The 271,915-nt window shown below is 42.6% G+C and overlaps 9 protein-coding genes and 1 non-coding gene across 13 annotated transcripts; 3 read left to right on the top strand and 7 right to left on the bottom strand.

Moving 5' to 3' along the window:
• The first annotated feature begins 101,912 nt into the window (after nt 1-101,912).
• Nucleotides 101,913-156,953, top strand: hs6st1a (heparan sulfate 6-O-sulfotransferase 1a). The gene is made up of 4 exons (XM_062396516.1): nt 101,913-102,814; nt 148,863-149,085; nt 150,739-150,987; nt 153,122-156,953. Exons 1-4 carry the CDS (start codon nt 102,315-102,317, stop codon nt 153,440-153,442), a joined length of 1,293 nt encoding a protein of 430 aa, XP_062252500.1. The 5' UTR covers nt 101,913-102,314; the 3' UTR covers nt 153,443-156,953.
• Nucleotides 156,954-161,907: 4,954 nt separating this feature from the next.
• On the top strand, nt 161,908-187,782 carry uggt1 (UDP-glucose glycoprotein glucosyltransferase 1). The gene is made up of 40 exons (XM_062397104.1): nt 161,908-161,960; nt 163,323-163,461; nt 163,732-163,811; nt 164,066-164,196; nt 164,773-164,885; nt 164,983-165,157; nt 166,654-166,750; nt 166,863-166,941; nt 167,195-167,295; nt 170,227-170,326; nt 170,437-170,497; nt 172,295-172,386; nt 173,133-173,283; nt 173,650-173,769; nt 173,856-173,941; nt 174,321-174,456; nt 174,582-174,713; nt 175,348-175,512; nt 176,667-176,787; nt 177,334-177,432; nt 178,171-178,265; nt 178,594-178,800; nt 178,913-179,044; nt 179,134-179,264; nt 179,380-179,475; nt 179,728-179,830; nt 179,939-180,018; nt 180,617-180,806; nt 181,345-181,503; nt 181,718-181,803; nt 181,972-182,056; nt 183,089-183,177; nt 183,313-183,417; nt 183,538-183,622; nt 183,993-184,175; nt 184,671-184,831; nt 185,002-185,116; nt 185,548-185,664; nt 186,449-186,593; nt 186,714-187,782. The coding sequence occupies exons 1-40, from the start codon at nt 161,930-161,932 to the stop codon at nt 186,731-186,733; spliced, it is 4,593 nt and encodes a 1,530-aa protein (XP_062253088.1). The 5' UTR covers nt 161,908-161,929; the 3' UTR covers nt 186,734-187,782.
• Nucleotides 187,783-188,358: 576 nt separating this feature from the next.
• On the bottom strand, nt 188,359-195,722 carry LOC133961890 (transcription factor Sp3-like). Its single transcript, XM_062397261.1, has 8 exons — nt 195,142-195,722; nt 194,400-194,621; nt 193,713-194,294; nt 192,760-192,963; nt 192,442-192,646; nt 192,148-192,337; nt 191,569-191,765; nt 188,359-190,430 (listed from the first exon to the last, which is right to left on the bottom strand). Exons 1-8 carry the CDS (start codon nt 195,208-195,210, stop codon nt 190,177-190,179), a joined length of 1,923 nt encoding a protein of 640 aa, XP_062253245.1. The 5' UTR covers nt 195,211-195,722; the 3' UTR covers nt 188,359-190,176.
• Nucleotides 195,723-197,859: 2,137 nt separating this feature from the next.
• On the bottom strand, nt 197,860-203,145 carry LOC133961874 (obg-like ATPase 1). Its single transcript, XM_062397242.1, has 11 exons — nt 203,008-203,145; nt 202,606-202,703; nt 202,371-202,514; nt 201,747-201,874; nt 201,360-201,535; nt 201,187-201,267; nt 200,764-200,861; nt 200,509-200,652; nt 200,101-200,197; nt 199,307-199,429; nt 197,860-199,213 (listed from the first exon to the last, which is right to left on the bottom strand). The coding sequence occupies exons 2-11, from the start codon at nt 202,701-202,703 to the stop codon at nt 199,106-199,108; spliced, it is 1,197 nt and encodes a 398-aa protein (XP_062253226.1). The 5' UTR covers nt 203,008-203,145; the 3' UTR covers nt 197,860-199,105.
• A 1,591-nt stretch (nt 203,146-204,736) lies between these two features.
• LOC133962342 (transformer-2 protein homolog beta-like) lies at nt 204,737-208,838 on the bottom strand. The gene is made up of 8 exons (XM_062397910.1): nt 208,665-208,838; nt 207,227-207,360; nt 206,959-207,118; nt 206,369-206,557; nt 206,143-206,258; nt 205,864-206,022; nt 205,590-205,660; nt 204,737-205,409 (listed from the first exon to the last, which is right to left on the bottom strand). The coding sequence occupies exons 1-8, from the start codon at nt 208,695-208,697 to the stop codon at nt 205,399-205,401; spliced, it is 873 nt and encodes a 290-aa protein (XP_062253894.1). The 5' UTR covers nt 208,698-208,838; the 3' UTR covers nt 204,737-205,398.
• Nucleotides 208,839-209,129: 291 nt separating this feature from the next.
• senp2 (SUMO specific peptidase 2) lies at nt 209,130-215,922 on the bottom strand. Its single transcript, XM_062397650.1, has 17 exons — nt 215,591-215,922; nt 214,856-214,917; nt 214,654-214,766; nt 214,225-214,291; nt 214,019-214,100; nt 213,684-213,852; nt 212,739-212,845; nt 212,558-212,640; nt 212,111-212,159; nt 211,962-212,034; nt 211,708-211,860; nt 211,490-211,621; nt 210,852-211,076; nt 210,567-210,646; nt 210,407-210,482; nt 210,227-210,322; nt 209,130-210,137 (listed from the first exon to the last, which is right to left on the bottom strand). The coding sequence occupies exons 1-17, from the start codon at nt 215,767-215,769 to the stop codon at nt 210,075-210,077; spliced, it is 1,809 nt and encodes a 602-aa protein (XP_062253634.1). The 5' UTR covers nt 215,770-215,922; the 3' UTR covers nt 209,130-210,074.
• Nucleotides 215,923-216,969: 1,047 nt separating this feature from the next.
• Nucleotides 216,970-250,210, bottom strand: pcnt (pericentrin). 3 transcript variants are annotated; one of them, XM_062397011.1, is made up of 60 exons: nt 250,054-250,210; nt 248,925-248,954; nt 246,579-246,755; nt 246,094-246,237; nt 245,175-245,324; nt 244,165-245,087; nt 243,701-244,051; nt 242,809-243,166; nt 242,189-242,593; nt 241,863-242,081; nt 241,436-241,531; nt 241,163-241,306; nt 240,624-240,858; nt 240,324-240,403; nt 239,906-240,203; nt 239,506-239,606; nt 239,193-239,304; nt 238,814-238,940; nt 238,454-238,573; nt 238,287-238,362; nt 237,792-237,860; nt 237,574-237,685; nt 237,439-237,479; nt 237,176-237,354; nt 236,432-236,885; nt 235,987-236,184; nt 235,779-235,850; nt 235,267-235,371; nt 234,796-234,948; nt 233,954-234,100; nt 232,119-232,279; nt 231,657-231,829; nt 231,290-231,471; nt 231,037-231,199; nt 230,573-230,815; nt 229,907-230,139; nt 229,589-229,696; nt 228,865-228,885; nt 228,254-228,490; nt 227,997-228,170; nt 227,674-227,826; nt 227,018-227,197; nt 225,945-226,919; nt 224,739-224,909; nt 224,439-224,628; nt 223,929-224,263; nt 223,717-223,819; nt 223,010-223,182; nt 222,655-222,921; nt 222,319-222,476; nt 221,930-222,059; nt 220,966-221,757; nt 220,648-220,854; nt 220,306-220,524; nt 219,768-219,994; nt 219,597-219,676; nt 219,384-219,504; nt 219,142-219,269; nt 218,627-218,776; nt 216,970-217,450 (listed from the first exon to the last, which is right to left on the bottom strand). In XM_062397011.1, exons 1-60 carry the CDS (start codon nt 250,099-250,101, stop codon nt 217,419-217,421), a joined length of 12,210 nt encoding a protein of 4,069 aa, XP_062252995.1. In that variant the 5' UTR covers nt 250,102-250,210; the 3' UTR covers nt 216,970-217,418. The 3 variants fall into 3 exon arrangements, with proteins under 3 accessions (XP_062252995.1, XP_062252997.1, XP_062252996.1); XM_062397013.1 differs by lacking the exon at nt 218,627-218,776; XM_062397012.1 differs by lacking the exon at nt 228,865-228,885.
• A 1,119-nt stretch (nt 250,211-251,329) lies between these two features.
• On the top strand, nt 251,330-254,074 carry zgc:112416 (uncharacterized protein LOC550509 homolog). 2 transcript variants are annotated; one of them, XR_009922109.1, is made up of 9 exons: nt 251,330-251,377; nt 251,528-251,585; nt 251,894-251,967; nt 252,125-252,328; nt 252,463-252,577; nt 252,676-252,812; nt 253,073-253,263; nt 253,381-253,503; nt 253,877-254,074. XR_009922109.1 is itself a non-coding variant. In XM_062397857.1 (9 exons), exons 1-8 carry the CDS (start codon nt 251,345-251,347, stop codon nt 253,448-253,450), a joined length of 882 nt encoding a protein of 293 aa, XP_062253841.1. In that variant the 5' UTR covers nt 251,330-251,344; the 3' UTR covers nt 253,451-253,489; nt 253,877-254,074. The 2 variants fall into 2 exon arrangements, 1 of the variants encoding a protein (XP_062253841.1); XM_062397857.1 differs by having other exon boundaries at nt 253,381-253,489.
• Nucleotides 254,075-254,713: 639 nt separating this feature from the next.
• On the bottom strand, nt 254,714-254,786 carry trnak-uuu (transfer RNA lysine (anticodon UUU)). The gene has a single exon. It is a non-coding gene; the product is annotated as a tRNA-Lys (tRNA).
• Nucleotides 254,787-255,195: 409 nt separating this feature from the next.
• Nucleotides 255,196-264,614, bottom strand: atg9a (ATG9 autophagy related 9 homolog A (S. cerevisiae)). Its single transcript, XM_062397232.1, has 20 exons — nt 264,473-264,614; nt 264,143-264,199; nt 262,698-262,849; nt 262,563-262,606; nt 262,422-262,486; nt 262,128-262,277; nt 261,884-262,025; nt 261,617-261,757; nt 261,381-261,501; nt 261,096-261,271; nt 260,881-261,003; nt 260,559-260,746; nt 259,664-259,817; nt 258,942-259,121; nt 258,573-258,785; nt 257,928-258,160; nt 257,675-257,792; nt 257,300-257,570; nt 256,672-256,817; nt 255,196-256,574 (listed from the first exon to the last, which is right to left on the bottom strand). Exons 3-20 carry the CDS (start codon nt 262,798-262,800, stop codon nt 256,566-256,568), a joined length of 2,577 nt encoding a protein of 858 aa, XP_062253216.1. The 5' UTR covers nt 262,801-262,849; nt 264,143-264,199; nt 264,473-264,614; the 3' UTR covers nt 255,196-256,565.
• Nucleotides 264,615-271,915: the final 7,301 nt, after the last annotated feature.

Raw genomic sequence — 271,915 nt, 5'->3', positions numbered from 1 at the left:
ACACCCCCTGCTGGCGGGCTGCAGTATAGGTCATAAACCTTGCCTCATCTGTTAGATGACGGGCCAAACTAAAATGTCAAGTTCATTTTCTTCCAAGATGGTTTCTGTTCTTTTTGGTAGTTCTCTTTACAATGATGTTTGTCCAAATGCTCTATTTTGTTTTAAGTTTTTACTTATTTATTTGATCCAATACAAAACTGCGTGAAACATCATGATTGACAGCTGAGACCGACTACATCAGCTCTATCCCCCGATTGCAACTGGGAAGACGCTGATTTCAAATGATGCTCATATCCAGGATATTTCCTGGATGGTGGACGGAGGTGGAGATGCATCTATACATTCAGTCTATGATGCTGACACATAAAGCCTCAGTCCAGCATACCAATGGGATCCAATGACATGAAAATAAAATCCCTAATGAAGCATTAACATTGTAAGTGATGTATATTTTCTTTATTTTACTCTAGTAAAATCTAATATATCCTATTTTTACTTTATTATACTCATAACAATCCTTCTTGCTTTTTAAGGCTGTATGAACTAAAATAATCATGACAAATGGTAAAATAAGCATCCCATTGAAACCATCATAGAGACAGTTACACCAGAATGACCCAAATCTCCAATCTGGTAGAAAGGCAGATTAACAAAACTGCTCAGTTAATGTGAACTCTGTGTGACCACTGTTTACAAGGCCTGGCTCATTTGTAATTGGTCAACATTAACATGAAGGGACCAATTAAATAAGAGCCGCAAAGCGAACTTTTAAAATCTGGTTTAAAACAAAGAAAAAACAAACCTTTTCGGCGAGCCTGTGCCAAATTGGTTGGCAAAAACGATTATGTACTTGTTGTTTTGCTGCCAAGCTAATCTATCGATGCTCCACATCTACCCAGTGGAAAGTGGTGTGTGCAGAAACAAGGATGGAGCTGAGCAGGAGCAGAACCCAAAGAGAAACACACCCAGACACGTTCACTCTCCCCGACAGCGCTGCAGCCCCCCTGCTGTGGGATACGACGCCGAACTGCCTCCCATCGAACATCGCCGCTGTGACGCGGGAGTATGTTGCATGTGAGAAATGGGGCAGAACGAACAACCGGGTAGAAGCAGTCTCACACAACCGGCATTAATATTAGAACAGACCACATCACCAAAGGACCGGGATCAGTGTTGCTCGCACTCACTCTCGCAGATGACTTTTACAAAGAGAGTGGAGCAGTCCTTATGAATATTATACACCTCTCTGTGTTAAAAGCTTTCTATCTGCGTGACATCCCTGGCTAACTGCTCCACAGCTGTCAGACCGGTGTTGGGGAGTGAACGAGAGGGTGTGGGGTTAAAGGGTGTAGCTGTGAATGAGTCTGAGTGTGTGTGTGTGTATGTGTGTGCGTGTATGTGTGATATACTGGAGGGGGAAGGGTTTAGTTTCTGTGTATCTTGTCATCATCGGACAGACAGCTGTGAAGGGCCAGTGTGACCAGAGAGGACTCCTGAGTCTTCTGGTGTATGTCCTCCAGTAATGATATATTTGTGAGGACCATTTTGAGGCAACAACCCACGGAGTGAGGACGTAATGGAAATGCGTGAATAATATGACTCGTCCTCACTTTCTGACCCACTTTTAACTGGCTGTTACAGGGTTAAGACTTGATTTTAGGGTTATGGTTAGTATTAAGTTTAGGTAAGGCTAAGGGGCTAAGGAATGCATTATGCCAATGAATGTCCTCACTAAGATAGATGTACAAAAGTGTGTGTGTGTAACAGAGACAGGAAGTGTCCTAGCATGAATATCTCAAATCCTCTTCATTCAAAAAACATGTGTGATTATTAAGTCATTGCTGTGTCCCATATAGACAATGTTTTCAGATGTGTGCGAAAAGCATGTCAGCTCTGTGATATGCAGAGCAGGTGCAAGATGCTGCTATACATCAACCCTGTCTCCAAGAAAGTCTGTGCATATAAAGATGGACGGCAAGAGAGCTCTCCTATGGTGAAAGCCCCTTGAGCTCCCCTGGTGGCTGGATGCAGTAAGGCTAACTATCCCTGCCTTCTCCATGTTAGCAGATGGGACATGTACGAAAAATCACACAGCATTTTGTCATTTTAGTAAGCCCTTACACTAGTGTTTGTTCAAGTGTTCATTTTCCAGTATGTTTGGGTTTACTCAATTATTTGACGCTACACAAAATGCGTGGGTGACTCCTCCACACAAAGATAACCACATACTCAAGATCCAAATGACGTCATCGGAACAATATGGCAGCAGTGTGGATTCATTTTTGCATAGTATGACCAAAACACTTTATGTATTGACATTAGCTTAGCGTTATGTCAGACAAAGACGGAAATAGCTACCCTGTTGAATGTGGAACTTATCCTTTAAGGTAAGGAAAGGAAACATGTTACAAGTTTAATTCTTTAACCTCAGGAAGGTTGTGCCCATTATTTACTTTACCTGCCACTAGTGACTATTTTTTGAACACAACATCATTTGTTGGAGACAGGATTGGATAACAAGTCTTTGAAATGTTATTGTCCTCTAAGCATCTGCTGATCCGACACCACTATAGCCAAGACAGAATTGTTTGTGCGTGTCTTTCAAAACAAAGGTTTAAAAAATAAAAGAGTTGCCTCCCCTCAACCTACTGTGGTTAAGGTCTGGTTTGGTTTAGGCACCAAAAAAAAACAACATTACTGTTAGCAGCAGAAGCGAAAACGAAAAATCTCTTACAGCTGTTAGAAAGCTTTGTCACTTTCACATTTTTGTGATTTGGGAATTTTCAGAAACAGTTGATGTAATCTTTCTCGCAACACACTCACACAACCATGCACACACACACACACACACACATACACACACACAGGTCTGGCTTTAACCACAACCACACCTTTTACCCTTAAAATCAGCTTTTTGCTAATGAGGTCTGGAGTCCTCGGAGGTGACTTTACTCTCCCTCTCTCCCTCTCACTCCTCACCTCTCCTTGGCACCTCTCCTCTGAGGCCTCTGAAGGCAGCTGGTCGCCCTAGCAGGTCGGTGCTCTATTAAAACCAGACCTCATCTCATCTGCCATCTCTCTCACTGTAAATACACTCTGTATGTTCACACTGTGCTCTGCTCCCCTCGAGTGCTTCGACCTGCCGTCCTGTGGAACAGCGAGGCATATATTAGGTTCTTCAAGGCTGAGTATCCTTGAACCATTATAAAGGGCCTTTTTAGTGCCTCCTATATCCAGCGCCAGCTCGCTGAATGAAAATGTGGATATAAAGGAGCTTGGGCTATTTAATAGCATGGGTTAAATAAATTCTCACAACAATATATTGGCTTAATTGTATAAACACCAGCAGTGCGATTCTTCCATTACTTTTTTATTTTCAAAAGATAAAAAATTAACTTTCAGGAAAATGTTCCCCACATTCAATAGACTATTCACATATTCTTATACTTCATAAGCCTTTCCAGTGTTATTCCAATATTATAGTTTGTTTCTCTCAGTATAACTCCCCAATCTTACACCCGCTTTAAATCTATTTTATGTTACACCCCCCATGAATCTGTTTACTAGAATGTGTGACCCAACAAAAGGATGTGTCATTTTCATTGTGGGACTGTGGAGAGAATATACAAGAAAGTCACACATTGTACATTAAAAAATATTTTATTGTGTATCGGTCAGATTATATATCGTCTAATAAAGTGCAAACATAGCAAAGATTTAAGGATGTGTCATTACCCGAGCGTAGAAAGAGTCTGGTTTCATGTACTGTGTGGTTTTCATTGCAGCCTGTGTTCATGATGTGTTGTAAACACACGTAGGTGCAACATGTGCATCTGTGAGGAAATGAGATGGCAATTAACGTGTTGACCTTGGACGCACAATAATCAAATAAGCACTCAGCCGTAATAAAAATAAAGAGCCTTCATCAAGGCTGCACACTCCTTTAAGGTGGATGAGAAAAGAAAATTCCATATGGATCAAGGTTGTTATTGAAATAGTCATGCTGATACACAATGGTGATGGGATGCGTCAGTGAATATTTCCCCCGGCTCCAATGAACATTTCATTTCTTTCACAGCTTCAAACAATTCAAACGTAAATGTAATAATTATAAAAAAATACCAGAGTCAGTGTATAAAATGTCCAGTGTGGCTCTGGATAACTTGACGGACAAAGCTCAACGGTGATTTTTGAACAAACCTTCATTGAACCATTAAAATGAATTGTAACGGCTCTGCTTATACATCCAACAATTCACTTTTGAGATTGTGAGTGATCCTTAACTGAGAAATGTGGTCTTGAATTTCTAAATCAGTCTCAGTGTAAATTGTTATGTTTCCAATACTAGGGCTAGAAACAATGGCTGCACACTTACGTTAGATTATCATTTTGATCATAGTGAAATACCTTCCACACGCCACAAGACACTTTACAGCATTCATTATTTAGTTTCATTCCCTGTAACGTGGAATATAATTATTAACAAACTTTTCCCAAACATCTGTTAAATGTTACTCCCTAATAAGAGGCTCCCAGTGGCTGGAGTCGCTGTTGTTTTAAAAGCAGGTGTTCACAGGAAGAGGGAGAGGTGCCGGCTGTTTATTGGGGAATGTCGGTTTAACCTAGTGAGAAAAATAAAAACTCTATTTAAATAATGGAAAAGAAGCGGAACCTTGAGAGTTCTGGCTCAAAGTGTGATTTACATTTTAAAAGGACTCATTTAATAGAAATGTTGCCCCGGGAGAACAGATGCCTATTGTGTCCTTGAACAACAGTAAAACAGGTAGAACGCATCTACCTACCTGAGTTTTAATAAAGTCATTCACACAAGACCATATTAAAATGAAAAACATGTTTGTTTTTTTTCTGCCACAGGAGGATAATCAATATAAATTTCCCTTTAAATTGTGGCATTGGACATTCGCCCTGTCTTCAATCTTCTCCATCAGCAGGAGAAATTACAGAATCGTATTGAATCGAAGGGGAGAGTGCTTCGGAGAGGTTCACAGACTAATCTTGTTTTACTGGGGGACATAAATCCCTGAGATCTGCGGCCGTTCCTGGACTCATTCCCCCGCAGTTTTAAAGGTTAAGAGCCTCCTATAAATAAGCAGAAAACCGCATTAAGTTTCTGATCAAGATGAAGATACACGAGACCCTTGAGCGCTGTAAGAATGTGTCATGTTGCATAAATTCCCTGACTTAATTGACAGCGATTACTCCCTAATTAGACCGCGGAGGCAGGAGAAGGCACGATGAGGGTGAACCATTTCTGTCAGCTCGAGCCCAGCGGTGTCACGGCGGCGCTCCGAGGTGTAACCTACTTGTGTCACGGAGGGAACCCTTTGATTTGGCGCGACTGTGTGCGAACAAAGCAAAGCAGGTAATCGTTACACAGCTTTGCTTCATACGTTTTTAACGTGATTACAGCGTCTTTTAAATGTTTCTGAGCGCGTGAGTCTTTGTTTGTTTTTGTGGGGAAAACAAATCAGAGAGTAATCGGTGCAGCAATATGTGGAGCTTTCGGCAGATTCAATTCAATGTCCTGGGGTTAAATTCATGGGTGTGGTAGGTGAGGGGGGGGGGGTGGTGGTGCTTTCGTTTCTACTCATTGTAATGGAAGAAAAGTCAGTTTCAATCTGAACGTCATAAAAGTCATGAACTAATTGATCTCGTCTTTACTCAACACGGTGGTTCTTGGATTACGTCAACAAACCGGCTTAGGCAGCTAAATCCACAGAAGGAGAACGAGAAAATGTTATCCCTGGTAAACCTTCTCCTTCCATTGTCAATGACTGAAAGAATGTCATAACTTTTTTCAAATTAGTTTGTGAAGAAGGTTGAGATGCATGTTAAAAATGAGGTTCTCCTGTATATCTCTGTTTTTTATCGCAAGATTATCTGAACTGAGGCTGGTAAGATTTGCATATAGATACCGTTTGACCCCCTGTTTACTTTGTTCACTGGCACAGATGAAAAAGAAAAGACTGCATCAATCATTTTGGAAAAGGACGAGGAGATGTGGGACAAGATGAAAAGGCATTGTTATGCAAGAATTTTGGCGAGTGACACTATCAGGTTGTGTGTCTGCCCATCTGTTGATCCTTGTTAGAACAGAAATGGAAGATTGTGACTACTTCCTGCAGAAACACACAATTGAAAGGTGCTAATTCTAGTTTTATTCTAGTTTTATTTACAGTGCACAGGAAGGAGAAGAACATAATGTCCCTTCACAATAACACAAAATATGATCACATTCAAACAACGAAAGGCCTAATTACATGAATAGACGCTCTTTGGCAATTAACGAGATTATAGGATCAATTTAATTGCAGGGTTTAACACGATTCTCATGCATTACTGCTTGAGAGATAATTTATGCTGCTGCACACTCACATATTTTAAAGCTATTGTTTTCTAGTTTTCACCCTTAAAAAGCACTTTTGTAGACCAGGGGAATTTGGTCCTGGGGGCATTCCCCCTCAGAAAGCTCAGTTTATGGACGTCTATGTTTCTAAAACTTCAAAAGCAGAGAGAGTTTGGGGGCAGAGTTGATAAGTTGAATATGAGAGCGTGGTCTGTCTGATTCCACCGTGAAGTGCACAGTGCATATACAGTATGTGTGTGTTGGTTGCTGCGTGAATTAATAACAAATCACCTGCTGTTTATGAAACACCTGCCAAAGTAACACCCCCCCACACACACGCACACACACACACACACACACAAACACACACATTGAAATAAAAAATATTGCATATACTGTGGTGTCCTGTCATTTTAGTTTGTTAATTTCAGTCATCAGTGTGTTTTCTATTTCCTGTTTTATTTTGTAGCCTGGCTGTCACTGTCTTGTTTCAGCTTCTCGGTGTCTCACATCCTGTCTTTGATGTGTTCTCCAATCCTCATGTGTTTCTCCTGTGTGTAATTGCCCCTGCCTTCCTTGTGTGTATTTAAGCCTCTGTTTCCCTTTGTCTGGGGTCGGGTTGTACTAGTTGTTTTCTCCACACGTCGTGAGAGATGGTTTGTCTGTTCCTGCTGTCTCTACCAGCTTTGCCTGCTTCCTCGTTCCTTGTTCTACGTGCGCCTTGTCGCCAGTGTTACTTTTGTTAGTGTTCTTGTTTTGTTTTTGTATATTAAATCCCCTTTTTTGTTATAACCTCTGCATCCTGGGTCCATCTCCTCAAAACCGTAACATATACATTATCTTTAGTATCAAATTGAATCAACCATAATTAAAATATAGTAAAACCCACATGTCAGGTCTGCTTGTTTCACCTGTGTGATCATCTGCTTTAGTTGGACTCTATGCCCACATCCCAGCAAATCTGAATTAGTTAGTGAGGAATATATTACATAATATTATAAGGATATAATTAGCAAAACTACAAAAATAAGACCCGGCTCATGAAGAAGCTTCCTTGAATCTTTATTTATATCTTAATGAATCAGATAATGTCTGATGATTTGGCGCTAAATGGTATTACATTCAAAGGTTACGTGTTGGTGCATTAACAACATTTTCCTCTGGGCTGTAGCTCAACCTACACACAGTCTTAAAACAGCACATCAGCTCTGCCGCCTCGCCTGCATTGATCGCTCTGTAACATGCAACTAACACGGAAGCCTTTAAACCGATGGGAAGTCCACACCAAGAAGAGAGAGAGGAGAGAACCCCTTTCAACGCACTGCGGGCCATTTGCTTTGCTCCCAAGGAATCTACACACACAAACACACGCACACACACAGATATACTCAAAGGGCTGATGATTATTATTACCGCTCTCCTTGTGGCGTTTTGGGATGACCTTCCTTGTCCGTCCCCCAGTGTGCCACTGCTGCTGGGGTGGCTGGTGTGAACTAGCCAGAGGGCACACACAGGCCCACTGAGGCCCTGTGATGGATGGACCACGCTTATTTATGGAGGAAAAACTGCTTTCTGTGTGGTGTGTTTTGGTTTGTCCAGTATGCATGAGCTTGTGTGTGTGTGTGTGTGTGTGTGTGTGTGTGTGTGAGGGAGAGAGAGACTGAGAAACAAGTCAAACGAGTGTGTGAAGTGAAAAAGAAGGCGGGTGCTTTAACCTTGACCTCCCTTCCAGGCTGGATGAAAAGTGTGTGTGCGTGTGTGTGTGTGTGTGTGTGTTTGTGTGTGTGTGTGTGTGTGTGTGTGTTTGTGTTCAGGACGATAGCTGACAGGGTTTATACAGGCCAGAGGATATTCTAACCTTGGCAGAGAATAGGTTGGACCTCAGCCAGTCTCTTCTTCACCTTAATCCCCGAGCCCCCCCGAGCATATATCCTTCACCAGACGCTGTAAAGATGATGGCATATTTTACTTTATGATATGATCATATTTCATTTTTTCTAAATCTCCACCATTACGCCCCCAAAAGAGCTCCGTGAACATCGCCCCGGTGGAGTGCCCCGAGCTGGTCGAGGAGCAGCACTGCCACCCTGCGCCTGCTGGTGGCACTATTGAGCTTCCGTACCCGGCGCCGCTATCTCCAGCACATCAACTGTCAGATAAAAGCAGGAACAACCGGAGAACCACTGTGCAGCCCCTGCATGCCAGGTTCCCTGGATCCCCACCAGCCTCCACCCACCCTCCCCTGGAGCTCTGATGGATGTGCTTGCCTGCAAAACTACTTATGAAACGCTTAACAATAATAATGTGGTTATTTCTCATTCACTATTCCGCTGAGCGTCTCTCTCCAGCGGAAGTGGAAGGTAAATGACACAAACACACACTTGTCACAAACTGTCATATAACTGATACGGATGGCGGAAGCATGCAAAACAATGGCTGCATATATGTTTTCTAATGGCAGCTGTGGGGGCCACTGGGGCAACGTGAACATGGCCACTTTTGAGTGATTAAGACGCTGAAAGTCAAACTGACAAATGGATGAAAAGAGGGAAGCAGCCGAAGGGTCAAAATTTGAATCTAATGTGTCGTTTTTCTTTTTTCCTCTTTTTTGCTTCATGTCAGTGGTTCATACATTATTTTTTTTTTCATTTTCTATCTTGGCTTTCTTCGCATGTATCAGGATGTACAGTATCTATCTATCAACTCTGGAAATCTGTCTGTCGGACTTTTGCTCATATATTTCCGGAACCATTTTATCGCTTTTCACACTCTGAATGTGTTGGAAGTCCGGTGTCAAATTTCATTGGATTTGGTTATGCGATACCTTCAAGATATTGAATAAGCAGGCGACCAGCGTTTGGGATTTTAAGTTTTAACGACAATGACAAGCGGTTCTGATTCTCCAATTCCGGGTTCAAGACGAACTTCTCTGAACTTTGAGTACCCAGGTGAACAGCTCTTTGTGCAGCAGCGGGGGGGGGGGGGCAGCCTCAGGGTTCTGTGGACTGTCCTGCAGCTCAATCACTGCAGGTCCGGACCACTGTGCTAGTCTTATTAGAAATGGATGGATAATGCTGTAGATTGAGATGAAGTAAAGTTGGCTTTACCTCATGTGTTTGCATCGCATCCAGCTCGGTGTTGTGATCTCAACCCCACCAAACAAGCTTGTCTTATTATCCAAAATCATGCTGCATTAGTGAGCATCAGAAGAATGTTTTGTCTGGTGTAATTATATAGATCCACCCTGGCAGTGGGCGCGTATGCATTATTAATACTACAGTGTTGACGCAACTAGCAAAGTTTTGCTGCAGAGAGGAAATCAAACGTGACAAATATCTTGTTTGTCACTGGAGCGAGCTCCTGACAATGACTAATAAAAGATGGAGGCAGAGGCAGAGAGGGAGGCTTTTTTTCCAAACAGGCAATTTTCTTCTTGCCTTAACCCTTACCCTGACCCTACCTCTAACCTCCACCCTGTCCAATACCACGGGCAAAGAGCACATATTTCATGTGTTCAATCATTGTCGCTGACGTTATGGCCATTGGCTGTGCTGTCAGGCATGACTATATACCGCCTAACCCTCAGGTCCCCAAAACACAACGACGGCAGCGCCTCAGCCTCCCACAGTGATGGCTGCCTGGGAAATAGAAGAACAGCCGCCCTGTGATCATTCCAGGAGCCATCCTGCCTAACAGCTCTGGGCTTTATGGCTCCACTGCTTCTGATGATTCACACTCTGTCGTATAGTGCAAGCACAGCTACACGGACAGACAGATTCATGGGTGCACACACACACACACACACACACACACACACACACACACACACACACACACACACGGTTTCACACACACCAGCAGAGCTCCTACACAAGCACATTGAAAGAACAGCACATTCCTACACTCAGGGAAACACACTCTCATGCACAATACACAAGCACACCCACCCACAAACACACACACTCACACACACACACACACCCACACTTAATGTGCACAGGTACATTGAAGCAAAGCCCATTTCTGCAAAGGCACACACAGTAGTTTGCCCTCTATACTTGTGAGGACACTGCGTTCTCTCACCCAGAACTTAAAGGGTAACTCCAGTTTGTTACAACTTGGGTCCATTTCTTGCACAGGCCATCAGTCCTATTGGTATAAAGCACTCACCTGGGTACCGATGAATTCTGGGAAAGATAAGGCAAAGAAAAAATAAAAAAAATATGGAAGACAAACAAATAGTAAACATCCATCACAGTTTACAGCATGTCTGATCAGCTGAGTGCTTGTTTGTCTTGCTCCACCTGACTTTGTTGTAGCACTGCTGCAATGTTCCCAGATCTCTGCTGTGTAAAGTCATCAGGATCAATGGAAATGATGGATCTCTGCCACGAAAATAAGACCTTAACTGGAATAATCTTATGTTAGTTTAACCTTGAACCTAACTGAAACGGCAGCTGTGTCTCCGTTTCGGGGGGGGGGCATCCCTTTGTGGGCTGCATTTTAAGTCTTATTGCGTCACAGTGGTGCGACTTGATGGTCCCAATGGGAAGGCTCCTCCAAATGCGTCCCTCCTAGCCAAACATCTCCCAGGATTCATTGTGCTTCAGTGATGAACTGCTTCTCTAAGACGTTACGGCGGCAGCAACGGCGGCGAAAATGTCGTAAAATGTATTTCTTAATATTCACACTGAGCCAAAATGCTGACGATACAGATGTAAAAAAAAGTTATAGTAATCAACCAAGGAACTTTCTCGTTCGTAGCTATTTTGCTATGCAGCATCCATAAGGGGCGGGACAAGCTGGTGATGCTTTCAGAGACCAACCAGTCTCTTTTCAGTGGCCCATGCAACCGATGGACCGGTTCCTCCGAAGGACGCAGCCCCTGAACTGAGAGACAGCTTGTGTGTTAAGACAGAATTCAGGGAATTTTAGAGCGAGCACAATTGTGCAGTAGGTCAAAGTGAAGATGAAATTAGACCTCAGCTCAGCCGGGCTGGTATTAATTGACATAAAGATGTGTGAGATGAACATGTTTAAACAGAAACGTCAGCATCAGCAGGGAAAAGGGTGAGAGAACGGAGGAAATAAGAGAAAGAACAAGAGTCTCTGGTGAGTTGAACACAGACACAAACGATGTAGAGTCAATATCTTGGCTGTCTAAACACACAGTCCAGTTTCTACGTGGACTGTATCTAAACATGGATGACATCACAAGTGAAACCAGAGCTACCACTTGTAGCTGTCACCAGTATAGATCATAAACCCTGCCTCCTTCATGTTAGTGGATGGGACATGGACTAAACTACAAAGTCAAAGTGTTTACATCTTTGCATGAACATCAAATAGATGGTCATGCAAAGATGTAAAGCATGTAATGTTTTTTGTGATTTTACAAAGTTGTGATCACCTGATGTGTGTCCATGCATTAGTTGTTGTGGTAATTTGTGTTTTAATGAATTGTTTGATGCTATACAAAAGGGGTGAATCTACACATGGACCTGTACATAATTGTACACACTAGTATAATGAGAGATAACACACACATACCTGCAAACACACACCACTGTATGAATGTGCTCACACACACACACACACAGACAGACACACACAGGCCCTTCGCAGACAGAGCTGGATGATTCCTCCGTCCGATAAAAATGTCGCACCGCCAGTCTGACACCATATTTGAGTTGCCTCGGTAACCTCACAGCGATTTTAAGACCCCATTAAAATCCGTCAGGACGGAATAAAGAAAACAGATCTAACAAAATCCCTCTTAACCTTTACCGGTCCTCTCCCTCATCCTCCCGCTCTCCCCCCGTCCCCTCATCCTCTGCCTCCCCAGACTGCTATTCAAATCCACCTGTACCTCTTCACCTTCATCATTCCGCACATTTTTCTCTCTACTTCCTCTGTTCCGACCGATCATTATAACTTCTCCACTCATTTCTTTGCCTCCCTAATCCCTTGGCTTCTCCCCTTTTTCTCCCGTCACTCTCTAATACAGTCCTCGTCTACCTCGCGGCGATCTCTCTCTGCTCCCTCTCCCGTCCCCTTCATCTCTATCCCACCATATACTCGGAGATGGAGTGGATGGACCCTCCCCATCTGTCAACCCCAGCCATGACATTTTATCCCCTCTCATCCTCTTTTCCATCCCTCTGTATCACCGTCCCTCTCTCTCTCTATCTGTGCAGCCCACCCCCCCCCCCCCTCGGCGGTTTCCCTTTGAATGCAGATGTGAGCCACTGCATAAACAGCACGCTGTGTATTTTTCACTGAAGCGCCTCCGATTGAAGTCCAGCCATGACCAGTGCATCGCTTATCCCCTGCATCCCTTATCTCGTCCTCCCGGGTGTAAATGGACAGTATCCCTCAGTTCCTGTGTCTTCGCGCCGGACGTGAATGAATGATGCATTGTGATCTGCAACATCAAAGTTATGTTGTTTTATTCATACATCTACATTATCTGGCTGCCCTTGGCGTGTGTCAGAGGAGAGTGCAGTTTAGTGTCTGGGAGCGGGCTGACACCGTCCTGCCCCGGCCACTGTCACACTGATGTATGGCGGCAAATTACGGCGATAAAAGCCTGACGCTGCTACTGTAACCAGCCACTCCGATGCACTTAATGCAGAACGAGAGGGAGAGAGGGTGGAGGAGGCGGTCGAGCGTGCACGTGGAGCCGTGCACGCTCACTTGTGTTTGTTATTTTTGAGTCGTGCCCGTCCCCTCGGGAGGCCGCAGCGAGGTAAATTGGATGCACTCTATCTACAAATATCGAGGTGTAGGTACAGTCATGTCGGTGCGTCGGGTGACATAACGGGGCGGCTGCTCGAGTGAACTTTCTCTATCACTCCGCGCGCTACTACCGACAATGTCAGCGAGCAGCGTTTTGTCAGATGTTGCCGCTTTGAGCGATGTGCAATTCTCAGCGCAGTGACAGGGAAGACTGAGACGACTTTGAAGAAATGGAGGCGAGGGGGGGGGGGGGGAGGAGGAGACGGAAGGGGAAGACGGAGTTATGAGGAGGGAAGGGGAGAGACGACGGGAAGGGAGGAGGACGGGGGAAGTGGGGGGAGGCACACAGGGAGAGTCACGTATAGGAAAGATGGAGGACGGGAGCGATGAGGGAGGAGGGGTGAACGGATAAACAGGAGAAAGAGAGACAAGGATGAAGAGAGGTGATGCGAGAGAAAGAAGGAGAGATTGTCAATGTCTTCAAGGGGCTGAGTTGAAATCAGCTCAACACAATCATCACTATTGAAGCTTTTAATGGTTTTTGCGATCATTGCAGAGATTGCGTGTTGGAGGAGATACACAAGTCCTCCAACATATTTGTGATGATTGCTTTACAAAAAAACGTTACAGCTACACTATACGTTACGCACGATGACTAATTACGAGAACAATAAAATTAATTTAAAGATCCCTCTACAATGTACGGAAAATATTGTGTTTGTGGAAAAACAATAAATAAATACAGTCTGACCACATCTCTCATGAATTCAAATTAAACCAGTTACCTCTCTTTCCCTATAACCTGAAAAAATATGTTATCTAGGCGGCATAATTGTTCTGTAAGAATACACAATGGTCCGAATAGTGTGTGTGCGTATTTGTGTGTGTGGGAGTGTGTGTGTGTAGTAGTGTGTAGACATGGAGCGTTTTCATGTTCGCAGAGTGTACATGCATGCATCTGTGCTTGATAGCTGAATGCTTGGTATAGCCTGTGTATATGTGTTTGATTGTGCAGGCGCGTGTGTGTGTGTGTGTTTACAGCTTCGAGCGTTCAATTGATTTTCCCTGGCATTCCGGTGGGACCTCATTTGAGTTTCCAAATCGTTTAATTTCGCTGAAATTACGGCCAGATCCCCGAGACAAACGCCCGGCAGAAAATAACCCTCAGACCAAACCAAGGTCTTTCACCGTGAACACACCTTGAAAACCTGAAAACACACAACGGATGTGTCCTCATACTTATGACCAAACACCTAATGACTTTGTCCCTGCTGAACTTCAGACTGAACATAAAGGTGTAGGAGGTAATTTGCTCGCTGTATGGATTGGTGTTTCAACACGTGGTGTGTGTGGTGGTGGTGGTGGTGGTGGTGGTGGTGGGGGGGGGGGGCAGCAGTGAAGTCATTGCTTCTTAATGGTCATTAATAGGTTTTTTTCCGTAATCGTTGGACCTACGTCGGGTGTGTGTGTGGCCGACAGGTGCAGAATACCAATGAGGGGAGTTCTCAGTCCACCACACCACCCCACCCGCCAGCTCGCTCATCAGCCTCCATCTCTGCGCTATTTCACTTTAATGAGCTCAATTGGAATGAAAGTTAAGAAACAATATTGCTAAAGCAATTAGGTACAAATGGTTAACGTATCATTTAGACAATAATGAGACACGGTAACTGTGCAGGTTTGTGTTTGGAGTGTGAGTTTGTGTTTGTGTGTGAGTCCTTTCCAGGGAACATTGGATCCTCTTACACGGGGAAATTTAGGAATATCAACACACTGATTTTCAGATACACCTGAAATTGAATAATGCGTTGAAATGAAAAACTAAAAACATCACTGGTAATGGGAAACGCTACAGTTCTCTAGATAAGGTCCTGAAATGCAATAGAATAACATCAAGAATCATGTTGAAGGAGAAAATGGATTAAATTTCTTATGAATAAAATTCTAAAAAGGTTATGAAATAAATGTGCAGTGAGAAATTAATCAGTTATACACAAGAAAATGGGAAAAGGTAACGAGAATTAAGATTGGATGAGTAACACGTATATATGAAGGCTATTTTTATTTCATTTATGGTGTGAATTTTTTAATTAATTATATTTTGTGCCTGTTTTTCCAAAATGCGGGGAAGTGTGTTTTTTATACAAATTTCTGCATTTTCATTTTCTTAATTGGAATTATCTGCTCTTGATAAAAGGCATATCTATCATCTATCATCTGTTTTCTTCACTGAAAACCCTGATACTATTTTATATATTGATTTAATTCTAGCAAAAACAATATTGATCACACCTTGTTGCTGAATTGATGTGGTGGTCAATGCAGAGATAAATAAAGCCATTCTCTGATTAAACTCCTAGTGGTTGAACGCTGTGGAAAAGAAAGGAAAGTAAATATTTTGATAGAATCTGAGATATCTTAATGTTTATGTTTATACTAATCAGACTCATGACTAAATCAAGGATAATTTACATATTTTAAAGTGCAGCTATACAAAAACAAATGTGTGGTTTTGTACAGTTGTGATTCACACAGTCAGATAAACACACACACACTTAAAAAGCAATATGTCACGCACACAGTCGCCGTCAAAGCACAGTGTAGTTGTGGTTCGGATGAGAGACAGCTCATGTGGAGAGATGTGGTGCCGCCTGGGAGCAATGTGGTACCCCCCCCCCCCCCCCCCCCCCGACATGGGGACGTTATTAAAGACACGACAGGTGACGGAGGTCCAGGACAGGGAGGCTCCATCCACTCTCTCACCAGCATACAATTCTCCACCTCCCTGTCCACCTATTCCTCCTTCCCTTTGCACCCATTGATCGCCTTCATCCCATAATAACCTCTCGCCCCCATCACTTCCATCCCCTGGCTGCCATTGTCTCTCTTTCCCCTCTGCCGCTCTCCGCTGAATTTCCTTTTTCTGTCCTCTATCTTTCAACATCTCCCCCAGCCACCACTGTCCATTCTTCATCTCTCCGCCGTGCTTTGCTCCTCCACCACCTTCGCCTCCTCTTCTATCTCGGCTTGCTCCTCCTCATCATCCTCATCCCCTCAGCTCTGCCTTTAAACCCCTTAACCTCCCCCGCAATCTCTTCTCCCTGGCCTTTTCTACTATTCTCCACTGGTTTCCATCCCTCTCCCGGCCTCTCCTTCTGTTCTCGGGTGTTGCTGTAAAGGTCAGGTTAGCTCCATGAATAAGCTGTAGATTTATGATGCTGCCATCTCCCAGGAATCACTGTGACCACGGCCAAACAAAAACAACAGCGCAATAGATCGCCGGAGCCCCATTCAGCAACCGCAGGGGTTATTAATGAGGCTACGGGCCGGTGCACTAGAGGTTGAGGGAGTGGTTAATGCTGGTGCACACACACACACACCATTATGAACAAAAGCAGTGTTTCCCAAACCAGGTTATGTATTTGCTTTGGTGGTCATGAAAGCTCAAAATACACACACACGCACACACACACACACAGCTGAGGGTTTTGTGGATAGGAGCTGGAGCCAATCCAGAAAAAGACATTGGGTGATTCGGGGGAGGGGGGGGGGGGTACATCCTGGACAGGTCGACAGTCCATCACGGGGTTGAAATCTAAAGACAAACCAACCTTATACGCTCACACTCAACACTAAGGACAATTTAAAGTCGCCAGTGAACCTGTGCACGTGAGAAACCCACACAGCCAACATGCGAACTACACACCACGCGTACACTTGGTCGAAATATATAAAAGAAAAATCTTATGATCAAAACAGTCAGCAACGTTTCAGCAAGCAGAATCATGACAGCAGATCCCTATGCAGTCAACCACAGTAACCAAATACATGTACATTCTGTGTTTAGACTTTAGCTGCAGACTCGCTGAAAGTCTTCCTGAATCAAACGTTTTATGACGTGTAATCACAATTGCCACATTAATGAAAAACATTACTGTGAAACAACTTTTAGTTAAGAGTCAGATCCAGTCACAGGCGCGCTCCTTTCAAACACGTCCACGAACTGAAACACGACTAAAGCATTCACGTTAAACAATGTTAAACGACATTTAGCTTAAAGCAACACTATGTAAGCGGAACCACTCTTTCAATTAAAGCGAGTGAACCAACAAACTAATTCTGAAGCTGCTTTTAAAACAAAAGTTTAACGACTGCACAAACACAATCAAGCTGATAAACGTCAATAATGAATATCAAGGGAGCCGGTGAGGAGTTCAACAACTTCCTGAGTTAAAACAACAAAGGCAAACATTAAAAAACAAAAACAGACTTTACATAAGTGAGCTTCATCATTCCTGTGCAGTTCAGTCAGCGTCTGCAAATACCAGCATCTTTTCCCCCAAAGCCAGACACTGTGACGGGCTGATTTTCTGGGGATATGGTCCAATGTTCTTCTATATGCACAAAGGGATAAAGTTTTTTTTTATTTTAGTTCAGAGCACAAAAGCTTTTTCCATAATAACATGACAGATTAAAGTCTCCGGTTCTTTTAAACTCTGGGAGGGAATTGTATGAGTTCCCTTTGAACAGGAGAAAAATACGTGATTTAGTTTGACATTTTCTCCCCTGGATTTCACTTTACCTCACCAAAGCACACCCACCTGTGCTTTTTGGGAGTTCTCTGTTATTAATGTGTATTTTTCAAGGAACAGTTGAGAACCAGCTCAATCCTGTTTCCACCGACGGTCTGTAATAAAACGAGAGGGATTTTTTTCTTTTCCGACCAATTCCTCGGTAGCTCTTAGAGATTTCACCGGCTTCTTATGTAGTGAGGTGACGCTCAGACACTCAGGGACTCAGACAGATAAAATTACCCGTCTGCACCTCCGGCTAGCCTCATTACTCCCGTCTTCCTCACAATTTCCTTGCCCCGCCGCTGCACCCGCCACCCCCCCCCCCCCCCCCACGCCTCCCTCGGCGGATATTTTCACTCCCGCAAGTGTTGGGTCGCAGCGGGGTCAACCTCCAGTCAACAGTGTGGATTAAAATTTCACGAGAGCCCTGATGCATATTTCATTGTTCTATGCCCTCTATCCATCATGGTGTATGTGCTCCAGGCTGCCGGCCCTTTTCTCGCCTCTCCACCAATGATCCATATTTGTCCATCGTCACAGACGGTTAAAAAAACTCATAATGTGGCTGTGAGTGACAAGCGAGAGGCTGGGAAGACGCCCCTCACTTTCACAGTCATGAATAAAAAAGTACCGGCCTAATTAAAATAGAATGATGGTACTTATAATTTTCCACATGCGGCTTTATTGAAGGTGCATAAAAACCTAGAATTAAAAAATCAATAGCAAACGTTTCAGTCCTTTAGATTCTGATCAGCCTTCATGGTTGTAGGTTGCGTAAATATCATGGGCACTGATGCAATAAGTGAGTTGTTCTGTCAATATAGTCGAAATAAACGCAAATACTACATCAGCACAGACGTAGTAATTATAATACAAAGGAGCATTTACTGAAATTGCTTATGTGAGTGCTCCCCACTGTTAAAACATGGTAATAATCAGGTTAATTGTTTTGTAGTTCACAGGACCTGAATTACAGTCATTGATCTATTGGAGTAGTACAAATAAATGTTTGTTAAACAGACAGTCATTAAAACAGGTATATACACTACAGGTACAGGAGCGTTTAAAGAGATTTTAGGGGACATGGGCAAACTGTAGCAGTGGGGCCCATCATCAAATCAAAGTGACTCCCACCCCTCCAGAAAGAAGGTAACACAACATCAATCTAATCATCAAATAATTATTTCAGAATCAAATGTATAATCTAAGTGGAGACTGCATGTACATAACAATAATTAATAATAAATCTCGAATAAATCTCTAATCATCCCAACTTCTAAAATGATCCAATTCTGACAGAAAGTTAATGGAATGGGTTTGCCTACCATGACAAACTCAAGACAAAACTTGTACTGTGTATAAAGTGTTTTCATATTTACCCAAAGATGTTAGCGTGGACATTTTCTGTCCCACAATGCCACAATCAACATGGACGAGCTGGTTACAGATTAGAAATGATAGAAATGAAACCATAATGAGGCAATTTCATTCATACAGCACATTTCAGTACGAATAACCCATTATTGGACTGCATACAGTGGACAGTGATAAAGAAAAACTCAAGTGAATTGAACACAAAAAAAAAAGGTCCGAAAAAAACCACACATCCACCACACAGATTTAATCCACTGACGTGCAGCAATAAATACAGAGAAGTATAATAAGTTTACTTCTTAGATGTGTCAGTGTGCGTGAGGACTCAGGCGGCTGCGTTTGGGAGGAGCTGGAGTCTCCTTCTTCTTCTGATGTGCTAAATGAACACATATCAAAACAAACCGAGGAAAGCGAAGACACAGCTGCAGAAAAATTTCGGAAAACAAAACTAAAACCTTTAAATCATCGTAAAACAACTTTTTGCTTCGTTTTTGTTTTAATTGGCACCAGATTTTAAAAGTCAGTCTTCCTCCCTTAAATCAATTGACAGTGATGTGTTTTACTTCCTGTTTGCTAAGAAAAGTTTGGCAGAGCGTTCAAAGTATTGTTAGGTTGTATGGGACTGAATGAGGAGATAGAGCTGAAGTTAACAGAGTCACATTGTCATCAGTGACTTATTTTACTATGTTACTTATTACTCAGTAACTTCACTTTCTCATTAAACAAGATGCAGTTATTATATGTGTTTGGCTCAGTGAGAGGAGAAATTTTCAGCTGATTATACGATATCCGATCTATTCATTAAAGACTCCAGTCCATATTGGAGATATTTTTAACATTAACTACCGAATTCCAGGTCCTGGGTGAGAAGATGAAGAGCCAAATTCAAAATGGACTGTCAGTTGGATCTACCCTTCAAACAGAGATGCTCAGCAGTAGGTCATGTGACTCACTTCATGTGCTTTACAGATTGCAGTGTGTTCAGATCCATTTTCAGCAGGCTGTAGATTTATGAGAGCTTATGGCTCGATGGAGGTGACGAGGGACAGACAGCTCTCAGACATTCAGACATGTCTGCAGCAGCAGAGGGACGGGGGAGGCTTTTCAGACGGCAGAGATAACAAGTGGAAAGTTGGGGAAGCGACGACAGAAAAGTACTGTTGAGTTTTATGGATCTAGACAATCTAGATGAATGGCAGTGATGGAAACATGACACCTGGGTGAACACGCTAATTTGGCAAGACAGCGAGGTGAGAGAGCGCCTCAGCTGACAGTGTGTTCATCGGTGACTTAACAGTGTGGAAGGATGCTGCTGCTGCGCCAGCTCAAGCTCCCACTGCTCCCACTGCGGGACTGCGCTGGGGAGCTGGGGCTCTCGCAGCCAGGATCACCGGGGGTGAGGGGGGCGGGGCACTCAAAACAGGTCAATCTGAGGAGGGCTGTTTTAGACAGGGTAAAAGGTTCTGTTTTAAATGATCCTTGTGGTATTTTGACCAAAATATGTTACAGACATTTCATTAAGACCCCCAGGAACCATATCAACTGTGGTCAAATGGGCATAATATGTCCCCTTTAAATGAATAATTTAGGTGCGGCATTGTGGTACAGTGGTAAGCGCTGTCGCCTCACAGAAAGAGGGTCACCAGGTAGATTTCCAGTTTGGGGGGGCCCTTCTGTCCTGATTTGCATGTTCTCCTAGTGTTTTTGGACTGAAATGCGCAGATTAGGATTAGATTAAATTCTCCATAGGAGTGAATGTGGGTGTAAATGTACCCTATGTCTCCCCGTATGCCAGCAGACTCTGCTATGCCAGCAGAGATTGGCCCCTCCCTCAAAGGAGAAACACAGTATAGATAATGGATGGGCGAATAACAGCAATGGTTGGTATTACATATCAAATTATGAATTCAAGTCTTGGCATTTGGCTTTCAGGGTGCTGCTGAGAACGAGCACATTTTTAATTTCACTGTCTGTCGCTATAAGAAATAAAACTGCGAGGGGTTTGACTACTCTCCATTTCAAAAACTAGAATGAAACGAGAGAGAAGGGAGCTGAGAGACCAAAAACATAGGTTTGAAAAAAGAAATCTCATCAAGGAAAAAGTAGAAGTGAGAGTCTGACTCCACGTCTTCCCACAGTTTCCCATGGTGAGAAGAGAATAATGTCACGCTGGTAGAGTACAAGATGACTTTGTTTTCCCATTCCTGAAGGGAGCTCTTCTCTTTAGCTTTCATTTCCACAGGATTAGATTTCCCACGGATTTAATTGCGATCCATCGAGCGTCGGTTTCCCTCTCGTCTGACTCCCGGCCTCTGTGGGGGAATTCCGCCTCAGTGGTCTTGTCTTTCTAAACCGCAGCGATCATCTCGTCTACCTGAGCTGCGCCGCCTCTCAGCCTCTGTACTGCTGAACTCTGGCTGACCTGCCTGTAGACATGGTTTAACCGGGCCGTAACCCCACAGCTTCTTGTATCATCGACCCCACCACCTCGGAGACAGCCATACACACACACAAACACACACACACACACACACACACACATACACACAGAGAGTGGGTCCAGACTTCGAAGGACTGAAAAGTGACTCACAGTAAATTCCTGGAGACGAACCATAACCCAACCCTGTAACCTTGACTATAACTATTATTTGCCTATCCTTAACCTGATGGTATACAAACAATTATCGCCAGCTACCATTTGTTAGTAACACTAATCCAAACCATAACCTAATGATAACCTTAGTCCAACCTCAAAACAAGTCAGTCACTTTAAATTTTCATGATTTACATTAAGTGACCTTCTTATAGTCCCCATAAGTCACCACAATGTGATGATGGAAACAGATTTAGGTCCCCACAACATAAATAATACCTAGACATCACCCACACCCCCCCACACACACACGCACACGCTCACAAAATGCACACACGCTCACGGTTCATTCATCCAAAGCCCACGTTTGACTGGCAGAGTGAACTGCCGTGCACTATATGAAGATCTCATCCATCTTTAATGGGTTATGGAAGAAGCAGTATGAGAAAAGAGGAAGGATATAGAACTATATAGGCAAGCTTTCGAAATATAGTGCACATACTAACCTACAAACATGGAAGATTATGTATGCAAGTGACAGCGTGAAAGCGGTTTGAAGGCTTCAGTCAACAACACACACTCGGGGGGGCTCAAGGCAAACCAAGCATATGGCTCTTTAGAATCTTCACCGCTTATGAATGGAAATGAGTCTGCAGATGTTTGTTTGTTTGTGTCCAGATCTTGGAGGGGAACAGTTTTTTTTTTTCCTGATGAGAGCTTGTTACGGTGTTGGCAGGGCGATAGGGATAGGAATCTCGTACGTTCACAGGTTTGATTCTCGCCTCCTCGGCAAACACGTCCATGTACGTGTCGAAAAGGTTCAGAGGCTTCAAACGTCCGCCAGTAACATCTCGGCGAGGTCATCCGTCGGCCACCCGTCACACTCTCGAGCGTTCAAAAGGTTGAACTCCAGGAATTATAATCATTCAATCTGTCACTTTACTTGGAGAGCAGGCACAATTTAACAGCCAGTCCCTTTTTTCCTCCATAAGAAAACTTGTGTGCCTCAACTAACATGTCATTAAAAACAGCGAGAAATGAAAAACATATTTTTTATAGTTGTCAACTCCCTTCAACTCAAGGTGTCACTGCTTAAAAAAGAAAGTCACCTGGGAACTCAGGCTTTTTGCACCTAATAAAAAAACTGTTTAAAAATTAATACGAGGAAGAAAATATGTAACTAGAATGTCGCTCAGTAGAGAGCACAGTTTAGGATAACATTTTTGGATCTGCACCAAATTGCACACACTCATATCAAGCAGTCCCCTAAACATGACTGTTTATTTTTTCAACAATATCCATTTATTATTCTCTGAGAAATCAACGAAAAGTTTGCAAAACGCCTCATTACAGAATGATAAGGAGAGCGAATCAAAAATCTGGATCTGCACCAACATTTAATGGGTTCTTCTTTGAGGCATGACACAGCCCTTCACAAAATTTCATGGAAATCTTTTCAGTAGTTTTTGTGGAATTAAAAAAACAAACGCAGACAAAATTATAACCTCCTTAGTGGAGGAAAACATTACGGTAAGATCAGAGAGTGAATATAAAGATGGATGACATGACAGCTCCCCCAAAACAGAAGGCAAAATATCTTGATTACTGGTGATTGGCTGGAGTAAAGGTCATAAATTGTGTCTCCTCCATGTTAATAGATGGGACATGCACCGACCTAAAGAGTCAAATAAAACATTCTCCTTCAAGATTTTTCCGGTAACTTTGGTTTTAATGATAGTTATTAGATGCCATAAAAACAAGATATTTTGGCTTTATTCTTGGTTAAGGGAGGAAGTGGAAATGCGTCGTCCATCTTCATGTACAGTCCATGCACACAACAGAAAATCTGGATTAGACACAGATTAGTTTAGCGGCAAATATGTTTCTTCTTTGTCGTGAAGCAGGTGCGAGAAGAGGACAAATATTTACTGCACTGCAGCTGGACTCAAATGATCTGCTGTACAGCAAAAGATTTTCAGATGTTTGCTCACAGTGTCTCCAAATGTGTGTGTTTGTCATGTGTTAAAAATGTATTCTCAGACTTGTGTCAAGTATTGCATACAGTAGCCATGCATGTGTGGCCGTCACACTGTGTATGACTGTGTGTATATTTGTTGTTGCAAGTGGTACGAGGAGCATTACATGGCTGAGCGCTCCGCTGACTCCCAGCAGGGCTTTTAGACAACTTAGTGTCCATCGTTTTCTCTCGTAAGAAACACACACGCACAAACACACTCTCACGCACTGTAACACTTTTCCTAGGTCATTGTAAGGTCAATGTTGTGTGTGTGTGTGTGTGTGTGTGTAAATGTGTTGGTATATGTGTTGGTATATGTGTGTCTGTATGAGTTACAGTGTACAGTTTGCTGCACCATGAAGTCCTTGCACAGGGCGGTCAATCGGGATCTAGTCAGACGGGGCTGAAGCTGCTGCAGTGCACGGCTTCGCTTCATCAAATGAACTAATTCCCAAAATAGAGCAGGACAAGGATTCCTGCTGTGATCAGTGGATTATTTAAAACATGATGTGGTTCATTTCATCAAAATGGTTGTTGAAGCTTCAAGGGCAGAGCTGAAGTGAGACCTGCTCTGCCTGACGCAAAATAAACAACTCTGCATAAAATTAGAACACCTGAGGTTTTAAATAATAATGTGTTTGGCTGCAACCGAGCGTTTCACAAATTTGAAATGAACAACGATTCTGATACGATTTCACTTTTCAACAGAGTGCCCAACCAAATAAATCTGCACAATAATTATTAGAAATAAAATATCTGACAAAACAAATTCTGAACTTACTTGTCAATCTATCACATCAGCGACTGTTCAGTTCTTGTTCTGTGGTTTTCATCGTTTCGTCCATAGCATTTTTTAGACTTCTTGACTCTGCGTCACAGAGGAAGTGAACGACCTTCAGGGAATCATCCCCCGACTCTCCTGTTCACCTCGTCTCCACAGATCAGTGCAACGTCCCTCAGCTCATTGTCTCGGTTTTGTAGACCACAGGGTCAAAGATCAGAAACTGGAGACAATCGGCACTTCAGGAATCCTGAATAGAAAAGTCTATAACACCAAAGATGGCCGCTGTATGACACATAACCCAACATTCAACTGATAGAGCGGCAGGAAGGAGCAGGTGCAGACGGACTTCACATTAGTATTGGAGTGCAGCCCGTCCGAACCTGGACTGTGTGTCACCCGGCACCAAACATCAAGACAAAGTTGTGATGATGCATTGCACAGCTGGAGAGCCAGATATTCCTCTCAGGAGCTGCTGCAGATTATAAAAAGCAGAAGTAGAGTCAGTCATCAGAGAATAACTGGACTTATATTGACACGAATCAGTGATACAGGTTTATTCTTGTCCATGGAAAAAACATTTTGACAAAGTGAATGAAACCATGTGATGAAGATCGCACGATCTGTGTTTTGAGATGTTTTGTCGCCAGCAGAGGTCACGAATGAAGCCTGATGCCGAGAAGCAGTGATGAATTCCTTGTAATGAACTGTTGTCACTCCCTGCTCAGATGTTCTATGCTATAGACCCACAATTTGTTCAATAACCACTCTACACTGAAATGTATACCACCCTTTGGAAGGTGGTCAATAATTAACCTGTTTTTTGGCGGAGAACGATATCAGAGCACCCCTGGTGGACTGCCTGGGGTTTTTCTTCCTGCCTGGTAAACAACTTGGCTGGAGCACAGGGCTGAATTTCAAAAAGCCAACTTTGTAAACTTTACCATCTCCTGTGCCTCTTCTATTCCTTTCACCTACCGGAGGCCACGAATCAAACCGACAGGGTCAGAGAAGCCAGTTCCACTACAGAAACAGCAACACTTTCTCTGGGCACCTGTGATTGATTTTGTATTAATCCTGCTCTTTGCACCTCTTGCTTTTTGTACACAGCTCGACACAGAAAACCCCACCAGCCAACCCTCCCTAATATTATTTGCATGAGCATCTGTGTTTTGGGGATTTGTTTGTGACATGCATTCATTTATGCGCTGGTTTCAGAGGCACATCAGGCATAAACTTTCACGTCTTTGTTTGCACGCCATTGTTAATTGATCGAAGATGAAACAGTTACCCCCGTCAGCAAAAGCAGCCGCTCCGCTGTGTCAAATCCATGATTAAATACGTTCCCCGCCTTAAGAAGCCATCAACCGGCGCCTGATAAAATAGAATATGGAAGCAACCCCACTGTCACACGATGTAGGCAGCCCCCCCACGGAAAAAACAGCAACTACACTCGGAAACAAACTTCAGCCCTGGGAGACTCCTCCGTGTTTTGAGAGACGGCACAGAATTCAGTGCAGGTCCTGAGAATGGTCCTTATTAAAATGCTCCAGACAGATAAGAATGAATAGAGAATGCTTGCCCTTTAGATGCTGATTAAAATGCATACGGGATTGCTTCTCCGAATCCGGAGCGCTACCCGGCGTACAGTGAAACTTCTCCGACTGTAGCCGTTAATATTTAAAGAGGGGAGCGATGTGAAATCCAGCGCCGAGGGTGGCTGAGGAAAAATTGGAGACGGTGAAGTAGGGGAAGGAAGAAGGGGTTCAGGGGAGGAGGGCGTAGGCGGAAGCAAAATGGGAGAAAACGCTTGATCACGAGGGAAACGAGAGAGAGAAAGCGAGAGAGAGAGAGAGAGAGAGAGAGAGAGAGAGAGAGAAAGAGGAGAGGAGAGATGCGTCCAGCCGCTGCTGTTCGTTTTGATTTGAACCCCTGAACCCTGAATGACTTCCCGTGGGTAGAAAAAGCCTGTCAGCGCTGTGTGTGCATCAGTGTGTGTGTGAGCGAGAAATAGAGAGCGAGAAGGAGAAGGAAAAAGAGAGTGTGTCCACGCTTACATCAGCAGTTCAAACACCTCATTTCACCGCCTCAGCACCCCTCAGTATTGCACCCTGTTCTCTTTACGCACCATCTCTTCTCCTCTGTTTCGCCTCCACCAGGCCGCTGCACCACTGTGTCACCAGGACGGCTCTTTACTCTTCCTGGGTGATGCTCGCGGGGCTCGTTCCTCTGCGACTGCCTGCAGCTCTCTCACTGGCCTTCCATCAGTCAGCCTGCTTTCACCGGCTTCCCCTGACCGGCTGTCAGTCAGTTTGCTTGTCGGTCACTCAGTCAGCCTGGATCTCTGACTGGTTTTACCTGTCGGCCTATTTGTCAGCCTGTCTCAGAGATAACTGGGAGTTTCTATACAAGTCAGATTTCTGTTGGTTTTAAAATGATTTTTTGCCCTTTTTCCTGGATTTTAAACACAAAACTGCAGATACTCATTTGTTACTTTTGATTTTATTCTTTCACTGACATACTGTCATATGGATTTACTCAGGAATTGAATGCAACTACAAAGACGTCTAAAGCTGAGATATGAGTCTTGAAGGTTCAGTGTGTAAGATGAAGGATAAGGGACCTATTGACAGAAATGTAATATAAAGTGATGTTTTCATGAGTGTGTTTCATCTAAATCATACAAATTATTGTTTTCTTTACCCTAGAATGGCCTTTTTATAGAAGTATACTTTATATTTATATCGGGGGGGGGGGGGGGGGGTCCTCACTATGGAGGTATGTTTCTTGTAGTAACACCCTTTGAGTTTTTATGAAAACTGAAGGTTACCAAAGGTTGTCTTTCATGTTTGGAAGGGGAGGATGAGTTGAGGGGTGTTCTGCTGCAACATGCAACCTCACCACTAGATGTCACTAAATTCTACACACTGCAACTTTAAGCCATTTCCAGAAATCCACTGTTTATTCTTTTTTCAAAGTTTACCTTTCAGATATGTGCACATCAGACACGTTCACGACTACAGGAAAATGTCCCAATTATTCAGTCATAGGTTGGCGCCCGAGAAGAGCGAGTGAAGGAGGCAGGACGTGATGTATAATTTCCACCGTGGGATCACAAGGACTTGTTTGCAGCGCATTGACACCGGTGTCAGTCCTTATCATGAAAAACACTTGAATCTTCTTGTCTCTCCAAGTCCACATCTCCGTTATCATCTTCTCTTCCCTCCTCATCTTGAGAGATTTTCCTGCTGTATGTATTTCCCAGCAACTGACTCAGACATTTTGCATTCGCACATACAGCCCGTCTGTAAAGCTGCATGTCTGAGTCCAGCTGTTCGATATTTATTCTAAACACGATTTGGATTCCTCTTGTTGTGGCCAATCATCATGCTCTTATTCTCCCTGGGCCTCAAAGACAACAGCTACATTACAGAGGATTTAAATATGTGGTCATATAAATCAATTCTAAATAGCACAACAGTTAAAGAAACACAATGCGAGACATAAAGAATCTTTTAAGAGTATGTTGTTATTCCTTTGTGTGCTTTTTCACGTGTTCACAATCAAATCAACACAGACACATGAAGACACAAATGCTACACATCACCGTTTTATTTTTTCTGGGAAAAGAAAAGCTCATTCTTTCTTTTCTTTGTTTTAAATCAACCCTGCAATGAACCACCATCCAATATGTTCTAGCAGCACTAAGTTCTCTTTGTGTTAATCAGTTAACCAATCACTTAAACTGCACAGTTTGAGACCCATAAATTACACAATACAGCATGAATCATAGAACACATAGCCGTGATACATCTTTATTCTGCTCCTAAATGGCCCTCTGTGTGTTTATGTGCATCCGCATCTGGTCGCTGATGTGCAACCAAGAGTGTTTGTGAGTCTGTGTGCGTGGTTGCATGCTTGCATAATGATTGCTTCAGCTGTGTCTCTCTCTCTGTCTGTGTGTCAGTGTGTGTGTGCGTGTGTGTGTGTCTGCCTCCGTGCCTCATATGTCTATGTTTTAACCTCATAATTAAAAAATCCAGCTTCATAGTTGCTCATCCTCCGTGACAAATGAGGTCCGTGTTGGCCATGACCTAACCGAGGTCCGTTGTCTGTTTTAATGCTCCGGGGAGAGACGCTGAGAAGTGGGTCGAGAGGAAGAGGGTGATCGGGGGGGTGGGAGTGCGTGTGCTTGTGCTGACCTGTGCGGGTTATCCAGGCCAGGATTCATGTTATTGTAAAGCCCACAGAGAAACGCCTTGGCTTTGATTCAGAGGACACTCAGTGGCAATAAGGAGCCTCAGATGCTGATGGCAACATTGAGTCCCTGTTTTATCTCTGCTATGTGCTACAGGTGCACTGCAGACGCTAGCATAAAAAAACTGCTTCTAACAATAACTCAACTTTCTAAATGGCCGCTCTCAGCTCCTGTAGGATTTTATGAAACCCATACAATGTTAATTTTGCTTATCGTCTGTGGCAATAGAATAAAACATAATAGATTATGTAAAGGAATGTTTAATTCTTCACTTAATCTCTTACATTTAGGAGTATTTGTCATTTAATTAAATATACGCTGGTGAATTGATATATACCGAGCTATACTTAGCCGAATTGCAAGCAGACTGCAGTTGAGCCTATTAGAATTGTCTGCATAGCTAACGGACTGCAAAAGATGGACGATATGACAGCTCCCAAATAGGAAGCCAATGTGCCTTCATTGCCCCCCCCCCTGGTGGCTGGCTGCGGTACATGTCATAAATCCTGCCTTAAAGTACATGTCAAATAAAAGCTAGCATAGTAAATCAGCCAGTTTACAACCCGATGATGCGTTTTATAGACCAATTATTCATTTTCATTATGTAATAATCTATATAATATAATATAATAGTTAGATCTAAACACATTAGCAAGCCAAATTCCTTGCTCTGTGCAGTATTGCAGATTTATATCATTGTTTTTTATGTATTTTTCACCCATTTGCCTTTCCGTGCTGTGATTTGTATTTGAAGAGTTATATATAGGCCAGGGCAAACACAACATGTTCTATGGAGCTGTACATTCACATCATCTTGTTTATTGGTTCTCATAAAATTGAAAATGACCCCTAGGTTTTCGCTTTAGCCGTAATGTGCAAGTGCCACATTCACTCACTATTAATAAACATTCAATAATTACGTCAAAGTATTTTAAATAGGCCAACGTTGTTCACTTTGAGTAATCTAATATCTTACACATTATATTTAAAGGCACCAACTCTGTGACCTGAAGTTACATTTAAAAGTAAAACTCCCAGCTCGGTCGCACTTGACGAAGCTTTGCTGAGGTTCTGCAAGTCGCTGCCCCGGCACTAATGAAAAATCTGAAGATAGAACTGATAATGAAAAGGAAATGTAAGATTGACAACTGTTGAGACGCGGGGATGTGGAGATTGCAGGAAGCATTTTTCTCCCCTGTGGAGAAACATGTCAGGGCCTGTAATGACTCTTCCTGTCTCATATGAAATGAAAGCATGCCATTATCACGACTCCATCGTTCTCATATTACAAGTGAAATTACAGGGTGCACCAAAAGGAGAAGGGAGAGCGAGGTGCTAAGCTGAGGACATGAAAATCATCGTCATAAGAAGACCTTCCAATTTCCAGAAATATTGTCTCCGTTTTCTATACGTATTCCATAGGTTCTCCCAGGTGGAAAAGGGATTTGGTAAATTATATTTCCTTTCACATTAAGCCACAATCATTTCACGTAGAGCGTGTCCCATGTGCCGAGGAAAAATCCATTATTAGCAGCGAAACTTTTGCACTGGCTCCCCGGGAAAGATCAAGAAAGAAGATGAAACATTGCCACATGTAATTACCAGAAAATTCCGATTCTGCCTAAATAAAAATAGATATGATAGAAGTAATGGATATGGATAATTTTTCTGACAGGACCAACTATAAGGGGTGGAACCGCTGGTTGGGTTGGACATTGTTCTCTTACCCCTCTGCAGTCCGTACATCATGGACATCAATATGAATTATATTAAAAGAGCATCAGGCTCGCCGGCTTTGATCTCAGCCTCGCTTTATTTAGCTTATGATGATGGACCTACGAGAAACTCATCAGAGTGACTAGAATGAGCGGCTATAATTGTCTTTACAAGGTCATAGAGTGATCTTTTTCTATTTGACGGCATTGTTCATTTCGTTCAGCTAATATTATTGGACAAACTAATATCACTGGACAAAGGAGGAAGGATGGGTTCGCCCTCAGGGGGGCCACGCTCCTTTCATGGTCTTAAATCCAAGAAAAAGCTAAAAGGACCATTTTGGAAAGATGGAGGGAAGAGAGGTTGGGATTGTGACGCATGTAAAGCAGTGTGCAATAAAATTATACACGTGGAAACAAATTTATATCTATGATAAGCAATTAACAAAAAGTTAAAGAGGACTTGTCCAAAACGGGAAAAGGTAAAGACCATCTGCTTCAGGAACCTGCTGACCTGAGGCCAATCCCTTGTCCTCCTCCCTTTTTTACCTCCACGTATTTTTGCTAGCTCAGTGAAAGAGGTGCAGACCTTCCCGCCGACCCTAAAAAAATAGGGAGCGGAAAGAGATTAGCCCAGTGTGTTTTGGGACATTGGGGACGGAGCCAGATTTCCAGCTACTGAGCTCACAGTCAAGCAATTATCCCAACTACTGTGCAGTATGTGGTAAGCTATCAATCACTGCAGTTATTCACAGTCCTGTGTGTGGACGGACGTTTCCCCGCCTCTATCGACCAGTTGTGAATCAATCAAAGATTTCTGTGATGCAACCGGGAGACAAGTTCAAACTCTGAATCACTTATCAAGGTGTCATCTACCTTGATACACGGCAGCGCTCAAGGTGGTGATGCATCACTTGTTCCGGCTTCAGCTGCTCAGTGTACATAACTTTCTTCCCCTGGCCGAGCGCTGACATTCCCCCCACGAGCATGCACAGAAAGAAAATCAACATAAAGTGCATTCTCGCTTCTAATGGGGTTTGTGCCGACATGGATCTACAGGCAGAGCTGGTTTCGCTGGTGGTGTTTTCACAGCAGACCGAAATGGAAGATGAAAAGGGATCAGGCTGAGGGCTCCGGGAGGGGAGATGCTGTTTAATAGGGTCCTCCGTTCTTCTTCCCTGCTGCGATGAGCGCTGGGCTTAAATTCTGCTGCTCCTGTCTGCTCTGGCATTCCTCTGTTGCCATGGCAAAGCCATACTTATTCTCATTCCGGTGGCATTCTGCTGAGTGTGTGACAAACACACAACGACGGCCACACATGCACAGGCAGAGGCACACGTGTTTCTTAAATGTGTGCATGCAGAAACCACAGAGCTTCAAATAACTTATGCAGAGCAACACACAGGTAAGCTACATATGCATATTAGCAGATGCACGTAACAGACATCTTGTGTTTACCATGTGCGTGGTGAGGCTCAAGTGTTTGAGCTTCCACCGACTTGCATGCAGATTCACGCTCCTGCCATCTGTCAGCTAACAGTTCTCCGTGATGGCTGCTTGAACCCTCGTAGGCCAGAGTCAGATCATGTTGAATCATATATCTCACGCTGGGTGTGCCAAACTGTATAAGTCAGATTAAGGAGGGACACAGCCCCAGGCATCTGCCCTTGGCTTCGAGAGCCCTGTCTGACAACAGCAGGGGTGGGAGGAGGGGAAGGAGGGATGGTGGCTGCGTAAGTGAGGAAGAGGAGGTGAAGAAGCCTCAAAACTGTATCAGGGTAGATTCATTAATATGTGCTAACAGTATTCATCGTGACTGAAACCTTAGTATGCTTATAGACCCAGATCAGCCCTTTACATAAAACAGCACAAACAAACTGAGATGTCGTCATTTACAGATCAAGTTTAGAGGTTTTGAACTTGTTTTAATAGGTTTATTACAACAGGGCGCTGAGTATGTTATTCGACATGATCGGCTGTGTACTGCAGTGACACGATAGCTGGAAACCCTCGGATGTGTCTGCCGGTCAGGTTGTTGGTTTCAGTTACAGAAACTTTCTCCCACAGCTGATATTACAAAGGTGCAGGGGCCAAGGGTCTCTGAAGTTATTTTACCATCTAAACATCCGAAAAGCTGTTTTAATGAAGTACACTGGCAGTAAAATCCACACCAAAAAGATAAAAATAAACTCCTGCATATTATTATTTCATATGTAAATAAACAGTCTTCACTGATTTTAGAAAATACAAACTTATCCTTAAACTTGAAAATTGTACCCACAGAAATACATTTAAATCTGTGAATCCTGTCCCTGTGGATATTTTTCACGAGGCCTGATCTTGCTGCTGAGCAGACTGGGAACCAGCCACCAGTGTATAAGGATTTCTCAACTAGTATCTAAAGCCATAGCATTTGTGGTTGGGATCCCAGTATGATGTCGTTTTTTTGAATATATGTTTTGGGGAATTTTCAACAAGCCACACAAGTACAGCAGTCTTTGCAGATTGAACATATTCTGTATATACTATATAAAATGTAACATATTGTGCTGTATAAACCTTCACACATTCATAGAAAGAGCATTGTTAACACGTTGTCTAAACACGTAACATGTGTTCAAACACAGGCGAAGGAGCTCTACACTTTGATTTCAATGCAGGTGTTGTTCACAAGGCTGACAGGTGATACATCAGCGTTAATTTGATTTTTGTTTATCGACCGATTGAGTTCACAGGGAAAGTAGGCCCGGGCAAATTAGCATTGATAGATGACTTGCCGCTGTTAACGAGCGCCGCGGTGACAATCAAGTGATTAACATTTATCTGTTTTTGAAAAATCTGGCTGACAATGCTGAACTCCAGAGCTGGAAATATGCTTTTTGTAAGTGTGATTGCTTAGAAAGAGGAGGAGGAGTGGAATGAGACAGAAGTGAGATGGAGTTGCTGAGAAGATAAAGGAGGATAAGATGAGAGAAAGAGGAGACGAGGGCAGAGGAAGATGGAGGAGTTTGAGACACTGACGGGTGCTGGTGAAGGAAACACTTAAATATTTTATCCAAGTAAAATAACAAATAAATAAAAAAAATGTACTCAAGTGAAAGTACCACATTAACTTTTGTACGTGCTTTTAAAGTAAAAGTACTTTAAGCAGAGTAGAGCCTAATGCCAAATGCAACAGTCTATCACATATATGGCTGAGTCACGGCGAGGAGGCGGGGTCTAAGATTACCTGCCTGCTCCTTCGTTCAGTGTTTTTATGGGTTAGGGTTACTCAAGTAAAGTATACGCGGATAGTCTCAATTCGGGAAAACCCAGAATCTACCAGAGTCCTAGAGTGACGGCTGATCCATTCCATTTGCAGAGAAAAGCCAGATGTTGGTGGGTGTTGGTGAGATCTGGACCAGTGGAGAAAGGGGCTTAATGAGTAAACGTGCTTAGGTACAACCCACCACTACACAGAATGAAAATGAAGATGGATGTTAAGTCGGAGAATAGAAAGGTTGAAGAGGTCAAAAGGTCATGAGTAACCGAAAAGCATGAATCACTTAAAAAGATCTGTTTTATTGACCCAGACCACTCTTGTTCAACCTCAATAAAAAATAAAAAACTGACCATATACCACAAATGTTTCTATGGCTGTTCTGTTTTTTTTTTTTATACATTCTCAATATAACAAAACAACAAAAACAAACACAGCGGACATTAAAGAAAAACAGTCTCTGGAAACACGTTGAACTTTTCCTGCGGCCTCAGAAACACACACTCGATGGAAGCATATGTTTTCGTTCTGAGTCTATAAATCCATAGCGTCGTGTGGGCTGCAGCTTTCCACGAGCACAGGCCGTTTGTGACCAGCGGCCACAGCTAAGGGATGCTTGAGCGCGGTGGGGGGGGGGGGGGGGGTGTTATAAATAGCTAATGTACACACGCTCTGTTTGCCCGCTGAAATGGATATTCTTTAAACAAACAAATAGGCCTGACCCACTCCACTGATGGATAGATATACGCCACAGGGTGTAGGTAGCAGGGAATAGACTGCCCCGTAAATGACGGCTTCCACAGCAGCTTAGCAAAGCTTTACAAATATATAAGCCGACACAATGGCAGCATTATATAAATGATTCCTGTTGACCTTCGGACACCGACACTTTGTGTGTGTGAGTGTGTGTGTGTGTGTGTGATGCATACACACACATGCTTTCTCATTATGGATTGGTCAATACATTGATTAGCTGGGGGGGGGCAGAATTTGTTCTGGTAGCTGTCAGGAACACACCTGGCGAGCCGATAGCGGGCTGTGACAGGTCGGCTGGCACATGCCTACAATGATAATCTGCACCATTAGAGGCAGAGGCCATCGAGCGGAGACTCATTTGCTTGACTGTGTTGACAGGGAGGGCACTGGATGTGCAGATGCGAGTGCCAGTGTGTGTGTGTGTGTGTGTGTGTGTCTGTGTGTGTGGGGGTGTGTGTGTATGTGTGTAATCATGCATGTGCGGGCAATAGGGATTCAGTCATCTCTGCCAAGGTCAGCGAAGGCAGCTGTATTCATTAGCCGGAGCAACTGATTGTGCATTCAGACAGAATCTAGATTGTGTGGCTACAATGAAGACACTACAATGGACAAAACGCTGCAGATGTAACAACATTCTCCAGGCTCATCTGCGAAGAAAGAAACCCGAAGGTGTGTGTTTTTACTGTATGGCTTAATTGTCCTTTCTGAGTCGCACACACAGAGGAAGCCGAGCGGTGATTGTCACAGTTGTGTGCCGATATGGCACTCGGAGACTTCGCGGGGCAGGCGTCCAGCTCTCTTGTCAGAAACTAAATTGGCCAATCTAGGAAATTGTGATGTGAAAACGACTTTTGTGGAACAGACTGTGCCACAACGCCATAGTGGGTGATGGAAAGAGAAAGAAAGCATTATTACTCTCTATGAGGCCCATTGTTGGCAGAAGAGGGGCGAGAGAAAGATGCTATCGGGTTATCAAGCGGCGGGGTGCACAAACACACATGCACGCACGCACACTGGGAGCAACGATACACACACACACACACAAATACCACAGAGTTGTACTGAGCTGACTGGAGGGATTCTTGGGTCCAGTAGATTAGAGATGAGATTAAAATCAGGGCAGTGCGATAAAGAATGGTTTGTTCTTTTCATCAGTCTTGTTCGGACAAGGATGGAGGGAAGGAGAGAAGGATGGATGGATGACAGAGGGGATGTAACAAGAAGCGGACAGGAAGGGAGGAGTGGGGCAGACAGATGGAGAGGTGGACGGAAGGAGGTAAAGAGAGGGTGGATGGAGGGAGAGGGCTGAGTGCTCGATCTTGATGAGGAGGTTGGATAAAGAGAAGGCAACTTTAGGTCAGACGAGGAAAAAGTATTAAACAAAATCTTCCAATTTCAAAATAATCCCATCAAGAGTCATTTTTTAATTAAATCTCTTTTCATAATTCACCCTTGTTTCTTAGCACCATGAACGATTTTTCCCACCACATATCTTTTTCCCATGGCAAGACTGTTTCCCACACTTATGTAGGAATTTAAAACTTCTCTTTCAACCCGACTCAATGGCTTGTTTCACTCTTATCAGCCTCCCGCGTCTCCCTGCGGTTTCTCTGCTGTGAAAGGCCGCCGCTGTTCTGCTCTGGCGAGAGCGCCGAGCGAGCCGAAAGGGCGGAGGGCTAGCTTGGCAGTCCTCCGTGCCGGCCTCCTCCCGCTGCCCTGGGGGTAAACACCATGCCGATCGACCAGCAGCGGCCCCCTGAGCGTTTTACCACCCGGGCCTTACGAACAATGCCTGCAAACACCCAAGCCGAGAATGGGCCCCTTTTTTCGAGGCAGCGTTGGCCCCTTCATCAAAGAAGAACTATATCAATAAATCTTTTTTCAAGTGGAAGAATGAACAGCTTCTTTCTGGTTTTGGTATGTGTGATGACTGATGTTGAAAGCTGAAAAGAGGGTGGAATGCCCTCGAGCGATAAGGCTGGGGGGAGTGTGTGTGTGTGTGTGTGTGTGTGTGTGTGGTGGTCAGGGACGCTGAAGCTGATTAGTTGATTACTTGATAAGTGCTTCTTCTGAGCAGTAATCAATCTCAAAACTTGCCAGACCTCTCAGGGCCTTCAAACCCACATCAAGAGCGCGGAACAACAAAAACTGTGAAATTCATTTATTAGCAAAATTTGTTGATTGTCTAAGAGGCTTAAATCTGGGATTACTCAAGCAGAATTCTCATCCTACCCCAGACACACATCTTAAATACAGGAGAAAGAACCGAGGAGTAATTTTACAAAAAAAAGTCTTTGACATTTCCACAAAGGTTGATAACGAATGAAAATAAGTCTTCTGAGCTGCTGAAAGGAGGAAAAAAAGGGCAACACCGAACTGCACAAGATGAAGTCAAAGAGATACCAAAAATAAGCAGGTGTCTTATCCTGCTTTTCACCTTTTATGTGTCCCTGCTGGTAACTAAATTGTCCCGGAAAATGAAAACCACAAAAGAAACAAGATGAAGAGGGACGCAGGAAAAAGTGTGAGATGAATGAGAGGATAAGATAAAAAAAAGGGGAAATGAAATAAAAAAACAAGAGGTGATGATGGGAGAAGGTTAGGAGAGGGAAGGTGAGAGAGATAAAAGAGAAGAAGACGCTGAAGAAAGGTTATGAGAGGGAGGGAGAGACACTGGGGAGGAGAGGATGTCCCCCGTTGTTTCTGACCAGTAAAGGTTTCATTACACTCGGTGCGATAACGGCAGCTGGAGATCGTCCATGAAATCTAGACCACTCCGTTATCCCCCCCCCCCCCCCCCGCCCCGCCCCACTTCCCGTATTAAGGCTGTTTTCCACTGTATCGCTTTACCCTAACAGTAACCCACCTCTTCAAATTACACCCAGAGTGCAGCGGCACAACAGCACACAATGGAAATTACAACTGATAAGGACACAACACACAGCGACACACACACACACACACACACACACAGATATAGAACAACTTGTGTGTAGAGTGAAACCGGGGAAACGTCAAGGAAACGAAATCCCTCGGTAGGAGCAGTTATTTCAGGCACCATGTTTGTTTCTGCAGAGACAACAGCTGTGTTCACTCACTACGTCATGAATTACTAATAATAGTTATCATGTTGTTATATTAGATTTTACACTTGTCTGCACTGTAGTTTAATGGAAATTTGCACATCAAGAAAATGTGCAGATTACTGAGGCAACCATTTTGCAGCAAATAACAATTAATTCTATTAATTATCATGCAACAATTACATTATTTCAAAATTGTTATTTGATATCTTGATCTATTTGACAAATATGTTGACAGTGAACCTAAGATGTCGATGGTTAACCTGTTGATCCATCCATGATCTATACCGTTTTACTTTTGAGGGTCATGGGGGGGGGACAAACAACCATTTACTTAAACATTCACAGTTATGGTCAATAAACCCACTGTGCATGTCTTTGGGAGGAGGTGAGAGCACATGAGGGAAACCCACACAGACACAGGGAGAACATGCAAACTCCACAACGGGGCAGAGCTAGCCACTGATCCAACGTGCTCCACCTGTCTACATTATATTTCATTCTTAATTCAGGCACAAACAGTATTTTCTCGAAGTTTTGGGAAAGTTTGTGTCTTAAATACAAAAAAGTTCACAGTGGTTTGAGCATGTGTATTAACCCTGGTCACTGCTGTATTAGTCATGATCATTGTTCACCCTCCACCACCTCCGACCACCTGCCTGAGACTCCAGTGCAGTTAATCACTGCAGCACTTGTTTCATTCAAAGGAACAAGTAGATATAATTCAACTCACTACTTATTCCCTCCATCTCGACTGCCTACATCTTACTTTATTCACCATATTCATGTGACATGGTCATTATTTTATGTTTGTCTCTTAACTTCTGGTTGCCTTTGCTGGATATGGCTAAATAACACACAGCCTGCTGTACGTGTAACATATTACATTACACACAAATCCATTTATGAGGAGGTCACATGTGTCACAGAAATAAATCAGGCAACAGGAAGAGGGCTCTAAACGCAGAGAGACGCTGGCAGGAAGGTGCAGTGAAGTGGCTTAATTAACCCTGAATGACTAAAGCTTACACAGGACTAGGTCGTGACGTAAACAAGAGGCAAACAAGAGGTAAACAAGAAGTGAACATGAGGTAAACAAGAGGTGAACAAGAGGTAAACATGAGGTTAACATGAGGCAAACAAGAGGTGGACATGAGATACACATGAAGCAAACAATAATTAACCAAGAGGTGCACAAGAGGTAAACATGAGGTTAACATGAGGTAAACATAAAGCAAACAAGAGGTCAACAAGTGGTAAGCAGTATGTAAACATGAAACAAACAAGAGGTAAGCAGAAGGTAAACAAGAGGTGAACATGAGGCAAACAAGACCTAAACATGAGGTAAACATGAGGCAAACAAGAGGTGGACATGAGGTAAGAATGAAGCAAACAATAAGTAACCAAGAGGTACACATGACGTAAACAATAGGTTAACAATGATAAACAAAAGGTAAACAAGAGGTAAACGATGATAAACTGTAGAGGTACATAAGAGATACACATGAGGTAAGCATGAAGCAAACAAGAGGTAAACAATAGGATAACAATTATCAACAAGAGGTAAACAGGAGCCCACCATGGACATGGAGATCTTGACAATCTGGCGAGTAGCTCATGAAAGCTCGTTGAGGAAAGTGGGAGCAGATGTGTGAGTGGGTGTGGAATCGCGGCTGACAGGGAACATCAACACACTTTACACAACACAACACATTCCTGCTTCAGGTGAAGACAGAAGGTTAAACGCGAGACAAAATCGTGGAGTCGGCACAAATCCTTTTTGGTTGAAGAGTGAAAGTCAACAAGACACTTTAATAAGTTCGGTCCAATGTTGAGGAGTCAATTTAGGATTCAAACACTTCATATGATCGGTATTATTAATTGTTATGTTGCATCATCTCTATTTCTCCACTGTATACTACTTTTCAACTTAAGAGCCTAAACGAAAACGACAGAGGATTAAATTTACTGCAGTGTATTAAAATAAACAGGTTGTGAGTCCAGACCCAGGCGGTGTGAGGTTACAGGCGGCTGGAGCTCGGCCAGAGCTTGGATAGACATGAAATGCTCCTGCTCACATCAACAGTACAAAGCACGAGCCACTATATTTTATAACATAAAAAAATATGTTTATTCTCTGATTAGAAAACAGATTCAAAGCTGGGTATGTTTCCTGTGTTTTTAAAAGTGGAGAACTCAAACACAAGTCCATCCTTTCATGTTCCCTGTGCCAACACATTGTCATTTTAGGACCATGACAAAAGAAACCATGACACTGTTTTGTGCTCGACTCCCCGAGGTGCGGCTGCCGTTAGGTTTGGTGCCATCACAGCTTCTCACATGATTTTCACTGACAATCTGCGATGAAGCACAGAGATTAACTGATTGATATTACTGGTTGAGAAATGTGCGAAATATGTTACTGACATATAACTATGAAACCATAATTATAGATTTTACTTTTATGTTACTGTTTAGACTAGAGAGATTCAATGGTTCGTTTGGCAGAGCTTTACATATCTTCAAAGTACAGACAAGACTGTGTGTGGCTCTGTATTATCTGCCTATCTTTCCAGGTACGGTGAGATCTATTTTGTATTAGTACAACTTCTAGACCCCTCCTCTCCAAAGCCCACCCCTGAACCGCAGATCATTTCACCATGACGTTTTCAGTAACTTTGCAAACTCTGTTTAATTTCCGAACTTAGCCAACACGACTGCCCTGGTAGAAGAATGCTAACCAGTAGCCTTATTATCAGCGACAAACTAGCGTCCCACCGATCACGTCACAGTTGCTTGTGTGTGCTTGATTAGTGATGACCCTCCTCTTGGCTCTGATTGGTGGTTTAGGAATGCGAGTGTTGGATTCTTCCAAATTGCATTACAAGCTGTGGGTGGAGCCACGAGGAGCGAGATATTATCTGACTTGTGTATTTCTGTCAGATCATAGCGAGAGTTTTTAAATGTTCCCTCCTGATGCTTTAAACTGCTCTTTTTATAGATATCATGCATTAAGATAGTCACAGTCAGCTTCTGATTCGGCTCTTAACTCAGTTTGAGACATTTTATGTATTTTTAGGGCAGTAAATCATAGTTAAAGTTGGTAAAGCCTAGAGTGGCTAGCAAGAGCAGGCTACACTTGCAACCGATACGTTAACATCCCATCTGACAATCAGCAGAATCTCACAGTTAGTGACAGACAGGTCAGTTAATTACAGACAGGTCAGTTAATTACAGACATGTCAGTTAGTTACAGACAGATCAGTTAATTACAGACAGGTCAGTTAGTTCCAGACAGATCAGTTAATTACAGACAGGTCAGTTAGTTACAGACAGGTCAGTTAATTACAGATATGTCAGTTAATTACAGACAGATCAGTTAATTACAGACAGGTCAGTTAGTTACAGACAGGTCAGTTAGTTACAGACAGGTCAGTTAATTACAGACAGGTCAGTTAGTTACAGACAGATCAGTTAATTACAGACAGGTCAGTTAGTAACAGACATGTCAGTTAATTACAGACAGGTCAGTTAGTTACAGACAGGTAAGTTAATTACAGACAGATCAGTTAACTACAGACAGGTCAGTTAGTTACAGACAGGTAAGTTAGTTACAGACAGGTCAGCCAGCAAATCAATTAGCTTGGTCGTTTTTTGACTTTATTCATTGATCGCTAACAGTCCTTGAGGAGGATTTCAACAAGTAAAGTAAAAAATGTTTTTCAGAAACAACTAACGAACCCTAATGATTTCAAATGGGACCTTCCACTTCTAATATAAGTAAATACAAGATAAACTTACAACGAGCCAGCTTCCCCCGCAACTCAGCTGCGAGTTGGCTGGTTCCACAGCTGTGGTTTTTCAGCTTCAGATCCCAAACTCTCTAACCAGCATCACCTCTGGGCCCATTCACTGCAATGATGATCTCTGCTTAAGACTTCAATAGACATTCATCTCCTCCTCATTCACCGCACACACGCATGCACCTGACAAATAGCTCCTCGTGCAGCGGCTGAGCAGCTCGCCTGGCGAGCGCTTTCATGCTCACTATATGTACAGTGTGGGTGTTTGTGCATATGTGTGTGTGTGTGTGTGTGTTTGTGCGCTTGCCAGGATGAAATGGCTTTGACTACATTTTCCACACAGCGGATAAGGATCAGAGGTGCCCTGATAGTAAGAATTAGGAGCAGGGAACCCATTGATCTCTAATGGACCGCTACATGCAGTCTGAGAGCCCATCAGTGTATCCAAGGAAACACGAGCCATAGCGGGCGCACGCACACACACACACACACACACACACACACACACACACAAACCAGCACAGAGCAAATAACTAAGACACACTCGCTTGTGTTATAAATGCAAGAAATGCTCCTGCTGGTATTTGGTTACACCACCAAAACGCCCCCAGAATCAATGATGAAGGCTTAATTACGGAAGGTGAGAGAGGAGACTGTGTGTGTGTGTCTTTACGTTTGTGAATGTGTGTGTATGTGTGTGTGTAGGCATGCACAAATATTTTTTTTGCTGCAGAAAGAGAGAAACAGAGAGAGAGCTAGTGTTTCAAGGCTGAAAGTTTCAGTGAAACGGAAAGGTCAGTGGACTAGATTGCCTGGTCGTCCCCATCCTTTGCTATAAGACCGAGGACAGAAAATCTAATTACCCTTTTCTCACACACACACACACACACACACACCCTCGGAGTCATGCACAAGCCCACAGTAAAGAGACGGTGAAAGATGGCCTCCCAAACGTCTTGATATTGTGTCTCTTGTCTTTCATCACAGATGAAATGAATATATCCCTCCTGCCTCTCTCCTCCTCGCCGCTCCTCGCTTCCTCTTGTTTTCTGGCCTACTGGGCACATCTATTACCTTCTGATGAATGACACCGAGAATCGTATCTGCGCTTACGTTCCTCACTGTACAGTGTCAGCAATTCATCCTGCGTCTGCAGCCTCGGGGCTGTATGATCCCTGCGTTCAATAGGACTCGGTTAATCTCTGCAGGACCAATTAAAAAAGCTTTATTGGAGACGCTTTTCACAGGAACGTTACATTGAGTGGTCGCCGGTTCCGGGTGATTCAAACGGCCAGAGCGAAGAACAAAGTCACTTTTTTTCATGAGGTTAATACTGTGAAATGTGTGAGAAGAGAAAAGTGACTTAGGTCTCAAAGATGATTTAAAGAACTTTAACTTAAACACAAATTGATTCAAGAGAATAGAAAATGTTGGGAAATTCACTTCCTTGCTAAGAATTTGATGAAAATCTTGATATCACATAAAGACTTGAAATAGGAAGAATAGTGTAGCACATGATATTGGTATCAAATAAGCAGGATGTAAAAGGCACAAGGGGTTAGCTCAGAGCGTACGGTGCTAGTAGGTAGGTAGACTGTGTAAAGATGGACGACAAGACAGCTCTCCAAAAATGAAGCCAAATCACTTTGCTCGCCCACTAGTGGCTGAATGCAGTACAGGTCATTAACAGTTCCTCCTCCATGTCCACTGATGGGATACGGACCAAACTAAAAAGTAAAAAGCACATGTTTAAATAAGGTTTCCCACAGAAGGTTTCTGTAATGTGAGATAGATCTTATCACACTGTTTAAGTGTTTTCTTTTCAGTCAAAAAGCATTTTCCAAAATTAGCCCATTCCTCGTATATCAACAGAGCTTTGAACATCAGTCATGAAGTCAACAGGAAACTAGATTCTAAAATGCCAGTGACAACTGTAGCACTGAACAATTTATCAGATAGTCAATCAACATCAACATCTATTTCATAATTGATTTCGTCTTTTAATTCATCAATTAAGCAAAATTAGTTAAACTTCTGCTTCTACGTTACAAAATCAGATCATGATTCTTTATAATTTTCTTGTGTGATGTGCTCATTAAACTGACGTGAGACCAAACTCAAACGAGAAGAATTTGCCGGCTGACAAATCAAGTGGCTGGTTTCTCCTTTGGAACATCCATGTGCATTACGTCATTGCACGATAATGGCTGTTGAAACCACTGGTGGGGACTAAATGCTTCTGAATGATACAAGTGGATTCCCAGCTGAGCCTCTAAGTGCTACTTTTCAACCCTAGCTCCACTTTCTCCCCACTTTTCCTCCACTCCCGTCTAAAATTACGTTGACATGAAATGGCGATAACCCGATACCAAAAAAGAAAAGGCTAATTATGAGTGTTTAAGCTCCTTTTGTAATTAGCCAACTCTGAGTTTCTTACATTTGATGCTGAGAAGTTTCTTTCTCGCTCCCCCGGTGCAAGTGGAGGAAGCTGAACCAAGATGAACCGATGATGAGCCCTCGCTTTCAGGCTCCGCTCTCTCACTCTGAGGCCGATTGAACCGTAGACTTCTGAGGGTTAAATGATTCTAATGGAGGAGCTTAAGGATAATTACAGTTTATGACCACGTGGGTCATATTTGTATAGTTTACGCCTGCGTTCAACTACTTAAATTCAAAGCTTCGACATAAAAAATAGGGCAAAAATCCTTAAAAGAAAGTAAAAGCCTTTCTAGTATCTGTATATTTTTTATCATATAAGACAATCCCACTTCATAATTACAGTAAAATGCCTGCGTTCTGAGCTAATGCATTTGAGTAGTGTTGTGTCCTTTATGGAGCACAGAGTGAAGAAAGCTTGGAGTGGGGAACGGGTGTATAGTCTTCCAGTAAGTGCCTCAAATGTCTTGACCACAGTTTATTTCCTTATTCTTACAGCCAATAGAATCAAAATTAACAAAGGGTCGATTGACTATACTGAAACCACAGATAATTATCACAGTGCTCTGTTCTGAAAACAATCCCGATGTTTGAGGGGTTTACAAAATAATCTTAATGCTTCAGATTGAGTGGGAGCCCCCCCCCCCCCTGCAAAATGTATACGCCAATTCCACCTTCTATGCCGTGACTTCATCAAGTGCATAATGAGATTATAAGATCAGTTGGTGGAGACTAAAAACAGAGCTAAACGAAGACTGAATATCAGATTTACAAACAAGAATCCTATTTAATACTAATGTCACTTAGTATCTCCTCAATGTGTAAATAAATAAAAGCCAATAAGCTCGCTATATGAACTTAAAAGATGTTTACTGCATAATGTCAATGTTCCTGCCCAAACAAGCCCCAAAACATAATTTTTCTCACATTTAGCTAGACCTTATCCAGAGAAAGATATGGTTTTAAAAAGCTGTGAACATAAACCACTGCTTTAAAGCGTTTAAGGGTTGAGGGCTTTCTAATGTGTGCTTACTTTAAGTTGAACAATGTTTACTAACTGGGTTTGATGCTTCTGACTACTTGTGTTTTGCTCCATCTTTCCCAGACCTCAGTCATCACTACAGTAAGTGCAACGTCATCATGACTTACAGAATTTATGGCTGACGTTAAGTTGCAATGAATCGTAATTATCCTCATGAGTGTTCAAGGGGGCAGCACACGGTCATGATATATAAACAACTCGGGTAAGTCTATTGTTTAGGTGCCCAGACGCTTATCTCCAACTATAATAACTCGTGCAGCGTCTCTTCACACACGCTTTATAGGTAACCTGGTTAATTTGGTCCCTGTGATATTACACTTTCCTTATTACACTGGGATTCACACGACGAAGCTGCTCTGATTAATCTCGGCCGTATCCTTCTCTCATCATGTCACTCAACCTTCGAGATGACTTACAGCCATCCTCAGCAGCTCTCTTTGACATCGCTGGACTTTGATCGTCATCACTTCCCCTCCGTCTGCTCCTTGATCTACACCTCTCTCACTCGCTCTCTCGCTCTTTCGTTTTCAGTCTTTCCCCATCCACTTCTCCCCCTCACAACCGCCGGCTCTATTGAACGCGGCAGTTGTCTCCTTTTAATTTCGAGAGCTCGCTAGTGTCATTAATAATGTATGGATATTCTAATTAGAATCAGCCCCAGTCACTTTACAGGGCGAAGACAATTGATCATCCGCTAATTAAGTTTTATATATAATTGACGGGACCTATAATCAGAGGCAAATATGAACAGCCTCATCAAGCCTTTCGCATTGAAAGCGTTTAAATAAAAACACGGTCACACAACATACAGCCATGATCATTCACTCAGCTGTACACGTAAGCCACCACATGTAGACGTTCAATGGTAAATAGATCCGGGGCAAATTTGCACCCTTCACCACGAGTCGTGTGAAGCTTTTAAGACAAGCTCGGCGTGGTCCTTAACAGCTGGTCTCTGAGCGCTGAAGGATTAGTCCCTGATGCTCCGAGAACATCAGCGCCTCATTCCAAGATCCGTTCTTCAACACCCACACACACTCACACACACACACACACACAGACACACACACACACAGTATCTGGGTAACTTGTGAAATTTAAGCCCACACATGGAGGCAAACATCAACAAACACACAAACAAACGCACATGCATACAATGAAAAAAAAACAACACAAGATATCACCTCACACTGTATATCACACAATGTATGTACGACTATACAAAGACTCAGGTGTGTGGTATGCTGAGTGGAAGCAGTTTAGAGGTGCAAACAGCTAAAGGGGAATAGGCTTCGCTGGGATTGGGGGCAGAACCCACTGCATACCAAGCAGGCAGGTACAGATGGCAACCTCAGGGCTAAACACACCCCAAGGGCCTGTCTGCATGGGTGTGTCTGTGCGTATGTGTGTGGGTATGTGTGTGCGTATGTGTGTGGGTATGTGTGTGTTAAGTGTGGAGGAGCAGCACGTGGTGCAAAGAGGAGGAAAAGGTTAAGTGCTTTTTTTTTCAGCCACTCCCTGCACCCTGTGTCCTCCTGTCTTTATCTTCACTCACATCTATATTCTCACCTGCCTCTCTATGAAGGGAGTTCATGTGGAATTACAAACAGACTCACAAAAAGAGACTTCACCAGATCGGAATCTTCACAAAACACCGTGGGCAGCAGATACGTTGAAAAAGATTGGTGATACATGTTACAGAGCTGGGCCCAAGAAAGCAACAATACTCGGATTTAAAATGTGCTAATAACAGCTGCAGCGAAATGGAACAATTGTTTCTATTATAGATTACTCTTACTAATTCTTTTCTCTCTAATTCAATTAAACATCCGAAACACTCACTGCAAAACATTGTGAAATATGCCAATCACAGTTTAGAATGCAACGTATCCACAGTCCAAAATCCCAAACATCAGCAGATACCCACCAGTGTTAGTATTTGTTCAGATTTTATCACATTTTACACCCAAACATAAAGAAAATATGACGAAACACACGCTGCACTCTTTAATCAGTTTGATTGTTTGTTTAGTTTGGTTTCATGTCCCATCTGCTAACATGGAGGAGGAGGCGGGGGGTGTATGACCTATACTGCAGTCGACCAGCAGGTAGCGATCAGGATGCTTTGGCTTCACTTCTGGGGAGTTTTCATGTCATCCATCTTTGTTTAGAGTCTGTGACTGAGATGACGCAAACCGTTGCCTTTGATCAAGTCGTGGCTCTGGTCCCTGATCTTGCGGCCAAAACATCTGTTTGATATCTGCAGTTACAATGACGCGATGGATAACCACTCCCAAAGACTCCAGCGACCTGCCATTGTGTTGCTGCGGAATCCAACAGTGCCCAGATGTTTTGCCATTTAACTCGTCTCCTTTTTTTCCCTTCAGATTCACAGCAGAAGTCCGCAGGTATCAGCTTTTAACCTCCATAAGAGGAGGATTCACTTCCACAGAGCCGTTTCTTAGTGTCTGTTGCTTTGTAGGTACGTGTCCTCTCAAGGTTGCATCTGCAGGGCGTGAGCTGAGTGTAGTTGCTACAGAGAGGTTGCTGAATGGAAACAGTCAGTGCGACTCACGATAGCAGTTGGATTCAGCTCATGGCCTGCGGTCGCTGTGTTCCGTCTGAGACTTGTCTGCATGAATCCGTCACATGTTTTTAACCCTCATCTGGATTTGTCCCAAAAACTCAAAATGATGAGGAGAATAGGTCCAAGTGGGTCTTTCCCTCTCGTGACTGATTTTGCAGCAGGGTTCATTTAAGTGTTTGTGTTCCAAACAAGAGAATGGACCAGGCAGCTTGATTAGAGCGCCCCGATGTCGCAGTAGAGCGGCAGCGTTGTTCGGTACTTGCAAACCCCCGCTGATGTATTATGTTCATTTTGTACAACAAGGCAGTTAAATGTCACTGATTTTTCCTGTAAGTGAGCTGCAGCCTTGGGCGCTGAAGACATCAAAGGGCTCTGAACAAGCCAGTGATCTGTTGCATGGTTATTTGAAGACCACACAGACATCTCACTCAGCTAGTTCCAATCTTTTTGACGCAGAACTCCACCGAAGCATAAGCTTAAGGTCAGTCGTGGTCCAAGTGCTAGTTTCACTAATGCATCTTACTTTTTCATTTTCTGTACATTCAACACTGGAGAAGGGAAAATATACAGGTTTCAAGTTCAAGCTTCTTTCATGGGCAATAATTCACTTATCAATAGTTTAAATTCATAAGAAACGATATGTTGGGTTGTCAGATTCTGGAAAACTCCAGTTTAGAGGGTTTGAAATCCTTTAAAATCTAAAGTTGCTTCTGCCTCATCATTTCAATCAGATTTTTTAAATGAATCTTTATACTGAAGAGTATCAATCACATTCCTTTAAAGCAGCCCTAATAGATATTTTAAAAGGATTTTGAAGTATCACATTTATCATGTGAATCTGCAGTTGTTTTTGGCGAGCTTATAGTTCATCGGCTGTACTCTGCTGCTTCTACTCTCACTGCTCTCACTGCTTCATTTTCATTCTTAGAGGGAAACAAGCTCTAAAAACCCACTGTACTCAACCCTGCTCATAACAGACGGACACAGTCATTGACTGGCTGTTGAACATCGTTTTTTTTTATTCAACATGGTTAATGTTAAATTTGAATTCAACAAATAACAAGAAACATTACTTCAAATGGAAGCTTATTTACCTTAACAGAGTGTGCCATTGATTTTGAAATGCAGTGCTATAACAGTGTCAAACTCATGATGATCAGAAATATTGTGGGTGTTTCCTTTTTTATCTCTTACTTTCAGAACCTGGCTCCTTGCATTATTCACACTAACAAACAACTTCCTATACTCTAGAACCACAAAATATATCACTTTTCATTACTGCAGTAAGGTAACAAATAGTCTGCAGGTGGAAAAGGCATTATCTGGAGATGTACTCAACAGAAAGTTAAAGAACGTGTATTGGACGAAGACCCCGAGCTTCCTTATAATAGAGCTAAAGGCCAGGAAATGCCACCGGTAACCATATGATCAGAAAACGAGGTGGGTAAGGCAAAGTACAATAACTGTCCATGGACTGAGGCCATGAGGATTTATTAGCAACCGATTGTACTTCAAAATATTCATACTAACCCTGTGAAAATACTCACATGATTGGTTCTGAAACAGTGGGGCTGGATGAAGGTCTATTATTGGCCACATTTTCTGGATTAAAACTCTCTTTTTTTTAAAAGGAGAGGTTTAATTACTGCAGCCTTAAAAGCCCGCGGAACAGAGACTGTTAAGAGAGATAAATTAATCAGTTCTTAATATGGACAAGTTAATTAAAAACATCCTTTAACTGCCTAGTTGGAATAGTGTCTAAAAGATGATGTGTTTAGATGAAGAAACTCCATTACTTTGTAATTGCAGGGCCGGGAAACAGAAGAGGAGGAAAACATTGTGACTGGTTATAATTGGTTTACTCACTTGCCGAGCCGCCATCAGGTTGGCAGTCGTCGGCGGTTGTTTGGGTTTCTCTGATTATAATAATTAATCAGAGATAATTAAAGAGCTTCTTAAAACAGAGCTGTGGGGTTTGTTTTTCACGACATGACAAGTGCAATATTTTTCTTATTATTGCTGAATAACAAATGAATGAATGAGTTTCCCGTCAGTGGTTATATTTCACAGAAGAGATTTGACATGTCAATGTGAGAAAAGTGGAAAAGAAAAGATACAAAAATAACAAACTGAAAAATGAACTGTTGAGTAAAACGGTGCTGTTCTTAATGTTGTCAGTAACAGCTGTGCTCCCCCCCCCCCCCCCCCCATAACAGTGTCTGCTGTGTTGAAGCGTGGCTCTATTATTCATTACATGTTCATATATTTAAAACAGATTTCACTCTCTTGTAATCATTATGAACAGCCTCGGTTTACCTGTTGCATAAACTCCTTCACTTTTCTTCTTCCTGTTTCACCTCCCAGCTCCTCGCTCTGCACCAGCTCAGCCCAAAGTGACAGATAGAAACCTGATCAATTCCTGAATCCGGCATGTTGACAAAAACAATGTCGAAGAACGCAGAGAAAGAAAATTTACATTTCCTGTTGTAGCTCGAGTGAAGAGATAACAACATTCCCTCTCTGGAGGTTCTCCAGGATTCTGTTTGTCCTATTGATCTGTGACGGCATTTAACCGAAGCGCTCTTGTTTGATTTCTTGTTTTGTATTCGTACTGAGGTGATGGTGTCGGTGTGTGAATAATTAAAATTAATCAACACGTATATTAATGATGCATAAGTGTTATAACCTCATATTGATTGGTTCTTGTACATAAACAGCTTTACACCAATTCACACCACAAACTTTTTACCTGTTCATCAAACCACAGAATCCCCTGCTGTTTTGTTGCCCACCAGTTGGAGGCGCTGTTGCTGAGGTGATAACAGATTACCCCTCAGACGTCCCTGTGTCCTCTGCCCTGGGGATGAGTGCTGATGAGGCCTTTTCTCATGGACCCACATACTCAAATTTGTCCCGTGTTATCACTCCATCTTAATTTCTTTGTTCTCCTCCTGGATCACAAACAAACAGTCATCACAGTTTCTGCGTCTGTCAGGTCGAGTCCCCCATGTGAAAAGTGTGTTGATTTGGAAAAGTTGCTGGTGTTGCATGTTCGACCGTGACCGTGCACATGTGTGTGTGTGTGTGTGTGTGTGTGTGTGTGTGTGTGTGTGTGTGTGCGTGGAGACTCTCACCCAGCGTTGTCCTTTGTGTGAGCAGGGCCGCCTTAGGGGCCGGGACGACGCAGGCTGCTGACTTGCATGGGAAAGAGGGTGGCGTGCTGTGTTTGCGGACTCAGACGAGCGTGGGACAAACCGGGTTGGACAGGAGACATCATAGACAGAAAAAACAACAAGATTAGGAAATGCCCCCCTCCCCCTCCCTCCCATTCTTCACCCACTCTGCCATCGCCCTTCACAGGCCCAACTCACCTCTCTCCTTCAACCCTCTCGTTCTCCTCCCCTCTTTCACTCTCTTTCTTTCTTCTCCACCTTTGTTCTCTTGTTCAGCACCGTCTGCCCTTTTTCTACCTCGCAGGGCAATTATCCAGGTTAACTCACGATCCGCTCCGCTCACACACACACACACCTTCATTTCTTCATCTTCACATCCTCACGTCCGCTGTTTACCACGTATTTATTTGGAATGTTTCTCAAACAGATGGTTTACCGGTTATGCAACACATTTACTCATGTAAGCGTGAATATGTCAGAATTGCTCTGCACATGTTGGGCCTGAATTCAACATTCCCCTCTCAAAGGAATCGCTGCGATCCTCTAACCCAAATTTTTTATCAGGTGCGAGCAGAGTCTGCCGCTGTTGTCAGTCTAGCTAGCCACAGGCATTTCATTTTGTTTCAATGAGGATTTTTATATTTGAGGGATAATACAGAACAAATATGTGATATCACTGCACACCAAAATGTTCATGAATACGGAGAGGAGTTCGCGGGGTGAATGCAAATCACCGCAATTGTCATTTTCAAAGATCGACAGCCTCACTGAAGGTCTCAGGGAGAGTGCTGTTGCTCAAATTACAGAAAGAGTCTGCTTCCTTTTAAAAAAGCTCTTTACCTCACATGTTGGTCTCCATTTTGAGTCTTACAGGTGAACATGTCGCCCCCACTCAGCTGAAAACTTCTCAAAAAAACATTAAAAAGGAGCAAAAACCAGCCAAAAGATTCAGGTGCAAAATGTTCCAGCGAGTTCTCCGACTCATGGAGTTTGCAGAGTTCTCAGCAAAATAGATCAAATTGTAGATTGTTCAGAACTCCTTCTTTTGTTCCTGGAAAACTTTAAAGACATCTTGTTTATTTAGTGTTAAAAACGGAGTTTCACAGTATTTGTCCTTGAAACTATGACACAAAATCCGTTTCAAAGCCGTAGCTTTCAAGCAATCATCGGAAAAAAACACATTAAGTTACCAATTCATTGCAACTGTTCAAAATCCAACTGCTGATTCGACTCATCTGTCCCACACTTAGTGGAGCTAAATAACAAAATTATTTTCAAAAAGTTTTTTATTTATTTAACCCTAACCCACTGAGCTCATCAGAAACGATTATTAAAGATCATATTGGGTAAACAAATTGTCTGGAGTTTGTCTCAGATCTCAGCAGGTTTATTAACAATTTCACCTTTTCATCTAGATTTGAAAACAGTGGCCTTATAAATTGGAGTTCTAAACCATCACGGATTTTCTTTTTCAACTTTCATTCAAATAAATGAAATAAAAACTTGAATGGAACTCTGAAGAGCGTATTGCTCCGCCAAGGCCCAGCATTCCCCATATGAAACCAGATTTACATTCACTAGATCAGGATTTTGGGTCTGCAGCAAATCACCCGCACTTATAGATATCAAACCTCTAAATGTGAATGAATTATTTTATTAGGATTTAATCAAAATCTATATCTGCTCCCTGCGCTCCAAAATGTACAGGTTTCTTCCCTGACTCATACAATTCCTCTCACCAGGTTTTGTCGTGATATAAAAAGGCCTCATGGGAGTTGTAATATGCTAATCAAGGGAATCTTGATTCATAAAAACCCGGTGGTCACTTCATAATTACCTTGAGTGTGTCCTTCCTCCCGTCCTGCCCTCTCCTCCTCGCTGGGTAATGACCTTTCACTCTGACAGACAGACAGATGACTCCATTCCACCCCCTCTGTGCAGGTGTCAAGAGGCTGATGAAAGAGGAGGAGGGGGGGAGGGGGGGGTAGAGTACGTACCACATGTCAAGGCTGAGTCCCGCAGGTTCGACTCCAGCCAGGGCCTTTTGCTGCACGTTGTCTCTCCCCCTGAGCGTTCCTGTCTCTCTGTACTGTCTCTATTAGAAAATAATAAAAGGACAGATGCCAGGGATCCGATGAAGACATGTGGGTCTTAGCAGGATGTGACAGGACCATGTTGGAGAGGAACAGGGCAGATACAAGAGATGGATCAGGGAAAAGGGAACAGGATGGATTGTCACCCGTCTGGTCTTATTGGAACCTTTCACACAAGTAAATCGTCTAAAAGTTGCCGTCCCTTGAGTTGTGCTATAAAACTGCAATCATTTGTTGTGGAGTGGTTTCAATGGTGTTTTGCTATTATTGTTGTTGCTCCAATTTTGTCGTTGTGCCGGATTCACTTTTCTCCTCTCGCCTGCCGCTCCACAGGTGTTACTGGAAATATGACACATCTTCCCTTCTGCACGCCTACAGTCTATTTTTAATCCTGATCTGATCAATATGTATATAAAACTACATTCACTGGATGAATAATATGGATATAAATCAAGCAACAGTGTGTCAAGTGAAATCGCCGCATGGAATTTATCGCCCTATTTGCAATTCCCCTCAGCTTCATAGAGTAGTGTCGCATCTCTCAGTTGATTGTTTTGGTTTTACAGCCTGAAACTTTATTGTTTTGATTTACAGCCGTATCGTCATTCCCATCAGCCTCATTTCCTGCAGCGGCACACTGCGTTCTGTTTGAGCACAAGAACCCTCATAAAAACCACTGTATTCTGCATTTAGCTGCTGAAGAGGACAAATGTCTCCTCTAGGAAACGGTGGAGACCGAAACTGAGCAAAAAGAAGAGTCATCAGATGGTAACACAACTCCAAAATGAATAGTAATGTTCTGTTGATGCTGTGGGATTTCTGTGTTATGTGGCTTATGTCCGTGCTTTTAGCCTGTTTAACCAACTCCAATTTGTCAAACTTTACTTAAAGGTTTAGTGTGTAGAATTTAGTGATATCTAGTGGCAAAGTTTCATGTTGCAGCTGAACACCCCTCACCTCACCCTACACTTCCAACCATGAAAGAGAACCTGTGATAACCATCAGTTGTTATAAAAACTCAAAATGTTTTTAGTTTGTCCAGTCTGGGCTACTGTAAAAAACATGGCGGTGTCCGTAGAGAGGACCTGCTCCTGATGTAAGTATAACATATTTAAATGTAAAGGGCCCATTCTAGGGGAAAGAAAACCACAATTCGTACAATTGATATGAAACACACTGGTGAAAACATCACTAGGATTATTATATATTCTTGGCCGATAGATCCCTTTCACCTAAATCTTACAGACTGGACCTTTAATACTGCCTCAACATGGTGGAATAGTGGTTTGTGCTGTCACGCTCTTCCCAGTTAGGCTTCCTCTCACAGTTCAAAGACATGCAAACAGATTTAAGGCTCATTTGAAACCCTGTTAAGACCTGGTATTAAAACCCATCCTGCCACCAATTGGTCCTGGATGCATCCGATCAGTCCCACTACAATCAGAGGTGGTCAGGGACAATGGCGGCTGGGATTGGGATAAGCTGTAAAGATAATGGATGGATGGTAATAACTTTCTTAAAAGCTGCTTTATCCTTCACATAATGTTCTGCCATTACTAAAAACAAATGTTCCCTGGGACCATTTTTTTGGACTAGAGCATTATACCTCCATGTCATTTCCATAATATCTCAAACGAAAGGTTGCAGGTGTATTGTGTGACTGTCGGTTTGTTTAACAGCAGCTGAAAGGCGCCCACTGTGCTCCAACGCAGAATCGTTCAACATCTCATTTTGTGGTTTTTCATTTCCCAAGATCCCGCGCAGACCCTGATGGAGGCTGGAGAAACTTCATCAGCAGATTAAGAAAAAAACAGCACTTCTGCTCCTCTGGCTGACAATGAAGGACGATGATGACGGCAGCTATATCTCCGTGTGACTGGAGCCCAGCGTGAGCCCGTATTTACATTTCAGTAAATAGAGTATTCACTCATCTGTTTGAATGACCTTGTAACGTCAGTAATCCCTGCTTCACAATGAATAAATACATAAACAATGAAATTTCACCGGCGTGCAGTTGCTCATATCCAGGGAAAGTGATGCAAAAAAGACGGAAGGGGGGCGGGGGGTGGGGGGGAAATGGAGACTTGTGAGACTTGGATTTCACAGCAGCCCACTGACTGATGGGTAATTGCTCTCTCATATATAAGTGCTCAGGCCGTGATGTTTGTTACGTCAGGATAGTGACTGTGGTAATGGCCCAATCTATACTGTACTTGTGCAGCAAACGGCAGGGCAATCAATGTGTCTGACCAATTACTGGGGGGGGGGTGGCTCTTATTGCATGTAGCATGTGGCACGTAACAGGTTCTTGACTCCGAGTTAACAGGTGAACCTGAAAGCAGTCTGTGCTCACTTCAGCAATAGCTCCAGCTCTGCAGAGAACAGACGGGTTTCAGCAAATCTCAAAGAGCAAAGACACAAAATAAAAAAGACCCTCGGAGATAAAACTGCTTCCAGTGTGCTCTGTCGGCCACCTGATGTTTTATTCAGAGATGAGTTCACTTCACTTCACTCTGCTGGTGATTTATATAGGCCCTGCTTGAACAAATGAGGGTTTTCTTCCACTCAAGGCAAAGACAAAGACAGAAGGAGGAGAAAGCTATTTGCAATTTGGAGCATCAATAAAAATGCAAAATAGTGGGAAACCATTTCTCAGCAGCGACAATGGCGGCGTCGTCATTGCGGCGCCCCGAGACGCAGAGACAGATGGACCCGCCCGACTCCACGACCCAGAATTCTTTATCTTTAAACTGAAACACTCAGACTGAAGGGAGGAGCGGGGACTTCATCTCTCTCTGCACACGCTTCTTTTTGAGAAGATTATATGTTTTTGAACTGGGGCAGCGAGGGGGCGAGTCTGGAGACCCTCGTTGAGATCTGAGGGTCTCTCAGTCAATCAATAGGCCACAGGGTCACTGGAAAAGATGGTGTGTGAAGCTCAGAGCTGAGGCTTGTATTGAACAGGGATCGTTTTCACTACGGACGAGTCATCGATGTTCTAAAACTGGATACTTGGATTAATCACTTTGATTGAAGTCGTTCTCCTGGCAGATAAGTCTAGTTTCTAAGTCCACAGCTCAGGTGTGTTTCCACTTGGCTCGTTGACTTTGGGTTGGGATGACGTCACACAAATAATAAGCATTTTTCTAATCTCTTGGGAAGTATTAGAAATAATAAAACAATTCATAATACAAATAGCAACATTTTGCCTCGTTTGCAGTTCAAGGTATTTTTGTATTTCGTCAACAGCGTTACAAAAATCGTATAATGTCTCATCTTAGAGGAAGACGGTTTTTGGGCCACAAGAGATTTTTCATCACAAAACCACAAGTGACCAGTATGAAAATTTAGATTAAATATTTAAGAGGGTGAGTTTGAAAAGTTAAAACTCAACATCAGATGTGTTGAGAAAGATCTCCTCTTTAACCTGCAAACATGGAGGAGATGGGGTTTATGGCTTATACTGCAGCCAGCCTTAAGGGGACGATCTAGATTGGTTCACTTTTGGGTGACATGTTGTCCGTGTGTACAGTCTGTTGGTGCAAACGTTAGCTTGTTCATCTTACCGTCAACAGTATAGTGACCTTACTGACTGTTACTGTCAAAGCCTCAGAGCACATTTGTGTGTCACCTCTTATATGGTCAATTCAAACAAAAACCTGAATTGTGTCGATTCTATCACAGTTTTAACAATAGAAGCTTTGTCCTACTTTGCCTTAGACATATTTGAAGTTAAATTGAAGACCGACATGTTCTCTCAAGCTTTTGACTATACTTAATTTTTTACTTTTTAAACCTCTTATATCGTATATTTTATTACATTTTCATTTATTTACATATTGATTCTTTTATTTCTCATGATTTTCATTTATTGTACAACACATTGATTTTGGTTTTAAATTGACCAAACGTACGAGAGGCATGGTGTTAGCCACACATCAAAAGGATCTTGGTTCGAATCCCGGTCTGGAAGGGGGCTGGAGTCTGACCTGTCTGGAATGTAACCCCGCCTCTTATCCAACGTCAGCTGGGACCGACTCCAGCTTCCCCCTGTGACCCTCAAAGGATGAGAGGTACAGATAATGGATGGATGACTAAACTCAAGTTTACACTCCAGCAATTGTAGTCAAACATAGTCGAGGTAGTGTTGTGATAAACATACATATCACTCGACTCTCATCCTGAAAGCATTTCAAGTTGGGTCAGTTAAGAGTCATCGTTTTTCATTTTACACTGAAGATACTGGCTATGTGCTGAAAGCGAAGAGCAGTTATGTTTCTTTCTTTCCATGGCGGCTTCACCAGCTGGTGAGGCTGCTGCCTTTTCGCCCTTGAACATGCAGCTTTGCGCTCAGACTTTTAGATGTGGAATTGTGAAGTTTATATATTCAAGCCACATTTATAAGACAAAATCTGCTACTAACAGCTGTGTCATTTCAGCTGGGAAGGAAAAAAACAAATCACTGACTAGAAATGAAAAATCTGCTTTTGTCTGAAATCAAGGAGCCATTGTTTTGAGTTTTGAGTAAATCTGCCTCCATTGTCGTCGTAAACCGCACATGTGATCTGCAGGAATGATCTCAGTCTTTGAGAGATGCAAAACCTAATGATATCAATCAAACAACCCATTCATCTGACTGTCTGTGAGCTCTTTCAGCCGCTTTGCCTCAGACCCCTTTCATCTGACTTTCTCTCGAGAACAATACAAGTCCAGGAGCAAGCGTTCACATAAGCAGCAACCTGTGGCACACAACAGAGAAAACCAGCCAATTACCTCGCAGCACAGTCGCTGCATCAGCTCGTGGCGGCGGCGGGGGCGAAGCGAGCAGCTGGCTGAGAACAGCAGGACCTTGAGGAAGACGCATTAAGAAGCACGTGAAGTCAATGAGAGTTTTTCTTTTTTCCCTGACTTGGTGTTTCCATGCTCGCTGATTCTCTCCCTGAGTGGAGTAAGTGCACAGGTAAGCTTCCTGCTTATTGGTCCAGACTAAGATGGAAGAAATCCTTGATTGGCTCTGACGTGCGGCCCAATGATTTTTATTTTGTGCAAACAGAGAAGCAGACATAGGTTGTTTTTGTGCACACACACACACACACACACACACACACACAGGCACACACAAACACTCAGTCGCACCTCTTACTGAGATCAAAAGGTAAACTCCATCCTCTGGGCGCCAAAGTTCTTCCTTTTTCATCCTGTTGTTCTGAAATGGCTGTATGAAAAGTTCTGAATATTTATCTGAATGCTAAACTACTAAGCAGCTTATCACACATTAACACAAACAAAGTCACAACTCCTGCATCACCTCGGCAAACTAAACGCTGTTGTATCCTGTGAAGCCTCCGTCGTTAAAAAACAGAGACATACTGGAGAAACTCTTGACCCCCAAGGGAGTTTGGGGGATTATACGTAATCTCTTTCATTTCCAACATCTTCCTGTCTCTTTCTTATATTTCTTGTAATCTCCTTCCTCCACTCGTCACTTTCTATCCCCCCCCCCCCGTCTGACTGAGGGCTTTTGTTTATTTATGCATATGTGGTGTGTGTGTGTGTGTGTGTGTGTGCAAACGATTTCCACTGTGCCAAGACTAGAAATGCGGCTGGAAACTCTACCTTTCTCTTGTCACAAGCACGTGTGTGTGTATAAGAAAGCACTGGTGCATGTCCTCACTGGCTGGCAGTAATGCAGCGGAGGTTTAGGCGGACTGAAAGATCACTCTGTTTATAGGGATTTGATTGCAACCCAAAAATCAGGCCCCCTTCTCCGTGTGTCAGCTGCCAGCGAGCAGCCTGGCATCGACGTTTTTCACTCCCTGAAACTCTCTCTCTCCTCCTTTTCTTCGCCGCTGCCTCGCCCGCCTCCCTACCTAATTCTTTTTTTTCCCCGTTCCCCACCCTTTCTCCCACAAATGTATTTATTTGTAGCCCCCTCCTTTTTCACTGCCTCGTCCTCTTTCTCTATGTGCTCTGATTTCCCCAGAAACCCGGCAGCAGCAGCAGCAGCAGAAGAAGAAGACGAGCCTTCTTACTTCAAAAAACAAAAAACAGGCACACACACAGTCACACTCCGTCGAATACACAAGCATGCACAAGCAGGTACATTATGTATTCACACATATATTTCCAGATGCGGCCTCATAAACATGGAATTATTCCATGTGGATTATCTGGGAATGGCGGGTCTCTGCATGTAACAATTTAAATATTTGTTAACTCCGAGCTCCCAGTCCTCCGCTATGTGCTAACAGAAGTTTATGAAACCAATTTAATTATGTGTGCCAGTTCCCACAGGACCAGCAAAACACACTGCTCATCGCAAATTTGTACAGAAGATTGGACCGTTAGCCCCGTCTGACACAAAGCAGTGCTTCCTCTCCGAGAGTGTGTGTCTGCAACATGTGCACGTGTTTCTCACTTTGTGTGTCTGCCAACGTGCTGTTTCTTGGCACAGATGTGCGTCACTTCTGGTATCTTTGCATGAGTGTGTGCAGGACCGGCCATAGCACATTTGGCGCTCTAGGCAAGCTTCACTCCTGGCGCCCCCCCCCCCCCGATTATTTTTATTATATTATTTTTTCAAAACGATTTTCCACGAAAATGTATACAATTATTTCTTCCTTCGTCAAAATTGTTTGGACACACATTGTCATGTTCTGACAACACCAAGGAGATACGTAACCCTACCGTTTTCGGCTCATTTTACCCTAATGTTTGATTTATTTTTTTGATGTCAAAATATTGGTTGGCGATATATGTTACGGGTCCCAAGATTGATACCACAGCAACAAAGTATATCTGTAGAATACACCAGGAATGCAGCAGCAATAACGACAGAGCCTTCAGTTCCTCATCCAGTCTGCATCTTATTCAATTTAAACACAATTTCAAGCACAAGCATTTCTCTGAGCATTTTAAAGTGCATAAAACATACATTCAATTATTATGGTGTCTCTTTACTTCAAACATCTTAACATACATTATCACTCATAAAGAAATATAAACATTTACAAAAAAGACCTATTGAACATTAGCTTATAACTGGTCTTTATAATGCACAATAACAATACATGACTTAATTACAGAGTCTGTGTGTGTCGGAGCTGAACTACACACTGTAAGGTAAACAATATACTATCGCGACCCGCCTGCAAGACGACGTGCAGGTAAAATAAACATCTATACAGGCGAATGTAGCCCCGCCCACCTAGTGGTGCGAGTGCTCATTGCCCAGCGGAGTTTCTCAGTTTTTACCAGTCAACACGTCTAAATGACACTCGTGGTGATCAAGCGAAGCTTTAGGAGCTAACGTAGGTGACTCTCACCCACTACTAACCTGTAGAATGCAGGATCGATGCAGCAGCAGTAAAGACACGGAGCATTCAGTTCCCCATCCAGGCTGCACCTGGCATGTGAGTGGACGTTACCCCCAAAGAGACAGGACGGGGTGAAACTGCTCCCGTGCCAAACGTTCCTCTTGAGTGCTGCTGTCATTTACTGATTTCTCTAATGAAACGTAAACCCGAATGACTATCACGTATATTATTAGGAATAATCTAGTAATTAAACACAATGTTTTGGGGCATAACACATATAGAAGGGGGCGCAAAAAACTTTATTTTTTTTGCTGGGCGCAGTTTTTGGCGCCCCCCTCTGAGTGGCGCCCTAGGCAACCGCCTATGTCGCCTGTAGGAAAGACCGGCCCTGAGTGTGTGTTTGGTGTTGGTATTACTCATGTAGTGGGGACCTAGGTCTGTTTGCACGGTCACATAATGGGGACATGTTTTCCTTATGGGGACAAAAGTCCCTGCAATGGGAGCCAAGAAATTGTAAGTTGGAGTTTTAAGGGTTAGGTTTAGGTTAGGTTAAGTGTTGGATTAGGCTAGTTTATGTTAGAGTAGATAGTAAATGGACTGTATTTATATAGAGCTTGCTGGTCAATGTGCTTTACCACACAAGTCACACAGTCACAGACTGTCAGTACAGCCACCAGGGACAACGAGGAGCTCAGTATTTTGCCCAAGGACACTTCAGAATGCAGAATGGAGGAGGCGGGGATCGACTCACCGACCCTCTGTGTGTATCATGCATGTTTCAAATTTCCTCAGACAGATGCAAATAGGAATCTTGTATGTTTACCCAGCATGCTTTGCTGTTGTGTATCCACTGTCTCCTCTCAAAAACATTTTCTATCACCATCAATACCTGGGACTTTTAGATACTCAGCTCAATAATATTTTAAATCTATGTACCGGGAAGAAAACTCATGAGAATAAATGATAAAGAATACACTTCTTAATGATGCATAAAAATTGCAGTAAAAACACCACAAAATGCCCAAATCTTGCATGAAGCCTGTTGTCATACACACACCGGCCTGTTGCAGTGAATAGTAAGAATGGAGGATTTTCTGCACAGAGAGGTGTTCATAGTGTTACACTGAGTTGTACTCACGGAACGCGACAGAAGAAGTTTTGTAAAGAATACAAAAAGAGCTTTGTCCTTTTCTCATTGTCACGCCCCTCACTGTGTGACATGAGTATGATTGTCCTATTCATGGCTTTGCAAAGTTACAACAATCGTTGCCCTCACTGTCCTCAATGTGGACACTGGAAGACGTGACAGGGAGGTTTGGACCCTTTGTGATGATGGGACGAGGCTTTGTAACTTTCTCTCCTCTTGTGTTTGTTGTATTTTCTAAAAGCATGTGTAAACATGCACATGGACACATTTAGTCTAGACTCTAGAATCTCTTGGGGATAAAATGTTGAGTACAGCTGGTGATACTTGATCAAGAGCAAAAGCTTCAAGGATTCAAAGAAGAAGCTTAAAATGTTATCAACATACACATCAGAAACACATGATAATTTGAATAAAAACAAGTAGCAATGCCCTGACATGATTATTAAAGATAAGATAATCCCGAAGGAAATTCTAACGCCAGATTATATTACAGAACAATATATAGCAGCATAGAATACAATGAAAAAAAAATTAAGATGACAAATTAAGTGAAGATAAAAAGTAAAAGTATAAGTTTCTTGTAAATAAAATAGGAGTAATAGTATACTGAGTAATGCAGAACCTGTGCCTATTAGTAGATATATCGACAGCAATGAGAATAAGAAGCATAAGCAAAGTTACTTTAGACAGAGAAACTAATATGTAACTAAAATGGCAATAAGTAGAAATGAAATGATGAAGGAGGATATAATAATGGTTACTGCACATGATATTGTAATTGAATTATGATGATGAAGGAAAACAAATTAAATATTACACAAATGCATGTGAGTGGTAATGAGTGGTAATACTGCACATGACAAAACGAAAAAAGCTGCATTATATTGCACTTTACACGATATGTAATTCGAAGTGCTCGCTTATAAAATTATATAAATCATAATATAGAAAATAAAAATAATATGATATGAAATAAAAATAAAAGATATAATGAATGATTGTTGTTCCTGTGTGTACTTTTTAACGTGTCTGTCTGTTCCCATAACATGTGATTTGCTGGCTGAGGTCTGACGCAGGACTTTATGAAACATACACCTCCATCAAGTTCAACAGCATTTCAAAAACTCTCACACAGACACACACACACAGACACACACTCAGGCATCAACAGCAGCCGTCATCCACACCTACTGAGCCAGAAATAGGCGCACATCCCTTCTCCGCCGTCTCAGCACCACATTGATATACGAGTTAGCTGTGATGTGTGAGGTTAAGTACAAAGACAGTGGATGCTGTCGGCGGCGGGTGGTGGGCGGTGGGGTTGCCGATGTGGGCAGGTAGGTAGAGAGGTGGAGGTCAGAGAGAGTGGGCGTCTGAATGATTCATACAAGCGACTCCCGGAACGGCTGCGGCTGTTCTCCACACCGGCAGTGGGATATGATTCGTTTCTATTGATGTGGAGAGTTTCTTTCTGTTCCCATGTTGGAGAGTTCAAAGTTATCGATTGGGCCGGAGAGCTGGCTCGGTGTGGGTGCTGCAGATACCTGGCCCACCAGCTCGTTGTATTTATATGCAGCGGGGCAGGAGCTTCAGTCTGTCCGCGCAGTGGGACACCACAAAGGAAAACTCAGCTCCCTCGGATCTCCGTCTCCATTCCTACTCATCTGCATTGCCCCCCCACCCCCACCCCCCCACCTCTGCTGGACTTTCTCGCTCACTCTCTCCCCGCCACCTCATCCCAAGGCCGTGTACGCAGCGAGATAAAGAACGGCGCGGTCAGGTACAGAGGGTAGACTGGCAGGATCACTGTTTATGGACGTTTGAGCCCAGTCTCTGAGAAAGGTAATTTCACGCTTGGCGGCGCTGACTCCAGTCCCAACGTTGTCCCGGTGATTAATTAGGCTTTTTAAAACGAACAAACCAGGAGCCAGGTGAAGATGTTAATTATCCCGCCGCTAAGCAGATAGAATATAGTCTCTGCGGCGCTGCTGTGTACATACATACCCATACAGAGAGCACAAAGGTGGACCTGCACATGAAAACACACTCCTTCAGCGGTACAGGTGGAAGAGGAAATGTGATGGTGAGCAAATCAAAGAGGATTTTGTTATGACGCCGTGTCCTAAATTGCGCCCTCCCCAAAAATGTACCTCAGCTTCAAGGCCGCAAGCGCTGTGATTGGTCTGACAGACTCGCCGCCATTTTTTAATTGAGCTGAGGGAACGAACATGAACAACGTCTTTCTGTTCTTCACCGCACTTCTTTAAGAAACAGTGATCTCTCTTCAATATCTGTCAGCTCCAAACACGATCCATTCGCCAATGCTCTTAAGTAAGAGACGCCAGAGCAGTTGTAAATAAGTGGAACACAAACTGGAAGAGACGCACAGAGAATATACCACAACCAGCGTTACGGGGGGGCGTCATTCCAACACGACTCACACACAACTACGCACATCTCAACAAACTAGAAGGGGCACATTCCTCCACCAAGGCTGATTGACCACTGTATCACCATACTGTGTAAACATGGGTTGAGATCAAATACATCTGTTCATCTTAGAACGCTACACATGCCCAGTGGTTTTGAATTAAGATATATCTGCATGATTTCTTGTCCCACTAATTTATGGAAATCAGTTCAGTAGTTTTTGAGTGATCCTGGAGTAAAATATTTTAGGGAAATGTTCGGTTTATGATTTCAAAGCATCTCAAACTTTAAATCGTATACAGAGTTATTTTATAAATAATATTACAGTTTCCTGTGTTTCTGACTCACTTGTAGTTATTCATTCAAACTGTTTCTATAAATGTGAAATGAATTTGACATGACAAAAGTTATTGGATATGCTTTGATCAACTAAGATTTGAGAAAGCAAACAGGAAGTTTGATTGAATGTAATAAAACTGATATTTTACTGGATTATTGGACAAAGGCACTCGTTCCAAAAGAAGCGATGACTTTAACAACTTCAGATGATCCACAAACTGGAAATCTATCATCCAAAGACACAAACAAGTCATATTCTAACATGTGAGTCGCCCACTCACTGTCACCGTCATTTTATCACAATAAGCAAGAGATATAGGAATAGATAAAGTGCATCAGTTCAGTGGGAAGTAATTTATAATGCAGCCAAAACTTTCTTTTCCTGGGGCACGAGGCAAGTCACACAACTTTGAATATCAAATGTTCCAGTTTGTTAAAAAGACAAAAGCCTCATTTGGACATTAAGCTTTTAGAATGAAAGTACAATATTTATGACTATCTTCGTGTTTCTAGACCCTCGCATGGGAGAGAAATTTAAATCAATACAGCAGAACTTGAAAGTCGAACACGGCCCTAATGAGCACGTTCTGTGATCTCCTCTCGATCAATCCGCTGTGCATCGCTAACAAACAGGAATCTGGGTCTGTTCGCAGCGACGCACAAAGCTCAGCGCAACATTTCCTCCGGATGATAAAATACACCAAATCCTTTTCTTCCTTCGCTGCACGTAATTAACCAACAACCCGTTAACGCCGCTGATGCAGCCGCTGCAGACTGACCTTTGCAGACGGGTCCGGCTGCCGGCTGGCGCGTCGTTTGAAGCTCGACTCTCTCCCGGTCTCTCTCAGTGTGAGCTAGCAGCGAGCAGACATCACACAACCTATTAAAGACTCAATTAGACGCTGTGCGTATTGGATTCCTGTGGCTATCTGTCCTATTGAAACACCATTACAGGCAGATGGAGAGGAGGAAAACGAGAGATAAAGAGCAGAAGACAAACACGGAGAGAGCGAGACGGACAGATAAAGACACGGAGGGAGAGGCTCGGCGAATTCGGCGCCCCTGGCCTCAAAGAGTGATTAGCGCTCGGGCAAAATAATGTGATCTCTCACACACATAAGTTATGGCCTCGCTTATTCTCCTCATGTCGCCGTGCAGACGCTGACATTACAGATAGCTGGCTGCTAATCCAATAACGTCTCATAAGAACGATGAACACTTTCAACTCAATAAAAGCCTCACTGATGTATTTTGCAGCCTTACAACAAACGGGTGTTATGAGGAGCCGCTCGTGCACGTGCAGCACAGCCCGTGGACGTAAGAACACAGCGATAAAAAAACAGGAAGAAACGTCTAACATTTTTAGAGATCTTCTTTTACAAAGTTGAGGTGTCTGACTTTGTCGCACCTTTTTCTTCCATTGCTTTTCTCCCACTCACTTTGTTTCTATTTCTGCCCCCTAATTACCAGCTGTCTATCACTTCCTCTGAGATCTGTTGTTGAACTTACATTCCCTCAGGACCCTCTCTCACTCTATTGTTTTACAGGATGCTGAGGTGTGTTTAAGACTAAATAAAACTAAATGTTTTTTTTTCAGAATTTGATTTAAATCATCAGACACAAGATTAGCAGCTACAGTGATACACACGTCATGTTGGTCCACGTTATATATTTTGTATGGGGTAATGAGCACCAAGGTTATCCTTCAGGATATTTAGGTCCCTGTCACTCTTTTCTAACTGTGGTGCCACTTATTTGTGATGTGGCCTCTTTGAATCTCAATTATATGTGATTTCTGACAGCAGGGTTTTCTTAATGAATGGCCTATATGTTTACATCTGGGGTTCTGTCAGGATTACCTTCCTCCATGTCACAGAAGTCTTTCAGGCAGCCGTAGGTGTTTCATGAGGATTCCCCTCAGTTCTGCTGCATCACCAGACTAAATGATGAGATGGTGGTGGTGGTGTAACTGTGTGGTGTTCATCTTAAACCAGATATGGAGTTGGGCAGTTTTTGTTAGTGTTGTATAGATTGATTAGTGACTTTTACAAGCACCTATCATTCTAGAATCTAAGTGGAAATCCAGCGACTGGGTGTTTGAGGCGTTCATTTGGACAAGCTTCTAAATCACTGCTCGGAGCTGGACTGGAAGAAGAAATCCATAAGGGGAACTATTCCTGGACTACTCTGATAATATCCATAGACAGATCATAGATTAATGCTTCTATAGCAAGTGAATAACCACAATTTTCATTAAAGGATGTTTATTTCACTCTTTACTTTATTTATATTGGATCATCAATGCAATTATACTGTAGCTCTCAGTGAGTTTCTGAAGTGTTTGCGGGTTCTCAAGTGGGATTTTTAATATAACATAAGTAAATGTCGGAAAACTCACTCATGCAGGTTCACGGTGTGGATATTACAATCTGACTCGTTTCACCAGTACCCTGCTGATACACAGCACGGCTTCCTAACATTAAATGGGTAAGGATGAGTTTATTTATTGAGTGGGGGGGGGGGGGGGGGATTAGTGTTTGTCAGCAGGAATCTCTTTACTACTCAGGTTTGGTGAGAGCTTCCTCCAAAGTTGTCCAAACAAATCAAACTTTTTGCCAGCAATCGTCAATTCCTGGATCTCTGAGGCTCTGGCGAACACTATAGGAACAGGTCTTCTGTTGAGCTTACTGTGTTTCAAGACACTTCAAAAGCTTAAACTCCATCCATCCCATCCATTCATCCATCCATCCATCCCTCCAGCTATCCATCCCTCCATCCATCCTTCCGTCCATCGAGCAGCTATACAACTTAAACTTTGTCACAGAGAATATCCAATTTCTATTCTATAAAAAGAGAATAGAGATTTTTTTTCACTTTAATATTAAAACTTCAGTTTCAAAGAGGCTTGATTACATCCACAGAGTTTCACTGCAGTGGAAGAGTTCAGGGGGGCCACGTGCGAGCACTGCAGTTTATGGCTCTTCGGGTCTATCAACCATGACGCCCCCCCCCCCCCCCCTTAACCCCTGCTTTACCAAATTAGGACTTCCTTGTTCCTATAGCAACCTGTCCTCATCTCTATATCAGGGTGTATATATATATATACATAGTCAGTCTCCAGGGTATTAGTTCTCCAGCTCAGCAAAGATATGAGCAATTATGTGCCTGTTAGGAGTCGGCCGGAGATAAGAAAGATGTGTCTTGTGTCTGATTACTTTTGCTCGGTGTTCCTGGGAGAAGCCTGGGAGTCCTCGGGGGGACCGTGCAGAGCCCCCTCTGCTAATCTAACAGAGGGCCCTGGTGGAAATAATGCACTTTTGCTTCGATTGGATTATTCATGCATGAAATATTGAGTAAACGGTAATGTGGGAGAGCTCTTATGTGAGGTAATAGTGAGAGTATGGGGCACACGGAGTTCTCTTTGAACAGGCGTTTACAGGCACGGATAGTTCACATGCACCATTGTGCAGTAAACGTTTGAGCAGATAAGAGTTATTTTGTGCAAATCAATGCCCAATAGCTTTTCAGACATGAATTATGGAAATTGTCCAGAGTTTCTTTATAAAGGACTTGGGCATGGCGCCTGGGTGGAGCATGTAGCAGGGAGGACATGACATACAAATTCCACTGTGGATATCAGGTTTTTGTTTACACCACATCAACATCGGCCCTGATTGTCAAAAGCTCTTGAATCCCATTGTCTTTCCAGTTTGAGATCTGCATTACGTCTTGTGTTTACATGGGGCCTCTTTTCATCCTGAGATGTTTGCATTCGTCCAGTTTGTCTGACAGGCATCGAAAAAACGTCCACTCGCTCGCTGTGAGTTTTGCCGTTATAATGTCAGATGGTCTCACTCGGACATTTCCCTGACGTGAGGCTCGCAGGAAAAGTTCTGGAAAATGTGCAGAGCAACTGACTCAGACCTTTGCGTTCTCAGACCCTGTGAAAGACTTCAGGACAATGTATACGGACTTCAGTGCACGTCTGAAAGCAGCTTATTAGCGAGAGGTAGAAGGGCGTAAACCTCACTGTGCACGCATACACACACACACACACACAAACATTTTCACACGTGCACATACAGCAGCTCAGCCTGTGTTACTGTATGTGTTGATGAGACAGGAGCATGAGGGCTGTATGTGCACCGCTAATGGAATTCCATCGCACCAGATGGCCGTTTTTTTCCTTTTTTTTCTTTTGCGAAATCAGTTTTTTTTACCTTCATCCCATTTCCTCATTCCTCCACCTCCTCCTGTACTTTGTACCTCTTGTTCTCTTTCACTCTTCCACCTCATTCTTCACGTCTCTTTTTATAATTCATCCTCCAACTCGATTTTCCTCGTCCGTACCTCATCTGTAGGCTTCACCTCTAACATTTCACTCACCCTGCGGTTGTTCTTCCTCCGTGCCATCTCTCTTCAACTTCCTCCCTCTTCCTTCTCATGTGACTCATTATCGTCGATCAATGAGTGAAGTTCTTACACAGCAACTCTTCATCCAGACGAGTATTCTGCAATGCTGATCTGCTCACTCACACAAACACACACACACACTTTCACACACACAGAGAGAGAGCGAGAGAGAAACGCCTGCTGACGCATGCATGTCCCTGCTCAGGCGTTATCGCTGTGGCTGTTTGATCACTCCGATAGCGTGTGTGTGTGTGTGTGTGTGTGTGTGTCTATGTGTGTGTGCGTGTGTATGTGTGTTTGTGTGATATTAGACTGGCATGTTTCCTATGCTCAGGGCTTTCCTCCAGAGGCCTGGCGATCAGGAAAGCTTGTTTGATTGAAGCGAGGCTGCAGGCTCAGGGCCCGGCTGAGTGATGCCTGGGGTGATTATAATGCACTGCAGCACATGTCAAACACGCCAGCGACACAGTGGGCTGCATCCCCAAACCGAGGACGCTCCACACCCACCGACTGAACCCCCCCCTTCTCCAACCCCGACCCCTTTTACCTGCTGCCCTCGAGTACACACCCACGTCAGAACTCATCATCCGAGAGCCAGTCGGGAAAATTGACTCTTGGGGTGTTTTGTGTTCCCCATTAGGGTCGCAGCGTCGAGGGGACAGCGGAGGATGTTTGTGTTTTGGATCGCAGCCATGCCGCGGAGTGTTCGGGGAAGCTGGGGATTGGAGTATCATTCCATTACCGAGCACACGGGGCTGGTGATAAACTCAGGTTTGCCGCTCTTGTTGTATCTCATATTGTGTTGCCGGAGAATTATGACTTCACAAAGTGTTTTGTTGCCATTAAACTGGAAATGTCAGAAAAAGGAGACTCCTGTGAGTTTTGCTTTTTTCTCCCCCATTCAGCTCAGGAGGTTTCCAAAATAAATGTGATGCTGCCGGTTTTGAATGTAAGCTACTCTCCCCTATTCATACTGAGAAAAGAGTTCTTTCTAATGGATTCTGCAAAATATCCAAAGGTTTAAGCAAAAAATGAAATTTAACTTTCATGCATTTTCTAAAAAGCTTCACTCGACACACTTCAGCTGAATGTTAGTCACATGTCACTTATCGCTGCTGTTCTTGACTCTTTTGTCCTTTCCCCTCAGTCCTTCATTTTCTACTTTAATTGAAAAACGGCTGACTCATAGAACAAACAGATAGACAAACCGCTGCAGTTCACTGAACAGGAGCAACTGGGAAAACACAAACTGTTTTGAGGTCAGCTGTAAAAGCTTGGCACGATCCCCCCCCAGCCCTTAAATCAGATTTACTGCTCAAAATTTCAAATCTTAATCCGGACCTCCTCCTCCTCACCTCATCTCATTCTCTTTTGATGTCTTCATACCATTCGCTTCCCTTGGAGGTTTGCGCTCATTTCATACGCTCCACACAACCGTTAGACACTCCCTGCATATTATTGCCAGAATTTACACTCTGTGGAGCAGCTTGATCTTCCACAAAAATATGTCTAGGTAAAACTAATTTGCGCTGCCAGACACAACTGGGGGAAGATTAAAGACAGGTCTGGTTTTTTGATCCCTTTACTTTTTCATTCCAGGAAATGTGACGTTGTTGTGCAACACAGAAGTCACAGGGTGGAGGGACAGTTGGATGAGGTCATGCATCTTCTAACCCACTCATTGTTACTCAAACCAGGAGCGGACTTAAAAGGATAATCCAGGCTCGGATTTTGATCCATCCCAGGCCGCGCTGTTCACGCAAACCGGCCAGACCCCTGGTTTTATAAGCTAACCCTATTTGTTGCTGTAACTACTACCATACAAGTTTGAAATGAGGCCACTGTGTTCATCTGGGAGGAAGGAATACAATGAAAAACATCAGAATACCCTCCTCACACTGTTTATACCGCTGAAAGGCAATGCTAACACCATTTCATAATTATGACATGAAAATAAAGCAAAAGTCAACGTATTAAAACATTATATGAAGTCATTTTCTCACTTATTATTGTTATCATGACACCATTACTTCCATATGACCGTAGATTATCTTTCCATCTTTTTAAGCTTCAGGATGTGTTTACAGTCCTATTCTTTACACCGGAAATGCGTTTTTGAATATTGCATGGCATCATTTTTTTATGTTGACCTTGACAAACCGGCTCCAAAAGCGAATCATCTAGAGATTTCCTCCAGAGTAATAATCTGCCCACCTTTGTTGGAACTCCGTTACCATGCAGATAATAAACATGCAACTTGAAATACCTGCGAAACCTATTTGTGTGTGTGTGAACATAATTTTTTAGGAGGTCGGATGGCAGTCCCCTAAGATCCGGAGATACAGCAAAAGCAATATACATCAATGTCGGATCTCAACACATACATCAACATATGAACATGAGCACACCTTCACACACACACACACACATACGTGCACACAGAGTAGTGAAGAAAGCCAATCAGTGGAGTCTGTCATGGCTGACAGCCGAGTACAGAGCCAGTGGCAGCTCTCCCTGCGGCCAGATGAAAATATATGAGATGTACACTCAAAGTTCACTCTGAAATCCCCCTCTGTCACTGTCACTCCACATGATTCATCCCATCTCTCTCTTTCCACACACACACAGACACACACAGACACACACACACATACCTGTTCCTAAGGTAGAATAAGGTAGCCACAGAGGAATCCATTGTGTTTCCTGCACATTTTTCTTACTGTACCTGGAGACGCTCCTGCGTGCCTGAGCCCTTTTTAATATTCCCTTTCTTTTGTCCTGCTCTCTGTGTGCCTCCTCCACCGACGCCTCTCTCCATCACCCTTACTTTATCTAATATAATAGGATAATCGTGTCAGTGACCTTAACTCAGCAAAAGCCCACTGCCGATTATGAAGACGAAACAAAGTGGTTTACATAATGCTGTTGACCCGTCCACTTGTGTGTGTGTTGTGAATGTGTCCGTGCGTGTTTGTGCGCGGACCACATACAGCCGCCGCGTTGGCTTCTCAATGGCATATCATGAGTGACCTTGTGTCAAGGAGTTATCAGCATTTTTCTGGTTAAGCCAACCTACCTGAATACAAAAGAGGCCTGTTAGACTTGGGAGTAGAGGCACAGGATCCCTCACCCCTCTCTCTCCCCCTCTCCCCCCATCTCACTCCATGGGTCTCTCCCCTTTTGTGTGTGCGAGAATTAGCAAGGTTGTTTTTCAGTGCTGCATAGTTGCGGGCTATTATAGAAGGAATACCACCCAGGGGATGGAGGCATTATGAGTGTTGGAACAGCTACGAGCCAAGAAACAGATGAGTTCTCCCCTAGCTGCGTGTATCCATGCCTCATGCTGTTCCTGTGGGCATTCAGCCTCCATAAACACAGATACTGTATAAGGCTATTGTGAGATTTCCCCCATTCCTCCGGCCTCCACCTCCAACACTAACGGGGTTCAGAGAATTCTCTGTTTGGATCATACGTGTATGTTTTTTTAACTAGAGAATGTCTACGTTTACCCCGGGTTACAGCTGAATACATTGTCGGGTGCAGGCTGACAATGGGTATTCCCACCCAGCTTTCCCATATACCCAGTGGAAACCATGCAGATTGTCTTCATTGACATTTCGACAATGGTTCTAGATAATGCATAAAACTCGTTTTGTTTTTGCATGAATGCAGGATCTCTGGATTATAGCAGAAATATCCTACGTTAGCTGAAGCAAGTGGTAATGTCTCAAACCGTCATTGCCTAAGTTGTTTTTTTGTCCAACTTCATGCAGACATCCAAGTTTTTTTTTTCTTTGAGGCAGACTGAACGTCAAAAAAACATTTAGAGACCACAGACAGTTAAGAAAAAAAGATGGATGATGCCATTTCCTCAAATTGTATTAAGATCTCAGATAAGGGTGATGCTGGTGATGTCATATGGAGCCACGGTCTGCGCAGTAGTAATTGTAGAGTGTAACCGTGGTATTGAGTTCTCGCCGATACATCACCCCACAAATCACGAGTCAGTCTCAGCTATCAATCATGATGTTTCCCCCCATTTTTGTAGCATCGATACCAATTGGAAGAACCTAAAATGATAAAATCCATCTTTAGAAAAAAGATTATTTGGGATGTACTTTGACTTTAATTTGACCAAATGCCCATCCACTAACATGGATGATGAGGGCTTAATACCACTGCTGCAGACAGTCACCAGAGGTGATCAATATGTTTTTACGTTGAGGAATGAATGAAAACACTTTGACAGACACAATCATTTTGGTTTGGTCAACTTTATATTTACATTTCAACTTAAGAAAGGTCAGAAAGCTCTGTTTCTGTTTAATAGTTTTTATTATTTTTATCACAATATTAAAATCACATCACTAGGCTGCTGTTGAATAAAAACTTTACAGACAGAGTCAGTTTGGCTTCATCACATCAAAGAGTAAAATGTTTATATATGTTGGATTATTTCATATGTGAACAGACTTTATGTGATTCAACATGAATCATGTCTCATATATGATTTTAATAAAGTTTGTTGAATGTGAACAATGATCAGCTGTTATTGATAAATGTGTTTGTATGTGGATCTTCATCAGTTTGTTCGACTTCATGGATCCACACAAAATCTAAATGATAGAAAACATGTTCCATGAAAGTAAAAAACAAACCCAAGATAAAGGTCAGAAAATAATCAAAAAAAATTATATAAGTGGAAAAGTTGACATGAGAAATAAAAATGAGTGAGAAGCAAAAGGAGAAATAAATAAAGCTTTAGAATAACGAGTTTAACGTTTAAATTCAGCAGATTCCTCTTGAAGAAATTACCATGATGAATCAAATCTTTATCTCTAACTGCTCTGATCCAGCTTCACAGTGACATTCACAGGTAACAGCTTCATGTGATCTCCAGTGTTAAAGTCTGGAAACATCTTCTGAGTGAAAGTGTGAGTGAAGGTGTGAATGTGTTTGTTAGTATCAGGATCAGAGAAGGACAGTTTTCTTCTGTTCCTGTCCAGTTTCACTATGATCCTCTGAGTCTTCTGCACATTGAGAACAGATGATGCTTCTGGTGACACTGCTGTGTATTTACCTTTATAGAACTATATTCCCCATGATCCAGACTCTTTTTCTCCCTTCCTCTGGACAGGCTCTGCTCTTACACCAAGGAACCAGCGTGTACTGTCACCAACCAGGACGTCCCAGCTGTGAGTCCCTGAGTTAAAACCCTCAGATCCCAGGACTGAGTTGTAATGATCAAACCTCTCTGGATTGTCAGGGAGCTTCTGTCTTTCTCCTTGTTCCAAACTGGTCAGATATTCACTCAGGACAATTTTTGGATGAGCAGAGTTTGGGTCCAGAACCACAGGACTGTAGGACACCACGTCCTTCATCTTGTTCCAGATGTTGAAGCTCAGGTTGGCCAGATGTTTGGCCTCGTCTATCAGAGCTCCTGAGGCCTACTGTGGATCATCCTGCAGGGGGCGCTGCTTGATTTGTTCCACTGCAGCCTTGTAGTTGAGCAGGAACGAGACGTCTTTAGCTCTCATCTCGTCCTCTGTGGTTCTGAATGTGTCTGAAAGAGCTGTTATGTCTCGGCTCAGAGCACCAATCTTCTCCTTCATCATCCGACTCTTCTGCTCCTCTTCCTGTGCAACCATCCTGGCCTCCTCTTCCTCCCCCAGAAACTGATGAAGCTTTTTAAACTGCTCCTTGATCTGCATCTCTGTGAGTTCGGTCTGGACCTTAATGTGTTCTGCTGTTTGTTCAAACTCTTCTCTAACACGTTCAAAACACTGTAACTTCTTCTTCAATGGCTCCAGAGTTTCCTGAAGCTGCTTTTTGTGTTGTGGTGCAGCTTCATCGATGGGTCTGAATCTGTGCCCGGTGTGTATTTCTGAATCTCTGCAGATGACACACAATGGCTGCTGATGGTCCAGACAGAAGAGTCTGAGTTTCTTTGAGTGCAGACTGCAGAGAGCAGGTGGAGAGCTCTGATCTCTCTCCTGCAAGAAGGTCTCACACAGGTTCTTTAACACCAGGTTACAAGGTGGTTCCATCTTTGAAGACCTTCTCTTACAAAGTGGACACTCTTGCCCTTCTTTTTCTTTCCACCAGCTCTTCACATAGTCTTTACAGAAGCTGTGGCTACATGACAGAATGACAGGATCTCTGAAGACATCTTTGCAGACGGAACAGCAGAGATTCTCTTCTGATCTGGAAGCCATTGAGTCTCCAGGTGAAGCTGTAAACAGACAGTCAGTCAGTTACAACTCCACGAACTTCACTGAGGTTTACTTCCCCCCCACTCAAGACGTTTGGTTTAGTTTGGTTTGGAAGGTGAATGTTATTGTCTGTTTTTTTCCGCCTGCGTCTCTGCCTGATGTTTCCTGGTTTCTCAGGTGTGTCAGGACCTGGCCTGGAAACCTGGAAACACATGTTCAAGCAGCTCTGCTGCCAGTAAAAACTCTGCACCCCCCTTATAACTTCCAATCTGCAGAACCAACTGTTTATAGATGTTATTCAGCCTGTGTCCAGGGGGACGTGCATGTCCAGTACATGTGAGTGGTCACATGATCTCTGCAGGCGTGTAAGACGTGTTGGACGGCGATTCAAACTGATGCAGAGACAAAACACCTGTGAGCACAGAGAGTGTTTCAGTTTGGAAACGCCTTAGTGGTATTAATGTAACTCTAAAGCAAGAAGAGAGTGTTGGAATGAAAGAGGAAACATTCTCCCCTTCCAAGTCAAACTCAATTAGTCGTAGCGTTTTGATTTTAAATGATCTGAAGCATCATGGATTTAAGATAAGATAAGATAAGATAAAATGATCCTTAATAAGTCCAAGAATGGGACATTTGTAGAATTACAGCAATAAGAGTCAAAAAAACACATCAGAGGACATTAAGAAACATATAATTCTTAAGTGTGAGGAATTTAAAACTATCAAAATATATGAATGTAATTAAACTAATGAATACAGTGTAAAGACAGTAAAGATATGCGCAGTGTGAGAATATGTACAGTGAATGTATTTCAAATGAACCGTTGATATTGCACAGGCAGATGAATCAGCACAGTTAAGGGTTAAAGTGTTGGAGTGCAGTCCGAATTGTTGCACTTTTTCTCATCACCTCATAAATATCACCATCCAATATTTCATCTAGCCAAATGTCAAAATGTAATAATGTTATGTGTAGTTGTAATCACTGTAGTTGTGTTATGTCCATTGTAATTATGACTACAAAACCTCTGCAAGGCCTTGAAAAGCAAATATGGGTGTTTCACGTGAGCCGGGGTCCGTCTGTTCATTCCTTCCCTTATGATTTGAACTCACAGTCACAGGAAACAGCCGTCAGTGAGCACGGCATCAGACCTGTGAGACGTGGGCACTGATTTAAAGGTCAGGACGCAGGCTGAGGGTGTTTTGGAATGTAATTTATCAGAAGTGGAAGCCCCGCAATGGAACCTCGGAGACAGACACCTCCAAACCTGAACAAAGAAAGCTCGAGCTGAGGCAGACGCTGTCTTCTAACGTGGGTGAGAGGACCCTTTTAACTCCGCTGTGCTTGTTTTGCGATTTTTATTCAAGGTTTGATTCCCATGAAAAAAGGCAGTGACAAATTAAATTGTCAAGTCGGGCCAACCCTGTAAATGACCTGCAGTTTACCCCCCCCCACAGCTTTAAATGCCATGAAGGAGTAACCGCGCGACGCACAAACGCCTCCTCGTCTTACCATATTTTGTCATGTTTCATTTCTTTGCTGTAAGCACAAATACAAATGACAGCTGTAAATAACTGCCTCTCTCTCTTTCTCTCTCTCTCTCTCTCGCTCTCTTTCTCTCCAACCTCTGTACGCATTGAACTGGAGAGGGTATAATTTATCATGAACATGACAAATTACTTTGGCGGTGTTGAGGAGTGGATTGGTCGGCCGTGTCACTGTGCGTGTGTGTGTGTGTGTGTGTGTGTGTGTGTGTGTGTGTGTGTGTGGTGGGGGGGTAAAGGTATTACTCATGTTGTGGGGACCTAAATCTATTTAACAGTCACATTATTGGGAGTTTTCCTCCTTGTGGGGAGAGAAAGACGCTTTAAGTGAAGGTTAAGGTTATCATACCAACTGTAATACTCACTAATGCATCTCTGGTCAAACGTCACGTTGGTTAAAAGCTAAGACGTCACAGGAAATCATGAAACCTCAAATTAAATTGATGATAAAGTAAATGATAAAGAATCTTAAGTTGGAACAACTGTTCTTCCATAACTTTCTGTCTTTATGGGAGACATGGTCTTACATTTGACAAGAGCTTCTCCTCCTTCTCCTGCTGCTTCTCCTGCTGCTTCTCCTCTCTCTTCTGTGTGTGTGTGTGTGTGTGTGTGCGTGTGTGTGTGTGTGTGTGACTAAAGTAGCACCAGCCTTATAAGATGATATGCAGCGTCCAGGCTCCACGAGGTGGAAGGTGGGAGCAGACTGGAATTACCACTTTGTTCTCAGTGTGACTGCGGCCACGTGCAGCGGTCACAGATCACAATCAGGTCTTAAACTGCACAAAGGTGTGTGAACGTGTTTGTGTGCTTGTGTGTGTGTGTATCTGTTCTTGTGTGTATAGCTGTGGCAGCTTGTTTTGGATTTCACAGAGATGCTTATCCCCTCCTCTCCTTGCCTATCATGCGTTGATGTTTTCCCGTCTATTGTGTGGCTGTATGTGCGTGGTTGGTTTTGTTGATGTCTTTTTCAATACGGGTGTGTGGAGCTACATAACAACCAGGAGTCTGGCTCTTTTCAGTGCCAAGCAGTTCAGACCGGACAGGTACGTGGCAGATGAGGCCAGAGGTAACAATCAGGGCTCTGATGATACAAATCAGCTGGCCGCTTTCACTCAGGCAGTCAAAGATCATGGTCATGGAATATTGGATCAGAAATGTTCCAATAAAGCAAATGTCCAGCCAATAAATGCACCATACAAAGAGGAAATATTGTTTATGCCGGAGACAGAGGAGGGGGGGGGAGGGGCACATGGCCCTTACAGTAAAATAGAAAATAATATACTTACAGCGAGAAGTATGAGTAAAGCACAAAGCACACGCAATTCTTTATTTTATTATAAGGACTGAGATAACTTGAGCTGAAGGCTGTTGCTTGTTGCTTGAGTTTGACCAGACACTGATGCTTATTGGGTAATCTGTTTTCTCTCAGGAGGGATGTGAGACGGAGACAGTGGACCACAGCAGCAGGAGCACATGAGATTAAGATGTTACAAAGATGGGGGTTGTGTTAAAGTACTGCAGTAGTCATCCGCTTGCATTTTATTTCCTCAGCTTTCTTCGAGGAAGGCAGAGTCCTCGCTTTGAATAATGTCCGTCTCTTTGAGCTCAAGGTCAGTGGTGAGTCAGAGCTGGAACCAGGTAACTACTGCTGGAACATTTCCTATTGGTTATGAACTTGAGTTGACAGGTGTATGATAATTTATATGTCCCCTATAGCTAAATAAACAAGAATGTTTAGTGAATTATGTTATACCCTGTATTGTGTTGATATGATACGATATTCCACTGGTCGACATTGTTTTTGTTGTACGTCACAATCCTGCGACAATTATGTAATTATCGGTGCAGAGAAAATACGCAGAGGAGAGACTGAAAGTGTTTTTCCTTTTGCAGATGACCTCACTATATAGACTTCCATACAGAAGAGTCTTTATAGTGAATTAGGGGTTATTGAGTGAGTGGACTCAGGGCTTTTCGCTTCACGTTATGTTCACCAGATCATCTTAATGTCTTAATACCAAGAAATATATAAATATAACATATCTTCGAGTATATCTGGATAAACATATGGCTCCATTGGTCTTTCTTTACTTTCTTCAACATGGCAAGATATGGCCTTAGTGTGGGTGGAGGTGTGTGCTCTCTGATAAACCTTCTATTTTTGTCATGTAGTTGTCTTTAATATATCACAGTCATTGTAAACACACACTGCAGAATGAGCTGGATACGAATGGAGAGGGAGAGCAGACTCAACTGGAACCTGAGTGGTCCCATACAATCGCCAACAACTCCCTCCTACAAATAGATTGCTCTTTCCCTCTCTCACACACACACACACAAACACACACACACTCACATTCATACGTGTGCACCAAAGGTGTAAGAAACAATGTGTGGAGCCAAACTCCATCAGTACCAGTCGCAGGAGGACAGGGAGAACAGAGGACGGATCGATACTCCAATACTCCCCTGTCTGCTCCACTGGCCCCTGACGTTATCCCACATCATCGCAGCGGACACAAAGAAGACAAATGACTCCCATGTCGGGAACATGGGACTGGTGGAGGTGTGGGGGGGTCGGAGGGAGCGAGCGTGATGAAGGGTAGCTGTGGGCTGATGGGACACAAGATGTACAGTTCGAACCTAACGTCAGCGCTGACAGTGTCTTTCCAGACTTGGCGGTGAGTGCTCGCTGCAAAAAAATTTAAGTGACAGGGGGAGAGAACCTGGGTGGGCTGGAGTAACGCTGGAGAAGAGTGCCTGAGAGACACCACTACAAGCACACAACCCAGAAATGAGGAGACAAATAGACAAACAGAGAATAGCGCACGTGTTCATCGCCTGTGCACCAACGTTGCCTCAGGGTGTGTGCATATGTATACCTGCACACGGATATAGTCACACACACAGAGTCAGATCTCTTCCCCCTGGTAGGTAGAAGCTGCAGGTAAGTGAGGCAGATTTGGGGCCTGCATGTGATATGTGACAGTTCACCGAGTGACAGACTGGTTGCGGGGAAAAGGTGCAGGAACGAGGGAAGATGGATGAAGGGAGAAACTCTCCCTTTGTAGCACAAAGAGCCCTCTGTTGTTTTTGATCCGCGCCGACTTCAAAGTGCAAAAGTCTGTTTTTATTCCTGGCAGAACTCCCGGTGTGTTGCCTTATCACACATCTCATTTGTGGGGGCTCCAGACAAACAGACAGCGGCGCAGGGTTGAGGGCCCTGCTAGATGGAGGTTTGACAAATTAGATTTCGCAATGATTGATGCGGAATCAACAGCTGAAACAAAGTGGAGACAAAGGGGGGGGGGGGGGGGGCTAACGGAGAGCGGGACGGGATGAGGAGGAGGAGGAGGAGGGGAAGTAAGGACAGATGGGAGGACAGAGCTCCGGCCGAGAGAGGGAAAAGGAAAAAGAGGAATGACAGAAGAAAAGGGATCAGAGGAAAATGGTCATGTTAATGGTAATCGTAATGTTTGTTCACATTTTTCAGTGTGTGTGTGTGTGTGTGTGAGTGCGTGTGTGTGTTTGTGTGTGTGTGTGTGTGTGTGTGTGTGTGTGTGTGTGTGTGTGTGTGTGTGTGTGTGTGTGTGTGTGTGTGTGTGTGTGTGTGTGTGTGTGTGTGTGTGTGTCTGTATAATTAGAAGTTATTGAAATGCAGGGTCCCTGTAGCCCGACTATTACGGCTTGATCAATATTAATCAAAAACACAAGTGAAGGAGCGATGCATAAAACATGCAAAGTAATTGAGAGGTGGAGAGAGAAAGGCAAAGTTGGAGTGAAAGGGAGACAGATATAAGGAAGGACAGAGAAATAGATGGAAGGATCAGACGAGAGGAATAGAAGATAGATGTTAATCAGTGGTGATTCCTGTGATTCCAGTGCTGATCTCTGAGGGTTTGCTACAATGGTTTAAATAAAAGTTTTAACAAACTGAAAAAATTGTTTTCCATCACCCACTGAAATCTACGACAAAGTATTAGTGGCCACTTGAAACAAATCTGAGATTTTCCAAAAAGTCCCCGTGAAACTATTTGTTGTAATATTATGAGAAAATAAAGTGAAAATCTTAAGAAGAAAAAAAGTTTTGATTTAACAAGAATAAAGCTGTAATATTATGAAAGGAAAGTTACAGTATTACTAGAAAAACAATTAAAATCTACACATGAATCCTTCAATGTTCATGCTGACTGTAAACTCCAGAGAGAGCAGCTCCATCTCATGATGAACAGATGAATTTACATCACACCTCTGATATGGCTATGAGCTGGCTTCTCCCTTAACTCTCTTACCTACTGCTAACTGCCATCACACTACATGTATGGATTTGGGGAAAGTGAGGACATTTTGGCCAGTCCTCACTTTCTGTTTGAGGGTTAAGACTTGGGTTCTATGGAGGACCATACATGACATAAGTAAAAATAAATAAATAAATAAATGTATAAATAAATACAGAAATAAATAAATAAATGAATAAATAAAAATGGAAATAAATAAATAAATACAGAAATAAATAAATAAATATGTTAATACCAAAAGAAATGTCAAAAGAAATGTCTTAAATATATTTTAACATTTATTTTTTCCCTGATACATTTCCTTTGCATTTGCAGTGTCCTTATGCTAATGAGAAAGGCGGGCCTAACCGCAGTCTCATGCAGGATTGGTCACAGGAGTGTAATGATCCAGCCCTACTACTTCTGCCTTTCAATGCTGGTGTCCAGTAGCTGTTTGCAGCGTTGAGCCAGTTCACACTTAAAATGAACTAGTTCAAGTTCAGAGGGTTAGTTAAGGTTATTTTTTATTGGGATGATTTAGGTGTCAGTAGTCCTGACTGTGAGCGTCACGTCTCGTGTTGTACTGAGCACAAGGAGCGAGCCGAGAGGAGGAGGAGGAAACAGAAACTCCAGCTCGGTACAAACCACCTGCAGCTTCTGCTGTGATCATGAAGCCGCTGATCTCTGAGCAGATGTGACCAGAGAAACTCTGTGTTTCCACTGTTTCCACTGTTCCACAGAGTCACTAACTGGCTGTTGCACGGTGAAGAGCTCAAGTCTCAGTCACTGCCCGTGTCTCTGAGCGAGTGTGTGGCACAGCGCAGGGGCTGTGTGTGTGTTAAGCTCAGTTGACCAATCCTGCTCGAGACTGAGGTTAGGCCCGCCTTTCTCATTCGCATAAGGACACTGAAATCGAAAAATAAAAGTTGGAATAAATGTGGAAATAAATAAATAAATATGGAAATAAATGCAGAATTAAATAAATCAATGTCTTAAACTTATTTCCACATTTATTTATTTATTTCCACTTTTATTGCAACTTTTATTTATTTCCACATTTATTTATTTCCACATTTCAGTGTCCTTATGCTAATGAGAAAGGCGGGCCTAACCTCAGTCTCGAGCAGGATTGGTCAACTGAGCTACACACACACACACACACACACAGCCCCTGCGCTCCGTCACACACTCGCTCAGAGACACAGGCAGTAACTGAGACTTGAGCTCTTCACCATGAAGCAGCCAGTTAGTGACTCTGTGGAACAGTGGAAACAGTGGAAACACAGAGCTTCTCTGGTCACATCTGCTCAGAGATCAGCGGCTTCATGATCACAGCAGAGGCGGCAGGTGGTTTGTACCGAGCTGGAGTTTCTGTTTCCTCCTCCTCCTCTCGGCTCGCTCCTTGTGCTCATTACAACACGAGACGTGACGCTCACAGTCAGGACTTCTGACAGCTAAATCATCCAAATAAAAAATAACCTTAACTAACCCTCTGAACTTGAACTAGTTCATTTTAAGTGTGAACTGGCTCAACGCTGCAAACAGCTACTGGACACCAGCATTGAAAGGCAGAAGTAGTAGGGCTGGATCATTACACTCCTGTGACCAATCCTGCATGAGACTGCGGTTAGGCCCGCCTTTCTCATTAGCATAAGGACACTGCAAATGCAAAGGAAATGTATCAGGGAAAAAATAAATGTTAAAATATATTTAAGACATTTCTTTTGACATTTCTTTTGGTATTAACATATTTATTTATTTATTTCTGTATTTATTTATTTATTTCCATTTTTATTTATTCATTTATTTATTTATTTCTGTATTTATTTATACATTTATTTATTTATTTATTTTTACTTATGTCATGTATGGTCCTCCATAGGGTTCAGGGTGAGGGTTAAGGTTATGGTTTAGCATTTAGCTTGGATTGTGGGGCTAGGGAATGCACTATGCCATTGAGTGTCCTCACTAAGATAGAAGTACAACAGATGTCTGTGTGTGTGTTTGTGTGTGTTGTGTGTCTCATAAAACACAGTGTTGTTGCACTTAGTGTTTTCAGACGATTATATTCAGACATCAACACTGACTGGAATAGAGTGATAATTGCTCCCAACAAAATGATGGGAGGTCTGTCTCCCGCACACACACTCACACACACACTCATTATTGAGACTCATGTTCACTGGCACCCCTGCCTCTCGTGCACCTCTGCAGCCCTCCCCTCGTTCCCTCCTTCTGTCGTCCTCACACCTTTCTAATCCCAAGGAAATGACTAACCTGTCACAATCTATCCAGTCTGTATAAGATAATTAATCAGACGAGCAGCAAATGTCACTACATCTACATATGCACACACACATACACACACACACACACACACACACACACATGAAGGCACATGCACGCACATATCGAGCAGGTGTTCTTGTGCTTTGCAGAAATAACTCAATAGCTCTGGTCTTGAAGCCATCCTTTAAATACAACTGAGTCACTATCAGACCGGGGACCACGCCGAGTGTGTAAATGCACTCTATTGTAAAGTCGTGAATTACTTTCCCATAATGCACTCTGTCAGCCTGACCTTGGCAAAGAGACGCTGTCCGCAGACCTATAAAACAGGCAGTGGTGCTGGACGTGTCACAAATGCAACACAACACAACTCACACACACACACACTCACACAAACACAAACACAGCAAAACAAGTGTTAGAACATTTGGAGCAGGGAGCAGGTAGAGCAGGAGGAGAGGAAGGAGGGAGCAGACGAAAGAGAGGAAACTAAAAGGGCCACTTGCTCTTTGGTTCCTCTTAGATTTTGGTATGAATGGTATTTATAAGTTGTAACCATAGTTACTCATAGACAGATGGGAACATGTTAGCCCCCCCTCTCACAATAGTTTTCCAAAAGTTTCTCTTCTACACCTTTTCGATGGAGGTGATTAATGTTTGGAGTTGGTTCAGCAGCGTTTTTTAGAAGTGGCGAAAAGAAACTCCAAAGAGGTGAAACTGACACAGGGTGATGTCTCTACACTGTACTGTGGTAAAATAGCTGAGTAATACAGTAACACACTGTGTCAGTCTTTACTCAGGTAATAAGACTTGCTAAACAAACTGGGGTAATTTATGCTTTAGTATTAATGTACATTGTTTCAGGAAAACACATATTTGTCGTTTGTTAACTTTTTTGTAAAAGAGTCTTTCAGGAGGTGAAGATTGGAAAAAGTACTGATGCTCACACATAAAGCTGTGATAACTATATAAGTCAGTGTTAATTAAATGTAAATACACTAATTACACCTATTAGATTTAGAAAATGTGGTCTTGGTGTCTTGGTTACACTTTTGACACCACTTATCCTGGTATCCGGTAATTCAATTTCTGTTTTGATTTTGTCCTGGAAGATAATTTGTCCTTTTTTAATTTGTCTCTGACTTTCCTCCTAAGTTTCCACTATGTTTCCTTTATCGTGTTGCATTCTGCATTCTCTCTGTGGTTTACATGAGTTTGATGCGTCCTTTGAGCCTACGCTGCACGACGCACAACTTTAAACTTGTACAAACACAAATAGAAAACCTGACGCAATGAAGCCATCATCACAAATGTCACCAGGTGAAGTGTCGGGCTTTAAAGTGTGTCTCCACCTGCGTCTGACGATGAGAGAGTCACCATGGGCTTGGACCAGGAATCAGCCCTGTGACGCATTTTTCACCTGTTCAGAATGCAGTGTTATTGGCTTGTTAACCACCCACTGCCAACCTCCTCTTCCCGTCCCTCTCAGCTCACCCCTCTATCTTTAGACATGCCTAGCAAACTGTTTCACGCTCTGTCACTTCAACGACGCCTGAGAAACTCTCTCTCTCTCCACAGCTCTCCTGTAGACACATGTGCCTCGCTCTACCCATTACTCCTTTCTAATAGGAACCAGTTTTTCCACCAAACAACAATCTCCCCCAAAAAAATCTCCATTTCAGCAAATCTGTGATTTCCTAATCATCATCTCTGGGCACCTGCACCTCTGAAAAGCCCGACCACTTCTTCTGTGTGTTCAGCACATTTGCAGGTCGAACTCAGGTGGAATTGGGTTTTGATGAGAACTAATTTGGTGCTGTTTGTGGCAGCGCCGGCAGGTACCTGGACCAATTAGGCGGGAATGAAGGAGACGGATGGAGAGAGAAGGGAAGTGATGAGAGGAGAGGAAAGAGAAAAGGATGAGAATATTTTAAAGTCCGGTGAAAGTCATTTCCTCATTTTGGAGTCATCGAAGCTGTGTGAATGTGTGTGTTTGTGTGTGTGTGTGTGTGTGAGTGTGTCTGCGTGTGTGATTTGCTTTGCATTATGATGAGTGTTCGGGGGTGGCGGAGTGTTGACATGCAGAGCACAATGCCTCCGTAAGCAACAGGATAATGAATGCATTCGGGCTCCCACGTTCAAACACAACCAGCGAGGCTGTTTACTCTCTTAACAGACAATGTTCCTCTCTGATTTTGTAATTTCCCTCCGACCAGGTGAACGCACGGGCGAGAGCGAGAGCACAGAGTCTGTTTGTTTGTGTGTGTGTGCGTGTGCGTGTGCTTAGATGCAATTGTGTGCCATGTGTGTGTGCCGTGTGCGTTGTGTGTCTGTGTGGCAACAGACTGTAACAGTGTCGAGTTCTACCGAGCTGCCAGGCTCAGAAACTCATTTAGGCTGCAGCTTCAGTTCAGAGGAGGCCCGAGGCAGCCGTTCCTCCAGGCTGATGCGGAGGATGGCTCACATTTTTACCCCGTTATCAGAGCTGCTCTCTGGGCTGAGCCTGGCGGGAGGCCTGGCTGCCTCGCCGTTCCTCCAGGCTAGACAGATAGCAACCAATCACTGGCACCAAAGAGACTATACCCCTACAGCTCTGGTATTAGCATATCCAGGTGTGTGTGTGTGCGTGCTAATCAAAATTCAGTTGGGATGCTCAGTGTGCAACGCGTGTGGGCTTAGTCTGAGCTTAACTCTCGGTCAAACTGTTGTGTTTGATCGCGTTTTGTTTACTATTGTCGCCCTTATCATCTCAGAACCACACGCACACACGCACAGACAAAGCTTAATCACAGCAGCCCATACGGCCCTACCTTCACTGGTCCCTCTCATCTATCTGGTGGCACATGATTTATGTATAAAATTATTTTTCTGCTACAAAGACACACTCACACACACACACACACACCAGGATGCACACACACTAACACACGCAGTCCGTCATCGTATTTATGACAGCAGGAGCCCTGTGCCAAGGGGATATTGGACTTTCTCTTCAGTTATCAATGTTTCGCTTTTGATTGATGACCTTTATTGTAATTATTTATTGAAAGGCAGGAACAGGATAATTAGAAAAGGTCTGGAGGGGAGGAAAGTGCTGATCCGGTGGGAATTCTGAGGAGGAAACCGGAACGCTGAAGGTGATGAAGTTCACGGATCTCCTCAGAATTCCGTGTCAGCGAACATCGAAGGGGGAGGGGGGTGGAGGGGGGGGGGGGGGGGGGGGTTCTGCGAGAGGAATCAATGATCAGAGCTAATGGCATACTAATGATGTAACTACTCCTACATACAGCACAGACGCAGGGAGAGAAGAGAAAGAGAGAGAGACTGAGGGTTGAGAGAAAGAAAGAAAGAAATAAAGAAAGAAAGAAAGAAAGAAAGAAAGAAAGAAAGAAAGAAAGAAAGAAAGAAAACAAGAAAACAAGAAAAGGATTCTATAGACCCACTTGAGGTAAACACTAGGGACACACACAGGTCATGATAACTAATCCAAACCAGTCTCAGACACGGTTAAAGGGGAAATTACGCTGGAGACTTAAAAAAAAGAAGAACCACAGTTTGGGGATTTGCTGTTTGTGCTCTGTCTCCACTTGGCAGCAGGAGAGTGAGTGATCACTGAGTAAATGTGGTTATCAAAGTCAAACGCGAGTTATTTAGCTGCGGCGCCGCTGTGGACTCTCTGGAGTGAAATTGTTGTTTTATCTTCCGTGTTGCACATTTCGGAGCTCGTCGTTATTTCACTGTAATCACAGACTTGATGTACACGCAGCGATCAGCCACAGCGTTAAAACAGGCAACTGGTTTTAATGGCGGGGCTGATCGGGGCGTGCATCACTTTCATGGGAGTTTGAAGCCGCAGCAGATAACTCACAACTGCTGATTTATGATTGTTAATGGTGGAAACATAAAATCAAAGTAATGTAAGTGTCACAGCTGCTCTCAGAACTGTCACTGATCGAGGTCATGACTCTCGTGCAACTGCCGCGAAGCTCTGCAGCTGAACTGGTAACTGACAAGCTGGTAGCTCCTCCACATATCAGCTGATGGGAAACAAGACTGAACTCTGCCGCTCTGCTTAGTGGCTCTTTGAGACTTGCCTTCAGCACAGTGTTGCTTCACATCATGTGGGAGAAGCTAATTATGTGATCTAATCAAAGTGTGATAACAACAAATGTCATTTGCAGAGTGGAAAAATCTGACTTTCTCAGTTGAGCTTCAAATGGGAACGGCTGCTGCACTCAATATCAAATCTTAACAGATTTTAAAATGATGGAAGACCAACAACAGATGTAACTGATTTTTTATATTTTAATAGTAATAGTGCCTACAGGAGACAATCCAGTCGAGGTACAGGACCATACCCTTTACCATTTAAATAGATCAGTTCCCGAGTTTTGGGAACTTATGGGATCAAACTTAACTTCAAAAAACCTCAAAATAAGATTTTTTTAAGATTTGAAATCGGGGAGGCTCCATATCAGTCGATGACATTAAGACTGTGTCTGTCAACCCTTCACACTACAGGATCTGGATTTGATCAGATAGATTACAGTGTGACGCCACTTCAATATGAGGCAAAGTAAGTTACATGCTTTCTCTGACCATGCTAATGCAGTGGTACTATTTGGTATACTATCCTTTTCTGATCACTTCTAAATTCAAATTTGGTCATAAACCATTTGGATGATCAAGGTTTTTAAAATTCATCCCAGAGGGAACATGAATGTGTGTATCCCTGTGCCACAAACCATCCGACAGATCATGAGAAGTTTCACTCTAAACCTTTATCTCTGACCTGTTGGTGGCGCTATAGGGAAAAGACAGGGACATCCAAAGTCACAACATCTGGGAGCGACTAATGTCTCTCACGGAAATCTAGAGAATATTTGTTGAGATACTGTACATGATTTCATTCTGAACCAAAATGGTGGATTGTAGTCCCTCTAGAGCCAGGCTGCTAATATGACTAAAAATACACAGACACACAAACTATGATTATCTACTGGGAAACACGTTACAGCCTTTCTCTTTCCCAGCTCTATCCTGTGTCATCATTACCACCAACAACTGGCAATTAGGAAGCAATGCTAATTCAACTTAATTAGCTAGACACCAAATTGCATAGGTGACCTGTGAGATTAAAAAACAACTCCCTCATTTAATAAACCCCTTTCAGTGTAATATCATAATGTAATGATTCAGTTTTAACCCATTTAAAAGAACAGCACTCATTCATTAGCCTATGTGTTTGCCTCCCAGCCACAACACTGTAACACGCTGAAGGTATAACACAAGCAGTGTAAATCATTGGTGCAATTTTATGGTGCGACACAATGTAATGATCCATAATTCAATCAGTGCAGATAGACCCCAGTTTAAAGATGTATTCTTTTACTACAGCTACATGAAAAATTTTCGTTTATTTCTCTGCACTGCTGCCATCGTGGAACTCGTCCCTTTATAAAGTCATTTTCTCGACATGTGTGTGAGGCCTTTTAGAAAACCTGGTCAAGCATGCACATGACCAATAAATCGGAATTCTGCAGCAGGAACGTCGGTTAACCAAAATTCACAAAACCAGATTATTACTTTTCTCGACATTAAAGACATGCGCTTACCACAGAGAGCTCCCAGTATCCGAGTCGTTCACTTGTTTTATCGGCCTTTGATTTCCTTTGACAGGTTAATGGGTTCGGCGAAACATGGTTAACCAATGTAAACTTCCCCCCCCCCCCCTCCCCCCGGAGAAGCCCGCTACTTAGACCGGGTGCGTGCGCTTAGAGTCATATTTTTTGTCGGGCCTTTAGGAGCGTGTCAGAGAAACAACTCAGTGGGATGAAGGAGGAAACGAGCTCTGGAAGACGTGCACTGTTGCGTCCAAAATAAATCTGTGTGAATGCCAGAGGAGCCCGAACAAATCAGAGTTGAATTTACTGAGCGGCGCAGTAGAACTACTAAATGAGTCAAACTCTGCTAGCTGAGCAGTGCAGGCTTTACAAAACTGAAACCCATTCGCATGAGGAACTCTCCCACTGCCGAGTCGGTCCTCTCATCCGCTCACTGCATCATCAGTCTGAACGCTCAGGGAGAAGAATCTCTTAAAGCCGCAGCCTCAGCCACCATACACAAGGAACATCCTTAAAAACGTGTATTCATCAGGGCTTAGTGGTTTGTTTGTCAGTGTTTGACTGATATATTATTGCTACCAGGCTTCATTTGACTGTTTATAAAGATGGACGACGCTTCTCCGCTTCCTCCCACTATCTTGATATGAATCTGAAATATCTCGGCATCTTAAACGCATTTGGAGTCTGCAGATTAGCAAATGGGGGATGGCGACGCAATAGCGAGGTCCTGTCAAGAAGCATTCGACCAATCACGTGTCAGTCTCACCAGTCAATCATGACGTTTTTATAGCATTAAATTACAAAATCCTTTTAAACTTACAGGAGAAATCAGCGCCTGAAGAAATATCAGCATTAGAACTCCACCTAAAGTGATAAAAACCTTGATTTGATGTGTACTTTGACCTTTTAGTGTCCCATTCATATGACTCTCTTGGTGATTAAGATGTTCTGGCCTCACTCTTAGGAACCCGTCATGTCGTCCATCTTTATAAACAGTCTATGCTTCATATAGGCATCCATCAATCTAACTGACTGAAATTAACTGAGTGAAGAACTTCCAGTGGAACCCTGAACGTTGTCCTGTTGTCTTTAATAAATTATTTTTAAAAAAAACATGAAATGTGACAAGGAGACAGTATAATAAAACAAATCTAAGTTCAAGCACAACTGGACTGATGGAACCAGGACGTCGCTGGTGCAGTTATTGCAACGGAAACTGCACATGTGTGAGAAAGATAAAGGAGGAAGTCTGATTCAAGACCAGGGACCAAAAAAAAAAAGGGGGAAATCTTTCTGCTGCCAGGTGTAGCATTGTGCCCACAGTCAGGGAACAGGCACTTCCAAAGACAGCTGAACTGGTTGAGTGCATCGGGTCTGGTGTGTTGCAGCAGTCCCAGTCATTTCTGTGGTTTCCTTTTCGTGTCGGAAACTGTGACTGATGTGAAACGGACGTCATGCAACTTCAAATCACCAACACAACCCCCACAGTGCAGGTCTGATTTGAACTGGGTTACTTTCTTTATCCATGATGTACAGAAACCTGCTACATCAAACCACATTTCAAAACGATGAAAATATGGATGTATCACAAAGAGTTGTGTTGAACAAACAGTGTTTTCCATCGCATAGCAGAGTAAACAAATGCCTAATGCAGTTTACCCCATGGCAATAGAGAGGTTCATTTACTTTATCTGCAGGGGGACCAGTGTTTCTGTGATTTCCTCATTTCTTTTATAATGAAAAGTGTAATGCTGTGTGCAGTAGGACATGGAATAATATGATGATTGCGTCGACTTTGGACACCAAACCTGTTGGAAAGATTTTAAATTAGCACAAGGCTCGGACACCCTCCCCTTGCCAGAATATCATAAATAAACCGACACAAGCGTGGACACAGTTAAATGATTCTTTTCCTGTGAAACAGATCTCTCACTCCACAGGTGAAGACTGCAGCATAGGAGACGAGGTGGCGACAGATACTGCAGGAACAAAAACCATCACACCAGAATTTTACGATTACTTACCTCCAGAATGCCTTATCTTTTCCTCCCTCCAGCTTTTATCTGTCTGGTTTTTGAGGAAGGGCGCGTGCGGCTTCCTCAGTAATGTGACATTTAGACAAATTCACTCGGCACACTGGAGGGACGCTGGCTCCGCTGTGCACGACGCTGAAAGTTTCTGCAAATACTTCTCAGAGAGAGAGTGTGTGTGTGTGTTTCTCATATGCGTATGTGTGTGTGCTTAAAACCAGGTTGACAATCTGTCTGGCTGTGCGCGGTGCGGGTTCTGCTATAGGTGCACACACACACACACACGCACACACACACATGCACACTAGCACAGATGCGGCTTTAGTGTTTGGCAGACAAGCCGCAGCCTTTTTAATGTTTGTGTTCCCGGTGATCCTCCGTAGTCACACGGCAGCGCGGGAGGCCTCTGATATTGTTGAAACACAACATCTCCCTCTGAAAAACCTACAGGACCCAGCTGTGTTACTGGACCTGCAGCCATTATCTCCCTCTTTGATGCTCTTGCCTCCATCTTGCTTCCACTTCCATGTGTCTTCCTCTCCGCGTCTCGCCCATCACTTCCCGCTGTCACCACGGAACTCCATCACCAGATCTGACTGGCTGTGAACGCTGAGACAGACGGTCATGGGGAAACGGTTCCGTGAGTCACAGCTGAGAACATGGAAACATGACAGCCAGGTTTTTTTTCCCATGCGGTTCAAGAAATCCCTTCTTTTTTTTCAAAGATGTAAGAATAGACACAAGCTGTTTTCAGACATGCATGGACATTTTCCCTGAAATGTTTACGGGGGGGGGGGGGGGGGGGGGGGCTGTATGAAAAAAGAGGCGACAAGATGCAGACATGGAAAGACAACGAGATCTGAGAGCTTTTGGTGGAATCTGCCTCCTGCATGCTCCACCCGGGCGCCACCCCTCACCTGAATTTTCTGGACACTTCCCTGTAAAAGGCAAACTCCGGAAAGAACCAGTTTCCCTCACATTCTCCAGAGCAGCACCACAGAAAGTCACACACATATACACAAGTCAGGAAAGCCAACCACAATGTAGTGTTTAGATTGTGTGGAGGTGGGAAGACGCTGAGCAAATGGAAATAATTCTGATGTGTGGACACAAGAAAGAGGCAATGCAATGAAATTGGGATCGAGAGACAACTGAAGAGGGCAACTTCACCCCAGAGAGAGGAGGGGGGAAAAAACTCAAAAAGGGACAATTTAGTGGAATTGAGTGTGTGTGTCTGTGTGTGTGAGAGGCAGCCGGGCATGCAAAATCAAGGTGCTCGCACCTCAATCAGTGTGAGTTCAGATGGAGGGTGACGGAGTGCAGCAGAGGGGATGATAATGAGAAGCGTTTAAAAGGGAGGATGGAAATTAGACGAATCATTGGAGGTCTCTCAGGTAATTTTCAGTTTGGGGGTTTCAGTTCAATTCTATTACAGTTTTTCCTCAATCTCTCAATTTTTTTTACATCTTTCCAAGCTGCACAATAGAGGGAAGAAAATGATGATGGTCAGTTTAATTTCTCAACCTCCAAATTGATTTAGTGGAACCTGGCGGCGGCTGCGAGCTGACCCCTGAATTCAGCTTATCGTGCTTCTGCTGTGCGCCGTCAAACAGACGGGATTTCCGATCAGCGCAGAGTTATGACCTGACTACGCTAAGATGATAAGATGATTAAATATCTAATTCACTTTAGATCATTAACTTTAATCTGCTTATACTTAGGGAGGCAGAAGAGGCGGAGGGGGAGGAGAGGGAGGGAGCGGGAGAGAGGGGAGGAGCTCGGTGCTCTGGCTTCCATCTTTCAATATTCATCATCGGGATCAGATTTATCTTCAGCGTCCATCTGAGTGAAGGCAGAGAAACAAACAGAGTAGAACAAATCACCCTGGACGAGGAGGACTCACTCTGCACAGTGCGGATGCCTGTTATTATCCCATCATCCATCTGCTGCTTTATTTCCTGTGCGGCTGACGTCAACCAAAACCACTTCCTCGAGTATGTCAAAGCTTTTACCATTGATGAGACTGTGTGTCCTACTTTCTAACATTTGTTACCATGCAAAAGAATAAAACCTGTTGATAGGTGATTGCATTGGTGATAAAATTGTATTAATTAATTAATTAAATCATAAATGACCTTGTAGTTAGTGTTTCAATCCAAAGGGGCACAGTAGAACTGACCTGGGACCATACAGCTCACCTGAGGCTTCGGCTTGTGGCTCTTTCCTGTGGGAAACCCGCTCCCTCTCTTCTGGGTTGCCCTGTCTCCAATGAATGTCCAAAAAAATAAAGGCAATAAAGCCCAAACCCTAATCCTAACCGGTAAGTGTGTGTAAATAGGTCCCTCACCTGTCAGCACACATATGGAGGCCTATAAGACCTCTGTAGCGGCTGCAGGTTCAGTTCTGTCCCGGGCCTTTGCTGCCTGTCGTCTCACATTCTCTTTCCTATTTTACTCGCAACATCCGCTGTCCTTTTAAAACATTAAGATGAAAAATGCCCCCCAAAATATAAGACCTGGATCCACACCAACATGTAATGGGTTCTTTCTTGGCCCGTGTCCCGTCCTTCCTAAAAGTTTCTTGGATATCTGTTTGAAAAGTTTTTTGTAATCATGCGGGCAAACAAACCAACCAACCAACAGGGTGAAAACATAATCACCTTGGTGCAACTGATGATCCAATTTCTAAATCCGATTGTATGCTGCAAAAAATGTAAATTAGAGAAAAGCTCAAATGTTCTGTTAGAAACCAAGTTTCATGTTTTCATGTTTTCTCTTCCGGCTCCAACAATTCATCGCTTGAGCTGTCGTGACATAGTCAGAGTTGTTGGAATCTTCGGATAATGTGGCCTGGTCATCAGGGAATACTCAACTCAAAACATAAGCTCCTCAAAATACTACAAATGTCCACATTTTTCACGTACAAAGTGAAGTTTGAATCTTCATATTCAATCTAAATTATCTTTGGGTTCAGGGCAGGATTCCTCTGATTATTATTGGCTACAAAACCCTAATCACTATACCAGGAGTAGCCAACTTGGGGATATTTGTGGCTTCCTGTGAGATGAACATTCTTTATATTTAAAATTCTGTAGCATTTTTGGCAATATTGTAAAATATTGCAGCTTAAATTATTCTATTCAGTCACTTATTACTTTATTCTAACTTATTATTAATTAATTGTACATTGAGATTTTTACGTTGTAGGTATTTTCAGGATTTGAGATATTTTAATTTACTGGAAAATGCCCTTTTCACTCAGGTTGCATTATAGTTCTTCACTTTATTTAATTAATATGGTGCCACACTTTTAAATGTGTCCTTTTATTAAATCCACGGCTTTGTACAAGGCCACAGCTGTTGAGCAGAATGTTACACTTAGCCGTTATGTAATTTCCACTGATTATGTGTTTGTCAGACCTTGATGAAAACTTACAGTCAATAAGCGTCTGCTTGCTTGTTTGCCGTTATGCCTGAGGAGTAAATGTAATAATATTATCCCACCTGAAGACAGAGTGCTTTAGCCCTTTATTTTTTTCCACGGCTGTCTGCGCCGCTCAATATCTAAACACACCTGGAATCCTGTTTTCATGGAAAATAAACAGTCTTCAACTTTCTCTGGGTTTAACGTTGCATGGACACATCGGACAGACCTCAAATTAAGGGACTGCATGTTGGCAGTGATCCCCCTGGTATCAACTGGACCCACAACTGATACGGCAGAGAGGCAGACATTTGTTTTCATGTCCTGAGAAGATGCCTTGGCAGGTCCATAGCAGGACTGAAACAGAGCTTTGGTTACAATCTGCAATCTGCTCATGGCACCGAGACAACGCTGAGGCCAGACTCTGTTTCTATCTTTGGAACAATATTGTATTTGCCAATCAGTCATGCCAATAACGTGTAATTGACATAAGTTGGAGGTTGTGTAAGAAGGCGGACGGGGGGGTGGGAGATGAGGCTCCGATGGAAGCGGCGACACAGATGAGAGGAGGGAACGTGGGACTCGGAGGTGAAAACCACCAACAGCCCAGTAATTATTGTCCATTTATTTCAAGGGAGATAAGTGGTGTGACAGAGGATCGTGTGGATTTCTCTGTGTGAGAACCCGATGCCATGTGGCTTTCAATGAAAAGAAGGAGCGACACGGCGAGGTGGCGCGAGGGAGGAACAGAAAGTGGTAAGAAGGGAGAATAGAGCGAAATAAAGAGAGGGGGAAGAGGGTGAGACAGTGTGAGGTTACGTGGCTTCCATTAGCCGTCCGTTGTGTTCCAAGAACTGGAGCAGCAGCTAGATCAGATTGCACGACACTCAAACAAAGACATCGGTTATCTGAGTCCTCCGCCATTGTACCCGCTAAATTTCCCCAGGCAAATGTTGACAAAGAAAATTGATATTGAGCGCAATATTATTCTCCACTGATCACAAGGTATTTCCTCCACCAAAGTTCCGGATCTGTGATGTGTGGCATTCATCTGAATTCACAGGAAACTGAGCCTCTGTCTGGTGAAAGAAGGTTTAAAATAGTTTCTCCCATGTGCACAAAATTTAACTTTTATAAAAATACAAAATTACTTGTGTGACGGAAGTTTTACCGACATATTTCCAATTACAGATTTGTTGCTTTGATGATCGTGTTTTACTTGATGCAACAGAATAAGTAAATTCCCGCTTGTTTGCGACCCATCAGCTATTGAGCCCACGTAATCTCCACCAATCAATACACGTCCAGTTGCCAGTAAACAGTAGACAGTGGTCATGTTTAGCATTTTAAATAAACCCCTAATCATTAACAACCGCCTTCGAAACATGAGGTAATCCAATTCTCTGCAGGCGCGCCCCTGTGGACTCTAATCCCTCCTGTCTGTGAGAGAGAATTAAGCGTTAAACCCAACACACGCATACAAAACATACGATCTCTGGCCCAAAAAAAGTTCAAGGGTCAACTCGTCACTATAGGAAATAACAACCCTGTAGGGAGGGGAAAAGTACGACACACAGACAAACAAACACACACACACACTCAGAAATGTAAACACTCCCACTGGAATGTTTGAGCAGTGTGACAGTGATGACATGTGGCAGGTTAATGCTGGACCATGTTTCATTCAATCTACAATCAGACGCAATGCACACCTCCATTCAGTCTCCAGTCAGAGGCTTTCATGCTGTGACATTGTTTGTGCTTATTAGCAAATTATGTAATGTAGAATTTTACCTTTTTGAAATGTCCTCAAACAATATTCAAATGTTAACTTATAACATTCCCAGAAGCTTTAGCTCATAGTAAGTGCTAATTAGCTACATAGAGAGTACATTAAGATGGATGCTGCCATCTTTCTTCATTTTGAGTATGCACAGTATCAAGGGCCAGCTGATAAACACACTCAACCAATCACGTCAATAATGTAATTTCACCCTGTTTTTGTAGCATCAAATAACAAATTAAAACCAAACTCACTGCAAAAAATAACACTTTTATTTTTCAGTGTGATAACATCCGAAAATGACAAATTAATGATTAACGGTTTATGACCTATACTGCAGCAAGCCACCAGGGGGTGATCAAGATGATTTGGCTTCACTTTTGGGAGCATGTTGGCAATGTAGTTACCATTTAGCCCCACACAGCTGCTAGCAAACTAGTGAACAGTGTTTGCCTTGTTACATGTTCACCAAGTTGGAAAGATGTTCTTAAAGAGCATAACAATTTAAAAGATCAGATGCAGTTTGATGTTCTGTTGTAAAGCATAACAAAAAGTCAAGGTTATTTCATTACCATATAATCAAGATCACAATGTTTTCCTAACCTTAAGCCTACATGTTGGACTGTGGATGTGAACCCCGGTCTCCTGTGTCAAAGTCCACTTACAAAAACAGCCCTGTCTGTGCTGACTGTGGATTTAACCCGGGCAGCAATTACATTTCCATTTGAACATAATTAACCAAACAAATGAATAATATATGAGCATAATGTCTCGGAGACAGGGTTCACAGAAGCACACTGACATCTTACAGCGTTCGCACTTCTCTGGATTCATACCGACACAATGACATGTAATGCACTTCACACATTCACAGCTATTAACAGACGTACACACACACTGACGGGCCGTGACCTAACATCGTGTATAAACCCGCACAAACATGCACACTCTCAAACTTCCCTATGTGAACTCTTCCTCGCTCTCTCTCTCTCAAACACACACACACACGCTCAAACACTCACACACTCTGGAATGTAGGAAATACACGGTGCCCAGTTTTGTTTTCTTTCTACAGTGTGCACTTCCCCCATAGGCACATCCAAAGAAAATGTTTGTGTCTGAAACACTCCGAAGGTTCAGAGCATATTTCATTTCGGGGCTCCGTGGTGAAAACAGACTACAAATTCGTTGGGTTTAATTTGTGCTTGTGTGTTTTTATAAAAGAACAAATAAATATGCTGCAGCATTCAGAACATATGCAAGTTGGAAAAAGTTTATTTTGTGTGTGTGTTCGTGCATGCGTGTGTGTTAATGCCCTATTTGCTATAATTTCAGTTTTTCTCTCTGTGGTATTCAGTCCTGACCGCTGGCTGAATGAAAACAAAGCAAAACAGACAGAGCATGTCTGAGCACGATATGTGTGCAAGTGTGCGTGTGTTTGTTTGTGTTTGTCTGTCTGATGGACATTTAGGGGCTTGAGCGCAGATTCCCTCAAAAGTCCCACAAATTAACCCTGTTTAGCTCGTGTCAACACAAGAGGCGACTCTAATCCCTGGACCACTTATTATTTTATTAAAGCACAGGGAACATATGTTAATTGGGGGCATTTCAGGGGTCTCTTACATTTGTAAATATTTGCATGTGTGTGTAGGCATGTATTTGTTGTCTCTCTCTCTCTCCCTGTAAAGACATTGTATGTGACTACTGTGTATTTATCACAAGACAAACTTCATTAACAAAATGTGTCAGTGATACTTTCCCAGCACAAGAGAGACAAAGCGACACTATGCGTGCATACGAGACACGGAGGCAGGATGTAATACACTCCTCAAAGCCTGTGGAAACAGTGTGGAAGTATCCATCTAAACCGGATCATTATGCAGAGGCAACAATAAACTGGTTTTGATGATAAACAGACTGTCATATCTCTAAACCCAAGCCAGAGGGCAACACACTCTGTGACATCCATCTTCTTTAAGTAACACCGCTCATAATGACACTGTGCATGGCGGGAGCAACACACACACACACACACAAATATACAAGTTAACACTCCCAAACACACAGTATTAATATTCTCAGTCGCTTTCTCTCTGTCTTACAAACACAGCAAGACACACACACACACACACACACACACACACATGCACGCTCAAAGGAAATCTCCCAGTATTTAATACAACTTGGTAGTGCCAGAGGCAAGGCAGAAGTCATAATCATGAGTATGTTTAACAGCAGTGTGACAGGCGGCTGCTGCTTCAGTGTAAGTAAAGAACATGTAAATAAGCAGGGTGAATTATTCCAGACCGAGCCCGGCTCACACATGCTGGCTGCCCGCACCCCTTCAGCTGCAGTCATGCTGGTATAATCTTAGGATTCAGGAAGTGAGGGAGCGGGAGCATAACAAAACAAAAAATCCATCAAGGTGCCAACAGTCCAAACCCAGACTGGGCCAAGCCGGATCTTTTTAATGTTTCGCCATACTGTAGTTTATTCACGTGGGATGATTTGCAAAGTCAGGATTTGGTGATGCACATGTGGTGTCCACCCGGCTGTGGTGAGCTCAGAGGACATGTGTGTGTGGGAGGACAGAGGAGCTTATAGTGTCAGATGTGACCAGATGTAGAAGAAAGGAAAACAAGGGGCGTAACAACATGTCCATTAAGTGATTGATTGAAAACCCTTTTAAATTCACGATTCGTATTTTTTTCATTATTCGGCAAATATAATAAAAAAACGTTCAATTGGATCGGACTTCTATCACGTGATATTTGTTGCTTCATAAGATCTTTCATGTGGCAAATGGCATCTGTCCCATTTCCAGATATTTTATGGTCCGAATCATCAGTTTATTTGACATCATGATCTTGGCTTTCAGCTACCAAGGGGCCCTGGGGCAAATCGTTTGAACTGGGCTCCTAGTAAACACTAAGATTGGTCATGTGTCTATTAAACTCAATTCCAGAAAACAAACTTGTAACAGCTGTGTAAAATGAGGCAACGTGAAACAATCAAATTAAATAATACAATAACAACAGACAGACGGAAACTTAAGGAAGGCTGTGAAGCATATTCCCAAACAAGTTTTCAGTTGAAGCTGCATAAACCAGTTGATGCACAGAAACAGCCTGAAGGGTTTGAGGGCCCTGGAGCTCCGGGGCCCTGAGGGAGTTCCCTGCTTCGCTCAGGTGATAATCTAGACTTGGCTGTAGAATGTCCACTATAAGCAAAATCCCCCAAATAAAACATTTTCTGTTTAACTGTCTGGTCTCCAAGAACTGAGTAGAGAATCAGGGGTTCCAGAAAGTCTTGAATAAGTGTCTCACCATTTCTCGTTTTGTTTGACCAATGGTAACAAAATCTATAATCCATTTGCAATAGGAACGGGAACAGAGAACAGCGGCGACTCCTCGCCTCTGAGAAGCTGTGATAAAGGAGCATAAGAAACGTAAAGCCCACACAACACATACTGGAAAACACCACCAGTGAGAAGAGGAATCCCAACACGCTGAAGCCAACTCACTAATGTTTTAAAAAAGACTCTTTGATCTCCGCCTGATCTTCGGTAGACAAACACAAAGAGGAACACAACTGAGATAAAAGCGTCTATTTAAAGCAGCGTGTTGTTTGTTTGCATCCCTTTGCTCTTTTTTCAGGAAGTTGAGTCGATTTGCTAAATAAATTACTCACGTGTTAAGCAGAGGATTAAATTGGTTGACACTTTCTGATGTCTCAACCTTTATTCTGGTTTCTTACTAATCGCTTCATTAGTGTTTAATGAATAACTTACCGATGCCTTATGGATCAATTATCATTTGTGTCATAGATTAGAACTATTAACACTACAATAATTACAATAATACATTTACTTTATACAAAACTGGGTAGATATTTTACTTTTTAATTGTATTTTTATTATTCACTTAATAATTACTTTGCAGTTTCAAAACGTCACATTCTGCAAAATCTGGGATAATTACACAGTAATGCATCGATAATCATAATCCAGTGATATAAAATATACATTAAACTAAAATGTGTCATTCATCAAAGTTTCTTATATTACTTTTGGTACTTTAATTATATCATTATGTTAATTCATGACTGGACAGAATAATTGAGACTGTGGTATTTGCAATTATCAATGCCATTACTTTTGTTTCACTCATTTTTATTATGTAAATTAAAAAAAGAGAAATTTACTGTTAATAATTTTTTCTTGAAACCACATCTAACTACTCATGATTAAGTGAACAGTGCAGAAAGTATTGATATTTTTGGAAGACTGATTTTAGCCAAACTGATATCTGCCCGACATGAACTAAAAGTTATGACAGGTGGTTTCAGGTGGAGGAGTAGAGATCCTCATCCACCTGGGGAAATCATGCACGCCGAGATCGTGGAAAAGCACACAGGCAATTCCAGCCTGACTAAACACACATCACATCATCAGCCCAAAACCACTCAAAGGGAAAATATACAAGCCTCATTCCTTATCAACCTCATTCACCATCAGCCAATGCTGGATTCCCACCCCGAGGCCTGCTGATTGCACTGATCTCCCTGACTGAGCTTCGTTTGAAAAGATAAGAATCCGAACTGGTCATTTTGCTCTGACACAAGATCACAATAAACATCTGCAAAAGCAAATGCATGAGATATTTTTTGCAGCTGAACATTTTGGATGCTGGTGGAAGGGGGAAAAGAAAAGGTAGACTCAGCTGTTTTTTAGTGGAGCCACTGGGATGTGATCCACACCCAGCAGTGGAAACACCCCTTCCAATCGTAGATGTGATTAGTCAAAACATGCTCCACCATGATGGCCCGTGGGAATCACACACACGACTGACGAGGAGTTTGAGTTGCATCGGACAGAGCCGAGCAGGACTCAGTGCTGGCCACCAGCGGTAGCAACGCGAGAAGCAGCGTGAACCACCAGCAGCGGTTGATCTGATGGTTGTCAGACACTCCTGTTTTCTCACAAGTGACTCAGTGTGGAGTCTTGCACAACTCAAACCGTCGATGACTACAATGTTATTGCTTGTGGTTGGAATGTGTGAGTAGTGCTCATAAATAAGATGAGGGAATCCTTTTATTGATTTCACAATCGTTAAAAACAGGTTCCACATGAATTGAATTTCCCATTGAATTCAGGAGAACAATTGTGTTTACAGGATTTATGTCCATGTTTTGTACAATAGACTGTTAATATAGAGAAATGACAAAAGTGGAGCCAAAGCGTCTCCATTGCCCCTTGCTGGCTGGCTGCAGTTTAGATCATAAACCTCCTCCATGTTAATGAATGTGAACGCACTACGGATTGCACGCCGACTGAATTGTCCAGTTATTTTGTGTTTTAACCTGTTTAAATTTAATTTGATGCTATAAAAAGACAATTCATAACACCATAAAACAATATAAATACCCTTTTTAAGAGTTAAAGATTGCAATATATTGCAGTTCTTAGTCATCAAGGTTGAAGTATCTTCAGAGGTTCTACATGGACTCACAGGTATCAACAGCCATTCTCACCTTGACTCAGGAGACCCACGTTGGCCAGGGCGGTCAACCAAAGCGTTTTCCAATATTTAGGTAAAACTGCAGGAGCCCCTTATGAGTTCAATCATTTCAGTTTTTGTTGTTTGAAATCACTGAACACATTTATGAATAATGAAATCACCACAAAGTAAATGCTATCCTTCTGGGCCACAGATGGTTTGGGGCAGCATGGTGATCCATCCTCGCCTGAAGCAGTGTATTGTTTATACGCTTTAATACGTTTTGTAAAGACTCAAAATGTATCTACAAATTAAGTAGCTACAGCTCTTAGATAAATGTAGCTGGAAAGTATTGAACTACACCTGGATAGTAGGAGGAGGAGGAGACATGTCACTCAACCATAGAATGACTCTGGCTCCAGAAGAAAATATATCATACATTTTCTCCATTGAAGCTTCAGAAAGAGGGCTTTTAGCGTGGAACCAGGTGGACCAGCTATGAGATGAGAATACTTTTCATTTAGTGTGTAGTATCGTTATCTGGTGCAGTAGTAGCATTAGTGTTGTCAGTGATATGGTACAGTGTTTCATTCCCGACTGCAATTATAGGAAATCATGGTTTTCTCTGTTGTAACTCTGAATGATCATAGACGGGCATAACAGACATGATTTATGATACCTGTCTACTCACCTACCTACCTATCTATCTACCTACCTACTTTCTAACCTACCTATTTACCAACCAATTAACCTAGCTACCCACCTATAAACTTAACAACCCATCTATCTATCTATCTATCTATCTATCTATTTATCTATCTATCTATCTATCGACACTTTCTATTGGCTGTGTGCGGATGACGCGGTCGTTACGTGTGAACCAGTAAATTAAAGCGACTCTCCCTTTCACCGTGTTTTCATAGAGAGAGAGAGAGAGAGAGAGGGGTTGGTAGAAAGGTAGATCTCTTCTTCTCATTCTTCTTCTTCACGCTTCATCCGGGGATCGCAGCTCCATGGAGACGCAGTGAGTCTGTGCGGCGGAGCCCAGGAACCAAAGTAAAGTAACCGGGGGAGGGTCGGCCACGGGAGGGGGGGTGTCAGCGAGCGAGCGGTCACAATGCGTCTTTCACGGTGCTGAGCGGTCGCGCTGCTGAACGATGAGCCAACTTCGCCGGTCGCCTCTCAGCCGACCGAGCCACTCTTGAGCCCGCGACAGAACCCACCGAGTCCTTCCTGGCGGCGGGAGGAGAGCGAGCATGAAGAAGCCGAGCGCCACGCTCCATGCCGTCGGCTTGACTGGGAAATGGTAGCGTGCTGTGGGGACCGCACTGGGAAGGAACATGGTCGAGAGGAGCAGCAAATTCTTGTTGATCGTCGTCGGATCCGTGTGTTTCATGCTGATCCTCTATCAGTACGTGGCCCCCGGGGTGATCAATTTCGGTTCCCCGCACGGGTATTTCACGGAGGAGGACGAGGGGGACATCTTCCCCACTCCGGACCCCCACTACGTTAAGAAATACTACTTCCCCGTCAGGGACCTGGAGAGGACGATGGACTTCGAAATCAAAGGCGAGGACGTGATCGTGTTTTTGCACATCCAGAAGACCGGGGGGACTACGTTCGGCCGGCACCTGGTCCAGAATGTCCGCCTGGAGGTCCCCTGCGACTGCCGGCCGGGCCAGAAGAAGTGTACCTGCTACCGGCCGAACCGCAAGGAGACCTGGCTCTTCTCCCGGTTCTCCACCGGCTGGAGCTGCGGCTTGCACGCCGACTGGACCGAGCTCACCAACTGTGTGCCGGGGGTCCTCAACAAGAAGGAGAACAAGCTGATGAAGCTGAGGTAAGACTGGGGCGAAGAGTTCTCCCTTTGATTGGCTTCTCATTGTGAGGGAGATGAAGTGTGTGGAAGTAACCTGTAGTCACAAAGTGGGAATCTGTAATGATTACATCACTTTAACTTTAAAACTTCAGTTCCTTCTTATCAAATCTTCTTTTAGATAAGCAATCCAGGGATGCCACAGTGTAGAAAACACACCTGAAGGTACAGCAGTCAGTAAACTCTAAAAACACAAGCAGCATTTCTGCAAATTGAGTCTAATCACATTTAACAACACAAAAAAAAATCAAGTTAAACAAGTGTAAAATTGCTAAAGTTATCATGATTCTCTGACCTACACTGTGCGTGTCTGTGTCTGGTTAACAAAACAGCCTTTAATGCAGGCCCCTTCCTCTGGAGAGGTCATTATAATACATCAGATGGTAAATTATTAAACAGTTTCTTTGCACAAAATCTCAAAACTTTTACCCAAGTGTGCAATGGATTTCTTTGGTCAAATTTAAACCAAAGGAATGTGGCAGGGACACAGGAGAGGACGCAGCTTAACAGGAGGCAATAGAAGGCTGCTGTAACCTCATGCCTGAAGACTGCAAACACATTCAAGTCCCACTATGTGGTTCATTGGTAATGTCACATTTGGTTTTCCCAAATCACAGGGTTCTGTCTTCATCGGGTTATTATTGTGTCGTGGGGTTGGGAAAACAGAGTGGGAAGGTTTGTGTGCGGCTTTCTGAAAATAGCGGGTCTGATAATACGCGTTGAGAGACAAATGTCGATTGACAGTCCAGCCCGGTGCTGTCACAAATGCCACAGGAGCTCAACAGTGGCTCTGACAACTGTTGATGGGAGCCAGGGTCGGGTTTGCCCGCCCATTGAGTCCCACTCCGAGGATTTTGCTAGAATTTATTTGCAGGCGGTGCATCCAGGAAACGAACACTTCAGTAACAACCCCCCTCGCGTTGACTGCAAAGTATCCAGACAGAGTGTGCGTCCTTATTAAGTTATAACACATTTTCCTCTCCGCAGCCCCCCCCCCCATTGTTGTTGCCAACACATTGCATCTCTCACGCAGACATATTGACGGCTGTATCACCTTCCATCTCACTGCACCCTTGTGGTGTAGGAGTACGCCTGCTGAATGGGGTGTAGTGTCTTTGTCTTGCCTGAGCTTGTTCAATATTTAATTCTGGCGGTTGGATGATCAATAGGACAAAAAAGAGGGTTAGAAAAAATGTGGGGGTTTTTTTTAGAGAGAGAAAAGAAAGAAAGAAGGGTTTTCCAGCCCTGTGCCTATCTGTCTGGAAGCCAGGGGCGATGGAGGTGCTGGGCCGGCTGCTCTGCTTCCCATGGCCGCTCAAACTGGGGGATCAGAGCTGCAGGCTGGGCAGGGCAGGGCCGGTGGAAGGGGGGTAGAATAGGGGGGGGGGGGGGACCCTGCGGGGGTTTGGCTCCGCTCTAATCCGGGTGATTATTACCGCTGGGACACACACACATACACACTAGCGCTGGTATTTGCTGCTGGCGTCAGTCCTGATTCCCGTGGTCTCCCCCCGGTCATAGGTGATAACGCGTCCGGCTATTCTGCATGGCGCTGAGATATCACAGTGGATGCAGGATAAACGGCCTTTCATCACTTTGTGAGCACTTTTTCAAAGGCCAGATGTGTGTGTGTGTGCGTGTCTGTGTGCATGTGCACCTGAAGAGGCCAGGGGAACAGAAAGAGACAGCGAGGCAGAGTGGATGAGAGCGATCCTCTGTGCGAGTGTGAGCGCAGCAGAGAGAGGATCTTGCCTCGGGTATAATCGACTATCCTATCACTCCTGACAGAAGGAACAAGGGACTATAAGCTTAATAGCACCCTGAAGAAAAACAATGCTGCTCCGTATTACACGCGGCTCCACTTCCACTGGGACGAGAAGTGAATCGCTGCGGCAATGAACTCTGAAGAGAAACTGAAGACACACTCTGCGTCTCTCCTCCTATTTTTGTTTCTTTATCTGACTCATCGCCCGCTCCTCTCTGTGTCTCCTTCTGTCTGAGTACGTTAGAAGACCTCGGCTCCCTCTTCGTTCGGCTCTCTGGTGTCGGTGCTGCGGCGCTCGTTTAGGGACATTTGTCTCGAGGGCAGTAGCAGTGTGGTGAAGAGGCCAGGGAAAGTGTGAAAAGGATCATCTGTGTTTACTGAGCAGTGGTGAGGGATTCCTTTAGCCCGGTGTTGTGTGCGTAGCCTTCAAATCGGCCGGGCGTATTACCAGTGTGGTGGAGATAAACAGTCTGTTGCTCCAGTCGATTCCAGTGGCTCACACTCCACATACCTGACCACATAAGAGGAGGAAATGGTTTGGAGCTGTGTCTTGAACTTCTCAGGAAAAGGGTGGGGTGGGGGGGGGGACCAAGCTGACAATCTAGAAATCTCTGACCACGGCAGCAGCAGCAGCCGCACCTCTTGTTCTGAGATCTGTGGTTTCTCTCTCTGCAGCTGTGTTCTCGTCCAACTGTCAAGTGCATTTTACACAAACGTCTGAAACGCTGCAAAAATAAAACATGAATTAGGAACATTTCCATCAGCTGGATTCCAGCTCATAAATTCCACCTATTCTGAATAACAAAAAACACACAGCCACAGGGTAAAAATGGACGAAAATTCAAGACTTTTAATATCTATATTTAAGAATTGACGAAAACCCAGAGATGTGTTTAGGTTTCAGGCTGTAAATGATTGTTTTCATTATCAATCACCTGTTTCTAGAGCCCAGGTTGACGTGTTCACATTGATTGTTTTGTCCAAACATCAACACAACTCAACACAAAAAATTTATTCCATTTCCTGACATAGAAGCACAGGAAATCCGCAAATATGTATTCCTGCCAACCTGGAACTTGTGTGTAAATTGTAAAGCACAGTATAATGGCAGTGTAAGCCTGACAATTTCCCTTTGCATGAATGAAAGCGACAGTTGTTCTGGTATTTCTGAGCTCTCTGAATCTGTACAGCTCCTATTGAAGGGTTTTGTGTTGATACTGTAACGTTCACAGGGCCTGTTGTCGGCTGTATTATGTCTTGAATCTGTACGACAGCACGATTTCAGCAAAACGTTTTTTTCCTCACAACAGCATTAAAGCAGTTTTTTCACACACGTTCAGTTTATCATAAATTGTGGGTGAAAGAAAAAATGATTCTTCAGTTTGGTCCGGTGACAAATGTCTCAGCTTTGGAGGAAGGAGCATTAAGAAGGAGCGAGCGGCAGTGAGATGAATGGTCGGTTACAGAAGAGAGACAGGTCCGTCTTTGATTTGTGATGAGGTGAGATGGAGATGAACTGTGGCATTGTGGGAGAAAAGAGCCCGTACTCTGCAGAGCGCCGCTCCGAGTTGATTTGTCATTTGCCACCTTTTACATCAATTTTTATGTTTTTCACTCATCCCACAGGATACCCCCCACCCTCCACCCACACACACACATTAATGAGTGTGTAAAACAAACACTCAGACCCTAATGCAAGGCCTTAGAAATGAGGCCTCTAATTGGTTAAGGAGGTTCCTATCACTTTGCTCAAATTAGAGCCACACTCTCAGATGGGGGATACCATCTGTCCTATGTGAGAGTGAGTGTGTGTGTGTGTGTATGTGTGTGTGTTCACATCTCGAGAGTGTGTGTGTTTGTTTTTAATCCTAGTGTGTCATGGAGCGTCTTGGTAGGCGAAGTGATGGGGCTAATTTTACTGCCTCTATCTCGGTCCTCTCTCAAACCGCTCCCTGCTTTTCTCTCTCTATCTCTCTCTCGCTCTCTCCTGCCTCCTCCTCATCCCCTCTAAAACACTTTCCCTCCTTCTCCTTACATCCTTCCCTCCCTCCAACCCTCCGCGATGGTGTCACTCTCTAATCAAACAGCAGGCTTGCTTTCTGCTTGGTGGCTTTATGGCCGGGGGCTCGCACTTTCTCTCTCTCTCTCTCCTTCACTTTACCCCCCTCTCTCGATTTTCTCCTCTCTCCATCTCTACCCCCTCTGTCTTTCTTTCTCTCCTCTTGCCATCTTTCTCTCCCTTCCCCTCCGAGCGTGACTACTGCATTAGAGGAAATGTCTTTTCATGGAAGATTTGCTGCAATTTCCAAAATGGCCGCTTTGCCTAAGGGACAACTGCATTGGTTCTAATGAATGATTACATGTATGAGTATGAGGAGGGGGGCTTGGGGTTGCAGGACGATGGGGGGCAAGGAGAGGGGGACAGTGGAGTAGATGGAGGCGATGAGGAGTAATATGGGGAAGATGATGGGATGAGTGTGGGACAAGAGGCAAGCTGTCAGGGAATGATTGAAAAGATAAAAGATGGAGGGGTGAAAACGTTTCGTTTCATTGCTGGGGAGGGGGCTAGTCAATTAGCACGGTTGTCAGGCAATGGGCATTACTCTGCTTTCAATGGGTCTGTTTTAAATTCACAGCACAATTCACTGCTCTCTGAGATGGTGTGTGCGTGTGTGTGTGTGTGGCATGAGATTGGATGCGTGTGCATGTGGTACAGCATGGTGCCATCAGCCAAACAGCACAACTCAGAATCCAGATGAACTCCAGGAAGCTGCAGAGGCAGCCCTTGCTGATTGGCATATTGCACAAATGTGTGTGTGTGAGATTCTGTGAGTGAGTTGTGTGAATGTGACCGTGTCTATACAAGTGCGTGAGTGCGTGCGAGCTCATGTGTAGCCAGGCAGGTCGGTGTTAATCCAATCAGATTAGCCAGGTTTAAGCGCTGGCGGCCAGGCGCTCCAAAGCTGGTTACGTCCGCTCATCCTGCAACTGCGGCTGCACCGCGTTCCAGCATTCCCAACAAACATTCCCACATCCCTCCCGCCACTCACTCCTCGCCTATTTACCAGGCTCAAACAGAATAAGTCTGCCTCTCTGACTGGAAACTTGGCTCTAGCTGGGATTACTAGCGATGGTTTAACACCAGCAACACGTGTATGTTGGGTATGTGAGGAGTGCGTGCACAGGAAGAGGCTTCAAGTGCATTATGTGACACTAAGTCAGAAAACATGATGCTTTCTTGAATGTTCGTAATTACCAAACTTGGTAATCATCTCAACACTTTTTAAAGATCATCTTATGGCCCTTTTGGTGGTTTCCCGACCCACAGGTTGGAAATCCTCTTCGGTTACAGCTCTGCTCAGTTTTCTTATAATGACACTCACCTCATCAACAACACCAGTAAGGTGTTACTATATAATGTTTTCTGTTAAAGGCTTAGATGTTTTGTTGTCTGCGAGGCAAAAGAAATTATCATTATTATTCCTACAATTGCTGTATCACTAATTATAGCCTTAATTCAACACCAGATCAGCTCGCCAACTGCTGATGATGTGGTTGAGTAAGTGGCTCTTTGTGTTTTATGCTCTGCCCTTCACAATGCAGTGAAATGCTAGTCAACAACCTCACCCATAACAGGGTGAGATATGGCCCCTATGTGTTTTCCTCCTCAGTAGCTTGAGGCGGGCGTTGACAGGGCTCTCATACCTACACCACCGCTTCCTCTCCACTACAAGAGTTCAGCTGAGGTTCAGCCTCAGGTCACCATAACTTACAAGCCCAACCTCGCAGTGCAGAGCTGAGCCACTGGAGCTCCAGAGGGGTACGTGGTTACAGACGGGGCAGTGGTTTGACTGGCTGCCATTCCCAGCGTCTGCAGCCATTTTGCTCGCAGATTGACTGAATGGCCCAGATTAAAGTCAAAGTGTTGTTTAAAGTCTGTGGTGTTCTCGTATTCATTGTAGGATCACAGAATCAGCATCAAACTGAAACTGTCCAGAATACCAACCAGTGCGGTCAAGTTGAGTTAAGGCCGATGTCGCTATTGATTTGGCCCAAGCTGTCTCACCTCAGTGCATCTTGAAGACAGAACAAGGAGAGGGATCCGCCCAACCGCTGACGACTGTCTCCGCTGGTTCTCCGCGAAGGGTTATCTCGGCTCTGCTTGCAAGCCTTCATTATTGATTAGCCATAATGGATTGGCAAGGGTTTTCCATTGATTGATAAAACTTTGAACGACACTGACACAGAGCGGAGCCTTTCCGGCTGTACGCTCAACAAAGACGGCAGACGGGGAAGGAGAGGGAGTAGTAAAGGAAAGCCATGCTGATGCATTTCCTAATCATTACACAGCCTCTGTGACTCCGCGTATCACCCTGTCTCTTCCATGCTAAGCTGTCAAATGTCACCCCCCCCCCCCTCCACCTCCTCCCACCATCACCACCACCAGACTGATTCCGCGGCCCTGTGGACAAATAGCCGTGCAGGGAATGATTAGCAGACATTTCTATGGCTGGTAATGAGGGGTGCTACGCCGCAGCCGCTCCACCAACGGGATTACCGCCCATTGATTAGCCTAGCCTAGCATTAGCCTTGCTAGCCAAAAGCGACATGACTGATTAGTGGACATTTCTGTGTCCGTTAATGAGTGGTGCTGCGGAATGCTAGAATGAGAATGGGATTACAGGCCATTAATCAGACAAGAGGCGAACTGCAGTCATTAGCCGGCCCAGCGGCAATGTCAGCGCGTCTGTAGCTGATCTCAGATCCTGGTTTCTGAATCAGGGATTGGCCTCGTCTGTCGTCTGATCGTCCTGCCACATTATCGACCCTGAGTGTCTGTCTCTCTTCTACCACCCACACCCCGGGTTTGCCTTATTGTTTGATGTCCCTCCTCCCTCAATCCTTTCCCTCCTTCCTCCTGAGTTGGAGAAGGACAGACGAGAGAAAGACATCCCCGGGGACCGCTCTGTGCGTTCATTAACCGCACCGTCCTCTCATGTCCCCTGGATGTGACAAGTCCAGACAGGATGTGACCCGGCAGCTTCTCACCATCCCTCTGTCTGACGTCCTCGCGTTTGCTCTATAAACAAACAAATGAATGCATCTATTTTCTGCATGCATGTGTTTATGAATAAATGCATCTATTCATGAAGCTGGTGTGTTGCTGTGGGAGAGTGCTTGTGTGTATGTGTATGTGTATGTGTTTGTGTGTGTGTGCGAGAGATGGCCAAAGGAGGCATGTGAACGGAGAGAAGAGGCTGACAAGCGTGTTAATTGAATTGTGGGAAAAATGCAAATCCTGTACTGCCTCTTTGAATTAGGGGGAGGAGTTTTTACTGATTTGGACTGTCTCCTCTTTAGGCGCGCACACAGACACAGTAGGTTAACTTTTACTAATTCTCAAAACAGGGAATGAATGATAGCGTTGTGTCTGCATCCCTCCACGCCTCGTCGTGTTGTTTTCCCATCAGGTCTCTCCATTTTTCTGACCGTGATGCCATCCCAAGACCTCGGTGTCTTTTGTCTGTGTGTTTGTGTGTGTCTGTGTGTGTCTGTGTGTGTAACGGTCCCACCAGAACAGCTAAAGTGCTGATACCATTCATGGAAAGACGGAGTGAAAGGAGAAAAGAAAAATACAGAGATTCCTCGTTCTGCTACACTTAAGGCTTGTCTGCTTCACTCCAGGCCAGAGCTGGGGATCGCCACAGTTGCTCCTTTTTGAAGCTGCACACATTTGTATGTGTGTGTGTGTGCTTGCCCGTGTGTGTATGCTTGTTCGTGTGTGTGTGTCTCCTCTGCCTTCATTTGTGCATTCAAGCGAGGATTGCATGTGTCCGGGTGTATGCCGTGTGAACGTGTGGTTTGTGGAATTGTTCACTAGTCAGTCCGGTGATTTGATGTGTGTTCTGTCTGTTCTCATACTCGAAGCTGAATCATATGAGCAAAATCTTAAAGCACAAACTTCTAAACCCCATATTGGTATTGCGTTTATTTTTCTATTTTCTTAACTGAAATCAGGGCATTACTCTGTGATCTACATTACATAAGGGTCTGTTTGTTTCAAGCATTACTCTTCACAAAAAGCATGAGGGTATGTGAATGCTGTTTCTTTCTTAAGAGCTTTAAGCCACATCTCACTTTGACTTGTGACAATTACCAGCTTTAGATGAGGCTAAAGAAAGTAAGATGGATTTTACCTAATAAATAATTAAGACAATTCAATTAATTAATACAAAAGCTGTTATGACTTTTAAAATTAGCTTTCTCTAGCATATCTTTCTTTTATTTCTGTGAAAGAATGTTGCCAGGGTTTACTTTTGATATTTTAACACATTTATGACAACTTGAAACCTTTTGTCATTTGTCAAAGTTTGTTTCAACGTCCCTCTTACTTTTCATTTTCCATATGTACAATTCTCACCATCACTCTCCTCTGTTGTATTCACTGCTGTCTGAAAACAGTTTTAATCCTCTCTTACATTTCAAACGTGTCTGAACTAGTTGTGTTTTTCTCAGCTCGCCAATAGACTGGCTGCCTTTGTCGCACCATGACGGTGTTAACACTGCAATGACGTAGGGCCTATGTGAAATTATGTTTGTCAAGGCTTATGAAAACAGAAATATTGAGCATTTATATTACGTCATTTATCCAAAAACTACATAACATATGGAACGATCTCTTCAATAAATTGTCGAGGAATGCTCAATGCATCGGTTGAGTAATCTTTTTTTATATTATTACAAATGTCAGTGTTATTCTTGACGTTGAGGAAGTGAATGAGTTTTTACCGCAGCAACAGATCCTCAAAGCCCTGCTTTCACTTCAGCTCGCTGTGTAACTCACAGGGATGCTTCTTCTTTTCGGGAAAACATCTTCAGTTGAGCAATGCGCACCAGTACAGACTTGAATGTGCAGTAAGGATGGTCACCAGTCGGCAAACAACCAAAGCACCCCCTCCTCATATAGAAACAGAAACAACGTCACCTCATCTGGAAATGTCAACACTAATCGTTGAGGAGTCAAGTGAGAACTGTGAGAAAGTAGGACAGGCCTGTAACTGCTGTAAAAAGCAATTGAGACAGTGAGGTGGTGTCATCCTGCTGAATAAAGGTCAGTGTTAAAGCTAATCCAGTTATACTATTCTTAGTGTCTCTTCACCTCTTTGTCTCTCGCTGCGCTCTCTCTTCACCTCCACCTCCTCCGCTCCAAGTGTGACACCGTTGATCTGGGCCACGAGTATTTAGGTTTCACCCCTTCCTTCCCCCCCCCCCCCACCTGCAACAGCTGTTTCCCCCCTTCATACCCCGTCGCTTCCCTGGATTCTGGCTCTGGCTCTGTCAAAGTTCACCTCTTCATCCTCCCTGCCAGCGCGCTGTCGTTTTGGGTTCCCAACGCGTGTCAGCTTCCTCCAGAGAGAGGAAGTGATGCGTCAGGAAGTGCTTTTATCCGCCAGTGATCTGATCTGATGTGATATCGAGATAAACACAGGAGCAGTGCAGTGCTCTCTCTTGCTCACCCTGGGGAGCTGTATGATGGAGAAGCCCTATATAATTATATATCTACATGCATATATTTCTGTCGGTGCTAACTTTCCTCTTGTGAACAGATTAAATTACAAAGGGGAAACTAGAGTGTGGGCCTTTTTATAGCCAGTCAGCTTCTCAACTAATTTGAAAACCTGCTGTGAAACCTAATAAGAACACGTTAAGAAATAGTCTTGTAAGAACGAAATTGCCAGTTTGATCACTCAAGATATGTAAAATGTCCACTGACAACCTCATGTAGTCTGTCAGTGTCTTTGAGGAAGAATCAAAACCTCCACCTGCTCTAATTTCCTTTTTACTTTATGTTAGGCTGGCACATAAAGGCTGGGAATCTATTGGATCACTTCCAGGAGCTGTGGCGCATGCAAAGTACACTGTTGTGACATTCAGAGGATTAGTACACGGAAAAAAAGATACAGAATATATCAATATTTCAGAATTTGCCTAGGGTTGTCCTAACAAACACACAGACTGGATTTTAAGAGTTTAATAGGAAGGGAAAATCCAGTCCCACTGAGGCTAGACTATTTTGAGGAGGATCTTGACTTTAGAAAGCCTCTGTGTGTTAAAGTAGGTACAAATGGAGAGAAAAGGCTTCAAATCATTTTAGATAGTGTGTCGATTTTGTTTGTCATTTCCGGATTGTTGGAGGAAGTGGAGACATGTTGTCCATCTTGATAAAAGCTCCTGAGCTACAGCCGCTGTTATGTGATGTAATACAAGACAAACTTAAGGTTCAAAATCACTTTCCAACTGCTGACACGAGAATGTGTCTTTAGTGGATTACTCAGTGGGCACCAGGCTGTCTGATGGCGGTCTGAGATGTTTGAATCACTTACAGTTCCTCTTTGGTTTCTGCTTGGCTGTCAAAAATTTGACTTGCCGGAGCTTCTACCGCTCTAATTACATATAATGGACAAATCAAGCCAAAACAATAACTATCAAACAGCTTTTCGACTGGCTGCCTGTCACTACGCTGTCATTTAAATGTCATATTCCCTACAGCAAATGGGAATAGACACTGGTGTCATACCTTATTGAAAGCCAAGAAATTGTTGGTGGTAGCTCAAAAGGTTTTGAACAAATGTTCCCCTCACTACTGAGGAGCCTTTAAGTGCCGAGAACCGAGAAGCTTTTAGAAGGAACAGTTTCATTGCGAGGTAAGTTGTACCCAGAGAAGCTTCCCTTAGTTAACTAGGTATGATATTTATTCTAATTTAGGCTTTACTTAACCAGGGAAGACAGGCCAACACACCCTTATGTACACTGACATCCTTGTGAAGGCAAAATCCTTATTTGTTACATACAACTTGTACCCAGGGAGAGGGATTGTATTAGCATGGGGGCAACAGTTAGTAATTTAGGGTTTCTGGTCTCCATGTACCGCTACATATGAATGGAGATACATTTATTAACTCTTGTCCCTCGCCTACAGATACTGCACATTCACCTACAGAATCTGTTTGTAGAGAGTAGTAATAAGGTAGTTAATTAAACAAAGAAAAATGTCAAGGATATAAGAGTAAAAGGATTATCATTTGCAGAAGGCACTTGTAAAACCCCCCAAAAGGTGTAATGGTATAATTAAAGTGTGGTAGCACTGGTAGGTGTATTGTTTCAAAAGATTTATCCCCCACGCTTGAGCGAGTGGAGGCATCTTAGGCTCATGAAAACCAAGAGACCTGCAGGCAGTGCAGTGTATGCCAGAGGGTCTGCTCCAGAGACATGGCTCTCCATCAGGTCTTGTGTTATTTCCCATTTGCGTGATTCTGGCCCTTTTGCATGTTGAGCTCCACAATGCAAACACTCAGAGGCACTCATGCTAAAAAATGCAGAGCATGCTCTCTCTCTCTCACACACACTCCCTTTCTGCCACACACATTCTGCTTCCGTCCCTCACCGACTTTATGGATCCTCACTGTTTGACGGTTTCCCTTGTTGAATAAACCCCCCCTCCTCCTCTTCACCAGTTTTTATTTTCCTCCCTTCCTTTCTCCCATCTCTCTCTGACGTTTTTTTTTTTTGTCCGACATCTCTTCATGCTTGACCAGCCTTGCTGTGACTCTTGACTTCAAAGAGCTACTTCATTCATCAGTCACTCATCAGAGAGTGGGGGCCATTCAGCGCCCGGGCTAAAAGAGAGGGAGGGAACGAAGAGTGAGTGTATAAAAAAGAAGAGGGGGAATGAGTGTATGAAAAGAGGGCACGGGAGAGAAAGAGGATCCGCTCTTGACCGCGGGGAACCTCGGGGAGTCACAAAAGGCAAAAGGGGGTCGCACTCCCACACACATCCACACACCCATACAAAGTCACACTCAACACTTAAACACACACACTCACGCACACACTTTTTTGTTTTTGTCCCGTAGGGTGTGTGCACTTGCAGCATATATGTTCCCTTCCTCTCTTTTCTGTCTTTCTATCTCGTCTTTCGCTCTTTCTTTTCACTTGAGCCGGCAGTACAAAGGTTTGTCGGGGCCTGTGCCTTCCCATAATCCTTCGCTGCACCTGTGAGTGTGTGTGTGTGTCTTGTCCACGCTGGGGCCACTCTGCGGTATTTTAAAATCTCGCCCTCTGTAGTTTCATCGCCTTCGTGCCCACTGACATTCTCCCTCTTTTTTTCCCTTGCCTCAGTATTTTGAGGTGGCTGGCAAGCTAGTTTTCAGGTCAGTGGGAATTGCTATTGCTTCCCCTCTCAGCTGGAGTCTGGCTCACACTCAACTGCACACAAACACACACCCACACAGAAATATGCATGCTTTCTTTTTGTTGTTGATCGCTCTCTTTGTGCGAGTGGTTTCTGCAGACGTGTGGTTGTGTGGTCCTCTACATGCATGGTTGACTGACTGGAAAAGATGTGCGGCTCATAGGTGTGGCAGGTTTCTCTTCATTCGTCTTTTGTCTCTTCATTATTTCACAGTTTATTTGTTTTGCTCCCCCGAAGTAATAAGTCATAGCTGAAAGTCTGCCACGCTCCGTATGCCGCTCGCCTCGGCCTGTGTTTGTGCTCGATGATGTTCCGTGTGAGTGGAGAGGAGGTTTCCTTTGTGACTCACCTTGTTTGTGTGTGGGTGTGAATGTGACCTCATATCCCCATTAGCCTGTCCTGAACAGAGAAAATGTAAAAAAATGTGTTTATGTAAGAACACTTGTCATCAGGTATGTCTGAGTCGGGAACTGAGGTTTGGTATTGTCCAGATCGTCGATGCTCCTCGTTTTTTCACAGGGGCGGAGGATATTAGGAAGTTGCTCTTTCATTTTGGTCCAACTCAGGATTTTCAGAAACATTTCTTTGATTAAGAATTTGAACATTTGCCCTGACAACTCTCCAGTCTCTGTCTTTGTTAATCGTTTCCTCTATTAAATGTTGGAAATGATTTAAAAAAAACCCATCTTGATCTAAAATTTTAGGCAATTTTACATTATTAGATTTCTTAAGGGCACTTTAGAGAGTGAATTCCTCCTCCAACTCTGATTGGCCACTTGAATACCATGTTGCATGTTGAGATCAGATACATGTACACAGACATATTCTGCAAAAAGCATTCAAACAAATTGGCAGGATTGCAAATATAATCTCCTCGGTGCAAGTAACAACCACAAGATCAGTTTATAATCACATATGACACAGATGCAGCAGTTTTGAGTTTGTAAATAGAGGCTTGGTATTTTGGCAGGAAAAGTAGGATGATAAACACTTAATTTATATTTAAATAGTTGATGTTGAGTCTTCTATTAAACTGCTTAAGCTACACGTTGAGTTTTCTTGTAAACAAAGTTTCTGTTTGAACTCTTGTGTTGAGTTGGAATAAATTCTGAATTACTTCCTTAAAGTAATATTTAAGCTAAATAAACAATTTCTTTAAATCCCTGCATTATTTGCATACATGTTAGTAGTCTTCTTCTGCTCTGCCTTTCCTGGCCACATCCTGTTTCCTCAGTTAAATGATGTGAAAGCCATCGGCAGGAAGGAACAAACATAACAGGGACCCACTTGGCTTCAGAACGCCATGAAGTGGTGAGAAACTCTACAGGGTTCCTTTTAATCAACTTCGCTGTTTGAGCTCAACTCTCAGTCAGTTTGAATAAGGAGGAGTAGATATAATTGAATGTCAGATGGCAAATAATAAAATGGATTTGACCTGACATTAACCTTTTTTATACGACCTCAAGTCAGTTAAGAGGAGTGACCGTCAGACTTTCATTAGATACACCAGTGCAAACTTATATAGCACAGAAGCCTTTTGACAATTTCTACTCCTGTTGAGCACGTACTGTTTAGTTTGTTCCTTAAAGTATCAGACGTGTTAATTAAACTGGCAATGTTCGAGTTGTGGGTAATGGTCATGTTTTTATTGGGCTGCTTTCAATTATAAAGTGTTTCTCATATGCTCTCATCCTTATACGTTAAAAAATTCATGGTATCGAGCAACACAGAACTCTGTGAAAACCGTTCAACTAATTAAACACCTGAATGCATCATATTTTCTTTTGTCGCTGCTTTTTTTAAAGAGCAAGGGATTTAAATTTAAAATGGAGAAATTGCGGCCAACTGGGAATCCATCACAAATTTGGCAAAGAGACTGACATGTTAAAAAAAAGTGTTTGGATTAGCGAGTCAAATGACACACACGCACATGATCTTTATTGGGCAAAGCTTCACCATCGCGGACACCCGAAAGCTGCCATGGGCCGGTGCACACCAACAGAGCAATTGTTAAGGCGTACACAAGTCACAGGTCTCGATGAAGCAGAGGTGTGGAATAGTTAATGCAACACTTTGTATGTTTTAGATTTTGTTATACTTGTTACCAGAATGAGAGTGTGTATTTTCGTATATGTTTAAAGGTTCACTGTGCACAATTTAGTGACATCTAGTAGTGAAGTTGCATGTTGCAGCAGATCACTCCTCACATCACCCTCCCTTTCCAAACATGAGAGAACATGTGGAAGCCTTCCATTGTCCTAAAAACTCTAACTAAAAAGGTGTTTAGTTTGTCCAGTTTGGGCTACTGTAGAAAAACAGGGCAGCCTCAGCTAAATATAAGTTATTAAAATATAAAGAGTCCATCTCGGGGAAAGAAAACATCCTTTAGTAGAATACATGTTGTTATTCACGTGTTCATCAGTATAAATCTGAGTGTGAATTACATGAACACACCGATCCAAGGTGGTGAGTCAGTCAAGTTCTTGTAAGTTGAGTAGTGCAACATGCCTGCCCTGACATGCCTGCACAACACACATACGTGCATGCACAGACACATTAACGTTAAAAATGGCAAAAGTGGAGATGGAGGTAGAAACGACAGAGAGATCTAAATAAAAGTGCCACAGAGCAGTCGATGGGAAGGGAAGGAGAGATAATTGCATTCAAGTTGGCAAACAAAAAAGCGTCCGGGGAGAAAAGGGAGATGGAGTGAGCAGCTGGAGGGACACGGGGCAGAGAGAAAGCAAAGATTGAGTAGGAAAAGACAACTAGAGGAAAATGAGGGCAAGAAGGTGAGGGAAAGTATCTCTTCGTCCCCCCCTTCTCCTCCCCCGATGGAATGTTAATCAGCGTAAAGAGGTCAGCCCTCAGAGAGTGTGTATTATGTGTGTCTGTGATGGGGTGAAAAGGTTGGATGTGGTGTTCTGGCCTTTTGGAGCCGTGTCTGAAGTGGTTGAAATGAACAACTGCACGCAGGGGTCCATTACAATGCCCTTTACAACTTCTTTCTTTACAACGCACTCCCAGTCACGAAATTCCGAGAAACAGTTCTTTGATTAATCAGTTTTGACAGCATTATCATGATAATGAAGCCGCATAAAGAGACTATTTAGTGAGGTATAAGTATATAGTTTTGAAGATAACAAAAATAGTTTTCCATCTATAAAATTCCACGTCTTTTGTTTCCAAGTTGTTGTCTATTTATTTCAGAATGTACATCTGTGACAGTGGTTTGTGTTTGGACGGGACACATGGAGGGTTGCAGGTTACATAACAACCACAGAATGAATGCATCGCAGATGGTAATGCTCAAAAATGTAATGTACTTCTAAAATGTATTTATTTTAGATTTATATCAAAGATGTCTGTCAGGTTATTTCAGGATAGCTGTAGCCCTACGGCAAGAGAAAAGGATTCGAACGACATTGAAATAAAATCATAGATTTTCTTAATTGAACACATTAGCATGAGTTGCATCACACGTTGACAAATTTCTTCCGGCATCTGAACAAAAATGTCACTGCTTAAACTAATACACAAAATGCAGCCATGAGCGGAGGGGCTTTGGGATTCAGCAGTTTTTAATGAACCGAAGGATTTTCTCGAGCTTGTATCTTTGTTTATTGGCCAGAAGATTCTTCACAGCGCCAAATTACGACGTGTAGGAAGCTGGCTGAAGCTCTCCCCCCCCCCCATCCCCTTTTTAATATAAAAAAAAGATTACAGCCTCAGGTGATTTGGAAATAGCAGCAGTCAGTATTGCATTGCCTTCCCTTTTATAAGATTTATTGTGCAGGGCCAGAACAGAGGAAGGTTTGAGACCTGAAGGTTGCATTTATGAGAAATCATAAAATCTAAACAAGTCAAAGTCGTCCAAAAGTTGTCTGTCCAGTTCTGTGTTTAACACGATGGTCCACTGCTGCAGGACGGCAGCGACACACTCAACCCACTTAATAGTTTATCAAAACTGCAATAGTCAATCATTTGAACTTTTAGCAATCAGCCAAAAGGTTTTGTGACAATCCTGCGAATAACTTTCACTCAATTCTGCAGTTTGCCTAATTTCTGTGGCGTATTTAAATGTCTGGCAGCTCTTTGTGTTGGTTTTCTCACCTGCAAGTTCACTGTTGTGGTTGGATAGCAACTGCTTGCAAGCTACTTCACCATATCATTAAAATATAGTCATGTGCTTATTTTTAAGTGCAGAGGTTGTTTCTGGTCACAAAGAGAACAATTACTCCCATGTTTGAATACATTGTGAGAGCCAAGCAATTTTCCATGAATACAAGATTTCTAGTGTCATGATTCAAGATACTGTTTGGCATGACCATCGTGACATGAAGCCACACCGAGCTCTATCATAGAGGGTCAGCTGTAGCTATATAAACCCTCACAGATTACATGTAGTGCCAGCACACGACAGGTTAGACCTTCTCTACCCAAACAAAGTAATTGTTTTCCTGCTGTGATCGCTAGTAAAGGGAAGAGCTCAAGAAGAACAATAACCTCTTTGTCCTGCATTTTATATTGTATGCTGAGTTTCCCTGGTTCCGTCCTCTCCCACCAACTTATTTTTACACATTTCACACTGATAGCCCTATTTCCTGGGTCACTAGTCCAATGTGAAGAATGCCTCTGTGTGTTGCTCTCCTCAGCTGAGGTCATTTGTACAGCTAAATCAGTTGGAACAGCGTTTTCAACTAGAAGTGCTTTCCCGTTTATTTCAGTTTATTGGACCGAATAAGAAATTGGGACGCGTAAATTTCACTTGGGACCAAAACAGTTGGACTGGGACCCTGCTGGGAGGGGGGTTGTCAGTATGTCTCATTCCACCTCCTTAAGTTAGAGTTGTTTGGACTAAGAAGGGGGGGGATCAGACCACCATACATTTCGACCACACAACCACTCAATAGTATGGATTAAACGGAAGGAAATGTTTTCAGAAAAGTCACAGTAGTTTAATTTCTGTTTAAATTGTAGTAAATCTGAAATTGAACGAGGAGGGAAAAGTTAATTATTCAGTCTCATTTTATAAATAGCGCGATCATCCTTTGTTGTGCATTAGGATGACAACAGGCCCGATCACTAAAGGGAGTGTGGTAATCAGTGCAATGATCCACATCCGCAGCAGATGCTGATGCTTCATGATTGTTTAGCTGTTAAGGAAATCCTCTTCGGCTCCAAACGTCTGACTAATGAAGAAGCGAGGATCACGGGGTCGAAGCGGTTCCACTCAGTCATCATAAAAGTTTAAAGAATTCAACAGAAAGTACCAGTAAGCATAAAATAATGAATTAATCCATCCATTGCAATGGACGGTAAAGTTTGAAATAATCGTGATATTAAAAACATAACCTCCTTTGCGGAAATAATTATAATACCACATTTTTTTAGAGGTGATCAGACCGCAATCGTTTATTTTCAAGCTATGAATTTAAATCATTTTCTAGTTTCATGCCTCTCAGTTGTACATTTTTTCTTTTTCGTTCAAGGTTTGGATTAAGGTTTTGAAGTGTCGTCTGGGAAAGCGAGTAATTTGATGGCATCACTTTGAATATTCACAATTTCCTTCCATTTTTCAGGCCGAATGATGAGTTAATTTTTTTTTTGTCTGTGCAAAAATAGCATACAATTAAGTGACTGTCTACAGCTGGCAGTTAGAAACACCCATCACAGTTTGTAGACCAACTGTCCGAAATTCTGATCAACAAAAATAAGATGAACGTCGTAAACCAGAAAACATGAGAGAAACCTGTTTTTAATGAGAAGCTTCAAACTGTCTCACTGTCTTCTTCCTGAGCTTGAGTGCATGCGTGTGTGTGCGCATGGGTGTGTATGTTGGCTTTTTAGTTATGCGTTAATACATATGTATGACCATACACACGTTCGCTGTAAACCGCGCAACATCTCCTTTTGATTAATGTAACTTTGAGGTGAAAGTAAAGTGACTCTGAAGCATTTTCACCTACTGCTACAAACACACACACACACACACACACACACAAACCCACACTTGCTTTCTGACAGTGTTGACTGCTGTAGATATATCTAGAATGGGATGTGGTCCCTGTGGAATAAGCGATGGCATCTCTTCTCCGCTGGCATCTTTCTGTCCGTCCCTCCCTCAGCGTTTCTCTATGTCTCTCACCCCGTCTCTCCGTTTCTTAGCCGTGCTCTCTCACTGTCATCTCTACATCTCAACCGTCCCTCTACGCATCTCTCTCTCTCTCTCTCTCTCGTCGTCTTCTTCTCCCTTCCATCAGATAGAAGCCGACAGCTGCCATCAGGCTTATTTCAGGCAGTGACACAAACACACACACAAACACGCAGGCCCGCTCTCCCTCCTTCTTCACACTTTCTCTGTGTCTCGTAATTTCTCAATCCTCCTATCCACCTGCTTGTGTGTGTGTGTGTGTGTGCGTATGCATGTGTCTATATCTTGTACTGGTTGGCTGAAGCTCGATTCGCACGAACAGAAGATCTGGAGGTAGACAAAAGCAAATCTGGGTATCGCTCATCTGCTGCCTCTTCCCTTCTCCCCCGCCTCTACCTGTCCATCTGGTCGCCTACCTCAGGGATGGGGTTTCTCAGTGTGTGTGAGCGTCGGTCTCCTTGAGCACACGTCTCTCATTCATTTATAATGAGGTGTCAAGACTTCCTGTCCGCCCTGCTTTAACAAATTCCCTGGATTTCGGCACACCGGCTCTGTCGTACACCAACATGTCTGCATGTCCGCTAGTCCCACTCTCCTGCTCTCTTCTCAGTTTATTCATCTGTCTACCTGTCTGTTTGCCAACGGGCCTGTCACTCTATCGACTAAATAAATAGGTCATCCACCTCTCAGTCTGTCCTTCTGACTGGCCTTCCTCATTTTCTGCCAGTCTGTCCTTCTTTTCTGCTCATTTCCCCTCCCGCCGGTCAAATGAATTCTTACGTGTCCTATTAAATGAGCCAATGGGCGACATTTTTAACTATTGATCTCAGCCGCTCTGATTGCTTTGGGATTTTATATGGTTGCCCAAAAGTTTACACACTGTCACTTTTTTGTTAGGAGAGGCCGCGGTGCCCTCGTGTCAGTGCAACTCATTATTTACCATCCCATGTCTTTTTCATGGCCACCCCATCATTCTGCTCTACGTGGGCTCGACATGCAAGCGCAATCTCTTGTCCCTGACACGCACACACACACACACACACATATACACAGACACACACACAGAGGCCTTCACAGGTGCTTTTCTAGGCCTGGCTCCGCTGCAAACAAGAGATAAGGGACTAGAGGAAGAGGATGGCAGAGGAAAAAAAACAGAAGAAGGAAGGATGGCGAGAATACAGAATGATGTGAAATTAGAGAAGAGGAGTGGGGCATCTAAGGCGAGAGGGATCACAAGAGACAGCTCAGGGAAAACAACATCCTCTAGGTGATCGCGCACACACACACAAACACACACACACTGTTCCCACTTATAAAGAAATCACACAAATACAACATAGTCCCACAGGCGGCATGAATGGGAGGAAGGAAAAAGCCAATCCCATCTGGAATAGCTGAAATGTCCCAACAGAGAGACACACACGTTTACACACACACACACATACACACACACACATGTGCAAACAGGCAAGCATGTTGTGAAAGAGAACGAGCGCAGACACAAAGACCTTCAGACCTTCAAAGTCAAGTTAACATTTAACTAGTTTAGTAAATCAGCAGCTGTGTGTGTGTTTGTCTCGCAGTGCACTCTGGTAAAGTCAGGAAATGTGTTTCTCCATATTCCACCAACCAACCACCTGTTTAATCCATTCTTACATTTTTAACCTCCTTTTAAATTCTTCTTATCCAACTCTCTCTTTCTCTCCCTCCCTCCCTCCATCTCTACCCCAGCCCTTCCCCTCCTCCCTCTTTTCCCCTGAGTGGTCTTCAATTTTACAATCTGTTGAAAATCTGTGTTTCCAGTCCAGCGCCCTGCTTCCTCCTGCAAGTGTGTGTATATTCAGCTGAGTGAATACAGTGTGTGTGTGTGTGTGTGTGTGTGTGTGTGTGTGTGCATGTCCATGGTCTCCCGTGCATTGGGCCCCACTGCGGTGCGTTCCTGTTCAGTCCACTGATGTCGACATGAAAGCGCAGAGCCCGATTCTTCTTCTCCTTTATCATCGTCCTTAAGTTTAGTCTCTAACGCTCCAGAAGGCCAACACAACACCAACAAGAGCCAAAACAATCTAGTTTCCATCACCACTGCGCCAGCCAGAGTCGGATGCTCCGCCCCCCCGGCTGGCATCCAGAACACAGACGCTCAGATATATTATTGTCTGCGCGTGGAGTTGGTAAAATAACTATTGGTGATGGGCGCAGTGGAGACTTTGGGGTTGATTGACTCTCCACGGATATTTTGCCAGAATCTCTTCCCCCCCCCCCACCCCTCTCTCTTTCTTAATTTTTTGTTCTCGCCTTGTTCCCTACCTACTGTACACCCTCAGGGAAACAGAAGAAAGGATGACCCAGATTGGGTGGAGAACGAATGTGAGACGAGGGGGGCTTTAAGGTAAAAAGCGGCAAATAAAGTGGTAGTGAAAGATAAGGGGAAGAGGAGGAGGAGGAGGAGGAGGAGGAGGAGGAGGAGGTAGGATGGCAGTCGGGGAAATTTACTGGCGACACCTGCTTCATGTCAACGCTCCGTCGAAACAGACACATTCTTTCCTCTCCCTCGTGTCTTGCTCTCTCCTCAATGTCTTTTCTTCCTTCCGGGGGGGGGGGGGGGGGGGGGGGGGGGCACTTGTGAAACGAAAGGACGATGGAATAGGCGGGGCCAGACAAGAACATGTCAGAGGCAGAGGCCCACGTTGGGCCTTTTGTGTGTGCGTGTGTGCACACCAGTGTGTTTGTGAGAATGCTATTGCCTGTCTGAGAGTGTGTGTGTGTTTGAAGAGGGATTCTCAAACAGCATTATTAACTCATCTGGGTTTTGCATGAGTCGCCTCCCATTCGCAGACGATTAACACACAAACGCACACTTTTAGCACACGCAAACACACACATGCACACACTCACACAAAGAGAGAGAGTGTGCGGTACAGTGTGTCTTGACAGCTCCCCAGGCTCCTATCCTGGAAAGGCGAGACAGGAGAGCAGTGGAGCATGCTGGGATAGTAGAGGACCCGGACGTTCATCTCTGAGCCCCCAGCTCAGTTAATACTTAATGTTCCTACACACACACACACACACACACACACACACACACACACACACACACACACACACACACACACACACACACACACACACACACACACACACACACACACACACACACACACACACACACACACACACACACACACACACACACACACACACACACACAAGCACACGCACAAGCAGACAGTTGTATGAACACTTGCATACTCACAAACACGCGCACACCGATGCACAAAGCCAGACATGACACACACACGCGCACACACACACGGTGTATATAAAACATTCAGGATTCCATTAAATAATGATGAACATTGATGGAATGAAACTTGCTAATTTAACTGGGACCCTTTCCTTTGTTAGAGAAAGATGATAGACCATGAATGGAGACTTGGACATGCACACAAAGACACACACACATACACACACACACACACAAACTCACACACCTTCACAGAACTGATCGCAGCAGGAGAACAGAAGTGACAGCTTTGGGCACCACTGGGAGAGTTTCTGAGTGTTTTTATTTTTTCGCAGCATCTGTTCCAAACCGGAATGGAGGCACGTCGGTGTACCGTGCATGTGTGTGGGCGTGCGCACGTACTTAGTTCATATCCTAGTAGGTATACTTGAATTTTACAGTGGTTTGATTGTAAGTACATGTGGTGTGTAAGTAGGGCAGCTGTCCTGTTTCCTTCAGTGCAGCAGCCCTGGCAGTGAGTGGGAAGAGCAGCAGTATTGCTATAAAGATGAATAATGCTGGCTGCCATTTGTAGCATTGAGATAGAAGTTTTGTAATCAGTTAATTAAATCATCTAATTAAATCAGTGTTTGGAGGCGAGCGTGTTTTTCGCACTTTGCTTTTCTGAATGGTGGAAAACAGTGGGAGGGAGATGCAGAGAGAAAGCACAGGGATCCGGGCGAGAGACGGAGGCAGAATATGAGGTCCTGTTGAAAGCTGAGCGCCTCAAGTGAGACGGACACGGGACACGGGACGAAGCCGTGTCTGGGGCAGTCACGCATGAGTCCCTGCACGTGTGTCTGGTTGAATGGGGTTCACAAGGTGTACGTGTGGTCACGAGTATTTGTGAGTAATGTGCGTACTTTCAGGGCACATTATTAACTCATCTGGATTTCGTTCTCTGCTCTCTGTGTGTTTAACTTAAACACTTTCCAACACAAGCAACCTCACATTCCCCAAGTGGCAAAATGTGTGTGTGTGTGTGTTTGTGGCACACATTTTCCACTGATGTCAGCGTTTGGAGGCAGACTCACCTTATAGTGAAAGTTGTTACAATGAGGTGCTTTCCCTGTATAACGAGCAGTGTTTACATTGTGTTATCCAGCACTGATTGCGTTCTCGGCTTTCCTCAGCAGCGGAGGCAAAATAAAAATGTCCCCTCCCGCATTAATGAACTCCAATTTAGACAATTACATTGGCTGCAGGACGAGAAATACAGTCGACTCCACATTTATAGCAGTTTTCAAAACACAGTGAGCAGCATTACGAATAAGTGAGTCATTGAGACTAGTGGCATCATGACATGAAACTGCTAGACATGAATTAAAAGATGGCTGCAGGTGAATAATATGTGAGAACAGAGGCAGAATTGGACCAAACCCAAATAATGTGAGGGCTTCCCTGTGAAACACCGTCTTAACAAGTGAATCTAAAGGAGGAACTAATATTTCTCCCTGCCTGAGCTCCTCGGGCGGTGTGTTCAACAGCCTCAGACCCCAGGCACCGCATCCCGGGCCCTGGGCTTATTACTTGCTGCAGTGGCTTCAAACTACAGCGCATTAAAGCTCAGATAGCAGTGTTTGAATCAGCATTACTTGGTGATTCTCTTTGTCATGACTCAGGGCTGTTTTGCAGAGCGGTCAGGCTTGGACGTTGCTGAAAGGAAGAGGTCGATTTTAATGATACCTCTAACTTGCAAATTTTCAACACAGTCATTTGAGTGTGTGTGTGTGTGTTTTTAAACCTGACTGTTGTGCTCAGCTTGTATATGTGTGTGTACACCTGACTGTTTAGGCCAAGTTTGTGTGCACTCTAAAAGCGGAGGATCCCCCGCTGCTCGGCAGATTGGCACTCCAGATCTCTGTTTGTGTCACCCTTTAATCCGTGCCCCCCTGCATCACGCCATAATCCCTCCCCTGCCGACCTGCGCTGACAGGTGGACGTTTCGAGGGGGTGTCCTTGAACTCCGTTGCGCGGTGGGCTGGCGTGGGACTGGATCAGACCGGATAAGACCCCGACTCCCTCTGTGCTTGCGTGTGTCTGGAAGGCGGAAAGAGCTGCGGGTATCAGAGAGGCTTTTTGGGGGATTTTTATTTTTCTGACAGTAAGTGCAGCGAATCCCACCGCACCTTATTTGATGTCCCAACATCTTCAAGCAGGAAGGTATGAAGTGATTCAGGTATATTTAGCTGGAGGAAATTCGAGCACTGCTGGAGGAAAAAATACTATAAGCTCAATTTTATCCTTATAATCCAGGTTCAAATGTTCAAATTCAGATGAAAGTGACACTCTGTAGTGTTGTTTTACTTGTGTGCTTTAACATACAGCTTAAAGTATTGCATTGCTTCATTGTCCAAAGTGTGGAAAATTATGTGTCACATTTGTTTTTGCATTCACCCTAGATAAGAAAACTTGGATTTGATGCTATGTGAGCTGCTGGCGTGTTTTTGCTGGAATCTTTCCAGACAGAGACGTGTGGTCCTGCGAATGTCAGCTGATTGACAGTGGGCAGAGAGACACAACACAGCAGTCATCCTGAAACACATGGCGCAAGCACAGCAGTATAACTATACCACAGTAAAGTCAAATCAAGACTTTTGTGTTTTCGCGGACCATCCTGCTTATACAAGTCTGTGGAGGCAGTTTTTCATACTGTATGAATGTAAATGGCAGCTAATGGTTTCCCCTTGGGGGTGTAAGGAAATGAGCCTGGATATTTTCATTTGCACTGAATGTGTTAAGATACCAGCGGGAAGAATATAAAGGAGCAGTGGAACATGAAGGATTGGCTCGAACTTAAAGATCACCAGCATTATCTTTCTACTGAGCGCCCTGCAGGTCAGAAAAGATATATCCATTTGTCAGAGGTCTTATGCATGTAGCCATTAGACATATATATATATATATATATATATATATATATATATATATTCATATTAGGTAGTAATATTGTTCCAACTGATGCTAAAGAGCAGAGAGGGAAAACAATAGCAAGAATAGAGTAATAATCTGCAAATGTAATGACATATTTCAGGTAAGTCTTCAGTAAGTTTTGCAGTATTTCACAACTTTTTATCCTGAACTCTGACAAATCTTCCTCCGGTGTGTTTGTCTTGTTTACCTGCTCACAGCAATGACCTGTGAGGCATTTTGACTGCTTCATATACATGTGGGAGTGTAGCTTCAGGGTGGGACGAAGCCAAAATAATACACAGTACAGAATAACACCATGATACACATATCTGTCAAAAAAAACAAACCAACAATACCAGTGCTTATATAGTCGGCTAAACTGTTTACTAGCCTCTACTGTGACTGTTTACAAGTTGTGTCTGAGACACAGGGATTTCCACAACACACAGTACTGCATAAAGAACATTTTTTATTTTACATTGGTTTTAAATCTCTCTCCCGTTTTGTTTATGCTCTGCACATTATGTTCCTCCTCTCACAGAGCTATGCAGCAGTATTAAGAACCTGCCATCACTGCTAGTCTTACACATACAAGTAATTATTGGATCATAACAACTTTGAACAGTTAATCACTCAAAGTCATAGTAATACAGCACATTGAAAACAAAAAACACAGAATGTAGATAACCCTACCATATATTTTTTCAGGGAAGACAATATATTTCCTTTATAAATCCACCCAGATATCACTGAGACAAAAAGGACTTCTTCAAAAGGACTTAGTTCAGTCAGTTGTCCAGACCCAAAGAATTTAATTATGCCATCCCAAAGGACAAAGACCAAGCAACAAATTCTCACAATGGAGAAGTTGGAACTCATTGGTGTTTTGGCAGCAGTGCTTTAAAGGTATTAATCTATTAAAGTAAAACTGCACCAACTGTTCACAGCTCTCTTGAGAGCACTGCCACATACTATATATGGATAAACTTTGTATAAAGCATCTTGTGGGGCTGAAGACAAAAAAAGATTTGAGCATGTGAAGGTAAAATAAAGTGTGATTACCAGATATCAGTAGTCAGCTTTGCCTTTCTACTTTAGGCTAATGGCTCGAGGCTCAATGAGTCGCATCTATTCCAAGCGTTGGGTTTAATTGTGGGTAATGCTTAAGTATTGATAAAAAAGATCATGTATGGACGCATCAGTTTTGTCTCACAATACGATAGAGGCATAATTCTGTGTAGTTCTTATTTACCTTTCTATCAAATGAGTAATCAATGAATCAACTAATAGTGTCAGCTTTAACCTGCATATCGAAAAATAATTATCCATATTCATCAGGCTATATAATAATAATAATCACAATTGTCTATTATTATAATAAATTGAAGAAATTACCTTCAGCTTAATGCCCCCAGCAAATCAGGAATCCACCCGGAGGAGACGCAATGCAGCCTGCCACCCTCAGATAGATATCTTACAACACAAAGTCTTAGCTCAAGGCCTTGGGTCGTAGCTGACAGCCTCAGAGACAGACCCACCGCTGCCCCTGGAGATCTGCGAATACCCTCATAATCACATAATGGATGCTGGCGGCTCAAAAGCTCCGGGCTGCATGATAGGTTCGATCTTTGTGAATGTCTCCTGCAGTAGTGGTTATCACTGTGGTCACCCAGTAGAGACAAAAGAGCCTGGATTCTCAGACTACATGTCTGCTGGTGCGGGTGAGCTAGGCGAGGTGTCCTAGTAGCTATTTCTTAATTTCCCCTCGCCAGATTGATGGTTTCTACTTTAATAACCATCTATCAACACTTACTGAGGCGAGATAAGGATTCGATTTATTTAATTTACGCAACTCAAATAGATTTTCTTTGGCTCGTCGTGTCCTTGGATGTAGGAGTGGAAATGAGTGTTTGAACTTGGGTCCTTGAATCTGACACAAACCAGGATGGCCTTATCTGTTGCACCCTGCGTCCGTCAGCCATAATATTTATTATGTTGTCTTTGGATTATATTGTTGGGTTTCTCAATGTCCTCTTTGTACACACACTCTTTGGCCTTCACACTGTGCAAACAAAAGCCTGAACCCTGCTGTAAAGCTGAATTTGGGACCCTGTCACCACAGTCGATGCAGGAAACCCTGTAAAATCCATTATGATCATCATCATCACCGAATCCCCCTGGCGCCTAGAAGATGCTGTACATCACGGTCCCCCCATTTATTTTTCCAGCTGGCCCTTTCCCCCCCCCTACAGGCCAGTTCCAGTCCAGTGGTTATGGATCTGTTGAGCTGTAGTCAATAGCATCCTGTAGTTTTGTATCTGTGGTCGCTTCTTTTTCAACCCTGCGGTCAGACTGTTCACCGTATAGACCTCCAGCTATCACGTTGGGAGGGTTAGAAATTGAATCAATTCCATCACTGATAGTCCCTTTTCTCTGCAAATGTGTGGAAAAGGAAAAGTCGCCGACTGTGTGCCATAGCCACATATGTGAGTAATAATTGGAGATGGATTTCAAAGCCTGCAGCACAGATTGTTTTAGAGTTGATGAGAAATCCATGACTTTGTTTTTTAAGCCGGAGTTGGAAACATTTTGAGCCTTCTCAAAGACTACCATATAATCTGTTATAGTTCTATTTGGGACCCATTCTGCCTCTGGGAATGCTAGGTATGAAGCATACTAAAGCTTAATTTGAATAAAATCAAAACCAAGTTCAAAACACTTTTAAAATTAATAAAATAAAATTATACAAAGGGTTGTAGTTTTCGATTTTCTATTTGACCTTAGAATTTGTTTCCATGATTGCCAGTAAATCTCTTGTTAGTTGTAGTTGCAAATAACAATGGTGAACAATATTAAAAGTCCACAGTAGTTTATCCAGACAGTGTCCTCAGGAATCTCACCTCAAGGTCCATTCAGTAGCTGTTCTTAAGCTTTCACTCGTATGAGCTTTTCTGGATTGGATTGGATTGGATTGGATTGTTGTATTGCTTTGAGTTAATAAACCATTTTGTTCCATTTCTCTGTTATTTGCCCTTCAGGTTGAATGAATTTTCTGTATTGGATCATAAAATAAAAGTCCATTGGATTCTGATTTTAACCCCATGATTCATATGAGCAGATGGGTTTTGTCAAGTTGACATTGAATCATAATTTTATTTTTAAGTAACTTAAACTTAAGTAAGTTCAGACTTGACCTTGTAAACAGCTGCTGACTAAACAGAACAAACAACAGAAACTAAGAACACCATGCATCAAGGAGGTGATGTTTCCAGATGAAGAATAAACTTTGAACCTCAATCTATAATACTAGCTGCAGGGGTTGTTATACCAGGCTTCAAAACAGTCTCACCATGGAATGTGGTCTGATATCTCAAGATTGTTTACATTGAATGTCCGTGTCTGACTCCTGTCTGTATCTGTCCAACTTCTTTATCCAGTCACGTTATTTTCTTTATCCTGCTGCCAAGCGCCGATTGAACGTGGGGCAGAATGGAATGGAACAGATTAGAAATCTACAGTAGATTTCTAATTCTTCTCTTCTAATGGCCTACAGTAGAGTCGGAGTAATGTGAAAAGGATTAACGCTGGGACGGATGCACGCGAGGAGAGAGAGAGTCTGAGATTACAATGAGCGCTTTGTTTCTCCAACTATCGAGCCGAGGTTTCTGCAAGGATCCATTATTCTTGCTTTGATGCTGCTGCCTCAATGAAAAGTGGTTGGCGGCGATGCATTGTTTCAACAGCAAGAGGAGGGGGATATCACTGCAGTGCTATTCAGCATAATTTAGCCAAACCTCTCTTCCTCTCTTCCCACACTCTTAGCTCGCTCCCTACCTGCTTAGTTTTGACTCTGCGCAATTACCTGCGGTGCTAAATCAGAGTTTGACAGCAGTGGCTAAATATGGAGCTCCATGCCCACCTTCACCTTATCAAACTTTCAGGAGTTTGCCATGCAGAAACCAGTCCGCATGGAACAGAGGACCCTGACAAGCGCCCTGGTTAACCCAGGACGATGGTTGTCCAGGGCACCGTTTGTCAGTTATATGGCCTGGTTGTCAAGGAACAGATTGTCAGAGACCAGGGAAGTCGGGGACAATTAGAAGATGGGTGATTTATCGCGTGTGATAAAAGACAGAGCTGCTCCTGTGTTCTGTGGGTGGGTCGGCGTGTCTGAGCACTGCCATTCTCAGCCCCATGCGTGCTTTTGTGTGCGTGCAGTCGGACGCGTTGATATGTCAGAGGGTGACAGATTCTCCTGGCTTCGCACTTGCAACATCATTTCCCATCGCTTCTCTCGGCACAGATGTTTGCCCGTGCATGCCTGATCACACTCCCAGCTACGCACGTACACGCACATAATGGGCGCCTGCATCCCAGCTCCAGCTGTTGCAGCAATGAGTGGGACATGGTGGATGCCGCTATTAGAGGGTCGCAAATCCCTGCAGAGGTAGAGAAAAGAGATGGAGGGAGCAATGGGTGAGGAATGAACAATGACCCAGGGTTCTGCAGGGAGGGAGGGAAGGATTGCACTCTGGCTCTGGTAAGTCTCACAACAGACATTCTGGACATTTCTGGATTCAGCTTCAGAGATTTTCAATGGAGGGGGAGACGTACACGCAACAGGGGCCTGGGGATGAGGTGTGTGGGGGGGGGGGGGGGTCTTGGAGCGGGTGATTAATGCTGGCGGAATGCTCCAGGAATGTCGGACAAGACGCCAAGGACTTTTGGAGGCGGGCCACTCAACGAGGGCAGATGTGGCCCCAGGGGAAATCACAGGATCATCATTCCAACACTGCTTACCTTTTTCCTTCCAACGTCCTACACAGATCCACACACACATTCCACTGGAACATTCTCCGCTGTACGACCATCCAGGGGAGGAAAGTTTAAAAAGGGGAACTTAACCCCCAGTGAGGGAGCAGGCTTTTACGTCCAAACTTCCACCTTTACAGATGGTTTTATTTACTTTTTTACATGGACTGACGTTTGCCAGTGTAAAGCTCCTGCCAGCGGCTGGTAGGATAAGCGCTACAAAATAAAGTACAGAACTGGAAAAAATCTGTTGAAGCAGCGTCTCTTTGATGCACCTTCTCAGCGTTGACTCATGGCTGACCTCTTCAGAAGGCTATGTTTTACACCACCCATCCCTCCTGTTTCTTGCTCATCCCTCTGTCCCACCACCGTTCCCCTGGGGCCAGGTTGTGAACTCGCGGGGTCGCTGCCCAAAGCCTTGTGTAGGTACACCGGCCCGACTGTAAGGCAAAGACGAGCAGCGTAGGCTAGATGAACAGAGTTGTCCTGGGGGCTTTTGGACGATTAGCTCTCTCTACGTGTCTTGAGGTTGATCTTTTTTCAGCTTTTAATAATGTTTCCCGTTACACTGGGATGAGCCAATGTGGGTGGATTAACAGATAATAGGCAGCTGGAAGACATGGGGGGGGGGGGGGGAGGCACCGTGAGCCTTCAGCACCGTGACCCAGAGTGGGAGGTATGCAGGCAGGCTCTGATAAGGGCCAGACTGCTAACTGTTTCCTCCAGTTCCCACTGAATGCTAATCCGCAGGAGCAGTATTTGCTGGTTGCTCTTATTTCCTCTGTTGAGCATCTGCCTCTTCCCTCTCAACCCTTCTCCTCTTTTTCTGTTGTCCTCCCGCCTTGCTCCCTCCTTTCTTAGTCATAGACTGAGTAGAGATAGCTGTTACAAGACTTTGTGATTTTCTTTTTTGACTGGAGCCATATGGAGACACTTCATTTGCATACTGTGTTGTTCCTCTGGCACATGGTCCCCTTTGAGTTTTGTCCAAAATATACTCAAGTCGCCCCACACACACTCTGACCTATGACCCTTGGGCAGACAATCAGCCATCCCATCTCCCAGTCACCCCTCTCTTCCTTTCCCTCCCACTCCCCCTACCTTAGTACTTGATCCAAGCATTTGTTTTTTAATTCTCTGGGATTCACCCTGATTCTCCCCTTTATCAGTGTGTTTTCGAGTTGTCTGCATGCGTTAGTTCGTCTTTGTGTGTTTCTTCTGACCAGGCACATGAATTTAATTACATATCAGCCTCCACCCACACAGACATTGATGTCCTCCAAGGAGACTAAATCTTGTATTGGTAGGCCTGTCGAGGTCAGCAACATGAAGGTTTTTCCTGAAGGGGGACCATAAGTTTAGACCATTAAAAACACAACTGTTCTTCACAATCCACTCAGACATTTGCAAGAAGAAAAGTGAAATACGCTCGCAGAAGAAGCGAGCACTGTATAAGTAATCGTTTCCTATTTTTTTTTTTTGTGACCGTACTGTGTACCCAACAAAATAACATTGGCAAAAAAGACTTATAGTAAGTAGATTTAGACTGCAATTTTCTCACCCTCCCATATCCATTAGACAACGTAATAGTAATTGGCTGTTCGGTTGTACGTCGGTTGTACGTCTGTAGGCAAAAGTCAAAAAGGCTTACTGGCCAAGCAACAATACGGGCCAGTACCCAACAGGGGAGTGATGAGTAAACAACAAATTATTAATCATATTAAACCTCAGTGTTCTCATGTTCTATCATTATATCTATCAGTATTTATCAAGTAATCAACATGTTTTTTCCGGAAACACGGAATAACCACACGGTTCAGCAGGGCATGAAATCAGAAAACACCTAACAGATTTTAAGCAGGCTTTTCTTATGTGATTTAATTTATTCGGAAGTAAAATCGCTGAAAATATTGCCGGAAATTCCCTGAACAAAGAAATTGAAAACTGTTCTGTCTTTTAACAACTGACCGCTCAGTTTCTAATGTCAACATTCTCCATCATTTTTTCTCATAGTCAAGTTCGGCTGACATCGGAGCTTCTGTGTTTATAAGAGTTGATCCTTTTGCACGTTGTCTCATTATCATTGTATGATCGTTGCATTACACATTGAACAAGATGAATTTGCTTTGTGATGTAGCGTCGTTGCTTGTTTTCCTAGAAAATAATAAGCCTAATATAATTTTTTTCATAAAAATGTAATAATATCCTGTGATGTTGGTGGAGGAGCAATTATTTCAGGACAGGCAGGGGGCCTCCACTTTAAAACGTTGTTGCCACATTCCCTGATCTCAGTAGTTGACTTGAATAAAATGCAATATTATATTCATATTATATTAATATATAATTTGGAATGATTCCCTAACAAAGCTACTAAATGTTCCCACAACTTGCATTCTAGTACTTAAGACTCATCTACTGCACATGACCATTAAAGGGAATATTTATTGACTTTAGTTTTAACATTTCTTGCGTGTCTTGCAGGAGCACTCTGGCTTTGACCCTTGTCCTTTTGTATACTTTCGTTTTAGTGGATCGAATAAACATGTCAGCTGTGATGTATAATTTTTTTCCCATCAGCCTTTTTTTTCACTTGTTAGTTTCCATATAATTCCTTTTCCATTTTGAGAGAATCCCGAAAGCTCAGTTTGTGGTGGAGGAACGACTGCTTCATGCCAGTTTAGTTCCATAAGACAAATGAGCAGATTTTCTGCCAAATCCAACCAGGTGGCATAAATTGTGAAAGGCACTGTTGATGCCAAGCTCCAAAATTAATTTAGCACTGATATATTGATCTTAAAATGGTCCAAATTCGACCATTTACACACAATTCCGCTTTCAAATTCTGACTAAATCTTTCTGGGCGGGAACTCCAACCTTAAGGTTTACTGACAACCTGAAAGGGTATTGAAGCTGACCCCTTCACAGACACGCCCTGCATGCATACTGATCTTTGCTGTGTTAAATGTTGATGCTTGGTAAGTTCGTGTCCCGCTTGGTCGGCGAGGAGCGTTGCCAGGCTGACAGCTGCTCCAACTCCACATTCCCCCGAATGTGATAGGGAACTGGAAACTCTGCACATCAGTGCGCACACACACACATACACGCACACACAAAAACACACAGTAAAAAACACTTGTACATACAGAGACACACATGTACCAGCTTATCGTCGCACACACCCACACACATATAGGGAGGAGGCTAAAGAGCTGGAGAGGCTAGATGTCACAGGCCTTATAATAGAGGGATGCCCTCTTAAGCTGCTTCACACCATCGCCCAGAAAATCAAACTGTCGTATCAATGAGCAGCTCGTCCGAAAAAGAAAATATCTCCCCTCTCCTCCTCACCTCCTCCTCCAGCCTCTTCTCTTGTCTCCCGCCCTCCTCTCTACCATTCCTTTCTTGAAAAGCAACGTAGAATTGTTGTGACGGGCTGAGCAGGCTTTTCAGCTATTTTCGGTGTCATTGGTAGTGGCTGAAGAAGAAGAAGAAGAAGTAGAGAGAGATGAGAGAAAAGGGGGGAGCGAGGGTGGAGGAGAACATGGGCGCTGGCGTAGTTGGGCTGTTTTGTGGCGGGCTAAATGGAGATCTAATTCAATTTTGGCTATGACCACGGGCCAGGTTGCTTTTAGTAAACGGCTGGTTGCTTCAAATGCAAACACGACCTGTTTTTCAATTCCTTTGAGCTAAAGAGAGCAACATCAAGAGGGCAGAGGCTTTGCATCCACTCGCTGTCAAACGCCCGCCCTTCTTCTTCTTCGTCTGCTTTTTCTAGCCGTTATTAAAAGGCTGTTTGATAAACGCGTCTCTTCCTTCGCCCTCACCGTTGTTTTTTTTGTGCAGAATTAACAGCCTTTTGAATTTCTGAATACACACAGTCAATATGCACCCAACAGATGGTGCAGGGCTTCACCGCTTTTCTTCTTCCTCTTTTATTTATTTATTTTTTTCACCTCTCGTTTTTTTGCCCTCTCCACTAGCCAGTAACAATTTTTCTATTCGGTGTATGTTAGCTGCACGTTTCTCCACGTTTGTTTGCCCTGCTCCCTTTTCTCTCTCTCTGTCACAGACGTAGCCTGAAATCACGTCTGCCACGCTGGCCTTAATCTCGGGGGTTAGCAGCTGCCAGTTGATTGTGTGTCTTCTTGTGTGCGTGTATTTGTGTGTGTGTGTGTTCTTGTGTGAAAAATCAAATGAGCAATTAGATTCACCTCGCTGCTCTGGTCACCTGAATGGGTTTGTTCAAAGTCATTGGTCAGTTGATGGTTAAAGAAATAGTTTGACATTCTAGGAGTTACCCTTTATGGAAATAAAGGGAAATAGGGTTAGGGTGTGAAGCGCATACATATCTTTTTGTTAATGCTGCTTAAAAAACAAGTGTTTTAGCAGATTTATTGGTTTAGATTTATGTTGGATTATTATTGTTTTTTTAAGATGCTAGTGCAATACCAGGTGGGGGGGTTTGAAACGTGTCTGTTGAAATGGGATTTGCTTGGCCTATGGTAATGCTGGTTGCAGCTTACCTTATATTTCAAGTGTCTATGTTAAGCTAAGCTAATCAGCTGGCGGCTGTTGCTTCATATTTACTGGAATAGACATTAGACATGTGTTAGTTTCTCATCTGACTCTGGGTAAGGAAGTTAATAAGCTCATTTACCTCAGTGTCGAGACAAAAAAGGGAGACTGCCTAAATGGAGTGAAAGTGAGGAAGGAGTAAAGAATAGAAGCAAGGAAGGAAGCAAAGAAGGAAGGAAGGAAGCGAGGAAGGAGAGCTGCCACAGCCTCGCAGCTCATTTGAGGCAAGGCCTGTGAGCTTGAGTTATGCTGCGCAGACAATGGGCTTCTTTCAGCCGAACTCCCCAACACTCGCACAGACACACACTCACACACACAACACAGGGGCATTCTGTCTCAAAGAGTTGTTGCAGCAGTTGCACAATATTATCTCTTATTATTTCATCATGACCCCCACTCTCTGCTCCACCCTGGTATCTGGTTTTAATGTTCTCGGCTATATGTTGTTTTGTCTTTTGACTGACTGACTTGAAGCTTTGCCATACCATCAGTATCTGGACTTTCACCGTATGATTGCATTTGATAACAAAGGTTAATTTTAGCTGTGAAATCCCTCTGACATTGTTTCTCCCAGTTGCGGCTCCATAATGAGAGAGAAGGGGGGGGGGGGACTGGGGAATGTCATCCTTATTCTTTAAAACCCTGGAATTTTCTTTCCCACTTTCCTCTCTGTCTTTTCTCATGCAATTCCATCCCTCCAGGCAGTGCTCATTAGCCCCTTGGTCCCTCTCTAAACAGGTGGAGCATGTTTGGCACAGCCCTCCGACATGCAGTCAGGCTTAATTGGGCTTGGAGGACACACACACACACATCACTCATATACACCCCTCCCCTCACACTTTTCCCTCCATTCAAAAGACCCAATTGTCCCCTTCCTATTCCCCAGGGTGAGGTTGAGGTTCCGGGGCAGAACAGTGTAAATCCAGCCCCAGGCCTGTCTCCAGGCCTGAGTGACTGACTGGCCTCCTGGCGGCCTCCACCTCCTCCACCTCCTCCTCCTCCTCCTCCTCCTCCTCCTCCTCTTCCTCCACTGTCTCCCCTCTTCTTCTTTCTCAAAAAGATAACAACAACCACAACCCATACATGCTCCATTGATATGCAGACTTATCCTCCAAATGCCACCGGGCCGCTCTCGATACTGGCTCCTCCGTCTCCTTGTTCGCCTTTTCCCCCAGCTCTCCACCTTTACCTCTGCACCACCTCTCTATCTTTCTCTGTTTTTTCTCTCCCTCTCTCTCTGGCTCCAACTATACGCTTTGCCCTTCTTTGTGTCTTGTGTTGCTCGAGAATTTTTTAGCCCACTGAGAGGATTTTTTCCCCGCTCTTTCTCTCTCTCTCGCTCTCCTCCTTTCTTGCTTTTACTTTTCAAGGATGCCCAGAGCCTGAGAGTTATCCTCATGTGACTCGGCTGTTTTGTGTTTGTTTGTGCTGTTTACGTGCATCCGCTGAGCGCTCTTCAGGTGAAGCATCGCCATACTAGTCTACGTCTGTGTAATTACAGCCACATCAGCCTCTATTGTTTTTCTTTCCTGGGCAAACACTTGACACCACCTTGACAGTCTTTCTTAAATAAAAAGAAATTACGCTTCTTGCATCTTTTTTTCATCTCACACACACACACACACACACACACACGTCTAATGCGCACCACCGCTACTGGATCAGCGATGTCTCATTATCCTCTTTATTCACACAACAAATACCCACTTTTCACACACGCAAATATAGCACTGGAGTTGGGAGGGAATGAAGCTAGTGTGTGTGTGTGTCTGTCAGTGTGGGGTTGCACAGGGCAGGTGGGGGATTCGAATGTTAACTGCCTTATCACTCCAATTTCACACTCTCGCCTCCAGTCGCACACTCACGCACACACACAATGCAGGCACACAAAAACACCCTGTTGCCTCCAATCTCGTATGTGACGACTGATTAACGGGCAAGCAGGGGTCTCACACACACACACACTCGCGCACACACTAATCCCAGCCAGAGGGGAGGTGTTGTGTGTCCTAATGAGTGAGTGTGTGTGTGTGTGTGTGTGTGTGTGTGTGCGTGCCTGCTTCGGTAATGGGGCCACCTGTCTTCTCATTAGCCTCGTTACCCAGCCTTTTAATTGCCCCCAAACTCTGGATCATGTCTGTTCCTTCTCCTCCCGCACTCCTTCTCTCCTCCCTCACTCCTTCTCTCCTGGTGATTTCTCCTCAACATGTTAAGTGAGCTACTGGGACATATCAATAACCTGACCTCACCGCATACAGTACAGATTATGTCATAACATGCAGGTGCGTGTGTGTTGAGATTGGGTGGAGTAGTGCGAGTGCTACATGCCCATGTGTCAGCGTATTAGCAAAGTGATTGCTTTGACCTCGGTGTCAGGAGGCGTATGAACATGACGACAGTTGGAAGGGAATTGGCCCTTACACACACACAAACACACACACTCACATACATGTGGTTATCATGTTTAATTGAGTTACCTTGAACAACCCTCAGCTCCATCACCACCTGTCTGTCTCACATCCTCTCTCCTCTACGGCTCCATGATTATGAAAGAGACACTCACACTGTGTTTTTCTTACCTCTGTGGTACCACACACATAATCACGGTTATTTGTCTCAGCTACAGGAAACTGATGCGGATTATTTTATTCAATAGTTTTCAGCTTACCATACATTTCCCCCTTATTTGTTTCAGTGCAGTATTTCTCAGAGTTGCTGAGAGACTGTTTTTTATCACACAGAAGTCTTTATGAACAAAGTTCAGCCAATAATCACATCTTTATTACTTTGGGATGCAGCTACAACCCAGAGGCAAACGTAGTCATGAGCTGGCTTTAAACCAAAATAGGTTTTGAGGTTTTGGGGAGAGAGGAATTTTCTCTTTCTAAAACTGAGCCAATCCATTCGGTTTTTACAGAACTTTGATTTAACTTTAAAATAAAGTGGGTGATTTGGATAAAGATCTTTATTATGTCATGATATAGTAAATGTATAGATCAGTGAATATGGCTGTTTTTATTTCAAATCCAGCTATTTATTTACCTGGCAAATTGGAATGGGTTCTGATGTCTCCTTCAATGCTGGATTCAGTGTTGGAGCCAAGTCCTTCATTAACAACTTCTCTTAAGCCCATTTTCCACTGGTCAAAAAGCAAACTAGCAAGTTTTTGTCTGTGGGAGTCCAATGGGAATGGACACAATCGGCATTCACTCCTAATTCGAATGACTCTGCTGTGGACACAGGATTTAATCAGCTCCGGCTCCGATTGGCAGCGATCAACAACCTGCTGAACGTTCTAGTTTGGCAAGACAGGGACACGAGGCAACGCCCCTGTTTTTGGTGAGCATTGGTTAGTAGACAGTCCTTTTTAAACCTGTAAAAGCACTGACAGAGAAAAGCATGGCCATCTTAACTAGAACATTGCAACTTTCGTATATATCAGATATCACTTACAATTGTGAATCGTGCAGTGTTTAATCCTCACTGTGAGGAGTGGCCAACAGTCATCTTTCATACATCACAGCTTGACTATTTATCTACTGTCCATCATGTTAAAGAGGTAGAGTGCTCTGCCTCACTGTGGCAGTGGGTTCTGTGGTTTAGGTTTTAGACTGACATACTTATTTAAGAAGCTGTAATTTCTCACCAAACACACTACATATAAGACATTCGTTAAGGATTCACACTCTTGATTTGGAAAAGGATTCAGATAAATGCTGGTGAACATCAAGGTTCTTAATCAGATTGATGCAAAGATTTGAAACGGCACTTGGATGATAACTTTGGCTTTTGGGCATATTGTGTTGTCATAACGGGTTGTTATAATGGGGCGGCTGTGGCTGAGGGGTAGATTGGTTGTCCTCCAACCTGAAGGTCGGCAGTTCGATCCCCAGTCTGACACATCTGCATGCCGAAGTGTCCTTGAGCAAGATGCTGAGCCCCGAATGGCCCCCCCTAGAACAACAAAGTGCTGCAAATAGATGCACTGTATGAATGTGTATGTGAATGGGTGAATGTACAACTGTACTGTAAAGCGCTTTGAGTGGTCAGCAGGACTAAAAAAGCACTATATAAATACAAAACCAAAACCATTTACCATAACTCCTAGGCCTATCAGGGTACATTGCTTTAAATTGTGAAACATGAAAAATGGTCTGTGATTACTTTCGAAACCTTTCTTATCCTCCACCCGTCTCCCTCTCACCCAATCCATCTTTTTCTCTCCCTCCCTCCGTCCCAGCGTCTCTGTCCGACAGCTTTCTGGGCTGTTGCCAGTCAAGTTACATGAGAGAACAGGCGGCAGCGCATTCCTGCAGAGCATAGCTTTGCACTCAGGGGATTCCCTCCCCTGTCTCTCTTTCTCTCACTCTCCCTCCCTCTCTTTGTTTTTGTCCATTCCTGTATTTTAACGTCCGAAATGGAGCCGTGAGCTACACTTGCACCCGAGGCATTCCTCCTCATTTGCTGCTTGTCTTTGTCCCGGACGATCATGTACAGAATGTTTGTTTTTGTGCTGAAACGCGGTGATTCGTGATTTACACCCATGGTATACGCCACATTGTCTCATGCTCCTGTAGTTAAGGTCGCACAGCAACTGTCTCTTGTGTTGTTGTTGTAAAGAACACCTTGCATGCAGAGAGAGACTCGCATGAATAGTTTGTCAGTGGCTGCCGGGGCTCTGAAACATTCTCAGTGCTGGACCCAAATTTATTGTCTTGCTGCGCTGGGGACTGAAGAAATCGTACTGTACACAAACCCCCCTGAGAAGGCTGCCTCTTTGTTCTTAATCTAATAAAACACTTTGTTTGATGCGGCTTGAATCCAGACCTGATGCTTTTGGATTCACTTTCTTGTTCAAGCTTTTCAAATGGAAGGATTCTTGTGTAGTAAAGAGCCGTTGTTTAACAAAGTAAGACATTTACAGATGTTGTTATTTGCCCATTGATAAAGACCCCGGGTTGAAAAGATTTCATTCTGCTTTGGAAGCAATAATCAATCAGTTTGCTTTCTGGTGTTTTAATTAACACACAAGTCCGAACAAATATCTGTAGATTAATTGACTTATGATAATTACATTTTCATGCTGTCTAGTTTAAGTAATAACCCCAACCCAATGCAGCTTGAGTCTGTTTGAGTAGGCCACGATTCATTATAGATCAGCAATGATCATATAATCATAAACCAGTAATGGCCAACATTTAATGGTTTCAACCTATTGAGATTTTTGGTCAGACCAATTATTAACCAGTATAAAACATACATCTTGTATGTTTGCACACAAGAGTTAAACTCTGACGATTTGGGGTGATCGAACTGTGGAGCAGAAGTAAAAATTAGTTTTAATAATTGAGTAATATGATAATATATGTTCCTATAATTAATTTAATTTGCCTGATGGAATTACTCTGAATCCAAGAAGACGTCTTGCGAAAATGATGAATGACTAGAATCGCTTGTTTTGTTCAAAAGTTAATTTAGATCAATAACTTTATTTAATTGACAATGTTTTGCAATAATATTGAAAATGAAGAACAAGGAGCTGAAGCAAATTAATGTTTCATATGTTTTTCTAATAAATGACTCAAACTTTTCATCAATAATCAGCTGTCAGTCAACTAATCAGTTAACGAGTTGTTTCAACATTTCTGTATTAAATTAGATAATTTTCTTCTGTTGAATAAAGTGATTTAATTACAATGACACACATGAATAATGTGATGTGGTTAAATATAATAAACTATGACAAATAGTTTTAAACCAACTCTTAATGTTTCTTGCATTAGAGCGGAAACAATTGGTCAATTAGATCTTTAAAGATATTAATGGTACACTATTGATTTTCTCGAAAACAAAAAGGCTTACGGTTTTCCGGCCCTTTCTTGAACTGAAAACAAACTTTCTTTTCTTATTCAACTTTGTAATTCAAATATCATCTGGTTGGAGTTTTTACATTTTATTAACATAATTGACTGCCGTATAAGTAAATAAATCTACAACTACAGCTCATGAAGACTAAGATTTCTGAGATTCTTGTCCCAGTCACTTTGGTTTCGGCCACATCCGCACACAGCAGATCACGTTGCATCCAGCAGTCTGCGAGTCTCAGTCCGGATGCTATAATATATAGAAAAATGTGGACGGCTTGAATGGAAAATACAGAGGAACCATTACTTCTTGGCACAATTTGATTTTTCTCGTGGCTGCGTGAGAACAAAGAATTTCCACCAGTGTCTGCATATTCAAACCCAATCTCCAGATGCCGGCTTCACTCCAGCGTGTCCCCTCTCTCTCCCCAGCACTGTCACCGCTGCCTTCTCTTACTCTCCCCTCCTCTGTTTTTTTTTTCCTACTCTGTCTCTTGTTCGTCTTCTGTGTTTAAAGTACAAACTACCAAGGCAGGCTGTCTGAGTCTTCAGGCTGTTATTGATCGGCTAACAAAAAGAGAGAGCGAGGAAGCGAGAGAGAGAGAGAGAGAGAGACAGTGAGTGGTATCAGGAGCAGGAGCGAGCCAAGGCCGGCAGAAAAGACGCCTGGAGAGCTTGTTTGAGCCGGGGGGGTCTATTTCTGTCTGTCTCAGTGCGTCATTATTGACCAGAAGACATGCAAGACACATGGGATGAGATGACGGAGGGTGAGCAGAGGCAAGGGAAACAGCAGGAGGAGGAAGGAGGAGGGTGAAGGGTGAAGGGTGAAGTTCAGCCTCGGGAGGTCAAGAGGCCGTTAATTTGGTGCTGCAGACGGAGGGATTTATATGAAGACAAGATGTTTTCAGTCTGATCCGGTCGTCTGGAGCCCGGAGCCCGTCAGCGCCCGGCCATGTCTGATTGTGAGATGCATGAAGAAGATACATCGCCGACCTGACAACTAATTGTTTAAGGGGGGTGTGTGTCTGTGTGTGTCTGTGTGTGTGTATCTATGCAGTCAAGTGTCTGCACAATGTTATAGCAAGAAGGAAACAGGAAGGACTCAGTGGAAGTCTGCAGAGAGTCAATTCCTGACGTGTTGTTCCTCACTCTCCCCTCCTGTAAACACACGGACACACACGGACACGGACACACACACACACACACACACACACACAATAACCTGGCTGATATCATCTGCATTTACAGCCAGCACATTCCTCTGGACCATTCCTATAAAAGCAAAGGGGAGTGGAGACACAAACCAGTGGTTCCCCTGCGACACACACACACTCACACACACACACACACACACACACACACACACACATTCAGGATCAGGTTGGGTCTTGGTCAGAATTAATTTTCCTTATCGACTCATGTTAGTTCTTTCACATTATAAAAAAATCTAAGTTTTAGTAGGAACTCTGTTTATGACCCCTGTGTTCTCACAGCTGATCTTCCTCTGGAGGTTCTTCCAGGGAACTTAGTGAACTGGACGCTGATCCGATACCGGGAATGTAGTGATAAATAATGCAATTTAATGTACTGAGTCAGGATTGCGCTGTGTGGGATTTCCCCTCTGGGTTACAAACTTGTGACAGCACCAGTGTTATCAATGAAACTGGATATTTTACAAATAGGTTTTTTTCCATCAACTACCAATATCGGAATAATAAGAATACAATGCACTTTTATTTAAAAAACAATTATTTATATTATTAATGTTATCAAGGTTATAATCAATCCACATAGGCCTGTTTTAGCCTGTCTCTCCAGTGGAGCAGAGTCTTAAGTGGACACTAAGGTCACATGATTCATGTACCTAATGACTTGTGAAATATGGAAACAAGTAAAATATCGCAGGTGATTGATTGTTGGCAGATCGTAGCGTTCAGCAGAGATTTATTTTTTCCAACCCATTTCAGAAAGTCGGAAAACACTTCTTTACTTCTTCTGTGGTGTGATTTTTCTCAGTTGTTTGAATTCAGGTCCATTTTTAGAGGTGCAAGATCCATGTTGTTAAGAGGATCTGGTTCCAACAAACATCCCTGGACTATTAATAAATCATGGTAGCTCTGTGCAGTGGGATAATGCTGGCGTCACCGTGTTTGTGCGTCTGGGTGCTCATACGTGCACTTGCGCGTGCCTGTGCATTTGTAAATCATTCTCTTTATATGTAAACAAAGCCTCTTAACTTTTTCACGCTCTCTGGAGAACAAATAAAGACTTTGTGGCGGTTGCAAACCACCTCTAGTATTTCCTATGCTCCTAAAAGTCCACGAAAACCGGCACGAAGCCCTCACCAGAAATGTTAACCAGCATGTAACCCTTGTTAATTATTTTCCCTTTTCCTGAAACCATTTATTTACCCAAAGGTATCTGGTGCTGAAAAATACTTTGAACCTCACCATTCCTCGATTGTGCTGCACCTCCCAGGACATGACTGGAGACTCCTGCTCTGAGATTATAACAAAACAGAAGTCTCAGAAGGGAGAACACACTGTAATCAACTGCAGAGGATGGGGGGGGGGGGGGGGGATAAGAGATGGTCTGAAAGGCGACGGCCGACAGAAAGGGAAAGATTTAAAGAGAAGGGGAAGCGGGGTTAAACGGAGAAGGTGCAGGTTCTAGAAGTGGTGATTTGTGACCCACAGGAAACAGGCAAAGGGCTTATTTTCCCCGGGCTCTCGGAGACCATAACAGGCCCAGGCACTGTGTGTTTCCTCTTGATAACGCTCGGCAAGCACACATGTACCCGCATTGACTCACTAATGTGCTAGATCTGCAGTGTGGCTGTTGTCGGGGTTTCTTACAGAGTCCAAAATTGAATCGTCCCATTTAGAGGCCTTAAAATGTATAAAATCTTTTAAAATATTTAATCTCATAACATGTCTAAATACTTTTAGTTAAGTCTTAATTAGGTTAATATTCTTTTACACTACTCTTGTCACTTTATATACAGAAATATTTTGCATGTGTGACGCACTTGACGTGTGTCTTGCATTTCGCACATTTAGTTCTTAAAAATGTTGTGCTAGTTTGAACATTGTTAGACCAAAAATGGCAAAATATTCAGTGTTCTGATTATTCTGCTCTTTGCCCAAAAAAAGTCTTAGGACATTCCCATTCTGACTTACTTACAGCACATGTAAACACGCAGCCGTGCACATGGAGATGGTGAGAAAAGGAGGATTAAAAGTCCTAAAGCACTCGAAAATGTGTTTGTGTTTTCTTTTACCCAGCTCATCCATCCTGCACTGTCTGCTCGGCTAAATGTTCAGATTTACTGATCAGAGAGAGAGAGAGAGAGAGAGAGAGAACGTGAGAGAGGGAAAAACCAAACTGTGATTTGTTTCCAGTCCGGATCCCACGGCGGTCCAGACAAAAGCTCCATCACACCTCTCCCTGGCAAGCGCCCACTTCTTTTTATCAGCCTCACTCCACTCTCCACCGGGCTGATAGGATAAATCAATACGATGACAAAGCGCTCGCCGATTAGTCCACATGTTTGATACCTGATGAATGAAGGCGAGGGTGTTTTTCCTAAGTGTGGTTTTGTTTTTGGGCTGGGGGGGGGGCTAACTTTGAAACCTGTATTGCACGTGAGCGTGGTCTGCACAAGGGCCCCCCCCCCCAGGAGCTGCTGTTCTCAGAGGAGGTTCTGCTGAAGTCTGCACTGTGAGAGATTGCAGCGACCGCGTATTAGCTTTGAAGTCGGTTTGACAAGTGCTTCAACTATAAGCAGCATCACCTGGGAAAAAAAGAATCTGCTGTCACCTCCGACGCAGCGAGTGTGTGCGTTAGAAGTGTGTACAGAGAGTGGACTTGCAGGTGATTGAGTGTGTGTGTGTGTGTGTGTGTTTTGAAACATCATTACCTAGGGATTTGAGTACACGGCCAGACATCATTAGGCTTTAAGGCGAGAAAGTCTCTACGGCACCAGTTTTATTTTTTGCAGTCGGCCTGACCCAGCAGACACGACAGGCAGCCACTCCGTTTAAGATCATTTATTTGCGTCTGTATGTAGCTCCGTGTTTGGATTACGATGCGTGTTGCATCCTGTGTGTGTTTGCGCCCATGTTATTTATTTATTTTGCCTGGTAATATGCCTGAGCCTTCATTATAGCGGGAGCCATAACTTTGATAAATCACTTGGGCTCAGGGCCCTCACTGCTTTCACAGTATTAGAAAACTAATTGAAATTCTCTTCCGCCCCCTCCTCTCTCTCTTTTTCCCGCTCCTGCTCTCTTTCTTTTTCTCTCTCTCAGTTTTTCACGCTCTCCCTCGTTCTCTCCTTCCGTCTCTGTGGCGAGGGCCAAACAGCACCGTGTTTTTCAGCGGAATAGAAGCCAAGAGGGGGAAAATGTCATCACTGATTTAATAGGCATAGTCAAAGAAACACACACAGCGCGCCCACAAACACACAAACACACACACTGTACTCTGGGGAGTGTTAGGAATCCTGATAATGTCATCATAGGAATCTCCATAATGTACCCCTCTCTCTCCTGCAGGCTCCACTTGGACTGTGCCTCACCGCTGCCTCTGCTTTTGATTAGATCGGGGAGGATGAGATTTTAGGTTTAGGTTGATGGGATTTAGAGTTTAGATACTTGTTTCTATGGCCGTGATCCCCCCGCTGTCCTCGGATTGAGGGTCTGTTTGGTTCGTTGCCTGGGATCTCCCAGCTGCCTCTGGATTTAGGGTTTAGTCGTCTCATTGTCCATGATCCCCCTGCTGCTACTAGATTTGTTTCATTTATAGGGATCTCTCTCTCTCTCGCTCCGTCTCTCTGTCTGTGCTGCAGATACATTCAGGGTGTGGTTGCTTAGTTGTGCAGGATCTCCCTGATGAATTTTTTTTTTTTTATAGCTGTTGTATTCGCTGCAGGATCGTCTCGCAGCTGCTGGATTTAGGGTTTGGTTGTTCTATTATGCACCAGCGCTCAGCTGTTGCTAGATTTAGAGTTTTTTGGTTGTGTTTTTGTGCAGGATCCCCCTGGTGCCACTGGATTTCGGGGGGCTTAGCAATTTCTTTTTTTAATATCTAGACACTGCTACTGTTCGTGCGACACTTGGGGCTTTGTGTCCACCCAGCAACCCCCTTCTCTCTCCTGGGGTGAGCTTTGTACTGGGAAGCCAAAGGTTTAGAGATGGCAGCAGAGACTCTGTGTGTGTGTGTGTGTGTGTGTGTGTGTCTATGTCTGTCTGTGTGTGTGATGCAACTTGTGTGAAGTGGGCGATTTCGTGGAGTCCTGTCAGCACACAAGATTTCTCTCTGCAAACATTCCTCTGACGTGATGCAAGCCCGGTAGAGGAGGGCAGCGTTTGTGCCTGTGTGTGTTTTCTCGACCGGCAGCGTGTGTCTGTTGACCAGACAAATCCATACCATCGCTTCCAGACACACTGCAGGCACATAGCCACACACACAGGTTGAGTGTGTGTGTGTGTGTGTGGGGGGTGTGGTTAATGAGGATGTGTTGATTGATTGGACTGCAGTAATTAGCTGGAGTGTGAAGGCCTGGAAAGGTCTCTGCTCTGGTGGGAGTGTCCCCTCTGGAGAGACATTGAACTGTGCTATGCACCATTACATTGCACGCACACACACACGCATCACAAACAGTCCCATCCAAAATCTCAGATGCGTTATGAGTCATCTCTTGAAGGCAGACCTAATGCTTTGTGCGGGTGTGAGGGAAGAGGAAGGATGTTTGTCGGCGTGTGTGTGTGTCTGAGACACAAGGATGTTTGCAGCATGGGGATGTGTGTGTTGGGGAGTGAGATGTGCTTGTGCGTGCACTTTCTCTTCCTGCTGAGCACTGACCTGAGCTGACAAATCAACTCTCTGTAGTTTCACTTCTTATCTGCAGCCCAGTTCCCCTATGTGAATCACAGGCCCTCTTCAAGTTAATGCAAATAATACTGGGTTAAGCGTGACAACCACAGTCTGTCCCCTTCCCTCCACTGAGTTACCAGGATGTGGAATGAACTTGCAGGAAAGTGTTGTGACTAGTGCCATCACATGGCCGACTGGGGAATTACATCTGATATATTGCCAATGTTGTTTTAAGAATTATCTGTTTTGCTTCTCTCCTTTTGAATTGTTTCACTTGATCTGAACAGTCATGAAGTTACGCCCAGGAGAGAAAGTCAATAAAATTCAGTTAGAGGGTGAAACACTAATACATGAAGTTGTTTTCACAGGTTGTGCTGCGGCTGGGTTTTATTTCAGTCTCCTTAATGCGGCGGTTTTTACTCTTATTGATCGACTGAGCTTAAATCAAAGACAATTTTCTGTGCCAGTAATGGAATCATTTGTTAATGTATTTTCTTTTCTTCTTAACCCCTGACAGGAAGTTCTACTACATCACTCTGCTGAGGGATCCTGTGTCTCGATACCTCAGCGAGTGGAGGCACGTGCAGCGGGGCGCCACGTGGAAAACCTCCCTCCACATGTGTGATGGACGGACCCCGACGCCCGAGGAGCTGCCCTCCTGCTACGAGGGCTCCGACTGGTCGGGCTGCACCCTGCAGCAGTTCATGGACTGTCCGTACAACCTGGCAAACAACAGACAGGTAGGAAGAAGACAGAAAGAAAGGATGGATGGGACATCTCAGTCCATTGTCACTTTGACTATTACGGCTACGGTCCCGTGAGCTGAAGCCAGTGAAATCCCGATCCATTACCACGACTCCACCTGACCCAACTCACTGATTTTATGTTAAAAATAATGTACAATCCTTTCAATTTCAGATTTCTCCAGAAAAAAAACATATTTACGTTACCATCTGCATTCAGTAAATTTTTACTCGTACCTGAGCGTTTATGCTGAATCTTTAAGTTACCCTACTTTTTGTTGGGTTACCCACAGGTACCGGACGTGGGGCAGAACTCTGCCATCAACCATTCACTTTTGCTGCAATCTCCAATAGCTGCAGCTGATTTGAGTCTCGATGCCTCCATATATTACTCCTACCTAGTCAACCTGCATTATTGAACCTGACATGACATCTCTCCAGTCTGCTGGACTCCTAATGCGACTATTGTCCTGATATTGTCAGCAGGTCCAATTAATCCAATGAATCCAGTCTACTGGAAAACGCCAATTGAGGGATTTAATTTCTGCAGAAAACTAGATAAAATAGTTTGGTGAATTTCCACATGAGAAACCAAACACACAATAGATCCGTGGGTTTATGTCTCCCTCCCTCCCTCCCTCATTCATTTTCACTGGCTTCCAGTCAAGTCCTGCATCATTTCTAAAATCCACTTTGCCTATAAATCCCATCATGTCCCCTGACTCCCCAGCACCTGTCTGACCTCCTCCAGGTCCTACTCTTCCCAGAAACTTTACGGTCCACAGACACGGGTCTGCTCACAGCTCGGTTTGGCAGCCTCCACCCTCTGGAATTCTCTCGTGGCCGAGAACTGTAATCTATAATGCTCCATCTCTGGACACTCACAATAAACATCTCACAGCCCACCTGTTCACAAATCATTTTCGCCAATAGATTCTTTATCTCCTTGCATACCTTGAGAGGCACTGTACAAACCCATGTTTTTATAAGTTTTTTTTAATTGTTATTGACTTCAACTTACAAAGATTAACAGATATTGATTTCTTAACAAAAAGAGAAAAAGTTTCTATTTGAGTATTACTTCCAGACTCATTGAGAATCTAAAAGATGTGAAAATATGAAGTGTGTATGACTTGCACAAGTACACACACGTCTCACACACACACATACACACACACACACACACAGATATATATAATCCCTTGCACAGTCAGGATTTCTCATTCTGGCAATAAACACCTCAGATTCACACCTCCTTTCTCATGCTATCTCAGTCTCCCACCTAAACGTGTTCGGCAGCTTATCTCATCTGCGCTCGGGGCTGTTATTACTCAGGGTCCCATGACTTATAAATGTGACACACGTGCACACACTAAAACACACTGAAACACAAAACACACCTACTCAAAAATTCCTGGTGGACCGGGAGGCTGAGGTGCACACTGTGCTCTTGTGAGTCCTAAGTCTTGGGTCCCTGTTCCTCCTCATGTGCTGTAACACAACAGCTCACTCAGTTGTGAAGTGATTTCTTATCTTTGCAAAGATAATGACAGACAACAAAGTTCACCTGGGGATGAAAGAAAGAATTGAGCAAATATCATATATTGTCTTAGATAGTTCTTCAATAATTTATGTTCTGCTGACCCATAGGTGCGCATGCTGGCAGACCTGAGCCTGGTCGGCTGCTACAACATGTCCACAGTTCCAGAGAAGAAGAGGGCCCAGCTTCTCCTGGAGTCGGCCAAGAAGAACCTGAGAGACATGGCCTTCTTCGGTCTGACGGAGTACCAGAGGAAAACCCAGTTCCTGTTTGAACGCACCTTCAGGTTGCGCTTCATCAGGCCCTTCATGCAATACAACAGCACCCGGGCAGCAGGGGTGGACCTGGATAATACTACGGTTAGTTCAGCTCAGCATGGATCATGTGAATTTGGGGGGACAGATGCTGATACAGATATTGGTAATATCTTCTATAAATAGACCATCAACTTTTGAATAACTATAAATAAAAAACACACATAAGAGCTAAAAAAGCTAAACTCTGTATATTTAGTGTATATATGTGTCTCTAAAGAATTGAAGAGTCAACATTTCCGTATTGTAGATTACTCCTGTAATGATAAATACATTTCTTAAAAAATTAAAACCAAGTGAAAGATAACCTGAGAGCAGAAAACCTATGAAATTAGACAAACCGAGACTTGACGAGCGTGTTAGTTTCATTTCCCTGTGAAAAGATTTGGGATGTCTGTCGCCATTATAAAAAAAAAAAAAAAAAACAGCAGCTTCAAACATTTTCTTGACACTTTGGTCCATTGTGGGAGTTCTTAGGCTTGTTTCCCAGCAAAGAAAATCCAGTAAACAGCATACTGGTGGTTTATACATCGAAACCCAGAAGGGGGAGAGAAAATAAAATGTCCCCCGGCTGACAGAGGCTGTGGGAAGGTGGACCAACGGTTATTATTTCAAAAAAGAGGAAATGGCATGTGGTGGTTTGTAGTCTGACAGGTCGGTCTGTGTGTATGTCTCTCTCTCTCTCTCTCTCTCTCTCTCTCTCTCTCGCTCTCGCTCTCTCGCTCTCGCTCTCTCTCTGTGGCATTTGAATAAAAACTAGTTTCTTAAATTAACTTTCAATATTAACACCTGTGTGAAACTGACACACTATTAAATTAATTTTTTAAAAGTCAAATAAATGACATCGGCAGGTGATGATGAGAATGTTTCCAGTCTCCTTGGCTTTGTGCTGTAGTGCCCCGTGCTGCAGATCAAACATCTCTAATTTCCTAACGTCAATGCGCCGCTTCACTTCCCTCTGTTGTCGCACACATTGCTCACAAATGATACTCCGCACACCGCCTCAGATTTCAAAGGGATTCTGTTGATTAAACTTGTTTCCTGCTCCGTGTTGCAGTCACACGCAGCAGATGAGACGCGCCAATAAATCAAGCTGCACTGCCCGAGCTAACATCAAACACGTTTCAGTTGTCTTGCTCCACATATTGCCAACAGTTCCCTCTCTCTGTAGAAACCCATTTAAAGCATTTGTATAAATGTCGTGTAATAGGGAAACGTTTCCAGAGGGACCAAGAACCTTTTGAGGAACTCGTGGACTTTACAATACTTTCCTGCTCTGGGAATATTCAGCTTTACAGTGTCAGAGGTTGATCAACTCCAACTTGTTCCAAAAAACAATGAAGCTGTTGTCTAGACATAATGTGGATATGAGTCGTCATCCTGTAACTTATTTCCAGGAATGTGAATTGTTTTATAAGTCACTCATGTAAGCATCATAATTTAGATAACGTTTTATTCAGAATAGGGTCAATAACGGGGATGGGGAGGTTGTAAGAATAACCAGCCTGTACAACCCCCCCACCACCCCCAATAATCATACTGTTACACTAAATGAATTTTTTTTTAAAACGTGATAAAATTGTTGCTTTTCTCGATTCAAAAAATGTAACAACTTCTTTAATCTCAATCTTTTTGAAGCTACTTCGGCTCCTGAATAGTGAATATTTCTTAGGTATAACAAGCATTTATTCATGGTATAATAAATTTGAAATTATCCAGAGATGACCATATCATCTGACCTCAACCCCCCCAATTTTGTCAATATTCCGACAAGGATAGGCAACTACATAAAAGTTTTTTTTAACCGTATTGTTTTGTTGTCAGTGCCCCAAATAGTTTTGAATAAGATCTTGATAAAATGGGAGAGAGCAGCAGCGGCGATGGGAAAACAAAGCGGCTAAACTCAATCATCCATCATCAGTCTAATTTGCTTAATCTTCAGAGTGATTCAGATGCTGTGGGAACGCAACGCACAAACAAGACATATGCTTGCATGGATTGTGGGATGATTTGGTCGATAAAGAATAGAGTTTCACACTCTCTTTCTCACCTTTTATATCTGTTGATTTTGTTTCCTTCTCGGTTTCTCTATCTCTTCAGTCTCCTCTCCTCCATTCTTCTTTTCTCTCAATCTCATAACGACAAAACCCAAGTGTTTGATCTGCTCCCCCCCCGTTAGGTCCAGCGCATTGAGGAGTTGAACGAGCTGGACATGGAGCTGTACGACTACGCCAGGGACCTGTTCCAGCAGCGCTACCAGTACACCCGGCAGCAGGAGCGGCGGCAGCAGCGCATCAAGCTCCACATGCAGCAGAGCCACCAGGGCCTGGGTCTGGGCGTCAGCCTGTGGCCCTCCCGCAGCCGGCAGAGCTCGGTGTCAACCCTGGAGGACGGCGAGAGGGAGGAGCGGGAGGAGGGCGAGGAGGGAGGGAGAACGGAGGAGGCCGGCAGCAGGCTCCCCACTGAGGACTACATGAACCAGATCATCAACCGCTGGTAGCGGCAGAATGAGAACAGCCACACAGACGTGCATATGTAATGTGAAATGCATACACATAAACACACACATCTACACTGACATACACAGAAGGTGGCGCCGGCATCAAAGACCCAAACGAATGGAAAAGACTTTACCGAGAGTTGGGCTACGGGGATGAGAGTGGTTGCTATGGAGACCAGGGCTTGGTCTATTGCATCAGCTCATGTTACTGAGGTTTGCCCAGTTGTTATCAGCACCTGCTTACCCCCCCCCCCCCCCCCCCTTCTGAGTGTCTCTATCGCTCTCATCATCATTAGTGACTGAGCAGACGAGAGATATTTTTAAGAGTTGCTGACAACCGAGTATCTCGTTCATCTCTCCAGCTTCCTCCTCCTCCTCCCGCCGTGTCCCCTCTCGTTCTCTGTGGCCTGATAATGGAGCATGAGAAAAATACAAATTTTAAGTCTGTGAATTTCCCGCTTATCCTCGCTAAGGACCGGTCTACTTCCTGGATGCTCCAGTTTCAAAGGAACCCGTGGAAAAGCTATGAAAGCTCGAGTAGCTGAGCTGAACATAGCAAACCGTGGGAGTACATGAGAGACTGTGCCGCGAAGACAAGAAGTTGTACTGAGTTGTGTAATAAAGCTTTTTCTGCTTCAAAAAATCTGCCATTTCACCCATGAACACTCATGAAATAGGTACTCTCAATCTCGGAGGATTTCCTTTGTATTTAACCTTTTTGTGTTTTGTTTGTTTGTTGTTTTTTTTGGCTTTTTTAAAAGCAGAATTGTAATAACACTGAGACCAATATTGCTGCCTAAAGAAAAGTGATTCCTTTTATTTCTTTATTTTTGTTTTTGTAAGTCAAAGATAATGGATCGGATTTGACGTACAAACGGACCACAGCCATTAAATGAAGTCTTGTATCTCGGGGGGGCAAAAAAGACAAAAAGTGGCCTGTTTCTCTGTTAAAGCTTCCCAAAGCTGCTGTCGCTTAACAAGTTCATTATTTCTCCTTTTCTTTTTTGTGTGCGTCTCAGTGCTGCACAGAACGAAAGCCAATTACAGACCCCGATCTCACATATAAGTGTGAAGAAATCAAAGGGTGGGAGGGGGGGGGGGGCCTGCTGCAGGATGTTGCCAGGACCCGTGCTGTGTGAGCGTCGAGCGCTTTGGAAGCCTTAACTCAGACCAGCGCTCGAGATGGGAGTTGTGGAACCACTGGTCACCATGGCAATGTGAGCCCTTAATGCAGTGGGTGGCATTTCCAGTTTCTCTCTTCTTCTTCTACTTCTTCTTTTTTCCCGATGACCAAGAGGCTGCATTGTGAAAGCGGCCGTCTCAACACAAGCCTCCATCCCACCTGCTGGAAGGGCGCGCACGGCGCTGGTGACCCCTGGTTCATTAGCGTGACCGTTCATTTCAGCTGGATTTAGCCTGAAGAATGCACGGGGCGAGGTAGCAGGGCCTCTATGTACTGGGATCCTAGTAGACATAATCATTGTCAGATATTGTATCTGCATTATACTACAGTAATTTCTCTGACTACTTGTGCGTGCGTGCGTGTGTGTGTGTGTGCGTGCGTGTAAATAGTATGTACAGTATGCCTTTGATTGGCGTATGTGTATGCCTTTGTAAATAGTGTGCCTGACAGTGAGAGGATGTCCAATGAGTTTTGTGAATGACTGATTTCATGACCAATTATCTCGCCTTTTTTTCCGGGTGGCGGAGGCAACCGACAGCGCGTGACAGCGATGCAAGCCAGTAATACTCCCCTCTGCCCTCTCCTCCACTGCTTTCTTTCCCCCTCTCTTTTATTGTCTCCTCCTCATCACTTCATCACCCATGTTTTGTTTTGTTTTTTACTTTGAATACCTGAAATCTAAAATCAACATGTCACACAAGAACACGAAGGGTTGGGTCACGACAACTCTGTAACCAAGTTGTTTTATCGGCGTTCACATGTCGACATTGGATTCAGTTCCTTACACAAAGACGGGAAGTCAAATATTCCGAGTTTTCAGTTCACAGATTATACGATAAATTATATTTTCATATTGGCTTAAATTAAAGTTGGATGTTTGTCTTCAAACCAGCGTCTGCACTCGGCCAAAGATGGTTTGTTCGTAAACAGGAACAAATCACTTTGTAAACGCCACGTCACGTCTGCGAGGGAACTGTGAGGTCTCCAAAAGGACCAACACAGTGTCAACACCTCTCCAGATTTAATCAGTGTGGTTAGCTGAATGTTTTCATTGAAGAGGATCTCTGTAGTCCTTCTGTTTCAGCAGCCTCAGCCAACAAAAGTTGGATACAACTTAATTTACAAATATTAAAATCCGAGCCTTGTTCGATTTGACGCTGATTTCTGATTCGATAAAATGATTTCGTCCTCCCCCCCCCATCCTATTTACAAACATAGAATCTGAGCAATAAGAGAAACGACAAAGGAGAAGGTGAGAGACAGAGGTTTCAAAAGTGTGAAACACTTAAAGATGTGTTGTAGAGCAATTAAATCAAACTGAATGTAGTCCAGATTCTGTGTCATCCATGGAGCAATGTGAGGGTGCATGCAGGCAAACCGCTTCCTTGGTGTCACCATACTTAACATGTTGCATCCTGTTGTTAACAATAGTGTTGTTTGTTTGTTTTATGAAAGAGGAGGAAAAACTAACAGTTTAACCCTTTCCCGCTGCCCTCGTTACATTTCAGCTCATGATGATTCATGAAGAGAAGAATAAAAGTGGGGATGATGAAATGTTTTGGGACACATCCAGACCCAATACACTGCTTTTTGTGTAACCTTTAAAGTAATACAATAGGGATGGAGAGAATGCATATGGAAGGAGAGGTTCCCCCCAAACCCCCCTGTTTTCTTTTTGTTTCACATTAACTTCCTCCTGTCATTGTGGTCTTGAAACTGGAGACTCGAAAAACACTGCAGCTCCGGGCATTCTGCCCACATCTTCTTTTCTCCCTGCCGGACTCTTATTAGACCACGTCTGAGCTCCAAACCAATAACCTGGCTCCTCATTAGAGTCTAACTGCAGAAAGCAAAACGGATTCTTCATCCAGAGAGTGCTCTATTTTTGTCAGCGTTCCAGTTTCAAGCGACCATGAGATTTTTAAAGCAATCCTCAGAAATACTCACCTGAAGAGAGTGTGAAAGGAAGAAAGAAAGAAAAAAAAAAACCTCCCTCTTGCTGAAATTATTCCAGAGATTGATGCTGTAAAGCTATACTCAAATATTTTTAATGTCTCATCACTATGTATATCTGATGTCTTAACAGCGTTTCGTCGTGACAATGAAGCAACCCAGGTGTCACTGTCATCATCTTTCTTTTTTATTTCTCATTTTCTTTACGTGTTAAAAGAGAGTGTGATAGAGACTTTGTTTTTATTTTATTTTTGGATTGGTGTGCAGTCTGTCTCCGGCTCTTTCTGTATGCATAATGTCTGGGTTTGTTTTCTTATGATTGCAAAAATGGATCATCAAGCCACCAATTAAAATATTTCATTTTTACAGCTCTGACTGTGTCGTGGTTGTCACTGGTTATCGTTTATCATTACTCTTATTATCAAGCTCACACTGCATGGAACAGCATGTCCCCATTGACTGTTTTTAGATGCATAGTACATCTAAGGTTCTGAACTTGTAATGTAGCCAGTTCGTTTAAGACTCACTCAGTTAGCGATATTATTTCTGACAACCCGTGTGGGAGCTTTGCCCTCCAAGTTTCTGCACTTCCATCCGCAGGCCAATCTATAACCGTAGGACATTTCCACTCCTCGCCCACACTAACCACAGGACTGTGACCCCCATAAAGCAGCCTGTTCCCCCTCCTAATGATAGCCTCAGCCCTGTCATCGGTGATCTACAGCCTAATTCAATCTGCAAACACTGGGTCTGTCGAATGCACGTACATGCACAAAAATAAGCTTCTTCCTCTGCTGTGGGAGGTGGGCGTTTGACGAAAGGAGGGGGATGGGGGGGGGTCTAAAAACCATCCCCTGTCCTTGGCTGGGCACGCAAAGGAGATGGAGGGGAGCGCAGGCCTTCGCCCCGTCTCATCAACCGTCCGTTGAGCTTCAGCTTCGACATCCTCAAAGCGGAGCAGAGGAATCATTTCTCGGGGATGGCGATGAGCGGAGGCAATTGGCTGGAGGGAGATCAGAGCGCAACAAGAGCACGAGTACAAACGAGAGGAGGAATCAGAGAGGGTGTTTATGTAAGACGGGAGGAGAGAGAGGATGTTTTTTTTGTGTTGTCTGACAAATTAACATAGAAGGAATGAGAGGGAATAAGGGGGGGGAGGGAGAGGGAGGCTGTGCAGGGTCTGTGGCAGCTGTGGTGCATTGGACTGAACGTTCAGGGTGATTTAATCCTGCCCATAGTTCTGGGTCACTGTCATTTCAAGTGCAGCTGGACTCAACACACAGTAATGGCCGTGCTACTGCAGAGGGCCCGACAGCTTTTGTTTTGCTGAACATATGCATGCGAGCGTTTGAGAGAAAGTGCTCGCTGCTGCTGCTGCAGTGGGAATCCGGCTCTGAGTGATTGTACAGGCTCTGGCCACAATCCATTAATACGAGGTCAAACTGGCTGCAGCTCCTCACTGCTGGTCCCATGCTTCTTTCCTGCAGACAAAGAAGCTCTGGCATTATTATCGCTTATTTTCAGCATGGAATTCTGCAGATAAGTTCATACTGAGTGCCTCCCTTACACGCATCCGAGCCAGGCTATTGTAGTTCTGGAGGAATGCCCTGTTGGCTCTGGCACCGGTCACGACGGAGTTTCTGTCTTTTGTCTGCGGTTGAGTCTTTTCCAGCAGTGGCATGGTTTAGACCTTCATCGACAAATATACAATGTGGACGAATCTCTATACACAAACAATTTGCAGGGCTTCAATACCCGGTTTTGTCAAAAAAAGTAAATTCGGAGGGCAATGAGAGAGTGCAATCCAGCGTGGGAGTGCACTTTTTTTTCTTTCAGCAATAGAAATAGAAATATGATTAGATCAGACATCTGCGCCGTTATCTGACCTTCCATTCGGGGGTTTGGCTAATCTCTCAGGTCAAGACCAAATCATCGCTCACGATATTAAAGGATTGAGCAGAAGAATCCAACCTCCCAGGCAGACAGGACTCTCGCTTCTGTGGAGCTCTCACAGAATAAAACCAGTGGGAATCACACAGCAATCCCATTATAGTCTCAATGCTGTTTATTGTGTGTGTGTGCATGGGTGTGTGCATGTGGAGCCGTGGCTCAGGAGCTCATAAAGAGCTGATCTGCTGCAAACTTATTAACCTCTCCATAAAAATATGATAAATGTTGATGTGGGAGAAATGAAGCAGGATACAAACTCTGGGTCAAAGCCAAACACAGGATCTGAGGTTGTTAAAGGGATAATATTCTCCCTTTATACACATGAAGTAATATTGTAAGGTCTCGACCTTACAATGAAAGGTGCCTGGAGATAATGGATGCTGTGGTTTGGCACTACACAAATAAAACTGACTTGAAATGGATGGAATTTAGTGGATATGAAATGGCTAATGCACACACAAGGTAATTATACAAATGTTGCAGCACAAGAAGTGCCTGTTTCCAATTTAACAGTTCTCATTTTGTTTGCTTTGGACCCTCGAGCTTTTAAAAATGTCCAAACCAATGATGTGGAAGGTGCCTCGGACCACGATCCGGACCAAGTCTGAAGAAAAGAGATGGTCTCAGTCCGGGTAAAGCTGGAACATTCTTGCTTTATTTGGGGAAAAACTAAATTTGCGATAGTTCAATAAGCTGCAACGTCAGTGAACAATGCCCCTGAGGGACAACATTACACGCCTTTAGCAGAAAACACACCAACATTTTGTTTTTATGTGAGGTATTGCTGTGTTTTCTTTAAGTGTTGTTGTGTTTTGTGCAATTGCGTCTACGTTTTGAACCTCAGGGCCACAGTGTTTAGCTTTTACAAACAGCTTCCCCTCCCCTCCATCTGTACTTAAGACAGGAGCCCAGACCGGCCCCATTGTTTGGTGGCTGTAATGTGGTGAATTAGCTTCATGTGGGAGACCCCAGCTGACCCCCATTATACAGTCAGGGACACATATAATTAGAGGGAACTCACGTGAAACGACAAAATGTATTAATATTAATGGGGGTTTAATTGAGGTCGTTTTGGTCCCCCGTCGAGGCTTTCAACCTCTAAAATGGCTGACGTGTAAGGAGAGGGAGCCTGCAGCCCGCGCCCGCCATTTCTTATGTGACCCCAGAGAAGATGACAGCCGTCTCCCATAATTCATCTGTAGATGTCACTTCCCTGACAGATCAACAGGCCCAGTGGGCAGCCTCTGTGAAGCTATGTTTAGTTATACTTGTCGGGACTGGTAAGGACGGCATTTCCTCATGGGGATGAAACTGATTTTTGTGTGGCAATGTGTGTGTGTGTGTGTGGACGTGAGTGGGTGTGTGTGTGCCTACGTCTGCATGAGCTAGGTGTTCAGACGTGCACATCAAAGTGAAGGTCAAATCCAACAGGATAATTAATGTCGCTGCTTTTTATACAATGTTAAATCAAATCCTGGAACTGCTCCCTCTAGGAGGATCAGCTGTCCAATTTAATTTAGACCGCAGAGCGAGTAAATGAAAAACGCAAGACCCATGTCTCCACACCCTGGGACAGTGACTCCGTACCTTTCATTTTCTTTTTGTGAAGAACACACAACAGGTAGACGAGGAGCCAGGGCACATTTTAACAACCTGCCCCAGAAGGAGCGTGACTATCACACAGACTCAAGGTAAAGATTTAGAAACCGGACCCCGGAGTGTCAGGTGACTCATAAAAATGAGAGGGATATCAGTTCTTCTACTTTTTTCATTACAACATAACAAATACTGTTAGGCAAAGGGACGATTCGGCTTATTCTAAATACAGGATTTATTTCCCTTGGCTCTCACGCAGAGCAAACAGCAAACCTCATTTCCATGAGCTGCTTTTCAAATGAATGCATACAGTTCTCTCACATCGAGCCCCAAATATATATAGTCACCTTCACTTATTTAGTTACTGATACATGCACAGTTATAAACATCAATTCCTTACTCTTCTTCCTTTTAAATAGAAAATCTCTCATGTCTCCAAAAGTCAGATTTAGTTTTTATATTTTATTATTTCATTGATTCTTTCAATATGATTGAATACAAATCATATTACAAAATATGCACCTTATAAAAGAACATGATCGAAACGTACAACCACCCACTTACATATATACACAAACAGTTGCAAACTTATAAATGTAGTTTTAAGATGGAGCAGGCGTCTCCACTTCCTCCCACTGTCAAGAAATGTAGCCAAAAGATCCGGGATAAGCATTTTGCACTCGCCTGTTTCAACCATTTTTATGTTGCATCAAATAACTAACAATTGAAACCAACCTAACTCTTTAACAAACATTAGTGTTATGAGGACTACCTAAAACGACAGAAATGGTCTTCAAGAAAAAATATATTTGACGTGTACTTTGACTTTATTTTGCCCCATGTCCCATCTGCTAATATGGAGGAGGCTGGGTACATGATCTATACTGCAGCCAGCCACCAGATGGCGATCAAGACACTTTGGCTTCACTATGATAACACACATACCTGCAGAAAGACATTTTAATTACATTGTATATTAGACAGGTGTCCTACCAACAAACATAGCATTTTTCTGCCTTTACTGTCCAGATATTCACAGTAGTGTGAGTTTTAACAAGTCTCCGGTGGTGTTGTCATGACTACGTAATGTGATTTGACAGAACAATTTGGAGACATTTTTTTTTTTTCACAGTTGTAAGCACTACTTCATTCTTCACGTGTTTATACAACTATATGCAGACCTAATTATGTGTCAATGTGTCTTCTCTATAAAAGTGATTTCTATCCGTTTTACTGAGTTAATTACAGCTACGACAATTCTTTGTTATATATATTTTTGCTCGCCTAAATAGTATTGTTTTAAGAACAGCAAGGAAAATATTGGCATGAGGATTGTTGCCTTTATTTAAATGCTCCGTGCCAGTATTAGTACTATTACCTGCAAATAAATAAATCAATTGGGAATCTTTAATTGAGGAAAACCGAAAGGAAAAACGGAAAATGTAATTTATATATTTTTTTAGATAGGAAAGCAATTTCCTTTTTTTATTTCATTTTAAATCATTCATTATTTATTATGTAACCAAGTGGGGGAAGAAAAAACTAAAAATATTATTTTCAAACAGATAAAGATAGATTAAACATGGGTTTTCCTGTAAAACTAATTGCTTTAATCCTCTCAGTTTCCCCCTGTGTGAGGTTTAGATTGTTCCTCAGTGTGATGAGCTGCCTTTTGTTTAAATTACCTTTCATCGTTTGTTTAACTGTAATTTTGACGCTCGGAGAGTTTCAAGTCATTGCGAACAGGCGACATCTGCGGTCACCTCAGTCGGCGGTTGTCAGGACCCACCCACTCCCAGCGGAACATGGATGCAGGAAGCAGCGGAGCCGGTGTCGGTGAGAATACATCTTTCATTTCTCAGGTGGCGAAGCTGTAACTGTCCCCGTGTAACCTCCGCTTCGGTAGCTTGTGCAGAGACTCGTCCGGAGCCGGCGGGGATTGACCAGAAGCGGGTGAACTCAGGCGGGTCCCTGCTCGTGAAAGAGGTGTTAGCGAGCTAATCATTAGCTTAGCGGGTTTTTAAACCAGCGTCAATTTTTGATTCTTGACAGCTCCGAGTGAACAAACTGCCGAGGAGCTGCGTGTGCGTTAATATTACAGATATCATAGATGTGTTCAGACTGATAAGACACCGCCATGCTGTGCAGTTAGCCTTTAGCTTCACGCTGTCAAAGCCAGAGCTGTGTCAGTGAAAGTGTCCGGATGTTCAGACCTAGGAGACACGCTGAAGTTTCCCATTGGCCAGGAAGCATCCAACTGTTTGTTTACACCTGTGTAAAACTTCATGTCCTGCTGGGATGTAATAACACAATCACTGGTGATAAAGGTCGTTTCCACCTTCACCAGTCTGAGTCTATGTGCCTAACATCAAATCTATCATCTTATATCAAAATACAGACTTTACCCAGATTTAGGATTATTAATCAGGTGGTTTTAGTGCAGAAGTGGAGGGACAAACTTCATCAGCTACACTAACAACGAACAGCAATCCTGCAATAACTTCCATGAATGATATTTGTGTGGATACATGAGCAGTGGCAGGTTAATACATTAAGTCTGCGCATAATACCAACATTATAAAAAAAGTAATGTTTACAGGGAAATACTCACGTCAACATAAGGCACCGTACAAAAGTTTGAGGCACTTCATCAAGGATGAGCAAATCAATGTATAGATATCAGCTGGAACAGTTGAAAATGGAAATTCATCAAGTGTTGGTTAGTGTTGATATTGACGCAGGTCACTCGTGTATGGGAAACAAAAATATATAAACATGCACGTTGAGATGTACATCAAGAGGAGAACCTTTAGCTCCTTGTTTCAGGCTTAACAGATGTGTTTGAGTTGACTTCACTTGCTGAAAACAAACACTTAAATCACAAAATGTTAATTTTAATAACCTTTCTTGTCTCAAGTTATTGTTAAAGCCAACCATAAAATGAAGAATGATAACATGATCAAATCATATTGATTTGATTCTGTTTAAAGTTGAAAGGTTATCTCTCAGTATTGAGGCGCGACATTGTCACATACAGACTGACTTGCTTCCCTCAATGTGTTGAGGTTACACTTGTTTTCTACATGTTCATGTCTCACCTCGGTAGCTTTAGGTGCCATTTACAAACAGGTCTGAGCTGTTTCTTTGTGTCCTTTGCTTCTCCCTCCCATCTTATGTGTCCTACTACTGTTTTATCAGACACAGGCCTGAGGATGTGGCTTCTGTGGTTCCTGCTGCCATCACTGCTGTCTGCAGTGTCGGGGGGTACAGACTCCAAAGCTGTCACCACCACCCTCACAACCAAATGGGCTGATACTCCTCTGCTCCTGGAGGCCAGGTACAGCACTGCACCGCTCTGCAGTTCTGTAGCAGCCACATCACATTATGCATTACGTGTGACATTACACTTCTCAAGCAGATAATGGATTAATCAATGTCCTGACAGATGACAAGACTGTCCTCTTAAACCAGTTTCAGCCTCCATCTCCCTCAGCTGTTCATTTTTAATCCAAATGTAGCATTTAACGCTATGTTCAGTACATACACAGTGTTTCGTATTTAGATTCACATCTTATGAAACTGTCACCTTCATCCTCTTCTTCCTCAGCGAGTTCCTGGCAGAGGAGAGCCAGGACAAGTTCTGGGACTTTGTTGAGGCCAATCAAAACATAGAAGGAGAGCATGATGGTAAAGTAATACTTCTTCACCCTCTCTAGACCAGCTTCCACTTTTAGTCTCTGTGCTGTGAGCAGCGGAATTTGTGATGTGTATGCAAACCTCTTGGCGGCAAATGCAGTGTCAGTGTTTTGTCCAAATATTTGTGCAGGCAATAACATGATAAGGAAAAGATCTGCAAACTATGTCTTTCTCCTGTTTACTCGTGTCTCTGCCTGTGGTAAAAAGTGGTCAAAATAACAGCATGAACATGTGTCTTCACACAGACACAGATCAGGCCTACTATGACCTGATCTTGAAGAAAGCCAGTGCCTTGCTGAGCCCCGTCCAGATGAAAATGCTGAAGTTTGCCCTCTCCCTGAGAGCCTACTCTGCAACAGTACACTCCTTCCAACAGGTACAAAGACGATGACATAAGGAAGACATGCTCATATTCAGGCTCATCATTTTTATTTGGGTTTTTTGCTTTTATGTTAATATGTTTACATGCTTTCAATTTCAGTAATTGCATCTCTCTTCTCATTGATGCAGCTCCTCTTTTTGGCTCCTCTCTAAAATGCTCCAGTCTTTTTAAGGCCCTCTTCCACATAAAACCCACTCTGCTCTGATTGGTCAGCTGGCCCACTCGGTTGTAATTGGTCACCTGCTTCCAGCTTATGCAGGAGGAATTGGCCTCTGCTCTCACCTCACCTGCCTTTGTTACAGGGCGTACCAGAGTAGGGTTACATTATGCAAATGTGGGACATTGTGATGTTACATTACAAGTGACAAGGTGCCTTAGAAGCTTCAGGAGCAAAGTTTTCTGTCTGAGAGAAGTGCTTCCTTTACCACTGACTTTGGGATTTTTAATTTTGCAGAACTTTTACAAAGGATAATATATCTCCTTTAATTTAGTTGTTCAAGGCTATTACATGCATGAGAAGCTGTGTCATAATCCTGTAAATGTGTTTCCATGTGTTCTTCACATTGTTAGATTGCATCCAACGAGCCTCCTCCGCCTGGCTGCTCAGCTTTTTTCAACATCCATGGAGAGAAGACGTGTGAAGTTGAAAGCTTGGAACAACTTCTGAAAACAGCATCCGAGCGGTAATTAGAGACTCTTACAATGCAGATCTGATGGTCAAATATGAGTCAAATATATTCTATGACATTATGAGCGACTTCAATCTCCTCACTCTTTCAGACCAAAGCCATACCTGTTCAAGGGCGACCACAAATACCCAGGGTCAAACCCAGATGGCCCCGTCGTCCTCCTCTATGCTGAGTTGGGAGAACCAAATTTCCAGAGGCTTCACCAAATCATATCATCCAAAGTCAGAGAGGGGCTGGTGACTTACGTGTTCCGCCATTACCGGGCTGTAAGTGTCACATTCATAATAACACGATCAGTTTGATGAATGAAAGAGGAATACAAAACACATAGTGACACTCCTGCATAAGGACAAAATCATTAACCCATATACAGTAAACTTTGTTACATGTATATTTTATACATCACAATATCTTTCTCTGCTGACTGTGTAAGTAGCAGGCTTTCAACAGTTAATAATAAGATTAAACCAGACAGACTGAGATCACTGTTGGTATGATTACTGGATTAATTAAATAGTTGATTGCCAGAAATAGATTTTGCAAAGTTTCAGAATATTTTGATGGTTTTATTCGCCTTCTATGACAGAAAACTGAATATTTAGAGTTTTTCTGCATTTGTTCAAACAAAACAAGAAATTTTGAAACTTAACTATTTGTATGTATCAGCCAATAATTGATCAATCATGAGAGTAATAAGCAAATTAATAAACATTGGAAATGATTCAGCAAATGAGTTCAGTATGGTCTGACCATTGGAAAACTACATTTCTAACAATGTATATTTTTCTCATCTGTACATTGCATTCAAAATGCAATAATTATATACATTGATATAAAGTTATTGATCCAAAAATGTAGGCTGTAAATTGTGACATTAGCCTAAATATGGCCAAAGCTGTACTCTAAAAACATTAGAAATCCAACGTTTACCATTTTAGGAAACATTTTATCATTATAAGAATAGGGTCCTTTGGTGAAATCCAAGTCATGTAAAATACACAGATGTGGTCGTCTCCCTTGACAAAGGCTGTCATACCGTTTTGGCCTCGAGACCCTCAACCCTTCTTTACTACAGTAGAGATGCACGCTTGTTCACAAAATAATAGATATTGGGAAGCCCCCAAGTACGTATTGACTGTATTTACCTCTGTGTGAACACGAGCAGAGATAATGATTTAAAAAACTCTGCGGCTTCTCCAATTTATACATTTTTCTTCTGTGCAATATGCTGCATTATTCCCACCATCTGTCTTTGAAGCACAAAGTCCTGGACACAGGAGAGGCTGTTACATTAATCACTGTTTTGTTCTACTTCTAAGAACGAGGTCCAATCGGGGGACACTTAGGGGACAACAGCTGGCTGTCTGTGTTTGAAAGCTTGCTTAGTCAGAACCCATATGAGTTTGTAGCTCTTTCTTTTCTAAGTGAGATTCATTTTTACAGCAGAGATGAAGATGAATAGAAAGATGTAAAAATATTACAAGCCACATGGGCAAAAACCTTTTTTAATATGGATTAGAAACATTGTTCAATTTCCCATCAGTGCAGCTGAAGAGAAATGAAGTAAACGGCCTGATTGCTATCAAACTGACTAAACTCCTGTCAGTGCCCTTTGAATACATTTACACATGCATTTAAGCTCTCGCTGAATACATCCTCAAGTGGCGTGCCAAGGGGCATCCAAGGATACAACACACTAATGTTCGGCACAAGGGTTCAGTTTTCTTCTCATCTTTTTACAATGTTTTCCATTCGCCTCTAGAATCCCAGTGGAAAGAAAGTGTATCTGTCTGGGTACGGAGTGGAGCTGGCAATCAAAAACCAGGAGTACAAGGCAAAGGACGACACACAAGTCCAAGGTTAGCCATGCATACACAAACACATGCTGTTGATAGACACACAGATGCCCATGATTGTGTAGTCCCTGAGGAGTCCTGATGTGAATAATGAGTTAATTGATTGTGTTTGCAGGAACGGGGCAGAACGCTACAATGATGGGGGAGAAGGATCCAGTGGACGAGGTCCAGGGATTCCTATTTGGCAAACTCAAGTGAGTGTTTGTGTGTCAGGCCTTGATAAAAATTCAAAGCTTGGATTTGCTCCAGGAGCTGCGCCAGGCTCAACTGGCCAAGATTTTCTTTTCTTCCCTCAAAGCACTGACTATATAACCTTCTATCTCTGATAAACTAACCCGAAAATAAATCAATCTGTCTGTGAAGACGTGTGCTCTCTCTTAATTAGCAATTTGCTACTTAGGCATTTAGCAGACACACTTTTAAATCCCGCTGTCTTTTTCTCAACAGGACGCTCTATCCAGAGCTCAAAGAACAGCTGAAGGAGTTGAGGAAACATTTAGTCGAAAGCACAAATGAAATGTCCCCTCTGAAAGTCTGGCAAATGCAAGGTAAACATCTGCCCAGAATTTTCAGTTTTTCTGTTTCTAACTGTAACATGATTGAATTTGTTTACACTAACAAGCTACACAGGAAGTGTGTGTTGATGCATATTTATATTACACGGAGTGAAATTACTTAATCGACTGTTGACTGCAGAGCAAAGCAAATATTTTTAATTAGCAGAGCCAAGACCATGACAAGTTAACAAAAATAAACTGCAAAGCCCAGGGATCCTGCACCAAATCTAAACACTTCCTCAACTACTCACTGTTAACACCTGCAGGAATTATTTCTGTCACTTAAATTCTGAGGAATTGATTTTATGATCCTGTAAATATGCCCTCAGGACTCAGACCGACCACTCTGTCCATTAGTTTCATCGCTTCACCTAACAAAAGATAATTACCTGACGACATGAATCCGATATTCTCGTTCCCATCCAAAAATAATCATTTGTTTCTTGACACAAAGATTTTTTTCTGTCCTTGAGCAAACTAATGAAAAGGAGCAGAAACATTATCTCCCTCAGCTGCATTTCAGATTTAATTGTAGCCTTGTTCTTTCCCGCCTACCTTGTTTGGTTCTGTTCAAATGAACTCAGGTTAGAAAATTTGTTGCAAAAGCTTTTCTTCAAACTCTTGTGTGGATGAAACAACCAAACTTAAACCACTTGGAATTATGGCTCTTGTGCCATTTTAAAGCAGACCCATATTTGATTATAGAAGACATTTTGTTTAGAGCATTTATCTGCTGGTCGTGAACAGAGAGCATTCTTACAAGCAATCTTCAGAAGAACGTATATTTATTCAAGATCACAAAAATATATTAAACTCCTCTTTTCCTACATCTATTTTGTGGTTCATAATACCTTCATCTGTTTGTCACTATTCACTCACAGATTCAGTCTGAGAGGAAAAAATAAACACAATGTTCAGTTAAATACTGCTGATATCCTGCCAGTCAACACAATTTGATTTTCCAATGTGGGTAGAAGCAGCATAATGCTCCCACTTCATGACACTTTGTAAAACAGCATGATTATAGCTATTGGTTTGTTTGTCAAAACTCAGTGTGAACTGGCACCAGAGCAGAAGAAAAATCGAAAAATCATATATTTGTGTGGGGTCCCGATCGATTCAACCAAACTAAATGTGTGAAAACGACGTGAGACAGAACATCAGATCTTTATCTGTATTTCTGTTTTTGCTGAAACAGATTAAAACATTTTCTTGTAATCAGTCCCCAAAGTCACACTACATACACACTACTTTCCAGTGGGAGAATCTACTTCCCCCTTGATGTTGATTTAGTGGTTTGATTAGTTTCTTTATTTTCCTTATCCAGTGATGATGGAAAATAAAAGGAAATGCATTCAGAGAGATGTTACACCTGCAGGCTAAAATATTCAGTGTTTTAACAGTGAGATCATTCCATCAGTGAAATGTTTTATGTCTAGTTCTGCACTCAATGACTGGGATCGATCAGTGTCGTCTTAACACACGAGTCATAATGTGAGAGCGGTCTCTGCTGCAACATAAAAGCACTATTGATTAGAGTTGCATCATCTGATGAATCACTGACTCATTTGTATTCACTTTTTGAAATCTGTCCGTTTTGCTTGCGTCACACAAACCTCGAGCTACTCTGTGTTACCGCCCCTGGTTTATATTCGACCTGATATTGCCTGGCTCTTTCGCCTCTGGGATCATTTTCGATTTCCAAATGGCGATATCAAGGGGCCATAGACCACAATGCCTCTGGACACAATGGGCGAGACCTGCAACCTTCTTAGTTCCACCATTTGTTCTTCTCTGTCCACTTCGTTAAGTACTCTGGCAAAATAGTGGATTCAGCAGGTGTCTCCAAATGAGCTACAGCCGTCTTTCAGCTGCCCTCTGTCAGATCTGTTAAATCTGATAAATGGTCCTGATTGGCCAGAGTTGTTTCACGATGTGTGGAAATCACACTGAACATGAGACGTCCAAACCTGCCTGTTTCGAGCGAATCCACATGAGCTCACTGATTTGTCGGCAGTTCGGGCTCAGATTATGTGTTTTTGTAAAACACACAAACACAGAGACTTATTTATTTTCACTAGATACGGCCAGGATGCGAGCATGAGGCGGCTTTGATTGTGTTAAATAAAGGATGTGAGGGGATGAGAGATTGGGGCTAAGCTCGACTGTCTGACTGTCATGTGGGCGTCTGTCTTTATCTTCTACCCCACTGGGGCTCATTATCTCAGTCTGTTTATAAAGACAGGGAGACCTCCAGGGGCTAATAATCACACAGGCTACAACACCATTACAAAGATGCTCGCTGCATTGAAATTATCTCCACTGAAATAATCCGCACTTTTCTCGCCCTTTCCTTGCAAAGAAAAGCTCCCACACAAGATCTGCTATACAACGTTATCACATATAAAGTCACATATTAAAACATTCCAGTCTATACTCTTAATCCTGCCTTAAACGCTTCAATGCTTGAAGATGGATTTAATGAATTCGTTAGATGTGAAGACAAGCATGTTAACGTGAAATTATTTCCTAATTAATACATCAATTGGCTTAACTGATTACTTTTTTTAACCCCGCTAGCAGCGCAGCTCTTGGGATCACGATGTCTCTGAGTCGGTCGATGGAGACTATCCAGCATGAAATTTCTCATCAGGTGGCTTGCCGTGAAATTCTGTGCGTCGAATCCTAATGACTGTGGTGATCTCTTGACTTTTTCCTGTCGAGTGCCACCAGCAGATCCACTTCTGTGCTTTTGGTGAAATGTCTTAACTAACAGACAAATTGCTGTGCTTGGCCCCCCCCTTGACGTTTCAGCGCTCATCAGGTCAAAGGTTAAATTTGACCCAAAATTTATTTTAACACACTTTCCTAATCCTTCTCCTTCTTTGTCTCCCTCACGTCCTCCCACTATTTCTTTGACAGATCTTAGTTTCCAGACAGCAGCTCGTATTCTTGCGGCTCCTGCTGTTGAGGCCCTCAGTGTTATGAGAGACCTCAGTCAGAACTTCCCAACCAAAGCCAGGTAAAGAAGAGAAAACGCACAAGAAGTAGACAGTGTCTGAAGTTTTGTTTTTACACAGAGGTTAATTTGTCTGCAGTTTTTAAATTCAGTCTGTCCTCTTCCCCTCACAGGTCCATCACTAAAACAGTGGTCAACTCCGAGATCCGTAAAGAGATTAGCGAGAATCAGAAGGTACGTGTTTGTTCTTCCATTCATCGCTCACACCTATTACGCTTATAAGTAGGATGTATATCAGTCAAAATAGATATATACATTCCAAAATCTTTATTATGATAACTATAAATACAAAGAAAACACTTATACAGCCAAATCAATGAATCTATAATATCTTTTTATGTAAAATTAAAAAACATAAATGCATATTTTGTTATCTGAAATCATAAGAGGTGAAAGACTCGTATTGGCCAACCCATAAATTGTTCGGGTCTAATACATACTCGCTTTATTGTAGCTTTTTCTGTATATCTAACCTCTACTTTTGCGATCGTTTTTAATATAATATCGCTGTTTATTGTAACTATTTTTAGCCACAGTTTTCTTATATAACTGTCATGTTTTTATCGTGAGAATATTCTTCTTTTATTCAATAATGATGGCAGAGAGATGAAAATAAGGAAGGAAGGGAGAGAGAGGACGTTAGTGTCTTAATTCCATCAAATCACCATGACACCATGTTATTGCCTCGTTGCTTTTGTTTTGTTGACAAAAATGAAATATTGCGCTTGAGTGCAAATGTTGAAGATCATTTACAAAAACAAGAGTGTTTTAATGTTTATTTAAATATGCGCATTGGTCTAAAAATGCTCAAATGTTCCTTTCATCCCAGCTGCTCGTCTTCTTCCTCCTCTCTCATCCCGCTGTCGTTTCCCTCTGCAGCGTGCCACTGTTCTTACCTTCCTGCTGACTGTGTTGTTGAGTTGTCAGGGATAATTTAGGTTTAGCTGTTTACCTATCCGATCCAATAAGGTAGAAAAATAAAGAAAAACAGATCGAGATTATTGCGCACAGCCACAACCACATTCCCTCGGCCCCTCAACCTGCGTCTTCGGGGAAATATCTCAAAATGAGAACTGCCCTTCCTGTTTTTGTTTTGCTCCTCTCACCTTTTTATTACGTGATGAATCGTAAACAACGTCGGACTTGAAAAGCATTCAGTTCCTGACAATGTCTATGGGTTTGCCCCGCTAATGGAATAGGTAATCACCCCTTTTTCCTGACAAATGTTTTTTCCCTCCCCCTCTCTCTCTCTCTCCTGCCTCCCCCTTTCTCCTCAAGCTGTGCTCACATTATCTTGGTGCGCAGACAGGAGTTTGGGTGGGTGGTGGGGGTGAGCAGCAAATGTCCTAATTACTGAATCGGTGATTCATTCAGCAGGCGCACTGAGTCCTGCAGCGAGGAAGGATTATTGATTGAAGTAGTTTGGACACTTGCACGCAGACATTTCCCTCTGTTTCCCACACACACACACAAACACACACTCACATCCTCATGCTGTTTAAGTGGGATGAACAATATTTGTGTTAATCATGTCTTGTTGTAATTGCAGCGTCTGGAGTATGATTAATCTGATGTCTTTGTCTTTCTGTAATGAGATTTGACTGCGCCAGAACGACTTTCAGCTTCTCTTTTGCCTCTGCTGACACACAAACACACGCAGCCTCTCACAGCCGTGAACACACACACACACTCAATCACACACTCTTTCTCTAATAATCAGATGTGTTTAGTGTGTGGTTTGATTGCTCTAAACAGACTTGCTTTAGACAGAGCTGCCACTGCTCGTTTGGAGATGTCGATTTAAATCGATACAGCTTTTTGCTGAATATTGCCTCAAGTTTTACAACGGAATTGACGACACAATGGTCAGTTTTGACGTGACGTGCTACACAATGTGACCGCTTGCTCCGCTGAAGTTAAATGGAAAGTTAAAGGGTTTGATGTAAACAGGATATGTTGATGTCTCCAAAGTTTTTCAAAGGGACTCTGGGCCTGCAGCCTGGGGATTCAGCTCTGTTCATCAATGGGCTTCACATCGATCTGGACACACAGGACATCTTCAGGTACACACACACACCGACACACAATAAACTCTCATTTGTAAGTTACTAAGCTCTGAAAGATCTCATTTGTTCTATTTTCACCACTGATAAACATTTGTGTCACTCTAATCATTTGTAACCTCTATAATCAAACGTTTATATTCAGTCTAGAGCTGCAATGATTAGATAGAAAAGCCATTTGCAACTCCTTTAGTAAACAATTAAATGCCAAAGTCAGTTTCAAGCTCAAATATAGAATAATTGATAGTCCAATGAATTTACAAGCTAATAATATATTAAACTGAATATCTTTGGATTTTAGTGTTGGTGAGACAAAATGAGACCTTGGGTTCATCTGTGATCAATTTTTTTCACAATGTTGATTATTATTTTATAGACAATATGAGTTAATAATCTGCAGATAAATCTCTAATGACAACTATCCCATTGATTGATCAATATTTAAATAAGTTGCTGATTAATTTTACATTAACTTACTCAAATTTAACATGGTTAGTTGTTTGAGCTCTGCAATAATTTTTACTACAGGCACTATAATCTAATTTGAAACCAGATTTGTATATATTTCAATTTACATCACAGTTTCTGTAATGTTAAAAATCCTAAATTAGTTTTTTATGAAAAATGGAAATCAGTTCAGTGGCACACAATCTGCTTTAACAGTTGTGTTGGTAGTTTCCTGCTCTTACTCACCCCGACTGTAGACCATCAAACACTGACTGACCTCTGTCTGCTCTCACCTGCAGTGTGTTTGAGATGCTGCGCAGTGAAGCGAGGGTGATGGAGGGTCTGCGCTCGCTGCACATCGAGACGCTCTACATCCACGACATACTGAAGCTCAACGTTCAGCCGTCCGACTCGGACTACGCCGTGGACATCCGTGCCCCGGCCATCAGTGTAAGAAATCAAGTGTTCAGGCATCGAAGCCTCCTCTTACAGATCATGACCCCCTTTCCTGCTGAAAGAAAACTGACCTTTTAGATATTACTTTGATTTATAAATTAGTCAATCAACAAATGGACTATTAACTATTACATGTTTGGACAAACAGTTTTTCAAGATGTGAACTTGAGGCCAGGAAACTTTGGAAGGAACAAAAACTGTATTGATTAATTGAAGACAAATTTAAGAATCATAAGCAGACAGTGACGTTTTTAGTTTTTCAGCAGCCCACTGCTGTCAAAGGTAATCTCTTGTTGTCACTGATCGGCTCTTGAGCCCAGGCTGCCATTCCCTCCTCAATTCCCTCTTCTCTCTTTTCAGTGGATTAACAACCTGGAGACCGACCACAGGTACAGCTCATGGCCCTACAATGTCCAGGAGCTGCTCAGACCCACATTTCCCGGAGTCATCAGACAGATCCGCAAGAACTTTCACAATCTGGTACGTCCATGCCTGATAAATCCTTTGTGAATTAAAACGGGTCTAAATCTTTGGGAGATGTACCAGCGTGTGTGTTTGTGTTGCAGGTGATTATTCTGGAACCCACCCACGAGAGTTCTGCTGAGCTGCTGAGTGTTGCAGAGATGTTTTATGCGAACAACATTCCACTTAGGTTTGTATTTGCATCGTCCAGGAACTTATTGAAATACATTCTTTATGCTTGGATTGGAAGTTGTATGTATTTTCTTGTGTATATTTTAATAAAACAGCAACATCATTTATTTTTTATTGCACCACAGTTACTGCAAAAACATCAAAATATGTAATAGGAGCTGCTGGAAGCGAGTGTGTAGTTAAAAGTTAACATCTATTTAAATTTCAGAGTTTGTCAGGCAGGTTCAGAGACCTTTGATACTTCTCTGCATGAAGCGTCTTAGGGTGGTCGGGTTGTTTGAATACTGATGCAGCAGACGTCTCACTCTGAATTTAAGCTGTTCAATATGTATGAGAGGTTGTTTTGGACGCTTATATGCTCTCTGCTTGTGTTTTAGGATCGGATTAGTGTTCGTGGTGTCAGATGAAGATGACATCGACGGGATGCAGGATGCGGGCGTGGCGCTGGTGCGTGCGTACAACTACATCAAAGATGAAGTGGATAGTCAGAGCGCGTTCGAAGCTGTCATTTCGGTGAGTCGACCTTTAACCATCTTTGATTAGAGCATTACAACCATCCGGTTGTTTTCATTTATTGTCGTCTTTTAACAAATCAATCATACCCTTTTCTTCTTCTTCCTCCTCCTTCTCCCTGTCAGATGTTTAACCACGTGCCCGTCGGTGGACAGCTGAGTGTTGGGGACGTGGTGAAGGTGCTGGAGAAGAAGTTCCCCTACGTGGAGGTCAGCAGCGTCCTGGGAGCCGACTCCAGCTACGACAGCAACAGGAAGGTGAGTCGGGTTTAATGTGGCGTCACTGTGCACTGAAGGCTACAATCATTTTGTGGGCATCATCAGTCAAAGCTGACATTGGTGCATTTTCATTATTAAAAGTAAAAGGCGTCTAACTCTCAACGAGAAAGGGAATAAATGTATTTTCTGAAATGGATCTTTTCAAAATGAAAGTCATGAATAATGAGATTAAAATGTAGACTGACATTCAACAGTGAACAAGCATGTTTGAGATTTAAAAACGGTTTTAAACAGAGTTGGACAGAGATTTTTATTCCATGTTTGTTTATTTTCTTGAGCCCAACTGATTTATCCGATGGGCCATGAAAATTAGCTGATATGAGCCTCTTACAGACATATTGACATCTGCATGTGTGTTTTTTTTCTCTATCAAAAATGTATATATTTACTTGTATTTATGTGTTCTTTTTATTTATAGTTATTAAAGTTAATTCTTAAACTTTAAAGTACAGAGCCTCTTATAATCGACTTAAGGTTTTTATAACTTAATGTTGGGAATCATTGCCAAATTTCTTTCAAATTACAAAAATTCGAAGTACATATCCCCATGTGTATTTTTGAGATTGTAAAAAACTCATAATTAAAGCTCATACCTCTGATTGTCTCTTATCAGGACGGCCGGGCGTACTACAAGCAGACCGGAGTGGGCCCGTTGCCTGTGGTCATGTACAACGGTGTACCTTACCAGCGTGAACAGCTGGACCCCGACGAACTGGAGACAGTCACCATGCAAAAGATCCTGGAGACAACCTCGTTCTACCAGAGAGCCGTCTACTTGGTCAGTCAGCACACACACACACACACACACACACACACACACACACACACACACACACACACACACACACACACACACACACTTTGATAAACGGTCACTGTGAGACAGTCAGATTTTATTATCAGTATTGTTTTATTGTGGTTTAATAAAAAAAAGATAGTCATTAAAGATGTTTTTATTTGATGTTCGTTTTATTTCTCTTCGAAGCAAAATCAATTTTCATTGCAGATGAGTCAAAATCAAAAAATAACTAATTGCATAAACGCCTCTGCAGACCTGTGTTTGATGAGCGTTTGATTCACTTTGCATAAATGCTGTAATACATTGAGTTCTTACTGGAGATTCCCGATTTGCTCATATGAACGTACAGTCTATGAAAAACTGTTTCCTTCATCATCCTTCAAGTAACTGTAGAAAAATTCTAACTGTGCTTATTTTTAACAACAACAAAAAAAGGCTTAATCTCATCAGATAAGTCCCACACTCACCAGTGGTTTCTTTGCTTCTACCGACAATGAAACCAGTCAGGGTATTTATTTGTGTTGTTTTATAATTACCTCGCTCAATTAAAAATTCTGATTTAAATAAACAAACGAATTGAAAGAACAATAGCAGAAGAACTCAAGTAATTTTTTTTCTTTTTTAAACAGAGCTGTTGGAAACAAATGGTGCATTTTTTTATGAGTGCACTGTCAAGGATTGTTGTGATGAAATGGATCGTCTGTCAGGCAGGATCTTTGTGAGCGGCTCCATCTGTCATTCCCTTCGTTTTAATGTTGTTCCAGCTCTCAAATGAGCCAACTCCTTGAATTGGTTCTTTCAAAGGTGTTCGAAGGCATTCAAGAACCGCGGACCGTTTTTTTTATTTGGTTTTAATACTAGTGTTGGTGCTGGACACAGTGTTAGTCATCATTCTTGTTTTCTACCTTTTAATGTTTAATCCAAACTTGGCGGTGGAAAACTTTCCAGTCGATACGCGAGCATCAGTAACCGGCGGTGGAAAAGCTATTAAATCTTGAAAGGGATTTCTTGGCTGTGACTGTGGGGATGAAAAGGCCGGCACACAATGACCTCCTGCAGGAACATCAGTAACATAACAATGTGCGCTGTAAATTTGTCTTTCAACCTCATGAGTCTGTTTGTTTGGATCGCAGGGTGAACTGGCCACAGATCACGACGTGGTGGACTACATCATGAACCAGGCCAACGTTGTCCCTCGCATCAACCCCAGAGTGCTGTCCACCAGCAGGACACACTTGGACCTTTCTGATACCAGTAAGTCCACAGTGGGGATGTAGAGGAATAAGGAAACAGTATCTGAAAACAAGCTAGAAAGGCATCTGTAGAGCACACACCTCCACCCAGGGCCAACAGACCCCCTTATGGAACCACATTTTAATCAGCTAGATCCAGATTTTGTTCTTGGATCGGCACCAAATTGCCCCCACTCACCCGGCTCTGCTCCAGATTTTAATGGGATCTTTCTTGGCTGATATCCCATCCTTCCACTAAGTTTCATGGAAATCTGTTTAGTAATTTTTGTGTAATCCTGCTGACAATCAAACAAAAGGAGGGGGATTGAAAGCCTGTTGTGTTACAAGTGCTATTTCAACATTGAAGCCTGACTCCTTGAAGACTTCAATCTGAAGTTTTGGACAATCTCAGAAGTGAATGAAAAAGTCCACAGAGCTGTTATAAGATTTCTGTATTAACCAAATTTTTTAGGTAATGAATTCTTTATTTTCATCTGAGTCTTCTCTCTGCAGTTTTTATCATTCACATTTGCTCTATCTCCATTTTCTCTTCTTCTTTTTGCTGCAGATAACTTCTTCGTAGACGATTATGCCCGTTTCTCGACTCTGGACGTTAAACAGAAGAGCACCGCTGTGGCCAACAGTCTGAATTACATGACTAAGAAAGGTAGGAGTGGGCAGTCAAGTCTTTTCTCATGTGATATCCTGTCACATACAACCAACAGCTGAATGAAAGGGGATGTTTGTGGAGTTTTCTAGTGGAGATAACTTTGTCGTGTTTGAGCCCAAACTTTCCTCATGTGTTCTCCTTCTGTCCTCTCCTTCTCCTCTTCTTATTCATGTGTTTTATAAATGTCCCTGCATCAGGGATGACCTCCACCAACAGGCATGGTAATCACCCTTTTCCTCCGTGTTATTTCCTCTCCTCCTCACTTGCTCTTTTTTTCCTGTTTTCTGTGAAAAAAATTGCTGGCTGTTTTTAAGATGTGTTTGTGAATCCACCACCCTCATTGCTCCATCTGTGTTGAGGACATAAATGACTAATTCACGCATGCAGTGATTGTGTATTAAGGTCTGAAGTATAACTACTAAAAAAAGCACTCTTTAGTGAGTTCTAATGCTGTTTTTTACATCTTTCCGAAGGAGAGCATGACCGTTTATTAGGCGTCACTTCTCGTAGCTGCATGAAGAACAAAATGCTAAAAGTGTGATTGGATGTTTAAAATGTTCTTAAAAGGTTCCGAAAGAGAAGCCAGATTTGGAGTGGAATAAGATTACTTCTACTTTTTACATATGATTTTGTTTCCAAGCTTATTTTCCCTTAAGATGATGTGTTTCTCTCGCACAGCCTCACCTCAGTAACATCTCCTGACAACCACCTCTCTTCCTCTTCTTTGGTTTTCAGATGATGGCTACATCCGTCCTGTGACCTTCTGGGTGGTGGGAGACTTCGACAAACCCTCGGGTCGACAGCTCCTTTACGATGCCATCAGACACATGGTACAAAATAACAACCATCGTTTTGGACCTCAAAACATTTACTCCTATGATTATTGATTCAGAAAAACCTTTTTTAAAAGCTAAAACCAAAAATAAATGACATACCATACATTTTATTTTAACTGTGATATATTGCTAAAATCAATCCAGAAAATATTGGCATATAAACATTTCTTCATCATCTTAAAACTGAATGATACAAGTTATCATGACAATATAACATCTAAAAGAAAAAAGCTAACATGATTAAAGTTCACTAATTTTTCCCTTATGAATTCTGTAAGATTATCTCTTGAGTTATTTTACCTTCTCACCTGCTGCAAAACAGAAAACCAGCAACAACGTCCGACTGGGGATGATCAACAACCCATCGGTGGCTCTGTCTGCCGAGACCAGTCACGTGGCCCGAGCCATCTGGGCAGCCATGCAGACGCAATCTGCCAACAACGCCAAGAACTTCATCACCAAGATGGCCAAAGAGGAGACGGCCACCGCCCTGCAGACGGGCGTAGACATCGGAGAATTCGCTGTGGGGGTGAGATTCACTGGATCATGACTCACAATAATTGTGTTTCCTTCTGTTGTTTATAATCCTTGTGACTTTCCATTTGATCAACTCCCTACATGTTAACTGTTTGTTTCTTCAGGGTATGGATCTGTCGTTGTTCAAGAGTGCGTACGACAGTGAGAAGTTCGACTTCCTGCTGTCCCACGCTGCTTACTGTCGAGATGTGCTCAAACTGAAGAAGGGGCAGAGAGCAGTCATCAGCAACGGAAGAGTGAGGAAACTTTAAGCCTGCACGAAACAGAAGGAAATCCTCCACAAATAAATATAATTTCTATTAAATACCGTGTTTCATGTTTACAGATCATTGGTCCACTGGAGGAAGACGAGGTGTTCAACCAGGACGACTTCCTGCTTTTGGAGAGCATCATCCTGAAGACGTCTGGAGAGCGAATCAAAAGCAAAGTCGAGCAGTTTGGAGTTGAGGAGGACAGGTATTTTAATTCAGTTTCACAAGTTTAGATTCTCTCAGGCTCCTGCAGGAACCTCACAATATAATATCTTCAGATTATGTTGAGTTTTGTGAGTTAACACAGGTTTTCTTCTCAGGGCCAGCGACCTCGTGATGAAGGTCGACGCTCTGCTCTCCTCTCAGCCCAAAGGAGAAGCCCGGGTCGAGTATGACTTTGCTGACGACCGCTACAGGTAAAGTTTTAAAACTTGCAGGTTCTTAAATGTCCTCAGAGAGTCTGTGTAGTGAAAATTCTGTTTTCCTCCAGGGTGATGTCGCTGTATTTTTTATTCCTTTGAATATTTAGAGAAATACGAAATCCATTTTCACATTAAAATTGATTTGAAATACTAAATGAAGTGTTAAAGCGAATGTATCCTCTGCAGACAGAGAGAAAAAGTGGAAAAAATAAATAGTGTTTACTTCACATTATCATTTATTTGCAGTGCTGTGAAGATTCGCCCTAAAGAGGGAGAAGTGTACTTCGATGTTGTTGCCGTTGTGGATCCAGCAACGAGGGACGCACAGAAGCTCGCTCCTCTCCTGCTGGTACGATGAATGTGTGAATTATCCATTTTCTCCTGATCAATCCAGCTGATTCATTTGTCCTTCCTCTGACCTTGTGTTCATATTTTGCTCCCCTCTCGACACCTCCAGGTTCTGAAGCAGCTGGTAAACGTCAACTTGCGGGTTTTCATGAACTGTCAATCCAAACTGTCGGAAATGCCGCTGAAGAGGTGAGGACGCAAACGTCACCGGACATCCCTGTTACACCAGGACACCCACCGCAAAAGTCCAGGGCATTGGTTTTTTCAAGTCATTTAAAAGTGGCCATTAAGTGTATTTCTTTTTATTTCTCTATTCTACGAGGGCTAATAATAAACTTATCTTTAAGCGTTATTGTAAACTAAGTTTCAATTAAAGAATGCAATTGAGGTTTTTTTTGTTATTAAAAACTTTAACATTTAACTTTATTTCTTTATGATTGTAAATCTATCTGAACTTTAGATTTTAAATATATCAAAGACTCTACTAGCACTTAAGTTGAAATTATTCAATTATAGAAGCATTTATTTAAAAACAAATCAAGTTTATTTCTGATCGTCTTTTCTTGATGGTTGGAGTTTGTCCGTTGGTCGTGGACGTGGATTTATAGAAATACAATCAGCAGATGTGACGGCTTATCAATAGCACTTTTATAAGAGTGATAATAAATATAAGTTGTTATATACTGAATCTATCTAATCTGAAAAAGACAAAGACTCCTGCACCTGCACTGAAGGTAGAAGTAGTTTCTCTTTGTGTATTAAGTGTTTTGCTTGTGTTGTTTTCCAGTATCTACCGTTACGTGCTGGAGCCGGAGGTGACGTTTCAGAGCGACAGCAGTTACTCCCCCGGTCCCATGGCCAGGTTCCTGGACATGCCCCAGTCTCCGCTCTTCACCCTGAACATCAACACCCCCGACAGCTGGATGGTTGAGTCGGTGCACACGCGATACGACCTGGACAACATCTACCTGGAGGAGGTAGATACAGGTTCAAATGACCTGGACCTGTTTTTATATCTTTCCAAGTCATTTCACTGGATTTATTTTTAATCTATTTGTTTAAAAGACCAGGAAACTATTTAAGGAGAAGACGGGGAGGGTTTAGTCATTTTCCTTCTTGACAGAAGCTTTTTTTCCTCTTTCCTTTGCATTAACAAGTTACTTTCATATTATTTCATCTTTAAAGGTTAGTGAAGTTCCTAGTTATATAAACCTGATATTAAACTCTATCTGTAATAATTTAAAAAAGTGTTTTCTATTATCTCTGCTTCGTCTTCTGTTGAGGTTCAATCGTACTTCTGAGATTTCTTCCTTTTTTATTATGTTGCTAAGATTGATCTTGTTTTTTCTTTTCCACTTTATGAAATCATAAAGCTTTAGTATCAAATGCAAAGTGATAAAAGAAAACTGCATCTGCTGAAGAATTTTTTTTCTCTTGTCTTGACAACTTCATGTCTACTCAGGAACCCTTTGTCCATGTGTGTCTGTAAACCCATTGACGTTACTTGTCCCACAGGTGGAGAACATCGTGGCAGCAGAGTACGAGCTGGAGCATCTCCTGTTGGAAGGCCATTGTTTCGACGTCAGCTCCGGTCAGCCGCCGCGGGGGCTGCAGTTCACCCTGGGAACCGCCTCTGAACCCGTCATCATGGACACGATTGTCATGGCAAACCTGGTGAGTTCCAAGTTGTGGTTGTTTTTGCACCTCAGAGCAGAAAAGATGTTGAAGTTGCTGAAACAGAAAAACATTGGCAACGTATTCTATTATTAAGCTGTAATGTTTCTCAGTGATTTCTATGATTATAAATAGTTTATTCTTCATTATTTGTTAGTATTTCTTTTTTATCCTTTCTTCACAAACCCTGAACGCCCCGCGCTCTGCTCTGTAGGGCTACTTTCAGCTCAAGGCCAACCCGGGCGCCTGGATCCTGAAGATGAGGAAAGGACGCTCGGACGACATCTACAAGATTTACAGGTGAGAGCTGAGAATCGTCTGCATTGTGTCAGAAAGAGTCTGCGACTGGTCCCATCAGTTATTAAATTCAGCTCATGGCCTCACTCTTGGATTTACACATCAGTTGTAAACCTTCTGTTATAACGTAATTATTTTTTTTTCTTATCCTTTCCATCTTCGCGGTTGCAGCCACGACGGCACCGACTCCCCGGCCGACTCAGACGACATCATAGTCGTGCTGAACAACTTCAAGAGCAGGATCATTAAAGTCAAGGTCGGTTCACCTCTGGTGAAATGACGCCTGTCTGGCAGCACAGCGAGTGACAGGAGGCCTAGAGACGCCCTTCATCACATTCAGCTGATTTCATTTTTATCCCCAAATAATAAAAAAAACAAATCCAGGACAGTGAAGAGATTTAAAGTCTCTACAATCTCTAAGCTCATACATTTTAATGTTTAGAAGAGACTCCAGTGTGTTGAGCCCTTTACATAACAGCAGAACATATATATTAGGTGCATAAATTACACGGGTAAAATTACACATCACGTATCACCGCTTTGCTTTTTTATTTTAGCATTTTTTATGTCGTATATAACGAGGAACAAATCTGACTCATTTGGAAATTTAGTGAACGGGGAAATATATTATTCAAAATAAGCTAAATAATAAATAAAGAGCAAATATATGCAGGAGTCTAAATATAGACGTAAAGTCCCAGTTCTGTGGTTTCAGGAAACCATTTTACTTATTTTTCTGTCACTCAATTTTCTGTTAATATGTGTAGAATATTTATTATGATTTTATCCTTTAACGTTGCTGTTTACCACTTTGGATTTTTGACTCTATCACTGAGAATTGCTAAAACTTTCAAATACAACTCAGTGAACTTTAAAATGTGGTTCTTATCAATCATTAGTATGATACAGAATCATGTGGGTGGATCTGTAGAAACTGTTTACGACGACAAAGATCACACGAAGTAAGCACCTTTCCAACAACAAACCATATACATGTTGTTAAAGCAACTTCATAGTCACTTCATACTAAAACAGAAACGACTAGAATGTCTCAGTCCACCAAGACCCAACAGCCTCCTTCTGAAATCACTGTTAAATTCACTAGATCCACATTTGGATCTGCACAAAATCTCATATCACTCATTTCTATTTCTATTTAGTCTACAATGAAAACTCAAAACAACTGTGACAAAGAAATCTTTAACTTATAAATAAACCGGATGACTTCCCCTAAAGGTTTTTCTATTGGTTGTTTCACTCATTATTTGGAAATTTACTTGTCGATCAGGTCCAGAAGAAACCAGACAAGTTCAATGAGGAGCTGCTCAGTGACGGGACCGAGGAGAACGACGCTGGCTTCTGGAAATCTCTGACCAGGTACAAGTCACCTTCATTCCACACAATCAAAAATGTATATTTCTCTTAATTCAAAGATGTCTGATAATTTTATCTTTTATTTTGAAATGTGTACCTGTCATATAACCTGTTTTTATCTTGTCTTTTGTGTCTCAGAGGTTTTACAGGTGGAGGAAAGATGGAGGAGCTGAAGGTAGAGAAAGACGACGTGATCAACATCTTCTCCGTGGCCTCGGGGCATCTGTACGAGAGGTTCCTCAGGTCAGTGTCCGACACAGAGAAGACGACTGTCACATCAACACGGAGCCCATCGATTGGTTCTGTTTGGTTTTCCAAGCTCTGTTGTCAATAGTCCTTTTTTTATTCCTTTTCACTTTTCAGGATCATGATGTTGTCGGTCCTGAAAAACACCAAAACTCCCGTCAAGTTCTGGTTCCTCAAGAACTACCTGTCCCCGACGTTCAAGGTGTTTCCTTTTTTCCACGGTTGTTATTTTAGAAAATCGTCTGGCACCTCATCATTGATTTGTAGATCTTTTTGTGATGGAGGCAGCTCTTTCACTTCAAACGCTGAGAGTTTTTATGCTCGGCTAGAAGAAAATACCCACAAACCAAATCCTGGGGCTCTTACTTTTCATTGTTGTATCTGTAATTAAGCATAAACCTGCAAACAAGACAATCTGCTTCCTGTTTACATGCACACGCCCAGTGTGTGAGAACGATCACAATTGAGCTCAATACAAAAAAAAAGTCATGATGTGAAAACGCTGGAAGCTCTAATTGGCTAAAAATGTAAACACACTGACAGCCGTGTCTTTGATTGTGACCGTCTCGCAGGAGTTCATCCCCGACATGGCAAAGGAGTATGGTTTCCAGTACGAGCTGGTGCAGTACAAGTGGCCGCGCTGGTTACACCAACAGACGGAGAAGCAGCGGATCATCTGGGGTTACAAGATCCTGTTCCTGGACGTGTTGTTTCCTCTCGCTGTCGACAAGATCCTGTTTGTGGACGCTGACCAGGCTCGTACCAACACTGCTGCTGAAATATACTAACAGTTTACACATTGACAATAAGCTGCTGATTCAAATGGGAAACATTTAGAAACCTTTTTCTTTAATGTTCCCCAAGGTTTTTTTATAGAATTTTTTTTTTTATTATTCACTTGTTTTAATGATCTTATTCTGATATGAACAATCTGACAGTAGGAATTGTTCTACATTATAAATAATTAATGAGTAGAAAAGAAAGAAGCAACTTTTTTAATCTAACAAGTTTTGTTTCAATTTTTTTTTATTGAATATGAAGATAAGCTTTTTTTTCTTCATGTTCTCTGATTGTTTTAAATACCTCAGCTTTTTCTACTTAAACCAGTAATTTAAAGACATGATCTTTGGATCTAGGAACATTTGATTTATAATAATCAATATTCTGTCTCTTTATAGACCAACATTTGATAAATGAACAAGTATTATCTTGTGTATCCTCCTGTGTTAACGGCTCGTCCTCTCGTGCAGATCGTCCGTGCGGACCTGAAGGATCTGCGTGACTTCGACCTGGAGGGAGCTCCGTACGGCTACACCCCGTTCTGCGAGAGCCGGAGAGAGATGGACGGCTACCGCTTCTGGAAGTCGGGCTACTGGGCGAGTCACCTCGCCGGCCGCAGATATCACATCAGGTAGGAATACACAGCGGGAGCCCTGACACATCTTAACACTCATCTCAGCCTCTGTGATAACAGGACTTTAAGTCTGTCGCCCTCACACACACACTGTGAATATCTTTTTCAATCCCCTTTTCATACTTTCATGCATCTTTGATTTCTCCCCCGTTTGTCATCCCGCTCAGCGCCCTGTACGTGGTCGACCTGAAGAAATTCAGGAAAATAGCGGCAGGAGATCGGCTCCGAGGGCAGTACCAGGGGCTCAGCCAAGACCCCAACAGCCTCTCCAACCTGGACCAGGTCTGTCTTCTCAATACCTGTCTGTATTTTCTTCACAGTGAGAAGTGCAGCAAGGATCTGGGTCTTACACTGAGGTCAAAAGTTCTTTTATGCAGAGCTGTTCTGTTTCCAGCTGAAGAAAATGCCTCAAATTCTGTTGAATATTCAAGGTCGTGCATCGGCAAATACGCAAATGTTTGCCTCCTAACACTAGAGCCCTGATGTCTTTCAACACAAACCCTGATTGTAACAACACAACAGATAAAAACATAAAGGCAGCAGATTGAGACGCCGCTGAGTGGGAAGTGTTTGTAAAGCAGACGCCTCTTCTCATGCTTATAAACTTATAATGCTAAAGATTCACTTTGAGGCTTTTGAAGAAGCTGTTAAACCTTCTGTGTAAAACAAATCTTAGTCTCTGCCTCTGGTCTGACTGTGGATTGTTTTTTCAGGATCTGCCCAACAACATGATCCACCAGGTTCCTATCAAGTCTCTCCCTCAGGAGTGGCTGTGGTGTGAGACCTGGTGCGACGACAGCACCAAGAAGAGCGCCAAGACGATAGACCTGGTAAGAAAAGCTTGTGTGTTGATGTCAGGAAGAAACAAACAAAAATTACAAGTTAATAAGAATTGTCACAGGTTTAATGTCTCTGAACAGCCACTAGAGGGAAGCAAATAGTTAGGGAATAATGTGTGTTTATGATTTAACACAATTCTATTAACATTTGTTCCTTTTCTTTTATAAAAAATAGTCATATTTATTATTTATTTGATTATTTATAATAGAAAATCACATTTTAAAAAAAAAAAAAAAACGTCATTAAGGGCTGAAATTTGGATAGTGTTTGATACTTTTGCAAATGTTCAATAGAGTAAGATGTATTTTCAATCTTATTCATAAAAACAGCTTATTTTCTCTGCTTTAACCGAAACCCTGAAATCTGCAATGCTCTCTTAATTGAACAAATTAAATAATCAGGTATTAATAAATTGTTGGTACTGGAGTCTCCTAATTATTGCCACTTAGTCGTGTCACTGCAGGGTCATTTTAGTGTTAACACACACACACACACACAAGCACGAGATATATACAAAAACAGCATACATACTTTAAACAGATGCTAAAAACACATTTATCTCCATCAACAGCAGCTCAGTCTAAAGAGTTTATAAAATGTCTCTCTAGTGGGAAACAAGCTGTAGATCAGAGGAAGTGGAAACTCTGACTACACGATGCTTCCTGTTCTCATCACCTGTCGACAGAATTAGATGAAGGAGCATGAAAAGTGTTGGAATGGTTCCATTCTTCTCCATCACAGCTGATTGTCTGATCTGCTCCTTCCTGGTTTCAGTGTAACAACCCCAGGACCAAGGAGCCCAAGCTGCAGGCTGCGGTGAGGATCGTGGCCGAGTGGAGCGACTACGACCAAGAGATTAAACGTCTGCAGACCAAAGTCCAGGGGGGAAGAATCCACCAAGCAAAGCAGCAGGACACAGGTACACAACACACACAGACAGACACACACAACAACACACAGGTTTAATTCACAGATCAGTGTTCGTGTGCAAAGTGCATCAATAAAGTTATTTTCTCTTCCTTTGTCGTCTCCCTGTCAGACACTCACACAGAGCTGTGAGATGCAGCTGTGATGAGGCGGTGAACTGGACTCTGTTTAAAGAGTCTGCTTCATGAAGAGAAGCTCCTCCCACACCGGCTGCTGACACTCTGACCACAGACGGAGCTCGACGGTTAAAACGTTTGTTTGTTTGTTTGTCTTTTTATCATGTGTGAAGGGGGTTTTCAGTGGTAGGGTTCCAGAGGTGTTTCTGTATGCGAGTGTGCAAGTGGTGAGAATGTGAGTCCTATGTTTTTCCTTCCTCTTTTCCCTGTGGTAGACGTCAGTTTGTAAGTTTGCACTGATTTGGATTGTGAATGTGGTCGAAGCACAAAAAAAGACGTGAACGCTGAATCTCACGACCGGTGGATTCGGAGTTCTACGACAATCCAAACATCTGGTGGTGGGACGGATCTCTGCTCACTCACTGGGTTAGAACACAGCTGCTGAGCCGTCCTCTGGATTTTTAAATGGTACAGGTAGTTTATTACTCAGCTTATAGTGTTCTTACAAAGGTCCGGGAAATATGATTTTATAGTTTTTCCAGCCGTTGACTTGAGATCAATATGATGAGATTTTTCGTAATCAACATTCAAAATAATGCAAAACAAGAAAGTTTCTGTCAGTGATTTATGATTAAAGAACAATCGACTGACCTTCAGGCATGAGGACTTGATCGTTTTGGGGGGTTATTCGATGTCAATCTGAAACTCGACATCACTTTAAAGTTCTGTGAATGTAATTTCAGAAAGTTTGTTTTCTTTCTTTCCTCATCATCGTTTCATTCGGCAGGAAAGTCAACAACATTCTCAGCAGACATGATTGAGGAGTTTCTCTTGGAATATTAATGTCTCTGTAAATCTCAGGGAAGCATGATTGGGTTCTAACATTTAGAAGAAAAGGGAGCGTTTGTTATCGGGTGGAGTTTATGGTTCTGTCAGTGGAGCCGTGATCTTTGAGTTTGGTCGAAAAAATTATGTTTCTCTGTTTCTTGGTGATATTTCATCCTGTTTTGGCTGCTTGATCCTTTTGTTCAGTAAAAGTCCCAAATAAAGACTTGTTCCAGTGTAGTTCCACTGTTTCGTGTCTGTTTTCAGGTTTTTACTGAGTTCTTCTCTCATGACAGCCGAGGTGCTGACATCAGAGAGTTCAGAATTCAGATTACCACACCTGAACCATGTTTTAATATTTAGTCCTGCTTTGTTGTCAGCAAGTAGAGAAGTTGAAATGGACAAAATCAGCTGAAAGTCTAAGCTAAAATTAATTACTAATAGATTACCAGATTAAATATGACAATGGTAATTTAAAGAACACTTATGTAACACATGTAGTACTAAAAGTAAATACATCAGCCAGGAATTACAAAAAAAATTTAGCTGGATAGAGATGAAAGTTTGATAAAATACTCAAAACAGTTATCTAAAAGGGAATTAATATAAATAGTTTAGCTGATATTGAAGATGTTTGCTAAATGTAATGTATAGAAAGATGAGTTTGCTAAAAGCAGTAAACTAACTAATTATCTTCATTCGATGGAGAGAGTTAGAATGATTCGCTAAAACATGAAGGATAAAAACATAACATTGGTTAAAGGTAGAAAGTTGAAATATCAAACAAACCTCGGCTCAGAAGAACCTGCCAGCGTCAAGGTTTCAGACTTTTATTGTGATCCATTTGAAAAAAATGTTTTACAAAAGGTAACATTCAATTTTTACACCAATTCTTTAAAAAAATCACTTAAAATAAGGTTTTGATACATCAAATTGCGTTAACTAGGTAATGGCTTCTATAAACAATGTGAAAATAAGATAATATACATGTAAATGAATGCTACAAACAGAGGAAGGGATTACATCAAATAAAATAAAAGAGACACATAGACAATGGCATGATTGTTTTCCTTTTTGAGTGACATCTGGTATCCAACTGGAATGTTCGATGGCAATATCGCCCCCTACAGGGCTTGATGATTTGTTGCAACCGTTTCTCAGTTTTCTTCACGTGGCAACACTGGTACAGGTTCTCCTCCGGTGGCCACGTGCAGGGGGCAATGACATGAACGAGCCCTGCAGGAAGTCAGGTGACCACCCCGCCCGTCACGACCTTTGATCCCCGCCGTGTGGCTTTGATCCAGACGACACCCATATTGGCAAGGAAATCCAGAAAAAGATTGACATACAATGCAAATTTACAACAAAAAAAAGGAATTATGCAAAAGGAACAAAAATAAAAACGTGTTTAGATGTGGACGAGCACAGTGGACGTCATGCTCAAGAGGGACAGATGAGACATTCTGTTCAGACTGACCGGATGCTGGAAGAAGTTGCTCTTTTGTCAGAGCGGCTTGCATCTATCGACCCCCCCCACCCACCCACATCCCCTGGAGGTGGGTAAAACAACCTCAGTTCAGTAACAGTGGCACCGTCGTCCTTCTCCGACCGACTGCTCTCTTTGAAACAGCGACACATCGGAGTGACTGTCCTGCCGCTCGTCAGTGATTGGTTGACGGCAGCCGCAAAGTTTCACAGACATTCCTTTTCACTGAGGGTCAGTCGAGAAACGAGATCAAAAACTGGTCGCCTGGCTCTGGTCCTGGTCAACAACATCCACCAACCAGCTCCTCTGAAACTCACTCACTAACATGTACCACCTTTAGAAGAGGGTTGTGTGCCTGGTTATTTCTTGGCTGGGAGCAGTGACACCCTCCACTGGCTGTAAAGATAATCAGGAACATAAACCTCCAGAAAAATACCAATTGGTTTGTGTTGCACCACGTTAACTAATGACTTTCAGAGGCGGCTGCTGCGATGCCTGCACAGAGCCAGGGAAGCCGTTTCCAGTCGGGCTTCGTATCAACTGTATTTCCTAATATGTCGAACATCATCGTTAAAAGAACCGGAAGCCGGTTGTTCTCTGACAGCAGCGAGGAAACAGTTCAGCGCCGCTGCCGCGCTGCTTCAAGCGGAGAAGTCGGTTTTGTCCCAGAGAGGCTCACTCCTTCGTTCTCTCTCTCTCTCTCTCTCTCTCTCTTCCAATGAAACGCCCGCTCGTCTCCATTTCACAAACAGTTACGTCATCTGCAAAGCTTAAAAAACACATGCACCTCCAGCATTTTATACAAGAGTATGATACAAAATAAGGCATTTCATTGTGTTAAGTATTCATGTTGTGTTTGAGTGTTTTCTGCATGTTTGTGTGTGTGTGTATGTTTGTGTGTGTGTATATAGCAACCACATTTAAATGTCGTTTCTTGCCCGCCTATAAAAAGACTGCAAAAAACAAACATAAAGTCATGATAACTCTTACTTAAAATATATATATTTGTCATATATATTTACGTATATATTCATATGTAAAAAAAAACAAAAACAAAAAAAAGGTAGGAGGAGAGAAGAGCCCAAGAGGTCCCTGTGACAGGCCAGTTCTCAAAAACCAACCTCGCCCCCCCCCCCCGTTCAACCCCCTCATTCCATGACCTCGCCGGGCGCCACAGTGACCAGCTGCAAGGGGATCTCCTGATTGGCTATGAGGTCGTGGGCGGTGGCGGTCTGGAGGATGAGCGTGGTGCCGTCGGCTGTGATGACGGTGTCGGTGGTGGACGGGGACGTGGCGGACGGAACCCCGCCCTTTTTATTCTGGTGAGTCTTTATGTGCTTGGCCAGGTGGTCGCTCCTCATGAACCTCTTGGAGCACTCGGTGCACACAAACTTCTTCTCTCCTGCGACATCCACCGATCAGAGAGAGAGAGAGAAACAAAGCAGCCGATTAGATGGACACATTAAGTTAGATCGTCCCCACAGTGTTGATGCTGACACGAACATGTCTGCCAATCAGTAGGAAGCCTGAAGCTAGAGGGCAAATATCTGTTTCAGATCATTTACATCACGACATTTACACAGTTTGTCCAGCAGAGGGCACTGGTGAGTTAGGGTTAGGCTCATGAAGTGTCCCACATGATAATGGAGCATGATTTAAAAATACCACATTAAATGTAATTGAGCTTTTCCACAGAAATTTGAAAATAGCATTATGAAAAACCCAAAGAGATAAAAAATACCTCTGATTGAGTGAAGTGATCAATGTTTGACATCACGTCACACTGATAAAAAGTGAAAGTGAAACTAAGGGTAGAACGTTTCCTGAATGCTCGATTACACACCAGATATTTGAAGAGCAACCAACGAGGGTTGTGTTTTTACTGACGTTTGTCTGACTGCTACCGAATAATTAATAAACTACTGAACCAGTTTTCTTGAAAGTTTGGAGCAGATTTGACGACCATGTTTCTAAATACTTTCTGGTCATTCTCACAAAATAATGCAGAGCTCTTAATAAAATGAATCAATGATGAATCTCAATACTTTATAGTTAATACGGTGATGAAGTGACCAATCAGCTGTGTGTCTGAGGAAACAGCTTTTAAGACTTTTCCATATCTGCAGATAATGCGAGTTTCACTCTGGAAACTGTTCCAGACAAATCTGTCGACTCATTAATTCACACAGGACACGTTGTCAATCACCTCTGCTCACTGTAGTTACTGAGTGTCCGTCCTCCAATCTTTACTGACTGAAGGTCAGCTCATAATAAGCCCCTGGTGATTATTAGCAACAGAAGGTTTCACTCTCTCACTTCTCAGATACTGTTTCTCAGCTACAGACAAATATCGACATTAATACTGAAAACATTTCCTCTGCTATGTTTTACAACAGGAACTAAAAATGAAAGTATTTCTTATACGTTTGTATCATTGGACAGGAAGAAGCAATAATGTTCCTTGGTCAATGCTTTAAACATGAATTGAATAACTCTGACTCTATAATGGTTCTATACAACGACGAGGAGTGTGGTCTCACCTGTGTGTGTCCTCCTGTGTCTCTGCAGCTCGTCACTCCTGGTGAACCTCTTCCCACAGAACATCCAGTTGCAGACGAACGGCCTCTCCCCGCTGTGCCAGCGCAGGTGAGCTCGGAGATGGGACGTCTTCCCATAAACCTTCCCGCAGCCGACGATGTGGCAGATGTGCTGCTTCTTCTTCCCCATGCCCGAGCCTCTGTGACACGGGAGGAAATATGTGGAGTGAGCAGGAATTCAATAAGCATAGAAAAGTAATAATCTTACATCTCTATGCTTATAAACAACTAAGAACAACATAAGCTTTCTCATTTAACTCGATACTGTTGATTTGCACATGAATGGGAAATATTCCTGTGGTTTAAACAATGTATGTTACATCAGTCACCAATACAATTAACATATCCTTCATTTTACTGTCGATAGGAGGATTAGAAAAGTTTTAGGATGTAGTTAAGTTCTTCTGACCCTTGTAACCCTTGGATGTTAAATATTTACAAATAAACAGAGGAACTTTACATCTAAAGCTGATATATCTGTGGGTTTTACTTGATTATCTGTGTGCGTTGCATCTTTCTCACCGTCCTCCGGACTCTTTGCAGTTGGGGCAGGTGCAGGCGACCCTGCGCAGCCTCTTGCCCTCCCCGCTCTGCGCATCCATGTCCTCGTCCCCGATCTGAACACGCAGGTTGTTCAGGTCACTGGGGTTCAGAGTGGAGTCTCCGCTCAGCTGCCACTCCTCAGAGTCGGGCTCCTCTTTTATCTGTATACCTGAAACAGAGAAGGAAAGTGTGGATGTAGTAGGTCCTTCAGAGGTTTGTGGTTTGCACATCACAATGTATAATAATGTGTGTGAACGTGCAGGTGTCTCGTACCTATTGGGCTGTTGGCATCATCTCCGTGCGTGTACTGAATTCCGCCTTGTGTGATGGAGTTGACTGTGACTGTCTGGAGGTTGGGTAGGTTCATTTGTCCTGCTTGGCCCAGAGGGAGGGTCTGAACCGGGGCTAAGGTCAACTGCTGGGCCTGACCCTGGCCCTGCGGCAACTGGAGCCCCTGGAGTGACTGGACACCCTGAACCTAGAGAGATAGACCAGATGTATTTTTAGTATTGAAACTATTCACATCACAAAAACACATTTCCTTTCTGTAGGTAACCATAAGAAACGTCCTGCACACTTCTTGCAGCTCACCTGGAACGTCTGCCACTGAATCTGTCCAGTAGCAGAGACCGTCTGGGCCTGGATGAGGAAGGTCCCCGGGTTGACCAGCTGCACGCTCTGCAGAGTCTGTCCCGACAGGTCCTGGCCCTGAGCCACCTGGGCTACCTGGGCCTGACCGTCCCCAGACAGATGCAGGATGGGCTGGGACATCGTGGTGGCGTTAGACGACGACACCTACAGGGAAGAGAAAACCGAAAGATGAACTCCACACAAAAGGCTGTTTAACAGATTACTGTGAAGGAGGAGCTGGTTTTACACGTCCGTGGAGATTCAACGGAAGGTTTGGTCATTTTCCCACAGATGCAGAATTTAGTTTTGGTTGAAATTTGAAACTTATGAGACAATCTGATGTGATCACATGATTGCATCACTTTAACAAAGGAAAATGTTTATAAATGGGTTTGTAAAATAAATTGCATCAGACAGCGTGAGTAATAATCAAAGATTCAGTTGGATGACATTTTTCTTTTAATTCTCTGTTATCACCTTAAAGTGTTGTACCAACCCGTCTTGACTACTGCTAGATATGATTAAATATTTAGATACAACTAGTGATATAATACCTGAGTTATAACAATGGAGCCATAACAACAGTCACTTTGAGGGAGATGGTGGTTTCAAATTACTAGCTTTTTTCTTTTAACCACAAAATGTGCACACTGCCGTACAAGAACGTTTCCTAACTAAAAAAAGTTCAGCTGAAAACTTCAGGATGGTCCCTCAACATGTTTCAGGTTTTCTGCACCATGTGTAACCAACACATTTTGGAAAGTACCAAAATGTAATGAAGTATTAAATAATAACTACATGATCCCTCAGATTTACCCCAGGACAACTTTAGGCTTCAGGCTGTCCTCACCTCCAGGCCTGAAACCACAGCGTTAGAGCCTGCAGGCGACACTACACTAAAGGTATCCCCTCACCTGGATGTGCTGCAGGTGATTGTGGGAGTTGAAGTTCTCCGAGGAGGAAGGGTCGGACACCCCTGCGGACACAGCGGTTGCTTGGGTCAGGACCCCGGTGCCGTCGATGGTCTCGATGAGATGGGAGGAGTTGGAAGAGGTGGTGGTGGTGGTTGGCACGTAGAGCTCGTGGTTGGCGTGGCTCACCGTCACCAGCGAGTGTTTGCTGCCGGTATCCTGGGTCTGACTCTCCAGCGCCTGGCTGCTCATGATCAACTGGCCCTCAGGGGTCACCGCGGTTGCGATGGGGACCGTATGCGCCCCCGTGAGCCCTAGTGACTCCAGGTCCACACTGTTTATGGGGACGAACGTGATGTTGCCGGGGAGGCCTACCGAGCTGGTGTACGAGGTCCCTCCCGCCAGCGAGACGCCTTGGATCGACTGCACCTGCCCCGCCTGAGTGAGGAGGTCTGTGGTCGATGTGGTCCCGATGCTGACCTGAGTGCCGTCCTGGAGGATGTGGATCTGCTCCGTGCCATCGTCCATCCCGTGTGATGAGAACCCTGAGAGGGTCCCATCTGCATTTTGGATCTGGGGGATGACCTGAAAAAAGAAGACACAGTTTAGGGCAAAGTCATCATCCAGGTGAGGGGATACCTTTAGTCAGGAAATCTACGGTATTTAAAACATGCGTCGGGCTCTTCTTACCTGATACTGAATGCCTGACACTCCATTGGCTGAAACGTCATTCCCGGATGCTGTGACATAGATGGGCTGGTTGGAAAGACCCCCGAGCACGTACTGCCCGTTGGACGTGACGATGCCCGAGTTTTGAATGTGAACAACTCCCTGGTCCTCCTTCCCGGAGGAGACAGGAGTCAACACCTCCCATCGGTCGCCCGTCAGCTGAATGGCTGACATATCTGTCGTCTGGGAGCAGAAAGGAAACACTGGTTAATAGGGACACATCACACTTCTGCAAGGGGATAACGGGGGGGGGGGTAGATATAGATGCTGATAACATGGAGAAGATAGTAAACGAGGAGCACTTAGAAGAAGGGAGATACAATCTGCAGCTCATGGAGGAGATAACAGGCTCAGCAATGGTGGAGAGCAGGGTGTGGGGGATGGGTGGCTGTTACAACACTACTCAACGCTACTGTTTTGATTATGGAGGCTTCCCCTGCTCCGTGAACACATCCCCGCCGCCTCCCAGCCCAAGGTGCACCGGCTATCTCCCGGCGAGCCGACCCAAGTGACTGACTTCAGTGTCCTACCCACTATGGGCGGGTTCTACAGGGGTAAAGTGGGTGGCCGTTATTGAGGGGATCACAGGAAGTGTACGGCTTTCACCCCATGCCATCAAAATTGTAAAACGTGTGAACTCCATGCTCTGGAAAAAAAAGCCCAACCAGCAAGCGAGAGAGACGGGCTAGAAAATGTCGGATACCTGTGTTTCCGCAGCGCCGCCGGGTTGCAGGAACTCGCTTTGACTGCTGTCCACGTCCGCGGACGCCATTTCTCCTTGTTTCCGCGGCTGCTCGGGCGCTAGCAGGGAGCGAGGGGGGAACTCGGCGAAACTCTGTAATCTTCGACTCCTGGCTGCCGGAAAAGCCCGCAAAGCATCCCCACGCTCCGGTCCAGAGCGAGCAGGCGGCGAAATGCAACTTTGCGGCGGAGGCTCCGGGGAGATTCGGGCCCAGATCGACTGTTTACTTTGTCAACTCCGTGGCTAGCCTGCTAGCTGCGCGGCTAGCTAACCATATCTAGCTAGTTAGCCGCGGAGCAGTAGATAAAAAGACGCGGCAGTCGTCGCTGTTTTCCGGACAAACTCACCGAGTAGTCGCGCTTTTCGACGCGCGGAACGCTTGCGGGTCGGTCATAGCGCGGCGGGCGGCACGCGGCGGGCTAATCGGATCTACTGAACTCCGAACATGATTGTTTTATCAAAGGCGGGCTAGTGTTGATCGGTGAATTCGGGTCGATTTTTTTCTATTTTGATTGACGGTGCGGGAAACACAAAAAGGTGGGACCAACGCGCTTGACCGTCCAATTTGCATCGCATTACAGGACGTCCCGCCCTTCTTCTCTGAGCCCATTGGCTGGGTGGGATGCGAGGTGGCACCTCATTGGCTAAGCGGAACGTCGATCGTCATAGGTTTATTTTACAGGCCGTGTGCTTCCTGTTTGTTGTCGAAGAGGAATTCAGTCGCTTGAGCGTAAACGGAGACAAATGGAGACCAGAGGGCAACTGAGTGCAAATTAAACACTTTATTTAATCGTTCCGTGCAAAATAAAGTTGTATACCATGTTGTGATTGTTGGTTTGTCTGCTTCCTGTGGCGTTTCCTGTCGCAATAACTCGTTAAAGTTTGTTACTTTATGTTCGTCAGCTGGCCTACATTATACTACGATCAAAAAGTAGCGCCAACTTCTAAAAAATCTTCACGTACATAATTAACAAGCAGAAAAAAAGAACAGTACACTCAGTATTACTACTTAATTAAAACTCGTATTCACAAATTAAAATACACCTCATTATACTGTTGTTATACATTAGTTTGAAAAACCATCCTGTAAAATTTACCTCCATTTAAAATCTAGGCACTAGTTAATATTTGAAATATACTAGATTTGTAGTTTATATATTTGTTGTTGTACAGTTATATGAAAAACTGTCCCACTACATACTGGCAGACTTCAAATTTACCTCCATGTTAAATCTAAGCACCATTTAATATTCAAAATGAAAATCAGACCCCTTAATCTCTTTTGTTGTTCCCCTGAACACTATCTCAAATTATCATTTAATTTTGCATTTATTTGTTTATTCTACAGCGACACTGCTCATTAGCCAGAGTTCGCTCATTCCCACTCTTTTGTCTCTGGGCCTCTTTGAAAAGGGAACCTACAATTAAATCACACAAACAATATTCACAGACCCAGGTAGTATGCATAACAGTAAGTCTTAAAACAACATAAGTGACAAAGCTCATACACCAGACTAGTTACACTCAGAATAAAACAGAGTTTAAACACAGAACAGTGACATGTGACTTCATGGTGACGACAGTGTGAGATGGTACAAGTAGCTTAAGTCGACCCTGGGAGAGGATCTCAGAGGATTTGTTAGTCAGGAGCTGATGTACTTTGCTGTAACACCATTGATTTTTGATCTGGAAGCAAAGGGAAACACCAAAGGTCTGACCCACAGTAAAAAAACTGGAAGGTTTGAAAGTAGTTCTAAAAGCCTCAGAATGGTTCAATCACTTCCTGTTTGGAGCTTAAGTCACTTGACTGATCACAGAACTTTGGAATCAATAAGTTGATTCATTAAAAACCTGTTTTTAATAGTAATTGTGGAGACTAGTCTTTCAGGTAAAGTCATAGCTACATCATAAACGGTAACATGTGTTAATAAATGTAGGAACATGTTCCGATTCAAACTGACCTAGTTTGGGAGAAAGATTTAAGAATAATAAAATAGACATTGAATTAGCATTTTTTACCCAAAATCAAAGTGCACAGAATGGTTTTTCAAATTAAAACTAAAATATTTACAAAATTGGGAGGCGAGAAATGGCTTTAAAATAAAACCCTCCGATGAAACAAAAATGATACTCTTCAAAAGCGGCATGTGATACAATTCAACTTTTAAAAGACAAAAAAATGATATAACAGATAAATAGAATTTTGTGAACGCTTAAAGACTTCTGCTTTAAATTGTTAAACTATAACTTAAAGCTTATTAATGAGCCATTAAAAAACCCACCTGAGATTCTCTTATTATACTATATCAATTCAATGGATCATTTTATTGATTTATTATGAGGTTATAATTATTCCAGTGAAGCTCTGAATGACATCACCTTATTTACACTCAGTTCCGGATGTTCCATCTCATGCAGGTCTTGGCCTCCCCCTCCAGAGCACTCACCCAACCTCCACAAATCATCATTCATTCCAGGAGCCTGAACCAGGCATTACATCACAAGTCTGCTCCATCTTAGAGCATGAAAAACATAATAACTCTTAAATGCCCATCTGAACCATTTTATTTATCTCTATTTTCTTCTAATTGCCCTAAACCAAACTGCCCTCCGACGAATAAAGTTTACTTGTATTGTGTTAAACTTCGGGCACAAGCAAAAATTAGAAACACACAAAGCTATGACAGAGGTTTGTTTCCTTTTATTGACACATGCATATTAATGCGTGACATTTATTTGACCTTTGCTCCCTTTGAGTTAACATCTTTGATCCGCCCGTGTCCACATCTCCTCCTCAGCACAAACAAGGCGGAGTTTCCATGTCCACAAATTTGGCAGGATGTCTGGTCAGAGGATGGTCAATAAAGCGATTCACACAGCGGAGGCAGTGAGGAGAGGCAAAGCAAAACGTAACCCGGATGATGTTCCTGCAGCCGTCCAGATTCACAATGAAGCATTGTCTCGTTACGCAGGGTGGAGTTCAAAATGTGAAGAGTCGGTTTGTTCTTCTTTTCTTTATTTTACAAGCCAAACTTAGGTCAATAAAAGCAGCGTGAATAACAACATCCTCTGTGATGCCTGCTTCTAAAAAAACAATAGACGCTCTCGCTCAGAATACAGCACCGGCCTGGAGGTGAACACCAGGATGGATTTCATTCTCTCTTTAAAGTGAACACACTGGCTGTCACATGACTATAGACTTTGTGTAGTTCAGGTATTAGGACTTTGGTGTTGTTTGTAAAAAAACTATGAAAGTTCAACTGAAGGTAAAGAAGTGAAGGAAGTGAGAAAAGTTCACTTTCTTTTGAATGTTTAAAGTTATCAACAATTCAGAACTTGTTTTTTTTTCTAAACTCAGATGAGGCACTTGCAACAGAAGCTACAACATACCAAGTCTTCACAGCGCTGTTTATTAACCACCCTGTAAGCTCGTCAATTCATCAGCAGTCATCACAGCAGTAAGCGTCAAACTTGTTCTTAAAAGTAAAAGGGAAAAATAGCAAAACACAAATTAAACCTTTTAAATATCTTTAAGTTGTGTGGCTTGAATGAGTCTCAATTTAAAGTTCTGTTAGAGGTTCCCCATTAGACTATTTCCTTTCAAATAAAAAAAGTATCACTTATTTCAGTTGCACTTATTCTTTCCTGTTCTTCTTGTTAAAAGTCAGCGACTGGTTGTGCCGTTGGTGCCCTTTCAAAACCTGCTCACATTCTTACACGTAGACATTGTATTTTAAAGAATTATGTTTAATAGATTCTGGTCAAGTCGGACCTGGGAGTTCAGATGAGTGAATATTTCTGACTGACCAGGACAAGTGTTGATCAAGAGAGAAGAATGAGAACCAGCGGACAGTGAAGCCCTCACAGGCCTGACAGAACAGTGCTGAACTGTATTCTGAGCTCTTCCTCTGGTGATGTGTCGTATTTATTTTTTCTTGTCTTTGGGGGCATTGGGTGTGTTGAATTTGAAAAAGATAATGTCCCCGTCCTCCACGACATAGTTCCTGCCAAGTTGTCTGTATTTCCCAGCACTCTGAGAGAGAAAGGGAGAACATCACATTTAAAGCACATTCAATTATGCTGAGATACAACAGTGATGAGTATCTGTGTCATTGATCATACAAACCTTGGCTGCATTTTCACTGCCCTCCTCTTTGAAGTCGACAAACTTCATCACCTCGGCCATGATGAAGCCTTTCTCAAAGTCAGTGTGGATCTTTCCTGCAGCCTGAGGAGCCTTGGAACCTTTCTGTTGACGCAGGACAGAATCGAAAACCTCAACACACTGCTCCTTCAGTATTTGATCAAACACGCATAAGATATATAGCAGGATATTATTACTATATTATGCCTATGAAGATCATGCAACAACTATGATGATGGAGTTCTGTACAGTAGCCAAAAAGGCCAGAATACAGTCAAGAAAGAAAAAATATAAAGTTAAAAGAAATTTGCTGCAAATATTTTAAAACAAGGACGATAAAAGTAATTGAAAATGCTAAAATTCCTTCAAAATCAAAACAATACGAGAATAATTCCACACATTGTAATTTTAATCTTTATGTTAGTTAGCATTTTCCAATCCCAAATGAAGAACATTTTCAAATCCTTTTCTCAGATGTATATCTCTCAGTTATAACCCTATCCCTTCAGGTCACTTATACAAACTATTTAGCGTAAGATTGTTTGAAGAATCAGTCATTTAGCAGGTTTAAAATCTACACATTTTCAGTACTTCTTATTGTTAACAAGTAGAACTTTAGCCGACAGTTATTCATATTTTATGTAAAATCTGCTTTTTAATGATAAATAACAGAATAAAATAAAGTCTTTAGTCTGGGTTGCATCAAGAGTTATTGCGTGAGAAGTGAAGGTGATAATAAACTGATGAAGAAGTGTTTTTCAGATCCAATCACTCACCCTGACGGTCCATGCTCGCACTTCATCCACCCCCGCTGTGAAGAAGTATTCCAGCTGTAGCGCTGAATAGCCGGTCTTTATTATTTTGGTCAGAACACTAGAAACGGTTTAAGAAAAAAATTATCTTTAAAATGCAAGTTAATTAATCAATTTGACAGGGACAGAACATTATTTAACTACAACTTTGATTATCTATTTATCATTTTAGAAGATCAGCAGGCATTTCTCTTTAATTTCCTGATTGTAAGACGCATCACCTTAGGATGTGGACTATTATGGAAGGTATCTCACATAATTTATAGACTCAATATGTAATTGTAAAAGGATTTGAAAACAAATCAATAAATACCATCAGCCATGTAAAGCACTGCTGAACCTAATAAAATGGATTCCAGCTATATTTCTCACCTCTGCGTCTTCAGCTCCTCACAGTATTTCTTCTTCTCCTCCTCATCCTCTATGTCCAGAAGTTTGGATTCCAGAGCTCCACTCACGGGAATGACCACAGCACCAGGGTCATTAGCATCTACCCATTCCTTGATCTTTGCCAACCTGTGAAAGAAGAAAAAAGTTAAACATCTTAATACTCAACAGCTAAATGTCTGGACAGAATGTTCGGGACATGGACGCACAAAAGCTGAAAGCAAATGAAGCTAAACCTACCACTTGTTCTTTTTTCTGATATAATCCTTCTCTGAGAGATTCACCAGGTAGATCATGGGCTTCGATGTCAGAAACAGGTATTTGTTCAACACCTCAATCTGTGGAGAGACATAAAAAACTGAGTTTAAAAACTGTTTTGCATTCAGAACGACGATGTGCATCTTGTCGCAGGTTGGACAGATGCAGTAATGATAAATCAGAAGTAAGTACATATAAAAACAAGCTGAATAAAGGGAAACCAACTACCAAAGTCCTGGTATCATGACATCAGTCAAATCATTGTTTTAACATTTGTCAAAAGTAGCAAATAACCCAAATATTAAAAAAAATTATGAATGAAAAATATTACAAGATGCATTGAAGGCAAAGACACCTTAACACTGACCCATACATTGTATAAGTACTACCAAAACACACACGTACCTCTTTCTCGTTCCATTCACCGTAAAATCTGACGGCTTTCTTCTGTTCCACCACCCAGTTCTTCACCTTCACCATGATGTCCTGTAGCAACCAGCAGGAGCAGCAGGTGAGGGGACATTACAACACAGACGCCAGATGAACAGCAACTGCTCTCACCAACACATATCACTTACATATTCAGGTTTTAGTTTTTTGTCGCTTCCTCTGATTGCCATTTTCTCCAGTTTGTCGAGAATTGGATCCATCATTTCCTCATCCTTTAGTCGCAGCTCCTCGTGGATGATCTCGATGTCCCTCACCGGGTCAACGTTGCCCTCCACGTGGATAATATCCTCATCGTCAAACGCACCTATAAAGCACAATCAATAAGAGATGAAACAAAATATTAACACATGTTGAAATCCGGGGGCTAAATGTAAATTCTGCTCATTAACTAAATCAGCCTTTTCGTTCTGCATATCTTGTGAAGCCTGGACTATAACTTGCCGCCTAACACCTGTCCAGTCTGCTCAGTTGCTGCCACACAGCAGCTGCAGCCGGCAGTAGCAGTGACAACTCACGGGTCATGTGGAAGATCCCGTCACAGGCACTGATGTGGGAGAGAAAGGCATTTCCAAGTCCCTGTCCCGCGTGAGCTCCCTTCACCAGACCAGCAATGTCCACAACATTCAGGAAGGCGGGGACCTTACTGCACACACATGGAAAAACAGATCATGTCATTGAGACGCGATGTGGAGATAGTATAATCATCTTGAAGGTTTGGTGAAAGGGACCTTATTGGCAGAAATTGTGTATAAAATAATCCTAGTGATGTTTTCACTAGTGTGTGATCATTTAAATTGTACTAGTTGTTGTTTTCTTTGCCTTAGAATGAGCCCTTTATATTTAAATACTTTATATTTACATCGGCAGTGGGTCCCTTTCTACAGAGGCCGCCAGCTTTTTGACAGTAGCCTAGATTGGACCAGCCTTTTGAGTTTTTATGACAGCTGAAGCCTGACACAGGTTCACTTTCATTTTTGGAACGGCAGGGTGAGGGGTATTCAGCTGCAACATGAAACTTCACCACTAGATGTCACTAAAGTCTACACACTGAACCTTTTAGATGCACATTTCCATGCATGTGTGTTGTAAGTGATGTTGTGTTTTAAAAAAGTTGAGTGAGGCTCTATCCTGGCACACACCTGAGTGGTTTGTGGTACTGGCAGAGGAAATCGAAGCGCTCATCGGGAACAGGTACTCTGCTCTCGTTTGGGTCAATCGTGCAGAATGGGAAGTTCTCTGCAGAAGCTTGGCTTTTGGTCAGCACGTTGAAAAAGGTGGACTTCCTGCAGAGGAGGAAATGAGAACATCATCAGCTGCTGCCCAACCTGTGTTTGGTGTCTCACTGTATCTCCACTGCAGGTGGCATGGACGTACCCAACGTTAGGCAATCCCACGATTCCAATTTTCAAAGATGTGCCAAACCGTCCGATTAACGGAGCCTGCTTCGGGGCTTCTCCCTTTTTTGGGGCCATCTGCAGGAGTCACAAGAATTCGGTTACACCCTGACAGCCACGCGGAAATGACACCACCACCGTCATGTTATTTATCCCACACGAGTCAGAGCTCTTCAATCAGTAAGTGGCTTCCCTAAAGAACGTGTCCAGTCATATGCTCATTCAAACACACCATGCTAACGTTAGCAAGTGGCTAACTGGTACCAGTTCGAGCTGTTCAGACAGAATATCTCAGCGAACACAGAGTCCAGTGCGTGTTTCTAAAGAAATACAAACAACAGAGGGGGGTGTTAATCAGTGTGAACCAGTGGTCATGTGGTACCTTTCAGTCGGTATCGAGCCTGTGGACAACGTGTGGTTCAGGTTTCAGAGCTGAGCGCACACACACGGCCGCTCCACTGGAAAGACGAGCTGGTGGCACAGCGGAAGTGTTTGGACGGTGACGGCTCTCTGATTGGTCGGCCAGTGACCTGGAGAGTCACGTCACAGCTGCGTTAAAAGTTTTTTATTTTAATATGTTTATAGTTTCATTATAATTGTTATTGTGAGTTGTAACCATTGTGAACTGACCAAAATACATTATTTATTTTGTACGGGGTTATTTTTCCACGTGTCTGTTAATAGGCGTTGACATGTGTAATAGTAGTAATAATATTGTGTAATAATTGGTATACATTACGTTATATTTTACACATTTATTAACCATTTAATACTCATTCAATGGCTGATGTGCACTGTGTTTCAATGTACATTCGGTTTCAATTGTATAAATCATTTCTATTATATTTCCATTTATACTTCTTTGCTCTTATATAGCATGTTTACTTATTTATAACTTTTACCAATGTCTTAGTTATTTTGTAAACCTTTAAGCCAGGCCTGAGCCAGTGGAACTAAATTGAGCATGTATTTGGAAAATAAGGCCTATCTATCTTTCTATCACCTAAATACACAGTGTATACCTGAGAGGATACATAATGCAAAGTACTGAGTGTCATAAATATCTAGTGAATAGCGTTAGTATATTTTGATAAATGCTTGTGTGTTACTAATCCGTACAAGAGTATTTGTGACATTTTACGTGGATGAAAACAACAGAAAACCAACTTCCGCTTCAGGATCACGATGTTTCCAGTCTAGTGCGGAGATGTCTGCTGCGCATGCGTTCACGGAGGACACAGGTCCGCCATCTTGTCTGCAGCTTGGTCGCTCTCGTAAGTGTAGCCATTTTAAGTTGATTCAATCCAAATCGATTTTATCTTTTAACATAGTGACTTGGAAACCTAATGAATTATACAGATGAGTAGTAATCAAAAAACTCTGGAGATTGTGGAGAGAACCAACTCAACTTTAACAAGAAATAAAACCAGAGTGGAGGTGAGCGGACAGGTTTAAGATTTAGATAGATTAAGATGCATTTATTTATCCCAAACACATGCACAGACATGCACAGGCACACTCATGCAGGTAGGGAAATTTAACCTCTGCTTTTGACCCATCTGGTGCAGGACACACAGAGCAGTGAGCGACCATGTATCAATCGGGGAGCAAATATTGGGGGAGTAAGGTGCCTTGCTCAGGGGCACTAGACAGGGTAGGGAGACCCTTGGATTTTTGGACAGATCAATCCAGGTTCGTCTTTTGTTGTCTCTCCGTGGAGTCGAACCAGAGACGAACCAGAGACCTTCTCTGCCCATAGTCCAAGTTTCTGCCACTAGACCACCGCCTCTCAGGTGTGGAAGAGATGAGAGGTTGGTGGAAAAGAAGGGGAGAGAAGAGAGGTGCAAAATTCCATATTGTTCTATCTGACTTGTTTGGCCACAGTTATGTATTTGATTACTATCCAGTCTTTCTATCCAGTCTTTCTTGGCACAATGAAAGTTTAATTGCAACCAAAACAGCTTTCACTCAAAATGCTGCTGGGATACGTACACACAGCATTACAGATACAGTACATAGCAGCTAGCAAAATATAATCCGACCCTAATGAGATTCATAACATGTTTCTATTCATGGGAAATTTCAAAATGAAGTGATGCTGAATACGAGAATTCAGACAAATCATTTTTATTTGTCAAGGGAAAAAAACTTCATATGTTTGATCGGATTTCATGGTTCATCACTGGAAGCTCCCCAGCCTGTAAATCCACGGGGCAAAGTGCACATTACATGTTACTACAATAAATAAACAGAGCAACATAGTTTTTATATTTAAACCCTCCCCATTTAGTACCTACTATTATAAAGAGAGACAATTTGTGTTTAAAACACATCAGTGATCAAACTACTCAAGAAAATCAGCAACATAAATACTAAATTAAAACTTGTGACTCGAGCTAATCAATCAAAAACAAGCTGAAACTTTGCTTATTATCTTTGTGTTCATTAGCAATATTGATGTCTAAAAACTGACATCAGAAAATGTAATAAGAATGAAAAGTCAAAGTATTTGACGCAGATCTGGAGCATCGCAATTTTCACTCCTGATAAATATTAAAACACTTTTTTCATTGTTTCTTCCAACAAGATTAAATCATCACAAGAGCTGTGGTTCTCTGACAGACTGCATTTCAGGAGAACTCAATTTCACCTTTAATACAAAAGCAACTCGAGCATCCGATAACAAGAATATTCAGGTACATAAACCACAACATAAAAAAACATATAAAGAAACAAGCCATAAAATTAAATCTGTCGACTCTTCTCATGCAGCTCAGTAGTGACCTGTGAAGAAAATGACAAAAAGGATATGATATATTAAATAAATGTTAACTATTTGTGGATCCAATAACTTACAATCTGTTTCAATGACAACTAATGTGTGAAAGTTGAACATCTGAATTTTTATAAATCAATATATTCTAATCGCTGCAGTTGAACGACACAAACATGGTTTAAACTTACGAGGCGAGTAGGACCGGGATCTGGATCGAGAGCGGTAGCCCCTGCTGTAATAGGGAGATGGAGATCTGCGCCTGGAGAGAGAAAAAGAAAAACCCATCATTCCACATGTTTAAGATCACTGAAATAATCAATTTGTTTGAATCAGGAAATTCTGAAAGCTGAATTTGACTTTGAGAATTATTTTAAAAGGCTTCTGGCTGACTCAATTTCAGTTAGAAAAGGTGTTAACAGAAGAAGTCCTCTCATTGGTTCAATCGGGCCACAAAGAACCTACCTGTAAGATCTATACTCTCTGTCTTCGTAGCGATCATAGTCTCGGTCGTACCCTCTATCATAGCCTCTGTCGTAGCCCCTGTCATAGTCCCTGGAGACGCGCCGCGACGAACCACCACTGCTGCTGCTGCCGCTGCCGCCTCCACCACCACCACCGCCACTGAAAGACACACAGGATTAAGTTTACTGGCAGCCTGGAAGACACCACAGACAGAAACTTCCAGAAAATATCTTGCCTCTAAAAAATATATGAGGCTGATGATGTTGGAGAAACACTCACTATGTGGGACGCCCCATGTAGATACCAGGGGTGGGGGTGTGGGCCCGTTTTGTGATGGAGAAGTCCACTCGGATCCTGCGTCCATCGAGCTCCATCCCATTAGCACGCTCCTTCGCCTAAAGCACGACCACAAATAGACTTTTACAATAAAAAACCTACTTTCTGTGAAATGGGAAGTAAATAGTCAACACAATTATTAAATGTTGCCCCATCTCGTTCTCCATACCTCATTGGAGTCTTCACGATTTTCAAAGTAGACGAAGGCAAAGCCTCGCGAACGACGCGACTGCTGGTCGTACACGATGTTGACGTCACTCAAGGGGCCATATTTAGAGAAAACATCCCTCAGGTCCCTCTCGGTGGTGTAGAGGCTCAAACCAAACACACCCAGACAGCTGTTGGGGTCTGGGTTGGTCTGTGACAGAGAAGTGAAGAGTGAGAAAATACTGTGGTGTAAAAAGCTGTTCATAAATTCATGTGCATTGTATATGACATTCAGTTGATGCACGTGAACAAGCTGGAAAATTCACAGAGTGCTTTAAAATAGCAAGTGCTCCAATTAGGTTAGAGGTGAAAGCGGATTTTCCATGATTTGACAGATTTTGTGTAGAATTAAAAGGTTTGCATTTCTAACGTTCAGGCTTTGGATGTGAAATTCAGAAAGACTCACTGCGCACAACAAAAGGGGTTTCACTCATGCTCTTCCCAAATAAAGACACTGGACACCAGTTCACCTCAGTGCAGGTGCTGTGAAGGTTATCCAATCACAAAGGTCAAATTCACAGAACAGAGCACAAAATGAAAGGCTCTACAGACCCGGTTACCGATGTGTCTGCGTCGGTTTGACATGGGGGATCGGCTATGGCTGCTTCGGTGACGGTGCTCCCCGCTACGAGACCTGCTCCTGGAGCCACGTCTGCGAGAGCGGGATCGAGAGCGGGAGTGGTGCCTGCGTGAGCTTCGGTGGGACCGGGACCTGGGGACAGACATGGATGTCACACACCTACTTCCAATACACACATACATAATAACTGAAATGTAGTTTAGGAATCCACTCATCCCAACCAACTGAAGCCCGTCTTACCTAGATTTGGATCTAGATCGCGAACGAGACCTGGACCTGGATCGCCGGGAGCCCTCTTTGGAGCGTGCTGGCGAGTGGCTGGTGGATTTGGCAGAGCCCCGAGGGGATGCGCTCCTCGAGCCGGGCCGAGAGTCCTAGACACACCGAGGTCAGAATCACTCTACCGCCAAGGGTTGACCAATACAGGAATTATGGGTCAGAAGGTGGTGGCGCTCGCCCTCCACGTGATTACTTCAGAAGGAGTTCACCATATTTTTTATGTTTTTAACAGGTTTTACACAAAATAATTTAATTTGATTATATAAAGATTTACATGTGTACAAATGTTCAAAGTAGAAATTTTATGATTCAGTTTGAAAATGTGATTGAACAAAAAATAAGCCTAAAACATATGTAAGTATGGACCAGTGATGTTTGTGATAAAGAGAGGAAATAAAATGTGCATGCTTTACAGAACGAAACAGGATGAAATAGAGCAAATTGTTAGGAAGTTACTCATACCCTGGTAAACTTCTGATCTTAACTTCATTACTTCTTTAACTTCATTACTTCAACAACAACCCCTTCATTTCTTCTTTCTTCTCTTTGACATTATGACTTCTTTTTTCCTCCTCTTCCCCCACTTATCATCTGCCATTACAACACTAGCAGTGGGGACAGATCTTGACCGCTTCTGTTCAGCATCCAACACATTAGCATGCATCAACACCATCTGCGTCAAACACAACAACTTTGCATCTGAATTCGTCTTCCGCCTTTTTTCTTTCTTCCAACCTCAACCTTAACAAAGAACAAACAAGGGTGATAAGGCATGATGTTGGTTTCTGTGGAAAACCAGAAAGGTACAAGGAAAACATTTGCAATAGAACATAGATCAGATGAATACATGTCTGTATGCTAGCTTGACCAATTCTCAAGAGCTGCAACACAAATTAACAATTTGATCAATTTATTTATTAGAGTATTTTCTTGTTTCGTCTTATTTGCTTCATTTTCCCAACATTTTTTTTTAAACAATTGTGAGTTTTAACCTTTTGAGCTAAGACACATTTATTGTAAATCAACATTTCGATTAATCGATTAATATTTCATAAAATTTAGCCAAAGATATTCAATAGTTGCAGCCTTGATGGTTTTTAGTGATATTTAACAACCATTCACCAACACTGTTATATCGGTCAGTAATAGAGAGGTGGGCTACACCTGCAGCTGGGCTTTGTCGGCCTCAAGCTTTAGCTGAGCAAACGTTAACAAACATTAACGCTACTTGTATTAATCTATATTATCTATAAACGCATCGCTTGCTAGCACATGAAGCTACGAACATTCTCACACAGAAGACATTAGGTGTGTTTACATCATCAGCCCTGCAGGCACCGCTAAGCTGCCTAAGTTAACATCAGCTGAACGTCTTATTTTTTAAAGGGGATCTTCTCACCTGCTCCCTGAACTCTTTCTCGTTGTCACTCATTTTTTTACGTTGTCTGACAAAAGATGCGTCAAACTCTACGTTGTAAAGCAGCTTTAACGACAGATTCTACGTGAAAGTGACGGATTTAACGCGACAGAGACGAGACTGATCGGAGGCGGCTAACGGGCTGCCCGAGCAAAACAGCTGGCGATTTCCTGTGTCGGTTGCACTTTCAGAATAAAAGCGTATAAGAACACATTCATTTTTTGAAAACGCAAACATTTTAATAAATAAGTAAATGTTTTTCTAACAACACATTGGACTTTATAATGTTGCTTTATTCAAACTTTTAATACATTCAATCTTTGAAATGTATTGCTTTGGTATTTCATAAAAACAAATAGAGCTGCATGAACTGTGTTAAACCTGTTCAGTCTACATCTCACTCCATCCACCTCCACATGAACCCTCGAGTAAAATGTCAAACTCCAATTTAAATAAAAATACTTTATTAGAGGGGGAAAGTAAAATCACATTTTCATGGCATGATCTCAAACATGCATGTGTGTACAGTAGTTTGTTAAGCAGTATGCTCTAGTGTTACTCAATGTAATAGCCTTAAGTAGCCTCTTGCATTTTGATCATAAAAAGGTTCACATACCTTATGTTAAATATGGGCAACCAACTATTAATTCTCGTTCATGGAGGAAAAACAAACTATACACACGCACTCCAAAAATGTTCTCTCATTCGGCTGTCATAAATAATAGCAAATTATATATATTACAAGCATTCAACCATGCATTTGTCTAAAAAAGAAGGTATCATAATTTATTATCTCTACGTCAGAGATGCAATTCCATAACCAATGTATTTATTTGCCATCCACCGTGTTGATCGCATCTGGAAGAGAATAGCCAAATGACATTGACATATCAGTGACTACAACAATTTAAATTTTGAGTCCAGCTCCTCAGACTCGGAAATAATTATGTGTGACTCAGTAATTTACAAAAAAAAACAAAATAAGAGCGTGTTGAGCTCAGTGTCAGAGGGCTGAAGGCACTTCAGGCAGTACTTCTAACCAGTAAACCTAACAATCCAAAGTCAATAAAAAAAAGCTGTTCTGTCAGTAGTGCCAAAGCTTGTATACATTTCTAATAACTTAATACTGTCTCCAATTACAACTCAGAGATTACAAAACACTTACATATATATCCCCGACCGGAGAAGGGACATGATCGACTCTTAAGACTTGTGCTTCCTTTGTAGGGACCAGAACTGCCGACTGGGTTCGATTTCTGTCCACTTTTTGGCCCTTTTTTTGTTTCCTTCACCATTCACCATGTGGTTACTCTACACAGATGTTGCTTCTGTTATCCATTATTAAAGTCTCTGTTGTTCAGGGGTTGAAGGACAAGAGATTGATGTGACTCTTTATAGCAGCTTCTGATGGAGGATTTCCCAAATCATTAACTTCCTGAACAGCGGCATGTGGCACTGAAGAGACAGAAGCAGATGACACTTTCAGTTTTAGAGGAATAGAATTCTAGAAAAGCAATGATATTAGGTGAATATACAGTTCATACCTGTTTGAAGGTGAGAGGCCTTCCTTTTGCGATATAGTCAGCGTATTTACAGGCAAAAACACCACAGTCACTGCCATTTTTCTGCTGGGGAATCTCCTAAAGGAAACCACAATTTATAAATGAACTGCACAGTGACGGACATATTGTTTTAGTCACGTCATTCATCCCAGTTGAACTTACTGAACTTCCTATTGTCCATTTGGCACTGTCGAGCTCTCTGCATTTCTTTACTTTATGCTCCTCTTTAAGATAGAGTCTGGAAAATGAGCACAATGTCAATTACATAAATATGCTTAAATTGATCAGATAACTGTATCTTAAAAGCACAATGGGGACTCACAGTAATTGACTGCAGATGTCATCATGTCTCTGGCCCATTGAGTCATATGACTTCACTGTCTTTGAATTAAAATCAATGACCTAGAATGAGAGTAAGAAGTTACGTTAAAACAGGATTAATACCATTGTTTTGATTTCCAAGTGAACAACTGATGGAATACAGATGAATATGTGTCAAGAGTCACCATCTTCAGTGAGGAATAAAACAGGAATACATAATCAATCTACAGGAATAAAACAGGAATACATAATCAATCTACATTCAACTAAGGTTGTTCTGACTCACAGCCATCGCCCAGTGGACACCCAGATGCAGAGGGACCAGGATGAGGTCGTAGAGGAAGATATCGACGGCCTTGGTCCAGCGCTTCACGGCAGTGTGTCCTGCAGCCTGCCCCCCTCCTCCACCCCGCAGCTTAGGAAAGAAGAAGGTGCTAAACGAGTAGACTCTTAATCCTGTTGCTTTGACAGAACACCGCTCCATGATCAGGGACAGGTAGAAGTTCATCACCTAGGCAGAGGAAACAGAGGAAGCAAAATATAGTACATGTTGAAACCAGACATAGGTCACATAACTGACTGTCTTTAATTTGATCAGGAGAATACAATTTGCAAAACAATAGGTTGATCTATTGATTTATAATTCATATTTATATATAGCAATATATATATATCTCACTCACTATGTAATGATCACATTTGCATTAACCGTTAATTTGGAATTCCATATTTGAGAAAGCAGGTTACGCAACAATCTGTGTCCATAGCAACTAGCTATAGTAGCTGCTTCCAGCCACAAACAGAACATGTCTGGTGATTTCTGATTTCCATATTTTACTGAAAGATTCGACCCCTAACCCAGTGAGAAGTGTCAACATTTGTAACAGCAGGAGACGCTCTTGAGGAATTCTCACTGGACGTTACCTCATCATTGAGCCAACTGCCCTCCTGCAGCGTGGCCAGGTCTCTCTGTGTGATGCGAAGTTTGAAAGCCGCACTTAGAACGAGGTTGGGATCGCTCTGAGCCAACGCACCGCTCACCTCCACTGCCATTTCCTACACAAAAACAAGAAATGCAGTTAAATAAAGTTTATGGATACACAGTAAGAATAAATCCAAGTATCTGAAACATTTTATCTTACCTTTGTCAGCTTGGGTATGTCTTCATCGCTGTGCCTCGCGTGTGCTGTGAATGCAGTGTGTGTGTCAGGGAGGCTGACAGCAGGAGTCTCTCTGTCCACTAGACTGAGGCGAGTCGCTACTTCAGCAGAGAGGTCCAACTCTGCAGCCTGTTTCTGCCAATACACAGCCAGACATAACAAGTCACATTTAGGTTTCCATTATAACTGCATGAGGGCTGTGACACTCTGGATGACAGATAGAGGGAAATAGTTACCTTTGTATTCCTCACGGGCTCTGTGTTCTCATAACTGCCACTAAAAGACTTGCTGAAAGTCAGGCCGCCCCTCCTGGAGATGATACATACAGAGGTTAGAGAAATAAAATTCATCGACACAAACACATATGAGGAAATACTACACTAACCTGTCCTTAGTTGCAGATGGATTTCTCCATGTAAACATGCTTGGGGCAACTGTATAACAGAAACAAATGTCAGTTCAACGATACTTAAACATTTTTACTGATGAAAACAAATGGTTTCTGTGAGATGTGTGAAGGATCTGTTAATTTAAGGAGTTGTGATGGTGTGACGATCTGCAGCATCAATATTTTCTGTGATAGTAAATCAAATTTAGATTTTTGGCTAAAAGAAGAAATTTGAAGACACCATCTTGGGATTTAGAAAATTATGACAGCATGATTGCATGATGACTTCTTATAATTCATTTAATTAAAATAATTGTGAGTTGCTGTCTTGGACTTAACTACATCTGCCTGGGATTTGTATAGAAGAAATATAAGCTTCACTCAAAACCGATACATTTATAGATTCTACCTCCTTTGAAGGTGCCTAAAGTCTATGCATCTTACCCGTGCATCCCGTCCTCCTGGGCACCGACTCAAACGTTTTCCCTGAAGCAGCAGGTTTGTGATCACTCTGTGACAGCGACTCACTGGGAGACAAAAGAATAAAAGGATCAGTTCATGTCAAACAGTTAAATGTTGAGTGGATCTTGTTGGAATTTCCCAAAAACTCAACTTGAATACTCACTCCTGTGGTTTTGTTTGGTTGAAAGGCAGTGGTTGACTTTTGCTGTATTGGTCCGTCACCATCTCCAGCAAGCGCCTATAGTGCTCCTTATTATTCTGCTTTATGGTCTGGAGGCGAAGCAGAAACACATAACTAACACAGACAAATGGTACAGAGTCTTAAAGCACGACTATTGAGCCGATTCTCTTGGTAAATATAAAACTCAAAACTGCAATCTGGATGCTGAGGAGCACAAGTTATTTAATTTAATTACACAGCAATTATACAAGTAGAGGCCAGTTAACTACACTTATAGAAGAGACGCCTGAGCCAAGAGACAGGAGTTGTGCTTAGTAAGGCTACTTGCTAACAAGGGTTCCCCTTCTACAGGGAAAATAGGCAAAGTAACGTATGCTGAACACCTAACCTGCTTCACAGCACGTCATGATTGAAATTACAGATCAACACATAGGAAAGAACAATCTACTGACCAATCAAGTTTTTTTTTTACATGACATCCCCATTTCGTAGAAGATCCTAACCCGACTTCGCACAGTGAATTACTTTTTCGTATTTTTTCGAATGTCTGTTTGACATTGCAAGGGCTGCATATGAATGACTAAAGCTACAATTCCATTAATTTAATGAAATACACAAATTTAATTATAACCAGACTTACGTGTGAACTAGTGAAAGGGCAGTGACATTTTAAGCCTATTAAAATACACGTTAACAAACACACACAGATTTTTTTTGTCAGCTGTCCTGACGCATTTGGCAGCAACTATCGCGTTTAGCCTGGATTATGTGTTTAACTTATTTGTGTTTGTGTAATTTAAGTTTGCTCTTCATTTGTAAAATATGCCACTCTGCTGCCAGTAGACTTGTTTATGTTTAAAGAAGTATTCAAATATACAAAATAATATATGTACAACAATGATTATTACAAACAATTCAGTATTTCACCTCTTCTACAGTCAGACTGGGCTTGTAGCAGCGGTTGTGACCGAAGCCACTGTAGGTCGGGTCGGAGAGAGTGGTTGCCATCCTCATAGTCGACCTCGGCGGCAGCAGCTGAAGAGAGCCTCTCCTCTCTCTTTCCTTCCCTCTGTCAGGGAGGCATGCAGTCGTCCCACTGGATTCAAAAAGGTTTGACACATAAGCAAGGGGGCCTCTTCAAAAGGTGACATTGTGGAATCATTAACGATATGGCAGCTCTACAAGAATAATCAGTAGTTAGTTAATGAAAAGTTGTTGGTGCAGCCACTAATGAGGACAATATCAAATACTGGACATCTTGCCTGTATTTCCTCATTAGAGGAGGTGAGGAGCTCTGAAAGGGATTCTTGCCTCCCCTGTCATTCATTCCACCAACTGGTTTATCTATGGAATAAAGATTACAAAAATTACAATGTGATTTAAGAATGGATAATACAATAAGAGTATGAATGAGACAAATAAGCATTAAAAAACTGTATTTCCTTCAGGAGTAGCTGCCTCCACTTACCCATTCTCCACTCAGTAGTGTTCATCCATGAAGTGTTGAGCTCATCTATCCCCATCAACGTGACAGGCTGAATTCACAGAGATACAACAACATTAAAAGATGGAGAAAACAATCATAAGAAACGAGCATCACACAATAATTGGGCTTACTTCCTGATCTTTTGACAACTGTGTAATGCTGAACGTGTCACAAATGCAATATTCTTCCCAACTCAACCCACGTAGGTCTTAGCAGGTTTATTTTGTATATGCAAACTACATGGACATGGTGAGTGGGTGGCTCTCTTACGTCTGTGTAAAGAATATTCAGAGAAGTGTTTCTCACCACATGTGGAAGGGCTGAAATTTGAAGTACTCAAACTGTATTCGTGGTTTTAATGCTCAGGATTTTCTGGTCAGGTTAGAAAATGTGGATCCGTGGATCACAAACCTGTGTGTCTTCATAACGTCTGGGTTTCTCATGCCTGGTCGTCAGAGGTTTGCGCAGCCTGAGCAAACCCGCTACCCCAGCCACAGTCTTCTTCAAAAAGCTGATGACTACATCTGAAGCACAGGACAACAAGTGAACATCTTTATTCATCTGTTTATACCTCTGGAATAAATATTGAGATTGTTCTTAGTTGTAAACAAACCTCGTCTGCGTCTTTTCACCTCTACAGGGTCACTGTGGCAAACGCTGCCTGCAACATCAAGACTGTAACAGAAAAATATAAAATTAGACCTCAGTGATTCTAACAATATCTCAATCGATGAAGATGCGACAACACCTTCAGGTTGTTTATCATGAACAAGTGGCAATGTGGCATAATATAAAAGCATTGCCATTAATAATTCTTAAGTTGATAATGTTCAGTCCTTGTTTATCTCATGTCATCAACTCTGTTTTGGAGAAGTGTTGAATCGCCTTCATCGTCGAGGGTGTTTTTGATGATGATGAACTTGTCGTTGACGTGATTATTTCACTTTTATACAAATCTACACTTACACTACTTTGCATTTTCAAGAGTGATATTGTTAACATATGAGAGTCCTAATATGAAAAAGAGATATGTGTTAATATGGACAAGTTCAGCTCACCTGTGAAAGTTGTTGTGTTATGCTAACAGTGTGCTAACAACACAACAACTTGGCAACAACAGCAGGCGATATTCAGGATATTAAACACACAACTTTATTAATTCATTAACTAATCAATCAATCAATTAGTCTCGGTCAGACCACCGTGAGAACTTCAGGTGGCTGACTTCCAACCCGAGTTTATACACGTTTGATAGATTAGCACCCGAAGCCGGTGAGTGTTAACACGTAGAATTTAATCATTAATACAAAGAGGGGTAAAAAAATAAACCTTTTGCTCAACCACCGACCTCTGATAGTTCCGTTTAGCCGCTCTGGCGTGACTCTGCTGCCGCTGTGTTTCGTCTCTGACGGAGGGTCGCGTGGCTGTCTCCCCGCTCACGTACCCTCTCCCGGGCCACTCGGTGGGGTTTTGCCCCGTAGCGGGCTCAAACAGCGACGAGATGCCGTCAACTATCCATCCATACATCCCAGACAAATACGAGAAAAGTGTACCGAGGTCTTCTGCGCGGTCCAGGACTATTTCGCCGCAGAGAGGACGTCGGGCTGACGATGTGCGCCACAGACCGCTCCGCCGCTATTTTAGCATAGCATTAGCATCGCTGTGTGGACGCGCGGCGGCTGTGCGTCACTGACAGCTTCATGCAGTGCGAGCGTTCTGTGTGTCGACGGAAAGCCGAGCGGGCGGAGTTGCACCGTTGCAGCTGGGTGGAGACACAAGCGGTGTGTGCAGGGTCACTGAACTAACGAACCCCTGATCTTCGAAGTAAATCGCGTCAGAGGCACATCCAGACTCTGATTGGCTGCTGCGGAGCTCCTCAGCTCATCACTATTGCGTAATTATGGTCAAAAACATGACATTAGAAATGTTGTAATTTATACAAATATTTCAAGTAAAATTCAAAAGGAACACATAACCGAAAAAATAAAAAAATGTATAAGGCATTTTTGATATTTTAAAGCTATTTAAATGTCTTTAATTATATACATGTACATTTATATTTAGTGCAGTCTCACAACAAAAGGAGACATATATATATATTTTTATGTATTTGTCATATATGATTATATATATATATAATATTCATATATGACAAATACATAAAAATATACTTATTATACACACATTTCTTCTGTAATATTAATACATGTCAGTTTTCCCTTTAATACTAATATGCAGCAAGCTGCCCCTTAAAGAACGCAGATTGCTGCTCGGCAGCCCTCTTGAGCCGCACATTTTTGACTAAGCAAGTCATCACCTGGCTGTACGCCTCATTGACTGTACAGCACACCTCATACCGGCTGAGGGATTTATCCAAACATGCATTCTACATATAGAAAACATATGTAGATATGGATTTAAGAATACTATGGTGAAGTTTTTCGCTTGAATGTGCCATTGCATGCAATCACAATTTAATAAACCATAACAAAAAAAAAAAAATCCAAAATCACATCAGATAACGGTTACTTTCCGTATAATGACCTATTCATTAATAAAAATAAATCCTCATGTATCTCGTAGGTCTGTATTTAGACAGAATTCCTGGAGGGCCAATAGATACTGGAGTCAAGTTCCCACAGGAACAAATATGCTTTTGAGTAAAGCTGAATAAAAGAAGATTAAAAACAGACGTTTCTTTGTTTAAAAAACACTCAGTCCCATTGGTTTGTTGTCAAACATTTAAATTATTTATTAACTTTATGGTAGAAACATAGATGATACAAAAACAAATGTTCAATAATACAACCTCTAGCTATGTTGATCATGGATTTCCAGTGTAAAACCAGTGCACATTTGGACACATGAACATTACTCTACATATGTACATTGTAGCAACAGGATATAAAACATTAGTAGAAAAATATCAAACAGCAATATTCAAAATTACAACATTTGTTCTAGCATCATCTAAAGAGTGACCTTCAAAAAACTGAGGCACAGATAATACAAAAGTTACATTAGAAAATTAAAAAAATAACTTATGTACGTATAAAATTCACACCATCAGAAAAACAATCTTCTTACAGCCTATATTAATTTCTTCGTGGGTGTAAGGCATGGAAAGTTTTGGAATGATGTGCAGACAGGATACAATCATACGTTCAGTGGACGGATTACTTTTGGTCGGACTGGAGAACAGATGAGCCTAAGAGAAAAAAATTAAAAATAAAACCCAGAATATCAGGAAAAGCAACAAACAAACTTTTCATCAAGATTTAATTTGCATAAATAGCAACAGCATTCATGAATCTTGACTTAAGTCAGCTGTGATCTGTAACTTTATGATAAAATATCAGTCATCATTCTTTACTTATAAAGGAAGAATGCTTAAAGTAAATCATAAATAAATGAATGAGATAAAACTGAACTATTGTACAGGCTAACATCAGTTATGTAATCAAATTTTGTTGTTGTTGCATAAATCAGTTCAAAAACATCCATTAGAAAACAGCTCTGATGGAAAAAAGACTAGAAGATTTATATTGGGGCTGCGTATCTGTCACTACTACATATGCTGCTCCTTAAAAATCCGAAATACAAAATTAGGGAAAGAAAATATGACAAAAAACAGACTGAAAATGACAGATAATATTGCAAAGGCAGGTTAACAGAACATCTTCAAGTGAAAATATTAAATTCAGTATAACCACAAAACGAGCAAATGCAGCTGCAATTGTATGTTGTCTGATGGTAAATAACCAAATTTTGCATCTACTACATCAGTTGTGGCTCATCATTATAGTTGTAGTATTATGTTATTGTTTTTGTATAATTCAGTGCATTTTTATTAAGAATTATGTATACATACACATTTTGAAATATATAAATTGTGATAAATGATCAAAGATACATTTCACACTTTTAAATAAAACAGAAGAGGGTAAATGAAGCACATGATGAATGAGCCAAACAGAAACCATAAAATAACCTTTGTGAAAATGCATAAATACAACAGCTCGACGGCCGATTTAAATCTCACTTGTCAGAAAGCCCCACACCAACAGGATGTCAGCTTGAAATAATTTCACATCAAACAAGTTTTCCTGTTAATTTTTAAGCAAAGTTTAAATCTCTGCAAGTTGATTTTTGTATGATTCTGTCATGTACTGAAATTAAAGACATTCAAATGCTTTGAAATATACTCAGCAGAAATGATCCCAAATGTGAATTAACAACAGCATGACACACAGGTATGAATTATACGAGAGTCCGAAACCTGGAGTGTTGTCACCTCTAATATCTGTTGCACTCCGTGACTGCTGAACTAATTGGGAGGAGCATTTATTGTTTGGTGGAGTGAGTCGGTTACACTCACACTCACCTGGACCGTTCAGGTAAAGTGGCGACAAGCAGCTCAGGTACAGCCACGTCCTGTTCTCCTGCAGCCAGCGCTGCCGATAACCAATCATATCACTGGAAGAGCGTGACCATATCTTCCTTTCCTCTTTAGCGAGTCTATGAGTCTTGCTTACTGGGTTGGGAGACGATAGAGCACAGATGTTTTGTGGGATATGATAACACCGTCCCAGAAAGCATAAGGGTGCCCATAACAACATAAATTTATTCCTATAATTACGAGTACTGTCTTGTACTGATCTCATCCGGGGAGAAAAAAGTGACCCAAGGAAAGAGGCGTGCATCTCAAAGCAATAACAAAAACACCCTGTGCGCACACGCTTTTTTGATTTGGTGCCCAGAACCCATGAAGCTGTGCTTGATAATGTGGGATAAAGGAGGATACTGTGAAATCGGTACCACTACCAGTGATGCTATTTCTTCCATTTTGGCCCATTCAAGTTTCCTGTTTTCACCCAACTTGTAGGTAAAGCTTCTCACCTTGCCTGGCTCCCACCAACCGTTGTTGGACTTTTTCTAGATGGTTGATATATTCTGTCAGTGATCCTTCTGGATCCTGAGACGCCCCCCCAGGATGCCCAGAGGGCAAAGTGGTACTGGAGTTCGACCTGAAGGAAGACGAAAAACAATAAGTTTTAAATGACTGACACAACTGTTAAGTCTTAAACTTAAATATTTCATGTCTCAAGTTAAAAGTCTCTTTGAAGAAGTGGGGACCAAACCTGTTGTGCAACCTGAAGGGTGATTTGCTGGGTGGGACGAGAGACGACACTGTGTCTCTGTTCACGGATGAGTTGTGATTTGATCTTGACTGCTGCTGTCTTAGAACTTCAGCTTTAGGCCCTGAAATAGACAGTAAGATATAAAAATCCACCCACTCATACAAACACAGACAATTGATGAATATTATGTTAAACTGGCTTCATCGAGCTGACCTGGCCCATGACCATTGACAGTCCCAGATACAGATAATCTTTTGATCGCTTTCTGCCATTTCCTGGTCAGGAACTTCATTCTGAAACACAGAGTGAGGGGTTACATTTTTCCACACACGATGTTGAGGTCTCTCAAACTACTTTTAAATGCTGGTAATTATATAACGCTACCTTGAGACCGCGATGACAACTCGTACAACAGCTCTAAATCTTCTGAGGGGTCGGTGCAGAGAGGAGAGTGGGGGTGAGGGCCACGCCCCCATACGAGCGATGACACACAGTGTGACCTGCTCACAGTCCTGGAAACCACCCAGCAGCAGCAGCAGGTAACGCTTCTGGTACACCAGAGCCTTCCTGAAGCTCTCAGCACGCAGGTAACGCTCATACAAACGCTGCACCTGCAAACCAGTAAACAGAAGACTTACGTCAGTGTCTTACAGCAACAGCACATGGACAATTGTAACAAGGTCGTTTGGCTGGTGGAAGTAACATTCATGGCTTAATTCAATTAAGATGCTTCATTCTGAGGTCAGTGCTCCCTTGATACCTTTTAACTGGTAATGTCATATTTTTAGGTAAAATAGAATATAAAAAACTGAAACAAATACAACAAAACACTTTCCAGGATTATGCAAATCTATTTGAGTTACACAAAACTCTGGAGTAAAACATGCGCGTATGTGTATGTGTGGGTCCATTTCCTACTGACCTTGCTGTTGCTGATCACGTCATTGATGGATCTGTTTTCAGTTTCGGACGTCACCTTGGCGAGCTCTTTCTCCGAGTGGCGCAGCTGTCGCTCCAGGTAGGCGAGTCTGTGTTTGTGAGTCGCTCTATCTTGACTCAACAATGTCACACGCTCCGTCAGCTCAGAGTTTTCACTTAACATCTTCTCAAGCAGAGTGGAAGATGGCGACGTGGCCGAAATCTACAGTGAGAACGATTTTTTTTAACATTTAACATTCAATAAAAGGTTTGTAGTTGTTACTAGTATAACCATCAATAATATCAACAACAGTGCTGTATGTGATAATTATAACCACTTGTTTACCTGCTGGTTTTGTTGTGAGCTGCCTGCCTGAGCTCCGTCAGTTTGGAGCTGCTGTTGTGTGGATGCAGGCTTGTGTTGTTGCCCTGTGGTCCTTCCAGACATCCTCTGAGCAGCCATCTCTCTCTCCTCCCGTTCCAGCTCTGCCAGGGTCTGTTGCAGCTCCTGCATTCGCTGCTGATCCTGCTTCCGCAACAACTCCAACTCACACTATAGTAAGAAATGTGTATCAGGTGTGCTTCTTTATCCTGAATGTGAGCATTGTATTCATGAAAGAAGGCAGTCCATTAGAGAAGAGTAAGAACTTTGTTAATATCTTACCAGTTTGTTATTGGTCCTTTCCTGACGTCTCTCCCTCTCCATCTGATCTTGCCGCCCCTTACTCCTTTCTCGCTCCCAATGCTCCTCCCTCTCCCTCTCTTTGTCCTTCATCAGTCTGAGTCTGTCCTTTATCTCTGCCAGTTCCACCCCAAGGCGTCTGGACCGCTCTCTCTCCTCCGCCAAAGTACTGCTGGCTTCCTGTTTCTGCTCCTTCAAGGTCTCCATCGCCACACGATGTCGAGTGGCGGCCTCCTGTTCCCTCTGCAGCTCCTCCCTCCTCGTCCTGTCCTCCTCTTCCAATGTCCTCCTGCTCTGCAGTAGCTCGGTCCTCATTTTGGTCATCACAGCTGCCAGCTCCTCCCCCTGCCTTCGCTCCTGCTCTAGCTGGTTGCGCATGTCAGAGAGAAACTTCCTGTCTCTGGCTGAGTCGGCCTCATGTCTGCGGCTAAGCTCATCCACCTGGCTGGCGCATCGGTCTCTCTCTTCGTCAAGCTTCCTGTGAGCGGCTGCAAGTTTCGAGTGAATCTCACATGAGCGAGATTCTGCTTCGGTCAAGAGACGCTGCAGTCGAGTCTTTTCTTTCAGGATGAGATCCTGTTGCTGGGCAGAACGTTGACGTTCATCTTCTAGCTCCTTCTGGGTGTCGTCTACCCGTTTCTCCAGCAGCTCACTGCGCGACTGTTCTATCTGAAGCTCACGTCTGAGGTTGCTGCATGCCACCGTCTCCTGCTCTACATGACCCTTCAGAGCCATGACCTCTGACCTCTGCTGATCGGAGGACACTTGCATGGCCTGGAGGGAGAAAAGGTGGGTCATCTTACAGAGTATTATCATAGATGAAGCACACTTTGGATTCTTAGCACTTTCTGATCTTTGACAACAAACACTGCAGAGCCATGATATTGGTTTTCTGTGATTAAGCTGAAATGTATATTGGATCCAGTATAAACGCTGCTCATCTTACCTCTCTCCTTTTTTCCTCCTCTCTGTCTTTACGGAGACTCAGAACCCTCTCCTGCTCCAGTTGTTGTTGAAGCTCCTGGACTCTGGTTTGCGCTTCCTTCAAAGCCTCTTCACCTTCTTCTACAGCGAGCCTAAAGAAAACCACAGCATTACTTTTCACCACTTTTTGAATAATTACATGGAAGCCTGTTTGTGTGACTGACAGAAATATGGTGAAGAGAGCCGTAGTTCAAAAATGCCAACCAATACCTAAAAATACATACAAACAACAAAAGATACACCCTAAATGAATGGATTATTTTTGTAAGTTAGGAAAAAAACAAGACATTTGATAAAGGGGAATTGACTCATGTCTGATATATAATGGGGATGGCTTCTGTCCTGTTGTACCTGAGTGATTGCATTTTGTTGTTTTGCTCTCGCTGGGTGTCATGAGCACATTGCAGTTGTTTCTGTCTCTCCTCCAGCGCTGCTTTCAGTTGGGATTCAACCTGTCCATCAGTCTGTAGCTGATCTCTCTGCCAGTCACTTTCACCCCTGTTGTCAGTCTGAGGGAGGAAGACAGAAGATCAGCAAAGATAGTCAACTGAAATTATGAGATGAGACACCAGTACATTACATTTATAAAGTAAAAGAAAAATAAAGTTTTACAAACAAAGGTTAAAAAACACCCAAATCTCACTGTAGAGGTTTGTAAAATCTTAATTCAAAACTACAGAGACTCACTTGTGTGTGTCTCTGTGCCATTCGACAAAGCAACTCTCGGAGAGCGATCACAGTCTCCTGCAGTGCCCTCTTCTCCTGCTGCCAGCTCATGGGGGGGTTGGAGGTTGATTTGTCCATTAGGGTGGAGCTATCTCCACAATGATACTGCGCCTGACTCGACGAGAAAGCTTTCAAGTCTGAGGCATGAGGTTGGGTTGAGGACGTGGCACGCCGCTGGGACAAGGTGAGAATTCTGCAGCTTTCTTGATAAACCTTTTTCAACAGATTCTGCAGAATGATAGGGAAAGAAACTTAGTAACAATTCAGACTGTGGAAGTTATAAATAGATTTACTGCCAAGTGTATATGAGGCCCACCTGAAGCTCAGGAGATAATAGGTCATCGCTGTAGCTCATGCTACCTGCCGCACTGTCTGTGTTCGCCGTCGGGTTCATTCCTCGACAGCGGAGATACTCAACAAACTGAGCATCCAGTCTTTCAGTCTGTTCAAGCTCGACTCTCAGCCTTGCACCCAACTCTGAACTCACATCTGAATCAAAAGAAGAGAACAGAAGAGTTAAGTAGATCAGCCTGGTGTAGGTCTACATTTTTTTCTTACTGTCCACAAACTGAGCCTACTCAGTTTGAGCACAGCTTTGGTAAAGCTTGTTCGTCTGACCCAAAGAACTCTATTTTGTACCAAACCTATAAAAAACACGTGAGTCAGACCCACCACTCCATTGACTGACAGACTCACTAGTTTATTTTGAGTCAATCACACACACACACACACACTGTCAATCTATGGTAAATTAAACTAGTACAATAAATCTGAATATAAAAATAGTCCCAGCAAAATACATGATTTACTCTTGAGTAACGTCTGCTAAAATATCAACAGTTTAAACAAATCTATATTACACATATAAAAGTGCCATCAGGGTTGCTTTATTTTCTTGGAGACATTTCATATCTCATCTTAAACGCAGACTGGCTGCCTTGACCTATCACCTGTGGATAGAAACCATCACATGGATAATTGAAAATCTTCACTGATAACAGTCATTCATGTGCAAATACTCACTGCTTCCATATCCATCACTGGCCCACTCTGGTGCTGAGAGGGAGGAGGTCGAGCCAAGTAGAGACGGAGGGTCTGTCAGATCAAGTCCTTCCAACTCGCGCATCTAAGAAGAAATTTAAAAATATTTATCTATATTTTAACACAACTAATACACAGGAGTTTCTTGCAGTATGACAATAAAATAGACTGTATAAAAGGGACAGATGACATACTCGATCGGTCTCCAGAGAGTCAAGCATGGAGAAGTTGTCAGAGACGGAGGCTGAGCCTGGGGAGCGGGTACTCCGTGTGGCTGGATCTGGAGTGATGGTCCGAGAGTGGGGGGGCTCCATCACAACCCTGGGAGAGGTCTTGTGTTGGGGCAGATCCAGGCCGGTGCTGTTCAGTACACTGAGCTCAGACAGACGGGAGCCCAGGACAGAGGTATGGAAACGCTGCAGGGTTCTGTCCTCGGAGCATTCGAGTTTCCTCAACAGCTCCGGAGAGCCCAGAGAGGCTTCGTCCCGAGAGACGCTCACGATGTCCTCAAAAGGTCTCTGAGAAATATCTGATGATAAAGAAATATTTAAAAAATAATTGTGAGAATGTGAGAGATTTTTCTGTTTCAGTTCCATGTCATAAAGGGCTAAGAGATTAACATAGTTTATATGACAATAAAAAAACTTCCCCATTCAATAATAGTGTAAAATTATTTCATAGTATAAAGACTCATTGAGTTTTACCTTTCTGTTGGTATCCCTGTTGATGATGAAGTGTGTCCTCCTGTTGACAGTGCTGTAGGAGTTGCTGTAGTTCTCTCTGCTGATAGGCTAGTTCCTCTTCCTGCACAGCCAGGTCCTCCTGCAGACGCCGGAGCTCTGACTTCAGCCGCTGGTTGTCAGTCTCCAGGGCGACAAGGGCACAGTCTTTGGTCTAAAACAGAGGATCCAACCGTTACATTCATAATACTCAGGACTAAAAGATTAACTTGAAGAGATATATGATCTGTAGTTAATATTGAGTGGTCAGTTAAATATTCCCACCCGTCCTTCCTCGTGTAGTTTCTCAGCTCTGGCTGCACTGGTGCTCAGACCCTGTTTCACTGTGGTAAGCTCCGTCCTCACAGCCTGATTCTCGGCTCTCAGTTTGATGAGCTCTTCCTCCTTCTGTCTCAACGCAGTGTCTGCTTTAGCCAAAGTCACCTCAGCATTTGTCTGATAAAAAGAGAAAGATCCACATAAGTATTGAGTGTCACTTTCCTGTACAGACATGTGAATTCATGCCCTACATTTTTCATTTTCTTTTTCCGTTTTTGCAGAGCCCTACATGAGCAGTAGATGAATGGAATTCAGTACTTTGCAGAGTAACAACATTTAATTTCGCACATGTCGTACACATCTACAACTAAAGCTATTATTGTATACTGTGGCCATTTGCCAAAAGCAGCTGTGCACCAGAACAATCAAAGTTTGAAAGAGTGCAAAGACAAGCAGCAGCAACAGAACTGATGTATTTCTTCTTTTGTTATCTATTTTATAAAAACCACAACTTGTTCTTACCACATCCTGCAAGGGTAGAACGCAGCGGAATAGAACAACAGAAACAAGAGCTAACAAAGATTTTCATCGTCCTTCCTCATTTTCATGTCACTTCCTCCGTGCAAGTTTCTGCCGTCTCGCTGTAACACGTCATTACGCAGCTAACTATAACCAGATGTGTTCTTGCCTGCACTTCCCTGTCTGGGGCCTTTTGAAGCTGGTTTACAGAGTTAATTGAATCCAGCTGCACCAAATTGCACATATACTTACAGATAGAATCCCCTAAATATGCCAATTTTTTCCATCACTATCCGTGAATTATTATTCAATCGGACATCAGTAAAATTTACCAAAATTCTTTCTCAAAATGTTAAAGTGATATGCGACAGAAAAAAAATCCAGAACGCACCATTACCACATCCTTCCACTATGTTTCCTGTTAATCCATCCAGTATTTTTGCTTTAATTTTGCTTAAACGCAAACCAACTGACACATAATCAGGAGTGAAAACATGACCTTATTGGGGGAGGTAAATATAATATGATTTATAAATCTCGAACAGATAACAGAAAACTAAGGTCCGCTGTTTACTATGAACTATGTATACAAACATAAGATGTCAAAAAGATTGGTACTTAAATAAAACATTTTATTTCATAATCTTTTAAGGTCGTTAACGTTGTATAACATTTTTATCTACAAACACTCACCAGCACCTCCGTTTGAGCCTCTTCTTGATTGGTTTCCTTCTCTCTGACTTTAACTGTCAGGTCCTGGATCAGGCTTTTCAATGAAGTCACTTCCTGCCTCAGCATCTCAGTTTCCTCCTGAAGTTGCTTCTCCTTACTCCGGAGTGCTTCACTTTCAGCAGAAAGCTCTTCCTTCACAGTCTCAAGCTTTTTAATCTTTTCCCTTTCAACAGCAACCAGTTTCTCCATATCAACCAGCTCGGCTCTCATCTCCTGGATTTGTCTCTCAAGTGTAAGGCTTGTTTCTCTGAGTACCTCCATTTCTAGTTCCATCTCCTGCTCTTTAGTTTTTAAACTTTCAATCTCTCTCAGTCGCTTTTGTTCTGCCTCTTGAAGATCAGTAACCAGGGTGTTAAGGTGAGCATTCTCCTCCTCAAATGATTTCCTCTCGTCCCTATCCTCTTCTACCTGGGCTTTCACCTCCTCCAGCTCGGCTTCCTTGAGGGTGAGGAGACCTTTGAGCTCATCTGCCTTTTCTTTCTCAGCTTTCAACCTCCTCCCCAACTCCTGCCCGTGTCCTCTGTACTCTTCCTCCTGGGTGAGCAGTAACCGCTCCAGTCCCTCTCTCTCTGCCACCGCTGTGTCCAGCTGACTCTGAGTGGCCTTGAGACGAGAGCGAAGGGAACGAGAGGCGGCAGAGTGAGTCAGACTGAGCTCTTGCTTCAGGCTACTCGGCCCTCCCCTCCTATCCTTTTCCTGGATGGTGTAGTGGTGAGGTTCTGGGCTGGGAGCAGGTGAGGGATTGATGCTGTCCCCGTCCTGAGAGTCGCTAACTTCATGCATGTTGGGGCCCAGTGTGGAGAGTTCTGCCTGCAGCGTGCTGATGACCTCATGAAGGCGCTCCTCTTCTTCCTCTTTGTCCTGACGCACTCTGGTTATTTCAGACTGAAGATGTTCCACCTGTGAGCGCAGATCCTCAAGGTCAACTTCCAAATCCTTTCAGGAAGATTAGAAACGGACAATTCGATTTTACATCAACACCTCATTGGCTATATTCTCACACTGTCTTCATGTATCTGTGTGTTTACACTGACCTTGTTGTCCCCGGTGAACTCCAGCTCCTGTTCTAATCTTTGGATCTCATTGTTGAGGTGATCGATTTCCTGGTTTTTCTCCTGGAGTAGAGCTGAGGGGAGGGTCTCTTCATTTACTTCCTCCAACTCGCTTTGCTCTTCCTTCTCCTCCTCAAGTATTTCTAGATTAGATACAGTCTCCTGCAAACAAACAAACAAAATTAATACTTAATCCAGAATAGCCGACTTCCTGTTGCTTTTTTCACGATGCTCCCTGAGACTTTTTTGTGTGTCCGGTCATGATACACGTGTTTACCGATTTTCGCGAAGATCGGTGAAAGCAAGAGTAAGGGGCTTTTTTTTTTGGGGGGGGGGGGGCGCTGTTCAGTTTTTGCCACGCCCATTTCAAATTACTCCAGAATTTGTAAATTATCACCACTTCTGAGGGTAAGAGGTAAATGTCAGGAGAATTACTATCTTTAGAGAACCCTTCTTATATAAGTATTAGATTTTCATAATTAAAGAATAAAATTTCTAACGCACAGTATTAGCATTTGGACATTGGAGTGGTTGTGGGCTGTGTATCTAGATACACAATCTAGATCAAAGCATCTGAGAGGGAGAGATTAACACCACAAATAGATAATGATTTGGTGTAAAAACAATGTAGTTCTTACCTTCAGTGCAGCAATCTGCTCTTGGAGCTCATTGACATGAGCTGCATTCTGATTGGTCACCGACTCCAGCTGCAGTGTGAGGTGTTTTAGTTCAACTTCTTTGATGGTCAAGTCGCTGTGCACATTCTCCAGTTGGCCAAGCAGAACCTCAACCTGAAATGCACATTATTTAACATCAACAGGGATACTATACAAAGTTTATTTACCTTTCTGGATACCTTTCCCCATTTGAACCAGCAGGTGGCACTGCAGCCAAATGTGCAAGTAAAAACGCTAAATAATTGCTGCTACTTTCCACCATCTTTTTATCAAATCCTACTGACCTCTTGCTCTTTGGTCTGTAGACTCTGCTGAGCAGTGTCAAGGGCATCCCTAAGCTCCTGGGTGGGGTCACGTGTGTTGTCATGGTAGCTGTGTCTCATATCATCCAGTTTGGACTGCAGGGCGGAGATCTGAAGCCTGCTGGACAGCTGCTGCTGCTCCAGGGCTTGCTTATCCTGGAAGGAGGAGATGAGGGAATTCTTGAGAAAAAAGTGAAAGTGCACACTTCTCTAAACTGAAAGTGTTAATCTGTTCTTACTTGTGTGAGCTCCTGCTCTCTCAACTTTGCTCTGTGAAGCTCTTGTTCAAGTTGACCAATAGATCGGTTACTCTCAGCAGTGTTGAGCAGCGCATGCTCCAGTTCTCTGATTCGCCCGGCTAGCTTGTCTATCTCCTCGTTGCGTTCAGTAAGGTCACGCTGGGCCTGCTGATTGGCTGCGAACAAGGAAGCCTGGTCGTCCATCTTGTCTTTGATGACAGCTTGTAGACTTTCCACCTGCAAAGACATACCAGGGACCAAGTTTGAATAACAACTTTTAAAACTTTAATGGGGGAAAAAAAGTGTTGGGAATGGAAATTATGATTCGTAGCAAAAAACAAACAAAGCCAAGCCGTATCCGCAGCCACTGGTACCAAACACTGAATGAAGCCGCTCCAGAGAGCAGTGACATGGAGTGAAGGACAAATGAAGTACAAACCATGCAAATGAATGTTAGCAAACAGAAAATGAAATGGTCGATGAATTTTGGGCAAATGCAAGAAGCACGGAAATTACTCTAATATGGATGATTGAGTTAAAGGAATAATGCACAACATGCACAGGAGTCAGAGGAGCTTAGAGAGGGAGACTACGGTTTCATTTTTTGTTACCTGCAGAGCCAAGTCCTCAAACTACAGCAATCAGTTCAGCACAGGAGTAAACACATGGTAAAAGTAAGGCTTATTAACAAACAAACAACACATTCATCATGTCAACTTCTGTGAGTAGATCTATAAATGTTTCAGTTAGTGCATTTATCATCCAATCAGCAAAACATGAGCAAACTCATCACAGCAACCATGTATAAAAAAAACATTGAAACTGAAACTTAGTATCTGTCAATATCTCACAAAAAAAGAAAAGAAAATGTCTACACATTTGGTTAATCATGTAAGTATGCTGTTTATATATTATATATTAACACCAATGTCAAGGTGACCCGTACGCTCTATGCAGTACATCATTAAGTAGCCTTTATGAAAACCTTATTGGAGAGGGTCAAAACATCCCACAGATGCCTGCCATCTGCCTGAAAGGATAAACTGCTTGATTCAGGCGACAACTACTATTTAAATCCAGTAGTCTGTCAGCAACAGCTGCAAATTGCACCGCAGCCAAGATAATGATGAAAACAAAGCAGCCTAGTCTGATTTAAAGAGTAAGTTTGATCCATAGTTTATCATTCTGATCTTCTCAAATTAAATATTTGTGCAGGGAATAATGCTCATGACAGAGTTAGCACATCGAGTGGTAAGGTCACAAAATGGTGCTTGGTGGTTAAAAAGTCCCCCCCCATGCAGTATGTACACTTCCGATCAAGATGATGGGCCTCACCCTGTGTCCTTTGTTATCCACACCGGCCGTTTGTCTGAGTTGGGCCTCCAGCCTTCGGATCTCCTGTTGGAACTCGTCTCTCTCATGTTCACGCTCCACAGCTTGCTCCTGTATTTATAGGAATTAATTACATGTTAGAATGTCCACTGCAGTAAGCAATGACAGGAGGACCTGTCTCTGGCACTCTGAAATAACACTAAAATGAATCTGAAATTAGTTTAAAGGGTTGTATAAACAATTAAAGGCAAGCTAAAAAAGTAGATCAATTACATTTTAGCGTCACATTATAATAAACATTTAATATATCGAAACATTCACCTCTATAAACTGACGGTCGTGTTTTAGCTGTTTCTCCAGTGCTTGGACACGCTGGTTGAGGTCTTCAGTGTGAGTCTTGTTGTGCAGCTCCGTCTCCAGGCCCTTGGTTTCCTGCTCTTCCAAATATCTCTCCAGGTCCCTGAGGCGCTGAGACAGAGACCTGTGGTCCCGCTCCGCCTGCCGCTGCAGGTCCAGTCTATCTTGGGTCAAAAGCTCCGTCTCTGCTAGTAGAGCTTCAAAAATGAGAGAAGAAGGTGAGGCTGACTGTTTCAGCGTAAATACATGGATGCTAAAGAATTTTGAGCAGGAAAGACAGAGATGTTACTGAATAAATTCTTAACAAATCTGATCTAAATCATTGTTATAGAAGTAAAACAACAACAAATAACACAGCACGCCGAGTGTCTTCCCTACAAGCTACTGACGAGGGTAGAGTCTCAAACAGCAACCTCACACTTCACTGCAAATATACTGCAAATTCATCCCCCACCCCCCAACACACACACACTCCACTCTGACCCACAAACCTGCGTCAGGATCTAAATTCAGCCCATGGCCTACGGACAGAAGATGCATCTGAGCACAGACATTACATAAGAGTATGATTAAGCTACAGAGGTTGTGTGACACTTTATTCTGTAATTCACAAGTTCTACTTCCACTCACCTTTCTCTCGATCCCCAAGACCGGCAGAGAGATGCTCCTTTTGACGTAGGAGAATTGTGTGCTCCTCACTGAGCTCCTGGTGCTTCAGTCTTAGGCTGTCCAGCTCCCCAGTGATGCTCCCCATCTTATGCAGCTTCACCTTAAGATCCTCCAGCTCCTCAACTAGTCTCTCCTCTTGAGCCTCCCTCTGCTGGAGACACTCCTCTAGGACCACTTTCTCTGCCATATAGCCATCTAGGAGCCCTGAACACAAACAGAATAAGGTAAGAAAAATACATAATATGCTTTAGCTTCTTGTGCTTAACATCATAACAGATGGATTATGTTTAAACTTCAGTTCAAGTGATGAAATTGGAGTATGAGCAGGAGAGAACAGCGTTTTAAGGATCAGTGGATTAACAACTGTAACTTGGCAGCAGAAGATGAGTCAAGTGAAGCAAAGCCAATGAGGATGCAGTGCTCACCCTCGGCCTTATGGAGCTCCAGCTCGAGTTGACTCTTCAGCTTTGCGTCCTGATCGAGCTGCTCCAATAAGAGCTTGTGCTGCTTAAGGAGCTGGGCGGAATCTTCTCTGCCCTGAGAGAACTTCTCCTCCAGAGAAAGGTGGACATCTTGACTCTGCTCCAGCTGGAAATAAATGAGAAACCCACATTTATAAGATAGACAACATTTCTTGTTCATGGTTGAGTGAGATCAGTGGGTCTATGCATCCTTTACCTGTGTGTTGGCTTGGTTGAGCAGCTCCAGTAGTGTGCCTACTGTGTGTCGCAGTCTGCCGCAGGCGTTCAGAGCTGCCTCTTCTCCGCCAGGACTGATCTCAGTATCTGAGACAAGCAAGCTCTCACAGAATAGCTGGGTCAGCTCAACATCCTCTGTTGACAACTCTGAAACTGTAATACCTACAGAAAAAAGGGAAAAAGTCAAATGTAATTGTTGTATTGATATATATTTATTGACCCTTTAGGCTTTAAGGAAATGATTTAATTCATATCTGTAGCGGTAACAAAAATCCATGAACCAGCCTGAGCCCAAAATAACTATGGTTTTACCGTATAACTTAAGAATGAGTCAGAAGCCAACTTACCCGACTCGTCAGCATCTTTGATCCCTGCTGGGCTCTTCTGATAAGTCGCCTGCTTGTATTTGTTGGATCTGGTACTGATCTTTTGGCCAATGAATTCCTCTGTTGCAACAATGCTGCGAACAATCTCAATCAGCACCATCCCTATCTTTTCATTGGCCTTGTGCAGATTATATCTGGGAGAACAAAAGTGATATGTCAGATCAACGCATACAACAAACCATGGGATTCTGCAGGGAGACTAGCAATTTGAAGCTATTAAACATACTGGCATGCGTCAAAAACCTTTTATTTTTTTGATGAGGAAAAGTTGCAAGGTCCAATCAAGCGTTAATGAAAATTAATGTTCAGAAACAAATAAAACGCACAGATAACCACCTTTTTTGTTATGCAGGTAAAATTAACTTGTTTGTTTCTAGCTGACTTGCAGTACAATGCAAAACATACACAAAGGATATCACGTACCTTTCCTCTTTGGCCGTGTGCAAGTCATCAGTGAGCATCTTGAGGTGGTTGCCTCCCTCCTGATTTTCTCTGTCCCTTCGCTGGAGGAGGGTGTCCAGGGTCTCCATCTCCGAACGCTTCCCTTCCAACTCTCCCTGCAGACAGCCAACCTCTGCCCGCAGCTGCAAGATAATGGACAAAGAGAACTTGTTAAATCTACCATCACTAACATACTGAATAAACCCACTACCACCTGTGTAATGACATGTTTAGAAACATACTCAACTCATCTAAAAGGACAGAAACTAGACATGACAACCGGTAAAGTCTTTGTAGCAACAAAGGTAACAAATCCACATGGTTGACAACAGCTCAACAGAGCCAAGAGCTTGACAAAAGCATCAGGTGTGTTCTGCATTTAGGAGAAAAACCACTGGGAATCAAAATCAGAAGGTGATAGTCTGAGACATCGACTTCATCCAGATATCACAGTGAGCACATCCACTATCAACCAAAATACACTCAATCTACTGAAAGAAAAAAGAAAGCGGAAAACTTATTAAAAACCAGCTCAATTCACACATATTGACTATAACCATCAGGCCTTCATGGCAAATACAGAAACTGCAGAAGTGAGAAACGCCAGCATCTAGACGTACTGCTTCAATTTAGAGTTTTCTTTCATCTCTGCTAATTCTTCTTACCTTTCCTTTCTCGTGCCGACTGTTGTCCCCCGCTCCTTTCACCATTTCTTCCCTCTCTTTTTCCCCCTTCTCCCCCCCCATCAAACGTCTCATGCAACCACCTGCCTCTAAAAACAATGCTGTTGCCTTGACAACAACACCCGCCCTGACTCTCTTAAGCCTCTCCTGTCTAACCTCATGGGCTCTTAGAGAGTGTGTGTGTGTGTGTGTGTGTGTGTGTGTGTTAATATCTCACTATGAAAAGCCAAGCCAGGCAGGTGCCATGGAAACAAATATAAACATACATTAGTCAAAAAAAAAGTTTTTTTAAATGAACACAGACTTCGCTCTAGAGTAGAGCAATACCTTAGTAGTAACCAAGACTATCCAATTAAAAAGGTTTCAGTATGCTCCAAATCTCCACAACAACCAAACGACAACAGATTTATGGAAATTAGCTCTGACACATCAAAGCTTTGCTCCATTGATTTCATGACTGATAAAAATTAACAGAAGCACATGAATGTGCAACAAACAAAATTGCATGTTGCTATGCTTTAGAGTTTACCAATTATTTAGTCCTCTTAAGTCTGTACTTTACTGTTCAACCAGGGCTGCAATAAATGATTTAGTAAATTGTCTTTGACTGTTTTTTATCTCTAAGAAAAAAAGTGTAAAAATAAGCTAATTTGTTTAAAAGTGGATTTTTTTTATGAGGAAAAGTTGCAAAGGCCACTTTTAGGAGCTAGAGTTCGGGAATATTAGCATTTTCAATTAATTTAGCTATACTTTTTGCTTTAACAAAGAGAGCGGATGTATGACACACACATACCCTCCCCTAATATAGCAGTTGAAATGTTAATGGTTTTAATAAGTTGTAATATCGTACAGGTGCCAAACCTCTGCACCAATGTTGTTACTGTCCATTCTTAATTTCCAAATCATCAAACTATTTAAATTTTCTCCTTCCTCTTATTATGTACTTTGAATATCCAGAATAACACAGCACATCTTCTCAGGCCTGTATAGTCCTGTCCCAAGCAAGCAAAGTGAGCAAAGTGAAGCTGAAGGTGGCATCCTATTTTACATTACTTTTACATTTGCAACATAATTTATAGGAAATCCCTGGAAAAACAAAAGACCAGATTGTAGTTATTTTAATATATGCACTACCTGGGCCACCACAGCATCAAGCTTCTGCAGCTGGGAGGTGAGTTGGCTCATTTTGCCGGTGTAGCTCTGCTCCTTCTTCTCCTGCTCAGATGCGAAGCTCCGCCTCAGGTCTTGAAGCTCCGCCTCCTTCTGGTCCTCAAACTCCGTCTGCAAAGAAAGCAAAGATGTGAGTTCATGAATTAAAAGATGTGAATCTTAAAAACCTGCAGAACCGTGAGGGCATAAAATATCTCTGGCCATGTCTCGCTGGCTTATAGCTGACTACTGGGCTTCACATTTCAAATGGTCAAACACTAAAGGTCTGAAAATGAAAAAAAACTACCTTCAGCCTTAAAACCTTTAACATCAGAGGATAAAAAGCTTAGATCCATCCCATTTAGCCACTGTTCAGATGGCAGAAACACAAACACACGCAAGAGCCAGCAGCACAACGATTCAGAGGACAAGGAGACAGACGGACAAGAACACTTCTACATGCAGTATATGATGGTGGGATTATGTGGAATCTGGGTTTGAATAAAGCTCCAGTGGGACAGAGTCCAAGGGAAAGAGCTATCCTTTGGAGTGAACTGGTGCAGCTGGAGCTTAGAGGGGGCTGCGCCACAACACACACACACACGCACAACAGCTCTCCATAATCCAGAGCGATTACATAATGGCTTTAAAAACAAGCGCTTTGAGTCAAATAAATACACAACTTAAAATAAAAAGCACCTTTAAAGATCACTCGGATATTTTACGCATGAATTGATTGTTCACTGCGTAAAGGGCATTTCATTTCATAGATTTCAAAACTAATTGTTTTTTTCCCCGTTTCTCACTAGCATCTCAGTTTTTTCTACCTTCAGTTGATTAATCCTGTCCTGCAGCCTCTCCTCTGATTGGACTTTGAGGAGCTCCACCTCTTCCATGAAGTGCTGACGTTGCCTGGACGATTCCTCTTCAAGCTCCCGCCGACATGCCTCCAATTCTCGGGCGGAGCTACCCCTCGTCTCCTGAGGCAGGACACACGTGCTATTAATACTACAATATTCAGGCAGTTGGTCAAATACTCACAATCAAAAAAGTGCTCCTAAGAAAAACAAATCCATGGCGCATTTGTGCGGCGCCACAAGTACACTATTATGAAGGATGAACAATGACTCTGTGTAATCCTGCCTCTAATGGGCTGTAAGAGCAACAGAAGCAAGGGACGAGAACTCTAGTGACAACCATTAAAAACAACTCGGTAGGCAGAGCTTGAGATGTTCACTCATCCTGTGAAAGACAGATTCACACACGGGCAATGCGATGCTCTACTAGGCATTACACACCTGTAGCTGGAGTTGGTGCTGCTTGATGAGCTGCTCTTTCTCATCACTGTAGGTGTGTGAAAGCTCCTGGAGTGCAGCATTGTGATGTTGCTCAAGCTCCAAAACCTGAGAGAACAGATGAGACCTTTAAACAAGTGCTGGAAATTAAAAAGAATACAACTTGGGGTAAGCAGGACTAAAAACTCAATATAATCTTGAGAATGTTTTTGTTCATCACCAAAACACTTGAATGTTATTTCATGATCTAAATATGGCATTGCTTACTTTGAGTAGCGGTTGGGGCAAGAATTTCGGTCTTGAAAGAGCTTTATTTGCAACAGCAGTGTTCACCACCAATAAACAAATATGTTTACCTCTAAAAATATACAGTTGTTGTTTATATTTGGATGTACATTTTTAAATATTTTCTTGGGCAAATATCAAATCAGATCCCATTCTGTAACCAGTGTCCTCAAGAGAAGACACTTCAAATTCAGTCTTTTTATGATAGGACAAGATGTCAGGGTAAGTACCTGCATCTTCAGGGTCTCCAGAGCTGTGCAGTGTTCATTGTCTGAGGCCTCTTTTTGAGCAGCCAGCTCAGCCTGCAAGAACAAATCATGAAAAATAGAATTTAGTGAAAAGTCAACAGTAGAAGTTGTCAGTTATACGTATCTCGTACTCTGATTAACTGTATACCAGATGTTAGCCAGCCGCCCATCACTCATTTCCGCTTCTCACCTTGTGAACGTGGCTGAGCTCCGCTGCCATGGCACTGAACTTTTCCATTTGCAGCTGAGCCAGTTCTTTCCTCAGCTCCTCCCTGATGGACAGTTGTTCTGCAGCATGGAGCTCAATGATCTGCAGACATTCTGACTTCTGGTCATTCAGATCTAGATGGTGCCCCTCTTCGAGCTGTCCCACTTCATCACGCAGGGCCTGAGATCAAAGAAACAGAAGCCTTGTAAGCACTTGACATTCAAAAGGAGAAACCCTTCACAAACAGATTTTTTAAAACATTTTAATAAAATAACAATTATTTATAGAACCCCAATATTTAAAAATCAGGCAAACTCAATCAAGTGCTTTTTATACACATTTCAAAGACCTGCAGATTTGCTGTTTGAGGTACTTTCCTGAGTATGACAGTAACATTGTGTTTTACTTTGTATGGGTGCCTCCTTACTTGCACTTCCTTCAGGTACGTGGCCTCCAAAGTGTCCATATTACCCAGCATCCTCTTTTCCAATAGATCCCTCTCCTCTTGGTGTTTGCGAGTGAGCTCAGCTTCTAAAGCCTCGAGCTGAACCAGACTGGTCTCCTGCATCATGGCCTCCAGATCTTTAAGGTCTGCCGTTCGTTTGGAATTGAGGGCCGCTTCCAAGGCAACAATCTCTGCATTGTGTTTGGAATCGAGATCAGCGGCTTTGGCTACAAGCTGATCTCTGTGACTGGCACTAAGTGAATCTAGCTGTGCTTTGTGTTTGGCATCGAGTGTGTCCATCTCTTGTGAGTGTTTGCTCAGTACAGATGCTCTCTCATGTTCCAGCTCCGTTTGAAGTTTGTCCTTTAGCTCTGACACAGAGTTTTCGTATGACTGGGCCAAACGCTCCTCCAGCACTGTTTTTTCTTCGTGGAACCTGAACCCGACAGACAAAAGCAGAATTGAGCTTTGCATTTTATATCATAATTAATTAAAAGAGAAATGTGTTAGAGCTACAAACATTTTGTTCCCTGACTAGAGGCATGTACAATGAAAAACCAATTTAATAAAATTAAGTAGATAACCCATCTAACACGACCACACCCCAATATAAATAAAAAAGTTTGTATAACAAGTTTGGGTTGGCACCTTTGTTCTGATTTCGGGAGAAAAATAAATCCCAAACATACTCAATGACATTATGGTCTTGACTCCGACAGATCTCACCTCTCTTGAGCCTGACGTAGCTGCTCTTCACTCTGCTCCCGGAGGAGAGAAGTGAGCTCCTTGATTTCTGTTGTCTGCTGTTCACTCAAGGCAGCCACTCTGTCCTCCAGGGTGTGGATCATGGTCATCCTTGTCTGCAGCTCCTCAGTGTGACACCACAGCCTCAGTTCGACCTCCGCCTAATTAAAACCCACATTGCATTAAACGACCAATAAACTCAGGATTTAATTAGTTGTACAGATGACGAGATTTTATTTTCTCACCTCAACCTGCAGAGCAGCCTCCAAACGGAGTCTGGTAAGCTCTATGACAGAGGACGAGCATTAGCATCATCTAACACTACGGTTATCTTTTTTATTTCAAAACTGTGTGATTGTGTGTGTGTGTGTGTGTGTTACCTTGTAAGTGTTTCTCAGAAAGTTTGGCTTTGAGTTGCTCCGTCTCCAAAGCGTGACGAGACTTAATCTCTTGCAGCTCATCATAGTAATGGTCTGTGAGGTCTGAGCTCACCTAACACACAAGTAAGAAAATGAGAGAGTAAGCGGAAAGCTTTCCAGGAACATGTTTTCGTGGAAACTGAGACATTTAAGATTGAGGGATTGAGTTTGTGTCTCACCTGCAGCACATCTTCCTTATAGGAGGATCTCAGATTGGAAAGCTCCATTGAGTGTTTCTCCTCCAATTCCTGGATGAGACATAAAATGTAAATAATGAAATAATAATATTTGAAATAGTGTAATGAAAACCAGAAATGTAATGCTGTTTAAATTTGAGGAAAACCTCACTCCACTAATTGAAACAAGAACTTGCTAAAGACCCAACATTTTCAAACAGTAACTTTGTATTTTAGCTTCTTATGTGCAATTAATTTCACTGTCTATATATTCACACTGTACATATTCTGTTTTCACTGTATGTATACATATAATATAATCCATTTATATTTGTTATATCCTCACATTAAAAGTATTGCAAACTACTTAGTATTACTAAACTTTGTTTATTTTGACTGCCCTCTTAATTAAGAATAAATGACGGTACATTCAAACTGCTCTACACCACACATTATCGCAAACAAAATCTAATGCTGATAGTTTGTTCACATCTTTACCCTGTGTTTCTCAAGCTTGAGGCTGGTATCAGACAGATCATATTTTGCCTCCTCTGCTTCATCATGAGAAATGGAACTGAAGAGAAAGAAGCACAGATGTAACTAACAAAACATAATGTAAGATTTCAGAATATCTTTGTAGCCTTATTAAAAAACGACTGAAATACCTGTCATTAGCAGTTTTATTCAAAGACTCTTCCAAAGCAGCTTCTACCATTCTTAGCTGGAGAAGAGCTATTTCCTCTCTGTAGCTCTCTTCAGTTGCTTGCAACCTCTTCTCGAAGTACCTAAAGGAGGACGAAGGTAATTCACGTGTCATTTGATGGGATCAATAAAAGGAAAAGGAATAACAGGAAAAATTACAGGTAACTTTTGCAAACTGTGGTAAGTAAATAACATGCTGTGCAAAATCCATCTGGGATAAAGGTTCTGTTTCTATTCTAAACATCAGAGGACTGTGTGTGTGTGTGTGTGTGTGTGTGTGTGTGTGTGTGTTTGTGTGTGTGTGTGTGCGTGTGATCACATACCTCCTTAGGCTTTCCAGCTCAGCCTCATTCTGCTCTTTGATTCCTTGTTTTTGTTCATTAAACTCCATCTTTAGGCGCTCAATGTCATCAACACGAGATGAGCGAGCGAGAAGTTGCTCCTTAAGTTCTGTGAGACCATAACAAAGACAAAGAAAGAACAAAAGAACAATAAAGGGTCAAAAAAATGCAACTAATGTCTGAGAGTTAAGTTTTAGCAAGTTTCCTTATCTTCCAGGCATCATCTCACATTACAGACATTGTCTGAAGTAAAATGTTATTGATACCCTACTTGGGATGTTTTGACTCTTAACTTTAACTACTACAGTAGGTGAAAATAAAGTATTTTGAAGCAGATGTCAGGCCAGGTCGTCAGTGTTACCTCCCAACTCTTGGCGATTCGTCCTCATGCTGTCCAGCTGAGTCCACAGCTGAGCTACTTCCTCTTCTGAGTTCTTTTTCAGCAAAGTCTTCTCCTCCTGAAGGAGAAGTACCTGTTTGACAGAAAGGAAACAAAACCAAACCTTATTTAGATTTGAAGATATGTTAATATGTATTGTTTTGTAGTCTTGTTATCAGTGAATTAATGAAATGTCTTCAAAATAAGTTGAACAAACATTCAAATAAAGATTGTTGAATTAATACAAGAATTGAATGACAACTTGATTGTCGTTCTTATGCTCCAGGGAACTCACTTCTTTCAGAAGTTGCTTTTCCCTCTCCTCTAGCTGTAGAGCTTGCTGCACTTTCTCCTGCAAAACTGCCTTTTGGCTAGAGACCAATTCCTCCAGGGAACCTGATCAACATTCACAGGAAGAACAGCATTTTTATCAATTATCACACAAATACATAGCATGCGAAACAGAAATCTAAACAACCTGACTTGTTAATTTTGCAGAAGTCATTGCAAATTTGTGTACAGAAATTGCGTATTCTTAAAAGAAATGCCCTCCCCATTGGTTAGTCAGCAAAATTTCCTATGCTGAACTACACTCTGATGTAGAATATTCAAATTTGAACAACAATTAAAAGTTTCTATCCCTAAAATTCTGAGTTAAGAGTTTTTCACATCCTTAATGATTGGATGGAACTCACTTGCAGCAGAATCCCTGTCAGCCAAGGCTTGTTTCAGCTCCTCCTCTAGTTTTTCGTTCTCCTCCTTACTAGATAACTGGAGTTCTTTCAGCCTGGCCTGTGACTCCTTTAGCTCTGACTGGGTCTGCGACAGAGCTGCCTGGGCTTCAGATAGAGACTTGTTGATCTGAGTAAGGGAGGTCTGGGTGCTGGAGAGTTCTGTCTGTGTGGCGGTGAGGCTGTTCTCTGCCTCTGACAGAGATGTCAGGAGGTTTGAGCGGGCGCTCTCAGCCTCTTTCTCCCACTGCAACCTTAGAGCCTAAAAAAGCAAAGGTGAAGCAACAAGTGAGAACGAGGATTCTCCTGATAATAAACAATTTGTCTATTGAATACCAAAATTGCATTGATTATATACAACAAAAATTTTATTAAGTTTAACCTGAATCTCTTTAGCCTGCTTTTCTTCCATTGAGCCTCTCTCCTGAGCAACACGAGTCTCCCACTGCTGATTGAATTCATCTGAACACGCACAAGATAAAAAACACAAAAGAAAATGAGTTCACCTTCACCAAAGAATGTTGAGCTTCATTTGTCAATGTGCTCTTCTTTATACAGAAGAAGCTTCTAAAGAATGAGCATGATTCACCCAAATACACAGTGATAAACCTGTTGAGTGCATCCACGGGCTAACATGAAGAGGAACAGACTGAACAACTGAAAAACACTCATCTGGACTAACCTATGTCTTGTTGGTGCAGCTCCCGCAGTCTGTCCAGCTGCTCCTGGTCTTTCTGTCTGAGCTGGTCCAGTTCGGCTTGATGCTGGGTCTTCAGGGACGCAGTCTCTTGAGCAAAAGCCTCCTTCAGGAAGGGCTGGACTTTGGTGACAGTAGACTCCTGAAGGTGCTCCAGCTGGGACATGTGGGCATTGGTCAGGCTCAGACGCAAGGCCTCAAGCTCAACGTTTTTTTGGTCCTAAGGCAAAAGAAAGCATGAGATGTATTTTTCGTTAGTTTTCCAGAGTTTTATAATGACAGCACATGGAGAGAAAAGAGAAACAATATTTCACATTTGAAACATTAAGTGCTCCTCATATTTCTCCATAGCTATTTATAACTATTTTTTAAATTATTCTAAGTCTGAAAATTCCAGTACACCTGATAGCTTAGACATCAAAACTATGAAATGGTTACATTAGGGAGAAAAAGAGACAAATGTTATGTGTTATTGAAGTGCATACTGTAGCTTAAGATGTTCCACAGTGCAGGTGTGTGTGTACCTGAGCCTGCTGCAGTTCAGCCTGGTGGGCAGCCTCTAAGCTCTCCCTCAGTTCCAGCGACAGCTCTGTCTTCAGTTGACTAAGCTCCTCGCTGTGTTTGACACTCAGCTCTGACACCAGCCTCTCATGCTCACGTTCAGTCACCTGCAGGGAAGACGGAACAGGAGGCATGAGCAGTTGAAAATACATAAAATGGCTGAAGCAAAAATAAAACAACTGGCAAAGCATGTAATCTCTTTAAAGACACTAAGTAACCTCTGCTGTCTCCGATACCTGTTTGATGAAGCTGATCTTTCTCTTTTGTTCTTCCTCCATACCGGCCTGCTGCTTCAGGAGCTCTTTCTCCAGGTGAGTATTCAGCTCAGAGATCTAGGTAGATAAGTAATGAAATAACAGATTAAAATGCTGCTTGTTCCTCCATTTTAATTCTAATAATTAAAAACGTTCCGTTGGATCTGTTTTAGTTAATGTAGCAACTCATGGGGAAATAGTAAAAAATAACATTGATGCATTGAAAACTGACTACTATGATCCTTGTGCCTCCTAAAGATTGCATCACATTTAGTAGCTGGTAAAACCTCGAACAAACAAATGTCCTGGGAGATTTAAATAAATGCAAATATTTATATTAGATGTTTTAGATATGAGCACCACCATAAATCTATGAAATGATGCCCTGTGGGTGGTTTGTATATTTCACCTCTTGTTGATGTTTCGCCATCAAGATTTGTTTCTCCTGTTGGTGAGACGTCATGAGCTTCTCTCTGACTTCCTCCACAGCCAGGACCTGCTTCTCCAGGAGAGCCTTGACCTCCTCATCCCTCTGCCTCCTCTGCTCCTCCATGAGATGTTTCACATCAAGAAGCTCTTTCTTCTTCTCCTGTCTCTCTTCCTCCCATTTTTCCTTCACCTCAGCAAACTGTTAAATATTTTGCACACCTGGTCATTTCTTCGTACAGTAGTATTTCAAACACCCATGTTTACAAGAAACAGATTAAAATAAATCAGCCTCGCATCATCTCCTACCTCAACCTCCTTGGATTTTAGCAAGTTCTCAAACTGTTCAAGTTCCTCCTCTAAGATTTGCTCCATTTTTTGTATCTGCTCGTCCATCTCTTCTTCTTTCCTCTTGTGCTCCTCCCTCTCCTGCACTGCCTGGGACTGGGCCTCCTCTAGCATGTCCAGGTTTTGTCTCAGACAGAGGATCTGAGACTCTAGTTCATGCTTTTCATTCTCGGCCCTGTCCAGATTGATGTGGCTCTTGTCCAGCTCGTTCTGCAGTCTCTCCACCTCTGCTGCGACATCCAGAAGCTGTGCATGTGTTGTTTCAAGCTCCTTTAATCTCGTTTCATCCGAGGTCCCTTGACTTAAGGCAGCGTTTAGCTTTGTTTTTGTCTCCTCTAGCTCTGATATGAGATGGTCACAATGAGCCTAGGGAAAGAAAGACAGAGACATTGCTTTAGCTTTCTGTAGAATATATTTATGTTATTTTCATGTCTTCCTCCATTATGCCCTTATCTACATATTACTCCTGTTTTATAGTATTTCCATCTATCTAAATTGAATTGGGCTAGTCAAAAGAAAAAGGCACACAGAGTATATTCTTACTGAGCTCATAACAGATCCCACTTATCGTATTTGAATACCTGTAGCGTTTGCAACTGGTTGTCATGTCTGAGCTCTGCGCTCTGCTTCATCTCCTGCAGAGAGGATACGAGCATCTCCGGCTGTTTTTGATGAGACAGGAATCCAGCCTCCTTTTCAAGCTCCCCCACCAGTTTATCTTCCTTCTCTGATGGACCCGTACTAGGGGCAAGCAGCGGAGTATCAGCAGCTTCCTTTCCCACGAACATTGCTGCTATCTCTTTTTCTCCTTCTTCCATTAAGGCACCGAGTTTGTTCTTGAGGTCGTCTTGGTCGTTCATCTCCTCCTCAACGCGTCTCCTCTTCTCCTCCTCAAGTTCCCAGAGAGCCTGTCTGAGCTCCTCTGTTACTTGAGCCCACCTGAATAGACAACAGATTTAAAATGCTAAACTGATTCAAATCATAAAATATCTACGAGTAACCATGACGCACAAGCTCACTTTGTGTGAAATATATTGAGTTTTAATAAAAATGTAAAGTAAATAAATTACATCAAATTAAACATATCTAAATGTATAATAGGTACTGGCAAATTGAATGCAATACCAACATTAGGTAAATTATTAAAAAAAGTAAATATCTGTTTCTTTTTGGGAGTAACTATGGCTCCATCAGCAGTGACACCATCAGATTTTGTGAAGAATTATTAAGAAATGTGTAATCCATCTTACCCGTTTGAGAACAGAAAGATGATGCTTGAGTCTTGACATGATTCTGTTAAAGCCCATCATTATTTTACCCATCACTTGGATTACTGTATGTTTCTTTTTTAACTTATCTTCTATGTCTTTTACAATGTTATTTTTCCTTCCTGCAGATCGGATCTATGTAATTTTACTTCAAATCTTATTATCCATGCTTTTTGCACTGTGCCTCTACTCCTTGATTTCTTACCTGCTCCTGGCCTCCTCCAGCTCTTCAGCAGTCTTGTCGACCTCCTCCCTCAACACATTCAAGTCCCTGTCTTTGAGAGCCAGCTCCTCACGGAGCTCGCAACACTGCTGATTCAGCAGCTCTTTTCCCAGGTCTGTCTCCTCAAACTGCTGCTCGGACAGAGTACTCCTGTCCAGATCTCCAGAGGTGGAGTTGTGAAGCCACTGACACAGACTCTGTGGATTGGAATTTTCAGTCCCAGGGTCGTGGCACTGTGGGATAGAGAGGCTAGATGTGTCGTTTTCCTCGAGGAGACGGTTTGAAATTGAAAGCAGGGGCTCTTCTCCCAAGAGTTCACAGCTGAGCTCAAAACTATAAACAGAGGAAAAGAGATACATTAGGGGATTTAACTATAAATATGAAGCATGCAACATGAAAATAGACCAACACTCATACAGATTAACTGCAATAGGAAGTCCTCTCACCTGTGGTTTGCAGAGACATCCAGCTGACTACAGTGTTCAAAGCTTTCATTAACCAATGAAGACTGAGAGTATGCGGGAGGAACTGAAAAGAAGTATCTCTCCATCATAATGTCCCCAGGTACTGATACATTCATGCTGTCTTCATTGGGTCCACTTTCCAGATTGGCCTCATCCGCATCACAACTAAAACCAGCTTTTGCTTGGTTCTGTCGATTTTTAGACGCTTTAAATCCCATGACCTCTTCTTCTCTGAACTTCAGTTCTTTCTCCCTCTCCTCCAGCAGCTGCCTGACTCTCTCCACCTCCTCCCTATGCTCCTCTTTAAGCATCTGCATCTCTGCTTCTTGTCTTTGTCTTTCCTCCTCGAGGCTCTGGAGACGAAGGGCAGAAGTGGCCACCTTTTCACTTAATGTCCTCTCTGCATCTTCTTCCTCCTGAAGTCTTTTCCTCAGCCCCAGTACTTCCCTGTTCAGTTTCTCCTTCTCCTCTTTGCACTGCTGCATCTCAAGGCACTGGGACTGGACTTGGCTCAGTTCGTTCTGGAGATCTTGCAGCTGTGCCTCCTTTTCTTTCCTATCCTCTTCCCTTCCGTTCTTCTCTCTCTCCAGTAAAGAAAGCACATGTTGGTGTTTCTCCAGCTCCTCAGAGAGTTTAGCACATATTTGTCGACCCTTTTCTCGTTCTTCTTCCAGCTCCGCCCTCAGTTTGTCCAGAACAATGTTGATCTCGGGGTCACCTTCACCGTTGAAGCCTTCAACACTTGTTTGAGAGGCAGTTCCTTCACTTCCTGATCCCTCTGTTGGCACCTCCTTATGATTGAGGTCGGCATCTCGGGAGCCGTGGTCATGTTGAAGCTGTTGTCGATGAGTGTACTGGACTTCAGAGTCTGACTGGCTTTTGATTCGGAGAAACTCGACACTGGTCTGTATGAAAGACAATTCAGATAATATTCAGTTTTCAGTCACTTCAACATGCAAAGTGGGGCTGCTTTAACTTTGAGTGACACTAACCTGTTGGAGCTGTCTCTGTAGTGCCTGAATCTGTCCAGCAAGTGAGTGTGCCTCCAGCTGCACCTGGTCTCTGCTGGCCAGCGCATCCTGCAGGTTGGAGCTCAGCTTGGCAATTATCTCATTACGCTTCTCCACAGCCTCTTGTAATTGCTGCAAGTATAAATCGATTTTATAATCACAGAAATACACACAGTCATACATGGACATATTTCCTCAGGCAAATGGGCAACACAATTTGAAAGCACGGTATTTATTTATACATTAAAGCAGCCCTAAGAGGAAATGAATAATAAATAAACTAAAGCAAATATTTTTGCTGCAAGGTCAGATAGAAAACTGATTGACTAAATGAAAGAGCATCATAAAGGTAATATGTACATAAGAATGATCACTTTTGTGATGTGAAAAAAAACGTATAGTCAAGATTATTTAAGGTCATTTTACAACAGTTTCGAGACCTGAGGACCTTCATATAATAGATGTACTAAGCTGCATTTTCAAATCAGTGCAGCCAAGCAGAAGGGGAGACAGTTACATTTACCATTGGGTTGGTGATGATGTCAGACACAGAAATTCACAAGCCTTATTAAACACACTCATAGCAATTCCATATAAAGACTTCCATTGTCTTATTGTTTAAACGTAGCATGAAGACAAATCTATCTGTTTGACCAAACACAGCTAAATACTTGGCAACATGGTATGTAAACAAGAACAGTTTAAGGGCTCTGTTTCCATCATGTGAATTTGGAGCCTCGGATTTTAGTGCAGAGTATTTATTTGAGATTAAACCCATCTCCACCTTACCTGGTACTTTTTAGTCTTAAAAATAAAATCAAAGCAAAGAAGGGAATAAAACTGCTAAATTATGTTGTAATCCATTTCTTTATCATGCAGTTTAATTATTGAATGTATATACCTTGAGCTGTTCTCTGCCAGTAAGTGCCAGTAGCTCCTCATGTCCCAGCTCTACAGAGGGGGACGGGCTTTGCTTCAGGGTCGGGGGCTCATCCATCTGTCTTTGTTTCTGCTGAACCACAGATTTTGTTGGTATCTTAGGTACCTGGAGGATCAGATAGTTTAAGAATTAAGCATGGTTTTACTTTCTATTTTGTCACATGCCATGAATATGTAGATCTATTGTGGGTGAGGTTTCCCTTTAAAAAAGGTAGTAAATGGTCTCACAGTTAATACTGGCAAGGTTGCTATGACAACTACCCCACAGGCAACAAGATGGTTAGTGACCCAATTTTTCTAATGTATGTTAACAGAGCAGGGGGCACGGGCCACTTGTTAAAGCCTACAGTGACCAAACAAAAACAGACAAATTGAGGAGGTCGGTTCGTGTGAGCCGTGAATAAAACGGATTGAAGTCATGCAGTCCAGCAGCAGTGTGTGATGTACCTCATGGTTGGTCTTCCTGTTCAGCTGGGTGTCAGTGGCTGATGGAAGTACTGGTTCTACACGGCGGTCTTGCGTTGAGCCGTCATTCTGCGCGACAGTCGAGCCCTTCCTCTTCTGCGTCTTTTTCGCCGCCCCCGCACTGTCGCTTTGCGCCCGCTTCTGTCTGAAGCTAGCAAGCTGCGCAGGAAGGACAATGATAGGTAGATGGACACGTAGGTTAAGACCACTGAGCACCACCACACGATCAGCATGGTGAAGCTCAGGGGTCAAAGATGAGAGACAGCTAGAGTCCAGAATAATGTCCTCATTGGAAAAAAAATGTGAAGTAATCAAAACATCATTGTGAGATCATATAAGCAAAAAGTTGTCGAAAGTTCCCAACGCAGAAAAAAATTATATAAGATTGAAAGCCCTTATTTTGATGAGTCAGGATTGAGCAAAGGACAGTGCCCAATGAAGCAAGAAGAAATCCCACAGTCACACCCAAAATAGACCACACCATAACCTGGCAAGTTCAGAATGAGGTGACAGTGCTATATATTCTCAAATCTCCAGATAGCAGTTTAAGCCCATGAGGAATGCAGGTTTTAGTGACACAAATTGGACAACTCTCGGCAGATGAGAAATGAAGCAATGTTTCAAATATAAATTAAAAACATCTATTTCCTTCACTTGATATTTTTCAGCTTGTAAAAAAAGTCTAAATCTGACTCGTTGACTGAAGCTTTTTGAGACAACAAAAAGTCTGCTCTGAAATAACCAAGTACAAAAACATTAAGAATCTTAGCCTGAGAAGTTCATCAAGAATAAAAAAACATCATCCACAATCCAGCCAGGATGTTTAGTTTGAATTCCAGAGTGACCGATTTGGTACAAATCCACCTCAGTCCGTCGCTCTCTCTCTCTCTCCTTCTCTCTCTCTCTCTGAGGCTTCATCTCTTCTTTAAGCAGCTTAAATCAGATTACAGCATTCACATTGTGACAGAGACCCTCATGAAGTCCTCCATCAGTGACTGACAAATCAATCAGTGACTCCCTTTCCTGCTGGCGCTCAGACGTGTCAGTTCCTCCGCATCAGGTCAGCTGCTTTACAGTCCAGTTGTAGATCTTCCAGATGGAATGCCCCACAGCTCATTTGACCCAACCCCTCATCCTAAAACTCCCTGCCAAACAACGCACAGAGCAGAGGGATCCACAAACTCTGGATAGGGGATGGCATGTGTCTAGACTGAGGAAGGAGGGTGGAGACTGGGAGATGTACTCGCATGGAGAGGAGGAGACAGAGCTCAGTGTGAGGCGAGCAGCATCAGTGTGCACGCTCAATTCAATTTGAGATTACATGTCCTTGGGAGAGCTACTAGTTGCTTTGTGCGATGAGTCACATACATGTGCATGGCAACATTGTGTGTGCATGCGCACCAATGTTTTTATTCTGCATATCACATGCCTGATTAGAATCCAGATTGAAAGTTTGCTTTAGGGCAATACAATGCATCAACCAAACACCATACCACATCTTCTTCATTTGACTTCTTAAAAACAGTTTAATCCTTCCTTCAGCTCCACAATTAAGTCTATTTCCACTTCACATGATTTTAAAGCTTTCTTACCCCTGATTAGTTTAAACCCCACCCTTTGTGTCCTTTCATCACCAGATTCACCGCCTCCGCCTGCCACAACACTCTTCTTTGAAAGACACATCAGCCAGATGAGCTGTGTTTAGCTCAAGGCCGCTTTGCACTATTGAAAGTCAGACTAAGCAGCTGGCTGGAGCTTTCTGTGGCCAAATCAGATGTTACTGGACTGAATATTGCCATCGTGTTCTACAATGTCAGCAGCAAGACTGTGGATGATGCTGCGGATTTTATGTTAACCGTTTTGCTTTTAAGTGTGTACGTTTCTTATATATATGTTCCATGATTTCAACGTGGCGGAGAAATCAGAGCCTTCTGATGCAACACATACAGTGAAATGAACTGACAGCAACGAATCACCATAGCAACACCATTCATGCAGACTCAAGTGTCATGTTGGACCTAACCAAATCTCATGGGCTCACTGCACCACCTGATGGCCTGCAAGCAGCATCACAGTGTATGCAAGGCGATCCGCTATATTTTTCATTCAATTATAAAAAGACAATGCAGACTTCCTTTCGAGTTGAAAATCTGCATTGTGAATCATTCTTTAAAAAGCAAAAGGCTCAAGTCTCAAAAGGTTGACAGCAATTACATCATAGTGACAGAAACCGGAAGAAAGCCCTGATTGCCCACTTGATAGAAACAAAATAAATAATAATGTCCACAAACCAACAATCAAATCCCAGTCACCAGTTGGTATACTTACTGTCTGGTTTCGTGGCATGTTGGAGGATTTCTGTAATAAGGAACCCCAGGGCTTCAGATGAATAATTTTTTTTTATAGCATTCAGCAGAGTTATTCATCAGCCTTATCTTTTCAATGTGCTCCACCATGAGATAGAAGTGAACATCCAAATCTTACAAATGCAAATCAATTAGATCACAAGTGACCTCGATTAAGACCTAGCCTGCAGACAACATAGTGTGATTGTTCATATGAGGTCATTCTTGATTATTGGCCCATTACTAATCTGGTCTCACATTGAAGTTAAAACAGCTGCTGTTTTTATGAGAGCGTCACAGGAATAACACTCACAGACTAGTGAAAGAAAATACAAATTTGCAGTTTCTAGCTCCCTCTTTACTGGGCACAATATATATTCCAATAACGTGGATCTATAAGTTGGGGAAAGTTGCAAAAATAAGATAGAATAATATGCTGTACAATATATATTCCTGAAATGCAACATTTGACAATTACTTCAGTCATAGTGCCAAAACATCAACAACAAAATAAAATATATAGTCTTTTTTTTATAGTAAGCTCTTTTAACCTTGCTTTTATTTTTATGTTTATTTAACTATTGCAGTGCTGAACTGACCGGGTGCTTCTTGTTTGTTTGTACTTTCATTGCCCTGTTCAATGCATATGACAAACCAACCTTGAAACTAAAACATGGGTTGTACTTGCAATGCTACAGCTCAGAGATGAATGTTAAACTGTTCATTTTTATGATTTCCCAGGTTAGAAATGATATCCATGGTCTGTCTACGTGCAGATCTCTTTCCCTGTCGTACTTCAGGTCTATCCAGATTGATTAAGTCATCATAATATCCAAATATCTTACTACACGAGTGTTATTGTTGTCGTTAGCAATGTGCAGCATCGGCTAATGTTCAAAACGCGGGCATGTGGCGCGCTGAATGAATTAACCTATTAATGACTGTGATTGAAAGAGTCACTGGACTCTGAGCAGCGACGAACTAGACACACGAACAGACAGTGTGGAGGAGGGTGTAGCAGCTAGGAGAGTTAGAGGTGAACTTATAAAAGCTATGACAAAAGAGTTAGCTAACTGCTAGCATTGAGTGTGCGCTCATTCTTAGTGACAAACCTTCGCTCTCCCCGCTTCTAGTTTCCTCTGCCGCTCGTCTTCATCCATCTCGGTTTGAACACAACCATTAAACGTTCAGGACGGACGCACTAACTCCACTAAAGCTCAACTTCTGGCATAAGTTCGCTCAAACTAAATCTTGGAGCTTCCACGGACACAACTGTCAACAGAGCATATTCAATATGGCCGCCAAGACGTTCCAACTCCGCCCTTATCGAGTTTGCTTGAATGAACGGGCCAATCACATCGTGGCTGTCCACGTGTTCAGCCAATGGCGTTTGACATATTCCTGCATCACTAATGACCCGCCTCATATTTTATACGTCTCTCTAAATCTGAACCTAGCCGACCAATGAAATGGCCGTGTCGTGTGTGCAAGGTTGGATTTCCTGCTCTTGTAGCCAATCATGGAAGAGTAACACAAAACGCCATTCTGTTCACTTTGAACTGGAAAGTGCAGACCTTCAGGTGCGGAGGAGTTTTTATAGAAACGGAGCAACCCACAATACTTATATATATTATATTTATTCACTTTACACAAAGTAAAGTGACAAGCAAAGTCGCAGCTTCTCCTTCGCATATTTTTCTGAATGTTTCTAATGTTTGAATTCTATGCAATCCCACATTGACTCCACCACATTTGTTGCAAGGATAGTTCTTTATGCCACTGGCTTTATATTAGTGGCTGATGACGTACTGTAAAATCAATTTGTGAATTAATGATAAGAATCTAAACATCACAAGTGTCTTAAACCCTATTTACCCTTTACTATAACCAGCGACAATTAAGTATGTCGTACAAAAGATTCAGACTGCAGTTTTATAAACCGCAACGATTTCAATCATTTGTGTTATTTCTAACTGAAATAAGCACAAAATAAATCCAAGTATGGCATTGGTTTGTGTCTAGTGTTGACTGAACTTATTGGTTGCTAAGGAGCGGCCTACAGGTTGCCAAACTTCACTTAATTTATCTTTATTAAAGACAAGTCCACTGAAAATGAAATATTTTATGTTGGAATATTCACACTCTCCCCTCTCTCATACATTGAGACGAGCAGGTGTGCAAGTCATGGTCAAGTGCCGGTGGTAAACAAGGTTGTCTCATGGCAACCACTGAATGCCTGCACTCAAACAAACAGGAGAACAAAAGGTTTGTTTGATTCCGAATGCCAAGTTTTCAGGTAAATTATTTACCTGCATTGTCAATCTAGTACTGCAGCACATTACGATACAATAACAGTTCCTCCTTTGTGACATTTTGTAGGATGGCAGCTCCACTGTCGACCAGATGACAAGACTCAAACTCAGACTGCTGGAGAAGGTAGGTGAAAGGATAGTCTGGAATTTACAAAACGCTATTGTTTCAACATCAGTCACTTAAGGACTTTTTCTTCTCTAAAATCCTCAAGTAAAATTGTTATCTTGACAATTATAATCAAAATCAAGAAACACATATTACTTCCATTCCTAGAGACTGGAAAACGAAAAGCAGAACATGGACGACAGAGCAGAGTCGGCACAGTCTGCAAGTAAGATGACAGAGATTTCTTTGTGAGGAAGAAAGTTGGTCATCATCTTCAGTAGCATAAACAAAAACATATAACATCCATATATGTTAAATTAGTTATGTTCAAAGAAAACATACTTACTGCAAAAGTGAACCTAGTAGTAAACTGATGTAACGGTGAATGAGGAAGGAGTCTTGGGAACTGATTAATAGAAAGTGAGTAAGTAAAATATTTTAAGAAGACACTCAAAAAGATATAGGTTGTAAACATGAGTGATAATAAAAAGATTGCAAGGTTTAGTTTGTGAGAACATGATTTTGTCTGCACAGGGACTTATGATGGGCATCTGGATGCACTGTACGGTGCACTAAGGCGAAAGCAGGACCTCCTGCAAAGACTGAGGGTCAGAATAAATGCTTATATTTTGTGTTCCAAGATTATATTTTTTATTAACAAATAACTACCTTATAGAGGGATAAACACTACATAACTAATGTAGAACAAAGCAGGAGGTCCCCAAGAACTAACAGCATCACTTGTAACTGTCAATTCCTGTACAGGAGCAGCATATGTTAGAAGACCTTCATAGACCTCACACTTGGGGAGGGTCCAGAAAACACCACCAGTCCCATTTTGTCACTGTCCCACCACGGCTGCCAGCACTCCCATCCAATTTACCCACTCACATCCACCACCCAGCCCTGGCTTTGCCCTTCCTGGCGCCTCCACCACCTGCTGTGCCTACGCGCATCATTCAACAGACTGTGAGGCACTCAGCATTAATCTCAGAAACAACCCAGACCTGTTGTTTCCACTTGCAATCAGGACAGGAATAGTGTGAGAACACTGCAAATTAAATATGCAAAAAGTAACCTCCTCTTTTTCTTTTTCACTTCAGCTCCCCCAGCATCCTGCCACCATCATTCAACAGCTGCCCCAACAGCAGCCTCTGACTGCTCAGATTCCTCTACCTCACCTGTATCCTGCTCTACGTTCAGGCAGCGTCAAAGAGGGTATACATAAGCAGAACCAGATATCACATATTTGACTCTCCCTGTATTCAAATGTTTGTTCCTATACAGAATATGTGTTTGTGTATGTTGCATTATAGACATGGTGGAACTGATGCTGATGCAAAATGCCCAGATGCACCAGATTATAATTCACAACATGATGCTGAAAGCCATGCCTCATATGGCCCTGTCGCCAACCAGGGGACCCGATATCTGTGCCATCCACAGTGGACAGGTAAGCACAAACATACTCTCTCTAACTAAAGCTGAATTCAGACATTAACTTGTGTCCAGACATTTCCTGGAGTTTGGTTTATAAATATGAAGAAAGCAGGAGGGGATTGTCTGGGTCAGTCAACAGGAATACTTGTTCGTCTGAAAGCTGCCTTAGAATCAAGGCATAATGTGTGCACTCTTTACAAAACTGCCATCTCCATTTTAATCCCCAAACTATACTTCCAGGACAGTTACCAAAGAAATCCTATTTTTGTGCAGCCAGATGTCAGGCCAAGAGGAAGTGCTGTCCATCATCATCATCACTACGGTCCTCACCCTGCAGCAACACAAGTGCCTCGTATCCGTTACCCTCCATGGTTATCATCAGGCATCCCAGAAGGACAAGCAGGGGGTCACCTCCCCCCCTTACACCATGCAACAGCACCTATTCCACTCCCACCAGTCAATGCGTAAGATGCACATGCACTAAAAGATAAATGTTACAAATGGCAACATCACATCACCACAATCGTTGCTTCTCTCCATTGGCTGAATTTATTTAAAGATTTCCCTGATCCCTTTTAAAGCACAACAGGGTCTGGCCCCGAGCTACATCAGAGAACTGTTGACCCCTTCTTTGCCTGCATGAAGCCTTAGATCCTCAGGTGGATCCTTGCTGGCTGTTCCAAAGTCCAGGTTGAGAACTAAAGGTTTCCTTTTCTTTACTTATTCATTTATTTATATCGTCATATTACTGCATTTGTGTGTTCAGGTTTTCATGTGACAAAGCTCTATATTTATTATATTAACTATTAATTCGACAACTAGTTTGTTTCCATCCACCTAAACGTGGTCGTCTGGCCTCCTTGTCACATTGCATCCTAATGATTGTTATTTCTCTTTTATTTACTTTGATTGCTTTGCTGTCAAGTTACTTTTTAAACTCTGTATTTAAAAAGCGTACTATTTAACTACTATATTATTATTATTATTATTATTATTATTATTATTATTACAAATATATTATTATTGTATTGTATTTTCCTTTTTTACTAAGAAACCCATTTGTCCCTTTCTTTACAGGACTCAAGTTTTTCTCTGAGAATCCCTGGTGTAGTAGCAGTGGTCAAACATTATGAAAATAAAACTTCAATAACCAAGATTAAACATTACACCCATTGCGCATCATTCACCAATGGAGTTACTGTTGAAACATTTTATTGTGTACATGAATCATGTATGAATGGAAGACAAATAAATCCAGATAATAAACAGGGTCGATCCTATGCATTAAAAATGTACTCTCATTTGTTTTACTCCCTGAAAAAAAAAAATTGATACGTCACCTGAAGTGCGCAATACGTGAAGTGAGCAAGCTATCGCGAACTTCAGCCTACGGCTAGCCCTCTATTTAGTGAAGTCCATTTGAAGAGTAAGAACATCACGGACATTAACAGGTACGTTTGCTTACTAAAGTTTTACGTTTGAGCAATTTATGTGTATGACGTAGTGATGGCGAGATGAAGCTTAATGAAGCATCGAAGCTTTCCATCCAATTGGTTCACTGGTGGGCCATTGCGTTTCGTTGACCATTATATTTCGATTCGCGAGGCTGTGAACGTCATCATAAAACGTCATCAACACAAGCCTCGATTAAGCGCTTCACTACAATGCTAGAAATGTAGCATCTTAGCTTAGCCAAACACCTGTGTCGTAGTTAATTCGCATCTGGATAAAATGTTTAAAAATTTAGAATAACGCTAGTTCATGTCCAATTTCAATGGATACTTTACCCACAATGTAGTACAACTTTTCGTGTTTCTTTTTTCTTTTTTCAGTTTAGACATTAATTAAAAAAAAATAAAGATTAATTCATGCTAGCAAAGGTTCACCGAGGGGACGAGCGACGAAAAAGATGTTCGCCCGAACAGGGACTTGAACCCTGGACCCTCAGATTAAAAGTCTGATGCTCTACCGACTGAGCTATCCGGGCTCTGAAAGCATGTACTTGCTGATTTAAATGAAATATGCCGCAAAAGGATTAATATGATTTGTCATATTATTGTATAGATGCTATGTTAGCCAAATAGCTACATAGGGTAGCATGCTAGCCCCGTGTGCATGTATGCTGAGCGCAGTTGGCATGCTAGCCTGTTAGCAGCTATGGCGTTAGCTGATAGCGGCTAACTTCTCTTAGTGCAAAGGTAGCGAGGAGCTAACGGGCTAGCTGCTAACTGCTAATGTGTTAGCCTTGCTGGTATCACCGTTCATACACGTGCGACAGTAAAATACAACGTTGTGTTAAAGCGACTGTCCGGCGCATTATTAACCAGCCAGTCTGCGGCCATCATCATAAAACGTCTCAAGACGTCTTTGTTACTTTTTCCAGTGTAAACACAAAATCACTGACTCGTGTTTAATATATGAGATTGCAGCTGTACAAAATGGTAGTTTACAGGATCTACAAAACAAAGAGTAAACGACAGTGATCACTTTTTTAATCTAACTTTACAGCGTTGAACCAGAAAACATTACCATCAATCGTCATGACACGTCCCTTTTGATAAATAAAATAATTAAAAAACTATATGAAAACATAAAAACAATCCCTCAGTTGATTAAAGTGCATATTTCTCTTAAAGAACTGTGGCTTAATGTCTGGCACAGAGGACAGTCATGCTGTGAGTGGTCAGGATCTGATGGATGGTCAGTATTCTTGGGGTGATGTCTGTACAACTCTTCAGAAGATGGATGGATTTAGTCATGCACTTGTGCTCGGGGGCGTATTGTATGACAACAAATAAATATCCCATGCTTTAAACAGCATCGCTCGCCCAAAGCACCCATAGAAAAAATAAAACCAATCAATAAAACAGGTACACAGTAAAACCTGGGTGAAATCAGCATCTCTGGTTAGACATAACAAAATTCTGGCCTTATAATTGTGTTGTGATGAGTTCAGTATGCTGTACTGTTTTTATGACTTTACCCGTTAACGTTTATTCACAAATACCGGGCGTCTTTGTACAATATATCTTTAAAATTAGTTTTTAGCTGTGCAAATTGGGCCAAACGTCAGGAAAAGTTTGTTTACATTTTCAAAAGGTCAGTTGAACTTTGTAAAGCAGTGACTGCACAATGGAATTAAAAATAGACAGAGATTCTGATTCCAGAGCAGATATACACAATGAAAGTCTGTTTGTTACCAACATCTTTTTGAACACATCCTGGTTAAACTCTGTAGCTTTTTTACACAATAAATTCTTCAAATTTTACTTTTCATAACATCTGATTTGTAAAAGAGCACAATTTGAATCACTGCGAAAACCTTGTGGTCAAATTGTTTCTCAGGAGTGTTCAGAATTATTGTTACATCGCAGCAACACAAACACTGTCATTATGTTTTCCTACGACACTATAAAAACGGTAGAATTATGTAGCGTTATCAATAGCAATTGCAAATAACTTGATCCGGTAGGTCCTCTTCTGACACACAGAATCCATAGATTTACCCTGTAGGCATATAGGAAGTCATAAAGTACATCATGGATGTCACAAGCTCATTGTGTCTTTCAATGGCAGACAGTAACATGACTCTAAACTTGTCCAGATGGTTTCACTACTGGACTATTTTCATGGCACGTCTTTCGTATTCCCATCTTCATCTGCGTCCGATCAGATGGTCAATCCTGGAGTGAGATCCGGTCAAGGGTGAGGATGTGATGCATTGTCTATGGAAGTCGGGGCAATGATTCGTATTCACATGGCGCAGTTATGTAATCTAAAGTGAGACGGAGAGATCAAAATTATTAGTTTACTTGCAATTTGCTTGGGAAAAATCAACAACACCATCCCAACCAATCACACCCAGTATTCACCTTATGTACGTGAGGAGGCATCTCATCCTCTGAGGTCTCCTCCGGCACTGGCCCGTGGTGTCGTGGTGCTCCCTGACCGTCGTCTGCCCACCCTCCCATGGGGACACGGGTGGACCTCACTACCTTCCCCCCTGCACCAAAAGAGTCTGGAGAGCAGAAAGTTTGGTTGTTCAGCAACACTGATCTGTACAGCACCAGCACTGCAGTGATCTCAGTTGGTTTGCAAATACTTAAATAGCATTAGCCCACTTAGTTCTTACATTAAGCCAGAGTAACCATAACTGAGGTAGATGTAAAAAACTCAGCTGCTCACTTTTGAGAAAGTTGAGAACGTTTTGTGCATCATACAACTTGTTTTTTATCCCAGTATTTCTTCTCCTAAACTGATCTTTCATCTCTTTTATCCATTTTTTTCATTCATAAAAAATAACAGTGCTAAAAGAAGTGCAAAGCCTTTTGACAGTATCAAAAGAGTTAATGTGATCTGTAATGTAATGTTAATCTACTATTAGAAAGAGACAAGAGAAAGGTAACATTATATTAGTTAACATATACAAATAATGGCAGGAAAAACCCTAAAGGAACATTTAATAACAGTTCAACTGGAGAGACAAACAGTAATAGATACCAGTGGTTGGTCTGCCAGATCTCTGATGGCTGCTTCCCTGTGATGCTGCCGCCTCCTGGCCCATGAAGGTACTGCTGGTGGCTGAAGCTGAGGTGGGAATGGTACTGGGACTGGGAACTGTGGTGGGGTAAGTATGTGAGCGGGGTAAATTTCTGGAACGAGAGATGGGTTGGCTCCTCACTTCATCTGGAATGCTGTCACTGCTTTCATCGCTCTCCTGCCTGTGCCAGGTGTGACGAGACATCTCGCCCAGGGACTGCTGTTTGTGAAGCTACAAGGACAAAACACAAAGATACTGTCGGACATCTAATGCATAGGACCCAGGATGGAGAGGATCTCTATGAACATATCTCATGTGAGCACATACGTACTTACCTCATGCATGTAAAGTGCATGGATGCTCATCTCAGTGGAGGCATACTCTGATAGGCCCAAACTGGTGAGCTGACCCTCCCATGCACTGCTGCCCGAGCTCACGGTTCTGGCATCAGTCCTACAGGAGGAGAGGGAACAAATGTGAAGACAATTATGAAATAAAGAGGAAGAACTGGGGAGGATAACAGGGAAGACAGCAGCTAAGTGTTTATGTTTTGAGTTGAGGCATATTTTCAAAGTAGTAGTTTCTTACCCAGAGCCTGCCATTGCCTTGCTCATGGCTGACGTGTTGCAGCCGGCAGTTTGGTGAGGGGCACTCAAACTTCCTCTGAGATGCAGACTGCTGCTGACTGGGGAAAGAGAGCGCAAGGCTGATGCTCCGTCGCCTACACCCGCTGCGTGATTGGCCAAAAAGCTATCTCTGCCAAAGTGAACAGAGCCCAGTGTGGAGGGGCCTTCCAAGAGGTTTGCAACCAGGCTCCTCGGCTATAAGAGAGAGAGAGATATAGCAAGACGTTGAGACAGAGAAGCACTTCCTCCTGAGATGTAAACCATTCAATGAATTAAGGCTTGTTTACTTTAAGAAATAATGAGTGTACTAATTGAAAGTCCCTTTGGACAAAAGCGTCAGCTAAATGACATGTAATGTAATGTAATATGTCAATGAGGTAAATTACATTAACATTTTAGAAAACAATTTTTGTGTTCTTGGCAAAATTAGGTTTCATTACAATTGTCAATATAATTGTATAGTTAAAACTTCTATGCCAATAATTTGAGAGATGCAGAGAAAGGGTGGGAGAGAACAGAGTGAATCTAATTTGACCTCTGTAGATGTCAGGAAACTTGACTTCAGATCACTGTGACACTGAACATGACTGTTAGCTTGTCTCCATACCTCAGACTCGGACAGCGAGAGCGGATGAGTGTCTCCAGGAATCCCGGTGGCCTCTCTGTGAACTCTTTCTTTCAACTGGCTGATGAAGTGTGTCGTTTCTTGAGGAGGCTGCCACTGAGGGTTGGTAATGGCAAAGTGCATCAGAGATAACTCTGTTTTTCCATCCTCCGCCTGTTGGTAGATAGACGCCTCTGTCTTCCCTGCTGACATCCACTAAAGAGGGAGTAAAGTTTTAAGACATACTCATTATTTAACTTTTGAATGAATGAATGTAATGCATGCCAATCAGTTTATACGCAAGTACATTAAATGTGTCTACAACTGTGTCTACATGTGTGTGTGACTGAACATGATGTGTTGGTTCCTCACCGCAGGGTGTCCATGCTGCCTGATGTCCATCTGGGCAAAGGAGCAGGTGTCACCCACCCCGATCACCTCCACCGTAAAGTTCCTGAAGAAATCTATGATCTCCAGAGACTTTCTCCTCAGACAGAAGATCAGGATGATGGGAGTCACCACTGGACTGAGCAACTCCTCTAGAATAAAGACCTGGAGGCAAAACAAATGGACATTGAAGTAACAGTCATGTACTGGGATTGAGCAAAGTTTTACAAAAACTAACATGAACATTTGATTCTAACAAAAATAATATTATATATTCATTTTGACTGAGATGCGGACGAAATATTGTGATTTAAAGATTTAGAGTTTTAAGGTGCCATCAGATATGAACATTTGGGATTGTAGAGTAAATCCACTCTCATAACAAGTACCAACAAGGTATTTCACACTGAAACTCTACATTTCTTCAGGGAATATACTTAATAACCGACAGCAGAAATCCCTGCTTTTTAATGGTCTGCTTTATGACACTGTGTGAATGCAAATAATAATGTGAAAATAAAGTTTGTTATTAGAAAATGAATCTGTGTTTACTTGAGACAATTATCTCAAGATTATTGCAATTGCATTGAAAATTAAATAGGAATTCATGCTCTGAGAGGATTTGTCAAGTGTTGACATTTTCAAGTGAATTGAAATGTGTCTATTCTAAGTCTCGGTCTCTTTCCCTCATCAGTATTTGTACTCACTGCTTTGTACTGGAAGAGCTGGGAGAACTGGTCGCGGGTCTCATATCTATGTGCGTTGCCCTGCCAGTGGTCGGGCATGTAGTGGATATGAGCCAAAATAACCCGCAGCAGCTGCTCAGGACAAAACACCATGTGCTTATCAGGAATAAATGACCTGAAGAAAGAGAGATGGTGGAGAATTAGAACTTAAATCTTGCAATGTAAATTGCAAGTTAATTGGATGACAGCTGGCTTTCACTGCCCTCACTAAACACTCCATACAAGGCAAATAAACAGATGCCTTGGTTGAAACTCATAAATCTACGCAAAAGACTTTTCTACCTTTAAAATGTATTACATAAATATAGAATTAAAAGATAAACCATACATGTACAATCTAAAGAATTCTGTGAGTCTTGAATGGTTTTAAGTAAGAAACATAACTGCACCATCTGTTAGTAGAACTCTCTGATATTTAAGAAGTTAATTCAGAGCTAACACAGATATTAAGTAGTCAGAAGCTACTTAGGGGAGGAAACCCTCTTATTCCCATTTTCAGTAAACTGCCCAAGAGCATTAAAGAGATTATAAATCTGGGTTAGCTTTCAAAGTGCAACAAAGGAATGGCTAAGGGATAACAAATGCAAATGTTCTAGTGGGAGATTTGTCCCTTATCTATGTGGTATATGTTTATCTAATGTTTGCTACTTGATATTTGTTTAACAGTGATAAAGGTAATACTTCAAAAGGGAGGAGTGATCCACTATTTAAGTGTCAGTTGTGTATTAAGTTTGACTGATTAGCTGATGTAGGCTGTGCTACTATAATCTTTTCTCCCTCCTTTCCTTAAATCAACTGTGTGCATTTAAATAGATGAGACGAGCAGACAGATTAATGGGATGACACTCATCCTGACCTGCAGACTGTGATACACACTCCCAGGAGAGTGATCGACGACAGAACATGTTCTACTGCGAGAACATCCTCGTCATAGATGGTCAGGGCGATGAGAACCGCCAGGAGAGACCCAGCAAAGAACGCTATATTTTTGGCAACCACCGTCAGCAGTGGTGAGAGGAAACAGTTCATGTACTTGGACGCAGCCTGGAGGGAATGGAAAGAGGAAGAGGAAAAGGAGGAAACAAAATAATAATGAACACTATGAGCATGGATGAGAAGTACCAGTGTATCAAGGGACTTTCTGTGCATTTATTAAAAAGTTTAACTAGTCCACCAACCTTGTAACCTTTGCTGAGGCGTGACATGAGCTCGTGGTCCAGCTCATTGAAGTGACGCAGGTAACAGCGACCGTAGAGAGACCAGCATCTCGCTCCCAGAGAACCAGGCTCTCGCTTGATCACCTAGATAAAGAGACATGCAACAAACTATTGTCTAGGGCTTTATATAAAATATGATTGTCTCTAGAGTACGTATCTTGATCTGGAGCCTTTACCTCAGTGTAACTAAAGAAGGCGTAGAGAATCTGCCACACCAGAATGACCGGACACAGTAGCAGATTGGCGATGCCGATCCATAGGATGCGAGAGGCGAGCCTGTCAGCTAGCTCCAGCCTGTTGCCTCCTCTCTTATATTCTGGTTTTAGGCTCCACTCATTCTCAAACAAAGAGCCTACAGAGAAACAAAAAAGTATTTGAATACATGGATTGTAAAAGAGACAAAAATCAAAAGTAGATGCATACCGTACAAATATAATGAATCACAGTGACCATACACACACCTGGCCCCCAGAAGAAGATTAGCTCAAAATTGTACTTGAGCCCCCGAGTGTAGAAAACACTGTCCCCAAGCACAGGAAGTCGAAAACGAACAGGAAGGAGTGACTTATTCACCATGGCAACCTGGAGAAGAGCAGGAAGACAGCTTTGGTTTGAGGTCACAATGTTTTCTCATAAATAGAGACAGATGTGTTAGTTTTGAACAGTGTCATTAAGATAGCGACAAAAAGAAACACACCATGTAGTTTTTAAAGCGGAGGATGCGGTGGTAGATGTCGAGCTCGGACAGTTCCTTCTTGTGGATGCAGATCTGGTGTTCTTTCTGGATCTCCACTATCCTGGCCTGAACCTCCTGCCATGTTGCGTAAGGAAGCTCTGACTGAGAGGAAAAGGCTCAGTGAAGGCTACATGATACAAAATATTATCATCTGAGACTATAATAAATCGGGCTGGATCCATTTAATTTGAACAGAGCAAATCCCATGACAGTATTTGTCTGACTCACCATGGTCATCTTGAGGGCGTTGATGTAGAAGGATCGGATCTCCCAGTAACAGCAGACATTGTAGATGAACTTGACGAGCCGATGTAGCCAGAACACCCCAGAGATTATCAGCAAAAAGATCACAAACACATTGTCTTGGATACTAGAGGAGAAAATATGAACTTTTATCAGTAAATGTAAATGGACAGAAACGTATTCAACAAAACTGTTATATGGGTGAATGTGTGTGAATGTGAATACTCACCGAGCACTGCAGACGTTTACTGGAAGAAAGGCATCTGGCAAGGTAACTTTAGATGAATCCGTGTGATTTACAAACTTGTTGGCAAAGAGGATATCATAATCTACACAGTTAGCTAGAAATACGGTGAAGCCGACCACAAACAGCAATTGACTGCATGGAAAAATAAAGGAGGAGGGAGAGAGGAATGACAGGAAGAATTACTAAACATGAAAACAAGGATATAAGGCACATTACAATCCATAGACGTCATTTACTAGTCTGAAAAACGAAATTTAAGAAAGACAGGATACGTACACCAGCTCAAAAATCTCTCCCAGCAGCATACAGGTGAATCCATTCTTCTGATGCAGATTATAGACGTAAGGAAGGTCAAGGAAAGGAAACAACAATTCACAGAACAAAAATAATATTTGCCAAAACAATGTTCAAGGATATTCTCTGAAAAAACAGGTCCAGATTTTCTATGTGGCTCCACTGGGCTGCAAAAGGAGAGAAGAATGTGATTCTCTATGCGTTAAATTCATTATCAACTTGTATTCTGAGTGTGTGTTTGTGTGTGTGTTGTCCTACATTTGCCTCCTTCAGGTACATGCATCAGCAGGTTCTCCTCTCCAGGGGGAGAGTCGCTGTAGGAAGCCTCCAGCCGCTGGTACTCTGTGTCAAAGTGTGCCATAGTGACAGCAGCTTCAATTTCACCAAGTAGCTGACCCCACTGCTACAGCCTGGACAAGAGGGGGAAGCAGGGGAAGATGAGAGCAAGCCAAGAGTGTTCAAGATATGAAGACACATTATAAATAAAAAAGATAGGAAGCAATATATATCCAGAAATTGAGAGCACTTGACCATTGATCTTTGAGAGGCAACACTGCTAATAACACTACTATTTTCCCCCAATTATTTAATATTCATTTCTCAAGGAGAAAAAAAAGGGAAAGTTCAGTTTCACCTGATCCTCCTGAGGAGAGATCAGCGACAGTGCAATAACCCTTTCCCTGGTTTCTTGCTTACTAAGAAGGTTCAAAAGTAGACCTGGTTAAAGTGTATTTTCCTTATTCAATATTGAAGCCTGCTCATGCTGCAAAGGCTTCAAAGGGGTATTATAATGCAATCTGTCATATTGGGAGTACAGATATGTATACGTGTGTGTAATGTGCAGATTGGCTGGACCTTTGCAGAGGTATGCTCCTGCCATTATTGTTACTCTCTGCAGTTTGATGTGATCATATTTGGCTCTGTACTACTTTTGATGTACATTTATGTAACTATGTGTGTATAAGCTGAATGTCAAATCAACAAACCAAAATTTCAAATGTTGTGCGCTTGTAGGTTGCCCTAGTACAGACACGTGCGTGTGTGCAACATTCGTCTGAGTGGGTAGGGGTGTGTGGCAAGTTTATGTGCTGGCTCTGTGGTCATAATCTGTAACTATCTTTTTTAAGATAAGCACTACTCTCCTCCTATCCACTGTGTACCTTATGACTGCACACTATGTTGTACTGTGGACTATGTTTTGAGTACTTATTTTGTTGCCTGTTGCGTATTTGTGTGTACTATTTACGTAAATGTTTACACCGGAGATCAGAGAGATACAGCATTTCAATCCCATCTATGTCTGGTACATATGGCAGAATTGACAGAATTGAAACAGTTTACTTTGACTTTGCTATAACACCTGGATATTGTATCTGCTCTTGTCAGTCATATAGAAACTAAGTGATGAGCTAAAACGAAACCATGGTGCAACAAAATACAACTCAAAAAGTACAAATAAGAGCACCTGGGTGTAAAGTGCAAAGAGAAACTGTCAAGATGGCTCCATAATAATCTGAACATGCAAATGTTGTCTTATTGAGAAGTAATGACACTTTGTGTTGTGTAAGAGGAAAGGGGCGGTTCCCGTGGCATGGGAACATTACACTGCCGCTCCACCTGAGATTTAGCTCACGTTATAAACAGGTTTGCCTCTCAAAGGAAACACATGATATAGCTTATGTCAGCCGGAGACATTGTATTACCTCCATTGCAGAACAGCCCGTCCCGCCCAGCTCTTGTGTTTCCTCAACATGCCCCAGCTGTAGAGAAGGAGGAAGAGACAGACATGTCGGTTAAAGCGAACACAGTCGATTTCCCCCTCGGCAGGAACAACAAAAGGCTGAGTCCACGCGTGGGGGGGTAATGGCTGGTGAGTGGAAACAGTAAACAGCAGCGATCCGCGGGTTCAGGTGTTGTTGTGGAGCTTTGACAGCAGAGGCCCGTCTTCCTCGCACGAGATAAAAACATGTCCCCTCCCGAAACCACCACCGCCGTCCCGCCTCATGCGGGGGACCTCTCCCCGCGAGTATCACCTGCTCCTCGGCCGTGTCCCAGTCAGATCCCCCCCAGGTGCGATGGTTCCTCTGCTGGTGTCCGTGTTGTTAAAAAACAGTCTCCGGTTGTTTCTCAGTTTCGGTTTCCAAACAGCAGCGAGGCGTCTACCGCGGCTGAGTGTCACCGCCTGCCGTCCAATGAGAGGACGGGGTTCTCCAACCGCGCGCTCGACAGCCACTCGTGTTCGAGGAAGGGCGGGCTCTCCGGTTGTCAAAACACACTCTGTAATGTTCGTCCATGACGGCTCCTCACCTCCGACTCTGTTTCTGTTTAACTGGTCTTTACTGCCATCGTCTGGTCGTTTCTAGAATCACGACAACTTTGACTGCTACTATTTCTATTATTAATATAATAATTATTGTTGTTGTCGTACTAGCTGTTGTTGAGTACAATATTATGTTCAATATTTCTTTATATAGTAGTAGTAGTAAAATTGTAAGTTATAATAATAAAGAAAGATTATATATGATTCTTCTTTCTGCTCCTTTTCATTCAAGATTTGAGATGTTGTGTTTGCATATAAATAGGTTTGTTTGTTCGATGAATGAAATAAACTTATATATAACAATAACAACAATGAAAATAATACTATACAATCACATTAGTGATGTGTAATCCCTGATATATCACCTATTTCTCCTTGGTGTAGCAGTGAGGAGAATAGTCAAACTGAGGAGGCTCCCCCTCAACATGTGAATATAAGAAACAAGGCTTTACAAATGAAAACTGGAGTTTTGATTTATGAATGTTATTAACGTTATATTTAATGTGTTTGAGTTGTTTAGTAAATAATGTGGCCTAAATAAAAAAGAAAATGACATAAGGCAACACCTTCCTAAAGAGACCTTTTGAATATACAACATGAACGAATGCAGATGAATTATACTTCATGCAGGTATCGAGGGTAACCCTTTATTTATATCCGTTTTACAAATTCTTTCCTCAAGAAGTTTTCTAAAAAAAATAACAAGTTGATTTCTTATTAATTACAGCATAAAGTGAGACTGGTTCATTCATAACAATGTGAACTATAAATGAAGATTTACTTGGGCTTAATGTAACGTTTTTTTGAGGAAATCCTATTTTCGCTATATCTGTTAGAACTGTGTTCTTCTCTCCTTGCAAATCACCAAGTCAATAAACAAATTATGAGGAAACGATTGAACACTCAGGTCAGACTCTAATATTTTTTTTTTTTGCACATTAGATGGTATGAATTCGATTTTGATGAGCGGTCAGTAGTTGACTCCACAGTATAAACATGATGCTCTGCAAAGCCAAGCTCATCTTCTGTTGCTCTCTGCTGTGATGAATATTCATATATGATTGTCAGCCTCTGGAATGACAGCTGGGCTTTTGTTCACTGTGTCAATGCAGCAATTAAACTGTTAACACATCACTGTGTGTGGGCTATACGTGTGTTAATGTGTATATGTGTGTGTGTATGTGTATGTATACCTTTGTGTATTTGACTTAATGATGACGATTTCATTGACCAGTCTCTCCAACGAGAAGCAAATTATTAGGATTTGATTATTACTTTCACTCCCAGACATGGTTATGGAGCAACACAACAGTAACACAAACACATAGACACACTCACGAATATACAAACACTGTCATTGCTGTTTATTCTCTGACAATTCTACAGGTTCTTCATTAATATTATGCATTTTAACCTCCCTCTTACACATATGCAATAAAGAACAGATTATTTAACCATGCATGTCTGACATTCTGTGTATTTGTTTGTGTGTGTTTTACATTTAAAAAGGGCAGGGGTGTCTTGAATCGGGGGGGGGGGGGGGGGCTGTGTAATCCAGTTATTATAGTGATCTGCGTAATTTAATCTGTTCTGATTAGGATTAGGCTTCATTCAACTTAATCTAGGAGAAAGAGTCTGTCACAACCCAATGCACTAAACCACACATGAACCGAGATGTTGAAACAACACACTGTGTGATTCAAAGCTGTTGACTGTAAGTCAGAGTCTCTCTGTGCCTCTACAATAAATTGATGCGTCATGTTTGAACTGATTACTTAAATTTGTATATGATAATAACTAAGTAAAACCAAATTAAAAAAAGTAAGATGCAGATGTTGCAGATGGTTTAAAGAAATTCCAAATTTTTCTGTCCTGCCTGACCCATTATAAAAATGTTTAACCTTTTTGCGGATCCCATCGGATGTGTTACAAATCAAAGGAATTTTAAATAGATTATCTCAGCATTTACTTACTGATTAAGTTCCTAACGGCTACTTGTAGCATTGACATAATATTTTAAAGATAATTTTATTCTGGCCGATGTGTATGTGTGTGTTTATGTCTCTAAGCATGTGTGCTCTGCTGCAGGCTATAGCCGGATGATTAAATTACCCACTGTCTGTCGGGAATTAGAGGGCTGCATTGACAGCTAATTTGTTCCAAAGACATGCTGTCATGCTGCCATGCAGCCCATGGGTGGTGCATGGGGTTAACAGGGTGGGGAAGTGGGGCGTGTCATGTGGGGTTGCTCTGGGTGGGGGTAGGGAAAAGGGAAACAGGATGAAGTCATATCTCTATAGAGCAATTTAATTAGATCAAATCCTTCACCATGCATGCACCCATGTAAACCCCACACATGAAATCTACACACACACACACACACACACAGACACACACACACAAATACACACACAATCACACGCACACAGACTGATAAAAACATCAATCAAACTACAGAATTGTTTCTGAAAACATTGTAGTACTGTTAGTAAAATATTCTTTGATGAAACGGCTTTGGTCTTGAACATTCTAGGAAATTCCACACCTCCAGACTGCAGCACCTGACTAACATAATTTCCTACTGATCATCTTGTGGCTTACCATTGTCTGCAGGATGTATGCAACCAGCTACAAACAGCTGAACAGTAAGATTGCTCCTGATTCAAACTGATCACCATGACTTACAACAGAAGAACCACTGGGGAGGTCGAAGCTCAGGTTCAACGAGATGTAAATTATCTTGAATATCTGTCGGGCAAGGAGAGGGCCCACGGTAGCAAACAACAAGAGTGGAGACTCCAGCTTTGCCAAGCGCTAGATGAGGCCAACAAAAAGTTGGCCAAACTGCAACTCCCAGAAGAAAGAAACGCCTATAGCGACAGGGACGAAGAAACATGGCAGCCAAAAGACAAAGCTGCTGGTCAACCTGTACAAAACCATCAGCGAGAGTCCTTACTGATCCTTTGGAGACTGAGAAGTTTGAGGAGACCCCCAAAAAGAAGAAGAAAAGGAGGAGGAGGACGAGGAAGAAGCAAAAGGACTCTGCGCCCTAACAACTGATTCACACACACAAACGCAAAGGCCACCACAGAGTGTGCAACACGTGATATCAATAACCCATCCGTGTTTGATTAAAGTGGAGATATATGACTATCATAGGTTAGATTTTTTTTGTGTGTATGTGGGTGAGCGTGAGTGTGTGTTGCATAAGCGTAAAAGAAACAACCTGAACAAAGAGATCTATGATCTCTGCTTTCATCTTCTAACGATGAAGGGGAGGTAGAGGGGCGAGAGAGCTAAATCTCCCTGCTAGTCTCATATGACTCAGAGAAAGATATAATAAGACTCATGACATTTAACGTAAAAAAAAAAAAGAGTGCACTATATCTGTGTAGTGCAGGTGGAGAGGGGGGAGGTCAAACATTAATTCATAAGTTGCTGACATGGCACATTTTGCCTGATGTTTTTTTTTAAAGTAGTGCTTGGATGTATCAATATCAGACATATACTCCATGGTGTGCTGGTAGTAATTACAATCTTAACACGCACAGTCCATTTGTTCCATTTAAAAAGAAGTCTGGTCAGTAAGTTCTCTCCTACATGACCTTCTTCAGTCCCTCTTTATTCTCCTAAATGTGATTTCATTTTGAATCCCCAAACTGTGTGTGTTGCATGAGTCATACAGATCAGGTGACATCATGCATGTCACTCTCTGAGAGTGTGTGTTCGCTGTGCACCAGACATGAATCCATGAACCAGCGTGCTGCTCAGCATCATGGTCCTCAGGGAGTGAACTCTGACACCAGACGACATGGATCGTACCCCACATGCACCACTGTAGCTCTTCTTTGTTAAAATTGACATTTTCACCTGAACTCTTTACCTCCTTTGTAACATTTGTACGTCAAATATATATTTCTGTATGATATTTATGATTTTATTTACATATCTGCAGTTCAGAATGTGTCTTTGCACCGTCCTTGTCTCGCTCCCTTTGTCTTTTTGTCCTTCCTCTGTCCACATTTTACTCTGTCGCTCTTCTTTTAAAATTGCATTAATATTATGCAGCTTCAACATCCAGACATGCAAACGCCCTTCAGACCGGCTCAGCAGACAGAGAGAGGTTATTGGTCAAAATCAGCAAAGTGGTAACAATCAATACAGATGACAGACGGGGGTGTGTGAAGATGCATAGAGACCAGCTGGAGGAACAGAGAGTGGACATTCAATGGAAACACCCAATATTAGCTTCAGCGGGTTACTTTAAAGGAATAGTTGAATATTTTGGGAAATGAGGGTTGATACCACTCTCGCATCTGTAGGCTGCCCCTAGCTGTGTCTTCCTCTTTCCAGTCTTAAAGCTAAGCTAAGCTAACCAACTGCTGGCTGTAGCTTCACATTCACCTCACAGATGCAAGAGTAGTGCAGATCCTCATATCAACCAGTGGCCAAGAAAGTGATTTAGCATATTTCTTAAAATATGAACTATTCTATGATAGAAAATGTTTCCTTTCACCTTAGAATATCTGCATTATTGCTGCATCACCTTACGACTGGACCATGGACATTTCACATCTGACTATGTGAGTGACTGATGTTGAAATCCTTCTGCTGTGGACAGTATTTGCCCGCAGAAGTTTAATATGATGTGTAATTCAGCATTCATTAAATTAGAGACACTAAGTAACCTCATCTGCTCAGTATTGGATTTACTGTGTGTGAGTGAGTCATTGTCTCAGTCGCATAAAACATAATTTAGTGAAGAAAATGAGCTTTTAATAAAGCCTCTGCAGTTATTGTAATAACAGCTACTTCTTGTCATCTCAAAAGAGTGCATGAAAAATAAATCTAATATAAAAATTAAATACTGTATGTTATACTAGTATGCATACAGAACATACTGTATGTGGGATCACATGTGATGAAAGGATGTGATTCTGAAAAACAAAAACTGACAATGACACGATGAATGACTTAAAGCTAATTGGCTCTTCGGTTGCTCCTGACGGCACTAATATTTATAGATTTATAGATTTATATTATATTTTTGTTATTATTGTTAAACATATATTTATTACTAATGATATTAATTGCATTATTATTATTATAATATTATTCTCAGTTATTTTGTGGTCATTTTTAAGCCTGCATAGTATAAATAAAATCATTCAGTATATCAAAACTTTCCGTATCATTCTTTATAGATAATTCTGACACATTTTAAAGTAGTTTTATTTATCAATAATAATGAAAAATAAAATGAAATATAATAAAATGAATCCTGCGCAGTCCGCTTCTCAAGAATTCTGAAGTGATTTATTTATATGATTGCTTTACAACATTATAACATTCATAGCTTTCACGCTAAAACCTGCAGCAAATTGGCGTAACAATGCATCTTTGTTACTCTGTGACCGTTTAGAAAAAAAGAGCGCTTGTTCAGAGTCGAATTTGACCCTCAGGCCTTGTTTTGGATTGTCCCATTTCACCAGTAAACCAGTACAAAGGAAGGTTGATGATCGATGGGAACATTTCACACAGCGTTTTCTCTGCGCCTCTTTGATTCAGCGTGTCCTCTCAGACGACCGTAAACAGATGTGTCTGCAGTGAGACGGTCAGGTCACAGGAGTAGAGCGACCTGAAGAGAAAGAGGGGTAATAAATTTTGAGATTTATGGATGCTGCGCTCGTAAAGCTGATTGGCTGTGACCCTGTGAGTGATGCCTATTAGCACATGCAACATATGACATGTGCACACATACAAACACACACACACACACACCGATTTAGATGAAATGATATGCTTGTGATTAACTGCATGTTAGACTTGTTAGTCAGCGTGCTCCAACATTAACGAAGACTCAGCATCACGGATGGGTGAGCTCGAGTCTGAGCTCTTCAGTAATCTGTCTGCGTTTTCAGCCACAGGAGCAGAGGACCTATTGATGACCTGTCCACATCACACACTCGTCTCTGATTTACACATACACACACACACACACACCCGCACCCACTCACAGTGTATGCAGAGTAACAGAAATAGGAGAGGGAGACATGAAGGAGAAGTACTGTGATCAGATGAGTAAGCAGAGTTCCGCTCCTGACCTGCAGGGGACAACATCCGTCCCTCTCTCGACCGCTGAGGGTCACTCAGTCCTGGTGTTACCCTGGTAATGACAATTTAATGGCCCAGACTTTTAATGTCTGTCCATTTCAATGTATGTGTGTGGGGCTTTCCCTGAATCTGTGTGTCCCTGTACACATGTGCATGTTAGATGAGATGCCCCTTTGGGTCGATGGCTTTTAGCCATGTAATTACGAGTAGCAGCCTCTTCCCCACCCCCAACCCTCATACCCATCCTCGCCTCTGCACTCCCAGGACATTTCTGTGCAAATCTGTGGCTGTTGCATTTGGTCTATTGACTTTCATGCAGACCCAGATCAAAAATTATGTCCAGGCTGTTTGCTTTATGCACCCTGGAGTACTGGTCAGGAGGGGGTTAGAGCAGACAGTATGAGCTACAGCAGGACGTCTAGCACAAAGCTATATTTTGAAAAATCAATAAAGCATTTCTTTGTGTTAGTGTACCTTACCACCTGGGCTTTGACATTATTATTATATTGATTGTTGACTAAAATTATCAGTCAAACCAACAGACTAAAACTCAAATATGTTCAGTTTATGATGATATAAAACTGATAAGAGCAGCAAATCTTCCACAATTAGCACATCCACCTCAAACATTTGTCCTACAGAGAAGGACTTCATTAAAATTTAAACTTTTTGGAAAACAACAGAGATCACATGAGTCCATTATGATTCGTAAGCAGCGCTGCAGACAGATAATCAAACAGAGAGCGCTGTAACCTGCGTTAGGCCTCTGTCAACAAACAGGAGGAGGAACCGGACCACATCACAACAACATAACACTGTCAGTTATTCAGTATCCTGTGTAATTAAAGACTCAAAGACTTGTAATCCTTTTTTAAATCGTCTTTTGAGGCTTGGTCATAAACAGATTTACAGATCAAGGAACTAATAAAATGTAATTCTGTAATAATATCAAATTTTTTACTTGATTCTTCATTTTGATCCTTCTGGTTGTAATGAGGCGCCACTGGGGTGCAGCACTGTCACCTCACAGCAAATAGGTTGT

Source organism: Platichthys flesus, chromosome 10 (genome assembly GCF_949316205.1).
Source record: "Platichthys flesus chromosome 10, fPlaFle2.1, whole genome shotgun sequence".
Lineage (NCBI taxonomy): Eukaryota > Metazoa > Chordata > Actinopteri > Pleuronectiformes > Pleuronectidae > Platichthys > Platichthys flesus.
Note: the sequence above shows the minus strand (reverse complement) of the source record. Positions and strands in the feature narration are given on the sequence as shown.

Coding starts and splice junctions, on each gene's coding strand:
- LOC133961890 (XM_062397261.1), bottom strand. CDS start 195,210: ATGGCGTCCGCGGACGTGGACAGCAGTCAAAGCGAGTTCCTGCAACCC. Junction 192,338..192,441: donor TGATGCCAACAGCCCAATAG/GTACGAGACACC, acceptor TCTCTGTTTCAG/GTATACAGATAAAAGAGGAG. Junction 191,766..192,147: donor TGCAAAGAGTCCGGAGGACG/GTGAGAAAGATG, acceptor CCCGTGTCACAG/AGGCTCGGGCATGGGGAAGA.
- LOC133961874 (XM_062397242.1), bottom strand. CDS start 202,703: ATGGCCCCAAAAAAGGGAGAAGCCCCGAAGCAGGCTCCGTTAATCGGA. Junction 201,268..201,359: donor AAAAACTAAAACCTGAATAT/GTAAGTGATATG, acceptor TGGTTGCTACAG/GACATCATGGTGAAGGTGAA. Junction 200,198..200,508: donor GAGGAGCTGAAGACGCAGAG/GTGAGAAATATA, acceptor AACCGTTTCTAG/TGTTCTGACCAAAATAATAA.
- pcnt (XM_062397011.1), bottom strand. CDS start 250,101: ATGGATGAAGACGAGCGGCAGAGGAAACTAGAAGCGGGGAGAGCGAAG. Junction 245,325..246,093: donor CTGGCAGAGAACAGCTCAAG/GTATATACATTC, acceptor TTATACTTGCAG/CAATTACAAGAGGCTGTGGA. Junction 226,920..227,017: donor AGTTCACCGGGGACAACAAG/GTCAGTGTAAAC, acceptor TCTTCCTGAAAG/GATTTGGAAGTTGACCTTGA.
- uggt1 (XM_062397104.1), top strand. CDS start 161,930: ATGGATGCAGGAAGCAGCGGAGCCGGTGTCG. Junction 173,284..173,649: donor TCCGTGCCCCGGCCATCAGT/GTAAGAAATCAA, acceptor CTCTCTTTTCAG/TGGATTAACAACCTGGAGAC. Junction 185,117..185,547: donor GCCTCTCCAACCTGGACCAG/GTCTGTCTTCTC, acceptor TTGTTTTTTCAG/GATCTGCCCAACAACATGAT.
- hs6st1a (XM_062396516.1), top strand. CDS start 102,315: ATGGTCGAGAGGAGCAGCAAATTCTTGTTGATCGTCGTCGGATCCGTG. Junction 102,815..148,862: donor AACAAGCTGATGAAGCTGAG/GTAAGACTGGGG, acceptor AACCCCTGACAG/GAAGTTCTACTACATCACTC. Junction 150,988..153,121: donor TGGACCTGGATAATACTACG/GTTAGTTCAGCT, acceptor CCCCCCCGTTAG/GTCCAGCGCATTGAGGAGTT.
- senp2 (XM_062397650.1), bottom strand. CDS start 215,769: ATGTATGGATGGATAGTTGACGGCATCTCGTCGCTGTTTGAGCCCGCT. Junction 211,622..211,707: donor ACATACCCAAGCTGACAAAG/GTAAGATAAAAT, acceptor GTTTTTGTGTAG/GAAATGGCAGTGGAGGTGAG. Junction 210,138..210,226: donor GGCCTCTCACCTTCAAACAG/GTATGAACTGTA, acceptor CTGTCTCTTCAG/TGCCACATGCCGCTGTTCAG.
- zgc:112416 (XM_062397857.1), top strand. CDS start 251,345: ATGACAAGACTCAAACTCAGACTGCTGGAGAAG. Junction 251,586..251,893: donor AGAGTCGGCACAGTCTGCAA/GTAAGATGACAG, acceptor TTGTCTGCACAG/GGACTTATGATGGGCATCTG. Junction 253,264..253,380: donor CCACTCCCACCAGTCAATGC/GTAAGATGCACA, acceptor TCCCTTTTAAAG/CACAACAGGGTCTGGCCCCG.
- atg9a (XM_062397232.1), bottom strand. CDS start 262,800: ATGGCACACTTTGACACAGAGTACCAGCGGCTGGAGGCTTCCTACAGC. Junction 262,607..262,697: donor TGTACCTGAAGGAGGCAAAT/GTAGGACAACAC, acceptor CTCCTTTTGCAG/CCCAGTGGAGCCACATAGAA. Junction 258,161..258,572: donor TCTCGCTGTCCGAGTCTGAG/GTATGGAGACAA, acceptor TCTCTCTTATAG/CCGAGGAGCCTGGTTGCAAA.
- LOC133962342 (XM_062397910.1), bottom strand. CDS start 208,697: ATGAGTGACAACGAGAAAGAGTTCAGGGAGCAG. Junction 207,361..208,664: donor AGAAAGAGTTCAGGGAGCAG/GTGAGAAGATCC, acceptor CGGTGTGTCTAG/GACTCTCGGCCCGGCTCGAG. Junction 206,259..206,368: donor ATCGTGAAGACTCCAATGAG/GTATGGAGAACG, acceptor GTCGTGCTTTAG/GCGAAGGAGCGTGCTAATGG.